The sequence below is a fragment of the Elephas maximus genome, chromosome 14, assembly GCF_024166365.1.
Source record: "Elephas maximus indicus isolate mEleMax1 chromosome 14, mEleMax1 primary haplotype, whole genome shotgun sequence".
Lineage (NCBI taxonomy): Eukaryota > Metazoa > Chordata > Mammalia > Proboscidea > Elephantidae > Elephas > Elephas maximus.
Genome location: NC_064832.1, coordinates 34,913,679 through 35,202,036, shown reverse-complemented (window position 1 = coordinate 35,202,036; position 288,358 = coordinate 34,913,679). Strand labels below are relative to the sequence as shown.

Genomic DNA, 288,358 nt, shown 5'->3' with positions numbered 1-288,358 from the left:
AACCCTACGGTGTAAGTCCTATGATCTTTAATTTATAGGGAAAGACATTCAATTTCAGAGAAGCAAATAATTTGCCTTTGTTCAAAGAGGTAGAAATTGCAGGACAAGGCTCCAGTCTGAAGCCTTTTATCCAGCAAAACACCCCTCTCACACCTCAGTCCTACCTCCTTGTCTCTGGCCAGAACGAGGCATAAGTAGGTTCAACCTCTATGCTTTCACTCACCAGGTTTGAGCTGGCTGTGAGGTGGAGGCAGAGAGGCAAAGGTCAATGGGGTCAGGTCATCTACTTCTCCATTCCCCTCAACATAATGGAATCCCCAGACATTGGGCCACCCTGCAAGCCCCAGAGGGATAGCAAGAGCCAGCTTGCTCCTGGCCAGAGGTTTTACCTTACAGTCCATTCCTATTCTAGTTGGCATCTGTAGGTTCTCTGTAATACAACACCCTCCCAGGATGGAGAAGGGGAAGCTGGTGACCTATGTTCTTTACATTACTCTTGCCTCCCCTTGGGTCACCACTTCTGTGCTTAGTAATATGATGCCCTCTTGCCTTGGTGGAAAAGGAGTTGGTTGATAGCCTGTCGGCCACAAACATGCAGGAATCCTGGGAATCTCTAGGGAGTTACGGAGCCAGTTTGGGCAGCAATGACAATGTTGTACACATTTAAAAAACTAATTTGTGGGAGAACAGCAAAATACTAGGCACCTCCTTCAATCTGTTTCCCAACCCCCCCCCCTTCCCACGGCCCTTTGCCAGATATTCTAAACCTCCTCTGTGTCTAGCATGCACTGGCTTCCCCCCCGCCCGGCCCCGTCCCTTAAATTCTCCTAGTTTATGATCTTTAATAAGCAATGCCTTTTTCATCTGTCTTTGTGTTGATAGACTCTTAAATTTTCACCACATGGAAGCTCTGTGTTACATATTAAAGTCCCTCCATTATAGTAAAATAGGCATAAGGCATAGACCATATCCCACCACAGGTTCACAGCATGCCAGGCATAAATCCAAAGCAGAAGACATTTGTTTGTATATTTTCATAATTTGCTTTTGGCTTTAATTACAATGTGGTAATAAAAGAAAGATATGAATACATTGATCTTGTGGTTGGCATCCTTGTCATTCACTTGGTGTTGACTGTTCCTATTGAAATTCAAGCGTTTCCTCAGTCTATTGAGAGCATCCAAGACAAGTTATCTGCAGGCTTATGAACAACCAGCTCATTCTGTCCCACGTACTTCTCCTGAGACACAAAACAAAATAAACCTTTAGGATATTCATGTGCTCAGGGGCAAACTTATAATTCACTCAAAAGTGAATAACTTCCGAGAACAGCTACTAATCATGAATAAATAGAAAATCAAATTTCAGAGAGGGACTTTTCACATTTCACACAAATAAATCTTCTCTAAGGCCAGACAAAATGCTCAAGAGACTTCTAGAGTTTAGCCCGATTGTCTGTCCAAAGGAGGCTTTTTATTGATGAAACAGGAAAATCTTGAGCCAGAGATTTTATCCCCTAAACCTGCTCCCAACACCCACTCCACCCTATTGATTTCCCTTCCACCATCCAACTTGATTAATTGAAACTGGCAGAGGGAACTGCATGTACAAAGGCACGAAGGCATGGAGAAGCCTTTCATTTGTGGAAATGAAAGCAATTAATTACACCTTGAGAGCAAAGGGAATGGAATGGTGAGAGATGGAATGTTAAAGACGGCGGGAACCTGATCATCAAAGTCCTTCTCTTAAGTTTCGGCTCTGCCCCAGACCCTCTGTGTGAATGCCCTCCCACGCTCTGGCCCTGGGAGTATTCATATTCATCTTTCAAACATAGCTCAAGTGTCATAGTTTTGACCAACCCCTCCAGGTTGAGTCAGGCACTCCCTCCTCTCAGCTACCTCTCAGCAGTCTTGGCAGCATTTGTAATACTTCCCAAGTTGCTTCTCCCATTGTTCTTGTTTCATCTGATGACACCCAGCTGTCCTTGGTCTTCTTTTCAGCACAGAAGCAACCCATTGCCGATTCCGATTTAAGGACCCTATAGGACAGAGTGGAAGCCATGGTGGCCTAGCGGTTTAGAGCTATCTCCGCTAACCAAAAGGTTGGCAGTTCGAATCCACCAGATGCTCCTTGGACACTCTAGGGGGTAGTTCTTACTCTGTCCTATCAGGTCGCTATGAGAGTAGAACTTCCCCCATAGAGTTTCCAAGGCTGTAATCTTTACAGAAGCAGACTACCAGATAATTTTCTCCAATGAAGCTGCTGGTGGGCTCGAATCACCGACCTTTAGGTTAGCACCCAAGGGCTTAACCACCGTGCTACCAGGACTGCTAAGCACAACAACACAATGCCTAAACCTGTCAGGGAGGGCACTATCTGCAAGAATTCTCAGATTCTTCTCCAAAGATGTGACTAGAAGCTTGGAACTCAGCTGCACGTTTAAGTGTTTCCCTTTATACTTACTCACATGGGTTTTGAAATGCAGGTAAAAATGGACTTAGATTGTTACTTAGAACCCAAACCAACAAAAACCCAACCCACTGCCGTTGAGATGATTCCAACTCATAGCAACCCTACAGAACAGAGTAGAACTGCCCCATAGAGTTTCCAAGGAGCGCCTGGCAGATTCGAACTGCCAATCTCTTGGGTAGATGCCGTAGCACTTAACCACTGTGCCACCAGGGTTTCCACTTAGAACCCAGTACCTAGAAATTCGAACAGATACCTTCACACCAATGTTCACTGCAGCATTGTTCACAATAGCCGAAAGGTAGAAACAACCTAAATGTCCATCAACAAATGAATGGGTATACAAAATGTGGTATATACATACGGTGGGGTATTATTCTATTCAGCTACAAAGAGAAATAAGTCCTGATACAAGCTATGACATGGATAAACCTAAAAACATTATGCTAAGTGAAATAAGAGAGACACAAAAGGACAAATACTGTGACGATCCCACTTACATGAAGTATCTAGAATAGGCCAATGCGTAGAGGTCAAAGAAGATTCGGCTTTACCAGGAGCTTCTGGGAGGGAGGAATGGGGAGTTGTTGCTTAAGAGGCACTGAGCAACATTTCTGTTTGGGGTGATGAAAAACTTTTGGAAATGGATAGTGGTGATCGTAGCACAGGGTTTACAACTCAACTACTCACTAACCTAACCTAAAGGTTGGCACTTCAAACCTGTCCAGTGGCACCACGGAAGAAAGGCCTGCTGATCTGCCTCCATAGAGATTACAGGCAAGAAAATCCCATGGAGCACAGGTTTGGTTTTTTTTTTTTTTTGGATGGTAACACAACATGGTTAATGTAATTAATGTCACAGAACTATACACTTAAAAATGGAAAAATGGCAAACTTCTTGTTATACATATTTTACAATAAAATTTAACAGAGGGGGGAAAAAAACCCAAGTACCTAGAGCCAGCCTTCTGATATGCTTTTTTTAAATTGTGCTTTAAGTGAAAGTTTACAATTCAAGTCAGTTTCTCATACAAAATTTATACACACATTGTTATATGACCCTAGTTGCTCTCCCTACACAATGTGACAGCACACTCCTTCTCTCTACCCTGTATTTCCCATGTCCATTCAAACAGTTCCTGTCCCCCTCTGCCTTCTCGTCTCACCTCCAGACAGGAGCTGCCCACATAGTCTCACGTGTCTACTTGACCCAAGAAAAACACTCCTAACCAGTATCATTTTATGTCTTATCTTTGTCTGAAGAGTTAGCTTTGGGAATGGTTTTAGTTTTGGCCTAACAGAGCATCTGGGGGCCATGGCCTCTGGGGTCCCTCCAGTCTCAGTCAGACCATTAAGTCTGGTCTATTTACTACAATTTGAGGTCTGCACCCCACTTTTCTCCTCCATCAGGGATTCTTTGCTTTGTTCCCTGTCAGAGCAGTCATTGGTGGTAGTTGGGCACCATCTAGTTCTTCTGGTCTTAGTCTGATAGAGTCTGTGGTTTATGTGGCCCTTTCTTTCTTTTGGGCTCACATTTTCCTTGTGTCTTTGGCATTCTTCATTCTCTTTTGCTCCAGGTGGGTTGAGACCAATTGATGCATCTTAGATGTTCACTTGCTAGCTTTTAAGACCCCAGACACCACTCGCCAAAGTGGGATGCAGAACGTTTTCTTAATATACTTTGTTATGCCAATTGACCTAGATGTCCCCTGAAACCGTGGTCCCTAGACCCCCATCTCTGCTACTCTGTCCCTCGAAGTGTCTGGCTGCATTCAGGAAACTTCTTAGCTTTTTGATTAGTCCAGTTGTGCTGACCTATCCTGTATTGTGTGTTGTCCTTCCCTTCACCTGAAATAATTCTCGTCTATCTAATTAGTGAATACCCCCTCTCTCCCTCCCACCCTTGTAACCATCAAAGAATGTTTTCTGTGTTTAAACCTTTTCTTGAGTTCTTATAATAGTGGTCTTATACAATATTTGTCCTTTTGTGACTAATTTCAGTCAACATAATGCCTTCCAGATTCCTCCATGTTATGAGATGTTTCACGGATTCATCCATTTTTGTTCTTTATTTTTGCATAGTATTCCACTGTGTGAATATACCATAATTTCTTCATCTATTCATCCATTGATGGGAACCTTTGTTGTTTCCATCTTTTTGCTATTGTAAACAGCGCTGCAATGAACATAGGTGTGCATATATCTATTTGTGTGACAGCTCTTACTTCTCTAGGATATATTCCAAGGAGCAGAATTGCTGGATTATATGGTAGTTCTATTTCTAGCTTTTTAAGGAAGACCCAAACCAATTTCCAAAGTGGTTGTACCATTTTATATTCCCACTAGCAGTGTATGTATAAGTGTTCCAGTCTCTCCACAACCTCTCCAACATTTATTATTTTGTGTTTTTTGGATTAATGCCAGCCTTGTTGGGGTGAGATGGTATCTCACTGTAGTTTTGATCTGCATTTCTCTAATGGCTAATGATTGTGAACATTTCCTCATGTATCTGTTAGCCCCATGAATGTCTTCTTTGGTGATATGCCTGTTCATATCCTTTGCCCATTTTTTAATTGGCTTATTTGTTGAGGTTTTGCAGTATCTTGTAGATTTTAGAGATTAGACTCTGATCGGATTTGTTGTAGCCAAAAATTTTTTCCCAGTCTGTAGGTTCTCTTTTTATGCTTTTGGTGAAGTCTTTGGATGAGTATAAGTGTTTGATTTTTAGGAGCTCCCAGTTATCTAGTTTCTCTTCTGGCATTTGTGCATTGTTAGTAATGTTTTGTATACTGTTTATACCACGTATAAGGGCTCCTAGCGTTGTCCCTATTTTTCTTCCATGATCTTTCTTTTAATTGTGATTTAAGTGAAAGTTTACAAATCAAGTCAGTCTTTCATTCCAAAATTTATATATGCCTTCCTATATACTCCTAATTGCTCTCCCCCTAATGAGACAGCACACTCCTTCCCTGCACTCTCTCTTTTCATGTCCAATCAGCCAGCTTCTGATCCCCACTGCCCTCTCATCTCCCCTCCAGTCAGGAGATGCCAACATAGTCTCATGTGTCTACTTGATCCAAGAAGCTCATTCTTCACCGGTATCATTTTCTATCCCACTGTCCAGTCCAATCCCTGTCTGAAGAGTCAGCTTTGGGAATAGTTCCTGTCTTGGGCTACCAGATCTGGGGACCATGACCACCGGGGTCCTTCTAGCCTCAGTCAGACCATTAAGTCTAGTCTTTTTTACATGAATTTGGGGTCTTCATCCCACTGTTCCCCTGCTCCCTCAGGGGTTCTCTGTTGTGTTCCCTGTCAGGGCAGTCATCGGTTGTAGCCAGGCACCGTCCATTTCTTCTGGTCTCAGGCTGATGTAATCTCGGTTTAGGTGGCCCTTTCTGTCTCTTGGACTCATAATTACCTTGTGTCTTTGGTGTTCTTCATTCTCCTTTGCTCCATGTGGGTTGAGACCAATTGATGCATCTTAGATGGCTACTTGCTAGCATTTAAGACACCAGATGCCACTCTTCTTCCATGATCTTTATCATTTTAGATTTTATATTTAGGTCTTTGATCCATTTTGAGTTAGTTTTTGTGCATGGTGTGAGGTACGGGTCTTGTTTCTTTTTTTTGCAGATGGATATCCAGTTAAGCCAGCACCATTTGTTAAAGAGATTGTCTTTTCCCCAATAATGGACTTTGGGCCTTTGATGAATTTGTGTCTGGATTCTCAATTCTGTTCCGTTGGTCTGTGTATCTGTTGTTGTACCAGTACCAGGCTGTTTTGACTACTGTGGTGGTATAATAGGTTCTAATACTGATATGCTTTCTCATTCATCAATGGCAACCTCTCCTTACTCATTCGACCCTTGGCTTTCATGGTTTCTCCTCCCTGTGTTGTAACAACTCATGAAAGCTGTACAGCTGCCTTCCTGGGAGGAAGGCCAGAACTAATCATCTCACAAAATCTCTAATAAGAGGTTAAATACATATTTGAGGCATAAGTGACACAAAAGAATGGAATTTTATGAGCTCTAGGAAATGGTGTATTGGCTTTCAAAATCCCTTTATGCTTGTACTGCCTCTGGGGTTTACCTCTCTGCCCTTCCATATCCTGGGCTCAGTGTCTCTGTCATCTGGGGTCTTCTCAGAGTCCCCACCTCACTTCCCAACTCCAAATTCCTCTCCTCTGTAATGCAGAAGACAAAGTTCTATCTCAGGGCTCATTCTCAAGGTGCAAGCTCTGCAGAGCAATATGCCCAGCTCCCTGGAGCATTAATCGGCCTCACCCTAAGCAACCTACCCATGTATTTCATTCAAACACATACAGTGAAAGATACCGTCCCCATCTTCTGGTACATATAGAGCTTCTATATCAGAACAACAACAAAAAAAACTTTTTAAAAACTTAGGTAACGTGTCAAAGTGTAATGTGTATCATGTTGCTTTTGGGTGCCATTGAGTCATTTCCAACCCATGGCAACCCCATGTGACAGGGTAGAACTGCCTCATAGGGTTTTCTAGGCTGTAATCTTTATGGGAGCAGGTCACCAGGACTTTCTCCCCCAGAGCCGCTGGGTAGGTTTGAACTGCCAACTCCAACCTTTCTGTTAACTTGCACCACCAAGGCTCCTTAATGTGTACCTTACAAAGACAGAAATAGGCATTGTTAAAACATGGCCTAGTGTTAATAGGATTCTATATTAGAACGATCTTTTAGGATGTTGGTTTTGCCAGTATCTATTGATGTTTAAATACTTTCTCTTAGTCCTGGAAATTCCCCAACGAAGACTTTATCCCATAGAAATAATCACTAAAAAGTACTCATGGATATATGTACAAGGTGTTCATGTAACAGCAAAATACAAGAGATAGCCTGTTCACCAGTAAATAATAGTTAAATAAATTACATCTCACACAAGGAGTACTGCGGCCATTACAAAGAATACATTAGATGTGAATATGCTGACCTGAAAAATGTTTATGAGGCATTGTTAAGTGGCTGTTTATTCTTCTCCTACGTTGAAGTTGTAAATTCACTCACCCTACACTCAGATGTGCAAATAGAATGTTATTCCATTATATCCTATTACTGATCTGATCATATGAACTCTCATCACTTGCGGTAGGAAGGGGAAAAAATTTAGTCCAAAACCAAAGTATTAATCTGATCCAATAATTTAAACAATGTTTTTCATTACTCTTTCTCTATATGGACAACTCAGGCAAATGCTCCTCCCTACTTCTCTCCAAGAGGAGACCTGGGTCTGTGGGAATGAATATGATCTGGGTGACCTCAGAGGGCTCAGCCTCCTGCTGGTCCTTATGGGTGGGCTGTGGAGTGCCTGTTGAGGTGTGGTGGGTCCAGTCCTAATCCCAGGACCCTCTGGTGGCACCACACTCTCTTCCTCCCTCCAATCTGTCTTCCACATTGCAGCCAGAGTGATCGTTTCAAAAACTCAAATTTAATTATGTCGCTCTTCGTATAGCAAACTTTAGTACCTCTTCATTGCCCTTAGGAGAAAAACACAAACCTTAACACCTGACCAAGGATCTTAGGAGCTCTGTGGCACAACAGTTAAGTGCTCAGTTGCTAACCAAAAGGTTGGCAGTTCGAACCCACCTCATATCTCCATGGGAGAAAGACCTGGCAGTCCATTCCTGTAAAGATTACAGCCTAGAAAACTCTGTGGGGCAGTTCTACTCTGTTACATGGGGTTGGTGTGAGTCGAAATTGACTGCACAGGACCTACCACAAAAAGACCTTAGCACTTCCCTCAGCTTGACTAAATTTTAGGCAAGTTTCTTCCTGACTCTAGGCCCTTGACCTCTCTCTCATCCCAGCCCTCTCATTATCCAGGCGCCTAACCACACCAAAAGAAGGCATTCCAAGTCAAATGGCCCTAAATGCAAACTCAGTAAGTCATTCCCCCAACCCAGTGATTAGCCCACCTAACATCTTCCAGTACTTTTTCTCTAATCCATCCCAGCCCTTAAAAACCCTGTCATCCTTTGTTTCAATGGATTGATCTCAAACTTGGTTCTGGTCTCTACCCTATTGCAATGGCATTGGAATAAAGACATCCTTGACTGTTTAACATTGTTCAGCACAATTTCCTTTTATGCATGATCCTGGGGAAACCCTGGTGGCCTCGTGGTTAAGTGCTACGGCTGCTAACCAAGACGTCGGCAGTTCGAATCCACCAGGCGCTCCTTGGAAACTCTATGGGGCAGTTATACTCTGTCCTATAGGGTCACTACAAGTCAAAATCGACTCGATGGCAGTGGGTTTTGGTTTTGGCATGATCTTGGAGGCCTTGCCTGTCATTCCTAACCTTCTCTCCTGCCTCGCCCTCTATCCCCCAGCACCCCAATTCTGCACCACATGGCCTTTCTTTCAGTTCTTTGAATATATAAGGCTTTTGTGTCTGCCATTTCCCCCATCCTTGTGGCCTCTTCTCTTTGTTAATTCCTAGCATTCTTCCAGAGCCTCAGTTCCCCAATTACATGCCACAATATACCTGTCCTTCAAAGCTCTTGGCAGAGTTGTAATTTTGTATTTACTTGTGACACATATAATACCTGAAGCACAGTAGCCGCTTGATTAATGTTAGTTTTCCCTTCTGCTTTCTGATTTATAATTCAGTCCTGCATACCAGGTTGGTGTGCCCTGGGGGGAATGCCTGGTATCCTAACAGGTATTTTTCATCTTGGATCAATAAATTGAAATTCGGGTTTCTAAAGCAGTTTGGACTTTCGTTCGAATGAGTCAACTCCCCAAAGCCCAGTCACATATGACAGTACTGTTCACAAGTCATCATTATAGATTGAATTGTGTCCTCAAAATATATGTTGTAAATCCTAACCCCTATTAAAAAAAAACCCATACCTGTGGTGACAACCCTGGTGGCATAGTGGTTAAGTGCTGCAGCTGTGAACCAAAGGGTTGGCAGTTTGAATCCGCCAGGCGCTCCTTGGAAACTCTATGGGGCAGTTCTACTCTGTCCTATGGGCTCGCTATGAGTCAGAATCGACTCGACAGCAGTGGGTTTGGTTTGGTTTTGGTGATACCTGTGGATGTAATTCCATTTGGGGATAGGGTTTTCTTTGTTATGTTCATGAGGCCATATCAGTGTAGGAAGTGTCTTAAGCCAATAACTTTTGGGATATAAAAAGAGCACCTTAGATACAGAGAGAAGCAAGCAAGCAGGAATGGGGAAAAGATAGATGCCACCTGGAGCTCTCCAAGGGACACTGAGAACAAGGCTAGAGAAGCTGAGAGAGGATTTTCCTCCAGAGCAGCCAGAGAGAAACTTCCCCTAGAGCTGGTATCCTGAATACAGGCGTCTACACTCCTAACCTGTGAGAAAATAAATTTGTTTGTTAAAGCCACACACCTGTGGTATTTCTGTTATAGCAGCACTAAGAAACTAAGACAACAGGTTTACTACCAAAGAAGGGATAAACAAAGAATCCCTTTCTCTCAGCCCATCTTGTGTGAAATAATAAACACATTGCCATGGAGTCAATTCTGACTCATAGCCACCCTACAGGACATCGTAAAACTGCCCCAGAGGGTCTTCAAGGCTGTAATCTTTATGGAAGCAGATTGCCAGGTCTTTTCTACTGGGAGCAGCTGTTGGGTTCAAACTGCTGATCTTTCCATGCTCAGCAGAGCACTTAACCACTGCACCACCAGGGCTCCCTGTGAGATAAAACCAAAAACCAAATCCGTGGCTGTTGAGTCAATTCTGACTCATAGCAACCCTATAGGACAGACTAGAACTGTTTCCAAGGAGCTGCTGGTAGATTCGAACTGCCAAACTTTTGGTTAGCAGTCAAACTCTTAGCCACTGCACCAGCCTGTGAGATAAAAGATGTAACAAGGTCGTGAAACAGATTCAAAGACAAACTGAGCTCTCCTTTAGAAATAATGGTCATAGCATTTTTGCTGACATGGAAGAATGTTTATGATCCCTTGTTGAGTTTTCTCCTGTGTCAGGCCTGTAGATTCACACACATTATACTCATTCTTTTGCATTCTACTTGCTTATCAGATCTAATGAATTCTCACCTACTGCCACTGTAATATAGAAAAGAAAACAAAAGGAAAGAATTGAAAAATACATCAAAATAAAAATCTTCAGACTAGAGACTTTTCTTCTTTTGCGTGCATACAGAATTCATTACCTCATTCCTTGTGGCTTGAAGTGTTCCTTTTGTTTGTTTTAGATGTAATTTTTTATGTCAAGTTGTTGTTGTTAGATGCCATGGAGTTGATTTTCGATTCACAGCTGCCCTGTGTGACAGAGTAGAAGTGCCCCATAGGGTTTTCTAGGCTGTAATCTTTGCAGGGGAGCCCTGGTGTTGCAGTGGTTAAGTGATATGGCTGTTAATCAAAAGGTCGGCAGTTCAAATCCATCAGTCGTTCCTTGGAAACCCAAGGCAGTTCTACTCTGTCTTGTAGGGTCACTATGGGTTGGAATGAACACGACGGCAATGCATTTTTTTTTTTTTTTTAATCTTTACAAGAGCTGATCACCAGATTTTTCTCCCACAAAGCGGCTGGGTAGATTTCAACTGCCAACCTTTCGGTTAACATCCAATTGCTTAACTATTGTGCCACCAGCTCTCCTTTATATCAAGTATTTGTATTTCATACTTTATAAATAATCAATGGTGAAGTTTTTCTTACAAACCCAGTGGCTAGGCATTTTCTTATTTGCATTGCAAAAGAGAAAACCAAAGCACATAGAGGGAGTGTTCCTTCATTAGAACTGGGTAAGGTAGTGGCTACAAACCCAGAGTTCCACTGGAAGAGCTACGCTCTGAGTTGCCCTCACTCTGTCCTAGTCCACAATCTCAGCTGGCGTAAGGATGACTTCTGAACCCTTGGAACCTCAGCCAAATATTTCTACTTAGCAGGGTAGTACTAAAAACCTGTCTTTGGCTGGGTTCTCTAGAGGAGCAAAACCAGTGAAGCATGTATATATGTACACATATACACACACTCACACACATAGAAAGAGAGAGATTCATCACAAGGAAATGCCTCATGAAGTTGTAGAGGCTGGCAAGTCCCAAGTCCATGTGTCAGGTGTCAGGTTGGACACTTCTCCTGACTCACGTTGCTGCAGGGGCTGATGAACCCAAGATCAGCAGGTCAGATGGCAGGCTGCTGGTTTACAAGCTGCGGAGGCTGATGAACCCCAAGATTCGCAGGTAAGCTGCTAGCTCAAGACCCAAGAAACGGAGGTCGGATGATGATGATGCAGGATCCAAACTGAGAACTTTGCTGGAATAACCATTTATATACTGGAGGCAGGCCACACCTCCATGGAAACTCCCTTTCAACTGATTGGCTACTCATAGCAGATCTCATCATGGAGGTGATTACATCATTACATAACTGCCAAACTACATCACAACTGTGAAACCACTGATAATCATGGACCAGCCAAGTTGACATACAACCTTAATGATCACAGCCCACCCCTTGTCATCTTGGCACCTGTACACACCTCCTTAAAGTGTACATAATCCCTGAATAAAGACAATTATAAAGACATACCTCTACCTAACATGATACAACAAACACACATACAAGTCAGAAATACTCATAACAATTACACTCTTCATTTCTGCAACTGGTCACCTGGTCATAACTGGTATTTAGAGCTACCTTCCTCCACCACCCATTCCTTATTCCCTTTGCTCTCAGCTTGTAATGGCTATTTGCCTGGTGGAGTGACCCAAACCTTCATTCCTGAAGGGTGTGGGCCATTAGTAGTCATGTTGAAATTGGGTGCTTTAGTTTTGCATTGGCTTTAATCACAAGGCATGGTACTAATAAAAGACATCCTAACTGTATGCACCCATAAAGAGACAGAGAGTGACAGAGTGGATAAAAAAACAGGATCCATCAATATGCTGTCCACCAGAGACACACCTTAGAAACAAAGACATAAATTTATTAAATATCAAAGGATGGAAAAAATATATCAAGCAAACAGCTACCAAAAAAAGCACAGGAGTGGCAACACTAATCTCAGATAAAATAGACTTTGAAACAAAATCCACCACAAAAGACAAAAAGCATTATATAATGACTAAAGGGACAATCCGTCATGAAGACATAACCATAATTAATAACTGTGCATCCAATGATAGGGCTCCAAAAGACATAAAACAAACTCTAACAGCACTGAAAAGAGAATTTGACAGTTCCACAACAATAGTAGGAGACTTCCACACATCACTCTTGGTAAGGGACATTTAGAAAGAAACATCTAGAAAGAAACTCAACAAAGCTACAGAAGATCTAAAGGACACAATCAGCCAACTTGACTTCACAGACATAAATGGAACACTCCACCCAGCAGCCGCAAAGTACACATTCTCTTTCAAAGCAAATGGAATGTTCTCCAGAATACAGCACATCTTAGGCCACAAAGCAACCCTCAACAAAATCCAAAACATTGAGATCATACAAAATATCTTCTCTGATCATAACACCATTGAAGTAGAAATTAACAACAGGAAAAGTAAGGGGGAAAAAAAAAATGGAAACTTTATAACACCCTGCTTAAAAACCCCTGGGTAATAGAAGAAATCAAAGATGGAATCAAAAATTCCTAGAAGCCAACGAGAATGAAAACACATCATACCAAAACCTTTGGGACACAGTAAAGGCAATGATCAGAGGTCAATTTATAGACATAGATAACATATTAAAAAAAAAAAAGGACAAAATCAAAGCATTAGCTATACAACTCCAACAAATAGAGAACAGCAAAAGAAGCCCACAGACACAAGAAGAAAGGAAATAATAAAGATTAGAGTGGAAATAAGTAAAATAGAGAATAGAAAAACAACAGAAAGAATCAACAAACCCAAAAGTTGATTCTTTGAAAGACTCAACAAAATCAACAAACCATTGGCCAAATTGACAAAAGAAAATGGGAGAGGACACAAATAACCCAAATAAGAAATGAAAAAGGGACATTACAACAGATTCAACTGAAATAAACAAGATCAAAACAGAGTTCTATGAAAAACTATACGTCAACAAATTTTAAAACCTAGAGGAAATGAACAGATTTCTAGGGACACACTACCTACCCAAACTAAAACAAACTGAAGGTGAAAATCTGAACAGACCCATAGCAAGAGAAAAGAGTGAAAAGGTAATTAAAAAAAAAAAAATCCTCCCAAGAAAAAAAGCCCTGGCCAAGATGGCTTCACTGGAGGATTTTACCAAACATTCAGAGAAGAGCTGACACCAGTACTACTCAAACTATTTCAGAACATAGAAAAGAAAGGGATACTTCTGAATTCATTCTATGAAGCCAGCGTAGCCCTGATAACAAAACCAAGCAAAGAAACCACAGAAAAAGAAAATTACAGACCAATATCTCTCACAAATATAGATACAAAAATTCTCAACAAAATTCTAGCCAATAGAATTCAGCATATTATCAAAAATAATAATAATACACCACAACCAAGCGGGATTCATACCAGGTATGCAAGAATGATTCAACATTAGAAAATCAATCAATGTATTTCACCACATAAAAAAAAGAATCAGAATCACCTCAACTGATGCAAAAAAGGCATTCGACAAAGTCCAACACCCATTCCTGTAAAAACTCTTAATAAAATAGGTATGGAAGGGAAATTCTTCAACATAATAAAAGGCATCTATACAAAACCAACAGCCAACATCAATCTTAATGGAGAGAGGCTGAAAACATTCCCCCTGAGGACAGTAACAAGACAAGGATGCCCTTTATTACCACTCCTATTTAACATCGTGCTGGCAGTTCTAATTAGAGCAATAGTCAAGAAAAAGAAATAAAGGACAGCCAAATTGGTAGTGAAGGAGTAAAGCTGTCCCTATTTGTGGATGATATGATACTATACACAGAAAACCCAGAATACTCCATGAGAAAACTACTGAAACTTATAGATTCAGCAGAGTAGCAGTATATACGACAAACATACAAAAATCAGTTGGGTTCCTATACACCAATAAAGAGAATGATGAAAAGGAAATCAGGAAAGCAATACCATTTATAATAGCCCCTAGAAAAATAAAATACTTAGGAATAAATCTAACCAGGGATGTAAAAGACCTATACAAAGAAAACTACAAAATACTACTGCGAGAAACCAAAAGAGATCTACATAAATGTAAAAACATACCATGCTCATGGATAGGTAGACTCAACATTGTGAAAATGTCAATTCTATCCAAAGCAATCTACAAATACAATGCACTCTCAATACAAATACCAACAGCATTCTTTAAAGCAGTGGAAAAACTAATCATTAATTTTATATGGAAAGGGAAGAGGCCCCAGATAAGTAAAGCACTATTGAGGAAGAAGAATAAAGTAGGAGGACTCCCACTACCTAATCTGAGAAGCTCCTATGCAGCTACAGTAGTCAAAACAGCCTGGTACTACTAGTACAATGACAGATACATTGACCAATGGTACAGAATTGAGAACCCAGAGGTAAATCTATCCTGTGGTCACCTGATCTTCAACAAGGGCCCAAAGTCCATCAAATGGGAAAACAACAGTCTTTACCAATGGTGCTGGCAAAACTGGATGTCTATCTACAAAAAAATGAAACAGGATCCACACCTCACACTACACACAAAAAGTAACTCAAAATGGATCAAAGGCCTAAATATGAAATCAAATACTATGAAGATCATAGAACAAAAAGTATGATCAATGCTAGAGACCCTAATTCATGGCATTAGCAGGATACAAACCATAACTAACAACACACAAACTCCAGAAGATAAGGTAGATAACTGGGATCTTCTAAAAATTACATGTTTATGCTCATCGGAAGACTTCACCAAAAGGGTAAAAAGAGAACCTATAGACTGGGGAAAAAAATTTGGCTGTGACAAACCTGACAAAGGCCTAATCTCTAAAACCTACAGGAAAACCCAACACCTCTACAACAAAAAGACAAATAATCCAGTTAATAAATGGGCAAAGGAAATGAACACTTCACCAAAGAAGATATTTAAGCAGCTGACAGACACAGGAGAAAATGCTTGCAATCATTAGCCATTAGAGAAAAGTAATCAAAATCACAATGAGATGCCATCTCACCCCAGCATTACTGGCACAAATAAAAAAAAAAAAAACAGGAAATGACAAATTCTGGAGTGGGTGTGTGAAGATTGGAACTCTTATACACTGCTGGTGGGAATGCAAAAAGGTACAACCATTTTGGAAAACAATATGGTGCTTCCTTAGAAAACTAGAAATAGAAATATCATATGATCCAGCAATTCCACTCCTAGGAATATATCTTAGAGAAATAAGAGCCATCACAGTAATAGACATACACACACCCATGTTCATTGCAGCATTACTCACAATAGCAAAAAGATTGAAACAACCTAAGTGCCATTCAACAGATGAATGGGTAAACAAACTATGGTACCTACACGCAATGGAGTACGATAAAGAGCAATAATGAATGAATCTTTTTTCTAAGTAATTTTTATTGTGCTTTAAATGAAAGTTTACAAATCAAGTCAGTCTCTCACACAAAAACCCATATACACCTTGCTACACACTCCCAATTACTCTTCCCCCTAATGAGACAGCCCACTCTCTCCCTCCACTCTCTCTTTTCATGCCCATTTCACCCGCTTCTAACCCGCTCTACCTTCTTATCTCCCCTCCAGGCAGAAGATACGAACATAGTCTCAAGTGTCCACCTGAGCCAAGAAGCTCACTCCTCACCAACACCCCTCTCTAACCCATTGTCCAGTCCAATCCATGTCTGAAGAGTTGGTTTCGGGAATGGTTCCTGTCCTGGGCCAACAGAAGGTCTGGGGGCCATGACCACCGGGGTCCTTCTAGTCTCAGTCAGATCATTAAGTCTGGTCTTTTTATGAGAATTTGGGGTCTGCATCCCACTGTTCTCCTGCTCTTTCAGGTCTTCTCTGTTGTGTTCCCTGTTAGGGCAGTCATCGGTTGTAGCCGGGCACCATCTAGTTCTTCTGGTCTCAGGATGATGTAGTCTTTGGTTCATGTGGCCCTTTCTGTCTCTTGGGCTCGTAATTACCTTGTGTCCTTGGTGCTCTTCATTCTCCTTTGCTCCAGGTGGCTTGAGACCAATCGATGCATCTTAGATGGCTGCTTGCTAACGTTTAAGACCCCAGACGCCATTCTCCAAAGTGGGATGCAGAATGTTTTTTTAATAGATTTTATTATGCCAGTTGACTTAGATGTCCCCTGAAACCATGGTCCCCAGACCCCTGCCCCTGCTACGCTGGCCTTTGAAGCATTCAGTTTATTCAGGAAACTTCTTTGCTTTTGGTTTAGTCCAATTGTGCTGAACTCCCCTGTATTATGTGCTCTCTTTCCCTTCACCTAAAGTAGTTCTTATATACTATCTAATTAGTGAGTGCCACTTTCCCACCCTCCCTCCCTCCCCCCTCTCATAACCACAAAAGAATGTTTTCTTCTCAGTTTAAACTATTTCTCAAGTTCTTATAATAGTGGTCTTATACAATATTTGTCCTTTTGCAACTAATTTCACTCAGCATAATTCCTTCCAGGTTCCTCCATGTTATGAAATGTTTCACAGATTCCTCGTTGTTCTTTATCGATGCATAGTACTCCATTGTGTGAATATACCGTAATTTATTTATCCATTCATCCATTGATGGGCACCTTGGTTGCTTCCATCTTTTTGCTATTGTAAACAGTGCTGCAGTAAACCTGGTTGTGCATATATCTGTTCATGTAAAGGCTCTTATTTCTCTAGGATATATTCCGAGGAGTGGGATTTCTGGATCCTATGGTAGTTCTATTTCTAGCTTTTTAAGGAAACTCCAAATGGACTTCCAAAGTCGTTGTACCATTTGACATTCCCACCAGCAGTGTAGAAGTGTTCCAATCTCTCCACAGCCTCTCCAACGTTGATTATTTTGTGTTTTTTGGATTAATGCCAGCCTTGTTGGAGTGAGATGAAATCCTTATTGTAATTTTGATCTGCATTTCTCTAATGGCTAATGATCGCGAAAATTTCCTCGTGTATCTGTTAGCTACCTGAATGTCTTCTTACTGAAGTGTCTATTCATGTCTTTTGCCCATTTTTTAATTGGGTTATCTGTCTTTTTGCAGTTCAGTTTTTGCAGTATCATGTAGATTTTAGAGATCAGGCACTGATCAGAAATGTCATAGCTAAAAACTTTTTCCCAGTCTGTAGGTAGTCTTTTTACTCTTTTGGTGAAGTCTTTGGATGAGCATAAGTGTTTGATTTTTAGGAGCTCCCAGTTATCTAGTTTTTCTTCTACATTCTTTATAATGCTTTGTATACTGTTTATGCCATGTATTAGGGCTCCTAACATTGTCCCTATTTTTTCTTCCATGATCTTTATTGTTTTAGATTTTATATTTAAGTCTTTGATCCATTTTGAGTTAGTTTTTGTGCATGGAGTGAGGTATGGGTCTTGTTTCTTTTTTTTTTTGCAGATGGATATCCAGTTATGCCAGCACCATTTGTTAAAAAGACTTTCTCCCATTTAACTGTTTTGGGCCCTTTGTCAAATATCAACTGCTCATATGTGGATAGATTTATGTTTGGATTCTCAGTTCTGTTCCATTGGTCTACGTATCTGTTTTTGTACCAGTATCAGGCTGTTTTGACTACTGTGGCGGTAGAATAGGTTCTAAAATCAGGTAGAGTGAGGCCTCCCACTTTGTTCTTCTTTTTCAGTAATGCCTTATTTATCCGGGGCCTCTTTCCCTTCCATATGAAATTGGTGATTTGTTTCTCCATCTCATTAAAGAATGTCCTTGGGATTTGGATTGGAATTGCATTAAATCTATAGATCGCTTTTGGTAGAATAGACATTTTTATAATGTTAAGTCTTCCTATCCACAAGCAAGGTATGTTCTTCCACTTATGTAAGTCTCTTTTGGTTTCTTGCAGAAGTGTACTGTAGTTTTCTTTGTAAAAGCCTTTTGCATCTCTGGTAAGATTTATTTTTAAGTATTTTATCTTCTTGGGGGCTACTGTAAATGGCATTGATTTGGTGATTTTCTCTTCGATGTTCTTTTTGTTGGTGTAGAGGAATCCAACTGATTTTTGTATGTTTATCTTGTATCCCAATACTCTGCTGAATTCTTCTATTAGTTTCAGTAGTTTTCTGGAGGATTCTTTAGGGTTTTCTGTGTATAAGATCACGTCAACTGCAAATAGAGATACTTTGACTTCTTCCTTGCCAATCTGGATGCCCTTTATTTCTTTATCTAGCCTAATTGCTCTGGCTAGGACTTCCAGCACAATGTTGAATAAGAGTGGTGATAAAGGGCATCCTTGTCTGGTTCTGGATCTCAGTGGGAATGTTTTCAGGCTCTCTCCATTTAGGGTGATGTTGGCTGTTGGCTTTGTATAAATGCCCTTTATTATGTTGAGAAATTTTCCTTCTATTCCCATTTTGCTGAGAGTTTTTGTCATGAATGGGTGTTGAACTTTGTCAAATGCCTTTTCTGTATCAATTGATAAAATCATGTGATTCTTGTCTTTTATTTACGTGATGAATTACATTAATTGTTTTTCTAATGTTGAACCATCCCTGCATACCTGGTATGAATCCCACTTGGTTGTGGTGAATTGTTTTTTTGATATGTTGTTGAATTCTATTGGCTAGAATTTTGTTCAGAATTTTTGCATCTACATTCATGAGGGATATAGGTCTATAATTTTCTTTTCTTGTGGTGTCTTTTCCTGGTTTTGGTGTCAGGGATACGGTGGCTTCATAGAATGAATTTGGTAGTATTCTGTCCTTTTCTATGCTCTGAAATACCTTTAGTAGTAGTGGTGTTAATTCTTCTCTGAAAGTTTGGTAGAACTCTGCAGTGAAGCCGTCTGGACCAGGGCTTTTTTTTTGTTGGGAGTTTTTTGATTACCTTTTCAATCTCTTCTTTTGTTATGGGTCTATTTAGTTGTTCTACCTCTGTTAGTTTAGGTAGGTAGCATGTTTCTAGGAATTCATCCATTTCTTCTAGCTGTTCAAATTTGAGTACAGTTTTTCATAGTAATCTGATATGATTCTTTTAATTTCAGTTGGGTCTATTGTAATATCGCCCAACTCATTTCTTATTCAGGTTATTTGCTTCCTCTCCTGTTTTTCTTTTGTCTGTTTTGCCAGTGGTTTATCAATTTTGTTGATTTTTTTCCAAAAACCAGCTTTTGGTCTTGTTAATTCTTTCAATTGTTTTTCTGTTTTCTATTTCATTTAGTTCAGCTCTAATTTTTATTATTTGTTTTCTTCTGGTGACTATGGGTTTCTTCTTTTGCTCTCTTTCTATTTGTTCAAGTTGTAGGGATAATTCTTTGATTCTGGCCCTTTCGTCTTTTTGGATGTGTGCATTTATTGATATAAATTGGCCTCTGAGCACCGCTTTTGCTGTGTCCCAAAGGTTCTGATAGGAAGTGTTTTCATTCTCATTGGATTCTCTGGATTTATTCCATCCTAATGTCTTCTATAATCCAGTCTTTTTTGAGCAGGGTATTGTTCAGTTTCCAAGTGTTTGATTTCTTTTCCGTGCTTTTGCTGTTATTGATTTCCACGTCTATGGCCTTATGGTCAGAGAAGATGCTTTGTAATATTTCAGTGTTTTGGATTCTGCTAAGTCTTGCTTTGTGGCCTAATATGTGGTCTATTCTAGAGAATGTTCCATGTGCACTAGAAAAGAAAGTATAGTTGGTTGCTGTTGGGTGGAATGTTCTGTACATGTCTACGAGGTCAAGTTGGTTGATTGTGGCATTTAGATCTTCCATGTCTTTATTGAGCTTCTTTCTGGATGTCCTGTCCTTCACCGAAAGTGGTGTGTTGAAATCTCCTACTATTATTGTGGCGCTGTCTATCTCACTTTTCAATGCTGATAGAGTTTGTTTTATGTATCTTGCAGCCCTGTCATTGGGTGCATAGATATTTAATATGGTTATATCTTCTTGGTGTATTGTCCCTTTAATCATTATATAGTGTCCTTCCTTATCCTTTCTGACTGATTTAACTTTAATGTCTATTTTGTCAGAAATTAATATTGCCACTCTTGCTCTTTTTTGATTGTTGTTTGCTTGATATATTTTTTCCATCCTTTGAGTTTTAGTTTGTTTGTGTCTCTAAGTCTAAGGTGTGTCTCTTGTAGGCAGCATATAGATGGATCTTGTTTTTCAATCCATTCTGCCACTCTCTGTCTCTTTATTGGTACATTTAGTCAATTACATTCAGGGTAATTATGGGTAGGTATGAATTTAGTGCTATTTTTTGATGTCTTTTTGTGTGTTGACAGTTTCTTTTCCCGCTTGATTTTATGTGCTGAGTAGATTTTCTTTATATATTGTCCTTTCCTCATATTTGTTGTTGTTGATTTTGTTTCTGCTGAGTCTGTATTCTTCCCTTGTATTTTATTTTGATGAGTAGGACAGTTTGTCTCCTTTGTGGTTACCTTATTATTTACCCCTATTTTTCTAAATTCAAAACTAACTTTTATTTCTTTGTTTTGCCGTATGTTCTTCTCCATATGGAAGGTGTATGATGACATTTCTTAGTCCCTCTTCATTATTTTAATGTTGTCTTCTTTTATGTAATAACATTGCCGTTACCCTGTGTTGGGCTTTTTTTTTCTTTTTCTTGTTAATCTTACTTTGTTTTTTTGGATTTCCCTGTCTGGGTTGACTTCTGGTTGCTCTGCCCAGTGTTCTAGTCTTGGGTTGATACCTGATATTATTGATTTTCTAACCAAAGAACTCCCTTTAGGATTTCTTGTACTTTTGGTTTGGCTTTTATGAATTCCCTAAAGTTGTGTTTATCTGGAAATGTCTTAATTTCACTTTCATATTTAAGAGACAGTTTTGATGGATATATGATTCTTGGCAGGCAATTTTTTTCCTTCAATTTTTAAAATATATCATCCCATTGCCTTCTTGCCTGCATGGTTTCTGCTAAGTAGTCCGAGCTTATTCTTACTGGCTCTCCTATGTAGGTGACTTTTCTTTTATCCCTTGCTGCTCTTATAATTGTCTCTTTATCTTTGGTTTTGGGAAGCTTGATTATAATATGTCTTGGTGACTTTCTTTTAAGATCTACCTTATGTGGAGTTCGATGAGCATCTTGGATAGATATCTTCTCATCTTTCACAATATCAGGGAAGTTTTCTGCCAACAAATCCTCAACAATTTTCTCTCTATTTTCTGGTATCCCTCCCTGTTCTGGTACTCCAGTCACTCATAGTTTATTTCTCTTGATAGAGTCCCACATGATTCTTAAGATTTCATTTTTTTTTTAATTCTTTTATCTGATTTTTCTTCAACTATATTAGTGCCAAGTGATTTATCTTCAAGTTCAGAAATTCTAGCTTCTACTTGCTCAATTCTGCTCCTCTGACTTTCTAATGAGTTATCTAATTCTGAAATTTTATTGTTAATCTTCTGAATTTCTGATTGCTGTCTGTCTATGGATTTTTCCAGCTTATTGAACTTTTCATTATGTTCCTGAATAATTGTTCTAATTTCTTCAGTTGCTTTATCTGTGTGTTCCTTGGCTTGTTCTGCATATTGCCTCATTTCCTTCCTGATGTCTTGAAGGGTTCTGTATAAAACTTTTGTGTAAAAAAAAAAAATTTTTTTTTTTTTTTAATCTGGTAATTCCAGGAATGCACTTTTATCTAAGATCCCTGGATTCTTTGTTTTGAGAGCCTGTTGAGATGATCATGGCCTGTTTCTTTATGTGACCTGATATTGACTGTTGTCTCTGAGCCATCTGTAAGTTACTGTATTAGTTTATGCTTGCTTACTGTGTCGTAGCTGCTTGCTTTGTTTTGTTTTGGTATACCCCTATGGGTTGCTTCAGTGAGCTAGCTTGATTATTTTTGCCTTTGGAGCTCTGGTGTCCTGTCCCCAGCTGGCTAGAGCTGTTATTAGGTGTATCAGCCTAGGAGTCCATTCAGTTTTCTTATATGAATTCAGCTCAGGTTTCCAGGTAGCTGATACCAAGTGTGTGGTACAGGCTCTGACCTACAGTCTTAGAGGGTCAGGGGTGATTGGCATATATACTGCTATCTGATTGCAGCAGGGGGTCATGCTCTGAACAAGGCAGGGGGCTAAGAACCAACCCCCAAGTGTCTCTGAGGAAAACGCGTCTCTGTTCCCTAGAGCGTGCTGGTGGGTGGGTTCTGCAGAGGGACAATGGGCACCCAGAGTTTTTATTGTAAGGATTGGGACATACCAGTTATCTTTGGACCCCCGTCGTGGGTGGCTGGGTGACCTGAGTGGAGCTACCAGTCCTTAGGTCCCTGTTGTAGGTAGGTGAGGACCTTGTTTAATAGGCAAAGCAATGTCAAACGTCAAACACCCACCTCTCCACCGCACAGCTGAAAAGGTTGGAGTTTGCCAACAAGGGCCTGTTCTCCCGAAATAGGCCCACACGGGTCCATGCAGAAGGTCCATGGATGGTTTATGCCTGGACAGGAGCTGCTTCTGTTCTGAGCTCCCCTGGTTAATGGAGCTAGCAAATTATCTTTTCCCCCCAGTTGCAGATTTTTTTACTTCCTTAAGGCTGGGAAAATGGCTCTAGGTGCTCACTAGGGTCTATCTCTAGGCTCAGGGATTCAGCCACCGAAGCTGGCTTGGGGGTGGGGGGGACGCGGTAAAAGTACTTAGCTTTTGTCAAGAGCGCGCTGTTCTCCTCAGGTTCCGGAGGTGTGAGCAGGCTGTGCGGCTGCCTGCTTCTTTCTGAGGAAACTGCAGCTGAACGCTATACAGCCCGCCGCCACTGCCGCTCTGGGAATGGTGCCTGAGGGCTCCCCGCGATTCAGGTCCTGTAACCCCTCTCCGTTTCTGAATGGTCTCTTCCTTCCCCTGCCCCTCAGTTCATTGTCTAAGGTTGCCTTTGATGCTCAGGGCTCCCAGCTTGTCACAAATATACTCGTTTGACTTGTTTTTTCAGGTCTTTGTTGTAAAGAGGGCTTGCCAGAAGCGTCTGTCTATTCCGCCATCTTGGTTTCGCCTGATGAATGAATCTTTGAAGCATCTCACAACATGGATGAATCTGGAGGGCATTATGCTGAGGGAAATAAGTCACTCACGAAAGGACAAATATTTTTTGAGACCGCTACTATAAAAACTCATGAAAGGTTTACACATAAAAAGAAACAACCTTTGATGGTTTCGAGGGAGGGGAGGTGTGGGGATGGAAAAAGACTAAAGAGACAATAGATAAGTGGTAACTTTGGTGAAGAGTAAGACTACTGTCCACTTTCTAGTGGTACTTGCATATTATGCAGAATCGTTTATAAACTAGGCACGAATTTTCTCTTCCTCAGTCAACTGATCATAAGAAACTCCCCGTGAGGCCATAGGTGCAGGCTGGAAAAGGCGGATTATCTGACAGGACCTGAGACTATGGGCATTTGGGCCTCTTCCTCTTGTAACTTACTTGTGCCTTCAGGTCCTGCTAGGGTCCTATCTCATATGTATCATTTCCATTTAATAATGGTCTGCTGCTGCGCACATTCAACTTTATGACTCTGTGGGTCAGACAACACCCAGTTCATGATGGACAGCTCAGGTCTCATAGTGGGTTTGCTCTAAAATCCTAAGTGTCTGCACTGTGATATACCATAGGGGCCTGTCAAGGCTCAAAACAGCATCTCTATCTGCCACCAACATTTCAAGCACCATTGGATCAGCTAGATCATATGGGCCAAGTGGCAGAGTGTCTTGTATAACAGCCTGACCCATTGCAGCACTTTCTCTTATTCTGAGCCCCACTCAAAACTAGCAGCTTTTTGAGTCACCTGATAAATAGGATTGAGTAGCACAACAAATGAGGGATATGCTGCCTCCAAAATACAAAGAGGCCCACTAAGTGCTGTGCCTCCTTTTTAGTTGTTGGAGGAGTCAGATGCAACAACTTAACCTTCACTGTAGAAGGAATATCTCGACATGCCCCACACCACTGGACCTCTAGAAATTTCAGTGAGGTGGAAGGCACCTGAATTTTTGTCAGGTTAATTTCCTACCTTCCAGCACTCAAATGTTTTACCAATAAGTTCAGGGTCACTGATATTTCTTCCTTACTAGGTCCAATCAGCAGAACTTTATCAACATAATAGGCCAGTGTGACGTCTTGTGGAAGGGAAAGGTGATGAAGATCTCTTTGGACTAAATTGCCATGGGAGAAAGTTGATAAACTGCTGAGGTAGGACAGTGAAGGTGGATTCCTGGCCTTGCCAGGTGAAGGCAAACTACTTCTGATGGTCCTTCGAAACAGTTATGGAGAAAAAGGCATCAGACAGATCAACAGCTACATACCAGCTATCAGGAAATGTATTAATTTGTACAATCAATGAAACTACAGCTGGAAGAACAGTTGCAATCAGAGTCACCACCTGGTTTTGGATAATCCACTGTCATTTTCCAATAGCCATTTGTTTTTTTGCACAGGCCAGATAGGCAAATTGAATGGGGATGTGATGGGAATTACTATCCCCACATGCTTCAAGTTCTCGATGGTGGCGGTAATCTCTGAAATCCCCCTAGGACATAGTATTGCTTTTGGTTTACTATTTTCATAGGTAGGGGCAGCTCTAATGGCTTCCACTTAGCCTTTCCTACCATAATAGCCCTTACTCCACATGTTGGGGATCCAATGTGGGGATTCTGTCACTTGTAGAGTATGTCTATTCCAACTATGCATTCTGGAACTGGGGAAATCTCTACAGGATCCCACTGTGAGACGGACATGAGCTAAGACTCCATTAATAACCTGACCTCCATATGCCCCCACTCTGACTGGTGGGCCAGGTAGGAGTAAGAGGGCTGGTTCTGTTGGCAAGAGGGATTCATCAGAATTTAAGGGCTCAGTGTCCTCATCCTCCTGATTATCTGCCCATATGTCCCCATCCCAAGTTTCAGGATCCCATTTCTTCCCAAGCGATACCCTCCCTTTAACTTCAGACACCATTCGAGGTTGGGAATTCAGTTGGCATTGTAGTTCAGCCACTCTTACAACAGGACTCTGGGTTTGTTGTTCAGCAACATCAGCTCTGTTACTACAAGAAATAAGGCTTCCTTTCAGGGCACAAGTGGGAATTTTTAGGTCATTTATGTGACACTTGAGCTGTGACTTTAAGTCCTGATCTCATTTCTTTCACCACTTCATCTAGCAAAAGTAGGACTAGCCAATCAACTTCCTTATACTACTCATTCTGACTAAATTGTAGAAAAGTATCAAACATGCGATCACTCAGAGCCTTGCATCTCACCAATACCTGATCTATTGGTGGTGATATTTTGTGTATTTTTTATTGCCGCCTCACTCTGTGAAGTAGTAGTGCCCTTTCTTACAGAGTCATAAACATCTTTAAGACTAACCATACTTAAGAACCAATTTAGAAAACGCTTCCTTATAATTTTATTTCTCTAGAACCACCCCCAGTACCAAATGTCTTAGGCTGGGTTCTCTAGAGAAGCAAAACCAATGAAGTATGTGTGTATGTATGTTATGTATATATATGCATATAATATATTTATATATATAAAGAGAGATTTATCTCAAGAAAATGGCTCACCTGGTTGTAGAAGCTGGCAAGTCCCAAGTCTGTGGGTCAGGCATCAAGCTGGAGGCTTCTCCTGATTCACATAGCTTCTGGGGCTGAGGAACCAAAGATCAACAGGTCAGACAGCAGGCCACTCGATCACAGGCTGTGGAGGCCAATGAATCCCAAGATGGGGAGGTAAGCTGCTAGCTCAATTCCCAAGAACAGGAGGTCAGATGATGGCGGCCCAATGCAGGATCCAGAAAAAGCCCTGCTGGAACATTCATTTATATACTGGTCGCAGGCCACACCCCCCAAGGAAACTCCTTTCAACTGACTGGCTGCTCATGGAAGATCTCATCATGGGCTTGATTATATCATTACACAACTGCCAAATTACATCATTATGAAACTGTCAAACTACATCATAACTGTGAAACCACTGAGAACCATGGCCCAGCCAAGTTGACACATAGCCTTAACCATCACAAGTCAGATAGGATGAATTGGTACTTTCCTACAAACCATTTCTTACCGTTCAACATTATGGACACTTTGAAATGAAAAGAGATTTAAGGGACATAACAACCAATTATAAATCTGTGATTTTGGAATGAACTTGGTTTGGAGAGATTAACTGTAAAGGATTAACTGCCACAAGGTTGGCAGTTCAAATCCACCAGGTGCTCCTTGAAAACTCTATGGGGCAGTTCTACTCTGTCCTATAGGGTTGCTATGAGTTGGAATCGACTTGACAGCAATGTTTTTTTTTTTTTGTTTGCTTTTCGTTTTATACCTGTGGAGCCCTGGTGGTGTAGTAGTTAAGAGCTTGACTGCTAACCAAAAGGTTGGCAGTATGAATCCACAATTGGGGGAAATTGAATATGGGCTGAGTATGTGTGGTACAAATGTTAAGCACTCAGCTGCTAACCAAAACGGTGGTTTGATTCTACCCAGAGGCACCTCTGAAGAAAGTCTTGGCGATCTAAAATACAAATAACTGAAAATCCTATGGAGCACAGTTCTACCCTGACACACATGGGGCTACTGTGGGTCAGAACTGACTCAACACAACCTTTTTATTATTATTGAATAATATTAAGGAATTATTATGAATTTTAAGGTGATACTTTTTTTCAGTCATGTAGGAAAATGTTCTTATCCTTTCAGCAATGTATGCTAAAATAAACAAATGAATTATTTTTAAAGTAACATTTTGAAGTTCTAAAAAGGAATATATCAAATTGTTAACAACAGTTATTCAGGGTGAGGATTAAAAGAGAGGCAATTTTTATCTTCTACTTAACACACACTTCTCAGTTACCTGAATTCTTTGCAACAAACACGTACTATTTGACAGAAAAAAGAATATGTATACATATTTTAGAACCACCCCTTCAGGAAACGCCAGACACACCCAGATTGAGAGACATTCTACAAAACAACTGGTTTGTATACTTCAAAGCAAGGAGTCTGGTGGCACAGTGGTTAAAGTGCTCAGCTGCTTACCAAAAAGTTGGGCAGTTTGAACCCACTAGCCAGCTGCTCTGCAGGAGAAAGATGTGGTAGTCTGCTTCCATAAAGATTTACAGCCTTGGAAACCCTATGGGGCAATTCTACTCTGTCCTATAGGGCTGCTAGAATCAACTCAACGGCAGTGGGTTTGGTTTGGTTTTTTTATACTTCAAAAATGTCAAGGTCATGAAAGACAAAGACTGAGGAACTGTTTTATTAAGGGGCGCTAAACTGACATGAAAACTAAATGCAACAAGTGAGTCTGAATTGTACCCCAGACCAGAAAAAAATATTCCATTTTATTTTTGCTATAAAGGACATTATTGGAACAACTGGAAAAACATAAGTAAAGTCTGTTAGATTAGAGGACAGTACGGTGTTATGGATTGAATTGTGTCCCTCAAAAATATATGTTGTAAATCCTAACTCTTATACCTGTGGAGAAAACCGTGGTAGCATAGTGGTTAAGAGCTACAGCTGCTAACCACAAGGTTGGCAGTTCAAATCCACCAGGTGCTCCTTGAAAACTCTATGGGGCAGTTCTACTCTGTCCTATAGGGTTGCTATGAGTTGGAATCGACTTGACAGCAATGTTTTTTTTTTTTTGTTTGCTTTTCGTTTTATACCTGTGGAGCCCTGGTGGTGTAGTAGTTAAGAGCTTGACTGCTAACCAAAAGGTTGGCAGTATGAATCCACAAGCTACTCCTTGGAAACCCTATGGAGCAGTTCTACTTTGTCCTATAGGGTCACTATGAGTTGGAATTGACTCGATGGCAATGGGTTATAGTTATAATCCCATCTGAGAACGAGTTTTCCTTGTTATGATAATTAGACAGTGTTAGTATAGGGTGTGTCTTAAATCAATCTTTTTTAAGATATAAAAGAGCAGATTAGGCATAGAGAAGCAAGCAGAGTTTGGGGAAGATAGATGCCACACCATATGAGATCTCCAAGGAACCAAGAAACAGAAGCTGAAAAGAGACAAGGACCTTCCCCCAGAGCCAACAAAGAGACAAAGCCTTCCCCTAGGACCAGTGCCATGAATTCAGACTTCTAGCCTCCTAAATTGGGAGAAAATACATTTGTTTGTTAAAGCCACCCACTTGTGGTATTTCTCTTATAGCAGCACTAGATAACTAAAACATATGCTATTTATGTTAATTTCCTAATTTTGATTATTGTACTGTCTTTATGTTAAGTGATGCCCCTTAAGGAAAAAGCCTTGCCAGACAGATGTTGGAATGGGTGTGGAGAGAGTAAATACCTACGATAATCCACAACTGTGGCTACTCAGCCTCTGATCCTTCTTCCTATATTCAAATTTCCAAACAACAAAAATATCTGCTTAACAACTCAGCTGCTAACCAAAAAGGTGGGCAGTTCGAATCCACCAACCACTCCTTGGAAACCCTATGGGGTAGTTCCACTTTGTTCCATAGGGTCTCTATGAGTCAGAATTGACTCAGTAAAGGGTTAACAGAAACCAACTATCTCCTGAACAAACAAAAAGCTCTCCCCTTCTCTCTAAAATGAAACTCAAACCCACATAAGGTCTCGCATCTATCTCTGGGAGATGTTTATTCTTCTTCTACATTAGTCACATCTTGTCTTGATACTGTATATCCTGTAGACTAAATTAAAATTTAAACCAAACCAAACCTGTTAACCCGTTGCCAAACCAACACATTTGAAATAGTAGGGAAAATTGGGGAGGAAAAAACTATGTGAATACATATAAAAAATATGTATCTAACAGATAGAGTTAACAGATATACAAATTGGCTGAATATTTAATGACCATGTGTTAACAAGCAATACTTTGACAAAGCCAAGACAAAAGCTACCATCCTAACTTCTGTATATAAGAATAAACCTGACACAATCCACAGCCTCCTCTGCTCTGAGACCAGATGGTGCGTGGCTACCACTACTGACTATTCTGATCAGGGCCACAATAGATAGGTCCTGACAGAACAGGAGGAAAATGAGGAACACAACTCAAAATCTTAAAAAGTCCAAACTTACTGGACCAGTTGACTAGAGGACTACCCAGGACTACTGCCCTGAGAAATTCTTTAAAACTTAAACTGAAATTATCCCTTGAAGTCTCCTATTAGCTAAGTAAAAGATTGGCTCATAAAATAAAGACTATCGCCTATGAATAATGAGCTCCTTTAAAAAATCACCTATATGAGACCAAATGGTCAAAAATTAAAGCAAATATGGAAAGGTAAGGGGGCAGCAAAACTGGAGCACTAGCAATGGTACAACCAGAACAGAATGAATGAGAATGATGGCACATTGTGAAAAAAGTAACCAATATCACTAAGTAATTTGTGCAGAAAATGTTAAATAGTGCAGTGTAATGGATCACAGTTGTGTGGCCTTTTTAGCCATGGTCTTGTAACTCCCACCCAAGTGATTGGGTGGGACCATGCAAATAAGATAATTGTGGCCGACCAAGGGCATTGGTCAGTTTTGCCTTAAAAGAGAGCCAATTGCAGAGAAGAGAGAGAGAATCCCACCACTGCCAGGGAAGAACTGCCAGGAGCCTGCGAGTCCTTTGGACCCGGTGATCCCTGCGCTGGGAGGCTCCTGGGACCAGGAGACAGAGAGAGGGCAAGGCATAACCCTAAAAACAGTGAGAAGCAGTGGCAGGAGAGACCTGGCAGCAGGAGCTGGCACGTTGGGCTTTCCAATCCACGGAGCAAGAAAGCTGAGGGCCTTTGTGCAGAGGCCTAGGGTCAGGGACAGCTGAGAAGCTCTGCTCGAAGAGGCTGTCCTGGTGGAAGAACTGTATCCTCGAGTGTTCCTCAGCCTGAATTGTAAAGATTACTTCCCTAATAAACCCCATAACCCCTGAGTGTGGTCTGTGAGTTCAGGGTGGCATTGCAACAAAGTATCGAATCCAGCAGAGAAGTAGAGAGTGCTGTGGGAGGGACCGTTGGTGTCAGAGCTGGGAAAAACGGTGGAGAGAGGAGGCATATCTGCCTCACAGGAATCAGCCTTGCACTGTTGATCTTGGTTTTCCTTCACCCTTGTGAAGCTAGAGGAGGCCAATCATTGCCCCCAAGTCGTTTTTACAAATAGGAACCAAATTTGCTCTGTAACCTTTCACCTTAAATACAATAACACATTATCTTAAAAAAAAAAAAGAATAAATCTGAAATTTTATCAAAATGTTTAAATTACTATTATAAATTTATTATTATAACCTGTACTGGCCTATTTAAAAGTTACTGTGGGGTGGAACAACATTATCAGCTCCTGGATTGCTCCTGTGGTCGCCATACTGCACATTAGTAACACTAAATCATCACTCCTTTCAACTCCAGTTGGGACAGTAGCAAGACGATTTTTTTCCTAGTTCTACCAATAAAGCCTTTGGCTGACAGGGAGATTACCACTGCAGTGTTAATTAAGCTTTCCTTCTTCTCTAATAATAATTAACTAAAGACTTATTTTCCACTCCCAGCCTTGAAGATCGGTAGATCATGATAGTGCAATTTGACTGAAACAATCCCATAAATGGAAGCTCTGTGCTGCTTGAAAATGCTTGCTATTTTCAGAAGCAGACTTAAGACTGTAGCGGTGATTTGTGCTCTTCAGTTTCTAATATTTTAGCATGTACTTGCAGCTTCACACAGTCACTTGAGAAAATTTTGTCCTTAAATCTTCAAAGCAGAAATGTTTCAGTGAACAATATAATTTGTTTGACTAGTGAGAGCAAAATGTGTTTTGGATACCTCAGTTTTCTCCACCACTTTCTTATCTTCTTCATACCTTTTATATTCTTTATTATACATGGATCATAAATGATTGTCATCTTCTATGTGATTTTGGAGGCTTTATTGGTTGTGAAATTTTGAGGTGGCAAAGTTGATATCTTAAATTAAAATTCAACCTCACAAAATGTGAAGAAATCCCTAATAGAATTTTAAAAAATAAAAATAAACCCATGGCCTAAGTTTAATTAAATAAGTAAAATTTATATAAATCCTTAAAGAAAATACATTTGCCTGCCATTATTATGGCTTTAGCCCATGGTAGAAGGGGATTATGCAGAGGGAGTAGACAGTGACAAGACAGAAGACAGTAAGACAAACTTGGAAGTGGTAGGTGATCAGGTCAGATGTGCTCCTAGCTTCCCTTCCCATTCCAGCACTGAGATGCTAACTCTGTGCTTGAGAATGAGTGCCTCCTTAAATTTTGAGCCCTGTGCACTTTTCTCATCTCACCTAGGTTGGCACTTCTAAGCTTCCATTAGATTCCATGTGGCAAGGACAATGTGTTGTGAGATAGTGATCTTCTATGGGGCTTGTTGCGGTAGAGCAACATGACTGCTACAGCAGAGGCTGGGAGAACATTTGAACAAACACTTCACAAAAAAAGATATATGGATGACAGATAAGCACCCCAAAAAAGATCTCAACATTATTAGTCATTGTGTTGTTGTTAGGTGCCATCAAGTCAATTCTTGAAGCAGCTGCATGGGTTCAAGCTGCCAACCATTCGGCAAGCAGCCAAGCACCTAACCATTGTACCACCAGGGCTCGTAGGAAATTATAAATTAAAACCACAATGAAATACTACTCTATACCCACACACACAAAAAAAAAAGATGGTTAAAAGGAAAAAGATTCACCATACCAAGTGTCATGGATTGAATTATGTCCCCCCAAAAACGTGTGTATCAACTTGGTTAGGCCACGATTCCCAGTATTCTGTGGTGGCCCTCCATTTTCTGATTGTAATTTTATGTTAAAAGGATTAGGGTGGGATTGTAACATCCTTACCAGGTCACGTCCCTGATCCAATATAAAGGAAGTTTCCCCGGGATGTGGCCTGCACCACCTTCTATCTCTCAAAAGATAAAAGGAAAGGGAAGCAAGCAGAGAGTTGGGAAACCCATATCACCAAGAAAGCAATGCTGGGAGCAGAGTGCACCCTTTGGACCTGAGGTTCCTGTGCCAAGATGCTCCCAGACCAAGGGAAGACTGATGACATGGACCTTCGTCCGGAGCCGACAGAGAGAAAAAGCCTTCCCCTGGAGCCAGCTCCCTGAATTTGAACTTTCTAGCCTACTGGACTGTGAGAGAATAAACTTCTGTTTGTTAAAGCCATCCACCTGTGGTATTTCTGTTATAGCAGCACTAGATGACTAAGACACCAACTGTTGCCAAGGATGTTGAACAATTGGAGCTCTCATATAATGCTGCTGGGAATGTAAAATGGAGCAATCACTTTGGAAAACATTTTTGGCAGTTTCTTAAAAAATTAAACATACACCTACCATATAACATAGCCATTCTAACCCTATGTATTTATCCAAGAGAAATAAAAGCATATGCTCACAGCCAAAGACTTGGACACAAATGTTTGTAGCAGCTCTATGTCTAATATTCTATATCTCTGTCAGCTGGTGAGAGAATAATTTATATCTATAGAATGGAATACTACTCAGCAATAAAAAAGAAGAAATTATTGATCATGCAACAACATGGATGAATCTCAAAATAATTATGCTGAGTGAAAGAAGTGAAACAGAAAAAGAGTACATACCGTATGATTCCATTTATATAAAATGCTAGAAAATCCAAACCAACCTTAAGGGACAGAAAGCAGGGAAATAGCTGAGTACTGGGATGAGGGACAAGGAAGGCTGGACCACAAAGGTATATAATGAAACATTTGGGGGTGATGGAAATGGTCTTTATCTTGATTGTGGTGTTAGTTTCACGAACGTATACATATGAAAAAGCTAATTAAATTGTACAGTTTAAATATGTGCAATTTATTGTATGTTAGCTATGACTCAATAAAGCGTAAAAAAAGTTGATTAGTTCTCTGTGTGTGTATGTTGATTCAAAGGTCATGGTGGTGGTTTGACTTCAGGGGACATCTAAGTTAATTGGCATAATAAAGTCTATTAAGAAAACATTCTGCATCCCACTTTGAAGAGTGGAGTCTGGGGTCTTAAATGCTAGCAAGCAGCCATCTAAGATGCATCAATTGGTCTCAACCCACCTGGAGCAAAGGAGAATGAAGAACACCAAGGACACAAGGTAATTATGAGCCCAAGAGACAGAAAGGGCCACATAAACCAGAGACTACACCATCCTGAGACCAGAAGAACTAGATGGTGCCCAGCTACAACCGATGACTGCCCTAACAGGGAACACAACAGAGAACCCCTGAGAGAGCAGGAGAACAGTGGGATGCAGACCCCAAATTCTCATAAAAAGACCAGACTTAATGGTCTGACTGAGACTAGAAGGACCCAGGTGGTCATGGCCCCCAGACCTTCTGTTGGCCCAGGACGGGAACCATTCCCGAAACCAACTCTTCAGATATGGATTGGACTGGACAATGGGTTGGAGAGGGGTGTTGGTGAGGAGTGAGCTTCTTGGATCAGGTGGACACTTGAGACTATGTTGGCATCTCCTGCCTGGAGGGGAGATGAGAGGGTAAAGGGAGTTAGAAGCTGGCGAAATGGACACGAAAAGAGAGAGCAGAGGGAGAGAGTGGGCTGTCTCATTATGGGGAGAGTAATTGGGAGTATGTAGCAAGGTGTATATAAGTTTTTATGTGAGAGACTGACTTGATTTGTCAACTTTCACTTAAAGCACAATAAAAACTATAAAAAAAAAAAAGCTCAGGGTGTTGAGTTGTTTCTAGGGCTTTTCATTCTAGAGAGGAATACACAGTGCTACTTGTACTTTGTCTAATCCCAAGTTTATTAATATTTAAACAATTAACATTTTTTTAATGACTCACAAACTACTTCTACAACTAATTAATCAAAGCCATTGTTTTTCAGATGAGTTACCTCCAAGTATTCAAACATTGATTGCAAATTCAGTCCATTAAATTCTTTGCAAGTCTAATGCCTCGGGTTCCTTTAAATGTAGTAACTTCTTTAAAGGCAAGGAAAACATTTATGTAATGTTTTAATGATTATGAAACTGGTCAGAATATTCATACTAAATAGGATGAAAAGTACTAATATTATGGATTTAAATTTATTTCTTAGTTATGTCTATGCTTATTCATCTATGTTTATTTATTTATTTATTTATTTATTTTATACCTACAGCTTACTTCTTATTTTTACTTCTTCCCAAGGGACAGTTTTAATTATTTAGCCCAGAAAAACAAAAACAAAAACTTGTTGCATCGATTTGGTTCTCACCCGTAGTGCCCTTATAGCACAGGGTAGAACTCCCCCACAGGGTTTCCAAGAAGCAGCTGTTGGATTCGAATTCCAATCTTTTGGTTAGCAGCAAAGCTCTTAACCACTGCGCCACCAAGGCTTCTTTAACCAAGAAAGGCAGTATTTATTCTCAGACAGGCCAAGGCTGTGGTTTCAAGTCGGCCACAGACATTTCAGGACTGGGACACAATGCTGGGGACGGTCTTTTCAGAATGATTCTCCTTAGGTCCATCACCCAATCAGTAACCAGTTACTAGCTGCTGTCCTGTCGATTCCAACTCATGGCAACCCAATCGGTTAGGTACCTTACTATCAGCCAGCACATCCAGAATTTAACGAGATTGGTTCCTATCAAACAGCAAGGGCTTAATTTCTTCAACCTCAGTCTTTTTTTCCAAAACGTTGGTCTAAACATCTTCTCTGTAGAGCACAATCTAAATAGCCTTATTTCACAACCGCTTGTTATGAATTGGGAACTGATGGTTTGTTTAAATCTTACGCATTTGGTCCAGTTGTTTTACTAAAGTTACAACTTTTCGTTTTCATTAACCTTTAAGACTTATAAAAATGACAGTGATGGGTACAGTGTATCAGGAATTCTGTTCTCGAGGGCTGTTCACTTATTGCAGGAAGGGGACCTTTGGATGGCTGCCTGGGTGGTGTACACACTGTTGGTATTCTGGAAGCTGGGCAGTCTCCATGGGGTGTCATTGTTTAGCATGCAACCTTCCCCTGAACACCCCTCCTTTTAGTCTGGATCTCCGCCCCTGCCCTCTGCTGAGTCTGGTATCCCCTGATTCAGAGCTTCTTCCATTTCAGTCCCTGTCTCCATAACGGATGGTGTATCAGTTATCTAGTGCTGCTATAACAGAAATACCACCAGTGGATGGCTTCAACAAACAGAAGTTTATTCTCTCACTGTATAGTAAGCTAGAAGTCCAAATTCAGGGTGTCAGCTCCAGGGGAAGGCTTTCTGCCTCAGGTGGCTTTGGAGGAAGGTCCTTATCATCAGTCCTCCCTTGGTCTGGGAGCATATCAGCACAGGAAGCTCAGGTCCAAGGACACGCTCTTCTCCCAGCACTGCTTTCTTGGTGGTATGAGGTCCCCATCTCTGCTCATGTCTATGTTTTATATCTCAAAAGAGATTGGCTTAAGTAAGACACAACCCAGTCTTGTAGATTGAGCCCTGCTCATTAACATAACCGGTGCTAATGCCATCTCATCAACATCACAGAGACAGGATTTACAACACACAGGAAAATCACATCAGATGACAAAGTGGCGGACAATCACACAACACTGGGAATCATGGCCTAGTCAAGTTGACAGCTATTTTGGGCGGACACAGTTTAATCCATGACATGAGGAGTCTCTGAGTGGTGCAGATGGTTAACACACTGGACTACTAACCAAAAGATTAGAGGTTTGAGCCTACCCAGAAGCAACTCAGAAGAAAGCCCTGGAGATCTTCTTCCAAAAAAAAAAGCCATTGAAAACCCTGTGGAGTACAGCTCTGCTCTGACACACTTGGGCCACTGTGAGTCAGAATCGACTTGAGAGCAGCTGTTTTTTTTTTCCTTCCTTTCCCATAGGGGAAGGGAGGGGCTGAGGCTGAGTGCTAGCAGGATGGGTGTGGGAGACAACCTGTAGAGGTGTCCACCTGGCTTGGCTACAGATTTTTAACACATTGCAAGGATTTCAGCCTGCTCCTCACCCCGGTCTTCCACAGTTCCTGGTGTCTGTAAGGCAAATTGGTTCCTCTCTGGGCATATCTGTGGCCAATACTCGTACTTTTGGAAAAATATTGCTTCCCCAATAAAAAAGGGGCAGATATAACTGCCATCGTGTTTCCCCTTTTCCCATTCTTTCTTTAAGGCAAACATGATAACTCGAGCTTCAGGTACCCACTTATGACCATGAACAAAGAAAAGTCAACCAGCCAAAAAATAGAGCCTAGCTTAAATGAGTAGCGGAAACAGTGCCTGCAACCACTTTCTTCTGGGCCTCTTGTGATTTGAGAAAAATAATTATTACCAGTTGCCAATGAGTTTATTCAGACTCATGGCCACTGCATGTGTGTCAGAGTAAAACTGCGTTCCATAGAGTGTACAATGGCTAATTTTTTGAAAGTAGATGACCAGGCCTTTCTTCCAAGGCACCTCTGGATGGACTCAAACCTCCAAATTTTCAGTTAGCAGTAGAGTGTTAATTGCACCACCCCGGAAACTCCATGAGAAAAATAAACTCTTACATATTTAATCCTTTGATTTTCATATATTTCATTACTTGCAGCTGAACACATCCTTAAATAGTACAGAAGTCTCTTTCACCAGGCATTGTACCTTTCTTCACTCTCCTGAGTCAGTTTCCACTCTCCTGTTTATTTTCTGGCTTCCAAAATAGTGCGAAAATCTTTCCTTTTATTTTTCCTCCACTTTTCTCTTCGTCCTTTTTTATACATGCAACATCGTTTTCATGGAAATTTTCAGGGAAGAGGAAATAAATGTGCAGTTAATCTAAGTATTTAACTGAAAGTCCTTTAATAACTTTCCTGCTTTTAGTATTCCTTACCTGGTCAACAATCTAGTATGAGAGATTTTTCTAAACTGAAAGTCTTGCCATGATACTCATCTGCTTAAATCTATTTGTTTTTTTGTTTGTTTTTGTGACATAGGATAATAGTGATTTGCCTCCAACAACTGAAGGTAATAGTTAAACTCCCCATGGAATGGATGTGATTAGCTATTTGTTCCAAGATTCTAATATATTCTAATTCTAATATTCTAATATAGTATATCCCTAGGAGGAAAAATGGTCCCATCATCCCACTATGCTCACCTGGGGAAAATTACAGCTACTAAAGCCACCATTGCTAATGGGCATATGTCTATCCATGGAAATCTTGCAGCTGGAAGAAGTAATTAAGAACGACTATTTAAAGGGATTAAGGTCCCTGGGTGGCGAAGTTTGCACTTGGCTACTAACCAAAGGGTCAGTGGTTCAAAGACACCCAGCAGTGCTGTAGAAGAAAGGCCTAATCATACACTTCTTAAAATTCAGCCATTGAAAACTGTATGGAGCCATAGTCCTGCTCTGAAACGCGTGGGGTCACCATGAGTGGTAATTGACTGTTGGCAATGTTTTGTTTTTAAGGGATTTGTGCAAAAGGTGAAGGGATTAGGGTCAAATAGTGGTGAACAATGTAAGTGAAAGCCTGAAGTCAGGTATAAGCATGTCATTTATGCCTGACAAATAGCTGGACAAGAGTGAGGCTTCTTGTTAGGGAGAAGGGAGAGATAGTAGTTGTGACACCCACTGTGATGTGTTGTCTGCAGACAGCCTTCAGCTAATCAGCCCCTTCAAGGATTACCTGAGCTGCACAGAGCTATGTCGACAAGGGTCTTGGCCCTTCCTGGGGACATCCCACACCCAGTAACTGATCGATGGAGGGGCAAAAACGCCTAGACTTTTAGCTCTATTTGGGACAACTCTGAAGGGCTCTTCTAGCTTCAGAGCTCATGGTAGGGCTGACCAGAGCCTGTCATTGGGTCTGCATCTATTAGCAACTCAATTTCCTCTTGGACTCACCCCTGCTGCCTTTCATTCCACACGTGTTGATGCCATTGGCTCCTTAATAAATAGGCCGCAGGACAAACTCCTTAGGGGCTGCTTCCTGAGGAAACCTAATGTGTAACACATGATTTGTGATTTACAAGTAGCATTTTTTAAATTGTAAATATATATATAACAAAATGTTTGCTATTTCAACATTCCTCACATGTACAGTTTACCCACTGCCACCTAGTTGATTCCGACTCATAGCGACTCTATAGGACACAGAAGAACTGCCCCTATAGTGTTGCCGAGGCTGTAATCTTTATGGAAGCAGACTGTCACGTCTTTCTTCCACGAAGTGACTGGCGGGTTCAAACCCCCAAACTTGGGGTTAGCAGCCAAGCACTTTAACTATTGCACCACCATGGCTCCTCACCTACAACTTAGTGACATTAATTATGTTTATCATGTTGTCCAACCACCACCATTATCCATTTCCAAATTTTTCCATCATCCTTAACACCTGCTTGGTGTCTCTCCTTCCCCACCCCCTGCCCCTGGTAACCACAATTAAACTTTTGTCTCTATCCACTTACCTGTTCTAGATATTTCACATTACTGATCATACAATATTTTTGTCCTTTGTGCCTGAGTTAGTTCCCTCAGCAGGCTTCCAAGGTTTATCCAGGTTGTAACATGCATACATACATACAAGTAGCTTTTGACAACATGTGCTCATTATCTTCTTAAATCCTCAGAAACAAAATTGTAAGGTATTATTATTTTTTCTGCTTTAAGGATGAAGAAGCAGAGTATCAGGATCATACAGCTTGTTAGAAACAAGGCCAAAATTCAATCTTGTTCTCCCGATTCTGATCTATAGGGAGTGGGCAGCTCTGAAAAAAGGAGAAACAAAACAGGACTGTGCTACATGCCAGAGAATTTGGTACCCAGAGCCTGATCCCTTCATCCTTTTATTCCTGTAACAAAGCTGCATTGTCTTCCTGGAAGTGTTCTTATTTAGATGTCAATGTGTTAACAAGTTTTGTGTCAATGCCAGAGGCACTCAAAACATTCAAAGAGCCAGTAGAATCTTAAAACGCTGACTGCCCTAATGAGGTCTCAGACTCTCTCTTTGGAAAGTAATGGAAGAAGCTGCCATAATTCTTTCCAAGCAATATGGCACCCAGGACCCAGAGATGCCAAGAGTCTCCTTAGCAACCACCCAAAATCGAGTTGCTAAAACATGAAATCCTGATCTCTATTCCTGCAGCAGATCACATGGGGTCAGGTACCCTTTATCTCTCCAGCAGAAACCACAAGTCACTGGGACTTTAATTGCATCCATAAGATTAGTAAACAACAAAAAAAGAAGTAAACAAGAGAAATGAGAGTCATTACTAATGAGCATGTAGAGAACATAAAACATTCAGCTAGCTTCTTTGAAGCAGGTACTTCTGTAAAAAGTGCTTCATAAGCCATTGCTTACAAACACACACAGTCTTCAGGAGTTCAGACACTGCCTTCTCTTTATCATTATTCCAAACTCACAAACCGAGCTTATCGTATGAATGTTTGCTTTGGGAGGACTTTTCAGTTACAGAGACATTTGATCATTATATGTTTGTCTCATTCTGTATTGCTTTTAACAATCTTGCCTCCCAAAAACCCGTGATACTGAGCAATCCCAGAGTCCAACTGGATATAAATCAATGTTATCTCTTTTCATTAAAACAGCCTTGCTAAGCCAGCAGGCAATGACTGGTCGAGTAACCAACTGCCGAGTCCTTGACAGCTGGGGCTCTAAATTATATTTTATGTTGTCTTTCTGAACTCTATCTCGTTTATTTATTTAACAAATGTTTATTGCCATGTTATAGATATTAATGTGTCAGACACTCTTCAGACTTAACAGTACCGATACACAGTGATATAACTAACTTTAAAAATTTTCCTTGCTGAATTTCCTCAACAAATAATCTGAACTACATTGTTCATCACATTTATAGAGATGTAACTGGCAGAAGCACACCCCATTTCTCATAGGCATAAGGAAGAATAATACTATTTGCAAGGGTCAATAAAAGAGCAATTTTATAAAATCAGCCAAATATTTGGTCTTACTAGTGATTTTTTTTCCCCTTCAGCCTTTAAAAAGTCATTTTGGAAATCTAATCTCTGAGGGAAAGGAAATGACATTTTAAAATAATAGCGTCAACCTTTCCTTTACCAGCTGCCGAATGAAGGAGCTGGACCAAAGGCAGGCAGCCTGAGGAGCCCAGGGCTACTGAGCAGGAAGAAAGGTTAGTCCTGGCGGTATTTTACTTCTCCCTTTTTTCTTTCTGACTTTTCGTTCCTTTTCTTCTCCTCCCTCATTTTTTTTTTTTTTTCCTGCCTAAGGATTTATGCACAGAGCTTAAAAGATAAAAGGTTTTTAGCCCTGTGGCTGGTGGTAAATATCAGCAACTTTTGGCTGTATAATAAGAGATGAACCACTGCTATTTTTTCCAGAATGCCCCATGGGGAGTTGTTCGAGATATAACTTTGGAAGACACAATAGTCGATGCCTGACATGCTGTCAGATCGCACTGTTTCCAAAATACTGTGAAATTTCCAGTAATTGGTGAAGCAGTTTTGAAAGTCAAGTCCAAGAACCTCAGAATCCTTGTGGAGGTGATTTGTAGCAAGCTGTTTTTGTCAGCAGTGGCAGTGGGTATTTTAAATGAATGTGCACAAGCTCCCACACGCCATTTTCAGGTAAGCAGGCTTCTGATCTTGAGGGAGTTTTTTCCCCCATTTCCTCTGGCACCTGTCTTCTGAGGCAAAGTTGTATTATGCTTTAACCACTATCATGAGATGGTAGGAGAAGGGCCAGAGCAAAATAATAATAATAAATTCCAGAAATATAAAACTTTAAGAGCTGAATGAGAGCTTAAGAATGCTGATTTGCCTTGTTCGCTGCTCAATTCCCAGTACAATAAATATTCAGTACATATTTATTGAATGAATGAAGGTATGAATTAATAATTTCTCCACACCTACCCTCAAAAAAAAAATTTTGTTTGTTTGTTTGTTACCCTCAGCTCCATCTTACAGACGGGAAATTTGAAGTCCTCAGGATGAATGAACGGCTTACCTACCAACACACGGTAAGTGGGAGAGCCAGGATTCTAAACCAGGCTTCTGAAACTTTAATGTACACGAATCACCTGTGGATGCTGTTAATATGCTGATTCTGATTCTGTAGGTCTAGGGTGAGACCTTAAATTCTGTGTTTCCAACCAGGTGTGAGGTGGTGTGATATTGTTTGTCCAGGAACCACACTTTGAATGTTATGTTGTTGTTTCAGCTGCCATTAAGTCAGCTCCTGACTCATGGTGAACCCGTGCAAATGGGATCAGACTTTTGTGATCTATAGGGTTTTTACTGGCTAATTTTTTGGAAGCACATCGCCAGGCCTTTCTTTCCAGTCTGTCTTAGTGTGGAAGCTCGCTGAAACCTGTTCAGCAACATAGCAACATGCAGGCAAGCCTCCACTGAGAGACAGGTGGTGGCTGCGCTTGAAGTGCCTTGGCCAGGAATCAAATCTGGATATATTCTCCTGAAAAGTGAGGATCCCACCACTGCCCCTCACACCTTGAGTAGCAAGGTTCTAAACCATGCATTTCAAACAGTGTTTCAATCTTAAAATAGGCACAGCTGGATTTTCCTGTGGTAGCAGGTATTTTGTTTAATTCATTGGAGTAGTGATTTTTAAATTGGATTATGTTACAATTGCCTCTTGTTGCATTACAGATGAGCGTTTGGGGGGACCATATACTGAATGAACTGACTGATCTAGTTGCTAAGATACATGGTTAAGAGAAGTCTTAATCTGCTTTCATTTATGAATTGTCATTTCTTTCACATGCAAAAAGCTTTGGCTGATTCAGGTATGTCTACACAGATACTCCTGGAGGAGGCACACTTATTTCCCTTGATGCAATCCACCTGCCTCTTAAGTATTAAGAAGAGACTTTGAAGTATCAGAGGCAGAGGTTACTGCCAACACCTGTCTGCCTTCACATTGACAGTTGGAGCCTGTACCAGTCATCTATTGCTGCTTGCGTCTGCACTGTGAAGACTGAGACCTCAGCTGGAGAATTAAAAAATCTAGGAGGCTGCAATCATCCGAAGGCTTGACTGAGGCTAGAGGATCTGCCTCCACGTTGGCTCACTCACATGGCAGCCGACACTCACTTGGTGCTGGCCAGTTGGTTCTTCGGCATGGTTCCTCTTTACTCATGAACATCCCTACACGAGGATTTCTCCACAGTGTTGCTTGAGTGTCAATATGGTGGCTGGTTTCCCGCAGAACAAGTGAGCTGACAAGGCCAAACACAGGTTTTCCCCATTTTGCCTGAAGCTGCTGACAAGTCACACTGTCCAACACTGACCTTCCGACTTCCAGTTTGTGATGGTTTATTTTATATGTCAACTTGCCAAGGCTATGGTTCCCAGTGGTTTGGCCAAACCCTAGACCAGTTGTCATTCCATAATGTAGCCTATTGTAATATAATGCAATATAACGTAACGTAATGAAATCACTTTCCATGATGTAACCTAATGCAATATAATCAATCAGCACCTTGAAAGGGGAGTCCCCTAGGGTATGGTCTGCCGCCAAACCATAAATAGGTATTTTAGTAGAACTTGCTTTCTCTTTCCACTCTGTACTCTCCTTGTCACTTTACCTATGGTTTTGGGTCACAAGCCTGCAGAAGTCTCCAGCTTGCTGCCTAACCTAAGGATTTTAAACTTGCCAGCCCCTACTATCCCAGGAGTCAATTCCTTGAGGAAAACTCTTTATGTATACGTGTGTGTGTGTGCTTATACTTATATTAGTGTGTATGTGTATGTCTCACTGGTTCTAGTCCTCTAGAGAACCCAAAGACACCATTCATTGTCTCATGATTGATTAGCTAAGATTAGAACTATTTGTTTCCCTGAAACTAACCACGGAGAAAAGCGTTTTCTGTTCAGATAACTGACTGAGACTTCCCCTGCTTGCAAAACAACCAGCTCCAACTGTAAGTAACCCCATCTACAACTATAAATTTACCCCTGCCTATAAAAGTCTTGGAAACCCTGGTGGCATAGTGGTCAGGAACTACAACTGCTAACCAAAAGGTCAGCAGTTCGAATCTACCAGGTGCTCCTTGGAAACTCTATGGGGCAGTTCTGCTCTGTCCTGTAGGGTCGCTATGAGTCGGAATCGACTCGACAGCAATGGTTTTTTTAAAGTCTTAGGCCAAACCACCCTGCTGAGATACTCTGACCTTGAAATCTGGGGTGTTCTCATTATTGCAATTGCCTGAATAAAATCATCTCTTTATGAGACAGACAGACGGAGACAGAGAGACAGGTGGAAAGCTATCCTTGTTGTGACCTAGCCTTGGAATCATATAAGATCACTTTTACAAAAAATCTGATTCATTTGAAGCAAGTTACCAAGTCTGGCCCATATTCGGGGGAAAGGAACTAGACTTCACATTTTTAAGAGAAGAGTATCAAAGAATTTGGGTATATATTTATTTATTTATTTATTGTATTTTAGATGAAGTTTTACCGAGCAAACTGGTTTCTCATTAAACAATCAACACACATATTGTTTTGTGACATTGGTTGCCAACCCCACTACATATCAGCACTCTCCCCTTTTCCACCATGGGTTCCCCATTACCAGCTTTCCTGTCTCCTCCTGCCTTCTCGGCCTTGCTCCTGGGCTGGTATTCCCGTTTAGTCTCATATTGTTCCATAAGCCTGTCTAATCTTTGACTGAAGGGTGAACCTCAGGAGTGACTTCATTACTGAGCTGAAAGGGTTTCCAGGGAGCCGTACTCTCAGGGTTTCTCCAGTCTCTGTCAGACCAGTAAGTGTGGCCTTTTTTTTTAGTGAGTTAGAATTTTGTTCTACATTTTTCTCCAGCTCTGTCCAGGGCCTTTTATTGTGATACCTGTCAGAGCAGTCAGTGATGGTAGCCAGGCACCATGTAGTTGTGATGGACTCAGTCTGGTAGAGGTTGTGGTACTTGTGGTCTATGAGTCCTTTGGACTAATCTTTCCCTTGTGTCTTTGATTTTTTTCATTCTCCATTGCTCCAGATGGGGTGAGACCAGTGGAGTATCTTAGATGGCCGCTCACAAGCTTTTAAGACCCCAGATGTTACTCACCAAAGTAGAATGTACAGCATTTTCTTTATAAAGTATGTTATGCCAATTGAGCTAGATGTTCCTGAGAAATTTTGGGCATATTTTTAAAACCATCACAGAGTTACAACCAGTGGAAGAAGTGGATATTGACCAGGAAGATAGGCAGCAACTCACGTCCAACAGTAGCTTGTTCTGGCATTCTCTCAACATAAATATTATAGTTTCTATTTTACTTGTTTGGTGGAATTTAAATAATACAGAGTTCATTTAAATTCAAATAGTACAATAGCAGGTGCATCAAGTTTTCTTTAGCCTGCCTTCTTACACAAGAGGATGTTGGTTAAATCTGTCTATGGAGAGGAATTTTTTTTATGAAGACTTTGAACCCCTGCTGAAAATTTGCATTTCTAACAAGTTCCCAGGAAGTTATACATAAACATCACCTGGGGATCTTATTAAACTATAGACTCTGATCCAGTACATCTGGGGTGGAAATGCAAATTCCCAGCAGGGTTTTAAACTGCAATGAACCAGTTCAGAGCCCTGATTTTTTTCATAACATATAAGGGTGCTATGAGTCAGAATTGACTCAACGGCAACGGGTTTGATTTTTGGTTTGATTTTTCCCTCTACCACCTGCCAACCCTACCATCACAACCCTCACAGAAAACCAGGGTTGTTAGATACACTGGAAAATGATCAGTGGCCCAAGCTTTATGCTGAACAAAAAAATCAGACATGCTTTAGTCACTGAGAGAAGAGTCTAGACGGAAGCCTCATAGAGTTAACCAAGATAAGGAATAAGGTAAGTCTAAAGATTCACAGTAATTATTTCATTTAGAAGTTGTCAAGAAAAGAGAAAGAAATCTGTTAAAATCAAATTTGCATTGAAGTTAAGTACAAAATGTTCAGTTATAACTCTTGTAAGACTAATGGTCAGTTCTTCAACTGCGATCTTAGTGGTCACTGAGTCCTTGATTTACAAACAGAATGCTTGACTCCAGGGAAAGCAATTAACACCCTTTTCACAACATAGCATTCAATGCTCAGGGTTTCTGAAAGCTGGAAGGAATTTTAAAAGAACCAATGTAATAAAGTCAATTTTAAAATGTGATTTACATAATCCTCTTTGGAGTCAGGAAATAGGCAAATTCTGATTATCTTATTAATGAGGGGTGCATAGGAACAAAAAAATATAAAATGATAAGCAACTGCCAAGGGCTTTTTCACCTACTGTTGCTGAGTCTGAGCTGTGAAGCCAGAAAAATAAACAGCAATGGACCAGAAATGTCACTAACTGCTATCTCTGCTCAGGTGTCTTTCCATTTTGATCAGTTATGTCTTCCCAAGTACAGGTTGAGTTGAATGGTCCTGAGATATTACAGAGATGTGTCCTGAAGGAGATGTGTCCACTAGTTACAGAGCAACGACTCGTAACCCAGTCCGGTTTATTTCCACTTGGTGGTCACCCAGTGAGGTGCTATGTCTACAGAGCAGAATATATGTACAAACTGAGAAGTCACCTGGAACTTGAGTCTCTTAGCAATTCCAGAAAAGAGACAGTCCCTTTCTTTCTGGATGCCTGACAGCTGCAAAAATTTGTTACATCAGGAATACAAACAAGTAGCCAATTGGCCAATTGCAAATTATTTGGGCCATGGAGACTCTTCTTGATTTGTGATAGAAGAATGTTGTGGGGGAAAATAAAACAAACAAAAAGACTATGACTTTGGGGTTGAAGGATAAAGTAGACGTAGCCTGGGAATCAGAATCTTGCAGGTGGATTGAGAATCAGCCTCCTTTGGGTGCTCTTTCAGTGCTCAGGGGGCGTTTTTTAATTCAAGTACTTACCGGCCAGCAACACAACCTTAACAAGTATGAAAACCTCACACCACCTTCACTCAGTCCTGTGCCAGAATCAAGTTTTTATCAATCTCTTGGGAATGATAATGGAATGATAGAGATAGAATTTGAATATAAAATTTTTGCAATCCCTAATGTATTTTTTTTTTTAATGTATTACCAGAGGCCTGGTAGCACAGTGGTTCAGGGTTCAGGCTGCTAACCAAAAGGTTGACAGTTCAAATCCACTAGTCGCTCCTTGGAAACTATATGGGGCAGTTCTACTCTGTCCTATGGGGTCACTATAGGATCGCTAGGAGTCCAAATCGACTCGACGGCAGTGGGCTTGGTTTCTTTGGCTTTAATGAATTACTAAGGAGCCCTGATGGCGCAGTGGATAAGCCCTGGGCTGCTAACTGAAAGGTCACATCCCTGGTCCAATGTAAAGGGAGTTTCCCTAGGGTGTGGCCTGCACCACTTTTATCTCTCAAGAGATAAAAAGGAAAGGAAAGCAAGCAGAGAATTGGGGATCTCATACCACCAAGAAAGCAGTGCCAGGAGCAGAGCCTGTGCTTTGGACCCGGGATACCTGCACAGAGAAGCTCCCAGTCCAGGGAAAGACTGATGAGAAGGCAGACAGAGAGAGAAAGCCTTCCCATGGAGCTGACACCCTGAATTTGGACTTCTAGCCTACTCTTTACTGTGAAGAGATAAATTTCTCTTTGTTAAAGCCATCCACTTGTGGTATTTCTGTTACAACAGCACTAGATGACTATGACAGCTGCCAACATCACAAAAGGAAAGAAAACCAGATATTATACACCTCATGCTGGAAGTACACAAGACCGTATATGAAGTAAATAGTCTTTCCCTCTACCAAAATCAAACCTGAGTCTGATCATGCCTCAAGATCTAACCACCAGTTTGTAGAAAATACAAGAAAAGAATGGCACCCTGGGTATGCAATCAGCAAATTCCAGAAGGTAGAAAAACTGTACAGGGCAACTAACCTAGCTTCTCTCATGTTAATAGAGAGATACGTAGCAACCAATCACAATGTATGGATCTATTTGGACCCCAATTCAAACAGACTGTTATATTTATTTTGAAGTCTGACCAAAGTGATGTATAATCCATTTCCCTTTTCCCTTTCCCACTTGGTTGGAAAATGTAGATGATGTGGTCCTCCACACAAACAAGGACTATAGCGTAGGCATAATGAAATGAAAAGATGGAAGGACCCTAGGCCACCAAGAACATCACGGAGCATAGCCCCTGTGTCAGTTCAATTATTTACACTACAGAGAAACAAAAAGTGTGTTGACAAAGTTATGACAAGATCTTTACTTGAAGAAAGGGTCTTTCAACTGAACTTCTCTCAGCTCTACCCATTGATGGGAGGAGGCACCCCCTTGCTCTAGCTAATATTTTCACCTAACCGTGGATGCAAAACTATTTGTGTTTTTGAGTGTATGTTTGTGTTTTTATGTAGCAAGTCAGATTCATTGAAATGTAAGCCCCTAGCTTTTGCTCCTAGCACGAATGTGGACATAATTCCTCATTGGTATTCAGCATGCATGCCTTCTCTGGCTTTGAGATCTGAACACTAGTGAGGATGCATCTGTTTAATATGATATTTTAGGACTTACTGTTATTTGTGATTTTTATCTGGTCACTTTGATCAAGTATTCCAGTGCTGTTTCCTAACTATAATTTTATTTAATATATAAAATATGGTATAACCGTTTTGGCAAATTATATATGAAAACAATCAAATTACATTACAGCAATGACAAATTAAATTTTTCCATGCTTTATTTAGCCCTTTATTCCTACAGTAATCCCTGATGAGTAATTAAACTGACTGACTGCCAATGAAGGCTTCTTGCAGGCCACAGCAGCCATATGTTACATCAGACATAAGGCACTTTACAGAAGGAATTCAAGCGAATCCTGTTAACTGTGAGGTAAAATGCATGCAAAGTCTTGTCCGATCGCCCAAAAGGAGCAACGTTGTGTGTGTGTATTTTGTTTGCTTGTACTGAGTTACTACTTGGTTGTCGTTGGTGGTGGTTGCTGTTGATTTGGCGACCACATGTGTGCAGAATAGCACTGCTCCATAGGGTTTTCAAGGATATGACCTTTTGGAAGCAGTCAGGGCTTTCTTCCAAGGTGCCCCTGGGTGGGTTTGAACCTCCAATCTTTTGGTTCATAGTCCAGTGCTTAACCATTTGTCCCACCAGGGAGTCCTTATCACTTGGTAGATGGTCTTATTTTGCTACACAGCAAAGAACCACAAAACCTCATTAATTCTGCCTCCTAAATACATCTATGTTTCCAATCCACCTCCACTGCTACCCTCCTAATCCAAGCCAGTATCTTCTCTCACCTGGATTAATGCAATGGTTTCCATTCTGGAACTCCTCTCATGCATTTTTTCTTTTCACAGCAGCTAGAAGGATCTTTATAAAATGTAAATATGACATTTTTAGTTATTGTGTATTAGGTGAAAGTTTACAGCACAGATTAGTTTTTCATTCAAAAGTTTTATACACATATTGTTTTGTAACATTAGTTGCAGTCCCTGCAATTGTCAGCGCTCTCCTTTTCCTTTCCACTCTGGGTCCTCAGTGTCCATTCATCCAGTTTTCCTGTCCCTTCTTGCCTTCTCATCTTTGTTTTTGGGCAGCTGTCGCACATTTGGTCTCATATGCTTCGCTCGAACTAAGAAGCACGTTCTTCAAGTGTGTTACTGTTTGTTTTATAGGCCTGTCTAATCTTCAGCTGAAAAGCGGACTTTGGGGGTGGCTTCAGTTCTGAGTTATAAGGGTGTCTGGGGGCTGTAGTCTCAGGAATTCCTACAGAAACTGTCAGATCAATAAGTCTGGTCTTTTGTGTGTGTGTGTGTGTGTGTGAATTTGAATTTTGTTCTACATTTTCCTCCCACTCTTCCCAGGACCCTCTATTGTGATCCCTGTCAGAGCAGTTGGTGCCGGTAGCCAAGTACCACCCAGTTTTTCTGGGCTCAGGCTGGTGGAAGCTGTGTTCCATTAGTCCTTTGGACTAAAACTTTCCTTGTGCCTTTGGTTTTCTTCATTCTCCTTTGTTCAGAACATGCTGAGGCCAACAGATGTATCTTAGATGGCCACTCGCAAGCTTTTAGGACGGCAGACATTACTCACCAAAGTAGGATGTAGTAGAACATTCTCTTTATGAACTATGCTATGAAAAACTGGTCTAGATGTCCGCCCAAGACCATGACCCCCAGCCCTCAGCCCCAGTAATTCAGTCCCTCAAGGTATTTGGATGTATCTAGGCAGCTTTTATGATTTTGCCTTGGTCAAGTTGTGCTGACTTTGCCTATCAAAATATATTCAAAAAAAAAAAAGAGGAGAGGCTGGCTCCATAAAGTAACCAAAATAAAACACCAGATGACTTTCTACTGGAAGAAAAGGCACTGGAATACCTGATAGGGAATTCAGAGCTCTAATATTCATAGTTCTCCAATAGATGAAAGAATTGCAGACAAGGATAAGGAAAAAATAGACAAAATCATGGAAAATAGAGACAAAATCACGGAAAAGACAGACAAAATCACGGAAAAGACAGACAAAACAATGGAAGAATTCAGGAAAATAATACATGAACAAAATGTCAAAATAAATAAATGACTAGAAATCATACAAAAGCAGCATTTAGAAATCCAAAAGATACAACAAGATTTCAGAAACGGACACTGCAAAAGAAGGTTTTAGGATCAAATTTGACAGGACAGTGAAACTGAAGACAAATCCTTGGATACCACATTGTTTGAGGAAAAATAAGAGAAAAGGATGGAGAAACCCTGAGAACAATATGGGATGAAAGCAAAAGCAAAAAATTTCCATGTGATTGGAGTTCCAGAACAAGGGGAGAAAATAGAAAACACTGAGAGGATCATTTAAGATTTGCTGACAGAAACTTCCCTAATATCATGAAAGGCAAAAAGTCAATCATACAAGAAGCTCAACACATCCCATGTAGGATAGAACCCAAAAGAAAAACACCAAGTCATATCATAATCACACTCACTAAAGCCAAAGACAAAGAAAGAATCCTGAGAGCAGCTCAAGAAAAACAAAGTCACATACAAGGGGAAACAATAAGACTAAGCTCTGATTATTTGGCAGAAACCATGCAGGCAAGAAGGCAATGAGATGACATATATAAAATCTTGAAAGAAAAAAACTGCCAACCAAGAATAATATATCCTGCAAAACTCTTGCTCAAATATGATGCTGAAATTAGAACATTTCCCAGACAAACAGAAATTAAGGGAATACGTGAAAACCAAACCATACATACAAGAATTATTAAAGGGAGTTCTTCAGTTAGAGAACCAAAAACATCAGACAACAACCTGAATCTAGGACATAAGACAGCATCAGCCAGATACCAACCTAGGTAATAAACTCTCAAGGATAAAACAAAACTAAAACACTTACGACAGGGAACCAGGGACGTCAATCTGTAAATGAATGACAACAACGTCAGAACAGTGAAAGAAGGAATAAACAGTGTAGGTCTAAACCCATTGCCTTTGAGTCAATTCCAATTTATCATGACCCTATATGACAGAGGTCAGAACTGCCCCATAGGGTTTCCAAGGAGCACCTGGTGGATTTGAACTGCTGACCTTTTGGTTAGCAGCCAAACTCTCAACCACTATAACACCAGGGTTTCCAGTGTAGGTCTAGAACTTTCAAATGGAGAAGAAGTCAAGGTGTTATCAAGTAATAAAAGATTGGTTTAAACTTAGGAAGATAGGGGTAAATTTCCGGGTAACCAAAAAGAAATTTAACAAACCTACTCATCAAAATAAAAATAAAGAAGGAAAACGTAAAGTCTCAGTAAATGCAAAAATCTGCAAAAATGAAATAAACAAACAAACAAACAAAATCCACACACACAAAAAAAGGAATTCAGCACAGAACAGTAAGGGGACCAAAGAAAATGTCAGCAGTCCCCCACCAAAACAAAAGCACTACAAAATGACATCAATAAACTCACACCTATCAATAATCAGACTAAATGTAAATGGCTTAAATGCACCCGTAAAGAGACAGAGTGACAGAATGGATAAAAAACAAGACCTATCAATATGCTGTCTACAAGAGACACACCTTAGAAACAATGGCATAAATTTATTAAAAAAATCAAAGGATGTAAAAAAATGTATCAAGCAAACAGCTACCAAAAAAGAGCAGGAGTGGCAATACCAATTTCAGATAAAACAGACTTTGTAATGGATTGAATCGTGTCCCCCCAAAATATACGTCAACTTGGTTAAGCCATGTGTGGTTATCCTCCATTTTGTGATTTTCCTATGTGTTATAAATCACAATCTCCACCTGTGGTTAAAAAGGATTAGGGTGGGATGTTATGCTCTTGCTCAGATCACATCCCTGATCCAGTGTAAAGGGAGTTTTCTTGGGGTGTGGCCTGTACCACCTTTTATCTTACAAGAGATAAAAGGACAGGGAAGCAAGCAGAGAGCAGGAGACCTCATATCACCAAGAAAGAAGCACTGGGAGCAGAGCATGTTCTTTGGACCAGAGATTCCTGCGCTGAGATGCTCCCAGACCAATGGAAGGTTGATGACAAGGATTTTCCTTCAAAGCTAGCAGAGAGAAAAAGGCTTCCCCTGGAGCTGATGCCCTGAATTTGTACTTCTACCCTACTAGGCTGTGAGAAAATAAATTTCTCTTTGTTAAAGCCATCCACTTGTGGTATTTCTGTTATAGCAGTACTACATGACTACACTTTAAAACAAAGTCCAACATAAAAGACAAAGGAAGGCATTATATAATGATTAAGGGGACAATCCACCACAAAGAAATACCATAACAAATATCAATGCACCCAGTAACAAGGCTCCAAAATACATAAAACAAACTCTAACACACTGAAAAGAGAAATTCATAGTTCCACAATAATAGTAGGAGACTTTAACACATCATTCTCAGTAAAGGACGGAACATTTATAAAGAAACTCAACAAAGATACGAAGATCTGAAGACCACAATCAACCAACTTGACCTCATAGATATATACAGAACACTCCACTCAATAGCAGCAAAGTACACATTCTTTTCCAATGCACATGGAAGATTCTCCAGAATAGACCACACCTTAGGCCACAAAGCAACTCTCAAAAAATTAAAAAATTGAGATAATACAAAATATCTTCTCTGGTCACGACACTATCAAAGTAGAAATTAAAAAAAGAAAGAGCAAGGCAGAAAAATCAAACACATGGAAACTGAATAACACCTTGCTTAAAAACCACTGGGTAACAAAAGAAATCAAAAATGGAATAAAAAAATTCCTAGAATCAAATGAGAATGAAAACACATCATACCAAAATCTTGGGGACACAACAAAGGCAGTGCTCAGAGGTCAATGTATAGCAATAGATGCACACATCAAAAAAGAAGAAAGGGACAAAATCAAAACATTAGCTGTACAACCTGAACAAATAAGAAGAGAATGGCAAAAGAAGCCCACAGCCACCAGAAGAAAGGAAATAATAAAGATCAGAGCAGAAATCAATGAAACAGAGAATAGAAAACAATAGAAAGAATTGACAAAACCAAAAGCTGGTTCTTTGAAAGGATCAACAAAATGAACCCATTGGCCAAACTGACAAAAGAAAAGCAAGAGAGGATGCAAATAACTCAAGTGAGAAACGGGATGGGGGACATTACAAAAGACCCAACTGAAATAAAAAGGATCGTAACAGAGTACTGTGGAAAACTATGCTCCAACAAATTTGGAAACCTAGAGGAAACGGGCAAATTTCTAAAAACACACTATCTACCCAAACTAACACAAACCAAAGGTGAAAATATGAACAGACTCGTAACAAGAAGACATTGAAAATGCAATTAAAAAAAAAATTTCCAACAAAAAAACAGCCCTGGCCCAGAATGGCTTCACTGGAGAATTCTACCAAACATTCAGAGAAGAGCTTACACCAGCACTAATCAAACTATTTGAGAACACAGAAATGGAAGGGATGCTTCTGAATGCATTCTATGAAGCCTGCATAACCCTGATAACAAAATCAGGCAAAGATACCACAGAAAAGAAAATTACAGACCAGTATCTCTCATGAATATAGATGCAAAAATTCTCAACAAAATTCTAGCCAATAGAATACAGCATAATATATATAAAAAAATACACCACGACCAAGTGGGATTCATACCAGGTATGCAAGGATGGTCCAACATTGGAAAATCAACCTAATCTACCACATAAAGAAAAGAATCACATGATCATATCAGTTGATACAGAAAAAGCATTCAGCAATGTCCAGCACCCATTACTGATAAAAACTCTCAATAAAATAGGAATAGAAGGGAAATTCCTTAACATAATAAAGGGCATCTATATAAAACCAACAGCCAACATCAATCTTAATGGAGAGAGGCTGAAAACATTCCCCTTGAGAACAGGAACAAGACAAAGATGCCCTTTATCACCACTCCTATTTAACATTGTGTTGGAAGTCCTGGCTAGAGCAATAAGGCAAGAAAAAGAAATAAAGCTCATCCAGATTGGTAAGGAAGAAGTTAAATTGTCCCTTTTTGCAGATGACATGACACTATACATAGAAAACCCAAAACATTCGTGAAAAAACTGCTGGAACTAATAGAAAGATTCAGCAGAGTAGCAGGGATAAGATAAACATGCAAAAACCAGTTAGATTCCTATACACCAATAAAGAGAATAATGAAAAAGGAATCAGGAAAACAATACCATTTAAAATAGCCCCTAAAAAATAAAATACTAAGAAACAAATATAACCAGGGATGTAAAAGACATATACATAGAAAACTACAAAACAGCAATGCAAAAAACAAACAAAGAGATCTACATAAATGGAAAAACATACCATGCAATGGATAGGTAGACTTAATGTTGTCAAAATGTCAATTTTACCCAAAGCAATCTACAAATACACGATCCAAATACCAACAGCATTCTTTAATGAGATGCAAAAACTAATCATTAACTTTATATGGGAAGTGAAGAGGCCCCAGATAAGTAAAGCACTACTAAAGAAGAATAAAGTAGGATGACTTGTACCACGAGACCTCAGAAGCTCCTATACAGCTACAGTAATCAAAACAGTCTGGTAGTGGTACAATGACAGATACATTGACCAATAGAACAGAATTGACAACACAGATGTAAATCCATCCACCTATGATCACCTGATCTTCAACAAATGCCAAACGTCCATTAAATGGGGGAAAAGAAGATCTTTTTAACAAATGGTGCTAGCAAAACTGGATATCTACCTGCAAAAAAATGAAACAAGACCCATACCTCACACCATACACAAACTCAAAATGGATAAAAGACCTAAATATAAAGCCTAAAACTATAGATATCATAGAAGAAAAAATAGGGTCAACACTAGAGGCCCTAATACATGGCATTAACCAAAAAAAACAAGTGCCATTGAGTTGATTCCGGCCCCGTAGAATTTCCAAGGAGTGACTGGCGGATTTGAACTGCCGACATTTTGGTTAGCAGCCATAGCACTTAACCACTACGCCACCAGGGTTTCCATACATGGCATTAACAGGATATAAACCATAATTAACAATACGCAAACATCAGAAGTTAAGCTAGATATCTGGGATCTTCTAAAATTAAACATTTATGCTCATCAAAAGACTTCAGCAAAAGAGTAAAAAAGAGAACTTACAGACTGGGGAAAAAATTTTGGCTGTGACAAATCTGACAAAGGTCTAATCTCTAAAATCTACAGAAAAATCCAACACCTCTACAACAAAAAGACAAATATAATCCAATTAAAAAATAGGCGAAGGATATGAACAGACACTTGACCAAAGAAGACGTTCAAGCAGCCAACAGACACATGAGGAAATGCTCCTAATCAATAGCCATCAGAGAAACGCAAATCAAAAGCACAATGAGCTACCATCTCAACCCAACATTACTGACATCAATTAAAAAAAAAAAACAAACAGAAAATAACAAATGTTGGAGAGGCTGCATAGAGACTGGAACTCTTAGGCACTGCTGGTGGGAATGCAAGATGGTAAAACCATTAGGAAAAAAGTATAGTGCTTCCTTAAAAAGCTAGAAATAGAAATGCCATATGATCCAGCAATCTCACTCATAGGAATATATCCCAGAGAAATAAGAGATGTCGCACAAATAGACATAAGCACACCCATGTTCATTGGAGCATTGTTCACAATAGCAAAAAGAAGGAAACAACCTAGGTGCCCATCAACAGATGAATGGATGAACAAGCTATGGTACATACACATGATGGAATACTACGTAACGATAAAGAACAATGATGAATCTGTGAAACATCTCACGACGTGGATGAATCTGGAGGGCATTATGCTGAGTGAAATAAGTCAGTCACAAAAGGAGAAATCTCATATGAGACCACTACTATAAAAATTCATGAAAAGATTTACACACAAATGGAAACATTCTTTGATGGTTATGGTGGGGGGGGCGTGGAAGGGAAAAAACTAAACAGAAAATAAATAAGTTTTAACTTGGGTGAAAGGTAAGACAGTACACAATACGGGGGAAGGCAGCACAACTTGTCAAAGCAAGGTCACGGAAGCTCCACAGACACATCCAAACTCCCTGAGGGACCAAATTACTGGGCTGAGGGCTGCAAACACCACGGTCTCGAGGGACATCCAGCTCAGTTGGCATAACATAGTTTCTAAAGAAAATATTCTACTTTCTGTTTTAGTGAGTAGCGTCTGGGGTCTTAAAAGCTTGTAAGCAGCCTCTGGTCTCGCCCCATCCGGAGCAAGGGAGAATGAAGAAAATCAGACACCAGGAAAAGATTAGTCCAAAGGACTAATGGACCACAGCTACCACAGCCTCCACCAGACTGAGTTCATCACAACTAGATGGTGCCCACCTACCACCACTGACCACTCTGACAGGGATCACAATAGAGGGTCCCGGAGAGAGCTGGAGAAAAATGTAGAACAAAATTCTAACTCACAAAAAAAGGCCAGACTTACTGGTCTGACAGAGATGGAGAAACCCCAAGAACATGGCTCCCGGACACCATTATAGCTCAATACTGAAGTCACTCCTGAGGTTCACTCTTCAGCCAAAGATTAGACTGACCCATAAAACAAAATGAGACTAAATGGGCACACCAGCCCAGGGCAAGGACAAGAAGGCAGGAGGGAACAGGAAAACTGGTAATAGGGAACCTAAGGTCGAGAAGGGAGAGTGTTGATATGTCATGGTGTTGGCAACCAATGTCACAAAACAATACGCGTATTTTTTAACGAGAAGCTAGTTTGCTCTGTGTCATGGATTGAATTATGTCCCCCCTAAAACGTGTGTATTAATTTGGCTGGGTCACGATTCCCGGTATTGTGTGATTTTTCTATATGTTGTAAATTCTGCCTCTGTGATGTTAATGAGGGAGGATGGGCTGGAGATGTGTTAGTGAAAACCAAAAACCAAACAAAATCCATTGGTGTGGAAGAAACCAGTTGCTGTTGAATCGATCCAACTCATAGTGACTCTGTAGTACAGGGTAGAACTGCTCCATAGAGTTTCCAAGGACTGCCTGGTGGATTCGAACTGCCCACCTTTTGGTTAGCAGCTGAAGTACTTAACCAGTACGCCACCAGGGTTTGAGGCAGGACTCAGTATACAAGATTGGATTGTGTCTTGAGGCAATATCTTGAGATATAAAAGAGACAAGTGAGCAGAGAGACAGGGGACCTCATACCACCAAGAAAGCAGTGCTGGGAGCAGAGTGCATCATTTGGACCCAGGGTCCCGGCCCAGAGAAACTCCTAGTCTGGGGGAAGATTGATAAGAAAGCTAACTGAGAGAGAAAGCCTTCCCCTGGAACAGACACCCTGAATTTGGACATTTGGCCTACTTTTCTGTGAGGAAATCAATTTCTCTTTGGTAAAGCCATCCACTTGTGGTCTTTCTGTTATAGCAGCACAAGATGACCAAGAAAACAAAACAAAACAAAAAACCTAGTGCTGTCGTGTCGATTCCAACTCATAGCGACCCTACAGGACGGAGAACTAAGACACTCTGTAAACCTACATCTAAAGTAAAATTAAAAAAAAAAAAAAGATCAAACCTTAGAAACCATATAGGGCAGTTCTACTCTGTCCTATAGGGTCGCTGTGAGTCAGAATCAACTTGAAGGCAACAGGTTTAGTTCTGGTTTTGGTTAGAATGGCTATGATCTAAAAAATGGAAAACAACAGATGTTGGTGCGGTTGTGGAGAACTTGGGACCCTCATCCACTGCTGGTAGGAATGCAAAATGGTGAAGCTGCTGTGGAAAACACTTTGGTGATTCCTCAAAAAGTTAAACAGAATTACCATGTGACCTAGTAATCCCAATTCTAAGTATATACTCAAAAGACTTGAATGCAGGAACACAAACAGGTATTTGCACATTGCAGCACTATTTACAATAGCCAAAGGGTGGAAACAACCTAAATGTCCATCAACACATGAATGGATGAGCAAAACATGGTACATACATACAATGTGATATTACTCAGCCATAAAGAGAAATGAAGTCCTGATACATGCTATAATATGGATGGACCTTGAAAACTTTATGTTGAGTGAAATAACTCAGTCATGAAAGAACAAATATTGTATGATCCTAGTTATGTGAAATATATACAGAGACCAATGCTTAGTAGTGGTTACCGGAGGTGGGAGGGGGAAACGGGGAGTCAGTGCTTAGGAGGCACTGAGTTTCTGTTAATGGTGGTGGAATAATTTGGAAAAGGATAGACTTAATGGTCTGACTGAGACTAGAGGGACTCCGGGGGTCATGGTCCCCATACCCTCTGTCAGCCCAAGACAGGAACCATTCCCAAAGCCAATTCTTCAGACAGGGACTGGACTGGAGTATAAGACAGAAAATGATACTGGTGAGGCGTGAGCTTCTTGACTCAAGTAGACACGTGAGACTATGTGGGCAGCTCCTGTCTGGAGGCAAGATGAGAAGGCAGAGGGGGACAGAACTTGGGTGAGTGGACACGGGGGATACAGGGTGGAGAGGAGGAGTGTGCTGTCTCATTAGGGGGAGAGCAGCCAGGAGTACACAGCAGATGTATAAGTTTTTGTAGGAGAGACTGACTTGATTTGTAAACTTTCACTTGAAGCACAACAACAAAAAAAAATTTTTTTTTAGGGGTGTGCCAAAAATGCAGATGCTTGAACTTCTATCCAGACAAAACACAGGTATATGGTTTAGGATTTACAACACATATTTTTGGGGGGACACAATTCAATCCATGTCATGCAATTACCAAAGAGCTTGCACATCTTAGTCTTACATTTTTTTGGTTTGTTTCATAGGTAATTTTTGAATGAAAATCTTTATATTAGTAATATCCAATGAGTGGTAAGTCTGGCTTATTAAGGACTTTGCAGTGGTGACATTTGCCTACATGAACTCCCTTGGGGGTAATATGTCTCCACGCTAGAATGTTCCTGAGTGAGTGTGCAGAAAATCTCTTTCCTAGCACCAGGCCGCTATCCCATGTGCAGCTAGTCAAGGCCACATCTGAAAGTGGACTTAGCTACCTGTTGACGTTTTTCTAATTCCCTCAACTCACTCTGCAATATCTCTTCTAATGGCTTTGCTGCTTATACTTTAATGGCTACATGCTAGAATTGTGGACATGGAAGAATTCCAACTGTAAGGCAATTGACAAGAAGAAAAATCTCTGGCAAACTTTCTCTCAGGCCTCAGACCTTGAGGCTGACCCAGTTTTAATAAACTCTGTCCATGTGGGATTAGAACAATGATTCTCAGATTTTGGTGTGCCTAAGAAATACCCAGGGAGCTTGCTACGAGGTCAATTTCCAGACACACCTCACATGATTGTGGGGGCTGGAAAGCCCAAAATCCATTGGTCAGGCAAGCTGGAGACTTCTGCTGGCTTGCACCCCAAGCGCCATAGTTCGTGTGACAGAATCAGTCCTGAGTGGAGAGAGGGAGTGAATTCTTTCAAAGTATCTATTTATAGTCTGGAGGCAGATCACACCCTGAGGAAACTCCCTTTTCAACTGATGGACTGATTACATCACATTAGATTATATTGTGGAGAGTGATTACATCGCATTGCATTAGATTTCATTATGGAACAGCAACTAGTCTGGTGTTTGGCCACGGGAACCATTAGCCTAGCCAAGATGACACGTAACATTAACGATCACAGCTGGTCTAAGCACTACTAGAGTCCTCGGAAGAATTTCAGCCAGCAGTGAGTTCTTGGATCCTCCCTCCTAGGTTTATGTTTGTGTGTTAAAAGACTTGATACTTAATCAAGTAACTGGGGGAGTAAAGAATTCTGGAGTTACCTGTTTTGGGCACTGACCTCTGCATTCAATTCTCTGTTAATCACAATTCAGGGACATGGTCTCATGTCTCAGCTCTTGGAAGATGATACTTGAATGACGAAAAAAAATTTTTTTTTATATGGGGCTATATTGAGGGGTATATTATATCTACTCTAGCAAGTTGTTATAAAGATTGTTGTTCTTGCACACTGGGGAGTATATTCCAACTCATAGTGACCTCATACTACAGAGTAGAGCTGTCTTGAAGGGTTTTCTTGGCTATAATCTTTACAGAAGCAGATCATCAGGTCTTTCTCCCAAGAAGTGGCCGGGTGGATTCAAACCACCGATCTTTCTGTTAGCAGCATAGGGCTTAACCACTGTGCTACAAGGGCTCATTGTTATAAGGATTGTTGTTGTTGTTAGGTGCCATCGAGTCGGTTCCGACTCATATCGACCCTATGCACAACAGAACGAAACACTGCCTGGTCCTGAGCCATCCTTACAATCGTTATGCTTGAGCTCATTATTGCAGCCACTGTGTCAATCCACCTCGTTGAGGGTCTTCCACTTTTCCGCTGACCCTGTACTCTACCAAGCATGATGTCCTTCTCCAGGGACTGATCCCTCCTGACAACATGTCCAAAGTATGTAAGATGCAGTCTCGCCATCCTTGCCTCTATGGAGCATTCTGGCTGTACTTCTTCTAAGATAGATTTGTTTGTCCTTTTGGCAGTTTTTTTAGTATATTCAATATTCTTCACCACCACCACAATTGAAAGGCGTCAATTCTTCTTCAGTCTTATTCATTGTCCAGCTTTCATATGTATATGATGCGATTGAAAATACCATGGATTGGGTCAGGCACACCCTAGTCTTCAAGGTGACGTCTTTACTCTTCGACACTTTAAAAAAAAGAGGTCCTTTGCAGCAGATTTACCCAATGCAATGTGTCTTTTGATTTCTTGACTGCTGCTTCCATGGCTGTTGATTGTGGATCCAAGTAAAAGGAAATCCTTGTTATAAGGATTAGATGGGATAATATACATAAGATGCATAGCTGAGTGTCTATACAGGCCCTTATGAAGGTGAGGAATCTGGCTGCAATATCTGTCACCTTGTGGGTCTCCCAGTAAATTCGATGGATATTGTTAGGCTGTGTTCTCCTTTTCTCTCCCAGTTCCACAGACATCCATCCCCAAGCTGGAAGATGTTTGGAAAGGACAGGTAGGGAAAAAATTGTTCTTTGCTCAACAGTGTATGAGGACAGGTGCTCAGTAAATTGTTGGGTTTTTCCTCTTTCCCAATTTTATCATTTTTAAATCTTCATGTTTTCCTTTTTTCTCTACCCATTTCTTTGCCATTCTTTCTCCCACAACCCCTGTGTAGCATGCATGCACGCACATAAATTTTAAGGCTTCTTATAACTCATTGATCAAGGCCAAGGCACTAATTCTTTACTCTAAAGTCCACTACTGGAGTCCCCAGGTGTTGCAAATGGTAAATGTGCTTGACTGGTGTCTTAATCATCTAGTGCTGCTATAAGAGGAATACCACCAGTGGATGGCTTTAACAAACAGAATTTTATTCTCTCACAGTCTAGTAGGCTAGAAGTTCAAATTCAGGGCATCAGCTCCAGGGGAAGGCCCTCTCTCTCTCCTTCCGCTCTGGGAGAAGGTCCCTGTTATCAATCTTCTCCGGGTCTAGGAGCTTCTCTGTGCAGGAACCTCAGGTTCAAAGGACCCACTCTACCCCTGGCACTGCTTTCTGGATGGTATGAGGTCCCACTCTCTCTCCCCTCGCTTCTCTCTTTTATCTCTTGTAAGACAAAAGGTGATTCAGGCCACACCCCCAGGAAACTCTGTTTACATTTGATCAGGGATGTGACCTGACTAAAGGTGTTACATCCCACCCTAATCCTCTTTAACATAACCCAATCTTCCCTCATTAACCACAGGCAGAGATTGGGGTTTACAACACTGGCAAATTATATCAATCAGGAAATGGAGGACAACCACACAATATTGGGAATCATGGCCTAACCAAGTTGACACATATTTTTGGGGGACATAATTCAATCCATAACAACTGGTAACCAAAAAGTTGGAGGTTCAAGTCCAGAGGTGCCTTGTAAGAAAGGCCTGGTGATCTACTTCTGGAAAATCAGCCATTGAAAACCCTGTTGAGCACAGTTCTACCCTGACACATGTGGGATCACCATGAGTTGGAGTCAACTCAATAGCAACTGGCAAAGTCCTTTATTAGGGTGCTCCAGGCTACTTTACTACCCTTCTTTCATGGTCTCCTATTTCGATTTATTCCTTCTACTTCATCAAAGCTTAAAGGAGCTTTCTTCATCTGCTTGAACTCTATATGTTTTTGGGCCCTTTCCCAAGTTGTGATTCGAGAATACAGCCTTCCCTTTTAACACACTGCCTGGTTCCTGTCTTTCCTATTAGTTTTTCTAAAGTGATCTCAGAGACCTGATGGCTCTTCCTGGTCCTATGCTGCAGTGATGGGATTTCTTCGATTTTGTGCGTGGGTCTGATGTGTGATTTAATATATTACTTGCCATTCATACAATATCTTACTTCAGTGACTATTCACTCAACCAAAGCCTTTTGAAATGTGACAATGTGTCAAACACCGTGCTAGACATTATAGATATGAATAAATATTTCTGCCTGGGAGGAGCTCATAGCCTAGAAAGCAGAGGCAGGCATGTAAACATGTATATTTTAGTGCAGTGTGTTATGGGTAGGAGCCCTGGTGGCTAGTGGTTAAGTGCTGGTTCAAACTCTGAGGCCGTTCTGTGGGAGAAAGATATGGCAGTATACTTCCGTAAAGATTGCAAACCAAAGGGGGGGAGGGAACTCATTGCTGTGGAATCCGTTCCAACTCATAGTGGCCTTGTAGGACAGAGTACAACTGCCGCATAGGGTTCCCAAGGCTGTAAACCTTTACAAAAGTGCACTGCCACATCTTTCTCACACAGCACCACCAGCGCTCCCCCTTAAAGGTTAGGAAACCATATGGGGCAGTTCGACTCTGTCCTGTAGGGTCACCATGAATCAGAATTGACCCAATGGGCAACATGATTTTTTGGTTTTGTCTTAAGTGCCAGTGAAGTAAGTTAAGTGTCTTTCTTGTGGTGAAAAACAGGTGAAATTGTGCTGTACAGATCAGAAAATAAGCACAAATAAGCCCGTGTGTAACTTGCTTATCGGATAATCCGCCCCTGAGTGTCACACACTGTGATGTGAAGGGAAATGAACTTCCTCTGGGGCGTCGGCAAAAGGTCTCGTAGGAACTGATGTTTCCATTAGTCTTGAAAGATAAATAGAAGTTTATTCGAGGACGGGCTTATGGGAAGACTAGGGGATCCGAGGATAGGAAATCAAGTGTGAAGAGGCTCTGAAATAATTTAGGAAGAGCCTCACGAATTCAGGGAGGTCTGATAGGCTCAGTGTGGTTGTGAAGCCGTCACTGAGGCTTCCCGATCCGCTGCAGTTCCTACCCCCACTTGCAGCCCACCAAGCCTCCTGTCCTAACCGCTGTTTGGCCCCAGTGCGCTGAGGGCACTACCTGAGGCTTGAATTTGGCACCAACACCCCGCGCATGCGCAAACCAAGATCTCGGTGCCCACGCAGGCTCTGAAGAGCCGAGGCCTGGAACTTGACCCCTGATCTGAACTTTGCCAGAGCGGATGTTCTCCAGTACACAGCTGCACCGCAGCCCACTTGTAAAGTGAAAGTTCCCTTCCTTTACAAATAATTCAGCACCTGGATCTCCAAAAATGGACATGGGAGGATGGGGTGTCGGATTTGGGGCACCAATCCCACCCCCTAGGGACTGAAGGGCATAAAAGCTCTAAGCTCCCTTGGGGCTGGTAGCGCGTGGTCTTTTGGCTGCTAGGCCCCGCGTTCCTTGTCTGCACAAACAATAAATTTCCACTTTCTGTTTCCCTTACAACTGGCGGTGTGGCGTCTGTCATATTTCCATCTGCTAACAGGACGGGACAAGAACCCTCACTGGGTTACAGTGGGAAGTGTGGTAGAGTCAGGAGCAGGAGTGCAAAGGAATCAAACGGAGAGGACTCATGAAGCAAGGGGATTGAATTTTATTCTAGGGCCAAGTAGAGAAAAGAAATTTGTTTAAGCAGGGGAGTTCAACAATCAGGTTTGTCTCTTACGTGTTTGTATTGTCACTGACCTAATTAAGTCCAGATTTTGGAATCTAAAGACTGTGCTTACTCAATTATAGGTCCCCAGGGACAGCCTCTGAGTTGAGACACCGCTTTCTTTTCAGGTCTAGAAATGGCATGTTTTCAGATTACCTGGGGCAAATTAATCCAATCCCCATGCCCATTTGTGCTAGTTCACTTCCCGGGAAACTGATATTTGAAGAACTCCAATTTTTACTCTAGTTCTGTCCTTCAAAATGTTGTCTCTCTCTCCTTGGCCAGGGTTGGGCATATACTGACAGCTTCTGTCTCTTTAAATCCCATTGGTTATTCTGTTTTGATGCCCTCTTTCCTCAGTTAGGGAAACATTGGTGGTGTAGTAGTTAAGAACTATGTCTCTAACCAAAAAGTTGGCAGTTCAAAACCACGAGGCGCTCCTTGGAAACTCTACGGGGTAGTTCTACTCTATCCTATAGGGTCCTCATGAGTTGTAATAAACTCAATGGCAATGGGTTTTGTTTTGTTCCTTAGTTATAGGAGCCCTGGTGGTGCAGTGGTTAAAGCGATTGGCTACTAACCAAAAGATCAGGGTTGGAACCCAGTACCCCTGTAAGCTTACAGCCTTGGAAGCCCTATGGGGCCGATCTACTTTGTCCTACAGGGTCATTTTGAACTGAAATTGGCTGGAAGATAATAGGTTGCGATTTGAGTTTCTTTAGTTACGTTGACCTAGTCTTTAAAGGTACTGATGACGTTTTGGCCCGTCCCACCGTACGTTTTAATCAATCAGATAGGGCTTCTCCGGTAGCCACACCCACCCAAGCGCGGGCCGACTGGAAAGTTTGTCCCCAGCAACGCGCCGTACTGACGGTGGCAGTGCGCAGGCGCAGTTCCCGGCCCCCAGCGGCGTGTTCCTTTTTCCTCAGGTTTCCAGCTTCCTGGTAGCTGAGAAACCCTAGCTCCTCAGAGGCCACCTTCCTCCGCGGCTCGCCGGTTGCCCCGGACACTCCTCCGGCAGAAGTCCCCCAGCTGTCGCGGCCGCTGCCCCGGCTGCACGCCTCCACCGGCGACAGACTCATGGCTGAGCGCGGCGAACTCGATCTGACCGGCGCCAAACAGAACACGGGAGTGTGGCTGGTCAAGGTAATGTTCGCGGGACTCCCGCCTGTGCGCCCCCTGATAGAAATAGTTTAAGTGACTTACGATCGTCCCGCTCCGTACGGCTTTTAAAGTTCTTTTATGGCCATCTCATTAGAGCTTCACATACTTGGGGAAGTGTGGTCGTTGTTTTGCCCGTTTGCAGATGAGAAAATTAGTTTAGGGAAGCTGAGTGTCTTTCAGCCAATTGAGAGTCCAAGTATGCCTGGAATGGATCTGTTCCCCACGACCTGGCTTGCCCTGGTGCCCCGTCTGGTGTCCCCGATTTGAGCGGTGCATTTTATCCCACATCGAAGAATTCCTGAATCTTGTTGAAACGGATTTTAGTCTTGAGAGCACGCGGAAGAATCTACTTTCTCGGCCAGAAAGTAGAACGGAAGGTTGCTTACCCTTAAAATTGTTCTTTTAGGATGATGACCTTTAATAGGGCTCTCAGAAGAGTTCTGAACTAATGGGAGAAGAGGTCACTCGACCTTTCTTTTAGAGCACGATTGGGTCTCTTGAGACTGACCGTCAATAAATGTTTTATGTAAAGACTAGTATTGCGTCCTTTTCGTTTGCAGTCTGGGTTAGCCGTTAGCACAGTGTTTGTATTGACTTTTTTTATACTGAGAAGTGTTGTTTTTTGGGGGAGTTTCATAAGACATATGCATGTTCAAACTGTGATCATGACAGTCTTTGAACCTCGCATAAAATGTAGAGATCTTTGGTTTGTTAATGCTTTAGTTTACTGTCTTATCACACGGCCAAGTCCTCATCAGTTAAATATCAGAGAGGTTCTTCCTGTCCACCCCTCTAAAATAGCTCCTTTATGGTGATTTGGTAGCACGTCAAACTTTTGTTATATTCTTCAAAGTGTTTGTCAGAGTCTAAAGTGATTCCGTATTCATGCGTTCAGTGATGGTTACTCCCTGCCCCTCAACACCCACATACACACAATCACATTCCATTAGAACAGGACCCACAATAGTGTTTGGCACATTGGTAATTGCTCAGCAGATATTTGATGAATGAATGCATGATTTCATCCTTCAACCTTATCCTTAGTCTGTGGCACTCATTCGACTTATCTCACAGCCACATCAGCATGACTTAAAACGATCAAGTAAATGGGTGTCTCACTCCCAACTGGAAGAGATTGATTAAGGAGATAATCTGCTTTGTAGGCTAAAGAAAAGAGCTTGAAAAAGTGGTGAGAATGGAGATTATGGTTTTATGCTTGGAGCGCAGTAGATGCACAATAAATGTTGTTTGCCTTACAGGATTTGAATGGGTGGATCGAGCTATAGCATAGTATTCCATAGACCAAAAAATCTGTTGCCAGTGAGTTGATTCTGACTCATAGCGATCCTATAGGAGTGGAACAGAAATACAAGACTGGAAATGCATGTTAACATGATGCGTTCTGGAAAACAAAGAGGAGACTATTATGCCTAGAGCAGAGAGTTTGTGTAAAAAAAGCTTGGGACCATATACCCAAATTGTCATATCGTGAAACGGAGATGTTTTAGCTTTAAGTCAGTTGTTGTTGAGTGGATTCTCTCTTGATTTTAGTCTATAGAAAATGGAGGGTTTTGAGTAAGGCAGGGATGCATAAGATTCTTTTAAAAAGAAAATAAACTTGGCAGTATGCAGTATGCATTAGAGGGTAAGGGTGACCAGAGTCAGAATTCAGAAAGTTACCGCAGTAGCATAGGTATGTATGAGATGATGAAGTCTGAAGAGTTAGGAAAATGTTTTCAGTAAAAAATTGTCAGGATTTGCTGACTATCTTAGGGTACTTTAGAGAAACAGAACCAGACATATACATGTGTAGAGATAGAGAGAGATTGATTTATTTCAAGGAATTGGCTCACGTGATTGTGGGGGCTGCAAGATCAGTTGGTTAGGCAACTGGCTGTAGACTCCTGCACTCCCCAAATCTGCGTGTAGGTCAGGCGTTAAGAAGAGTGAAGAGTAGGAGTGTTCATATCTATTACGGTATGGAAGAGGAGTAGAACTCATCCTAGGGAAGCTTCCCTTTGCTTTTAAGGTCTTTACCTGATTGATTGAGGCCTGCCCACATTATAGAAGGTAATCTGCTTTACTTGAGGCCACCATATGTAATTTATAACAGCAACTAGTCTAGTGTTTTAGCAAACAGCTGGGCACCATAGCCTAGCCAAGTTGACCCATAAAGTTAACCATCAGTCTGACTAAATGAGAATGTGAAAGAACGTAATGAATCTGAAATTGAAGAAGTTAAAAGAATTTTGGTATTCTCCCCATATATGCACATTTGAATACATTTTATCTCTTTTAAAAAAAAAAAATCTTAAGCCGATGATTTGTTCTTGTTATTTCTTGCTTGCAAAATCATTGCTTCCTAGCATCAACTTGGTATGCAGTATTTCTTTTTTTATGTGTCAAGGAAATGAATGGACTTGTAAATACGTCTTTCCTGGGTATGAAAGGAATATGCTGGATATTTTCTCTTTCTTGCCAGTTCTTGTCCTCTGACAACCTTATTTCTGAAAGAGGAAGAGAATTGCTAGCAAATATTTTCTGTTGTAAAATCTGTCTATATCCCGCCTTTATTTGACAACTTTTATTTCTGTTCTAGTAAAAGGCGTCCCAATAGGCAATGGGGTTTGATTTGCACACCTAGCAGATAATATGAACTTGTTTCATTTGCACTGGGGTAAGTATTGAGGGTGATTTTCATGCCCATATCTAGAGAATACTTGGATTTTCATCTCTGAATTATAGGAATAAATTATATGAGACAGTGCATCAAATAGTGGTGTTCTGTTTCGTTTTCAGCTTTCTTTGTGTGATATTAAAATATGGCATGTAGCTTAGAAAGTGTTTCTTCATTCTTTCTCACCTAATTACATTTTGTAAATGGAACTAGGTGCTGATTTCAAGTCTTTATACTTTACATTAATATTTCTCATTATAAATAATACCTTAAATTCTGATCTTTGAGGGTCACTTGCTGCAAAATAAGTGGATTTTCTCCTAGAGTTTCTCAGTACTTACGAATTTTCTCTTACTCGTTGGTTATCTTGTACATATTTTATTAACTCCGTCATGAGACAGGGATAGAATGGGATAAGTATGGTAAGAGCCTTACATGTGAGATCTTTGAGAGTTTCTGGGAGGGAAAAATGAATGTTTATCTGACCAAGACAGGGAAGACTTTTTTAAAGGGGGTGACATTTAAGAAGAACCTATGGAGTTGGTTAGTTGGAAAAAACTTGCCAGCAGGGCTGGAAAGAAAAAGTCTTCAGGAAAAGGCAAGTATAACGCCACAATTTTTGCCTTATCAGGGAGCTAGTCCTTTGCAGTTTGCTTGGCACCTGGTCACACCACCACCATATACCCTACAGAAATCATTATTTTTAAATTGAATGATGTTTTAAAATACTCTAGCACAGTTCCTTTTTTGGCTTACAGTATTGTTATTGTTAGTTGCCATTGAGTCCCCTCTGATTCATGGTGACCCATGTACAATAGAAGGAAACATTGTCCGTGCTGCGCCATCTTCATGATTGTTGGTATGCTCAAGTCCACTGTTGCAGTCACTGTGTGTTTTGAGTGTCTTTCAACCTAGAGGAAACCCTGGTGGTGTAGTCGTTAAGAGTTCGGCTGCTAACCAAAAGATTGGCAGTTTGAATCTATCAGGAGCTCCTTGGAAACCTTATGGGGCAGTTCTACTCTCCCAAAGTGTTGCTATGAGTTGGAATTGACTTGATGGCAATGAGTTTTCAACCTAGAGGCTCATCTGCTAGCACTATATTAGTGATCCATAGGGTTTTCATAGGCTAATTTTTGGAAGTAGATCACAAGGTCTTTCTTCCTAGTCTGTCTTAGTCTGGAAGCTCCACTGAAACCTGGCCACCACAGGTGACCCTGCTAGTATTTGATGCTTCCAGCATCACAGTCACATGCAAGGCATCACAGTACAGCAAACTGACTGATAGGTGGGTGGTGGTTCAGTGTTTAGACTTCTGGAAAAAATCATCTTCTCTAGCTATTGGTTGGTTGAAGAGTAAGGTGCATGATGGGAAAGAGGAGGAGATAAAGCTGGCAAGGTTACTAAAAAAAAAAAAAAACCTGTCGCCGTCGAGTCAATTCCGACTCATAGTGACCCTATGGGACAGAGTAGAACTGCCCCGTAGGGTTTTCAAGAAGCACCCGGTGGATTTGAACTGCTGACCTTTTGGTTAGCAGCTGTAGCTCTTAACCACTATGCCACCAGGGTTTCCGGCAAGGTTATTAAGGGTGGGATTTTTGAAAGTCATGAATACCATATTAGGGCCTGAATGATAAGAACTGCATCTCTTTTTTGGGAATGGGGTTTGGGGCTATTGATCTAGTAGATCTAGTAAACAGCTTACTAGCCAACGGAATGAAGGGGTTTTTTTTAGCCCAAACAGCCTTCCTCTTGTGAACATTTTGACTAATCTTTGTTGGAGGAGAGAATTGGGACAGAAGGGATGGATGTCATTCCCTGTGAGTGTTGTGTCTTTCATTCAGCAACTAAGGTGCCACCAAGCTGAGCTTTATTTATTCACAGACAGGCATGTAGTTTGACATTGGCAGTCAACAAGAAAGCTATATACCAGGGAGAGATGAAGCTGGAATGGATGACACCCCAGAGCCATCAGAGCTTGCATTTATTATGCACCAAGTATTTTACACAGCAAACCTATGAAGTAGATGCTAGATATCTATATTTTTCACATGATAAAATTGAGACTTAGGGAAGTTAATTATGTTGCTCAAGCATGGAATAGTTATTCATATTTAGGTCTGTTTGGATACAATGCCAAGAATAGGAAATGTCTTTTTTCCTCTTGGATCCCTTTCATGGGTTATCTCCCTAGCAGTTCAGGGGGTGAAGTGAGAAAACTTTATGTCCCTTGTGTCTTATCCCCTCCAAATCTTGAGTTTCAGAAAAACATGGGAGTAAAAGGTCCCTGTCACAGGTCAGGTTACCTGAGAAGCTGACTCTGAGATGGAGATTAGCATGCAGGAGTTTATTAGGGAGTGCTCTTGGAATCTCCACCTGTGGATGAGAAAAGACTTAAGCAGGATTGGGCAGAGGGTGTGATATAGTCTCAATGAAAGCTGAGAATGATTCCTTAGAGAGAACTCCAAAGCAGTACTGAGTTGGGGTTAGGTATACCTGTGTCAACTAGTCATTGAATGTGGTTTGTCCAGGAAGAAGTTGTGACCTTGGGCAAGGTCCTTCAGTGGAGGCAATTCCAAAGAGGGCTAAGAGCTGAGGGCTGTCTATTGGCTGTACTCCTAGCAGCTGAGGGGGATGTCTTTAGGCTGAAGGGGGAATATGGGTGTCACATCACAGTGTCCACTACAGTGCCCTTAGTTAGCTTGTGTTCTGGGGGAAACAGGACTTTGAAGATTAGTAGATGGGGACCTAGATATCTGATGAAGCAAACTTTGCAAAGAAACTTGTGTAATGTTGGCACACGTTACTTTAGTGCCTTGGCTTGAAAAGCAAGTTTGGCCTTATTACTCTGCCTAGGTTGGGTGGATTGATTCATTAAGTCAACAAGCTTCTAGTACAAAAAAACAGACATACATGGTCCATGCTCTCACGGAGTTTGTAATCTGGTGCAGGAGACAGTCCCAGTGAAAACATACTTGCAAACAGATAAGGGTAGCAAAGCAAGGAATAGTTTTCTGTGAGTGTGAATAACAAAGGAACTTGACCTAATCCAGGAGGTCAAGGGAGTCTCCCTGAGGAAATAATGCTTTTAAGTGAATCATTTTTCTGACACTTTTCTGGGTCTTGGGCAATCTGAGGAAACATCCTCTATTACATCCTTTCCATCTTATTTTCTTTAATGAGCATGGGGAGAGTGGAAACAACACACATACCTCACGAGGGACATGTCAACAAGAGTGTTTGGGAACCTTGGAATCATATATCCCATTTTTTATTCTCTTCCTCCCTCTTTCTAGAAAGCCCATTTCCATAAGCTCTTGGTGTAGAGAGTTATATGTGATTGAAATGTTATCCTCATTGTATTCTATTCTTTTTCATTGTAAAAGTGTAGTATTTTGGCAACCTTTTGAATTAGACTAGTGGGTTTATCTGGGAACCTACTGTTTTATTATAGTAATGACAATATGGTATGAGTTCCAAACTATTGTTTTTATCATTTAACTTCTGGATCACAGTACTGTTTTTAAGTTGGCCATCACTTGTATTAGGTACAATTATCGTACTGAATTTCATTCTTAAATTTGTGATATATAGTCACTTCACTTAGAACTATTTTCTTGTCATTTAACGGCCTTACTTATAGTCAGTAGCTGTTTGGTCACAGATTCTTCTGACCTGGTTAACATATTGAAGAAGTTTGGTCTTATCCAAGACTTCCAAGGCTTCAAAACACTTTTTTTTTTTTTTTTGAAATTGTGCTTTAAGTGAAAGTTTACAAATCAAGTCAGCCTCTCATACAAAAATTTATATACACCTTGCTATATATTCCTAATTGCTCTCCCATTAATGAGTTAGCACACCCCTTCCCTCCACTCTCTCTTTTCATGTTCATTCGGCCACCTTCTGACTCCCTCTGCCCTCTCATCTTCCCTCCAGACAGGAGATGCCAACATGGTCTCGTGTCTACTTGATCCAAGAAGCTCATTCTTCCCCAGTATCATTTTCTATCCCATTGTCCAGTCTAATCCCCGTCTGAAGAGTTGGCTTTGGGAATGGTTCCTGTCTTGGGCTAACAGAAGGTCTGGGGCCATGGCCACCAGGGTGCTTCTAGTCTCAGTCAGCCCATTAAGTCTGGTCTTTTTTATGAGAATTTGGGGTCTGCATCCCATTGCTCTCCAGCTCCCTCAGGGGTTCTCTGTTGTGTTCCTTGTCAGGGCAGTCATTGGTTGTAGCTGGGTACCATCTAGCTCTTCTGATCTCAGGCTGATGTAGTCTCTGGTTTATGTGGTCCTTTCTGCCTCTTGGGCTCAAAATTACCTTGTGTTTTTGGTGTTCTTCATTCTCCTTTGCTCCAGGTGGGTTGAGACCAATTGATACATATCAGATGGCCGCTTGCTAGCGTTAAGACCCCAGATACCATTCTCCAGAGTGGGATGCAGAATGTTCAAAACACTGTTGTCTTCTCTTTATTTTAACAGCATTTTAAGGAACCAGCAGTGAAGGGAGAAGAGCGGGTAGGAAAAGGCCACACTCCACTGTTGGCATTGTCCCCTCTTTCCCTCGTAATTTTGAGCTAGATCTCTGAAACAAAGTTTCCCTCTAAAAATGAAATTAGATATATTAAAATTAAATTCTGTATCCTAGGTATATCCCAATATTACTACCACTGGATGGAGCCCTTGTGGTGCAGTGGTTAAAGTGCACAGCTGCTAACCGAAAGGTTGGCGCTTTGAACCCACTAGCCACTCTGTGGGAGAAAGATGTGGCAATCTGTTTCCATAAAGATTACAGCCTTGGAAACCCTATGGGGCAGTTCTCCTCTGTCCAGTGTGGCTGCTATGAGTCTGAATTGACTTGACACCTACAGATTTTTGTTTTTGGCCGTTACATTAATAGTATCGTCAGTGATATCCAGTCATAAAATAATAAGCATGCATCAGGCTGTTCTAGATGCTTGACATATAACAGTAAACAAAACTGACAAAATATCTGCCCTCATGCAGGTAACATCCTAATAAGGAGCAGGAATAGACAGTAAACAGACACATATATATCAGGTGATAAGCACGCTGAAGAAAAATAAAGCAGGGTAAAGGGAGTTGAAAGTAACTGGGGATGCTCTTTTAAATAGAGTATTTTAAGTTTGAAATGCCTACTGAATATTCAAATGGAGAATTTGAGGAGGCAGTTGAATATATAAGTTGGGAGTTTAGGAGAGAGGCTGGACTTGAGTTACAAATTTGGGAGCAGATAGAATGCAGATGGATTTAAAGCCGTGAGATTACCTACGAATGAGTGATGCTAGAGAAGAGGAGAAGTCTGAGGACTGAACCCTGGGCCCTCTGGAGTTAGAGTTTGTCTTAGCTATCTAGTACTGCTATAACAGGAATAGCACAAGTGGAAGGCTTTAACAAAGAGAAATTTAGTCTTTCACAGTCTAGTAGGTTACAAGTCCAAATTCAGGGTGTCAACTCCAGAGGAAGGCTTTCTTTCTTTGTCGACTCTGGAGGAAGGTCCTTGTCCTTAATCTTCCCTGGTCGAGGAGCTTCTCAGGCCCAGGAACCCCAGGTCCAAAGGATGTGCTCTGCTCCTGGTGCTGCGTTTTTGGTGGTATGAGATCCCCAACTCTCTGCTTCCCTTTCCTTTTATCACTTAAGAGATAAAAGGTGGTGCAGGCCACACTCCAGGGAAACTTCATTTACATTGGATTTGAGTAACCCAGTAAAGGATGGTGTTAAAATCCCACCCTAATCCTCTCAGCATAAAATTACAATCACAAAATGGAGGACAGCCAGAGAATACTGGGAATAGTGGCCTGACCAAGTTAATACACACATTTTTTGGGGGAATAATTCAGTCCATGACAGATGTAGAGACCGAAAAGGAGAGTCCAGAGCAGAAGGAAAACCAAGAGAGAATGTGGTGATTAAGAAACTAAGTGAGGAAAGTGTTTGAAGAAGGAGGAGGAAACAGTTCTCAAATATTGATAGGTTGAGTGAAAAAACCACTGCTAAAGACAAGGACTAAATACTGACTTGACAATATGAAGATCTTTGGTAATCATTTGGATCCGTTTCAGTGTCAGGTTTGGGAGGAAAGTTTGTCTAGAAGTTCAAAACAAAATGGCAGAGGAGGAAGTGTAGACAGCCAATATAGATACTAACTCTACTAAGGAGTTTTTTTTTTTTGTAAGGAGAGGCAGAGGAAGTAGCAGTAAGTGGAAGGGTTTATAGAGTCTGCCCTTACTAGGTGTGTGATCTTGAGCAAATTAACCTCTCTGTGCCTTAGTTTCCTCACTGAGAAAATGGGGAAAGTAATAGGATTGTATGAGGATTAAGTGGGTTAATATATTGAAAGCATTTAGAAGTATGTTTAGTGATAAGTTATCTGTTGCTTGTTGTTGTGTGCCGTCAAGTCAATTCCAACTCATAGTGACCCTACATGACAGAGTAGAACTGCCCCATAGGGTTTCCTAGGCTGATCTTTATGGGAGCGGATTGCTAGGTCTTTTCTCCTGAGAGGAGCGGCTAGTGAGTTTGAACTGCTTGCCTTTCAGTTAGCAGCTGAGTGCTTAACCATTGCACCATCAGGGTTCCAATCTATTATTAGATAATTTACCACAGATTTAGTAGCTGACAATAACACATGTTTATTATTTCACAATTTCTATGAGTCAGAAGCCCAGGCATGGCTTAGTTGGGCCCTCTATTTCCGAGTCTCTTAGATGATTGGAATCAAGGTGTCCTCCATGGCTAAAGTTTCATTTGAAGTCTTGGCTGGGGAAGGATTGATTCCAAGCTCATGTGGTTGTTGGCAGAATTTAGTTCCTTCAGGGTTGTTTGTTGGCAAGAGCTTAAGTTCCCAGCTGGTGGTTAGCTGGAGCCTGCCCTATGTTTCTTGCCACATAGGCCTTGCCAGCATAGCGGCATGCTTCACCAAAGCGTGCAAGCTGAGAAAGCAATGAATCTGCTGGCAAGACACACTTCACAGTCTTATGTAACCTCCTCATAGAAATGATATCCTGTCACCTTTTCTATATTGTATTGGTTAGAAGCAAGTTACAGATGCTGCTCACACTTGGAAGGGGATTATACAAGGTTATGAATACAAGGAGGTGTAGGGGTGATTGGGGGTCCATTTTAAAGTCTTCTTGCCATACTTAGTAAGCACTCTGTGAGTATTAGCTGTTTCATTAATATTACTATTGTTATTATTCGGATGGGAATAATCAAGTAGAGAAGTGGGTAGAGGAGAGAAAGGGTAGTTTTAAAATAAAGATGTCCTTGAATAGACAATAGGGAAAGAAGTTCAATGCACAAGTGGAGGATTGGCCACAGTGCAGTTTTGTTTTTTTTAAATAGTATTTTATTGTGTTTTTGGTGAAGGTTTACACAGTGGTTTAGGTACCTATTCAACAGTTTCTACACAAGCTGTTCAGTGACATTGATTACATTCTTCATAATGTGGGAAACTCTCATTATTTCTGTTCTGGTTGTTCCGTTTCCCTTACTCTGGTTTCCCTGTCCCCCTACATTCTCATCTTTGTTTTAAAGTAATTGTTGACTGTTTGATCTCATATAGGTGATTTTTTTAAAGGACCACAGTACTTACAGGTGATATACATTATTTTTGAGCCAGTTTGTTATTTAGCTACAAGGTAACCTCAGGCATTAGTTTTGGTTCAAGGTTTGAAGAGTATCTCAGGGCAGTAGTCTGGAGGAGTCCTCTGGTCTCAACTAGTTCAAAAGATCTGGTATTTTTTTTTTTTTTAGGACTTCTGTTGTTTTAAGGGAGCCCTGGTGGTACTGTGGTTAGGCATTCGGCTGCTAACCAAAAGGTCACCAGTTCGAATCCACCAGTAGCCCCTTGGAAACCTTATGGGGCCATTCCGCTCTGTCATGTAGGGTTGCTGTGAATTAGAATCGACTGGATGGCAGTGGGTGTTTTTTAAAATTGTTTTAAGAGGAAAAAGCAGAATATAAGGTTCCTACTTTTTTTTTTTTTACTATAGATAAGCCATAGATTTAGAGATTCTCTTTTGATTGTTTTTTTTTTAGTGGAAGAGGAAGTCAGGTTATCAGCACAAGGGAGGAGGAAGAAGTGTTGTAGGTTTGAGGAGTGAAGAGAATTAGTGAATCCTTTGGAGTGGAGCGTGAACTGACTAGGGAAATGTAATTAAATTGCCAGGCATCACCAAGGGCTTATCTGACTAAACCAAAAAAACTGTTGGGTTTCCAAGGAGTGGCTGGTGGATTCGAACTGCTGACCTTTGTGATTAGCAGTAGTAGCTCTTAACCACTGCGCCACCAGGGTTCTGACCTGACTGGTAGCCATGTTTTTAAAGTGAGACCTATTAGCATGATTGTTTTTCCTCAGCTGCTCAGGTGCAGGTGTGGAGGAGGAGGACTAGCACAATAAAATACTAAATAAATGATAATACTCATCAGTGGAAATTGGCTTTAATCAGTATTAAGTTTCTGCCAGGCTTGACTGATGGTGGGAGATGAAGACCAGGAAATGATTATAATAATGGACCTTGCAATCTAGGCCCATTAAAGATAGTGATAAGGATTTGAGCCCAGGTGGGACATAGAAAAGGTGTTAATTGGGGTCAGTGACTCTGAGGGATTGAAGAATGGTTGGACTAAAAGTATGGGGAGAGAGCTGGGAAGATAGGAGATGGTTGTCAGAATGATTGCATGACATAAAGATTATGGAAAGGACGCTGTTATCGATAATGAGAAGGTTTTAGGGCATCTGAAAACAGGGTCTCATCTCAACCAGGATCTTGGAATATAATGAAGAAAAGATATCTTTTTCTTAAGGACTTTATTAGGGAGTTTAACTTATCATTGATTGATAGAGTAGACTGCTGTCTGTAGAAGATATTTTTTCCTTTGTGGTAGAGTAATTGACATAAAGGTTCCCTGGGCAAGAAGCAAAAGCTAACCTGTTAGGCAAGATTTCAAGATTCAGGCCATAAGCTAATAGCTTCATAGGCCAAAGATTCAAAGATTTGATGTTATAACAGTATTTGTAAAGATCAGTTTTTGATCCTATGTTTATTTAGTTCTGACAGATAATGTTGTGGACATTTGCTTTTTTGACTAACCGGTATCCACTTACTTTGATACTGTAACCAAACCAAACACAGTGCCATTGAGTCGATTCCGACTCCTACCGATCCACTTACTTTGATACTGTAACCAAACCAAACACAGTGCCATTGAGTCAATTCCGACTCCTAGCGAACCTATAGGACAGAGCAGAACTACCCCATAGAGTTTCCAAGGAGCACCTGGCGGATTTGAACTGCTGACCCTTTGGTTAGCAGCGGTAGCACTTAACCACTACGCCACCAGGGTTTCCGATACTGTAACAGCACCCTGCTTTTACTTTGTGCTCTCCCTTTTCATTCTGTGTTGATTGCCCCTTCCCAAAGGTGTCATTGGCTCAGGCTGGCCCGTGAAAGTGTCTCATCTCTCTGGGTACAGCGATAGGTCCAAGGAAGGGCACATGATCTAGTCATTGCCTTTTGCTGAGGACTTTTGGGAAGCGAATGATTGCTCCTCAGGAGCTGCTTCAGCCATCTTGCCACACAAAGGGAAAGCCTATCAAAGAACTGAGCCAACATGAGAGAGAGAGGAATTAAGAGGTGGTAAAAGGGGACATCATTTGAGCCCTTACCAGTACCAAAACCACTTGCCATCAAGTTGATTCTGACTCCTGGGAACCCCATGTGTGTCGTAGTGGAACCATGCTCCAATACGGTTTTCATGGCTGTGACCTTTCGGAAGCAGAGCATCAGGCCTATTGTCGAGGTGCTTCTGGGCAGGTTTGGACTATCAGCCTCTTGGCTAGTAGCCAAACATTTAACCTTATTAACCAAGGACTTCTTATTGGAGCCCTTAGGCCACCTTAAAGCTATCTCTGGGCTTCCTAGTTACTTGGATCAATAAATTGCTTTCTGTTTATGTGGATTTAGGTTGATTTTCTGTCATTTATCGTCAAAGGAGACCTTTTCCCACCTCTGTATTGTTGTCTGGTACATAGAATGGAGACAGTTATCATAAGGAGTTTGCTAGATCCTCAAAGCTTGCTTGAATGAGTAGGTTGCATTGTAGGAGAAACTTTGTTAAGATGAGGAATCTTTAAAACTTTTTCCCTTAGATCTTTGACATGCTCTTCTTAGCATGTGTGCCTTCACAGGAGAGAACATACAATCTGAAATCAAGTCTTGGGTCTGATACTAACTAGATGTGTTATTTCAAGCCTCTGAACCTCAGTTTTTCTCATCTGTGGCATGGGGAGAATGATGTCGACTTTGCACGGTGATTGGAGGATTAAATAGGATTAAAAGAACAAACAAACCTATTGGCCATTGAGTTGATTCCAACTCATAGCAACCCTATGTTGTTGTTAGGTGCTGTTGAGTTGGTTCCAACTCATAGCAACCCTGCACACAACAGAATGGAACGCTGCCTGGTCTTGCACCATCCTCACAGTTGTTATGCTTGAGCTCATTGTTGCAGCCACTGTGTCAGTCCATCTCATTGAGTGTCTTCCTCTTTTTCGATGACTCCCTACTTTACCAATCATGATGTCCTTCTCCAGGGACTGATACCTCCTGACAACATGTCCCAAAGTATGTGAGACACAGTCTTGCCATCCTTGCTTCCAAGGAACATCCTGGTTGTACCTCTTCCAAGACAGATTCGTTCATTCTTTTGGCAGTCCATGGTATATTCACAGTAAAATTGAAATCATTATGGAAACAGACCCCCACATCTTTCTCCTGGGGAGTGGCTGGTAGATTTGAACTGCCAGCCTTTTTGGTTAACAGCCAAGCGCTTAGCCACTTCGCCAGCAGGGTTCCTTTTTAAATGGAATACAAAAAATCAAACCAAACTAATTGCCGTCGAGTTGATTCCAACTCATAGTGACCCTATAGGACAGAACAGAACTGCCCCATAGGGTTTCCAAGGAGTGGCTGGTGGATTCAAGCTGCTGACCTTTTGGTTAGCAGCCGAACTCTTAACCACTGTGCCACCAGGGCTCCTTTAAATAGGATAATGGAGGTGAAATGTCTAGCATGGTACCTGACACTATTGCCGCCTTTCTCCTTCCTCTTTTCCCAGCCTCTGTTATATTGTTTGGCTGTTTTTAATAAGTTTTTGTGTAAAGATTGCATACCTAATTGAACAAGTACCGGTAGGTAGAGTCTTCTATTGACACTTCTATTCCTGAGAGCTTGATACTTAATGACCAGTTACTAGGGGTAGAAAATAAAATAGAAGCAGTATATCGTTTTATGTTTACAAAGATTTGTTAGCATCTTAAACATAGTCTTATTAGTGTTTTACTTTTCTTAGGTTCCTAAATACTTGTCACAGCAATGGGCCAAAGCCACTGGAAGAGGCGAAGTTGGAAAACTGCGAATTGCCAAGTAAGTAACTGACATTTTTAAAAGCTGTTTGGAAATGCTTACAGGTGCGTTTAAATGTGATTATAGTTCTTGTTCAGGTAGAGAATTTACTTCAGTTTTTTTTTTTTAAATAATTATTGAGATACTTGGAAGATAAGTAACGAGCACGTCAAGGCCTATTAAATGATGGTTAGCTGCTGCAGGAAGGAGTTGTGAACACAGGTGGTGTAAACACAAAGTTAAGTTTACTGGTGAGATAGATTAGCAGTGAATCAGCAGAGCATGTAGTTCTCCCTCCCTCTCCTTTGGCCCCGTGAGTAGGTGTGCTTGGTATGGGCATAACTGGCTGCACCAAAGAAAGTGCTCTGGTAGAAGGACCTTGCCACTGTGCACTGTATCTAGAGGGACATCAATTAATTAGTCAACAGTGTAACAGTAAGCTTCCTGGTGGAGGAAATTCAACTCCAGTCAGATTTCCATGCTTATCACTCCTTTGAAACACCTCTTGTGTGTGACCAGTATCCTCCATTTTCCACGTTATCTGTTAGCTTTTGCTGCATAACAAACCACCCCAAAATTTAGTGGCTTAGAATAACAACTGTTTTATTTGCTCATAATTCTAATGGGTCACATGGGAAGTTCTGGTGTGGACCAACCTGGCTGGGGCCGGGGGATCTTGGATGGCCTCACTCATGTGTCTGGTGGCTGACTCAATGTCAGCTGGAGCAGTGGCCCTGTATGTTTCATCTCCAGCATGTTCATTCACGTGATGCCCATTCACATAATGGTGAAACGGCTCCTAGTAGCAAAAAAGAGGGCAAAACCCCAAGGCACAGGCACTTTTCAAGCTTATGCTTGTGTCAGGTTTGGCCAAAGCAACTCACGTGGCCAAGCCCAGATTCAAGGGTGGAACAGTAGTCTCCACGTCTTGAATTGGTCGTCATTTTTCACAATCTACCCCATCCACATGATTACATCTAAGCGCCAACTAGCAGACCTATTCTTTTTTTTTTTAATTTTTATTGTGCTTTAAGTGAAAGTTTACAAATCAAGTCAGTCTCTCATACAAAAACGTATATACACTTTGCTATATACTCCTAGTTGCTCTCCCTCTAATGAGACAGCACACTCCGTCCCTCCACTCTCTATTTTCGTGTCCATTCGGCCAGCTTCTATCCCCATCTGCCCTCTCATCTCCTCTCCAGGCAGGAGCCGCCCACAGAGTCTCATGTGTCTACTTGATCCAAGAAGCTCACTCCTCACAAGTATCATTTTCTATCCCATAGTCCAGTCCAATCCCTGTCTGAAGAGTTGCCTTCGGGAATGGTTCCTGTCTTGGGCTAATGGAGGGTACGGGGACCATGACCTCCGGTGTCCCTCTAGCGTCAGTCAGACCATTAAGTCTGGTCTTTTTACGAGATTGGGGTCTGTATCCCACTGTTCTCCTAGCAGATCTCTTCTTAATTGACCTTCAACAGAATTTAACAGGGTTGATTACTCCTTTCCTGAAACATTTTTTCTCTTGACTTCGGGACACCACTCTTCACTCTCCTTTCCCCTCACTGGTTGCTACTTGTGTCTCTGTCTGCTTCGTCTGCTCATCTTCTCAATCTCTAAGTGGTATATGACCCAAGGACTCAATCCTTGGTTCTTTTCTTTTCTCGTTTCACTTCCTAGGTGGTCTCGTCTTATCTCCTAGTTTTAAATACCGTTTATATGCTGGCAATTCTCAGATATATTTCTCAAGCCTGGCCTCTCACTTGAACTCCAGACTCATACATGTGACTGACTCGACGTTTCCCCTCAGATGTCTAGGAACTATTGAGGCCTTTTCTGACCTCTGTAGAAAATAACACCCTGAGCTCTCTATCTCCCTTACCTTCTTTTTTTCCCTGTCCCAGTGCTTATCACCATTCCTTTGTGTGTTTGCTGAGTATTTATTCACTTTCTACTGTGTCCATTTGATATACTGTATACTATTTTTTTTTTTACTATATATTATATACAGATAAGTAGAGTATTTTCTCGTACTAGAGTATAAGCTCCTCAAAGTCAGATTTCTGTCTTGATGAATGCTGTTATCTCCTACATTTAGAGTAGTGCTTGGCATAATAAAATCACAACCAAACCAATTGCTGTTGAATCAGTTCCGACTCATGGTAACCGTATGTGCTACAGAGTAGAACTGCTGCTAGGATTTTCTTGACTGTAATCTTTATGAGAACAGATCACCAGGCTTTTCTTCTGAGGTGCTGCTGTGGGTTTGAACCACCAACCTTTAGGTTAGCAGACAAGTGCAAACTGCCTTGAAAACCAGGGTGGGGAGGGAGGAGAAGGGAAAATGAGTAACTAGATATATAGTAGACAAGTGTCAGCTTCAGTGAAGGGAAGGATGACACGCAATATAGGGAAAGTCAGCACACCTGGACCAAAGCAAAACCATAGAAGTTTCCTAGACACATCCAAATGCTTTGAGGGACTTGGGCCTGGGGGACATCTAGGTCAGCTGCATTAAGATAGCTTATAAAGAAAATGTTCTTCTTCCCACTTTGGTGAGCAGTGTCTGGGGTTTTAAAAGCTTGAGAGCGGACATCTAAGATACGTCTATTGGTCCCATCTCACCCAGAGCAAACAATAGTGAAGAAAATGAAGGACACAAGGCGAATATTAGCCCAAAGGACTAAAGGACCTTTTGAACCAGAGATTGCAGCAGCATGAGACCAGAAGAGCTAGATGGTGTCCGACTGCCACCAAGGACTGCTCTGATAGGGATCACAACAGAGAGTCCTGTACAGAGCAGGAGAAAATTGTAGAACAGAATTCAAATTCATGAAAAAGACCAGACTTTCTGGTCTGACAGAGATTGGAGGAACCCCAGAAACTATGGCCCCCAGACACTTTGCTAATCCAGAACTGAAATCGTTCCCGAAGCCCGTTTTTCAGAAAAAGATTAGATAGGTATATAAAACAAAAATAATACATGCAAGGAATGTGCTTTTTAGTTCAATCAAATATATAAGACCAAATCAGTAGCTCCTGTCCAAAAGTAGGGTGACAAGGCAGGAAGGGATAGGAACTGGAAAAATGGACACAGGGAACCTGAGATGGAAAGAGGGAGCATGCTGTCATATTGATATTGTGGGGATTGCAACCAATGTCACAGAAAAATATCTGTAGAAATTTTTGAATGAGAAACTGAGCTGTAAACTTTCACTTAAAACGTACACACACATACACAAACCCTATGCAGCAGTTCTACTCTGCACATATGGGGTCACCATGAGCAGAAATTGACTCAACAGCAAATAACAACAATAACAAGGGACCTTCTTTGCATAGTAGACACTCAATAAATATTTGCTGAATGAGTAAATGAAAACTGCTATGACAGATTTGGAGCCCTGGTGGCATAGTGGTTAAGAGCTGGTTGCTAACCAAAAGGTCAGCAGTTCAGATCCACCAGCCACTCCTTGGAAACCCTATAGGGAGGTTCTGTTCTGTTCTGTTCTGTTCTGTAGGGTTGCTGTGAGTCAGAACTGACTCGATGACTCCTAACAACAGCGGTGACAAATTTAGCTATTTCATTCTTTATTAGGTTGTAGTTCAAAAAGTGAGATGGTTTGTTAATCAGAATAGGAACATGTTTAAGGCCTACATTTTTTCTGCTAAAGCTTCATTGAGGTTAGACCTCTTTTTTGCCTAAAATACCCACTGTCCTTAGGAAAAGCTTATACCCTTTAAAGTTTCCTCATTAAAGTCAGTTGGCTCTGCAGTTTGGATTTGGTGCATATTCTGGGGATTTTGCTCTTTGGAGAGCAATGTTGTTTTCTTGGATTGTGTCATGTCTTTAAAGTAAGAAACTTTGATACCTTCCTATGTTTATGCCGTAAGTATTTTCATCTGTATCTTACTTGCTTTTTTAATTCCTCATTTTGTTTTAACAAGGTAGTGACTGGAAAACAGGTAGACTTTTTCCCCCAAAGTTGTCAAGTTAGGTAGGGGAAAGTAATAGCTCTTTTTCTCAAGGAATGTCACTGCACATTTGCAGTAGAATTAGGCTTGAATTCAGGCCTCTTAGTGGGAAGAAAACTCAAGCGTGCTCTAGTCCCGGTTCTATCACTTAATACCAGTGAGACTTTGGTTAGGCCACTTAATTTTCCTGAAGTGTAGTTTCCTTTCTTTAAAAAATTTCCCTGCACTGCAGGGCTTTTATATAAATCCAATGAGATAATGTGGAAATAGCTATCATTTTTATATTTGAACTTTATAAAATGAATATGCTCCTGGAAAGTTAGAGATAAATCACATTTTTTTATAAGTGAACATACTGTTATTGGGAGAAAAATATACTTTTCATTCTAAATCTGTGGTGATCTTTTCTTTTAAATGTGAAATCCTTTGTGATGCAAGTAATTAACTACTTTCCTGTTATGAAATTCAGAAATTTTTATATTAGACTTTATTAGAAATGGGAGCTACCACCAAGATAAAACCGCACAAATTATGTCCCTGGAGAAAGCCAGGCTATAGCAGGAGAAAGTATTTACGTGACAGAACACGTGGTATTGTGGAATGACTGACTACACTGGAGCTCAGGACTTGAGTTCTGGTCCTAAAAGGCTGTTGACAGTTGTTTGACCTTGGTCTTACCCCACTAAGCCTTAGCTTTCTCATTTGTAAAATATGGATAATAGTATCTCTCCAGTATTACAAGACAGATGAAATAGCCTAAGCTTTGTTAAAATACATTGTAAATTTAAATGTTCTTCGGTATTCTTTCCCCAACCAGGAGTATTACATTTCAGAAAACTTCATTGGAAAGAAAATACCTGGTTGAGGAATGTAAAACCTGTCTTTTCTATGGTGGGAAGGGGAAAAATTATGGGAAATAGGGTGAAAGGAACTGAGGTTGCAGGAAAATTTATGCAAGGCCTAAGTACTAGTTTGATTACTAAAATAAAATGTAAAGATAGTATGCCAAATGACCAATAATGGGCGTGGCACACATTTTCTTTACCATATGTTGCTTGGCAGAAAATTTTGAAATTCCTTTCATCTCTTAGGAAACCCTGGTGGCGTAGTGGTTAAGAGCTACGGCTGCTACCCAAGAGGTCGGCAGTTTGAACCTGCCAGGCGCTTCTTGGAAACTCTGTGGGGCGGTGCTACTCTCTCCTGTAGGGTCGCTATGATTCGGAATCGACTGGATGGCAGTGGGTTTTTGGATGGTTTCATCTCTTAGTTTCAAGCAGTTGGTTTACATAGTTGCATCTAATATGCATAGGATGACCGGACTACCAGGTTTGCCTGGGACAGCCCGGTTTATGCCTGTTTTCCCTGTGCAGTTGTTTATAGTGCCCTCTTTCCAGAGTGTCCTGGTTTGACAGTAGACTATGTGGTTGCTGTATATGTTAACAGACACTCATGTGTGTCTGTGTATTCTTCCACGCTTATACTCATTACCAGTCTGGTTTTACGAGCCGGCATTGTTGACTCCTCTAGGGGCCCAACCATAGCATCATAGAAGCAGAGTATTACATTATACATATTTATACAAGACTACATTTTTTTTTTTTTTTTAATCACCTACCTTTATATAAAACAAAAAGGTCATCTGTTTTCCCACAACCCCACTCCTTAGAGGAGGCTATGGATAAGAGTTTGGTATGTAACTCTCCAGGTCACTTATAGATTATTTTGGATGCATGATATGGACACAGTTTTGGAATATCTTTATCTGTTCTACCATAGACCATAGCTAAGTAAGTATTTCTCAAACCCTTTGAGGCTCAACCTTGGTAACTTCAGAACATAGTGCAGCACTCTGATTCTGTTCTCTTTTATATTTAGCTCAAAGGCTTTGGTTTGTTTTGTTCCATTTTCCTTTATGTCTTCCCTAGGGTACACGGCCAGTGCCTTTATTACTTCGGTTTTTGTCAATTCTGTTAAAAATAAAATCCTTAGTAGAAATGACTTGAAATCCCTGCATTCAAATCTCCTCAACCTTTGCATTCAATTTTTCCTCAACTATGGTTGAGGAAAAAGTGTAACCTATCAGAATTTCTTAAAAGATGACCTTGTGTTTGAGGAAGGGTTTCTTTACCAGCGTAAGGTTCCAATAAGGAGCAGACTGTGTGTGTGTATTTTGTATGTAGATAAAAGGTCTGACAGATTTCCCAGCTGGTATGACACATAATCTGTCTTGTAGCTCCTGGACCCTTTTAATCTCACTTTGGACATGTGATCAGGAAAGTCCAGTCCTTAGAAAAGGACATCATGTTTGGTAAACAGCAGAAATGAGGGAGGCCCTCAGTGAGATAGATTGACGTGTAGTTACAACAGTGGGCTCAAACATATTAAAGATCATGAAGATGGCACAGAACAGGGCAGTGTTTTGTTCTGTTATACATAAAGTCACCACGAGTTGGAGCTGACTCAGGGCAACTATCAGCAACAACAAAGACCCTTTTATGGTAGATTTATAGTAATTAGTACGTTAAGGTTGCTATGGAAATGCTTGAAAATAGCTTATTCCCAGATAGCTCAAATATTCTCCTTGCTGCCTGGTTTACATTACTGATTTACTTTGTTTTAATTTATGTTGCTCTTTCTAAATCACTAAAATCACTGTTAAATGCAGGATATGTGAGGAATGGCGTAGTAGCACATGCAACTAGGTTACCCGGATTTTAGTTGATCTCAAGTTTTAATATGAGTCAGCAAGGTTATGTGGCTATTAAAAAAAAAAACTGCAGTCATAGATGCTTGTTTAGAATGAAGTAAGATGATAATCCCACTCTTCTTCACCACTTAGCTCACGGTGTAGGCATTAAAGCATTATGTTCAGTTCTTGGTGCTGCACTTAAGCAGAGACCTGAACTAATAAGTTGTTCAGCAGAGTGAAAGTAGGATAATGAGAAAAACGAACAAACCAGTGCCCTGTGAGGATCATTTGAAGGTGCTAGGACTGTTAACCTCAAAAGAGATGATTTAAGGCAAACCAGGTAAACTGTCTTCAAATATTTTTAAGACTAGAACATGCATAATCAACTATTGAGTCTTAGAGGCAGATTAACCACTTTATGGGTTACCTGTGGTTAAAAAAAAAAGTATGTTTGGGTAATAAATGAAAATTGCTAAGGTTTTAGAAAGGCAATGTGATGCACTGGATTTGAGTATGGACTCTGGAGTCTAGCAGGCTTGGACTTTAGTCCTGGCCTTGTCACTCAGTAGCTATGTGACTTTGGGTAGGTCATGTACCCTGTCTGTTTCCTCATCTATTAAAAGGAGATGGTATTAGTATCTCACAGGACTAACTCATATATAATACTTAGTTCACTACATGTTCACTGACTGTCATACCACACATACTGCAAAGTCCAAACGGTAGTCACTGTGTCGTGTCTAATGTGGTCTGGGTTCAGATTCCCACCCCTAGTCCTCCACCTTGTGCCCCATCATATCTCCCAAAGCCAAGCAGTGGTTTGCCATTCGGCGTCAGCGAGAACTAGGAGGATCTACATGGTATGCTTGGTCATTCCAAAGCAGTAGAGATAAGGCTGTAGGGTAGTGGGCAGGGGAGGGAGAAAAATGCAGCTGGAAATGCATCTCTTTCCAAATTTGGTCCTGTTTTAATGCCTCAAAAAAGGTGAGTCCAGTTTGGAGTAAGATGAGAGTAACAGATTATTTTAACAGCTGATAACATTTGGGCCATTTTTTTTTTTTTTTGAATAATTTTTATTGTGCTTTAAGTGGAAGTTTACAAATAAGTCAGTCTCTCACACAAAAACCCATATACACCTTGCTACACACTCCCAATTACTCTCCCCATAATGAGACAGCCTGCTCTCTCCCTCCACTCTCTCTCTTCGTGTCCTTTTCGCCAGCTTCTAACCCCCTCCACCTTCTCATCTCCCCTCCAGGCAGGAGATGCCAACATAGTCTCAAGTGTCCACCTGATCCAAGAAGCGCAGTCCTCACCAGCATCCCTCTCCAACCCATTGTCCAGTCCAATCCATGTCTGAGGAGTTGGCTTTGGGAATGGTTCCTGTCCTGGGGCAACAGAACGTCTGGGGGCCATGACCACCGGCGTCCTTCCAGTCTCAGTCAGACCATTAAGTCTGGTCTTATGAGAATTTGGGGTCTGCATCCCACTGCTCTCCAGCTCCCTCAGGGGTTCTCGGTTGTGTTCCCTGTCAGGGCAGTCATCGGTTGTAGCCAGGCACCATCTAGTTCTTTGGTCTCAGGATGATATAGCTGCTGGTTTATGTGTCCCTTTCTGTCTCTTGGGAACGTAATCACCTTGTGTTCTTGTTGTTCTTCATTCTCCTTTGATCCAGGTGGGTTGAGACCAATTGATGCATCTTAGATGGCTGCTTCCTAGCGTTTAAGACCCCAGACGATTTGGGCCGTTTTTGTCAAGTAATTTATGTGATGTTCCCAAACTGTTGTTCTTGGATTATTTTTATACTTTGGACGTCTGATGTGTACCACATTTTGATTAGTTTATAGTTATGCTTTAGCTTGTTTAATTTTAAAACCAACTTTTTGTATCACCATCCTGCCTCAGAATACTTCAGTTTTCAAAATGTTACATACATGTTTTATTTTACTGACAATCATGTGTTGTGCGCCTTCGAGTCAATTCCGACTCACAGTGACCCGATTTGACAGAGTAGAACAGCCCCATGGGGTTTCCAAGGCTGTAATCTTTACGGGAGCAGATCACCAAGTTTTTTCTCAAAGCAGCTGGTGGATTCGAACCTTCAACCTTTTGGTTGGCAGCCTAGCATTTAACCATTGTACCACCAGGACGCCTTGTGACAGTCATATAGTCTATACTCATATGGTTTCTCCCAAACACTTTTACTTCCTAGCTTTAGTTCTAAACATATTTAACGTTCAAGGTCATGTTGAGGTCCACTACTCATAAAATATATACAAACAAAAAATGAGATGTAGTTATTCTTTTGTACAATTGACTAAGTTTAGAACATGAAGGCGAAACTGCACGGTGTTAGGCATTCATTTCTGAAGATACTACTGTATCGTACAATGGTTGATGTTTATAATTTTGACCACAGGTCATCATGGAGAAGTTAAATTGTAGTTGTAATATGTAACTGCAAAAGGTCACATATATTTCATACATTCATACACAAAGACAAAAGAATATGTAATGCTTATGAAATACGTTTTAAGTCTTCAAGGATTAACTTCCCCCTTTTTTCTGGAAATACAACTCATCCACATCTCATCATTCTCTTACCGTTCTGCTACAATGCCGTTATAATTATGTGTATATGAAAATGAGGTTGTGTTCTCCTGTGCTCCAAATTGCATCTAGGCGGCTTTCTAGTCACCCAGACTAGAAATGTCAGCATGATCTTTTTAATTCATCCTTTTTCCTTTGCTGCCCACTTCCTGTCAGTTCTTTTCTATCAGTTCTGACAGCTTAATGACCCTGCCATGGATCTCCGCCTTGCCTCCTACCACTCCCTGGTTTAAGCCTTCGTTATTTTTTATTTATTATTATTACTTTTTGTGTGTTTTTTTTGCATTATCCTGAATCCAATTTATTAAACACTACGTGGGTGCCTTCTATGTCATCTTTGTCTTGCCTTTAGCATCTTGGTCTTAAAGACAGCAAAATTACATGCTTCTAGGAGCCATATTCATTAGTGATGGGGAGGGGACTGTGGTGAATTCAATTCCTGCCCCACCTGTGCATGTCCAGGGGATTGTTGTCATGCTGAAATGTGGTCCCAGTGTTGTCAAATCTTCTAGAGTTGTGCGAGAAGCTGGGAATTCATATTTTTATGTGGAATCTTAAAATTTTTCACCACTATTCTAAATACCTCCCCAACAAAAAGGGTATTTGCATTGCATTTTAATATATTAAAGAATGTGAGAATTCCTAGAGTAAGCAAATCTGTTTTAGAGTTTGTGCTCCTTAGTCTGGCCTAAGAGCTCTTAACCACCTGACTCCAGTGTAGCATTCACTGATGTCAGGAAGTGTGTGTTACTTTTTCACTTTGGTGTTTTCTTGGGCTATTCCCTTAGCTTTGAATGCCTAATATTGTTGACCTCACTCCTTGCTCAGTTCATCTTTTCCCCAGCCTTCTAGTCTTCATTTCTATGACAATATGTTATACTGTGTCATAAAGTTATCTTGATTGGATGAAATGTGACTCTTACATTAAACTGGGTCTTCCTTGAGGACAAGGACTTAACACTCATACTGTGTATCTAGTAACAACCAAACCTGTTGCCATCAAGTTGATTCCAACTCATAGCAACCCTATAGGGCAGAGTAGAACTGCTCCATAGAGTTTCCAGGGAGCGCCTGGTGAATTCGAACTGCCGACCTTTTGGCTAGCAGTAGCATTTAACCACTACATCATCAGGGTTTCCAAGTAGACACTTAATGACTGAATGAGTGACTGAGCAACTCATTGAAGGCAGGCAGGAATGCAGCTGGGTATTGTAGAGATACAGTAGTTTTCTAACTGGTCTTCATATCTGTAGTAACCTTTAATCTGTTCCATACATAAATCCTTGTTGGTGTAAGCTTCCTGGAGCATATCTTTGTTTGTGTTAATTCTTTTGTTCAAATAATCCATGTGGATCTCCATTGCCTGTAAAATAAAGTCTATACTGTGACACTCAAGATCTTCCATGGTTTAGCTCCAGTTATCCATTATAGTTTATTTCCCACTGTTCATTATTTTGCATTCTTCCTTTCAGCTACTTCTGATACTTTTTTTGGTCAGACTCTTCTATGCCTTTGCTCAGCTGTTCACTTTTGTACTACTATTCCTCCATTTCAGCCTACTAAAATCCTAATACCCTTCAAGGCTCAACTCAGCTGCCACCTTCCTTGAGCCATTCCATAACTCTGAGAATGGAAGAAATAGTGCCCTTCTATCTGATCCTGGCACATTGTGGCTCTCTGTTTGAATGTTAATATTTATCTCATTTTACGGTTACGTATGTACCTTTCATCTCTCCTACTGCCACAGGACAGGGATCTTACATTCAGTACTTTGGATGTAATAGGTAAAATAAAATGTTTTAAATTTTAATAAAATTAGGCTCTAATATAGAATATACATTGATTCCATTCTTTAAAAAAAATTTTAAAAAACATATACATCCAAATATGTGGAAAGTAGTCTGAAAGGAGATGTACTGTACCAAGATGTCAGCAGTGAAATTACGGCTATTTTAAAACTTCTTTTGGCTTATTTGTATTACAAAATGTTTATATAATGAGCATTATTTTTTTATAATAGAGAAAAATTGATAATTTTTAAAAGTAATAAAATTTAATAATTTTTTATCTTTCAGATTTCGTTAGGTAAATGAAACATTATCTTTATTTAAACTAAGGAGTAAAATTTTCTGAAATACCATGTATGTCTGGCTTTACATACACACATGCTGTTGAATGCGAAAAATAAAGATAAGACTTGTGATGATATCATTTCATAAAATAATATTAGGGCAGTTTATAATAGTGTTTTTTTGGGGGGGTATAATAGTGTTAAGTGATACAGATTTACCTAAAAAGCTCACGTGGGATTAATGCAACTTTATTTTTCCAGTAAGATTATAAATAGGATAGAATACAGGTAGTCCCCGACTTAACAATGGCGTTCTGTTCTGACGTCTTAGTCAAATACCTCATTTTTTTCCCTTAGTTTTTGTTATTACAGCCTTTTATTATCAGTATCTTTATACATCCAATCTTTGACTTTGGGGGATGGAAACATTACATATAAACTTTCAGATATATTTTAATACATACATATATATACATATAAAAAACATAAAAATTTACTCACTGAAAAGTTAAACGACAATGGTATTTTGTCGGTGACACCACTTGTGGAAGGTTCTGGATCATCTAGATTATCCCTGGGAATGGGGGTGGTGTTTCTAGTCAGAAAAATAGTGAGAGTTGTCTGTATGGTCCTCTTCTTTTTTTCTTCACATATTTTGCGGTAACATCTCAGTGCTTCCCGAATCTGCTTATATGCGTTAGCAAAGTAATTAGCGTTGGGCTGAAGCCCCTGATTTAGTTTAGAAAAAACTCCAGCTAATCCTTTCACTGTAAAATTTCTTGACAGCTTCTTTCCTTCCTCTTCCTAATTATTTCTTTCTTCTTCAAAATTCATTAAGTCCTGACCTGTCAGTTCCCCTTCTTTGTGATCTATGAGCTATCCCACATTGACAGTAAAAAATACCAGGTCCTAAATTCAGCATCCTCACTGTATGGATGATTTTCCCACCCATCTCTTTCATTGTATTATCCTGATCAAATGCTTGGAGTGTGTTCACATAACTCACCAATTTTTTCCATATCTTCTGTAACTTCCTCCCAGGAAGATGCTATGTTCCAGCCTGCTATGCAGCAGTGTTTTGAACAATAAATCATAAATTGAGCATCTGCAAGTGAGCATCTGAGAATGATAACATCAGCAGATTACATGCTGCAACATTGAACGTAGTACATATTACTAACAATAAGTTGTACAAAAAAAAAAAAGGACTGTTGTAAGTGCGGTTTGTTCTAACTCAACTATGTTTTAAGTCAGGGATTACCTATAGTTGAGGGGTGCCAAGGGTTAATATTAATTTGTCTCTGTAAATATAGTATTACATGCAAATATAAGGTAGTGTTATTTCTTTAAGCTTACATTTGGGGCAGGGAGAACCATGAACTTTAATTTAATATTTTTTTTTAATTTCTTTTCCTCTCTTTTAGGAACCAAGGAAGGACTGAGGTAAGATTATTTATGCAAAACTTTTACTTAAAACATAAGATTGTTTTACTATGCATTACTAGTATTAAATAAAGGGTATTTGCATTCTGGAAACCTTCCCATCGAACGAATGATGCCCAGGAGCGCATAAAGGCGTAAACGCTGCCCTCGCTTGAGTGCATGGACTCTCAGGTTGTTCATCCACGCATTTTTCCCTTGACCCAAACGTTCCCTCTCAGTACTCTGAAACCTAGTGTTACCTCAGTGTAGCAGAAGCATTCGATTTGGATTTTTGAGGGGCTTACATTGTGGTCCATTAAGTCTAGGGCATAATTTGCAGTACCCGGTACAGACTAGATAGATGTTTAATAAATATTTCATAATCTTCCTACATGGTTAGATTACTAATTTTGTGTTTATTCACTGTTCTTTTGGGGAGGCCTGATACACTGTAAAAATTATTTTGAAAGAATACCTGCAGTGTCTTTCTGTTCTAAACTTTAAAGTTGAATTATCCTTAGGAGTATTTAGTTGTATTTGCTAAAATATTTAGAAATAAAATATCACCGTGTATACATACAGTGGTTATTAAAACCTAAAAAAGAAATATGTATTCTGTTTATGAGGGTGTTTAAACTTTTCAATGTAAATAGCTACCTCCCTCCCTTGAAGTGCAGTAGCTTTCTTAAAATTCTCAAAATATTCATCCACTCAGCAAATACTGTTTTCCTGCTGTGGACCAAGCACCTTGTTAGGTTGTAAGGATATAAAGGTAACAAGACATGATCCTTTTACTTCAGAGACCTTAGGGAAAAATAATTTTATTTGTGTTTGGCAAAGATTTTCCTCAGGCACAGACCAGAGACAACGTTGGAAAGCTGTCTTTATAATGATAGAATAGTCCCATTATCTTGGTAAATGGGAATAGATTCTCTTTTTATGACTAAGTGTTAAAGATTTTTTGATTAAGTTTAAAAAATATGTTTAATAAATGACTGGAAAAGACATTCAAATTTGTTAAAAAAGTGTTTGATTTATAACCAAAATTTCTGTGCAGATACTTTGAAGACAAAAGACTATTGTAATAAGCTCTGGTTAATTTGCCTGTTAGGTGTCATTTACTTTGAATGAGGATCTCGCAAATATTCATGATATTGGCGGAAAACCAGCTTCAGTCAGTGCTCCTAGAGAACATCCATTTGTCTTGCAAAGTGTTGGAGGACAGACATTAACAGTGTTTACTGAGAGCTCATCAGGTAAGTGGGAATGGAATTATTTGGTCTTGTATAGATTTACTGTCTCAACATGTTCACATGTTTCTTTTTCTAAGGTCATTATCAAGGCTCTTCACCTAACATTGTTTCCGTTACTCATATCGCGCTATCTTTCTGCTCTGTGGCTTTCTTGTGATTGATGAAATTGTGGCCGTTATTCATGAGAGGTTTAATTTCCACTTTGGTTGTGGAGAAATAGAGCAAAGCAGATGAGAGAGTACGGTGCATCCAGCTGTCTTCTGAGATGTTGAAGAGGCAGTGTTCTGAGTTTTGCCATGAGAAGCTCATACTTCTCTGTCTTGGTAAATTGATTTTCAACAGCTGTAAGTTGTGTTTTAAAAAGTACCGCTTAATATTAGGGAATATTTTAGTCCATATTTTTGCTCTTAGGGACTTTCTGTACTAAACTGGCCTTTTAATGCATAAAGATCAACTGCTTTCAACTGGTTTCGACTCCCAAGAAGCTCTTTGTATAGTTTTTAAGGTGTGTGTATTTGCCATATTTTTTAACAGTTCAGTAAATCAGGAGCAAGAGTTTGAGTTGGTGAATAAATAGAGTGAGCTTTTCTGCGGCTTATGTTTACAAGTGTATGTTTGTTTTCATTGTCTCTTGGTTTTTATCCTTCATTGAGTTTAGAGTATGAGTGTTAAAGCAACAGGCTACCTCATTAGTTTAACAGAGCTCATGTTCTCGTATCTAATTCAAGAAGGTTATTGGTTATGTAAAAGGAAAAAAAAACTGATTTTTTTTGTATCTCGTGAAACCTTTCAAAGAAAACTATGTGAAATTATGGAATACTAAGAATGTCGCTATGAGTCGGAATCAACTCGACGGCACTGGGTTTGGTTTTATTTTTTAAAAGAATGTCATTGTTTTTAAAAAAGAAATATCCTAGATAAAATTTTTGTGGTATCAAGGATTACCAGTAGCAACATAAACTGATTTTAAAAGAATTAGCCTTTTTTTTTTTTTTGCAAATAGAATCTAACAAAATGGTAAATTATAGGTTTTCTTACATGTTTTAAAATTGGTTTTACTGCATTATCTTGATGCTATAATAATTTGTAGTACAGTATTGTGGGAGATAGGGCATTTTTTTAAAAAATTATTTTTGTTGTGACTATATGCAGCAGAACATAACGCCAATTCAACAATTTCTTCATGTACAATTCAGTGACATTGATTACATTCTTTAAGTTGTACAGCCATTCTCGCCCTTCTTTTTTGAATTTTTCCTTCTCCATTAACACAGACTCACTGCCCCTAAGTTTCTTGTCTGCTCTTTCAAGTTGCTGTTGTCAGTTTGATTCAGTATGGATAGTTCTTAAAAGAGCAGAATGCTCAAGGAAGATATTCTTTACTAGTTAAGCTAAACTATTGTTTGGTTTTAAGAAGACTTCAGGGAATATTTTTGGTTTGAGGTTTAAAGATTATCTCAAGGCAGTAATTTTCAGGGTTCTTTCAGCTTCCATGGAAACCCTGGTGGCATAGTGGTTAAGTGCTATAGCTACTAACGAAAGGGTCGGCAGTTGGAATCTGCCAGGCGCTCCTTGGAAACTCTATGGGGCAGTTCTACTCTGTCCTATAGGGTCACTATGAGTCGGAATCGACTTGACGGCGCTGGGTTTGGTTTGGTTTTGGTTTTCAGCTTCCATGGCTCCAGAAAGTCTAGATTGCATGAAAATTTGAAATTCTGTTCTGCATTCCCCCTCTTCTGATCAGGATTTTTCTATAGAGAATATTAAAGTAACAATATCTTCAAAACATGCATTGTATGCAGGTAAAAAAAAAATTCATTCAGAAAATATTTATTGTATGTTACACTGTGCAAGGCATAGTCTAGACATACCCAAGGAATCTGAAATTTGTCTTTTAATTGATGGGATTTAATAAGACTCATAAGGAGCCCTGGTGGTGCAGTGGTTAAGTGCTTGGCTGCAAATCAGAAAGTTGGTAGTTCGAACCCACCAGCTGCTCCACAGAAGAAAGATGTGACAGTCTGCTTCCATAAAGATTTACACCCTTAAAAATCTTGTGGGGCAGTTCTACTCTGTCCTGTAGGGTCGCTATGAGTCGGGTTTGACTCAACAGCAGCAGGTTTTTTTAAAAAATAAGACCCATTTAACCTGTGAGGTTTTTTCTACTTCTGTGGCTGTCCCTGGAGTGGAAGAAGGCATGGCGCCAACATGACAAAGAGGAGGCAGAGACTTGATGAAAGTTTGAGGTATGGAAACTTGAGCTCCCTTTGCAGAAAAAGCCACTCTGTTTCAGAATTTTGATATTTTACTAATAAGTGACTACTTTTTCCAAAGCATGATTTATTGCTGGTACTTTTACAAAAAAAAAACAAAAATAAAAAACAGTACTTTAGTAAACTAGGATTTGTTATCCTCAGAATTAATCTTCCGCATTTAGTCTTTTAAATCCTTTAGCTGTTGTTGCACTCTTTGTGAACATTTTGTGGTCACAGTTCTGGTTAGATTGTACTTAAGATTCTAAGGATTATCTTGGCAAGGATATGGGAAAGGATTAAGATGGTCATCCTTGTTCTAGAGTTTGGACAGTATGTTCTTGCTTTGTAGAGCTGTGATAATACAAGCGCAGGTCTAAGTTGCTTGTAGGTGGTATACACTGTTAACAAATTGTTTGCTTCTTAATCACATTAATTATTTTGTTTCATGTTGTCATTTCTTGACTTTCCTGCCCCTTTCTGTGCCTCAGTTCCCTCATTTGTAAAATGGGGATACAATTATTTGTGTTTATATATAAACATGAATATATTTAAAACACTTAGAAAAATGCTTGGTGCCTAGTAAATGCTCAGTAAATGTTAGCTGTTACTATTATTAACATTTGAGCTTATTTTTAACCTCTTTAGGTTGCAAGTTTATTTTGAGACATGCTCATGCATTTTAGCTAAATCCAAGTATATCACCTCATAAAATTCAGTTGATGGCGGTTTTTTATGTGCAGTATTTTATGACTGCCTGAATGACTGTAAAAAAGCTCTGGGCTTGTTACATATTTCACTTTCTAAGGGGCCTTATGTCCACTGCTTTTTCTGGTCATTAAGGCATCAGTTCTACAACTGGGTTTCTTGGATCTCTAGGAAGTCTTAAGTAGACAGCAATGAGTCTGTGATTATCAACATATTTAAAATATTAGGTATATTTGAACATGCATGTTTTGCTATAAGACAGGGCCAGAGCTTTCACTGGAGCCTCAGAGGGGTCTGTGACCCAAGAAAGCTTCAGGGTGATGACTCTAGTGTAGTGCCTTGGTTGGTCATGAACTTGCCAAAGTGTAAGTGACTAAGCCTTTTTACAGTGAGTAAGCCATTTATCTTGCATTGAAATTTTGGGTTAGCCTTCCTTCCTTCTCTACATTTCCCTGTGAAACTCTGAATGACCTATTTCCCTATTAAATTTTTTTGCAAAGATCTCTGTTATCTATTACCTGACTGCTGTGGAAATGCCTCATTTGTTTGGCTTTTATTTTCCCCCTCTTGGGTCTTCAGCTTAGTATTTTTATCTACTATTTCCCAATAATTATGTAGATAACTTCTATTTCTTCTATGTCAGCACCTTACCTTTATTTAAACTTAGATTTTCTTCTTTATTACTGCCAATTCTAGACTGAAAGTTACTGTTTGTTCATCTGTTCAACAAGTATTTTTGGTGTTAGGCCCTATGCTAGAATAAAACTAGACTCCTGCCCATGGGGCAACTGGTATGTGGAAAAATAACTGCTGTAGTCATGCTGTAATGGAGTTGTGTACAAAGAGGGGAAAAAAAAAGTATGTACTTTGCCTGAAAGAACTGGGAAGGACTTCAAAAGTGGAGATCATATTTGAGCTGGTCCCTTGAAGAACAGGAATAAGCGTACCTGCATAGGAGAGACGAAAGTGAAGGTAAAATTTATTTTTCTAGCCTCCAAGTTTCCTGCTCTTAAAATTGTTTTCTCCTACCCTTCATACTCTGCCATAACTATCTAAAGTAGTCCTGGTTAGATCAAAGCAGAAAAGCTTCATAGTCTAGTGTAGAGATGAAAAAAATTTGAACTGGGGCAATGGGAAGGGAAAGGAGAGATCATGTTCCAGAGATATTAGCAGTAATTTTGACAGTTTTCGGTGATGAACTGGCTGCGGGGGAATTGGAAGACTGGGAAATCTAGCCTGGCTTCCAGGCTTTTTTAGCTTGAGCAGCTGGGTGGATGGTGAGATTGTTACTGAGTTAGGAAATATTGGAAGAAATGGGCAGGATTAGAGGTAACAGAAACACACTGAACTTTTGCCCTCAGTTTCATTATCTTTGACCCCTTTAGAGCAGTTCATTAATTCAACAAATTGCTATCTGTGCCTACTTTCTGCAGGCTCTTTTTTAGACTTGGGATACTTTAGTGAGCAAATTCTCTGCTTTCTTGGTGCTAACATTTTAATGAGAGGAGGCAACAACAAACAATAAACATATTAAACAAGTAAATTATATCAAGGGTTAGAAGATAAGTTCTGTGGGAAAAAAGCAGAGCAGGGAAAGTAGGATCAGGAGTACTAGGTTGAGGCCTCAAGTTGTCGTTCTTGGCATAGTAGACATTATGGTTGTCTGATTCAGAACGGCCAATACCAGTTAATGCCTAGGATATCTATGTTTATACATTCCATTTCGTTTTTGATGACTTCCAGTTTTCTTGGATTCATACTTTGTACATTCCATATTCCTATTATTAATGGATGTTTGTAGCTGTTTCTTCTCGTTTTGAGACGTGCCGCCTCAGCAAATGAAAGACCCAAAAGCTTGGCTCCATCCATGTCTACTTTGAGGAGGCAGCTTTTTCCCAGCAGTACTTTGACTGCCTTCCAACCTGAGGGGCTCATCTTTCCGCACTGTATCAGACAGTGTTCTGCTGCTATTCGTAAGGTTTTCACTGACCAGTTTTTTCAGAAGTAGACTGCTGGGCCCTGCTTCCCAATCTGTCTTAGTCTGGAAGCTGTGCTGAAGCCTGTCCACCAAGGGTGACCCTGGCTGGTATTTGAAATACCAGTGACAGAGCTTCCAGTATCACAGCAATATGCAAGCCACCATAGTATGACAAACTGACAGTTGACTCTTTTTGTCATTTTTATAGTAGAAACCGCTCATACTCATTTCTTGATACCACTTAATCCAAAACAGTCCTCTGAAAACTTCACCCCATCCTCTCCACCCTCTTCTCCAATCTGTTGCTTAATCTACTTAAAAGACCCCCTGTCTTCTAGAATAGATTCCTGGCACAGCTGCCTTTGCTTTCCTCTTGTTTTTTCCCTACAGGAATGCTCCTCCCATGCCTTTCCATTTGTTTGCCTTTTACAGCCATAATCATTCTTCCCTTTACTTCTCTAGCCTATGCTGAGTCTTCCTTCATCTGGACTCATCAGTAAAGCTTGCATTACTGTGTTACATTTTGTCCCTTAATTAAACCTTCAAATAGGGGACTATGTAGTCTCATGCTTATCTCAGTAGTACGTAGTATAGAATTGAGCACACAGGTGATATGCTTGTTAAAGCAAACACATGGTTGAATGGTTTTGATTATTTTATCCTAAGAAATATTAGTACTGTAAGGGTGTCACCTCATTGGCTGGACAGGATTTCTTTCCTGGAACTGTTACTAAGAGAAAAAGCTTGTTAGTGACTCAGAAGGATAGTCTTTCTCCCTTCAAAATGAACAGTGTTTTTCTTAAGAAACTTGAGGTTCAAAATTGAGTATTATATTCCTTTGCACTTTATTTCTTGATCATTATACTTTTGTTTTGGCACAGATAATTCTTTTACTTTCTCTTTGCTCATCAGAATTTTTCAGCACTGTGTGCTGTGACCTTTGGTGAAACAGTGTGCACATTATAATAAGACATATTCCCTGGATAACATAACAGTTGAGATAAATGGGAGTATGTGATAATTTATTTGGTGGTAGCCTGCCTTATTTACTTTCAAGCTTGAATGTAGTAGCACATATCAGCACCCATATGTCCTAGAATGTGTCAGTTTGTGTTTGAAGAAGAATGTGTTGCTGTGGAAATGATCTTTGAAGATACCGAATTACCAGTCATCTTGAAAACTGAACTGACAGTATAGAAATTATAATCTGCCTTGTATAGTACTATCCTGCAGCATACCAAACGAAGTGTAAACAAAATAAATGTTTTTGTTTTGAAGTTGAATTTTTTAGTGTTTATGGGAAGCACTAACTTGGTGCATTTCCCACATTTGTTGAAAGTGGTGTGTCAGGTATCCAGTGTTGGCAGGTTTGAATTTAGCTCTGTGTATACATATGCATGTGCTTAACATTCAAAATACAGCTGTACAGCTGTTTTCTTCGTTTAATTTTTTTTCTTATCACCGCTTTTAACATGAATTACACTCTGTTCCCTAAATTATCAGCATGTATATATTACCAGTTGCCATGCAGTGGGCCTAACCAAAACTTTATTTAGTCTTATATATCATAATTTTTTTTTTAATCATAATTATGAAGGAGCCCTGGTGGTGCAGTGGTTAAACACTTGGCTGCTAACTAGAAGGTCGGCGGTTTGAACCCACCAGCTGTTCAGCAAGAGAAAAGACCTGGCGATGTGCTCCTGTAGATTACAGCCTGTGGGGCAGTTCTACTCTGTCCTGTAGGGTCGGTATGAGTCAGAATCAACTCAACAGCACAGAACAACAACAACAATAATCAATTATTTTATATCAGTTTAGTACAGTGGTTCTCAAAGTTTTTGTTCTCAGAAGCCCTTTACACATGACATAAAGGGCATAAATAACATTCTTTATGGGAAAAACTTATTTACAAAAAAAAAAAAATGGAGAGAGTGACATTTTGTAAATCTCATTAGTGTCTAACTTAAAGATGAGGTAGATTCTCATATCCACTTCTACATTCAGTTTATAGCAGTATGATGGTTAAAGTACATGAAAATATCTGGCCTCTTATATAGTTAGGAAAAGAGGATAATTATGGATATTCTTTTGATACTACACCAAAACTCTGCAAGTGGAAGTTTCTTAAAGGTTAGTTGCGATATAGGATCTGAAACCTTGTAAGTTAACTATTCATACTGTTGCATTGAAATCCACTGGCCTGTCTTGTACTTTGAATGGCATGCGTGATTTTGTAACATCATTACATGGCATATGACAGTACATAGTCATTACATAATTGAGTAATATCATTAGTCATTTAGAAAATACTGGTTCACTGAGTTATGCAGATCTTTCAAACATTGACGCATTTCATTATACAGTATCAAAAATTTGCATTCATTACCATCACCAATGATTTAATCTGAAAAGTCTTGCCAAGTATTGGGGAACGGTGAAGCTTGTGGTGGGCACAAGTTTTCAAACCTCTGATTTGCACTTGAAAGGTTCGATTTTGCCAGTGGCAATAAAATACCATCAGTTGTTTTCTTGAAAGGATGGGCTTATCTCATTCATTTTTGAGAAAATATCCATCAAATAAGTACCTGAATCCAAGTAACCAGTTTCTGTCAGTTGTACTTTCAAGTAGGAATGGAATTCCATGAAAAAGTAGCTAGTTTAGCTCACAACTCAGTCAGAAAAGCGCTTTTCTTTGAGATGATCCTCCACTGGTTGGTACTCAGCAGAAGTGCTTTATGCATATTTCCTATTTGGTATCACAGAATATTAAAAAAACATGTACTCCAGAATTGAAATTCAAAAAGACATTTTTTTTCCTTCTGTTTTATCAAGGACATTCTTTAAGTGAAACTGACTTTTTTTTTTTTTAACTGCAAGTGTGTGGTGGTGAAGAGTGTACCACTGCCTCGATTGGTGGTGAGGCACCAGCAGTCTTAACCCACCTTTGCTTTTGTATTACCAGTGCAGTCATCAACACGGTGAAAAAAGATGACGAAGTATTTTTATGAAAATAGTTTTGCCCTTACGGACACCCAAACGATCTTGAGGACTCCCAGAGATCTACAGAGTTTAGTGTTTTGTGTATTTCCTGAACTGCCACTCTGAAAAAAACTGCTGATTTTGTACATTGTAATGAGAAAAGATTGCAGGTTTCATTTTTGAGATACCTTGTGATGTGCTGAACCATTTTATTGGCTGTGATTTGAAAAAGACACCCCTTTCCCCCCAGTGCTTTTTAGGGCAGCAACATTCACAGCAATGAATTGAATGCCTATTGCTGCTGATATTAAAGATACACTGCCTACTTTTTTTTCCTGCATTTGAACCCCTGTTAAACCTTTTCCTTTAGGTATTTATTACACATATACATTAGTATATAACATGCATTCACGTATTCTGTCTTATTTAATTCCCCCTACAACCGCGAGGGAGGGACTTTTTAAATTTCTGTTGTACAGATGAGAGAACAGAAGCTCTGAGAGACGGCATGCCTAGAGTTTTGTTTCCTCATCTTTAGAAATGTATTTTTAAAGCAAATCTCTCCTTAAATAAAACCAAAACCAAACCCATTGCCGTCAAGTTGATTCCGACTCATAGTGACCCTATAGGACAGAGAAGAACTGTCCTCATAGAGTTTCCAAGGAGTGCCTGGTGGATTTGAACTGCCGACCTTTAGGTTAGCAGCATGTAGCACTTAACCACTACGCCACCAGGGTTTCCTCTCCCTTAAATAGATGAAAGGAATACTGCTAGCCCTATCAGAGTAGGTGCCAACTTACCAAGCTCTTATGAATTTTCAGGCAACCCCTGGTTGTCTTTCCTCTCCCTGTGCTTCACGTTGCAGCCACTCTCAATCCTGTCCACTTCAGCACCCACAGCCAGCCTTCTAACTCTGTCTGTGAGTTCCACGCAAAGGCCTCTGCAGAAGGACGAGGGAAGCTCTATTGTTTTGCTTGTTCCTTTGAGTCCTGGCTGGGCCGCTGACCAAAAAGTCAGCAGTTCAAATCTACCAGCTAGCTGCTCCTTGGAAACCCTATGGGACAGTTCTACTCTGTCCTATAGGGTAGCTATGAGTTGGAATCGACTCAATGGCAGCAGATTTTTTGAGTAATGGCCTTGTTCCTGAACATTCTGAATCATACCAGTTTGAGAAAGAACAAACTGAGACAAAAATGTATGAGTTTAGTGTTTTGTGTATTTCCTGAACTGCCACTAAGGTTTGTGTCTGACAGCAGAAGTTCACCTTTGAGTTTTGCTGCCAACTGCCTGAGCCATGGAAACCCTGGTAGTGTAGTGGTTAAGTGCTATGGTTGCTAACCAAAGGGTCGGCAGTTCGAATCCACCCGGCCCTCCTTAGAAACTATATGGGGCAGTTCTACTCTGTCCTATAGGGTCACTATGAATCGGAATTGACTCGACAGCACTGCATTTGATTTTGGTTTGGCCTGAGCCATGTTTCTTCTCTGAAAAATTAAACGCAATACACAGGAAATTTTCTGTTATTCTGTGGCTGGAGAGTAAAAGAAATTTTTTATACTCTTTTTATATTTTTCAGGTATGCATACATAAATATTTAATAATCTGGGGGTGGGAGTGAGAAGGAGAAAAAAGACTGCCATGTAAGGAATCAAAAATTCATTAAAACTTATGATTTGTTCTCCAGCTTTTTTATAGTAAAATATTTCAAGTCTACTGAAAAGTATAGAGAATAGCATAACCTGTACTTAACAGCCGTATTTCACAAATACTGATATTTGCTGTACAGGTAGCCCTTACCACAGGGTTGGGTTCCAGTGACTTCATTGTAAGTCGGTTCTGATGTAAGTCGAATACCTCTTTTTTTTTTTTTTTTTAAAGTTTTCATTAATATTACCTTTTGTTACCAGTGTCTTTATAAATCTGGTCTTTATTTGTCTCTGGGAGTTGGAAACATTACATATGAACATCTGGGAGTGCACATCTGGTAATGATAACACCAGCAAATTACATGCTGCAACTTTGTATGTGACCTGTTGCAGTCAGTCAGCTCCAACTCAGAGCAACCGTATAGGCTAGAATAGAAGTGCCCCATGGGGTTTCGAACTGCCAGCCTTTTGGTTAGCAGCCTGAGCTCTTAACCACTGCACCACCAGGGCTCCACTTTGTATGTAGTACCAAAAAAAAAAAAGACAGTGAGTGGTAAGTGCAGTTCGTCCAACTCGAACCCATCGTAAGTTAGGGACTACCTGTATTTGTTTAAGATCTTTCTTTTATACGTGAATAAAACATTACATAATTGACACCCATTTTTTTTCCATTCTTTTCTTGATCCCATCCCACCTCCTTTTCCCATATCTTGAAGTTAGTGCGTATTCTTGTTGTGACTCATTGTGACTAGTCTTCAGTTGTCTGCAAAAAATCTGTACATTTTAGCCCCAGAAAATCAACAGAGTTCTTTGGAGATGGTTTATACAGTGTCATCCAAATTTCTAGCAATTATGAGAGTGAAATGCTTAGATTGAAAAGAGATATTTGTAAGATAGGTCTATTTTGACAAACCTTTTTTGTTGTGTTTCTTATGTTTAAGTATATGAATTTTTTTTTTAATTCCTAGAATTTTAACAATTTATGTGATCAGAAGTAATCATTGAGACACTTTAAAAATTCACCCATGTTTTCTAGGGAAAAATACCAAATGATTAGTAAAGAGCATAAGAAGAGGTTTGAATTCTGTTTGAGCCTTGCCAGGCATTCATTTTGTATTTTGGTAATGTCTTTTTTTTCTCTATCTGGATTGTGATTTCTATTACATAAATAGCTATTATTTTTAACATGTTTTCTGTATATCCTTTTTGTGATTATTATTAAGAACGTCAGCAAGCATCAAATTTTAACCTTTACTGTATATTTGTCTGTTACCAACATTCTTTGATGCTCAGCTTTTATCAAACCTGTCCATTTCCTGTTTGGTAAAGCCGTTAGGAAGAACGTAGCAAAGTTTCTGTAATACCTTGGGGGAAATTTAGGTGACAGGCTGTACAAACTTGTTCGTCTTTTCCTTTTGATTTTCTATAGCTTCCAAGTTTAACGTTGGTTATTTGTTTTGATCCGTGTATACTTAAGACCCTTGGGAAGAACTAGGCTTCTTTACAAACCACAACACAGCATTGTAATCAGTTTTAAAATGTAAATTACTTAATTGAGTTTTTAAAACTAAGTCATTGAAAATTTTTAAGTAAAAATATTTTCAAGTTTTAAAAATTCATTTTCTTTGGCTTTTTCAAATAACTTTATTATTATTATTTTTAAAACCTAAGTCAAGGCTTTTATTGCACACAGGCATGGCCTCTTCTTTGGATTTTTTGAGCGTACGTGTAATTTTATATCAAAGTTTAAAATGGGGAAAATGCCACGTAGCTGATTTTTCTTTCTCTGCCACATACCCTTACGTTACAGAAACAGAAGACATGTGATTTGGTTGCCTTTATACTGTCATCATTTGAAAATGTACTCTGTATGGTAATAGTACTAATATAGCAATTCCCTTCAATAAAAAGAAGTTAAGATTTAAAAAATTGGTTTATTACCTTAAAAAGTAGTACATACTCTTTATTAAAAAAGAGAAATGCGTATCATACAGAAGCCTTTCAGGTGACAAAGGAGAAGCCTCCTTTCCCACAGCCTCACTGGTTCCACTTTCATGGGTAACCACTGCAGACAAAAAGGCTGTGCAGCAAAGAATTACATCACAGAATAGGAAGGCTTACCAAAAGGAAATCAGAGCCTACGCTTGAATTATTATATTCTTGAGTACTTTGGCTTTGAGGAAGCAGACTGCCACATCTTTGTCCTGCCGAGCTGCTGATGGATTTGAACCACTTACCTTTGGGTTAGCAGCTGAGTGCTTAAACACTGTGCCACTGAGTGCACTTATTTTGTGAGCTGTGGTTAGCATTTTACATGAGTTACTTCTCACAATAAGCCTATACCACTCTTCTTTTATTGATGAGGGAAATGAGGCTTACATAGGAGATTATTTGTCCAGCATCATGTAGCTTGTAAGCCTGTGCCCTTAATCATCAGACTGGTGGTTTTCAAAATGTGGCTTTGAAATCATGGGATACAGAATCAATTTTGTAGGTAATAGCACTGAGAAAGAGAGAGAGAAATAAAATGGGGAAAATTTATCTTTTTATTTTGGAACATTTCGGACATACACTGAAGTAGAATAATGTTATGAACCCTGTGTACCCTTACCTAGGTTCAGAAATATGATAGATTTTTAAACATGGTGTCAGTAATTAAGAGCAAATTATTTTTGTAAAAAGATAGAATTCTGCTTTACTCATACTCCATCATTGCCCTGGTGATTACTATCTTCTGAGTCTGTGAGGTTATATATTTCTTAGATTTTATCAAAGTGTTACATGGCTTCTTCACTTATGATGAATCTCAACTCCTTCATAAATTACTTACTGGATCTGACCTGCAGAAACAGTAGTGGTCTGTCTGATCATGATCTGCCAATTATGGGATTATTTTTAATCTGCTGGTTTCTAGATGTGAATTTACATTCATATATTATCTAGTACAGTGGTTCTCCACTGGGGCTGACTTTACTGCTAAGAGAGATTTGACAAAACCTGGAGACATTTTTGCTTATCACAACTGGTGGGCAGAGATGAGAGATGCTATTAAGCATCCTACAGTGCACAGGGCAGCCTCCCCAATGAAGTATTATTTGACTCAAAATTTCAATAGGTGCCGAGAGTGAAAAATCCTGAGCTAGTGTAAGACAAGCTATTATTTATTTATTTATGAGCGTTTTATTGTGGTTTAGGTGAAAGTTTATAGAGCAAATATAGAGCAAATTAGTTTCCCTATTAGCATTGCAAGGAGTGGGAATTCCAGACCACTTAATTGTGCTCATGAGGAACCTGCGCATAGATCAAGAAGCAGTTGTTAGGACAGAGCAAGAGGATACTACGTGCTTTAAAGTCAGGAAACGTGTGCATCAAGGTTATATCCTTTCACCATACCTATTCAATCTGTATGCTGAGCAGATAATCCAAGAAGCTGGACTATATGAAGAAGAATGGGGCATTAGGATTGGAGGAAGACTCATTAACAGCCTGTGTTATGCAGATAACACAACCTTTCTTGCTGAAAGCAAAGAGGACTTAAAGCATTTACTGATGAAGATCAGAGACCACAGCCTTCAATCTGGATTATACCTCCACATAAAGAAAACAGAAATCCTCACAACTGGACCAGTAAGCCACATCATGATAAACAGAGAAAAGATTGAAGTTGTCAAGGATTTCATTTTACTTGGATCCACAGCCAACACTGATGGAAGCAGCCGTCAAGAAATCAAAGGACACGTTGCATTGGGCCGATCTGCTGCAAAGGACCTTTTAGAAGTGTTGAAAAACAAAGATGTCACCATGAAGACTGAGGTGCACCTCATCCAAGCAATAGACTTTTCAATCTCATCATATGCATGCAAAACCTGGACGGTGAATAAGGAAGACCGAAGAAGAATCGACGCCTTTGAATTGTGGTGTTGGCGAAGAATATTGAATATACCATGAACTGTCAAGAGAACAAACAAATCTGCCTTGGTAGAAGTACAACCAGAATGCTCCTTAGAAGCAAGGATGGTGAGACTGTATCTTACGTACTTTAGACATGTTGTCAGGAGGGATCAGTCCCTGGAGAAGGACATCATGCTTGGTAAAGTACAGGGTCAGCAGAAAAGAAGACGACCCTCAGTAGTGGGCTAAAACAGAACAACGATTGTGAGCGTGGTGCAGGACCCGGGCAGTGTTTCATTCTGTGGTACATAGGTTCACTATGAGTTGAAACCCACTCAGCGGCACCTAACTACAACAACAATCAACAATTTACACATAGCTTGTTTTGTGACATTGGTTGCAAACCTCTGAATGTGCCAGCACTCTCCTCCCTTCCTCCTTGGGTTCCCTGTGTTCATTTGCCCAGCTTTCCTGATCCTACCTTCCTTCTGAACTTTGCTTTTGGGCAAATGCTGTCCTTTAGGTCTTGCATAGTTGATTGCTCTGAGGTATACATTCCGCACTGGTGTTATTGTTCATTTTACATGCCTGTCTGATGTGTGGCTATAATGTGATCTCTAGGAGTGATTTCATTTCCAAGTTTGAAGGGTGTCTAAGGGCCATAGGCTCAGGGGTCCCACCAGTCTCTATCAGACCAGTAAGTCTGATCTTATTAATGAGGTGAATTTTCTTCTACATTTCTGTCCCACTCTGTTCCCGATGTACTGTTGTGGTTCCGGTCAGAGCAGTCAGTAGTGGTAGCCGGACACCATCTAGTTCTTCTGGTCTTAGGCTAGTGAAGGCCACAGTTCATGTGGTTCATTGGTCCTTTGGACTAATTGTTTCCTTGAGCCCTTGGTTTTCCTCACTCTTCTTTACTCCGGATAGGAAGAGACCAGTTGTATCTTAGATGGCCACTTGCAAGCTTTTAAGACCCCAGTCACTACTCAGTGAGGTAGGATATAGAACATTGTATACATTGACCCAACCCCTGGTGTCACAGTGCTTAAGAGTTATGGCTGCTAACCAAAAGGTTGGCTGTTCAAATCCATCACACGCTCCTTGGAAACCCTCTGGGGCAGTTCTACTCTGACCTATAGGGTCACTATGAGTCAGAATTGACTCAATGGCAGTGGGTTTGGTTTTTTTTTTTTTTTTTAAGATATTCTATGGGGTTGCTATGAGCTGGAATTGAATCAGTGGCAATGGGTATGATACGGGTAGGTGTCCCCTAAGACCATGGGCCCTAGTCCTCAGGCCTGGTATCTCTGTCCCAGGAGGTGTGTGGTTATGGCTAAGAAGCTTTCATGACTGTGTCCCCTGTCAAGCAATTATTTTAATGGACAAACTATTTTTTATAACTATTGATGATACTAAGGTTATAAAATAGATGGCTTTTTTGAAGGAGCCAATGGGAGTGACATGAACCCGTTCATCTTCCTATTAGTAATAGTTGTTGTCGTTCTCTTACTCCCCGCCCCCGCCACTTCCCTTTTGTCATACCAAAAGAATTTTGTGTTTTTAGGAGGTTACTCTTGAGGTTTTATCTTTATATTGACTTTTAAAATCTACTCTTAAGTACTTTATTTTTTTCAGTAGTGATTATTTCTCAGATTACACTTTTCAGACAGTTGGGGTGTTTACCAGTGTAACAAAAGCACGTTTTTCTTATTCTGCAAAAGCCGTAATTGAAGATGATTCTTAGAGCAGTTTAAGTGTGGTGTTTTAAACGTGACCTTTTACTGCTCTTGAAAAAATACTTAGATTTTTTCTGTACTCCTGTCTCACCCACTTTAATTCAAGCTTACTTTAAGTGCTTTAATTTTAAGCATAAAGTAATTAAAGCATAAATTAATTTTTTTCATGTAATGAAGAATAAAAATGCAATGTAAAATTGAAATATGGCTGACTTCTCATCTATATAATAGTATAGAAGAACTATTTATAGGGTTTTTCATGAGAAGTAAAAGTTTACCAGGGATGAAATAAACTATTTGCTTTCTCATCGCCCATGTTTTTGAGAACTTTTTTTTTTTTTAACTTTTCATTGTAGAAAAAATTTAAGCATATGGTAGCAAAATGGTGTAGTGAACTGCCACGGACCTATCATCCAACTTCATATCATCAGTGCGTGGTCAACCTTGTTTCAGCTCTACCCGTCCACTGCCTTCCATACCCCACAGGATTATTTTAAAGAAAATTTCTTAAAAAAAAAAAAAAAAAAAGACACATAACCGCAATATTATTATGATACCTAAAAATTAACAATAATTCCAAAATTTTGTCAATCTAGTCAGTTGGAACTATTTAATGCTCAAATTCAGTGTTTTCTGATTTTTTTCCTCTTCCCCTTCAGAATATGTTCTGTCTTCTTGTTTATGGTCCAACTTTATCTGAAGTCACTGGTTTGCAGTTGCACAGCTTACGGCACCTTTCTGCTCAGTAAAGCACTGCTGGAGTAAATACCGCTCTTCAAGTCGTTAGTATTACTACAAAGACATGAAGCAGTCTTTCTGCGTAACTGTTTGCGGAATTTGGGTGATAAGAAAGTGACAGAAGAGAAAATAATTTCTACAGCAGTACTGAGGCACCGATGTCAAACATAGGACATCGTTGGGGAGAAAGTACTTACACTGGTGTTCATTGAATGTCAGATGGCTTATTTACAGATTGCATCAAGCAAAAGTTAATATACTTTTAGAAAGAAGAAAGAAATCTTGCTAATCCGATATGATCAAGCTGTAAGAAATAGAGGACTTTTAAATTGAAAAGTTACAGGAAGATAGAAGCTAGAGGTATAAAAATTTATATGATGAATGGAATAAAAAAAGCTATTTAATTTAATGTAGTTAATATCTCAAGATAAACAGTATATCAACATAAGTGATAAGGACATTATATACAGTTGATATGCAAACCCAAATTTAGAATTTCTTACTTAAAAAATTAAATTTAGCAAGAAGAAGAGAGAAATCAATTTTATCTAAGTTGAGTTTGTTTAAAATAAATGTATTAAAAGGTCAATTTATATATCTCTAAAGTAAAATGACTTAACATTTTTTAAGCTTTGAAATTAAACCTCGTTCTTCTCTCTTCCCATCAATGGTTAGAAATAGACAGCTGTGGCCTAGCCAGAGGTGAAACACTGGTAGTGAGCCAGCATGCTCTGAAAGATGGCTGTGTTTGGAAAGAAATTCAGCTGAAGTGTTTTTTTTCTTTTTTGAGAACTGTGTACGCGTGTCTTAGTCCACAGTTTCTTGCTTGCACTGACCATGTCATTAGCTATTCCAAAAGAATGGAAAAAACTCAACCCTACAGATATATACTGTTTTCCCTCCTTCCATTTTCCCCCCTTCTTCCCTCTAAAAGAACCTTTTTTCGAGAATATTATATGGCTTGGAAGTTGTGGCCATCTCTTCTAGCTTTCTGTATTCATAGGGAAAAGAAGTACACCACCCGGTGTTGTTTCCATCATTAGTTTTTTTTTTATATATAACTACACAGAACGTAACAACTGAGCATTTGGCAGATCCTTTTCCTTCTTGAGAGGAACACCTTTTGGTGATTTAGAGCAGTTCTCAACCTTTTTTTCTGCGGCTTCTAGATAAAGGCTGTTGTCTCTTATATTTACAGTGCGGACAGACGCCCATGGATTAGGGGCTGCAGCATAGATGCAGAGTCTGTCCATAGTTCTCAGCCCTTGTCTTTTCTGTGTACCGTGGCCAATTTTTAAGTCTCAGCACGTATTCCTTTCTAAGAACTCTTTCTGCTGCTAGCACTTTGCCTGCCTGGAGAATTGTCTAGAAATGTTAGCATCCTAACAGTCACTCTGGGAGCAGCCCCCAACCAATAACTGACAGGAGTTCATGAGTAAATATGTAGCTCCCCACTCATTCTACCCTGTCTCCAGAGATCCCCAGCAGGCTTCAGCACCAAGTTTTCCACCGTGGTACCCACTGGATAACACACTCTCTGTTGGCTGCTTCTTTGTGTCTTCCCCAATCCTCTACCAGTGTTTCCTGGGAGCACCTCACAAATAAACTACCTGAACTTTAAACATTGTCTCAGAGTTGGCTCCTGGAGGAATCCAAACCAAGATAGAGATGGTAAATTGTATCTCTAACGTCCTGTCCTTTACCTCAGAAAAGTGAAAATGATATCTTTATAGGTATGAGACAAAGAATTGATTTGGCCTTTAACTTTGGCTTCTGAAAGACGGCCCCTGGAATTTCCTAAGTAATCAAGATGTCTTTGTTATCTAAAACTGCTAGGAAACACTTTGTGCACATAAATGGAGGCTGTGCAGACCCCATCTGGTCAGTCAATCTCAGGAAGGGATGGGCGGGCATCATTCAGTCAGTCATGCACATGCAGTGATTTAATCAGTCATGACTGTGCAGTGAGGCCCCAATCTTAACTATGCAATGAAGCCAATAAAAGGCTTTGAACATGGATGTTCTTGAGGCTTCCTGGAGTGGTGAGAACATCTGATCTTGGGAGGTGGCACAATACCTGGAGACAAAGGAAGTCTCGAGATAGGACCCCTCCCAGACCTCCCTCTATAATAAATTGGTAGCTGTCAGTATATATATATATATATAAATCCAGTGCCGTCGAGTCAGTATAAATTTATCCATGAATTCTTTCAGTCATTCAGAGAATTCATGAACCCACAAGGGCAGTGAAAGCCAATAGGTAGTGACATCTATCTACCTGGCGGTCTGAAAGAATGTGCCCTCTTAACTTGTGTGTTCTGACCTAGCTCAGAGTGGCTAGGATCAGAGAAGGGACTGGCTGATCTGAAGTGTAGGAAGTTGTATGGACCCCTGTGCTTGAGGCTGGTACCCCTCACCCTGGCCCCTGGTGATGAAAGAGTGCAGCTTGGAGCATCTGGCAAGAGGATGGCGAAGTGGGAAGGTGAGGACTGGATCCATTTCCAGGTTGGAATTGGATTCATGCTGAACCTTATTATGAAGTTAGCAATGAAGGCGGGATTTGCTCACTGTGCCCCTTGTTTAGTTTTAGTAGGGATACCCTTGACCCTCCCTCCCCCCAATCTTTTTTGGTTTGTTTTGTGTTTTATTCTCCCTACCTTTTTTAAAAACCGTGGACCAAATTTGGTATTACATCCGTATTAAATTACTTAACACTACACCTCGCAGCTGACCATACATACTTATTTTTTATGCAAAGCACATGTGTGTTCTTTGATGCTCAGCCTTCTCTCTTTGGGTGTCTGTGCATCTTCATGATTGCAAGCTCCAGTTTTGATTCCTAGAAAAAAAAATTTTTTTTTTTTATGATACTGTATATAAAGCATATGCTAATAGACCCAATTTTCATGAAGAGCTGTAGGTTTAATAATCATGATTTAATTTTTTTGAACCAACTAAGCGGTCTAGTTCGGTAGTAGTTAAGAGCTCAGCTGTTAGCCAAAAGGCTGGCAGTTCCAGTGCACCAGCCGTTCCTTGTAAACCCTGTGGAGCAGTTCTACTTTGTCCTTTAGAGTTGCTGAGTTAGAATCAGCTGATAGCAATGGATTTGATTTTTTTGTTTTGGTTAAGAGGTCTGGTTGGTTTTTTAAAAAATGTGTTTTCTCCTGCTACTTTTTTTTTTTTTTTTTTTAATTTAATTGAACTACAGCCTACAATTTAGGAAAAACCCACAAATCATAAATTTACAGCTTTGATGAATTTTCACAAACTGAACACATCCATTAATTACAACCCAGATTAAAAAATACAACATTGTCAGTGTTTGATTTTAAATTCATGGATTTAGTATTGAATTTTCCAGACTAATCTCTTGCATGTCCTCAGTAACTTTGTTTCCTTCCTAATATAGGTTATTTTTTTTTTTTAACTTTCAATCATAAATCTTATATGGACCCAACAAATATTTAGAAACATTGCAATACAGAAATACTAAGCTTGTTAAGGATTGTCATGTTCAACCAACCAACCAGAGTTATGGTTTTAGCATTTATTTTTAGTTTTTAAATTTATTTTCTTTCTTTCTTTTTTTAATAGGAAGGGACCGTGGTTATCTTTGTGAGACACATAGTCTGGCAAATTTATCGTTGCAGAGCCTCCAATTAAGTTTTCTTTCTCCCGTTTAACATCTTTTAATATTTTTTTTTCTGACAGGGCTTAGAAGCAAATCAAGTCTTTTGTGGAAAGCGAATGTCAGTTGAATCAGTGGTGCGCTTAATATATTTGAATTACCTTTCATGACTTTTATAGTGTTAAGATGAAATTGTTTCCAGTAAATGACATTTTTCTTCGGCTAATGAGGTCCTGTGTATACGGAGTTTTCCCTTGCCACTGTTCTCTTGAGTGAATTATATTTAACGGAAAGGTTCTGTGGCTTTGAAGTAGTTATTTCAGAAAGCTGAAGAGTACAGAGAATTTGCATACAAAAAAGGCTAGGAGCTGAAGTTAGAGGATCAGAGTTGGTATCTGGGAGAACCATCTTGAATTCAGAACATAGTTTGTGAATGAATTAGAAAAGTCGAAATCAGGGACAGGAATGAAAACGGATGCGTTAAGCACAGTGGGACTGAGGGGAGATTGTCACGAAAGACCAGTGAGGTCATTAAAAGCACAGTCGGTCTTGAGTGGGTGGCACAGGTAGTTGAGGAAGATGACAGGATGGTAACAAGCAGTTGAGTGGGATAGCAGCAGCAATAGGCAGTGATTCAAGGAGAGAAGGCAGAGTTTGCAGTGACATAGCCATGAAAAAGTTGGTGTGCTATAAAGCTGTGTTTTGGTTTCCTATTTAAAATCCTCCTGAACCTCAGTCTTAGGACTTGCTTGGATCTTTGATATGTAAATTTTTTATCTGATGAAGTATACTTCTTTTGCGTCATTTCTTAATTTAGTTATTTAGGTTCATGACAAATTGGTAGTTAGTAGAGCCAGTGCTGTTGGTGGCCTTGATTCTTTGTAAAGTGTTTTCAGGATACAGTTCCTCACCAATTTCAAGGAGATAAACCAAAATACATCTTAACCTCGTGAAAGCTAGGATTGGAGAGCCATCAGGAACCCATGTTCTTCTCACACATAACATCAGGTGTTGGTCTTTGCCGCTTCTCTCAGACAAGAACTCCATTCATAAGTAGGTCTTCTCTGAAGCTCATTTTGAGAATATGCACATCATTTCACAGAAGAAGAAATATAAAAGGGCAGTGAGTAAATGAAAGACTATTCAGACTCACCAGTAATAATGGGAAGGAAAATAAGATACGTTTCATCTGTCAAACTGGCAAAGATTTTTACAAACCATGCTCTCTAGTATTGGAAAGAGTATGATGAAATATGCGTATTCACATAGTGAGTGGAAGCTTGCATTGGTTTACTCTTTCTAGAAGACTGTTTGGAATTTCGATTTGGAATTGTCTTAAAATGTGCAGACCTTTTGATCCAATATTTCTATTAAGATTTATTCTATCTAAAGAAGTGCTTATAAATACTTACACAGTTTATCCATGAAGAGGGTCCTTGAAGCTTGAGTTATCATGGTCAAAAATGGGAAATAAATATTTCTTTGTTAGGGAGTTAGTTAAATAAATTATGACACAATTATATGAAGTAATGCTATTCAGTTAAAAATGGGAGATAAACCATAATACAATGTCAATCTTAATTTGTTATATACATTTTGTGTGTTATAATCTTATATACACATAAAAGAATAGAAGAATAAATACCAAAGTATTGGTAATTATCTCTGATAAGCACCTAGCGAGTGGGTAGGAAACCTAGGCTTTTATTTATTTCTACAACGGAGGGTACTTAGCACTTTCTAAATTTTCAATAAATGTTGTTAACAAACTGATCAGGGCAGTTTCTTAAGCTTCAGTGTTTACTGAGCACTGTGCTGAGTTTTTTATAGGCCTCTCAGTAGACGTGCTCCTGTACCATAGTCCTCATTAATCGTTCACAGCTTATCCCCTTCTCTTTGAAATAAATATAAGGTTACCAAGAATGATGAGATAAATATGTTTATATGCAGTATAGGGAAATTTTGATTTCCCCAAGTGATAATGAGTTGTTTTCTGACCACATATTTTATTTCCTATTCCTGCCAGACAGAGACAAGGATTTGAGATTGGATTATGGCAGTATCTCTCTACTTTTAATTCATATATGTGTTCCCTGCATCTGAAATTCTCTGAGAAGTTTAAAATTGTATTTTCATTTTAAAGATAACCTTAGAAGTTTATGTTGCATGTTCTGGATCATTTTGATTTCACTGTATACATTTGCACAAATGATCGGGCTGTTGCTAAGTAGCGTCACTTTAATATGAGCCAGTGAGGAAATAACAGAGGCAAACTTAATACATAAACAGTGTATCATTCTAGTGATAACCAGATAACGTCACCTTAATTTATGTCCGTGATTTATATCAACAAAGATTGTCACTTCACAAAAGTTCAAATAAAGCAGAGTGGTGAGAAGTTAGAGTGTTTATGCAGTATATGGCATGTAAAACAAACAGAAAACCCGTTGCCATCAAGTCAATTCCGACTCATAGTGACCCGATAGGACAGAGTAGAACTGCACCATAGAGTTTTCAGGGAGCAGCTGGTGGATTCAAACTGCCAGGCTCCTAACCACTACGCTGCCAGGGCTCCATGTGGCATATAGACGTGCCGAAATTCAGAACACGTACTGTTGTATCAGCAGCATGTTTGATGTAAGAAGTAATTTATTGTTATTATTCATTATATTTAATTTTAAATTGGAATTTTATTGATTTTCCAGTTTCGTTAGTATTTTAGTATGTAAATTTGCCAGGTTTCTTAGTTGTATCAATGTTCTTTATTATTTTAGCAAATCATTATTATTACTGTGTTCCAGGGACTATTCTGGGAGGTGGGATTATAGCAGTGAACAGAAGAAGTCCCTCTCCTCATGATTACATTCTGGTGGAGGAAGATAGACATTAAATAAATTTATGTAAATCTAAAAACCAGGTTCTGATAAGGGCTGTCAGGAAAAACACAGGAGAGTAAAGGGGATGGAGACTGATAGAGCGGGTGCTGCCTTAAAAAGAGTGATTGAGAAGGCCTCCCTGACAGGCAGTGTGTGAGCACAGACCTGAGAGAAGAGAGTTCCAGGCAGAGAGAGCAGTGTAAGGCTCTGAGGTGGGAGTTTCCTTAGTGAATTCAAGGGCTGATAAGCAGGCCAGAGGGGCTGCAGTGAAGCGAGCAAGGAGAGAGTGGTAAAGGATGAAGCCAGAGCATGATGGTGAGGAGTTGTAGCGAGCTCTAAGGATTCTGGGTACTCTTCCCACAGGAGGAAAGACATTAGAGGGTTTTGACCTGAGGAGTGACTTTACTTTGGCTTTAAAGGCTCACTCTGGCTGGACGAGGGAGCATAGACCATAGTGGGGCAAAGGTGGAAGCAGGGAGATCAGTTAGGAGTCTACGTAGTAATAGTCCAGGTGAGAAATCGCAAATGTAGAGGATTTGTTTCTATTTATATTTAGACACATTTATGTTCCCTTAATGTCCATGCTTGATCAGTGAGAATTTTTTTTTTCTTTTAAGAGGTTCCAATATTATTATTCGAGCAAGTCATGATATTATGACATTTGATGGGGAGACTGAGAGTGACTCTGTAGAACATGATTATGACTATCTTGTAGTTTATGCAGAGTCCCTGGGTCGTGCAAAGGGTTAACATGCTGCAAAATTAAAGGTTAGATGTTCGAGTTCAGCCAGAGGCTCTTTGGAAGAAAGCTGGGCAACCTGCTTCTGAAAAATCAGCCATTGGCACACGTGGGGTCTCCATGAGTTGGAATTGACTCAAGGGCAACTGGTATTTTATAGTTTATGTGTCATTGGAGAGTAGCATATGGATGGCTACTTCAGCCATTAGGAGCTTATTGGCTAAATTTATAGAATTAGAGGGAATGCAGTTTAAATCATAATTTTCTCTCCTTATTAGCAGAGGAGGAGACTTGCCTTTTGACCAAGACCATTTCTGAATAAAGGCGTTGATGTGTGTGTGTGTTCGTTGTGGGATATTGGTTGAAAGAACTCATTTTAGTAATAAAGGTAATTCTGACTTTAAAGACATTGACTTTGTTGCACAGATAGCAGGAGGACATGTTGGGAGAAAAAGAAGTAGTAGACTAAAGGTGGAGTTCGAAGTACTGGACCAAAGGTGTTCTAGAACAAGACATTCAAAGATACTATACATTGCTAGAGTAAAATAGGGGTCAGCAAACTCTGGCCCGGGAGCTTGCCGCCTAGTTTTGTGAATAATTTCATTTGGCCACAACTGCTCCCATTCTTTTACGTATTATTTATGGCTGCTTTTGCAGTACAATGGGAGAGTTGAACAGTTGCTGCTACAGAGCCTGAATAGTCGACTGGCAAAGCCTGAAATATTTACTACTGGCCCTTTAAGAAAAAGTTTGCCCACCCTTGGAGTAGAAGTTACCTGGTCACATTTCCTAAGTTTGAGTTCCAAGGAATTTCCTGAGATTCTTTGAAATGGAGAGACTCTTTAGTAAGGGGCCCTAGATTGAAATAAGTGTGGGTAATGTTCAGTTAAACAAATTTAAACAGATTTTTTTTAATTACATGGCTTCATAGAGCCTGCTGATGTCAACTGGATGTCCAAAAGGGGGAGGCTATAGAATGTAGCAGTTTCCAAATTTACCTGATCATGTAAAATTTTGGGGTAGGGGAACCTGTTGAAATTGGTATCTCTTATATGTGGTATTCTGTACTGTGGAAAACATGGCTGTCTTGACTCTTTTCCTTGAGTCAAATTTTAAAGGTGCAAGAGGAAGCGCTGAAAATATTTTTAAATTGTAGGGTAAGAAACTGAATCCAGCCTGCAGGCCTATTTTGTTGAGCTTCATTTTGTTTTGGTTTTAACGAGTATTGATGCTTTTAGACAGGGTCTTCATTCTCCAGATGGCAGAGTGGTAACCATTATGCCTTATTTTACACTCCCTTGCTTCACCTGCCTCATCCTTGCAAACATTTGAGTTTGAGAACTTTTGATTTTAGTCCAGCCTCCTTTCTTTCAGAAAGCAGAATTTTTTGAGAACTAGGACTAGAGACCAGTTTCATTACTCCTTGTCCATGCCCTCCTGCCGTGGAAAGAAATAGGAAAGAAGCAAGGAGATGAGTAGAATGCTACACCTCATTGGACACAGGACAGAATGACAGCGTGCTTTATAGCTGTTTCTCTAGGAGTCCAGTTAGAACTTCAAAAGAAGCAGGTTTAAGTAAATGGCAGAGCATTCTAATACTCACTTTGCACCATTGCAGCAAATAATAAGGGACCCCATTAGAATACTCTAGATTTTCCTTTCCCTCTGAGGTTAGACAGAATTCGTTAAAAAAAACTCCTAGGGCAAGAATCTTTATATTTGTGAAGGTTACTAGTTTTAGGTATAGAACCATATGGTTTATTCCATTAGGGAATTTAGAAATTCAACAGTAGAGACTAATGGGATGTTTATATCTTCCAACTGAAAATTTGAATCAGAAGCATTGTGATTCACTATCTAAAAGATAAGTACAGCCTATGAAACCTCATTACTTGTACAGTGCGTTACAAAATATTTTCATAGTACTCTCTCCTTCTCACTTGATCCTCAAGAATTCTGAGAGGACAAATAAGTTCCTTGAGGTAGGTTGAGCAGATTTAATTTGTCCACCTACTATGAGACTGTCATACTATACCAAGCCCTCAGAACCAGTTACTTTGAAGAAACACACAGTTCTTGGTCTCAAAGAGTTTACAGTGGGAGGGAAGGAGAGGAAGCAACCCAATTGTCCTAATGAGGGAGCATCTTTACGGACACCCTAGCGCAAGTTAAAACTTCTGTTAGGAGTTGGTTAGGAGCATGTTAAACATATGTTAGGAGTTTGCCATAAGGAAACAAAGCATGGTGCATATTGAGGAAACAGCATGTGCAAAGGTTTGAGAGAGCATGATGGGTTTGGAACATTGGCAGAGTGTGGAGGGTGAGACGCGAGTGACAAGACATAAGGCTGGATATGTGCACATGTAGGAGAATGAATCCAGCTCTGATGAGGATTTGGTGGTGACTGTTTTCCCCCTACTTTGTAAAGGAAAATGGTAGTTCACAAAAGGTTTCCGAATCTTGGTGCAAATGCGTTGGATGTGTTGAAAAACAGGCGCTGTCATCACAGATCAGCAAGTAGGGGCCATGGTACAGTTGAATAACTCCGAGACTGAACAGCACTACAAGAATAAAGGTTTAGACAAACGAGAGGAGAAGAGAAGTACCATTTAATGCCTTAGGTTTGTCAGACACATTTATTTAATTTGAGAGCTGCTCATTCTGTTTTTGGGCTACCATATTCTTATGAGAGACTAAATCATTATCGTTTTGAAGTTAATTGTCACACAGCTGTAAATATTTTATATACATTTATATTTCATCTTTTTGTTGCTCATATTGAAGAATGAGGAATGTTTCTGACCATTTTTTGATGCAGTCTTGTTAAAAAGGACAACCACTAGCTTCTTCTACTCTAGAGGGCAAGTGCCCCACTAAGACTGATTGTTTTTAGTATTGTCTCGTATTAACGTTTATTCAGATAATACACAGTACTTCTGATTCCTTGTACTTGAATATTGGTCATTCTAAGATTTTTTTTGCTTTAAATACTTTCTTTTTTGTACAATATTTTTTTTGGGGGGTGGGGTGAAAATATACACATCAAGACATATACCCTTTCAGTAATTTCTCTATGTGCAATTCAGTGATACTGGTTACATTCTTCACATTGTATCACCATTGCTATTTTTTCCCAAATTATTTCACCACCATTAACTTATACTCACTGCTCCCTAAACTTCTCATCTGTGTTTTAGAGTTTCTGTTATCAATTTGATCTCAGATAATTTGTTAAATGACTGCAATACTCAAGGCAAACATTCATTACTAATTGAGCTAAACTGTTGTTTGGTTTAAAGATGACTTCAGGGAATAGTTTCCATTGAAGGTTTAAAGATTATTTCAGGGCAATCGATTCAGGGGTTTCTCCAGTCCCAGTGGTTCCAGAAGTCTAGATTCCATAAGAATTTGAAATTCTGTTTCACATTTTTCCCCATTTGATCAGGATCCATCTATTGAATCCTTGATCAAAACGTTCAGCAATGGTATCTGGGTACCATCCAGTTCTTCTGGTCTCATGGCAAAGAAGACTGTAGTTCATGGAGGCAGTTAGACTTGAAATCCAGTCCCTCCTTCAGTTCCTGGGTCTCTTCCTCTGCTGCTTGAATTGTTGTATCTTAGGTTGCTGTTTGCAGGCTTTTCAGACTCCAGGCACAACCCAATGAATCAGACAGTAGAACAAACTCTAAAAACAGTATTAGACCAATTGACTGGACTGTCTCGTGAAACCACGACCCTAAACCTTCAAATTAAGAAAACAGATCCCATGAGGTGTTTGATACCTAAGTAGTATCAGTACCTGCTCCCCCCTTTTTGTTGTTGTAAAATTATTTATCACACAGTTGTCAATTTGACCTTTTTCTGGTGTACAGCTTGGTGATATCAATTGCATTAGTCAAGTTGTATAACCATTACCCTTAATCAGTGCTGATTTTTCCATCATCATAGACAAAAACTCACTATGTCCCAAAGAATGGTTTTCTCTCTTACCCCCTCCCCAATCCTGTCTGTGGTAATTACTAATAACCACTGGTCTCTATACATTTACCTAATCTTGTCATTTAAGTGAGATCATACAGCATTTGTCCTTTTGTGATTGACTTTTTTCACTCAGCACAATGTCTTTGAGGTTCATCGATGTTCTAGAATGTATTAGGACTTCATTTCTCTTTATGGCTGAGTAGTATTTCATTGTATATACCACATTTTGTTTCTGTATTCATCCATTGGTGGGCACTTTGGTTGTTTCCACTGTTTTGCTATTGTGAATAGTGTTGCAGTGAATATAGGTGTACATATGCCTGTGGCTTTAAATAGTTTTGTGAAGGATTTCACGTTATGATCATTGTTCCATGCAGTAACTCTTCAGTGAAAAGAATTAGCTTTAGTAGTGTTCATAATTCTTTTTAGGGTCCTTTCAGTTGTGTTAATTATTTGCTTTAATATGCAGCCAGTTGTTAATTGGTTTGGTTGATACATTGGACAGTTGGCTATGCAGATTGTTAACTGGGTATAATGATTTTTTGTAAATAGTGAGTGTCTTTAGTCATCTAGTGCTGCTCTAACAGAAATACCACAAGGGGATGGCTTTAACAAAGAAAAATTTGTTCTCTCACAGTCTAGGAGGCTAGAAGTCTGAATTCAGGTTGCTACTCCAGGGAAAGTTTTTCTCTCTGTCGGCTCTGGGGGAAGGTCCTTCTCATCAGTCTTCACCGGTCGAGGAGCTTCTCAGCTGAGGGACTTTGGGTCCAAAGGATGCGCTATTCTCCTGAATCTTGTTTCTTGGTGGTATGAAGTCCCCGTCTCTCTGCTCACTTCTCTCTTTTATATCTCAAAAGAGATTGTCTTAGGATACAACCTAATCTTGTTGATTGAGTCCTGCCTCATTAACATAGCTGCCTCTAATCCCACTCATCAACATCATAGAGATAGGATTTACAGCACACAGGAAAATCACACCAAATGACAAAATGGTGGACAATTACACAATACTTGGAACCATGGACTAGTCAAGTTGACATTTTGGGGGGACACAATTCAGTCCATGACAGTAAGAAACAGATTTTATCTGCTTTAGATTTAGATCAGATCGTGCATGTTTATGCAAGTTGTTAAGAATTTCTATTTTAAAAATTCCCTGCCTTATTTTGGAGGACACTTTGTGCTGTGCGTCCTGTTTAGGAAATGATATTTATTTGATATTTACTTGGTATACCATAGATACCTTTGTAAAAGTGATTTTGTAATTTTTTTAACACTGCTTTCTCTGGTAGTTTGAAAGGGACTGTTTCAAACCTAGAAGAAAGAACAGTATATGAACCTGCATGTACCTGTGACTCCGTTTCAACAGTTAGCACCGTATGCCCAATCATGTTGCATCTGTACTTCCTTTCCTACCTCCTTCATTTACTGCTGGATCATTCGTAAGCAAATTCCAAGTATATCGCTTCATCTGTACGTATTTTAGTATATATGCAACAAATATATTTAGAAATACTTCTCATGTAAGGTACAATAGATACTACTCTCTCTTTAGGGATTACCCTTTTCCTTCCCATTAAAAAAAATAGTCATATAAAATATTAACTAGTTCCAGAATGGAAACTATACCTATGTATATACATATGGTAATTTAATTAATTACTGGATTTCTCATAACTCCCTGTTTCACGTTTAAGTAAACCTGAAATAATTTAGTGGTTTTATAAATGAAAAGGAATATTTATGTTATAGTCTTTTTTAATATGTAACAGCTTTATTGAGATATAATTCACATACCATACAATTCACCCACTTGAAGTGTGCAGTCTGATAGTTTTTAGTGTATTTACAGAGTTTGTGCAGCCATCAGCACAGTTTTAGAACATTTTCCTCCTCCCACCAAAAGAAACCCATATCCATTAGCAGTCACCTCTCATGTTTCCCTCAGGTTGCCCTCTCCCACTCCCAGCCCTAACCTGTAACCATCAAGTCTTATAGCGACCCTATAGGACAGAATAGAACGGCCCCATAGGGTTTTCAAGGAGTGGCTGGTGGATTCCAACTGCAGCGCTTTTGGTTAGCAGCTGAGCTCTTAACCACTGCGCCACCAGAGCTCCCCCGCCCCAGCCCTAGGCAACAGTTAATCTTCTTTCTGTATAGGCTTGTTTGTTCTTAACATTTCATGTAAGTGGAATCATACAATATGTAGTTGTATGTCACTGGTTTTGTTCATTTAGCACATGTAAAACCTAAGGAGTGGTAATAGTAGTAGCCTCACCTGAGTCTGTCTACCTTCAGGGGGGATAATGCCAATCAAGATCAGCCCGAGGCTGGTGTTAGACGTACTGCCACTCTCCAACCTTTTTAAACGTTCTAGTTCTGACATCAGCTGTCCCTCTCATGGCAGTCTCTACTTCTCTTCTGGGGTCCATAATCCATTGCAGTGGCCACACAGAACTCACAGACCATACTTAGAGCTAAGTGATTTATTAAGGAACAGTGTACAACTCAGGATCAGGAAGCACGTAGGCTACAACTTGGGATCAAGATCAGCAAGCATGTTGGCAAAGTCTCCCGTCTTTAGTACAGGACACCTCTCAGCTCCTCTTGGCAGGACAGGTCTCCTCTAGGCCCACTAAGGACAGGTTTCCTCTCCACCACCTGAAGACAGACTCCTCTTGGCCCTGCCATCTGTTGCCACCAGCTCTGCTACTGGAACCCTTCTGGGCCTGTCTTCAGTATTACAGCCCTTGACCATGTTACTGCTCTTTTTGGTGGTTGCTTGCCTCCTCTCTCTCTGCTGCTGCTGCTGCTTTCTTCCTTCCACTTGTCTCCAAAAAACCCTCTGTGGGGCTGGCTGCATATATACACAATTCTTTAGTCAGTTTCAAGGCATGCCTCTCTCAGTGGTTCCACAAACTGACCAGCCCCCTCTTGGTAGACCACAGACACTTCATTTGCATAACAGGCTACAACTCACCTCATTTGCACAGTCTGCTGTCCAATCCCTGCAAGGTGCATCCCAATCACAAGATAAGCTACAGCTCAGGACCGGACAAAAGTATCAAAACCAGGTTGTTTACAGCTTACCCAGGAAATGTCAATCAACCCAGACAAAAATAACAATCCCTTATGGTTAGAAAACTTGGCAAAGGTAACTCCTCAGGGTTTAGGGGAAAAATGTCTCAAACAGTTTTTGGAAAGAAGCAAGGCCAAAGGCCACATGGGGGAACTTATTTCACCACAGCATGTTTCCAAGATTTTTCCATGTTGTATCAGTACTTCATTCATTTTTATTGCTGAAAAATATTCCATTGTGTGTGTGTGTGTGTGTGTATATATATATATCATATTTTATTTGCCCATTCATCAGTTAATAGACATTTGGATTGTTTTTGCTTTTTGGATATTGTGAATGATGCACTGTGAACATTTGTGTTCAGGTTTTTGTGTGGACTTACCTTTTCATTTCTGTAGGAGTGAGATTGCTGGATCATATGGTAATTATGTTTAACCTTTTGAGAAACTGCCAGACTATTTTCCAAACTGACATCATTTGCCGTTCCATCCAGTAGTGTATGAGGGTTCTAATTTCTCCGTATCCTTGCCAATACTTGTTATCTTCTGTCTTTTTGATTCTAGCCATCCTAGTGGATGTGCGGTGGTATCTCACTGTGGTTTTGATTTGGATTTCCCTGATGGCTGATGGTGTTGAACATTTCATTTGCTTATTGGCCATTTGTATGTCTTCCTTGGAATATCTGTTCAGATCTCTTAAAGAGCTCATTTAAAAATTGGGTTATTTGTCCTTTTGTTATTGAGTTGTAAGACTTCTTTATATATACTGGATGCAAGTCTCTTATCAGATACATGATTACCAATATTTTTTCTCTCATTCCTTGGTTGTCTTTTCACTTTGTGTGTGTGTGTGTGTGTGTCTGTGTGTGTCTGTGTGTTATATACCTACTATTGAGATTGCTGGGTCATATGGTGGTTCTATGTTTAACTTTTTGAGAAACGGCCAAGCTGTTCTCCACAGTGGCTGTACCATTCTTCATTCCCACCAGCAGTGGATAAGGGCTTCAATTTCTCTACATATTTGCCAATATCTGTCATTTCCTGTTTTTTGGATCATAGCTATTTTAGTGGGGGGCGAAGTGGTTTCTCATTGTGATTTTAACTTGCATCTCCCTAATGACTAATGGCATGGAGCATCTTTTATGTGCTTCTTGGCCATTTGTATATCCTCTTTGGTGAAATATCTGTTCAGTTTCTTTGCCCAGTTTTTGATTGGGTTGTCTTTTTGTTGTTAAATTGTAGAAACTCTTTATATATTTTGGATATTTAATTCCTTATCAGATATATGGCTCCCCAAAATTTTCTCCCCATCTGTAGGTTGTTTCTTCACTTCGTTGGTTAGGTCCTTTGATGCACAAAAGTTTTTAATGTTGATGAAGTCCAATTTATCTGTTTTGCCTTGATGATATTCTTTGAAGCACAGAAGTTTAATTTTTTTTTGCACTTTGATGTATTTGTCTTCATTTTTTTAATAATTTGTATTGTGCTTTAAGTGAAAGTTTACAAATCAAGTCAGTCTCTCACATAAAAACTTACATACACCTTGCCACGTACTCCCAATTACTCTCCCCCCAATGAGACAGCCCGCTCCCTCCTTCCACTCTCTCTTTTTTTCGTGTCCATTTTGCCAGTTTCTAAGCCCCTCTACCCTCCCATCTCCCCTCCAGGCAGGAGTGCCAACATAGTCTCAAGTGTCCACCTGATCCAGATAGCTCACTTCTCACCAGCACCCTTCACCTACCCACTGTCCAGTCCAGTCTATGTCTGACGAGCTGACTCCTGGAATGGTTCCTGTCCTGGGCCAACAGAAGGTCTGGGAGCCATGACCACCAGGGTCCTTCTAGTCTTAGTCAGACCATTAAGTCTGGTCTTTTTATGAGAATTTGGGGTCTGCATCCCACTGTTCCCCTGTTTCCTCAGGGGTCCTCTGACGTGTACCCTGTCAGGGCAGTCATCAGTTGTGGCCAGGCACCATCTAGATCTTCTGGTCTCAGGATAATGTAGTCTCTGGTTCATGTGGCCCTTTCTGTCTCTTGGGCTCTTTATTACCTTATGTCCTGGGTGTTCTTCATTCTCCTTTGATCCATGTGGGTTGGGCAGAAGTTTAAATTTTGATAATGCTCTGTTATCTATTGTTTCTTTTGTTCCTTGTGCTTTTGGTGTCATTTCTAAGAAGGTTTTGCTTAATCCAAGGCCATGAAGATTTACTCCTGTTTTCTTCTAAGAGTTTTACAGTTTTAGCTCTTACATTTAGGTTTGTGATACATTTTGAGTAAAATTTGTATATGGTACGAGAAAGGGATCCAACTTCATTCTTTATTATGTGGATATCCAGTTGTTCCAGTATCATTAATTGGAAAGACTATTCTTTTCTCATGGTAGCCTTGTTGAAAATCAGTTGACCACAGTCGTATGGGTTTGTTTCTGAACTCTCAGTTGTATTCCATTGAGCTACATGCCTATCCTATGCTAAAAGCACACTGTTTTGATTATTGTGGCTTTGTGGTAAGTTTTGAAATCAGGAAGTGTGAGTCCTCTAACTTTGTTCTTCTTTTTCAAGATTATTTTTGCTACTCCCTATCCCTTAAATTTTCATACGAATTTTAGGATCAGCTTGTTTATTTCTACAAAACAAAAACCCATTGGGATTTTGGTGTGGATTGTGTTGAATCAACAGATCTATTTGGAGACTGTTGTCATCTTAACAATATTGTTTTCTGATCCATGAACTTGGGATATCTTTCCACTTTTGTTTTCTTTAATTTCTTTCAACAGTGTTTTTGTAGTTTAGGGAGTACAGGATATGTACTATATTGCCTTTTTTTTCTAAGTAATGACTGACTATTTTTATAAAAAGAGAGATACTCATTATAAAAATTTCCAGCAATACAGAAATATCCAAGTCACCTAAAGTTTCACCATGAAGATATGAGCAGCTGTTTGGTGAACATCATTCCAAACTATGCATCATAGAGATGCATAGATACGGGAAGAAAGATGTCGAGAGGGTTAAAAAAATTATTAGGTGTGTGGTATCTTTTTTTTTTTTTTCTTTAAATAATATTTTATTGCATTTTTTGGTGAAAGCGTACATAGCAATTTGGGTTTCCGTTCTACAATTTTGACGCAAGTTGTTCGGTGATATTGGTTATATTCTTCACAATACATGAACATTCTCATTATTTCCATTCTGGTTGTTGTGCTTCCATTAATCTGGTTTCCCTGCCCCCTTACATTCTCATCTTTGTTTTAAAGTAATTCAACCATTTGATCTCATATAAGTAATTTCTAAAGGAGCTCAGTTCTTATGGGTGATACTCTATTTTTTGAGCCAGTTTGTTATTTAGCTACAAGTAACTTCTCTTTTAAATTACTTTTCTTAAATTAAACTTTGAATTTTGAGATAACTGTAAAGTCACATTCAGCTGTAAAAAAAAAAAAATACAGAGAGACCCCATGTACCCTTTACACAGTTTACCCCATGGTAACATCTTGATCGACTGTAATACAGCCTATTATACTGTACAGTTCACTAGCATTGATGTTGACATTGATACAATGCAATTCACTGATCTTATTCAGATTTTTCCAGTTTTACTTGTACTTACTTGTGTGTGTGTGCATCTGTCTCGTTCCATGCAGTTTTATCGTATGTGTCGTTTTCTGTACCCACCATCACAGTCAAGGTACAGAACTGTTCTGTCACTGCAAGGATCCCTTATGTTACCCTTTTATAACCACAGCCACCTCCCTCCCACTCCCCTCACTACCCCAAACCCCTGCTTTAACACCCAGCAACCACTAATCAATCATTTCTAAATTTTTTCATTAAAAAAAAATGTTATGTAAATTAAATGTTACAGAAATACTTTTTTCACCCAGCATAATTCCCTGTAGATTGATCCAAGTTGTTGCATGTATCAAGAGTTCTTTCCTTTTTATTGCTGAGTAGTATTCTGTGGTAGGGCATACCACAGTTTAACCAGTCACTCACTGAAGGACTTCTGGGTTGTGTACAGGTTTTGGCTGCCAACAATAAAGCTGCAGTGAACATTTGTGTGCAGGTTTTTGTGTGAACATAAGTTGTTATTTCTGGGATCAGTGTTCAAGAGTACAGTTGCTCGGTTATGTGATAATTGCATGTTAAGTTTTATAAGAACTCTCCAAACTGTTTTCCAAAGTAGCTATTTTTTTTAGATAAAAGTATAGATAATATTAAAAAGCATTTTTAAATGTGAACACTAACAGGTACAGAAAAAATGCATTAACGTAACAGTTGAAATAGAACAGGCCAGTACCTCAGAAGCTACTGTTTACCCCTCCTCGATCACAATTCAGTCCTGTCCCCACGGTGGGAGCCGTTATTCTTACATTTGTGATAACCACTTTATTTAAAAATGAATAATTATAGCATTTAAACTTTCATTCCTCTGCAGTATAGTTTACCAGCTTTTGAATTATGTAAGTAGAATCATATAGTATGTGCTGCTTTTTGTTATGACTTTTTCATTGAACATTATGTTTTCTAAGATTGATCTGTGTTGTGTACGCATTTTTTCTTTCTTTTTTTTTTTTTTTTTACTGTATTCCAAAGTGTGTATTTAATACAGTTTATCCTTTATACTGCTAATGGATATTTCTGTTTATAATTTTTGGCTTATTAATAGTGCCGCTTATCACATTTTTGTACATGGGCCATCGTACATAAAATTTTCAAGGTACATTCGTAAGTGTGGACTTTTTTTGGTCATAAGGTAGATGTATCTTCAGTTCTAGCTGATAATGACAAACTGTTTTCCAAAGGAGTCATATCAGGTTATAGTCCTATCGGTGGTATATGTGGGTTCTTTTTGTTTCACTTCTTCATATTTTTTTTTTTTAAATTAACAGTTCTGGTGGATGTGTCGTGATTTCTTATTGTGGTTTGATATGAAAGTTCCCTGATTTTTAATGATGTTGAGCCCTTTCTATGAGTTCATTGTCATTTGGCTTTCCTGTTTTGTGAAATGCTTGTTAAGAGCTCTTGTCCATTTTTTGTTAGTTTTTTTTCTTTTTGAATTAGTCTTTTATGGTTTGTGAATAAATCTTCCAGCCTCCATGATTATGAAAATATTTTCCTGTATCAACTTCCAGAATCTTTTTTGGATTGTCTTTCACATTAGGTCTACAGCATACCTGGAATTGGTTTTTCTGTATGATGTGAGATAGGGTCACGTTTCATTCTTTTCCCTTGTGGATGTGCATCACATAGTTTTTACAAAGACCTTTTTCTCACTTTTCTGCAGTGCCACCTGTGCTATAAATCAAATACCTGTTGAAGCACAGGTCTGTTTTTAGACTATCTGTTCCAGTGGTCGATTTTCTATCCTTGTGCAATGCTACACTGTCTTATTTACTCAGGCTTTATAATAAATCTCAATATCCAGGAGAGCAAGCCCTCCCACCTTGTTCCTCTTCAGGAGTGTCTTGGTTATTCTTGGTCCATTTGGATTTTTATATAAATTTTAGAATCAGCTGGAAAGTTGCCACAAAACGCTTGGTTGAATTTTATTTATTTTTTATTGCAATTGCATTGAATATAGCAATTTGGGAAAAACAACATTTTTTATTGTATCTTTCAATCTGTGAACATTTATGAGATCTTTAATTTCTCTCCATAATGTTTATCATTTTCTCTGTAGAGGCCTTGCACATTTTTTTATTCGATTTACTCCTGGATGTTTGGTATTTTTTACTCTGTTGTTGCTAGGTGCTGTTGAGTTGGTTCAGGCTCATAGCAACCCTGTGTAAAACAGAACAAAACACTGCTGGGTTCTGTGCCATCCTCACAATTATTGCTATGTTTGAGCCCATTGTTGCAGCCACTGTGTCAGTCCCTTTCATTGAGGGTCTTCCTCTTTTTTGCTGACTCTCTACTTTATCAAGCAGTTCAAATCCACCAGGCGCTCCTTGGAAACTCTATGGGGCAGCTCTACTCTGTCCTATAGGGTCGCTATGAGACGGAATCGACTCGACATTCCTAGTTGCTCTCCCCCTAATGAGACAGCACGCTCCTTCTCTCTACCCTCTATTTTCGCATCCATTCAGCCAGCTTCTGTCCCCCTCTGCCTTCTCATTTCCCCTCCAGACAGGAGCTGCCCACATAGTCTCATGTGTCTACTTGGTCCAAGATGCACACTCCTTACCAGTATCATTTTCTGTCCTATAGTCCAGTCCATTCTCTGCCTGAAGAGTTGGCTTTGGGAATGGTTCCTGTCTTGTGCTAACAGAAGGTGTGGGGACCATGACCTCCGAGGCCCTTCTAGTCTCAGGTCTTTTTAAGAGAATTTGGGGTCTGTACCCCACTGCTCTCCTGCTCCCCCAGGGGTTATCTGGTGTATTCCCAGTCAGGGCAGTCATCAGTTGTAGCTGGGCACCATCTAGTTCTTGGTCTCAAGCTGATGTAGTCTCTGGTTTATGTGGCCCTTTCTGTCTCTTGGGCTCATAATTACCTTGTGTCTTATGCTGTTCTTCATTTTCCTTTGCTCCAGGTAGGTTGAGACCAATTGATGCATCTTAGATGGCTGCTTGCTAGGGTTTAAGACCCCAGACACCACTCTCCAAAGTGGGAGGCAGAATGTTTTCTTAATAGATTTTATTATGCCAGTTGACCTGTAACCATGGTCCCCAAACCCCCACCCCTGCTACGCTGGCCTTCAAAGCGTTCTGTTTATTCAGAAAACTGCTTAGCTTTTGGTTTAGTCCAGTTGTGCTGACCTCTCCTGTCTTGTGTGTTGTCTTTCCCTTCACCTAAAATAGTTCTTGTCTACTAGCTAATCAGTGAATAACCCTCTCCCTCCATCCCTCCCCGCTCTCGTAACCATCAAAGAATATTTTCTTCTGTGTTTAAACTATTTCTTGAGTTCTTATAATAGTGGTCTCATACAACTTCTGTCCTTGCACAACTGACCAGTTTCACTCATCATAATGCCCTCCAATTCCTCCATGTTATGAAATGTTTCATGCATTCATCATTGTTCTTTATCGATGTGTAGTATTCCATCATATGAATATACCATAATTTATCCATTCATCCTTTGATGGGCACCTTGGTTGCTTCTACCTTTTTGCTATTGTAAACAGTGCTGCAGTGAACATGGGTGTGTATATATCTGTTCGTGTAAAGGCTCTTATTTCTCTAGGATATACTCCAAGGAGTGGGATTGCTGGATTGTATAGTAGTTCTATTTCTAGCTGTTTAAGGAAGCGCCAAACCTATTTCCAAAGTGGTTGTACCATTTGACATTCCCACCAGTAGTGTATTAAGTGTTCCAGTCTCTCCACAGCCTCTCCAGCATTTATTATTTTGTATTTTTTGGATTAATGCCAGCCTTGTTGGAGTGAGATGGAATCTCATTGTAGTTTTGATCTGCATTTCTCTAATGGCTAATGATCGTGAGCATTTCCTCATATACCTGTTAGCTACCTGAATGTGTTCTTTAGTGAAGTGCCTATTCATATCCTTTGCCCATTTTTTTTAATAGGGTTGTCTTTTTGTAGTTGAGTTTTTACAGTATCATGTAGATTTAGAGACCCGGCACTGATTAGAAACGTCATAGCTAGAAGCTTTCCCATTTAAAGCTTTTTTTAGGTAGAATTCACGTAACATAAAATTAGCCATTTTGAAGTGAACAGTTCAGTTCCATTTAGTGCATTGTCAGTGTTGTGCAACCACCACCTCCATTTAGTTCCAAAACATTTTTGTGATCCCAAAAGGAAACCCCATCCCCATTAAGCAGTTACTCTCCGTTCTTTGCCCCCCAAGTCCTAACAACCACCAACATGCTTTTTGTCTCTGAGGATTTACCAATTCTAGATACTTCATGTAAATGAATCATGCAACATATGGCATTTTTTGTCTCCCGTCTTTCACCTAGCATGTTTTTAAAGTTCATCTACATTGTAGCATATGTATCAGCATACAATTAAATTTTTATATTGACTTTTACCAAGCAACCTAATAAATTCTTCTAGATTTTCTATCATATATTCATTTAATCTGTGAATATATACAGATTATACAGTTTTGTATCTTTCAAATTTTATACTCTATTTCTTTATTTTGCCTTATTCTGGCTATAGGGTTGATATAGTGGTGGCGATGTGTTTTTTACACTTAAGCGTTAAGTATGTTTGCTGTAGATTTTTGTTTGTTTTTGGTATGTAACCCTCAACAGATCAAGGAAATTCCTGTCTTTTTCTGTTTAGCTAAGAGTGTTTCTGAATGGATGATGAATTTTATCAAATGCTTTTCTGCATCTGTTGAGATGATCATTAAGATTTATTTTGTTAATGTGCAAAATTATGTTGATTTTCTGTTGTTAATCAGACTTCTGTTTTGGAATAGCCCAAACTTGGCTTTAGTTCATAGTACTTTTAAACAATGCTAGATTGTTTGCTTATCTTTTGTTTAGGATTTTTACATCTATGTTCATAAGTAAAATTGTCCAATAATTTTCCTTTCTCCATGTTTTTGACAGGTTTTGGTATCAAGGTTATAATGGCTGTGTAAAATGAGTTGGTGGTCCCTCTTTTTCTGTTATCCAGAAGAATTTGTGTAAGACTGGCTTTATTTCTTCCTTAAGTATTTAGCAGAATTCCAAGTAGGCGTGGAATTTTCTTTGTGGGAAAGATATCAGTTATGGAGTGTTGTTGGGGAGCCAACTCTCTGTGGCACTTCTGCGTGCCTTGTGACAGCATTTGTACCAGACTATCTTTTCCAGGATGTTTATTTAGCAAACAGCCTTGAAAGCCCTTGTAAGAGTGGGAGTTCCTGTGTGTGGGTCTCCTCAGCTGTGACACCAACTGCACTGTCTGTGCAGAATCTACCTGGGCTGATCTGTGTGGCTCCTGTGGGACTTGGGAGACAGGAGAAACTGATGAAAACATGAACCTCATGTTGCTTGCTTTGCTATGAATAATAGAATCCTTTTTTCCTGACCCAAGAGTCTTGTGTCTTCTGCCAGCACCTATGAAACTGTGATAGGCTAACTAGTTAGCTTGCAGGTAATCTCAGACCTTTCACAGTTTTCACATGGTATCAATTTCTTTAATTGTTACAGGACTATTTGGATTTCCTGTATCTTGTTATGTCAGTTTTGGTTTTCAGAAATTTCTTCATTTCATCTAAGTTGTAGAATTTATTGGCATAAATTTCCTCTTAACGATCTATATTGTATCTTCATTTTTATTCCTGATATTGGTAATGTGTATTTCATCTGGATATAGAATTCTAGATTAGCAGAAATTTTAATTTAGGTTATTAAAGATAAAGCACAGTTTCAGTTGATCTTGTCATGGAGGGTTTTGTTGACTATAGGTTTCATATGATATGTCAAAGTGTGAGTCTCTTTTTATTTAAGCTGCTTGGGAATCGTTGAGCTTCTTGTATCTATTGTTATCCTTCTTCAGTTGTAGAAAAATTTCAGCCATCATCTGTTTAGGTATTGCCTCTGCTCCAATCTTTTTCTCCCCTCCTGAGATTCATATTAAGCAAATGTTTTAAACATTCGCTGAACCTTTTCATTGAATCTTCTCTATTTTGTTTTCTCCCCTGATTTTTCCACCTTTTTTCTTTCCATGCTGCACATTGGAAAATTAATTTTTCCTGTGTTCCAGCTCACTAATCGTTTCTCATGTGTATCTAGTCTGTTGTTAAACCTGTCCAGTGTAGAGGCGTAGCGAGCAGGGGTGGAGAGGGGTACTTCCCCCTCCCTGGGCACAAGTCCAAGGGGCACCGGACAAGGCACCACAAATAGGAAGGGTGCCTGACTCAGGCCGCCAGACAAGAGAAGGAAAGGTGTTTCAGCATAGCTGCTACCAACGTCTGTTCATCTTGAAATTGGGGGCGGGGGAATGCGCAATTTAGAGATTTATTCCTGGGTGCTTGTTACCATCACTAAGCCCGTGGTCCAGTGAGGTTTAAATTTCATTTAAGTTTTTTTCCTCCCTAGATGCCCTCTTTGGTTGTTTTTTTAATGTACGATTTTTCCTACAGATATTTTCCAAGACCATTTTTTATTTCTTTAAACACCACCCACTTGTTTTATAGTCTGTATCTGAGAATTTCAATCTCTGAAGTCTTTTAATGTATTTTTATTGTTGATGCTTTTGTGGTACTCAGTCGAGGAATCTACTTTCTTAGCTGTGTGTTAGACGTTCTATTTGTAAGATTATTTGTGTAAATAACTTGTGGCTTCCGGTAAAAGATTTTTCCTCGACAGGATTAACGTTTGCTTCACCAGGCACTTGGGATCTCTTCCAGACCTGTAATTTATTGCTGTGTAACAAATTACCCCAAAACTTATAGGCTTAAAAACTACAATGATGTATTATTATTCCCATGGTTCTGTGGGTTGGCTGGACTAAGCTGGGAGTTCTCCTTCTCCATGTGATTTCGGCAGCAGTCACTCCTGCATCTGTGTTAAGCTCGATGCTCAGCTAGAGTGCAGCCTGTCAAGACTGCCTCACTCACTGTCTGAGAACTTGGTGCTGTAGTGGCTGGAGCACCTTAGTTGCCTGTGTGGCCTATCTCTAGTGTTCTCTCATCATTCAGTAGTAGTCTAGCCCAAGCTTCTGTACATGGTGGCCGATTTCCAGGAGACCTGAAGCCTGCCAGGTCTAAGAGCTAAGCCTGCATGGCGCAGCATCACTTCAGCTCCGGTCACTTGGTCAAAGCAAGACACAAAGCCAGCCCAGATTCAAGTGGAGGGAATATAGACTCCACCTCATGCTGGGACTAAACCAGAAAACCAGACCAGTTGTCGTCAAGTCATTTCCGACTCATAGCAACCCTGTAGGACAATAGAACTACCCCAAGGAGCAGTCGATGGATTTGAACTGCCAGCTGTTTGATTAGCAGCCTTACCTCTTAACCATTGCGCCCACCACCAGGGCCCACTGATGAGACTAGCAGCATGCAAATGCAGGAATGGGAAGAATTGTTGGTAGTTGTCTTTGGAGATAATCTACTGCAACCACATCAAACCATGTTCAAGGTTTGAAATTTGTTAGGATAGCTCAGATCATTAGGGTGACCGGGTAATTTACTTTCCAAGCTGGAATGTTTTTGAAAGTAAAAAACTCAAACTTACTGCTGTTGAGTTGATTGCAACTCATAGCAACCCTGTATGACAGTAGAACTGCCCTATATGGTTTCCAAGGCTATAATTATAATCTTTACAGAAGTCGCCTGCCATGTCTTTCTTCTGTGTTGAAAGTAAAAAGGAGCACTATTTTTAAGTATGCTAGGATTCTCAGACTGTGGCAGGCAAACTAGGACTCACGATCCACCCCATTATAATTCATCAGGGACTTTTCCACTTCCTGTTTACCCTCTCCCTGAGGGTATAGTCCTTTGGGATTTTAATTTTCTGTGGTAAGGAACTCCTCTTAGACTTCCCACTTTGTGCAGTCTCTGGGCTCTGATTTCTGACAGCTTGCCTTGTGAAGCTGTCGAAACAGAGCGTTTCAGGCTCCCTGTATTGGCACATAACCTCAAGGAGTCTTGTTTTCCCTATATTTTGGGAAAATAGTGGCTCTGTGGGATAGAGACTCCGATGATCTACTGCCATAAAGATTACAGTCTAGAAACCCTATGGGGGCAGTTCTGCTCTGTCACATGGGGTTACTGTGACAACAGTGACAATTCCTTACTAATTTGTGACCTTTTTTGATACTTTTTTTAGTATTCAATAATAGTAGACACATGAACATTAACTAAATTATTTTCAAGGACCACGTTCTAGAGTTATTTTGTTGTTAAAAAAAAAAAAAAAAAGATTGTTTCAAGAGTGGATTTTCCTCAGCTGTTTTGAGACACTTTTTATGCATTAAATTTCCCAAATGTTGCTATTCTTATGATCACTGAAGAATTTTTCTAGCTGGTACTGTTGGCTTCAGTGGAGAGGCAAACTTGAATGTAAGATTTGTTTTTGCTTCAAGAAAATTTAAATTTTAATCATATTAAATTCATAAACAAGAGGAAATTATTATTAGATTTTCAAACTTAATATAAAATAATCATGGCACTCTTATTTCCTTCCCAGGATATTTTGGTATAAAATAGGCATCCTTTCATCGTTGCTCTTTCGAGCCATCCGATAGCCTACACTTGAGAGTAGTTGAGTATGTCGTGGTGAGGGACCCTCAAAATATTGAATATACGCAGTGTGCTTGTGATTAGTACTTAGAACCCAGTACTGAGAGTCCTCTAGATTTTGGAGGAGGAGCCGTGGTGGTGGCAGCAGTTGTGTTCTCAGCTACTGACTGAAAGTTTAGCAGTTCAGAACCACCCAGCTGCTCTGTGGGAGAAAGACCTGGTGATCTGCTTCCATCACGATTCCAAAAAACCCCCCAAATTCACTGCTGTCAAGTCGATTCCGACTCATAGCAACCCTATAGGACAAAGTAGAACTGCCCCACAGGGTTTCCAAAGAGCGTCTGGAGGGTTTGAACTGCCGACCTTTTGGTTAGCAGCCATAGCTTACGCCACCAGGGTTTCCCCGTAATGATTACAGCCAAGAAAACCCTATAGGACAGTTCTGCTCTCTCACATGGAATTGCTCTCAGTCAAAATGACAACAATTCCTTTTAATTTGTAGTCTTTTTTGATTCTTTTGAGATCTTACAAGGTTTTTATAGTTGGTTTCAGTGGAAGATTTGATCAAGATAACTTATCCACCATTGTAGAAACAGGTGTAATTAATTTACTTGAAGTAACAGAAGATAAAGAAACTGAAAGAATTGATGAATATTAGATAAATGCTTCTTCTCCATGAGATATATAAATTCCCAAGGATTCCCTCTACAGATGTAGAAGGGAGGAATTAGGGATTAGAGCTATATAGTCTTTTTTTTTTTTTTTTCATGCCATGTTTCATTTTTCTGCAATCTGTGGATTTTCTGTTATGAAGAATTAGGAAGTTATATTCCTCCAACAATTTCTCAATTTTTATTGGTTGTATTTTTACTGTGCGAAAGTTTTAAGGGTTAACATTCTGTTCGGCAACTAATTCCCCTGCTGTTTCACCTTAGTATTAATTGTCAATAGATTTGTACTTTCTTCCAGTTTTTCGATCATGCCCTCTTGTTCTTGAATTGCTTATTCATTCATCTCTTCATGTCTAGACTTCAGCACTGCATTCTTTTTTTTTCTGAGAAGGGTTCATATGTGATATTTTTTAAACAAAATATGCGTACTCTTTTCAGTTCCATTGCATAATTTTATTCTGTACTTTAGACTCAATATTTTGTGTCTATTTTAGATACATGTGATATTTTTATACAAATCTAATGTATAATTATTTACATATATTTTTGAAACATATATATGTGTAGATGCATGTTTGTAAAATGTGTGTGAAAAGATATGTATTTTCCTTTTATTCCTCAAAGCAGAGTTCTAGGCTATTAATAAATGCTTATGAGCTGGCTCAAAACATTCTTGTTGAAGAATTGATACTTCCTGAACTATCCTTTCCTTTGCTCTTTTCCCCACACTTCCTGTCTCTATACCCTTTGATGTTGGAATCTAATTTTTAACAAGCACATATTTTCATCTTGATTTTAAGCTCTGATTTAATTTGATCAGTATTGTTCCTGTCATGTAAAACATGATTGGCCATTTTATTTTCCTCTAGCTCTGTGTTTTTGTAGCAGGATGATTGTACTGTTATTTCTACAGTCTTATACTTGACTTTTGTTATTTAAATTGTACTAATTTGTTGCTTCAACAAATTATATTTATTCAATTAATTGAATTGATTAAGGTGTTTGTTTTAATTTTTTTTTTTTTAATGTTTTCTTCAGAAGGGTATAGTGGCATGCGGAAGGCATGAATTTTCTTTAAAAGAGCTATATTTTTATACTGGTAAATTACCAGTCTCTTCAGTGGTCCTTACCATATGTAGTCATCGAAAAGCAGAAGTGCTGTTCAGAAATTGTGGCATCGCCTCTCTCCGTACACCTCCCCCACTCCTCAGTGACAAGGAGAGTGTTCTTGACCTTTCTACAAGGAAAGGGGCATGCATTTCAACTAATGGCAGCTTGTAATTTATTAATTTTCTTATTCACAGTAGTTTTAAGGGAAGGTATTGTTATTACTTAAATTAATTATAGAGTATAAAAACTGGACCAAGAGAGATCTTTTGGGGAACCCTTAAACAAATAGCTAACAATGTTTTAAACGTTTGTCAGTTATATGAACATTTGTAATGTTCTTAAAAACTGTTCCGGGGGGGTGGGGGGCTAAGCACCTTTGAATCAGAAAAGTTGTTTGGTGAACACTGTTTTTCATAGAAGGAGAAGAAAAACCAGTTTTTTACTTTTCAAAGCTGGAGGGAGAGAATTTAGGTTGACAAGGATGTATGTTGTCGTAGTTGAAAGTAGGCCCTGGAATCTGACTGCTGACCCTCCTCAGTTTCTCACTACAAGCTTCAAAACCTTAGATTTATTTCTTTGCTAATCCTCAATTTTCCCATTCGTAAATTGGACCTGGCAATAACAGAAGTGTTTAGCAAAGTACCTGACATAAGTGCTCAGTAAACGTTAGCGACCTTTTATTCTGTTTTTGTTGTTGTTCTTTTTTTTTTTTTTTAATTTATTCTACCTGTATAATTTAAACCCATAGTAGTGGGAGCTAGAATTTTGAAGAGATGGGCAATAGACTTGCAGTTAAGGGTCTTTTGACTTCAAAGACAGTGTGAAATAAGTGTCGAGTGTAAACATACTTTTAAAATATGAGGATAAGAAAATGGATTGCTTTGGTCTGTACCACGTTACAATAAAATTTAAAAGAAATCTACCATTAATGTGAAGCCAAGCAGAAGATATTTTTGGCCACTTTAGTTTGATATAGGTTTAATCCATAAAGATTTACCAAGCACTGCCATTGGTCCTATGTAATTCTCTATTTGATTTTATAAAAGATTGGTAAGAGCTAGGTTATCAGGCATCTTCCTGGAGTGCTTTGGAATAAGAATATTTATCGGTCCTCATCCTGCTTGCTTATTTAATACACTATAGGTGTCTAGAAGCTAAATGATGCTAGTTTCCAAGGCAACATTCTGGGCTACTTAACTATATTGGTCTTACTTGACATCTTCCGTTTATTAGTTTGCCAATTTTCAAAATACTTTTTCTTTCCAAGGGACTCTTTTACATGTATTCTCATGTTTGAGTATGCTAATGATTTATAATTTGCCTGCCAGGTGGGTGTGTAAAATAGATTTTAAGCAACAATAGCTTTACATTTAATCTTATAACGCTGCATAATACAAAAACAATTAGTATATTTTCGGAAGAAAAGGCAAAATAAATGTATTAACCTGTAGATGAATGGGTGCTGCCTTTAAGGATCATTAGATTAAGTGTATATAACCAGAAAAACTCATCAAGAAGTGTCCTTTGGTCACTTTTTCTCTGGTTTTTAAAAAATATGTGAGCTTTAGCGTCAGTACCCCGGTATTTTAGCTTAGTCATTTAGTGCTGCTATAACAGAAATACCACAAGTTGATGGCTTTAACAAAGAGATATTAGTTTTCTTACGGTCTAGCAATCAACTTGATGGCACTGGGGTGCACTGTGTAGCAGGCTAGAAGTCCAAATTCCGGGCGTCAGCTCCAGGGGGAGGCTTTCTTTCTTACGGTCTAGCAATCAACTCAATGGCACTGGGGTGCACTGGGTAGCAGGCTAGAAGTCCAAATTCCGGGCGTCAGCTCCAGGGGGAGGCTTTCTTTCTTACGGTCTAGCAATCAACTCAATGGCACTGGGGTGCACTGGGTAGCAGGCTAGAAGTCCAAATTCCGGGCGTCAGCTCCAGGGGGAGGCTTTCTTTCTCTGTCGGCTGTTGGCCCTGGAGGAAGGTTCTTGTCATCAGTCTTCCCCTGGCTCAGGAGCTTCTCTATGAAGGAACCCCGGGTCCAGAGGGCGCTGCTTTCTTGGTGGTATGAGGTCCCCATTCTCTGCTTGCTTCCTTTTCCTTTTATGTCTTGTAAGATAAAAGGTGGTGCAGACCACACTGTAGGGAAACTCACTTTATGTTGGATCAGGGATGTGACCTTAATAAGGGTGTTAGAATCCTACCCTAATCCTCTTTAACATAAAATTACAATCACAAAATGGAGGACAGCCACATAATACTGGGAATCATGGCCTAACAAAGTTGACACATATTTTGGGGGACACAATTCAATCTACGGTATGTGTTTAAAAAAAAAAAAATCTAGACATAGTTTTTCTTGATGTTTCTGTCGACATGTTATTGGGAAAAAATGTTTCATTTTGTTTGAATTGCTTTATTACAAGGTTTTGAATTTGGAAAACTGAAGATAATAATATTACTTAGAGAACCAATGGCCACCCTGCAGGTCAGAGCCTCAGGCCCCTCCCCCATCTGAAGCTGGCTCCTGTAGAACCCTCTTCATTCATAACTTACCGTTTCTAAGAAACGGGCCCTGTCTGACATCTTCCAGCTTTCACCAATTCATTTTTTTAGCCTAGTTTTCTCTTTCCCCCATTTTATTAGCTTACTCTGTCCTAAAGTTTAGACTTTAAACTTTAAAAAGAGAGGATACGAGATGCTTTTTGATTTTTAAGTATTTTTTTGATCATGCGATACTATTTGTTCCTTTGTTTAATCAGTGTATAAAATAAATACCTCCAATTCCTGGTGACACAATGGTTGAGCGCTCGACCATTAAGTGAAAGGTCAACAGTTCAAACTCACTAGTGGCTCTGCAGGAGAAAAGACCTGGCCATCTGGTCCCGTAAAGATTACAGCCTAGGAAACCCTATGGGGCAGCTCTACTCTGTCCTATAGGGTTGCTATGAGTCGGAATCGACTTGACAACACACAACAACAACGCCATTTGCTTAAATATACTCTGTTTTTCTTAGATGTTTCCATGAAAAAAAATTTTAGTTCATTTTTAGAAATCAGTGGTGGTTATTCCCAGTTGCTAGCTATTATTCTCGATGTAAGGGGATGCTCAGTCCAATACTGATTCTGCCCTGAGTGAGGAAAATCAGCCTGATTTACAGAGGCTGTTTTCCTCATCTGCTAGTTGTTTCCTGACCTGTCAGTCACTCCTTTTCCCTTCTGTGCTGGTGGCCCCCACGCCTCTTAGGAATGGACTGTCTGTCCTGTTTTTTTTTTGTAGAGTACTTAGCAGACAGGCTGGACTCCCTTTTGGTTAACTTTGGCTTGTTCCCTTATTTTAAGCTAGAGTCTTGGCTTAGTCTTTCTTCAGTAATACCTTGCCCAGTTATTTTCAAGGCTTTTGACCTCTGCCGAGTCTCTCACTGAGTTCCTCGTGTTGTGTCTGAAGGTAGCATCACACAGTGGTGAAAAGCTTGGCACCTTGGAGGCTGCTTGCTAGCTGTGTGACTGCTGGCAAGTTGCTTAACTTCTCTGGGTCTCTGCTTCCTCATTTGTAAAATAAGGTTTCTAATGTACCTACTGTATCAGTTAAGACTAACTGTACATAACAGACAGACCAAAATATCAGTGACTTAAACACATTTTTCTCTCTCTGTCTTAAGAAGTTCAGGCCTGGTTTGGCAGCTCTGTGGTCACCAGCAGCCCTCTGCGTGATCCAGAATCCCAGCTGCAGTTATAACCATCATATCTACATCCCAGGCAGCAAAATGGAGGCAAGAGAGGAAGGCCAAAGAGCTCACCTAGCTTTGTAACCCTTCAAAGGAGCATGTCTGGAAGCCACACTTTAGAAGTTCTGCTTGTATTCCATTGGTCAGAATGTGGTAACTTGGCCACATGTAGCAGCCACAGAGCACTGGAATATACAAGTTTTTAGTTGGGTACCACTGACACCCCAAATCAGGATTCAGTAACTAACAAAGAAGGGGAACATGGGTATTGAGGAAATACCGAAGAGACTCTCTGGCCACATCAGGAGCCTGCTGTGAGCTTTCAGGGAGATAATGCGTGTCAAGTATGCGGTACCTGGTGCATAGTAACACCACAGCCAACGTCTCTGCAATGGGCCTGATTTCTAGCACTTCCCACTTCCTTAGGCTCTTTATGACTCATTCACATTCTTTCCCAGGGGGAAGTGATCTTTTAAGACATCACAGTACCTGAAACTTACTGAGGCAACCAAGATGATTTCTTTGAAAAGAAGAGATGGGTAGGTGGTGGTTGTTCCCCTGTTGGAAAACCATTAGTCTTTGTAGAAGTGGTTTCAGCTTTTTTACTTTATTAGTAATTCTCCACATAGGTGGAGTTGATACAGTCTATTTTTACTTTGATTTTGAAATCTTCAGCTGCTTTTCTACTGCCTTTGAACCAAAAAAAAAAAAAAAAACAAAAAACACTGCATGGTACGTATTCATTTTAAACAAAGATTAAGTGAATTAAAATTAATTCTACTTGAACGTTTTTATTATACTTTTCAGTTAAATGGAAAGTCTTAGGGTGATATAGAATGAAGATTGGGAATGATTTTACTTAACAGGTAGCCTTTTTTGCTAAACACCTCAGTATTAACTGCCAAATTGTATATACTTTATATGAGCACAACCTTGTTTTTCTATATACCCATCTTGTAGTGAATTTTACAGTATATATAATAATGCTTTGTTCTATAATAGTAAGACAAGAGATATAGATGAACCTCCTTTTTCTTGCCTCTTCTAAAAAACCATCTGCTTTATATTCAGATAATCCAAATTTTGATTAAAACTCAAAGAAAAAGGGAGGGAAATATAACTTAGAACCAGTATAACCTACCTCCTGGCTTTTAAGGTAGCTGAATTTTAAATACTGAATCTCAGATGTTGTTTTTTTGGCTAGGATATAACAATTAGACATGTACATATTGTAAGGGCTTATAGTGTTTTTTATTTTACTGTTTTAAAAATCAATCTCATGACTTTTAGATCTTTTATTAATATTTCCTTGCACACCTATGTACAGCCTTTCCCTTTTCTTTTCATAGGGATTTCTTAAAAATATATACATGAATGTTGTTGTTGTTAGTTGCTGTTGAGTCAGTTCCCCACGTGTGCAGAGGAGAACTGCTCTACTGGGTATTCAAGGCTGTGACCTTTCAGAAGTAGATTGCCAGACCCTGCTTTCCAGCACCCCTTGGTGGGTTCAAACCGCCAGCCTTTAGGCTAGTAGTCCAGCACTTGCTTAACCTTTTGTGCCACCTAGGGACTCTGTGAATATCCATACACATGGATAAAACCAGAAAACCAAACCCACTGCCATCAAGTTGATTCCGACTCGTAGCGACCATATAGGATGGAGTAGAACTGCCTCATAGGGTTTCCAAGGAGCAGCTGATGGACTCAAACTGCCCACCTTTTGGTTAGCAGCTGAATTCTTAACCACTGTGCCACCAGGGCTCCATAGACATGCATAGCATCTAGGAAAAATATGCAGAAATCAAAATAGATATGATAGGATGGTAAGATCATGGATATTTACATGTATACTTGTTTTTAATGTTTTTAAAAACAATTGTAAATAAAAATTCATCAGATGATCTGATATTTAAAGTACTAAAAATACTAGATGGCCTCATTCTTTGTAAAACCACATTAAGTCATAGAAGGTTATCAAATTCAAAGCAACGTTGATATGAACCTTAGTATCATTCAACATTTAAGAATCTTAAAAGTAGTTAATAAATATCTGTTACAATGAAGTAAAATTAGTGAGGTGCAATTAAGGAGTAACCAGTAGACTTGCTCAATTTTACATTTTAATGATGTAGGAAAAATATGTGCTAAACATCCTTGAGGACAGTAGTCAAAATTACTTTTGAATATTGGGCCCGTCTTCTCTTTGTGTCCCCCCCTCCCCAATTCATTACCTCCCTCACGTGTGATTTCAAAATTAAGTAGATCTTTTTTTTTTTTTTTTTAAGTTACTATGAAAACTTTTCTATACCTGAAAACTCTGGAATCCTGGGTTTGGAACAAAAAAACTGTCATGCTCTTAGGTTAACTGTGTTACATTTTTTGCTAGGAAATAGGTTTTTAAGACATGTAATAAAGAGGCGTATTTGTCTCATATTTTAGTATCCAGTTCAGTATTTTTTCTAAAATAACTAGTTATTAAAATAAAACTAGAGCTTCAGTATTTTATATACAAAATGCTTAACATTGTATTTTGGAAAAATTTAAACATAGGTCATATATAACAGCTTGTAAGATTTATACCTGATTTTTTAATTGATACAATCTCTTGAACCATTGTGAATTTTTGTCAAGAGAAGAAGTAGGAATACAGTCACCTCTTTATAAATTATTTTAGGTAATTTTTAAATTTCATCTTAGATATTTCCCCCTTCCCAGCATACTTTCCTTCATTACCATACTCTAGTGTTCATAGAAGCAAATTAATTTGAATATTAGCTTAGGTAAAATGTGATTAGGAAGGTAAGTCTGCCATTGAAGAAGCCGTTATGTATTTCAAAGCTAAATACAAATAATTTATAAGTTGCACGCTATTTTGGATAGTCCATATTACTTTGCTGCTTTATTGGCAAGGGTAATTATGATTCAGAGACTGTGATTTTAACCTTGACTGACATCATTGCAGTTTAAGGCACTTAATCATAATATATTAGTGGTGTCTTTAAGATTTTGTTACCCAGACATGTTACTCTTGACTGATTTCAAATTTCTGATGAAACAGCTGCAGTGATGATTTCGTTGCTGTAGATGTGAAACTAGAATATACAAGTCCCAAGAAACTCATCATAGTGTTTTTAAACTAATAACAAATGCAAACGGTGTTTGCCTGTAGCAATTTAAAATACGTATATTTTTGGTATGGTAGTATTTGATGGCGGTGTTAGCATGCATTTGTTTACAGTTCTCAGCTCTGTTCATGTCTAAGTGGAAAGCCTAACAAGTAAATGTATCCTTCTGTGCCTGTTGTTTCATGGTTGTTTGGTGAAGACACTCTAAATGCCAGAAAAGTGGTGGGGGAGTAACAGCCAGCGCTTACTGGAAGTTTGTGTCCTTTACATACAGTTCCAGATTTAACTTAAACCTTACAAAAGCTCTGCCAAGTAATTGTCATTGTTATCATCCCCACTTTACTATAAGGATTTTGAAGGTCAAAAGTTGAGGATCTTGCTTAATTTTAGGTCATACAGCCAGGAAGTAGAAGTTAATGGAGTTTGAACTGACTCCAGAGCCCAAGCCTGTTTAACGGTGCCATAGTTTTTCTCATGTCGGTTGTGGATTGTACAAGTCATAAAAAGCCCTTTCAGCAAGCCTGGTATGTGAAAATCTAAATTTGCCACTAGACAACTTTCAGATATTATTTACTTTTATGAGATGATTCATTTCATGTTCTTTAAACGACGTGACATGACATTTAAAAATACTATCTACTTTTTCAAAGTTCAGTCTCCACTTAATATTTTAGGAGTGCTTGCATTGTGAGATTGTGTCAGGTGAGGCAGACCTACATTTTGGGATTCTGTATTCAAGACCTCCTTTGTGAACTCCTGTTTTGTGCCAGGTTCTAGGTGTTTGAGATATAAATGGTCTACAGAACCCTGCTGGCTCTGGAACTGGCAGACCTGGGTTTCAGATCTTACTTCCACCTCTTCTTATTAGCTGGGTGATCTTGGGCAGATTACTTAAACCTTTAAGTCTCTGCTTCTTCACCTGTAAAAAGGTCGTTGTGAGGATTCACTGAGATAATGTATGTTTGCAGTATCTGGTATATCACAGCATCTGGCTTGTAGTAAAACACTTAACAAGTGTTACCGTTTATTATCTTAAACATAGCATTTGAGTATAAGTAATTTTCTTTAAAAAAAAAAAAAGCGAAGCTGATGAAGATTATTCACTGTCATCATCTTCAATCTGGGACAGTAATCTTCCTAGTATTATTGAGAAGTTTTATAAGAGTTTCCTTTCATGTTCTCCACACTGCCATATAAATTTTAAAAATTAGTAAAAACCATAAACATATTTTTATTTTTCACATTTTAAGGGCAGTGCTAGAATCACTGTGTGGGATAATTCCAAATACAAGAGCATATATGTTTGGCTCATGGCAACTCTAGCAACCTTTTTTTTTTTTTTTAATATTACCTTTCTTCTGAAAAAAGAAGGTAAAGAGTTATTTTGTGGTTTATTCTTTGGAGTAGTGTTTATTTTTGAGGAAAAGATTTGAGAAAGAATTTTTCCAGTGACTACAAACAAAAATATTTCGACAGCTTCACTCTCACTTATAATTGGTGTTTTGTGTGATTTCTTGAGTTTTCTGACAGAAGCTATTTTTAAGTATTTTTAGAAAATAGTAAAATCTAAAACTAGATATTTTCTCTAGACTTATAACATGGCATTTAGGCACTTAATATGTAAATCCACACAGTCCATATACAAGTGATTTTGAATTTAAAAGGGTCATTTGTAAAAAGTTACACAAGAGTAATCAATCTAGTTAAATTTTCTTCTAGATGGTTCAGTTGCTTTAGGATAGTGTGATTTATCAAAAGCTTGAAAAAGAAATTAGGTATGATTTTTTTAGAGATGTACATAAAAATGACCTCAAAATTTCTTTAAATAGTGGTTTCCAGTAGTAATAATGTTGTAATAACAGTTAAGTTGTCTTTTTGTGACTTGATGCAAAAATCTTATTCATAATACCTCTGGGGATTTGTTGAACTGTGTGTCCTGTAAAGAGATATGTCAGGGCTATTTTTATTATCTGGAATGAAGTCTTGTTAGAGAAAACCTGGCTTTGACGTTAAATCACTACCATTTTTTTCGTTACCAAAGTCCAGATGCCAAGGAGAAGCGTTTAAACTGCCGAGGAGCAGTGCAGCTGCGGTGACTGCTAAAATACATTTTACTTTTTTTTTTTTTCTTATATTCATAATTGTTTCCAATCCTGATTAAGTCATTTTAAGGTACATAAGAGAGAATTTGGTGTTTTAGGAGAAAATTTTTTTTCTTGGTATACAGAGAAGAAGATTATGGAGTTGTGTGTAGTTTTTTTTTATAAGTGGATTTCAGTGTGGGTTTTTAAAGACATTTTGTACAAGTAGATTTTAAAGGATTTCTTTCGGTTTGTGTAGCCAACTTTTATATAACCTTAGATGTTGTAGCTGGAAGTCAGTCACAGTTCTGGGAGTGAATCCTAGCTTTACTTAGTGATGCTAAGCTTTCATGTGTAATCAAACTTTTGACATATACGCTAATTTAACTATGTAACCTCAGTCAAGATGTTCAGAAATCTTTTGTTGAAGCTTTTTAAAATTAAGATTTATGTACTCATTTTAATGGTTTCATTTTAAGGAAACAAATTTAAGATACCATTTATTCTTGGAAGCCAAAGTGGCCTAGAAATGGTTTAGCTGCTCTTGGGGAAGAAAAAAGTGCATTCACATTAAAAGCTAAGTTACTGGATTCTTTCTTGGAGACAGTAATATATGAAACTTAATTTAAAAAAATAACTTCTTATTTCACATGAAGTAAAGAAATTAGTAACACTTAGTCTGAGGTTTAGTATCAAAATAGGTACTGAAAAGAATCAATAAAGTTCTTTTATAAGAATAATGTTTAGTGATCTAGTCATTTAATACTTTGACCTTGAAAAAACTAACAGATATTTAGGGTGGTTCTGAAAATCAGCTCGTTTATTATTCTAACACTATGGTACTTCTCTGAGACTAAGTTACCTGTGCTGTGTTGGAGCTCAGCCTGCAAAGAAATGAGTTTGCTCATTTGTTTCACTTCTCAGACCAGCCAGGGCCACTGTAACCTGTGGTTGACTACATCAGTGCATAAAATATTGTGTGAAATCCTCAAGTGGCATTTGTTTTTAAGGTGATAACATTTAACTTTTTGTTAAAATCACTAATAGAAGCAAAGAAGCTAGCAGTGTTTTGGTTTTTTTCCTTTTTATTGTCATCAAACAGTTTTCTAGGAATTTTCAGAGAAATATCAATTCAGCTATAATTCTAACATGAGATACAGGAAATAAGCTTTTGGCATCTGCCATTAAAAATTAAATCAGTAGCTTAATACCTTCTTACAGCCTCATTTTGTTTCACTGTAGCTGTTTCAGTAGATCTGCACTTGTGTTTACTCTCAATGGTTAATCTGATAGATCCAGTATCTTTGTGATATTTGCTATAAGTAGAAAGGATTTTAAATCTTACAGCCCCTTGAAATATTTTATTACCATTTACTTAAATGAACGACTGATGATGTACATGCTTGATTGTTATGCAAGTACCCAAGACATTCTGATTGAAAGACAGCTTAAGGAAAAATAAACAAATAGCAAAAGCATCCAGTCTTTATTTACAGTTTGTAGAAGATCACTGTTTTCATTTTAGGTGTTAAGAGTCACACAGCAGGACCACCCATAGAAGGACATCATTAGCGATAGAATTTACATACCGTTAGCTCACAGTAATTGATTAGCAGCAGGGCTCTGTAGTACCGAGCTAGTTGGGCACATTGTTTGGGATGCCTTTGCTGCGATTATCCTAAGCTTGCTGGCTGCATGCTTGTTGCTTTGTTCAAGACACAGGTAATTACTTGATAAAATGAAGTGCATCGCTGTGAACAATTGACCCTTTGGAACAATCCAGGCTGGTCAGCAGTCGAAAACCACACTTTAAAGCCATCATTATGGCTTCAAACTTAAGAGTTTCCAAGGTGCACACAAAGGTGTTGTCTTCCTTTAGTACAAGTCGAGTGCCGTTTTCAGACTTTATGAAGTATTTAAATTGAATGATATTAGATGATATTGAAAACTCCTCCGGAAATCCATCCAGCCTGCTTTTGGACACCAGAACAATGCGAGATTTTATTTTTGATATGAAATCGGGAGCATTACAGAAGATTCTCAGTCCTTGTGAGCGATCATGGTTATCTGTTATTTCCAAGAAAGTAGTCTCTCTGGGTGTTAGCTGTTCTTTTTCCCACCTAGATTTCACTTCTTCCGCCAGCCCCTTGAGCTGAAAGAATTCTGCTTCTTGTGCGAGAAGTTGATTTTCTCGAAACCCTTCAGGCAGTAGAAGTTCTCCATTTCGTAGGAAGTTCAGGACATGCCTGAAGAGGAGCCCATCCCTGTCTATGAAATAATGACCATCAGCATCAAACGGGCAGAGGATTTTTCCGTTTACAATCCCTTCAAGGAAAGTGTCTGGGTACTTGGTCAGTGTTTGCTTTTGAGTAATGTATAAATATCCACCAACGTTGAGGGTCGTGAGCGTGGATTTACAGTTCTTTCCATGGTCAGCATCTTCCGTACTGTTGTGTTTCCCTTCATACTCCTTTTCTTTTTCTCTTCTATTTATTTTACGCTCCATTTTTGAAGATGCTGTTGCAGCTTGTTCCTCTTGGCTTTGAGATCTTTTAAAAAGAAACGCTACCACACAAACACGCCTTTCTTCAGCCCCAGCCTGGTGATGGAATGGAATGCTGGCAGCATCGCCTGCGCCGTCAGCTGGGTTTGCAGTAGGTGGCGTGTCAGCTGTGTATGCAGGAGCTTTCTGGAGTAAGATGGGAAAAAGGTTCATTTGCATTTAACTGTATCAGGGAAGGGATTTGTTGTGAAAGGATTTTCGTATATATCCTTTGAAGTAAGGAAAGTTATTCAGAATAAATTGAATTTCTTCTTGATATTAAGCAGTTAGAAATGTTTAATCCTCCAGCTAAATCCTTATCAAATGCCTTTTAAACTATTATTTAATCAGACAGACGTAATATTGAGTAATACTGTTAGTTACCTTTTGGAAAATAATGTATATTGAATTAGTTTTTTTTTTTTTTTAAGTAAATCATAAATAGATTACCTAAAAGAGAAGGGAACTAGGGGCGTAGGATTTTCTCTTCTGTTAAAAAATCACACATTTCACAGTGGTGTAGTCATTTTTGAGACCCAAATAAGAATACTTGAACCTGGCACAGCACTCGAATTTGACTGGATTTGCATGTGATTCTGATCTTGGGATCTTTAGTAAGAAAGGAAGGGGTTTCTTAATGTCCTTTAAAAGGTTCTTTTATTATTTTTTTAACCCTAAAGGTAAAAAATGAGGCAGATAGGATTTGCAATAGTCATTTACTTTTTTTTTTTTTTGGTTAAGATTTCCTATGGAAAATTCATAGGCTTAACCGTTCTTGTCCCACCCTAAACCTGCTTCATTGTTAAACAAAGACTTGGAGTGTTACAGAAAATACTCAAACTCTGTGTGTGTGGGGGGGGGGGGGAAGAGAAGAGAGATGGAGGTTCAGAATACTGAGCACAGAATAGAATCTTGGATAAGTTGTGGTTAACTTTTTTTTTTCCTTTCTTTAATGTTCACAAATGGGTAGATAAAGGACGGAAAAACCTAGGAGCTGAAATAATGTGAGCGTGATGTTTTTCCCTTTCTTTTCCCCCCTTCCTCTGTAACTTGCCTTCCAAAGCATTTTAGGGATCTAAGCTTTCACTTCCAGAATTTAAAGGCCCAGTGGTAAGAAATATGAATGCTCTCTTCAATACACTGTTATTGGACTGGTCTATCTGCCAAAATATCCTGAGGAACTACGTTGTACTTTGAGTTAGACTTCAGGTTTTATGTTAAATTGATTTATACTTCTGTGGCATCAAAAGTATTTTTTAATGATTCAGCTGCATGATGACAGAAATACTGGAACAGCTTTTTCTGAAAATGCTTCCGTTTTATTTTCTTTAAACAAAGTTAGATTTTCTTCAAATAAAAACAAATTATATCTGTAATTATAGCAGATTTTTAATTTAACATTTATGCATCATTGAGATTATCAAAAGTCCATTGAAATTGACCTAGAAAATTAAGACATAAAATCTTTAGAACTGAGTTTTTGCTGAGAGACCATGAAATTCACCCTCCTCATTTTACCAAAGGTGAAATTGCAGTCCAGAGAATTTTTGGTGTTGTATCTAATACTGTACAGCTTATTAATGATAAAACCAACACTCAGACTACAGCTTCCCCTCAGTCCCGCATCATTTAAAAGTCTGTCCTCGTATTCTAACAGTCTCATTTTTGTATGGATTTGGTTTTTTTGGAATCAAGGCTTTTCTATAGATACAGCTTTAAAAAAATACTGAATAGGGTTTATGTTTTTTGGTACTTTGGAAATGTATTCATGAAATTCTTACATTCCCATTGCAAGTAGCAACTGCGCATGAGTAGTACCATGTAATAGCAAAATGAACTAAGGCATAACAATTTCGTTTATGAATCATCCTCTTTTAATGAATTTATGGGACGTCAGAATCAATACAACATAACTGCATAGTGATGGTGACTGTGCTCTAATTTTCTTCACATGTTTAAACAGAGTGATGAAGTTGAACACTGTGTAACGCGGGGTCTCCTTCCTCACACTTGGTGTTCCCTGTTTGCAGATGCCTTTTTTCTTGCAGAAGCCTTGGCATTAGCGCTGCTAGACGATGGCCATCCACGGGGTGGGAAGGGGGGAGGTAGGAGGAGAGGCTGTACTGCTACAAATGGGACAGCAGACCTGTTCAGCCATCACTCCTGAGCCGCCTTACACTTGCTAACTCACTGACGTCTGGTTTCTCCCGCCCAGTTTTTAAAACTGCTGATGCGTGCTCTTTGTTTCTGCCAGTTTGCCTTGACAGACTCTGAACAACCCTATCATGTGATCACTTTTTCTCACTCTAGACTTCACTCTGGCGTTCTTGGCTTCTGCATGCCTGATATGTCTGATTTGTTTGCCACTTGTGCCCTGGCAACAATCGTAACTGAAGCCTAGTCTCAGTGCCTGACTAAAAGGTGATATGAGCCCATAGGGCTTTTGTGTATTCTGTTGCCCCCAGCTTGCAGTCTTAAAGAAAAATGGGACTCGTCTTATCTCCATTACGCCATCTTATCTCCATTACGCCATCTTATCCCCATTAAAGCAAGATGATTGCAGTGCACAGAAATTGCAGGGGTTCATTGATCATTGCTGCTCATTGTGGTACACGTGGCCCTTAGGAGAAAGCCAGGTTGTCTTCTTTTTAGTCTGTTCAGTGTTTATATTTATCTTCTGATCAGGTCAGCACAGCCCTGTTGATGGTGCTGGGTGCCATAGAGTCAGTTTGGACTTATATCGACCCCATGTGATGGAGTAGAACTGCCCCACAGGGTTTTCTTGGGGCAGTTCTTTCTCTGCAGTGTGGCTGGTGAGTTGGAACTACCAGCCTTTTGATTAGTAGTCAAATGCTTAACCATTGTACCACTAGAGCTCCTTTAACACAGCCCTAAAACTATAAAAATGGTGCTTGAGTACCTAGACCGAGGGAAACATCTGTGGTTTATATGGCCACATTTCTCTGCTTCACATTGCAGATACAAACTTGAATTAATCAGTTCAGTGGTTGCAGCAGAAAGGCGTAACCCACATGTCAAAGATTAGCTCACCTACATTTGTTTAACCTCTAGACTGGAGGACTTCATCAAACTTTGTGTAAGTAGAAAGATAACAAAATTTTGAAAGAGAGAGGCTGTTATTAGTCTGCGTTAGACATCTTTAATTACACGTGAAAAGGGCTCTTTAGCCGACCCTGAGAATCTAAACAATTTCATTGTCAGGTGCTTGGCTGGGTATATTCTATAGTTAATTAGGCCTATTGCCCCCAAATCCTGGCAGAACTTTCCACTATGAGGTAATGCTATCTTCCACAGTCTACATTAGGCAGAATTTATTCCAGGCCAGTGGGAGAAATTGCCATCTTTTCTGCCAACTCCTGATGGGAATGAGGTCATTGTCATCATTATGACTGACATAGACCATCATAACTTGCGCGTGCCCTGTTTATATATGCTAAACAATCTTTCCCATGCTGTGGAAAGAAGTGGAACCTTGTCAGGAAGGTACTTTTCCTGGTTGGGAGATGGAACAGATCACTCCTCGATGCAGTTCAAGCAGTTTTCAAGGAAAAGGGCTAGTCTTGGAACTGCCTTTAATAAAAGCACTCCGTGTCCACATTCCCCACCTCTACCAAATCTCTCTGGTTGTGCTCACCTGGGTTTTTCTGTGCTGGTCTTTTGAAGTGATTCTATATTTTGCCCTGGGCTTCCCCACATTTTTTTCAAGTTTTTTTATCGGTGACTTTCTTCCTCACTTAAATTTGATGCCCATCTACCTGACTCTTGATATATTTACCTTTTCTGTTTCCAAAAATTGGCTGACCTTTGGCCATCTGACATCTATGCCCTTCTGATTCCTCTCTGCCTCGACCTTCCTATATGTTTCATAAAGCTGAGTTTCGGTTTTTTTAGTGTGTGGCTTACTTCTTCATAAACCAGAGAAAACAAGCCAGTTGCTGCTGAATTGATTGTGGTTCACGGTGACCGCTTGTGTTTCAGGGTAGACTGTGCTTCACGGAGTTTTCAGTGGCTGTGATCTTTCAGAAGTAGCTCACCAGACCTTTCTTCCAGTGCACTTCCTGGGTGTATTTGAACCTCCAACCTTTCAGTTAATAGCTGCGCGTTTAACCATTAGTACCACCCGGGGACTCCTTGCTTCTTTGTAACCTCCTGTTAATAGCATTGAATGTGAGAAACATACATTTTGATGTTCAGCTATGAATATTTTACTTTAGCTTCTTGCATGTTAAAAGTAAATTACACAGTATAGTGTGTTGACATATTTTAAGAATCAGGAGTATTTTTTCCATGTTAACCCAATTCTATTTGGATGTCAAAACTTTTACTTTTGTTTTGAAATGTAAAATTTGTCTGCATTAAATGCTGCTTGGTCCTGGTATTATACTAACACAACTACTATACAGCTAACTTGTTTAACTGATCTACCACAGTATCTCACAAACTAGGGAGAGTGCTGAAATCTCCCTGGGACTCCCTGGATGGAACTCTTGGCAGAATGGTAATGTGGATCTGCAGTTCCACTCGGATGAATATCCTTGTAAACCTTTTGCACTGCTCACTTGAGTCTTTAAAGAAGCCGAGGAAGCGTTGCTATACTGGCAAATATTTAGCCCTAATTGGAGAGTGTAGAAAAGAATAGAGCAAAAGAAGCATAAATAACCATGGCAGTTAATGGAAAAAAATGAGAAGTTCAGGTAAAATTCCGTTTTGCATGTTATTTGCTATTCGCTATAGAGGTAATCTTGACAACAATTTATAAATCATATTAATTCATATTTTAAATATACTATGGGAGATGAGTGTTTCAGGGAACCTGTGTTTTGTAGTTTTATAAGCAGAAACCATACCTTACATTTTTAAAATGAGTTTTCTTAAAGTGTGTCTTATGCATTATTATTCACTGAAAAATTTTACTGTAACCTGATGAGCAAAGCACTTCTATGAGCCATCAAATGAACACTGAAATTATATTGTTGTACAGAACTCATTTATTGTGCTATTTGGCAAAATGGAATTTTAGCTTCTCTTTGGAAAGAAGATATTTTAAGTTGAAAAACATTACTTACAATCTCAAAATGAGGGACATGACTTTGAAAACTCTTGTAAAGGTGATATTGTTATGAATATCCATGACCAAAGAGGAGCTCTGCTCCCAAAGCTTGCCCCTACCACTGTTCTTCTGTTCCTTCCTCCTTTTTCTCTAGTGTCTTTAGTGATGGCATGAGGTGGGAGAAGGAAAAGGGGTATGAATAACAGGACAGGATATGACGGTTCATAGGAACAAACGCAGGTTTTTACCCATAGATTGTAAATTAGGGGTGGAGCCCTCTATTATATTGCACATTTTTCACATTTGACATTTTTGAAATTAGGTCTTAAAATCTTGGCTTATTATTATAGTTCAGTGGCAGTATTTTATCTTTCTTAGTGGTACATAAAATAATGGTGAATATTACAATTGATGGTGTCTTAGAATCAGTGAAATATTTGAGCAGCCCAGAGTTATTACCCCACATTACCAAAAAATAAAATTGAGAGAAAAAGAGAGGGGTAGATAGGTAGGTGGGCTGGTGGGTGAGTGGGTGGGTGGGTGGATGGATGGATATGGATGGATGGAGATGGATGGATGAATATGGATAGATATGGATGGATGAATATGGATAGATATGGATGGATGGATGGATGGATGGATGGATGGATGGATGGATGGATGGATGGATGGATGGATATGGAGGGATGGATGGATGGATGGATGGATATGGAGGGATGGATGGATGGATGGATATGGATGGATATGGATGGATATGGATGGATGGATGGATGGATATGGATGGATATGGATGGTTGGATGGATGGATGGATATGGGTGGATGGATGGGTGGATGGATGGGTGGATATGGGCGTATGGGTGGGTGGAGATGGGTGGATGTATATGGGTGGATGTATATGGGTGGATGTATATGGATGGATATATGGATAGATATGGGCAGTAGTCCTCAACCCCAGCACCCTGTAGTTGGGAGAATCACTTAGTATCAAAGAACCTTGAAATGATAAAGAACTAAACTAATGTGTGGTATGACACTATTAACTAATTAAACATGGTAAAGAGAACAAGAGTTATTGAAGATGAAATCATTGAAAACTTGAATCATATTCAATTGACTTAAAAATATGTGCCATCGGGTTGTCTGTAAGTATTTCATCTGTATTGTCTCCCTCAACTCTACTGCAGTCTTCCTAAGTGCAGGCGTCTGTACTTTTCTTTCTTTGTACCTCTCATCACATTTAGCACAGTGTTTGGCACCGTTTGACTATAGTGTAGGTCTGTTCTCCGGAAAACGTAATCTTTCCTGGAACGATTTGTTGTGTCTATTTACATATTCACTTTTGCTGTTTTTGAATTCCCTCCAATTTCAAGTGTAGCAGCTAAAGCTGAATAAACCAAAAAACCAAACCCAGTGCCATCGAGTCGATTCCAACTCATAGCGACCCTATAGCACCCTTGAATGAGGGTCTGACTGAAACAAACTATTGCAGAATTATGATTTCTCTGTCCCTTTTATTATTATAACACAGCATCGCTTTGTTTTTTATAAAGCCGTATTTTATTTCTGGGTTTTATTCAGCTCTTATTTTTGAAATCAACTTTGAGAGTAGGAATTATATCTGTTTCTACCACATCACGTCCATGTCTGTGTTAAGGAAGTTTTTATATCGATTATATATGTGATGTAACGAAAAGGGAACTATAGCCTGAAATATAGGTGGAATGATAACTTGTGAAATTGCTTTGTAAATATTAAAACATGATACAGATATTTGTTTTCAAAACATACAAATGTTTGTTTTTAAAACATTTGCTCATTTTCTAGGTTATTTCTTTGATCATGCCATCTCTAGACTGATGGAACAATCCAAACCTGTTCATACAGTTAAGGGCTTTATCTTTTGAGTTTTGTACCATAGCTTACCACTTTCCTTTCTACTCTCTATCTAGTCTTTCTACTCCTGGTCAAGCAGTCTTGTCATTCCCAGACACTCTAGTTATTTCGTTCTATGTACACATAGTCGCCTGAACAAGACTGATAGCTTCTTGAGGAGCTAGCCTCTGACTCTTTTTTCCCTACATTGGAATCTGTGTTCTCTTTTACTACTGAATAAGAGACATCAGTTGCCACAGGGACCATCTTAATTAAAGCCAAAATATATTTCAGTATGTTCCCTGCCATCAGAAAAGTTTAATCCGTAAACATAGCAGAAAGATACTCTTGTTGCTTTAATCACAGAGCTGTCTGTGACTATTTTAAAGGTGAAGAGACAACAGGAGAAGGTAAGAGCAGTACTGTGGGTGAGGAAGTTGAGATTTCTTTTTCTGCTTCCTTAGTCTACTCCTCAGATTATGGTTTCAATATTTGATATATAATTGGGAATTCCCAGCATACTAGACATACACATAATTTGAAACATGTTATGTAACCAGATAGAACTCTTGGGAGTATTTATATGAATACTTGTTGTTGCCTTTGAGATAAATATTCAAATGCTAACTCTATAGTTTACTGAAATCTGAGCATGATCTTTTAAACTCCGGAGGATTTTATAGAGACCAGAATGTCAGCTCACAAATTTTAGTTGGGTAAGGATCACCTTCTTAGTAAATAGCTATAGCAACTCTGCCTAACTTGTTTGTTTAGATGCTAAATGGTTTGCATTAATAGGCGTCACCCTGAGAATAACAGGCAAAGAATTGCCAGGACAATATTTTAAATGAGAAGAAAGGAATATTAAAAATTGTTTACCTTTTAAATGTACTTGTTCTGTGGAAATATTCCTTCAGACCCTTTCCAGAGAGGGTAGACACAGGAGTGATGTAAGAGGCAGGAGGGTAGCTTCAGAAGTCTCAAAGATTAGTCCAAAGTCTTGGTTACTGGCTCACTGGCCTGTGTTTTAACTTGAGTTGGAAGTGCTCTTAAAAGCCTCCACATTCAGCTGATCCAGAGTAGTCTTGGGGAAATGAATGCCCATAACTTCCTGATGCCTAATAACTTCCTCACATACCTAATCTCATTTCTTACATGCCAACGCTAATAAGCACCCTTCCTGCCCACTTAGTACTTTAACTTGTTCAAACTAGGAATGCCCTTAACTTGTGAAACTGCCCGTGGGTTATTTCTCTTTAGTTTTTCAACACAGAGTTGAGATACTGAGTTGGAGGGCCCAGCTTAGAGCAAATATGTGTATATTTTCAAGTCTTGGATACCTTTTAAACATTTTGTTATTGTTCTTCCAAGAAACAAGTGATTAAGTCTGAGTTATAGAGTAGAATCATGGGATGTGAGAACTGGAAGAGATCCTCAGAGATTCAGAATTTTAATATATAGATGCTGAGGTCCAGAGATAAATGAAGTAACTTTCACCAAGTAACACCACTCTTTGGTGACAGAATCAGAACTTAATGTTTATTGACTGTGCTTTGTGTACTTACCCTTTTAAAAATTTCAAATATTTTCTGCAACTGTTGTTGTTAGATGCCATCTAGTAAATGTCAACTCACAGGGACCCCAAGTGACAGTAGAACTGCCTCACAGGTTTTTTTTAGGCTATAATCTTTTTTTTTTTTTTTCAGTCGTGCTCAGGTGAAAGTTTACAGAACAAATTAGCGTCCCATTCAAAAATTTATATGCAAATCATTATGTGACATTGGCTGCAGCCCCCAAAATGTGTCAGCACTGTCCTCATTTCCACTTTGGGCTCCCTGTGTCCATTCGTCCAGTTTTCCTGTCCCTTCCTGTCTTTGCATCTGCTTTTGGACAGGAGTTGCCCATTTGGTTTTTTTTTACTTGAATGAGCTAAGAAGCACCTTCCTCACATGAGTTATTGTTTGTTTTATAGGCTTGTCTGATCTTTGGCTGAAAGGTGAACCTTGAGAGTGGCTTCAGTTCTGAGTTAGCAGGGTGTCCTAGGGCCATGTCAAGGGGGTTCCTCTAGACTCTGTCAGACCAGTAAGTCTGGTCTTTTTTTGTGAATTTGAATTTTGTTCTACATTTTTCTCCCGCTTTGTCTGGGACCTTCTATTCTGATCCCTTTCAGAGCAATCGGTGTTGGTAGCCAGGCACCATCTAGTTCTTCTAGGCTCAGGCTGGTGGAAGCTGTGATTCATGTGGTCCGTTAGTCCTTTGGACTAATATTTTCCTTGTGTCTGTGGTTTTCTGCATTCTCCTTTGCTCCGGACAGGGTAAGACCCATAGATGACTTGTAAGCCTTTAAGACCCCAGACACTACTCACCAAAGTAGGATGTAGAGCATTTTCTTTATGAACTATATTATACCAAGTGGCCTGTATGTCCCCCGAGACCATGGTACCCATCCCTCAGCCCCAATAACTCAGTCCCTCAAGGTGTTTGGTTGTGTCTAGGAAGCTTCTGTGACTTTGCCTTGGTCAAGTTGTGCTGATTTCCCCTATATTGTGTGTTGTCTTTCTCTTCACCAAAGTTAACACTTGTCTGCTATCTCGTTATCTTGAGTTTTTATAATAGTGGTCTCATACAATATTTGTCCTTTTGTGATTGGTTTATTTCACTCAGTATAATGCCCTCCACATTCATCTGTGTTATGAGATGTTTCACGAATTCATCACTGTTCTTTATCGTTATGTAGTATTCCATTGTGTGTGTGTACTATAATTTGTTTATCCATTCATCCATTGATGGGCACTTAGGCTGTTTCCATCTTTTTGGTATTGTGAATAATGCTGCAGTGAACATGGATGTGCATATGTCTGTTCACGTGATGGCTTTTGTTTCTCTAGGATAAATTCCTAGGAGTGGGGTTGCTGGATCACATGGTATTTCTATTTCTAGGTTTTTAAGAAAGTGCCATACCATTTTCCATCGCGGTTGTACCATTTTACATTCCCACTAATAGTGTGTAAGAGTTCTAATCTTGGAGAGTGAAGAACACCAAGTTCACACGATAACTATGAGCCCAAGAGACAGAAAGGGCCACGTGAACTAGAGACTTACATCATCCTGAGACCAGAAGAACTAGATGGTGCCCAGCCACAGCCGATGACTGCCTTGACAGGGAGCACAACAGAGAACCCCTGAGGGAGCAGGAGAACAGTGGAATGCAGACCCCAAATCCTCATAAAAAAACCAGACTTAATGGTTTGACTGAGACTAGAAGAATCCCGGCGGTCATGGTCCCCAAACCTTCTTTTGGCCCAGGACAGGAACCATTCCCAAAGACAACTCATCAGACATGGAAGGGACTGGACAATGGGTTGGAGAAAGATGCTGATGAAGAGTGAGCTACTTGTATCAGGTGGACACTTGAGACTGTTTTGGCATCTCCTGTCTGGAGGGGAGATGGGAGGGTAGAGAGGGTTAGAAACTGGCAAAGCGGTCACGAAAGGAGAGACTGGAAGGAGGGAGCGGGCTGACTCATTAGGGGGAGAGTAAATGGGAGTATGTAGTAAGGTGTGTATAAGCTTACATGTGACAGACTGACTTGATTTGTAAACTTTCACTTAAAGCACAATACAAATTATTTAAAAAAAAAAAAAAGTTCTAATCTTCCCATAACCTCTCAACATTTGTTACTTTCTGTTTTTTGTGTGTGTGTGTGTGTGTACCAGTTAGTTTTTGTGCATGGTGTGAGGTATGGATCCTGTTTCTTTTCTTTCTTTCCTTTTTTTTTTTTTACAGATGGACATCAGTTTTGCCAGTACCATTTGTTAAAAAGACTGTCTTTTCCACATTTAATGGAATTTGGTCCCTTGTGAAAAATCGGCTGACCATAGGTGGCTGGATTTACTTCTGGGTTCTCAATTCTGTTCCATTGGTCTGTGTGTCTGTTGTACCGGTAACAGGCTGTTTTGACTACCGTGGCTATATGGTAGGTTCTGAGATCAGGTATTATGATGCCTCTTATTTTGTTCTTTTTTCTTCAATAACGCTTTGCTTATGTGGAACCTCTTTCCTTTTCATATAAAGTTGATTATTTTTTCCTTCTTGTTAAAGCATGCTGTCGGTGTTTGATTGGGATAGCTGATATCTGTAGATCACTTTGGGTAGAATTGACATTTTCACTATGTTGAGTCTTCCTATTCATGAGCAGTGAATGATATATTTTTTCCATTTCTGTAGGTCTCTTTTGGTTTCATGCAGTAGTGTTTTGCCATTTTTTTGTATAAACCAAAAATGAAAAACAAACCCATTGCCGTCGAGTTGATTCTGACTGATAACGACCATATAGGACAGAGTAGAACTGCCCCATAGGGTTTTGAAGGAGCGGCTGGTGGATTCGAACTGCCGACCTTTTGGTTAGCATCCAAGCTCTTAACCAGTGCGCCACCAAGGTCCTTTGTGTAGTAGGTTATAATTTTTATGGAAGCAGATTACCAGGTCTTTCTCCTGAGGAGCTGCTGGTGGGTTCGAACTGCTAACCTTTGGGTTAGCAGGAATTAGGTGGCAGAATATAGGTAGATAAAATATCAGTACCAAAGATGTGTGTTCATACTCCTTTGGTTGCAAGTAGCAGAAACCAGTAAGCAAACCAATCTAGCAAAAAGTTTGAAAGAGGTGGGGAAAATTTAGAAAGGATACCCAGAAATTGGTCAGTTAGATTAAAAGGAGATGATACCAATATAGGTTTCTACGTGCCTTAAATATTTTGTCCTAAACCTTGTAAATGTGCATTGAGTCACCAGTGTACATGTAGGACAGGGCCTTTTCTTCGAGTGTGGGCTACTGACTGAGCATCTGCTTTCTCTTATTTTTGATAATGAAACCCATAATTTGGTTAAGATTTTTAATTTTGATTTCTTTTAAAAGGAGCAAGAACTTAGACGTTGTAAAACAATATGAATGTATAATCCTTCTAGACTCTTGCTTCTCCCTTGGTCTTTTACAATTGTCTCACTCATATCTAATTTGACAGGTTTGGGGTTTTTTTTTCTCTTTTTAAAGCGACTCACCTTTTTATGGAGTCTTACTGAAGCATTCAACCTAGTTTTCACAGTAACATCTCTTCCCCCATACTCAATAATTTAATGGGCTGTATAATATACAATCAAATCACATAATGACTAAAAAAGAGTGAAACTAGCATTAAAAAGTTCTAACATAGTTTGCACAGAAGTGTGCAGGAGTACTAGAGATTAACCTTCTAGCCACTGGGTATAGTGAGCCATGGGCATCTGAGCGCCTTGGTTAATGCGGCAAGTGGGTTAAATGCTGTCAAAAGTGCTCCTATTGTGTTAAAAGGATTTGTATATCTATGTGTTATCATCCTACTAGACCAGGAGCTCTCAGAATGTGGCCTGGAGACCGCTTGGTAGGGAGTCTCAAGGAGTCTGTGAGATCAAAACTATTTTCATAACAATAGTAAACATTTTTCACTCTTTCTCTAAAAATTTCTCAGTTTTAGTTTCTAATGTGGTAAATATGGATAGAGAAAAGCCCTGGAAGTACTCTTCAACAATATATGCCTCAGAATGTTTGAGAGCTGCTATACTGGACCCTGTGTGCCTTGATGGCACAAACCATGGCTTATTTACCTTTGTTATTCCTGATGGGATTTTGCATTATCTTTTCTATAATTAAAATATATAATTTTACATACTTAAAATTTATATCATTAGATAGTTGATAAATATAAGACCCCCCCCCAAAAAAAAGCCTGTATTATTATTTTTTTTTTCAAGTATTTATGATGTTTTACACTGGTCCAACAAAGTAGGTCTAAGTTGTTGTGGTTGTTGGGTGCCAGTGAGCGGATTCAATTCTAAATAGAAGTTCTGTATTAATGAATAGGATCTATAATTAACAGCAGTGGAGTGCAAGTGGGTGCTTTCAAACACTTTAACAGTAAAAATTAATATCTAATACCTGTCCCTTGAAATTTTAAGCAGTACTTTAAAGAAGAAACGAAGCATAATTTAGTGGAAAAAATATACGAATGTGTTTCTGTGCAGGGAATGGAGTATGAAGGCTTTAAAAAAGAGAGCAGGCGAGTCGCGTCTAGGGGGCCATATTGTAAGTAAATTGAGGAGAGGGTGAGTGAACAGACGTGAGGTTATTGAAGAGCAGTCATTTGGTGGAAAAATTCATTGCTGGTGATTAAGACTTTTCCTTTCACTTGAGAAGCATTTGAAAGCCATTTTAGGTTTGAAAAGGGGGTATGATGGACAGAAAATTATGGTATGGAGAAGCAAATTTTATTGCTTTGTCTGAGTGACCTTGACAAAAGAATAATGATTAGAGTGGCAGCCAAGTTGAAATGGGCAGGTGCTTTGGATGCTTTCTGCCCTTTCAGGTGCCATATGGAGAAGGTTGATAGCAGAAACCTTTAACTGAAAATTAAATTTAATCTGTCTACCCAGAGTAAAAAGTAGATACTGCTAAATAAATGGGACCACATTCACTGGCGGTATTATGAGGTAACTCTTTAGTCTTCACTATTAATAAACACATGAATATGTAACTACATTTTTTTCAGGGACCATATTCTAGATTTATTTTGTTGTTTAAAAAAAGATTGTTTCAAGAGTAGATTTTCCTCATCTATTTAAGACACTTTAGGCATTGAATTTCCCAAGCACTGGTATTCTTACGATGACTGAAGAATTTTTCTAGCTGGTACTGTCGGCTTCAGTGGAGAGGCAAACTTGAATGTAAGATTTGTTTTTGCTTCAGGAAAATTCAAATTTTTATCATATTAAATTCATAAAGTAGTGGGAGTTATTTTTAGATTTTTAAACTTAAAGCTTAATATAAAATAATCATGGCCCTATTATTTCCTTCCTGGGATATTTTGGTATAAAATAGGCATCCTGTCATCGTTGCTCTTTTGATAGCCTATACTTGAGAGTTGTTGAATACGTTGTGGTGAGGGACCCTGCAAATACTAAATATACACAGTGTGTTTGTGATTAGTGCTTAGAGTCCCCTAGATTTTGGAGAAGGAGCCGTGGTGGTGGCAAGAGTTATGTTCTCGGCCACTGACTGAAGAGTTGGAGGTTCAAAACCACCCAGCTGCTCTGTGGGAGAAAGACTGGTGATTTGCTTCTGTAATGATGACAGCCAAGAAAATCCTATGGGACAGTTCTCCTCTGTCACATGGACTCACTTTGAGTTGAAGTGGTCTTGACAGCACCCAGCAACAACCACACAGATTTTGGAGACAAAATCAAGCAAGTTCACCACAAGATTTTCTAGCAGAAATCATGTAAGCATGTTTGTACATGCATTTTATTTTGGTCAGTTTACCCTTCTCCCTCAGTGCTTCTTGAAGACAGTACTGTATCTTATTCATCTTTGATTCTGAACTGCCTAAGTGGTGCCATTTGCATAGTAGGCATTTAGTTAATGTTAGTGGAATGAATGAAGCAATTCACCCTGAAGAAATGAATTATAAATGCATTATTGATGAGCCATGGGATTTCCTCACTCTCTTCTGAAAACCTGGATGAATTTTCGTGGAAATATGACTGACCATAGTCATATACTTACAGGCTGTAGTAAAGCTGGTGCCATCAAGGGACGTTCATATAGGCATTATCAAGTAAGATAATATATATCATGTGACTTCACCACAGTGCTTGATGCCTAGTAGACAGGCAGTAAGTGCTAGCTTTTGTTTCCCTTTTCTGCTTTTCAGAAGTTTTTTGTCAAGGCCCCTATAAAAGTTTTAACGGTAGGAAAAATTTCCCTTCTATTTGGACAGATTTGCATAGCAGTTAAAGCTCCAGTTTGACACACCCAAATTTGTAATTCCGCTGGAAACAGGAGTCAGAGCAACCGGCAGCCTGAACTAGCACACAGTGTAAACTAGATAGTGACCCTCCCTGTTTCATGGTATTTGCTGGGGTTGGCTGTCCTAGTCAGGGTATATTCTGAAATTTCACTTGCTTTTTTATTAAAAAAAACAACAACAACAACATATTTTTGGTTTAGACTGGCAGCGTTTTCACCAGTTACTTCTCTGCCTCCACACCCTTCAAGGTGTTTGTTTGTTTATGCCCTTTTAAGCCACCTTATTTAGAAGGAGCTAGGTACATGGAAGCTGTTCTTGGCAAGGAGCTATGGCAGCCCAATAAATGGGCCTGAAAGGAGCCCAGTTTGTTACTAGCCAAGAATACGGTTTCTCTCTATTCTGACCATTGACACTGCTATAAACTTAATATTATTGCTCTTGTTTCCTTGATTTTTATTATTATATGTGTTTGTTTATGTGTTTGTTGTATTATTTATGGTAGATGTGTCAGAAGACAGCTTTGAAAATGATGAATGTAATAATCTATGAATACGTTTGTTCCTTTTTTTCTTTCCATTCAAGATAAACTTTCTTTGGAAGGAATAGTGGTACAGAGAGCTGAATGCCGACCTGCTGCCAGTGAAAACTACATGAGATTAAAGAGGTTGGTGGTCTTTTAACTTTAAAATGATGCATGATATTTCCTTTTGGGACTGAGGTAGTTGTATTAAATAGCCTATTGACTGCATGAAAACGGTGGTTACTGTTGAAAGTGTTTGCTTGTAAGGCTGTTGGTTTTAAAAGCCAAGAAGTTTCCTTGGCACTGGGGAGCTTTCAGAACCTGGACTGTTTGATTTGAGGTATTTTAAGCTATTGTGTTAGTATATCCTGGAATCAAAGTTTTTAAGCTTATTTTCTAGTAATTTAAATCTTGATTCTCTAAGGGCGTACACTAAGATCTTTGTACTATTTTGTTTTCAAAGACTGTAATTTTCCCATGGTGAATATGTGTCCAAAATATTATACTGTACAAAGCAATTATAGTTGCTAGAATGTCATCCTTTTCTCTTGATCTGCAGAGAACTTTTTCTAAACTTCTATACTTTGTTAGAGATTTTTCTTCAGAGTCCATCCACCCTCTTCCACTTTTGTATGTGGATAACGTTTCTTTAATTAGTATTTAAAGATGATGGTTTCAAAGTTTTAATACCCCAAATTTTATGACTTTCAAAGAATCAGCAATTTTTTAAGCATTGAAGAAATGTATCGTACCTGTTTCATTAGTTTATATGTAGTGTATTTCAGCCACATATAATTTAGAATTATACATTCATTCATTTAGCACTGCCTGTGTCCCAGGTGCTTTTTTAGGAGCTAAAAAAAAATTAGTGAACAAAACAGACAAAAATCTCTGCCCCCGTGGAGTCTACGTTTCAGTGGACTGTAAGCTACAGTGAACTGGTAGTTGAGAACACACTATTCAAGTGCTAGCAGCAGCCTCTCCAGATACCATCAGTGTGCTCATCTGCCAGACAAGCTAACGGAGCTGGATCATCTCTAAATCTCACACCATCTTTTTAGTTTTTCCCCTTTCTCAATTAGATTAGACTCTGTCTCACGGGAATGAAACAAAGAGACTGGTTTCCTTGGCCAATAATTCCTCTAATTTAAATGCCCCCTCAGGGCAGGTAAAAAGATAACAATCAAAATGAAAATTTCTTGTAACAGAAAATAGCTTTGGAACACAGGCAAAAGGTGCTTCTTTCTTTGTTTTTAGCCTGTAAAGTTATTATATAATACAAGTCTTTCTGAAGATTTATCTTACTTAAATAACTACTGAAGTTGAAAAATGCAAGATCTGGTTATTGCGCTGCTTGCCAAGATCTTTTACTGTAGTGTTAATTTTCCTTAAAGGTTTTCTTAAAGATACTTGCTGATGAGATAGGCAAATCACCTGTGTATTTATGGAATGGCTTTCTTTCTTATAACAACCAAAAATTGGTTAGGCATTTCCAGTACAGTAAAAAACCAGCCATTATGTATTTCAGTCTTTACTTACGTGACCTGGGAAGGAGGCAAGGTGATTCAGGAGATGACAGTCATATGAGTTTTATGAAGTAGATGATACATGCCATAAGTCTTCAAGTCTGAGATTTTTTTTTGACGAGGTAGAAAAAGAGAGGGGTAAGAACATTCTAAATAGAGAGACATGCAGACACAAAGGCATGGGGAGACTCCAGGGACCTGCATGTAGTCTGCAAGCCTGGAATGCAGGATTTGTTTGAGAAAATGGCAGGATCTCTAGCCAAGACTTCTTTCTTGAACACCAAACTTATATGTCCAAAAACATGCTTGGATGTCTAATAAACAATGCAATCTTCCCCCCAAACCTGCCCCACTAGCAGCCTTTCTCATCTCGGTTAATGCCACCTGTCCTCCACTTTTCTCAGTCCAGAAGCCTTGGTTACATGTTTGGCTCCTCTCACATCCCATATCCAGCCTGTCAGAAAATCTTGTTGACACACATACACCATGTGCCTAAAAGAGTGCATGACACATAGTAGGTAGTAAATATTTGTTGAGTGAATGAATGGCAGGAAATAGGGTTTGAAATGTAAGCTGCCATTAGTTGTTTCAGTCTTATATGCTATGATGAGAAATTTGGACTTCATGTGCTACACCTATTAGGAAGGACTAAAGAATTTTAGAGGAGCTCTGGTGGCACAGTGCTTAAGAGCTCACGCTGCTAACCAAAAGTTCGGCAGTTTGAATCTGCTGACTGCTCCTTGAAAACCCTGTGGGATAGTTCTACTCTCTCCTATAGGTTACTATGAGTAGGAATTGACTTGACAGCAATGGAAAATTTTTAAGCTGGATGGAATATGGAGGAATTTATATTTTAGATAGATCATTCTGGCCATAGTGTAAAAATTGGAAATAGGGGGTAAGCCAGAGACTGATATAATAACTCATATTAAAAATGTCTGTATGACTAAACCAAGGTAGTTCTAGTCAGAAGGAAAGTCAGAGACTGGATTTTGATGATATTTGGCAGTAAGATCAAAAGGTCTTTATGAACTTGCCTCAAGCCACTATGGTTCTGGAATGGAGGATTTCTTTAGGTCCAAATTATTGGTGGTGGCTCGGTAGCCTGGGTCACCTCCCTCTGTGAGTCCCCAGATTGGTTCCATACCATCCTGTATGTTGTGCAGCAAGGTTTACACTCAGGAGGGGAGAGAAGAGATAGTTTTGTAGTGCCCATGTCCGTTTTTATTTAAATCCTGGTTGACAGTTTATATAAAAGAGTTAAAGAAGCAGAAAGTACTTAAACTAACAAGAACAGTACCCATGGATAGATGATCTGATAGGAAACTAATCCATGTTGTAAATTGCATCTCATAGATTTTGTTTATAATTATTCAGCATTTTTTGAATGCCTTCTATGAACACTAAGTTAAGACTCAAATTAAAAAAAAAAAAAATCACAAGATACTACTTCTGGTCCAGAGAGTTTATAGTCTTTGAACTTGAAGAAACATATGCACACGCGCACACGCATGCATATGAGATTATTTAAAGGATCTATTTGCTGACAATATAGTGGGGGGAGAAATAGAAATATGGCGGTGCCATTAAATGTAAAATGGAAAGGCAGCTTTATAGATGTAGGTGACATTTAAGTCAAAGTCCTCTAGAACAGAACTGGCAGTTCAGTGCATGAGATATCTCATACCTAAACATGTCCTATGTTTGCTAAAAATTTCTCAGGGAGGGGTTCCTTCCGACTGCCTGCTTCTTAACAACATTCAAATGTTTTGATAATCTGGCTCTTGTCTTACTTTTTAGCTTCATTTTTGGTTAGTCTCCTTTACATAGATATCATATAATTATATCACACTACAGATTGTCATCCCAGATATACTAGGCACTTTTACTTTTTTTTTTTTTTTTTTTTACATTTTATGCTGCATCCTGTACTGAGAATGTCTTATCTAACTTCTGCCAAAATTCTTCTGGGCTTTTAAAACCTACTCAGATGCCACTTCCTCAGCTAAGCCTTCCATAGCTTCTCTTTCCCACCCCAGTTAGAATCTGTCATTCTTCTCTTCTGCATTCCCATGTACTTATTTATTTTTCTCTAATGATATATATAAGGAACCCTGAGGATGCATGGTTAAGTGCCTGGCTGCTGACTGAAAGGTTGGTGGTTTGAACAGCTCCTCTGGAGAAAAGATCTGGTGATCTGCTCCTGTAATGATTACAGCCTAGAAAACCCTATGGGACAGTTCTCTGTCTTATAGGGTCACTCAGAGTCAAGATTGAATTGATGGCACCTAACAACAACTACAGCAATGATATATATAAATGCCTATGTTTCTATTGTTTAGGGTGTACATGTGTACATGTTCTATATGTTGTTGTTGTTAGGTGGTGTCAAGTTGGTTCTGACTACAGCAACTCCGTGTACAACAGAACATAACACTACCTGTTCCTGCACTATCCTGACAATTGTTGCTGTGCTCGAGCCCATAATTGCAGCTACTATGTCAGTCCATCTCGTTGAAGGTCTTCCTCTCTTTCAGTGACACTCTACTTTACCAAGCATGGTGTCCTCCAGTGACTGGCCCCTCCTAATAACAGGTCTAAAGTACGTGAGACAAAGTCCCACCATCCTTGCTTCTAAGGAGCATTCTGGTTGTACTTCTTCCAAGAGAGATTTGTTCGTTCTTCTGGCAGCGTACGATATATTCAAAGGCATCAATTCTTCTTTGGTCTTCCTTATTCACTGTCCAGATTTCATATGCATCTGAGAATGTTAAAAGGAATAATACCTAAAAATTATTTTTATATAAAAACATTTTTCTATTAATCCTCAATAAAAACTGAGTTCTATAAAGATAATTTTGTGTCCAAAGAAATGTAGTACAGGATTTTAGCTTTCTGGTGATCTTATTAGAAAGAAGGATCACCTTGATGCATGTTAAAGTTAATGGTCAATTTTACTGGCATCAGGTGGAATGCTTTCATTTGCAAGTATCAGAAAACCCAGTACAAACTGACTTAATAAATAAAAGAAATACATTAACTCACATAATAAAATCTACGGGTATTGTGGACTTCAGCTATAGTTTTATCTAGAAATTCACAGTGCCATCAGTGCTATAGCTCTGTTTCTTTAGAACTGATTTTCTAGATTCTTTCTCTAGCTTACTGTCCTCAGTAAGCCTGTAGCTCCGTGGATCTGTGTCGTTATTCATATGGGGGCCAGGGAGTTAAGTGTCCTTTTCTTCAACCAACTATTAAACATAACCCTTTACTTCCTTAGTGGGCCAACATGGGTTCTGAGTCTCTCCTTGAACGAATAAATGTGCCAGTGAAGATAGGATTATATGGACTGCTTGGGACCCAACTGTGGAAACATATAGGATGTGGGGTCAATCCCATCCAAAAACACGAGGCTCTACTCAATAGGGAGAGGTGGGGTGGATGCTGGGGAGACAGTCATAAAATCGACAGCAGAACTCCTTTAGCAGAAAGCATCTTAAGGATAGGAAACACTCTCATTAGAGACAGTAGCACTCTTGATTACTTCCCTTGAAGAAGGACAATTTTATATCTCCAAAGAGGATCAATACTTTTATTAAAAAGTATTTCTAGATTCTGGGAAGATGTGACAAACAGACCATCATTCCAGCCCTCCCCACAAATATAGCAAGATATACAGCAAGGAAACAGTGCTCAGCTTTGAGGGACTCTGAATCAGGGAGCAGAGGAAAGCAGCAGGGAATTGCAGACAGGCAAGAATCAATAAATCAAGAGTCGCATATGGTAGGAAAATTCACCTCCCACCGTCCCTGCCCCACTGCTCCCCACCCAGCCACGCGGGTACTGTGAACTGGGGTAGTGGCCCCAGAAAAAGAACCTGCTTCCCTAACCACCACAGCCCCTTCCTGTATAAAGTCAGGAACCCAAGCTTCTAGCCCAAAATTAACAGCAGATCTCCCCGAGGGTCCATTTGAAATGTGCCAGCAACACCCCCACCTGGACACTGTTGGTTACAGGCCTACTGTGAATTGCTACAGAAGGCCTGTGCAGTGGAGTCTGCTCTCATAGTCAACACCCTGCCTCCCTGTGTACCCCATATCTCAAGCCTCTAGAACCAGCAGGACAGAGCTTCTGGGGAGTCAGTTCAGGTCTGTCTGCTCTCCCTTTCAGTCGATGCTGAGGCTGCAGTGTGCTAAGAAGCAGGCATCTTGAGTGGAGGCTACACCCACAGCCAACATCATATGGTGGCGGGGGGGCTCTGATAGTAAACAAGGCAGACCTCCCTGGAGGTCTGTTTGGAGCATGACAGTGCCTTCCCCACCCAGACCCTGTCACTTGCAAGCCTGCTGTGAATTGCTATAGAAGGCCCCTGCACTGGAGTCTTCTATCGTAGTTAGCACTCTGCATGCCTTCCTGGGCACCCCAAGGCTCTGGCCTCTGAAATCAGTAGGACAAACTTCCCTGGCATCATTTAGGGTTAGTCTGCCCCCATTTCCAGTTGACCCTGAGGACTGCTGACTGAGGCTGCCATGTATTAGAAAGCAGGAGTATCGAGTGGAGGCTGCACTCACAGCCAACAGTCTACCAGGGGAGACTCTGATAGCAACAAGGCAGACCTCAGTGGGGATCTGACCAGAGCTGACACCCCCTTCCCCACCTGGTAATTGTTGGTTGCTAGGCTGTTGCAAACTGCTACATGAGGCCCCCCACCAGTGGAGTCTGCTCCCGTAGTCAGCACTCCGCCTCCCTGTCTGTGTACTCCATAGCTCAGGCTTCTGAACCCAACAGGACGGACCTCCTTGGGGATCAGTTTGGGTCTGCCTACTCCCGCTTACAGTCAACATTGAGGACTGCTGACTGAGGCTACTGTGTGCTAGGAAGCAGGCATCTTGAGTGGAGGCTATACCCACAGCCAGCATACTTCAGGGTGGGCCCTGATAGCAACAAGGCAGGCCTCCCTGGGGGTCTATTCGGAGTGGGGCTACCCCTCCCCCAAACAGTTATCAGCTGCTGGACTGATAAGAACTCCTACAGAAGGTTCCCTACAGTGGAGACAGGAAGTGGGCCACCTAAGCGGAGACAGCTTCTACAACTACCAGAGGGCCACTAGTGCTCTGAAACCAACAAGGCAGATATCTCGGAGGTTCTTCTTGTGAATGCCAGCCCTTCCTTGTCTCTTGAAATGGAGGAAGGTCAGCCTGTGCTTCCCTTGAATGCCAGCTCAGATATAAGCAGCCCCCACAGAACAGGGAAGGAAGCTTTGGGCAATACTAGAGAGGAAAACACCCAGCACAAAAGGAGCTCACTGGGTGAGGGGTTTTCTGACTAAAAACCTGATTGCAGAAACAGGTAAGGGAAGGGAGTAATACCCAGAGAGGGGGACTGTGCCCCTTGTGGACAGGTTGATTATTACATGATAATCTTGCCTGAGTGGTAGTCTCTGCTTGTAAATAGACTAACTACAGCATGTTCTCTGGTGTGTTTGGAAGAGATTGAAAGTTGAAAAACAATATCTGGGACTTTCAAATCCTGATTAAACCAAGGAGAGAGAAGTTGCTATCACAGAGAGGGAGAGGAAATGATAAGCAAAGGCCAAAGTCTCTGTCTGCTTAAGAGTTTCTTGCAGAAAGTAGTACGGGCCAAAAAACCCAAATACTGGGGAAAACTGAGAAAATTAGCACCCGCAGAAATTCCAGTGCCTAAACAAAAAATCACAAGAAGCACGAAGAACAGAGAAACAATGGCACATCCAAATGAACAGGACAAAGGAAGTGAGAGCACATCCAGGGATAACCAAATAATGGGGGGGAAAAAAAGGAAGAATATAACAACATTAAACATAATCAAAGAACTAAGAGAAAACATAGACAAAGAGCTAAAAGAAAAAGGAAAACCGTGCAAGAACAAGATGAGGATCTAAAAAGAGGTATTGCAACTAAAAGGCACAGTAACTGAGATGAGAAATAAAATAGAAGGACTTACCAACAGGTTTAATCGGACAGAAAAAAGAATCACCGAATTAGAGGATAAGATAGTTAAAATTACAGACACTGAAGAGCAACAAGAACAGAGGCTCAAGAAGGCTGAGCACAGTTTAATGGAATTATGGGACAGCAACAAAAGGCCTAATATACACATCATGGGAATTCCAGAAGGATAACAGAGAGAGAAGGAGACAGAAGGAATATTTGAAAAAATAATGACAGACAGTTTCCCCAGTCTAGGCCTGGTGATCTGGTTCCAAAAAATCAGCCATTGAAAACCCTATGGAGCACAGGTCTACTCTGACACACATAGGCCTCTATAAGTTGGAGTTGACTCAGTGACAGCTGGATGATGATGATGATGATGATAAGCCTTTTATAGTCAATTATTTTTAAAGGCCAGTGTACAGATGAGATCCAGGGAACAGCAAGTCCTTCTGAAGAGCTAACCAAGCCTAGAAGGCAGCTAGCCTTCTCTGCTTTAGGTGTGTACTTTTCCATACACCCTTTCCCCTTGAGCTGCTCTTTTTTAATTAACAGCTTAAACATGAAGTATGAAATAAGCTAGATGCCTTTATTAGAATACAGTAATTTAAAAATGCATTATAAATACATACCTGTAGTAAAAGAATGCTAGCGGGGTAAAGTTACACAAAAAGCCAAGCAAAAAGTTTCACCCAGAATTTTTTTGAAGACTAAAATGAGCTCTCATAGAGAATGATATTTGGGGCAAGGATATCTTCTTAGAGAGACTCACGGGTAGAGAGCATGCTATTTCCTCCCAAGAGACATAGCAGCTGCCTCCACCCATGGCCATTCAGTTGTTTGTGGACTGCCCCTGAAGATTTACCATTGTGAAAAAATAAGAATTTCAAAATGACTTGAAGAGCCATTGGGAATATATTATATTAAACCACTGGCATAATTAAACGATGAACAAAGGTTTTATTTATATGATTTTCCTCCTTTCCCTCTGATATTTTCGCTTTAAGATAGGAGGAGGTGAGGAATTTTTTCAGTGTCTGGGTGCTATTTTATCCTGAACTTCTCTCATCTTCTTTGGAAGCCCCTCTCTGGCCTTTAGATACTGATTTTCCTCAGGGTCCCGGCCCCTTCCTACTCTGCTGCTATTCCATGTCCAGTGTGCACTGGTTCCAAACCAGTCATTTCACTCTTCCCCATTGTCTGCAATGCCCTCATTTGCTTTTGTGCTTGGCAAACTCCTATTCATTCCTGAAGGTTCAGCTCAATGTCAGATCCCCCAGCAGACAGGATAATCACCGTCTCCACCAAGCTTCTGTACACTTTTTCTAATAAACCACTAATCACATTTTGCTCTTTTTGTGTATATGTGTCTACTAGACTATGAGCAACTAGAGGTCAGGGACTGTAGCTTGTTCATCTTTGTTCCCCCAATAGCTCTATGTTCAGTAAACGCTGGTAGAGTAACTGACCAAATATCAGCTTTTTAAAGTTAAGGCATTAGAGTTATACCTTGATTCATGACTTTTCTAGAATTAACACTCTTCTAAAAATGCATTTAGCAGCGTTTAAGATTCAAATTATAAGTCCTAAGAAGCAGTATTGGCATGGGGTAGTTTTTCTACAAAGCTTCACAGCTTGCAGGATAAAAATACCTAAAGTACGCAATTTCTCTTTGTTCACTCACAGTTGAAAATCAACAAGGCTAACCTTAAGCAAAACTGTGAAGTCTGGAAAGTTTATCTTTATTATCCAGGCATCTCTTTTTTTTTTTTTTTTAACTTTTCCTCCTTGGGAATATCTGTCTTTAGGCATCTACTTTTTATCTTGTTCTGTTCCTTTGCATTCTATGACATCTGAACACATTTTAAGAATGAATGATCTTAAGTCAAATTAGGCATTTGATTTTAAATATTTTATTACCAAATGTGAAATGAACGCCGTTGGATTGCTTGTTCATGGTATTTAGGGTAGGCAGGGTTTTGTTTGTTTATTTTTGTTGTTTTTTTAATGGAAGTAGGAAGAGAAGTCACTGAAGTCACACCACTTATAGGTTGGCTTCAGACACAAAGTTGAGTATTCCCTTTAGCTTGCCAGAGGATTCGTCACCAGGATCACCATCTCTGCTTCCTGGGCCAGATGGCCAGATCCTGGCCTGGCTGCATTTGTTGGAGGCCTGTTCGGAGGATTTAAAACTGGCTGCTGTTTGTGACCCACAAAAGTGGCCAGATTCCCTTAAGTAGGACTAGGACCATCACTAGTGTATAAGATACCTTTGTTTAAATTAGAAAAGGTGTTCCTTCCTCAAGTGTTTTTATTTTTACCTCTCAGACAATCATGGTAGTTTACTGATTTTGTTGAACAAGACGTTATTGCCATCTGCCAGAAAATTTCCATAACAATTATTCAGATCTTTGCTGTCTCTGATGTGAATGTTCCCCTTAAATGTGGCACTGTTGTGTACTGCGAGACAGCCAACCCTGGGTGGGAGCAACTTTGTCTAGTTTGGTACAGACCTGCATTTTTCTCACAAGTAAGCTTAACATTAGAGTCACTTGCCCGGTCCTTGCAACACTGAAATTTTCCATGCTAAGCACTTGAAAACTAGGGAAAGATAAACCACCCATTCCTTTCTTAGGGAATGAGTGTCCTGTTTAGTACATTGAATCCGAGGCTACTCAATGGTCGGGGGTTGTTAAATGCTGTTAATCAGGGATTTAACTTACTAATTTTGTTGCTGCTGTCAGGTGCCGTCAAGTCCGTTTGGACTCCTAGTGACTCCGTGTGACAGAGTAGAACTGCCCCATAGGGTTTTCTAGGCTGTGATCTTTATGGGTGCAGATCACCAGGCCTTTCTCCTGCAGAGCCACTGGCTGGGTTCAAACCATCAACCTTTCGGTTATCAGCTGAGTGTGTACTACTAAGGAGTAACTAATTTAGATTTTGGAGTGATCAAATGATTACATTTGGGGTAGGCAGATTTTTAAAATTTTACCTTCTTAAATGTTCTTAAGGAGCTTATCAATCAAAGTACAAGAAGACCTGACTCACAAACATACACTAAGTCGGCCCTCCATTTCTGCAGGTTCCGCATTATGGGTTCAACCAACCACTAATCAAAAATACTTGGGGGGGAAAAAGTCCCAAAAAGCAAACCTGAAATTTGCTGTGCTATTTTATACTGAATCCATGGGAATGAAGTGCTGTGTAGGCACACCCTGCTGTAGCCTCCCTGCCATTTCACAGATCCTGTCTCTCTCTAGCACTCTTTTGAGCATTGTTCGCCTCCCGTCTTGTTGTTTCGCCTCCCATCTTGTTGGTTTGCTACTTATGTTGTGTACACCCTTTGTTTCTGTAAAAAAGTAGTCCCCAAAAAGCAGTTGGAGCCCTGGTGGTGCAGTGATTAAGAGCTTGGCTGTTAACCAAAAGGTTGGCAGTTCGAATCCACCGCCCGCTCCTCCTTGGAAACTCCGTGGGGCAGTTCTAGTCTGTCCTATAAGGTTGCTGTGAGTCAGAATCGACAGCAATGAGTTTTTGGTTTAAAAAGCAATTAAGTGGTCAAAGCAGTCCCTCAAAGGCCAAGAGAGAGGGTATAGTGCTATTTACATAGCACTTTACAACTGTTGACGTGGTATTTACATCGTATTAGGTATTACAAGTAATCTAGAGATGATTAAAAATATGCTGTTCGGAGGTTGGAAACCCTGGTGGCATAGTGGTTAAGTGCTACGGCTGCTAACCAAAAGGTCATCAGTTTGAATCCCAGGCGCTCCTGGGAAACTCTGTGGAGCAGTTCTACTCTGTCCTATGGAGTTGCTATGAGTCGGAAGCGACTTGACGGCGGTGGATTTGGTTTTGGTTTTGGCGTGGAGGTTATATGCAAATACTATGCTGTTTTATATAAGGGACTTGAGCATCTTAGGATTTTAGTATCTGAGGGGGTCCTGAAATCAATCCCCCATAGATACCGAGGGACGACTGTGCTCTCGCTCTTGCTCGAGACTACTGCAATTGCCATGTGATGTATCAAAAGGGAAACTTGATACAGCTATTTTACTTCGGTGAAGTTTATGTGCCATCTGCAGTGTTTGGGGTAGTTTTGATGAACTCGTGCCATTTTGAAGATCACCTTTTCTTTAATGTACTCCAGATATTCCAGTTGTTTACTGCCCGCTGATATTTTTTATGACTTTGAAGGCATCAGAATGTCTAAAGTTCTTGTAATGTGTTCGACGTATGAGGAAAATCCAAAGGAAGAATTGTTAATGTTCAGGCAAAAACTTTTCAAACTGGGAAACAGTAGACGTGTGGGAAAACATGAGCAGATTCGGGCTTTGTTGTTATTAGGTGCCGTCAAGTCAGTTCTGAATCATAGTGGTCCTATGTAGAACAGAATGAAACACTGCTGGTCCTGTGCCATCCTCAGGATTGTTGCTATGTATGAGCCCATTGTTGCTCCATCTCTTTGAGGGTCATAGAAGTTTATACAAAACAAGATATACCAGTGAAAGGCATTCCCACTAGAGTACAACTCTTGAGGGCAAGCCTTTTTTCCACTTTATTCACTGAGTCATCTGTAGTGACTAGAAGAGTGCCTGGTACCTAGTACGGTACCCAGTAAATATTTGTTGAATGAAGAAAAGGAGGAATGAAGGGTATGAGACTGCTTTTATGCCTTTTTTGTTTTGCAGACCACCCAATACTTTGGATTACAATGAGTCATTCCATTTTGAGCCATTGCATGCCAAGCTGATTTCTCTACTTCTGTCCCCATATTTCATAGCTTCGGAGTGTCATTTATTACTCATTTATTCAACAGGTGTTTATTGAGCATCTAATATGAACTAAGCATAGTGACATTAAAAAGCAACTGGAGCTTATAATTTTGGAAAATGGATCATATACAGCAATTAAATAATAATATCATACGTTCTGCGAGAGCTCAGTGGCACAGGCAGTAGATACCATATTTCAGAAAACACTGATTCGGTGAAGTCAGGGAAAGAAGAAGTGGTAGACTTTGAATAGATAAAGAGGAGGGAGGGATTCCAGGCAGGAGAGGCACAGCATAATCAGGGATAAAGCAACGGGAATAATTTAGGAAACTTAGTAGATCAGCTCAGTAGAGCAGAGATGGGTATATAGGGGTGCATAAAATTGGCTCCTTGGTTAGGGCTGATTGTAGAGTATTTCAGTGCCAGACTGAACAGACTAGACTTGATCCAGTAAGAGTCTCTTGAGCATATATCACTCTGAGGGAGGTTCCTAGGCCTCCTTCACAGCTTTGTCCTTGGAACACTCTCCTCCCTTAGTTATTGTGACCCACTCTCTTTAACTTTCCTCTTACCTCAGTCTTCTTTGTAGGTTCCTGTTTATCTCCTGGTAGAGCCCTGGTGGCGAAGTGGTTAAGAGCTTGGCTGCTAACCAAAAGGTTGGCAGTTTGAATCCACCAGCCTCTCCTTGGAAACCCTATGGGACAGTTCTCCTCTGTCCTGTGGGGTCCCCATGAGTTGGAATCGACTTGATGGCAACAGGTATTTATCTCCTGAACTCTTCATGTCTCCTCTCTTTCCCTGCCACAGTGGCTTGCTAAGTGATCCGATCTGCTTTAAAAATAGTTACATGGCAAATCTCTAATTTGTATCTCTAGCTCACACTTCTTTCCTGAGCTTCATCCTCATATATACATTATATACATTCTACTTGATAGCTCCACTTGGATGTTTCACAGGCCTGAAATTGAATTCTTGATTGTTTCTCACTCTGCCACCTAAGTTCTTCCCCCGCCAGGCTTCCCCATTTCTGTAAATGGCACCACTGTCAGCTACTCACGTCAAAAACCTGGGGATCATCCGTGACTCCTGTCTCCTTGACCAAACACACCCAGTCCGTCTTCAAACCCTGCCAGCTGTACCAACACAATACACCGTGAATTCTGCTACTTATCACCTCTGCTACAACACTCGTATAAGCTGCCAACTTTGCTCACCTGTATTCAAGAGTGACTAGAGAATTTGTGGGGCCCAGTGCAAAATGAAAATATGATGCCCCTTGTTCTTGAAGGAAACGCTGGTGGCGTAGTGGTTAAGTGCTACCTACGGCTGCTAACGAAAAGACCAACAGTTCGATTCCACCAGGCGCTCCTTGGAAACCCGGTGGGGCAGTTCTCCTCTGTCCTATAGGGTCACTGTGAGTCCGAATCGACTCGATGGTAGTGGGTTTGGTGCTTTTTGTTGTTGTTGTTGTTCATGAAGAAGGAGCCCTGATGACTCAGTGATTAAGTGCTCGGTTGCAAACTGAAAAGTTGGCAGTTCAGACCCACCAGCTGCTCCACAGGAGAAAGATACAGCAGTCCACTTCCTTAAAGATTTATAGCCTTGAAAACCCTGTGGGGCAGTTCTACTGTGTCCTGTAGGGCCGCTATGAATCGGAGTTAACTCGATGGCAATGAGTTTTCTTGTTCATAAGCTGCTGCGTGGTCTCCTTTCTGGTGGCTCCCTGTTTCCCCTATAGGCCACTCTTCACACAGCAGGCATGGTCATCACTGTAGGTCTGATGGTGCTACTTCCCTGCTTATTGCAGTTAGAATACAATTTACAGGAGCGTGTGTGATCTGGCCCTCCAAACTCTGGTTCCATCTGATCCTGAGGCTTCTTCAACCTCTTCTTCCACTACACTTCTTTCATGTTCACTAGGCAGCTGCTGAAGTGGCCGCCTCCTTTCCCTCACATTCTCAGTTCATATGTCACCTACTCAGATAAGCCTTTCCTGACCACTTGTAAATGAAATAATGTAACCCTCTCCCTACCACCATTACCCAGTTATGTGCTATGCCGTAACCCAAGTCTGTTTTATTCTTAGCACCTGTCACTCTGTAAACTATCTTAATTAACTGACTTACCAACTGTATCCCCATTGCCTACCATAGCACTTGGCACATGATAAACAAAAAAACAAACCTGTTGCTATCAGGTCGATTCCAACTCATTGAGACCCTATAGGACAGAGTACAACTGCCCCACAGAGTTTCCAAGGACCGCCTGGTGGATTTGAACTGCTGACCTTTTGGTTAGCATCCATAGCACTTCACCACTACGCCACCTGGGTTTCCAAATGATGGTACTCAGTAAGTATTTGTTGAATGAATGGATGTTGTTCATAATCTTTTTAGCCTCTTTTGCTTTGGAGGAGATTTATCTGAAGTTAAAATGTTTTTTTCCTTTGTTAAATTCTAGGGTTTTTTTTTTCTTGAATTCTCGTAAAGTTGAATTAACTTTTGTTTAAATATTCCAAAGTTAATTTTAAAATCTCAGTGAAAGAAATTGTTTTCCCTTTAAAATGGTATGTGTTTGTCATGACACATATTATATGTATTGTAGCTTGGACAAGGAATTAAAGACGCCATTACCTATTGAAACTAAATACTGTAGGGTGAGCAGAAATTTTCCCCTGAATCAATATTTTAGACCATAATACCACCGATTTCATAGCCCAAATTTCACAAATTTATGTAAACTCATTCATTCAGTAATCATTGAACACCTATGGTGTTCCGGACATTCAGGCATGAAGGATGAGTAGACATTTTTCCTGTGCTTGAGTGGCTAACTGTAGGTAATTTGTTTTTTGATATGCAGCATTCTGTGCTGTTTCAAAGAGAAAAATACTAAGTCTGTTTCATGAGCTACTGCTAGACTTCTGGCTTTTAAGAATTTATCTCATAGTCCAGAACAATGGGGTTGTGTAGGAGAAACACCCACACACATATACGTTATGAGGCTAACGTGAATGTGGGATATTTGAAATTAATTTACAAAGCTGTTGTTTACCAGTACTGTCTGTTACACACACACACCAAGTTTGGAGGGGGTGGGTGGCGATGGCCAAATGCTATTGTTCACAGAATTTTCATCACTTGTTACATAATTACATTGACTACCATATGGCGCTTTATGTTAGCTCATTAATTACTAGCTGTGTGTGCTTCTATTTGTGTTATCTTTAGTGTGTTTCAGTGGCTCTGGTTTCTGTAATACAAACTTTAGATATTCCTATTTCATGAAAACAAATTATCCTTCAAGATGAAAATAATTGACTGAATGTAGCACCATGACTTTTCCAGAAATAACCTCACGTGGTCTCTGTATGATGAGTAAATGATGGTGTGTATGCTCTGTACTCCATAGAACATAGAAAACAAGAATAACTTTTGGTAAACATGTTAACAGAGATAAATTCTTTTTTTCAAGGACATTTTGTTTTAAAAATTATCTCTGTTCATTTGGTATATTAATAGCATCTTCTTTCCTGGAAATCCAGAGAAATGAGTTCTTTGTAATCATTGAGTTTCCCAAGTAGCTGTTATTAAACTTTTTAGAAGCTTGTAAAGAATAAAAATCTTTTTAAAATATATTACATATTGCACATATAGCCATACCTCATATACAAGGTATGTTGAGAACATAATTTCGCCTTCTCTTTAACGTAGTTGTTTTTGTTTTTGTTTTTAATGAATGGCTATTTTTCAGTTATGAGGTAGATTGACAGATTCCTTCAGGTACTGTCAAGAGGTGTAGGTTATTTACCCCTTCACAAAACCCCCCCAGATCATTAAGCTTTGGGAGCTCTTTTGATTGGTTTATATGTGTACTTGGTCACTCCACTGTTATCAGCTCTCATTTCGTCATGTTGATTATGTTACTGTCTGTGGCATCCCTTCTGTTCCTTCTGATTTAGTATTTTTAATTTCCTTTGAGCTAGGAAACCAGTTTCGAAATTCCATTTGAATGAATAGTGTATGTGAAAGAAGACTGAATAGACTTCTGAGTGAAGGTCTAATGGGCTCTGCTATGAGTCAAGTGCCTGGAATGGTCATACTTGGCCTTGTGACATCTTCTTTGGTTGTTGAGATGCCCTTCTTTCTTTTTTTTTTTTTTTTGCTTTTCTGGTTTTGGCTAGGGCAGATGTCACTGTATTTAATAAATCACAAAATAGAAAACATGTAGAGTATCTCATATTAGAATCCTGCCATCCTGCCTTTGGATCACTTGGTCTGTGTTGTTAAGGTAACGTACTTTTAGCATCTATCTGAAACGCAGATATATAATAAAGTTCCCTGACATCTTTCCAAGTGCTGTGAAAGTGAATCATACAAATAAATGAGCTGTTGATTGCCAAAGTTGGTTTCTCTGCTCATTACATTTCTATCATGGATAAAACATGAGGTTTCAAAATCAATTGAGTGTTGGCAACATATCAAGATATTGTGCAGTCAGTCCCGGTATATGTTTACTAAACTTTCAGTATATATTGTGGGATTCCTTTGCTTCAGGCATTGCGCTAGGTGCCATACCTACAATGAAAAGAAAGTCATGGTCTCTGGGTTTATGGGGCTTAAATGATAGCCAGTGGCACTCAAACTTGTATGTGTATGTACAGGTCACCTGGGTGTTTATTAAAAATGTAGATTCCAGGACCCTGCCCTCAGAGTTTTTAAGTCAGTAGGTCCAAGTTTATGGCAGCCGTATGCAATGCAGAGTAGAACTAATCCATAGGGTTTTTTTTGCTATAATCTTTAAGGAAGGTCACTAGGCCTGCCTTCTGCAGCACCACTGGGTGAGTTTCAACCACCAAACTTTAGGCTAGTGGTTGAGTGCAAACAGGTCACCATTACTTGGAATCGCCTTGACAGCAGTGTGTTTGGTTTTGGCTAGGTCTCAGCTGGGACTAGCAATGTGTATTGTCAACAGTCAACTCAATGACTCTTAGAGAAACTCTAGCCTGTTAAAGAATTACTTACAGGGAAGTGTAGCTTTCAAATAATGTATAGAGAAGAACAATACAATGGTACATTTAACCCAGTTGCTTTATCATCTGTAATCTAAACTATCTGAAAAGTATATTTTTTTAAATCATTGACTTATGCTTTCACTTATTATCTTTATGTTGATACAAAATATGTGAAGATTATAGTTAAATTTAAGTATGATAATTTCTGTTAAGTAAAGTAGAGGGTCAGTAAAAAAGAGGAAGACCCTCAACGAGATGGATTGACATAGTAGCTACAACAGCAGGCTTAAGCACAACAGTGATTGTGAAGATGGTGCCGGACCAGGCAGGGTTTCGTTCTGTTGTACATAGTGTTGCTGTGAGTCAAACTGACACAACTGCGTCTAACAGCAAACAACAACATCCCACCAACCATTAATGTCTTCCACAGGAATAACATTGGTCTATGATAACCTGTCCCAAAGACAACAGTGATTGGAGAGCTAGATCAAAAAGGCAAAACATTTCCACCCAATGACTTCTTTAAAAATGAAGAGTTATAGAATGTATCTTGCAGAATGTATGAGAACTTGGTGTCAATGATTGCCTCTAGGGAGAGGCTCTGAGTGGCTCTGAATGTAGGTTTGGAAAGAACACTTATTTTCAATCATGTATCTTTTTGTACCCTGTGACTGTATTACCTAATCAAAAGTAAGTGTGAGAATGTATGTCGCCTTCTACCCATAGCTCTAAAATTATCCTGTTGATTACTTTCACTATAACTACCTCTCATGCCTCTCTTTGTTTTTGACATCTCTCCTTATGAATATATTCTAGAAGATGGAGCTTTTACACTTTTTAGCACTATATTTGAATAACCCTTTCCTTCTTCAGAGGTTTGTGATACCACTTTATCATAAGTTGAATTCTTATACATCATGGGGCCTGTTTCTAGGCTGTCTTTTCTACTTTGTCATTCTAGTCTTGTATCAGAAACATACTATTTTCATTATTGTGCCTTCATAATATATTTTAATACCTAGAATATTATGTTCCCCATTATTGTTCTTTGTACATTTTTTCTGGATTCTTCTTACCTGTTTGGTCTTCCATGTCAATTTTAGAATAATTTTTTCCAAGTTAAAAAAAAAAAAAAGGCAGTTTAAAGTTTGCATAAAACCAATAAAATAAGAATCCTAAAATATTTAGCCTACTTATTCAGAAATAGTCATCCTCTGTATTATTCAAGCCTTCTCTTTATATCTTTCAGTAATAACTTGTGGTTTTCTTCATCTAGGGTTGAACATTTTTTATATGGTTAACCCTATGTATTTTATGTTTCTGTTGCAATTATAAATGCTTTTTCTTTAAAAAAATATTGTGTAGCTGGAATATAGGAAAGCTAATTCTGTATATTTGTACTATTTCTAGTATTTCTAAAAATAAACTCATTGCTGTTGAGTTGATTCCGACTCATAGCACCCTATAGGGCAGAGTAGAACTGCCCCATGGAGTTTCCAAGGAGTGCCTGGTAGATTTGAACTGCTGACTTTTTGGTTAGCAGCCATAGCACTTAACCACTATGCCACCAGGGTTTCCCTCGTATTTCTAGTCTATCATTTTTCAGTTTTTTTAAGTTTATAGTTATAGTGCTTGTAAATGTATACTGACAATTAAATTAGTATATGAAATTTTGAAAAGTATGTAAGTCCAAGGAAACCCTGGTGGCGTAGTGGTTAAGTACAACAGCTGCTAACCAAGAGGTTGGCAGTTCAGTCCACCAGGCGCTGCTTAGAATCTCTGTGGGGCAGTTCTGCTCTGTTCTATGGGGTCTCTATGAGTTGGAATCGACTCGACGCCAGTGGGTTTTGGTGGGATGTAAGTCAAGTTTTGTATAAGCCGTATATAAAACTTGGCTTCATCCTCATTTATTGTTCTCCCTGACACCAGTCTGTCCTTATCCAGATTCATTCTTCCCCTTTTTATAGTTATCTTTCAATTAAAAATGCAAAATAAAATTTTTATGTTCCTAAATTTTTGAGATTATTGACCAGAGATACATAGTAACTTAAGAAATAAAATAAAATCAGTTTGAATATTGATCCCACCACAGAGAAAACAAAATTCAGCACCAAGGAGCTTAGATTACAAGGCTGGGCAATTTTTCTAAAGAAACAACAAATGCTTTTACAGGTGTATACATATGTCAAAACTTATCAGCTGTACACTGTAAGTATGCAACTTACCAGTTATACACTTAAGTATACAGTACAGTTTATTGTATGTTGATTATACCTCAATGCAAAGCTGTTTTTTTTTTTAATCACAAAATTTCCCTTGAGTTAGGTTTCCTCTCTGATAGTCTTGCTTTCATTTGCTTTCAGTAATGACTTTTATTATAATTTTTGCTAATGGACTTCCAGAGGAGTGTAGATCAGTGCTTAACATTGTCCCTGACAAGTAATGGACATTCCGAAGATATTAAATGGAATATAATTGAGAAATGTATTGGATATATATATATATATATATTTTTTTTTACCATGATGCTTGCCTTCACTTTTTAGGTGGCATTGGGAATACTGTGGACCTCCGGTAAGGTCTGCAGTAGAGTTGAGTAAAGGCCATGGGGAAATGGGGCAGCTGCCTGGGGAGTAAGGGCAGGCTCTCTGGGGAGGTGATAGCCCAGCTAGGAATTTGCCATGCCAAGGAAGGTTGGTGAAGGACAGAAAAGAGGGTGGCAAATTCCAAGGATGATGAGGAATCCTCCAAATTTCAAAAGGCTCCTATCTCAAAAGGTGAAGGAACTCCTGTTGTTTGGGTACTAGTCTGTTTTGCCAACTCCTCCACTAGAGTGTAGCTTTTTATATTGGTTTCTCCCCAGTACCTAACACTGGGCCTGGCTTGCATTTAAAAACGTGTCGAGTCAATTCTGACTCGCAGTGAACTTATGGGACAGAGTAGAACTGCCCCGTAGGGTTTCCAAGGTTGTAAGTCTTTATGGAAGCAGACTTCCACATCTTTCTCCCACGGAGCAGCTGATGGATTCGGACCTCCGACCTTTTGAGTTAGCAGCTGAGTGCTTAACCACTGCGCTACCAGGGCTCCTGGCTTGGGACCCCAGAAATCTCCTTGAATTCAGTGTCACGTGTACAGTTTCTGAACTCACTATTCTTCCCTTTACCCCACTGGTTCTGTGTAGTTTCTCTTCATCCCTTGTTTATTGTCCTGCCTGACACCAGTCTTTCCTTATCCTGGTTAATTCTTCACGTTGCTGCCAGAGTTAATCTTCATTTTAAAACGAACCCTTTCCTGTAGCTCCCCTGTGTGAAAACTGACTCCTAATACTGCAGTTTGGCACACAAGATCCTTCAGCCTAAGTTTACAACCTTATTTCTACCTGTTACTACTCTCTTCTTCTCTCCCTCCGCTTCTCTCTCCCTCTCTCTTGAACGTCTGACGATGATTCACCATTCCTAGAATTTGCCGCCACCTTTTTGCTTCCTACTCCCCCTTCCTGGCCTGGCAAACTCTTAGCTGGCAAATTCACCTCCCCAGTAAGGCTTTCTCTTACTCCTCCAGGCAGTTGCTCCATCTTCCCTATGTACTTTACTAAACTCTCTACTGCGGCCTTTAACTCTATGATATTTTGATCTCTTCATTTGTCTAGGAGCCCTGGTGATACTCATCTGCTAACTGAAAGATCCATAGTTCAAACCCACCAGCTGCTTTACAGTAGAAAGCTGTAACAGTATGCTTCTGTAAAGATTTACAGCCTTGGAAACTCACTTTGGAGCAGTTCTACTCTGTCTTAATAGAGTCTCTATGAGTTGGAATCAGCTTGATGGCAGTGGGTTTAGTTTTGGTTTCGTATGTTTGTCTTCCCCACTAATTCATTAAGAGCAGGCACTCATGGAATACAGGGTAACTTCCTTGCCTCTGATAGTCTATTGAGAGATGGTAGGTATGTGAAATCAGTTTGAAAGTAGAAGCTTCTGTTGGTGCACAGTGGCTGGGGTGAAGACAGTAAGTTTGGAAAAGACAGTTTAGAAAGAGCAGATGAAGTGGTTGAGTTACTGACAATCAAAGGTTTCAGATTCAGGAAAGCTGAAAGGAACTGTGACTTGTTTGGGTCAAGAATAGAGTAGATCAGGTAGGTTCTAGAGAATGGGTACACACACGCATAATTTTTTTCTTAAATGGAAATTGGAACGATTGTATATAGTAGGTTGTGAGATAAAAGGAAGGTGGGATAAGAAAGACACTTCTGTGTAGACATTGGAATGGTGAAGGTAAGATGATGTTTGGAGAACTGTTAACAGAAAGGAAATCTGATTAGGAAGAGCAAATCCAGGGATGAATAGAGATTTTTTTATTATCTCTTTATTTTAGAGATAGTCAGAACACCTAATTAGACACATTCTAAACTCTGTAGAGAAGGACAGATATATAAGATGGATATCACCACTCCCCGCACACACACAAAATGGAAACCTTTCAATCTGATGAAGAAGGTAAAATAGGTACATATGAAGTTGGAGTTAAAAGTTTACTAATGGCAACCTGTGTGTAGTAGGATGCTTGAGTGTGGTAGGAAAGGTGATTTCAGTACCAATTTATATGTCCCTAAAGCAAAAAAAAAAAAAAGTTGTTTTTTTTTTTTTTTTTAAAGCAAAGCTGGTGAGAAAACTATTCAGATAGGAAGTATGGGGAACACAGAGAGCTGGGTGGTTGGGAATAAAGTCTGTTGTGATGTATGTAATATACACAAGTCACTGGGGTAAATGGGGCAGGACTAGAAGAACCTAATAGGAGCCCTGGTGGTACAACAATTAAGCAGTCAGCTGCTACCCGAAAGATTGGTGATTCAAATCCACCCACTGGTTCTGAGGGAGAAACACCTGGCAATCTACTCCCATAAAGATAACAGCCTACAAAACCCTATGGGACAGTTCTACTCTGTTACATGAGGTCACTGTGAGTTGGAATTGACCCCACGGCACCAACAACAATAATAGATGAAAAGGAGAAATTTGGGAGTATAAAGGTGCTCAGGAAATGTGGCGTTTACACTCTAATGTTTACTTTTATAAAAGCAAAGAACAAAAACAAGCCTAGTATTGCCTAGCATTTGCCAGAAGTCAGAAAGTTTTGTATATTGGCAATCTTTTTACCATCATATTTATCACAGTAATGGTAGTTTTGTTTTAAAAAAAAAAATCTAACCAGAACTAATACTGCTAATGAACTTGTCCATCTCCAGATGCTGTAATTGTTTACACCCATATGCTATACACGCTAGCCACGTCATGGAATTATAACACTTTATTTTGAGCAAGGACCCTGGGTGGTACAAAGTTTGTGCTTAACTACTAACCTAAAGGTTGGCAGTCCAAACCCTCCTAACGCCAGCATGGAAGAAAGACCTGATTTGATTCCGTAAAGATTACAACCAAGAAAACCCTATGGAGCAGTTCTACTCTGTAACTAAATGATACTTTCTTTCATAAGGATCAGCACAAAGCTGGTTCCAATGAGGCAGAGGTTAAAGATGTCCCAAATGTCTGACTTTTCCAAGCTGCTGTACCACTCCATCATCTCTAACATTAACCACTCCCTCTCACCTCAGTACTCTCCCTCCTGGCTTTGAGTTCCCTAATTGTCTTCACCATCTCACAGAACTCACAAACCGTATAGAGGAAATGGCTCACATGGTTGTGAAGGCTGGCAAGTCCCAGATTCATGGGTCAGGAAAAGGCTTCTCCCTGGCCTTTAGTCTCTGCCCAAAGACACTCAGCTTTCTCACACCATGGGCCAGGAAACCCACTGCCCTGTCTCCTGCCGATCTCTCCTTCCTTGGTGGTAGTGGACTCCTCTCTCTGCCCTGGAATTGGCTCTCTTTTAAGACAAAACTAACCAATCCCCTTGTTGGGCCGCAGTTATCTTATTTCTACAGCCTTGTCCAATCACCTGGGTGGAAGTTTCAAGAGTGTGACAAAAAAGGCCATACTAAGTAATTCATCACACCACAGTAACACATGAGTCCAAACTCATGAGGCCGAACTGACTTGGTAGCAGCAGGCTTGGGGTTTTGGTTTTACTTTGAACAAGGATTTTATTTTTGTAGAACTGTGCCATCAGAAGGGAACAGTATAACTAAGATCTACTAAAATATAATCATATCTTTCGTTACCTCCTATATGGTGTCAGCTAAAAGTGCTTATTGGCTTTCAGGAATTTTTTTTTTTTTATCTCTAAGCCATAGAGTTCCACTGCTATTCCTAAGGTTTTCACTGGCTAATGCTTTTCAGAAGTAGACTGCCGGGTCCTTCTTCCTAGTCTGCCTTAGTCTGGAAGCTCAGGTGAAAACTGTCCTCCATGGGTGACCTTGCTGGTATCTGAATACCAGTGGCATAGCTTCCAGCATCACAGCGACACACAAGCCCCCACAGTACGACAAACTGACAGACACGTAAAGTATTATAATGACGTGTGCAAAGAGCTGGAGATGGAAAACCAAAAGGGAGGAACACACTTGGCATTTCTCAAGCTGAAAGAAATGAAAAAAAAATTCAATCCTCGAGTTGCAATAGTGAAGGTTTCTATGGGGAAAATATTAAAAGACGCAGGAAGCATCAAAAGAAGATGGAAGGAATACACAGAGTCATTATACCAAAAAGAATTAGTCGATGTTCAACCATTTAAAGAGGTAGCATATGATCAGGAACCGATGGTATTGAAGGAAGAAGTCCAAGCTGCTCTGAAGGCATTGGTGAAAAACAAGGCTTCAGGAATTGATGGAATATCAACTGAGATGTTTCAACAAACAGATGCAGTGCTGGAGGTGCTCACTCATCTATGCCAAGAAATATGGAAGACAGCTTCCTGAGCAACTGACTGGAAGAGATCCATGTTTATGCCTATTCCCAAGAAAGGTGATCCAACTGAATGTGGAAATTATAGAACAAAATCATTAATATCACATGCAAGCAAAATTCTGCTGAAGATCATTCAAAAACGGCTGCAGCAGTATATTGACAGGGAAGTGCCAGAGATTCAGGCTGGTTTCAGAAGAGGACGTGGAACCAGGGGTTTCATTGCTGATGTCAGATGGATCCTGGCTGAAAGCAGAGAATACCAGAAGGATTTTTACCTGTGTTTTATTGACTATGCAAAGGCATTCGACTGTGTGTATGGATAACATTGCAAAGAATTGGAGTTCCAAGAACATTTAATTGTGCTCATGAGGAACCTTTACATAGATCAAGAGGCAGTTGTTTGGACAGAACAAGGGGATACCGATTGGTTTAAAGTCAGAAAAGGTGTGCGTCAGGGTTGTATGCTTTCACCATACCTATTCAATCTGTATGCTGAGGAAATAATTCGAGAAGCTATACTATATGAAGAAGAACGGGACATCAGGATTGGAGGAAGACTTACTAACACCCTGCGTTATGCAGATGACACAATCTTGCTTGCTGAAAGTGAAGAGGACTTGAAGCACTAATGAAGATCAATGACCACAGCCTTCAGTATGGATTGCACCTTAACTTAAAGAAAACAAAATCCTCACAACCGGACCAGTGAGCAACATCGTGATAAATGGAGAGAAGATTGAAATTGTCAAGGATTTCATTTTACTTGGATCCACAATCAACAGCCATGGAAGCAGCAGTCAGGACATCAAAAGATGCATTGCATCGGGTAGGTCTGCTGCAAAGAACGTCTTTAAGGTGTTGAAGAGCAAAGATGTCACGCTGAAGACTAAGGTGCACCTGACCCAAGCCATGGTATTTTCAGTCGCATCATATGCATGTGAAAACTGGACAATGAATAAGGAAGACCGAAGAAGAATTGACACCTTTGAATTGTGTTGGTGAAGAATATTGAATATACCATGGACTGCCAAAAGAACGAACAAATCTGTCTTGGAGGAAGTTCAGCCAGAATGTCCTTAGAGGTAAGGATGGAGAGACTCCATCTTACATACTTTGGACATGTTGTCAGGAGGGATCAGTCTCTGGAGAAGGACATCATGCTTGGCAGAGAACAGGGTCAGCTGAAGAGAGGAAGACCCGCAACAAGGTGGATTGACGCAGTGGATGCAACAATGAGCTCAAGCATAGAAACGACTATGAGGATGACTCAGGACTGGTCAGTGTTTCATTCTGTTGTGCATAGGGTTGCTGTGAGTTGGAACTGACTCCATGGCACGTAACGATGACAAATCCATAGAGATAATGTAAATTCCTGAGGAAAAGTCAAAGGAGTTTCGGGTTTGGGTTTATTTAGCAGCTGTTGTTTTTTATAAGGTTTATATCAGAATATGTAGAATCCTGGATAATTCAAGTTTCTTGGGATAATTCTAATTCTACCATTAATCTTTTGTCACCATATCACAGAATTTCTTACCCAGCTTTTATTTTTATTTTTTTTTAATTTTTATTGTACTTTAAGTGAAAGTTTACAAATCAAGTCAGTCTCTCGCACAAAAGCTTATATACACCTTGCTACATACTCCCAATTGCTCTCCCCCTAATGAGACAGCTGGCCCCCTCCTTCCACTCTCTGTTTTCCTGTCCATTTCAACAGCTTCTGACCCCCTCTACCTTCTCATCTCCCCTCCAGGGAGGAGATGCCAACATAGTCTCAAGTGTCCACCTGATCCAAGAAGGTCACTCCTCACCAGCATCTCTCTCCAACCCATTGTCCAGTCCAATCCCTGTCTGAAGAGTTGGCTTTGGGAATGGTTCCTGTCCTGGGTCAACAGAAGGTCTGGGGGCCATGACCACCTGAGTCTTTCCAGTCTCAGTCAAACCATTAAGTCTGGTCTTTTTATGAGAATTTGGGGTCTGCATCCCACTGTTCTCCTGCTCCCTCAGGAGTTCTCTGTTACGGTCCCTGTCAGGGCAGTCATCGGTTATAGCCAGGCACCATCTAGCTCTTCTGGTCAGAGGCTGATGTAGTCTCTGGTTTATGTGGCCGTTTCTGTCTCTTGGCCTCGTAATGACCTTGTGTCCTTGGTGTTCTTCATTCTCCTTTGGTCCAGGTGGGTTGAAACCAATTGATGCATCTTAGATGGCCGCTTGCTAGCATTTAAGACTCCAGATGCCACTCTCCAAAGTGGGATGCAGAATGTTTTTTTAATAGATTTTTTTTATGCCAGTTGACTTAGATGTCCCCTGAAACCATGGTCCCCAAACTCCCGCCCCTGCTACGCTGCCTTTTGAACCATTCAGTTTATTCAGGAAACTTCTTGGCTTTTGGTTTAGTCCAGTTGTGCTGCCCTACCTGTATTGTGTGTTGTCTTTCCCATCATCTAAAGTAGTTCTTATCTACTATCTAATTAGTGAATACCCCCTGCCACCCTCCCTCCCTCCCTACTTTCACAACCATGAAAGAATATTTTCTTCTCTGTTGAAACTGTTTCTTGTACAGTATTTGTCCTTTTGCAGCTGACTAATTTCACTCAGCATAATGCCTTCCAGATCTCTGCATGTTATGAAATGTTCCACAGATTCGTCACTGTTCTTTATCAATGCATAGGATTCCATTGTGTGATTATACCATAATTTATCCATTCATCCATTGATGGGCACCTTGGTTGGTTCCATCTTTTTGCTATTGTAAACACTGCTGCAGCGAATATGGGTGTGCATATATCTGTTCGTGTATAGACTCTTATTTCTCTAGGGTATATTCCAAGTAGTGGGATTGCTGGATCGTATGGTAGCTCTATTTTTAACTTTTTAAGGAAGTACCAAATCAGTTCCCAAAGTGGTTGTACCATTTTACATTTCCATCAGCAGTGTATAAGTGTTCCAGTCTCTCCACAGCCTCTCCAACATTTATTGTTTTGTGTTTTTTGGGTTAATGCCAGCCTTTTTTTTGTTGTTGTTGGGGTTAGATGGTATCTCATTGTAGTTTTGATTTGCATTTCTCTAATGGCTTATGATCGTGAACATTTCCTCATGTATCTGTTAGCTACCTGAATGTCGTCTTTACTGAAGTGTCTATTCATATCTTTTGTCCATTTTTTAATTGAGTTCTTTGTCTTTTTGTAGTTGAGTTTTTGCATTATTGTGTAGATGTTAGAGATCAGGTGCTGATCTGAAATGTCATAGCTAAAACCTTTTTTCCCAGTCTGTAGGTAATCTTTTTACTCCTTTAGTGAAGTCTTTGGATGAGCAGAGGTGTTTGATTCTTAGGAGCTCCCAGTTATCTAGTTTTTCATCTGCATTGTTAGTAATGTTTTATATACTATTTATGTCATGTATTAGGGCTCCTAACATTGTTCCTATTTTTTCTTCCATGATCTTTATCGTTTTAGGTTTTGTATTAGGTCTTTGATCCATTTTGGTTTAGTTTTTGTGCATGGAGTGAGGTATGGGTCTTGTTTCATTTTTTTGCAGATGGATATCCAGTTATGTCAGCACCATTTATTAAACAGACTGTCTTTTCACCATTTAATTGTTTTGGGGCCTTTGTCAAGTATCAACTGCTCATATGTGGATGGATTTATAAATCGTCTGGATTCTCAATTCTGTTCCATTGGTCCGTGTTCATCTGTCGTTGTACCAGTACCAGGCTGTTTTGACTACTGTGGCGGTACAGTAGGTTCTAAAATCAGGTAAAGTAAGGCCTCCCACTTTGTTCTTCTTTTTCAGTAATGCCTTATTTATCAGGGGCCTCTTTCCCTTCCATATGAAGTTGGTGATTTGTTTCTTCATCTCATTAAAGAATGTCATTGGAATTTGGATCGGAATTGCATTAAATCTATAGATCGCTTTTGGCAGAACAGACTTTCTTATAGTGTTAAGTCTTCTATCCATGAGGAAGGTTTGTTTTTCCACTTATGTAGGTCTCTTTTGGTTTCTTTCAGAAGTGTTTTGTAGTTTTCTTTGTATAAGTCTCATACGTTTCTGGTAAGATTTATTACTAAATATTTTATCTTCTTGGGGGCTACTATCAATGGTATTGATTTGGTGATTTCCTCTTCGATGTTCTTTTTGTTGGTGTGGAGGAATCCAACTGATTTTTGTATGTTTATCTTGTATCCCGATACTCTGCTGAACTCTTGTATTAGTTTCAATAGTTTTCTTGAGGATTCCTTAGGGTTTTCTGTGTGTAAGATCATGTCATCTTCAAATAGAGATAATTTTACTTCTTCCTTTCCAATCTGGATGGGCTTTATTTATCTAGCGTAATGGCTCTGGCTAGGACTTCCAGCACAATGTTGAGTAACAGTGGTGATAAAGGGCATCCTTGTCTGGTTCCCCATCTCAAGGGGAATGCTTTCAGGCTCTCTCCATTTAGGATGATGTTGGCTATTGGATTTGTATAAATGCCCTTTATTATGTTGAGGAATTTTCTTTCTGTTCCTATTTTGCTGAGAGGTTTTATCATGAATGATTGTTCAACTTTGTCAAATGGTTTTTCTGCATCAATTGATAAAATCATGTGATTCTTGTCTTTTATTTATGTGATAAAAAAAAAAAAGATAGATTACATTAATTGTTTTTCTAATGTTGAACCATCCTTGCATGCATACCTGGTATGAATCTCACTTGGTCGTGGTGAATTATTTTTTTGATATGTTGTTGAATTCTATGGGCTAGAATTTTGTATGCTAGATTTTTGCATCTAAGTTCATGAGGGATATACGTCTATAATTTTTTGTGTGTGATGTCTTTACCTGGTTTTGGTATCAGGGATCTGGTGGCTTCATAGAATGAGTTTGGGAATATTCTGCCCTTTCCTATGCTCTGAAATACCTTTAGCAGTAGTGGTGTTAACTCTTCACTGAAAGTTTGGTAGAACTCTGCAGTGAAGCCTTCGGACCAAGGCTTTTTTGGTTGTGAGTTTTTTGATTACCTTTTCAATCTCTTCTTTTGTTATGGGTCTATTTAGTTGTTCTACCTCTTGTTTGTGTTAGTTTAGGTAGATAGTGTGTTTCTAGGAATTCATCCATTTCTCCTAGGTTTTCAAATTTGTTAGAGTACAATTTTTCGTAGTAATGTGATATGATTCTTTTAATTTCAGTTGGGTCTGTTGTAATATCGCCCATCTCATTTCTTACTGGAGTTTTTTTGCTTCCTTTCCTGTTTTTCTTTTGTCAGTGTAGCCAGTGATTTATCAATTTTATTGATTTTGTCAAAGAACCAGCTTTTGGTCTTGTTAATTCTTTCATGTGTTTTTCTGTTTTCTCTTTCATTTAGTTCTGCTCTAATTTTTATGATTGGGTTTCTTCTGGTGCCTGTGGGTTTCTTTTGTTGCTCTCTATTTGTTCAAATTGTAGGGGTAATTCTTTGATTTTGGCCCTTCTTTTTTTGTGTGTGTATTTATTGATATAAATTGACCTCTGAGCACTGCTTTTGTTGTCTCCCATAGGTTCTGATAGGAAGTATTTTCATTCTCATTGGATTCTCTGAATTTCTTAATTCCATCCTTAATGTCTTCTATAATCCAGTCTTTTTTGAGCAGGGTATTGTTCAGTTTCCAAGTGTTTGATTTCTTTTCCCTGCTTTTTCTGTTATTGATTTCCCCTGTCAAGGCCTTATGGTCAGAGAAGATGCTTTGTAATATTTCAGTGTTTTGGATTCTGCTAAGGCTTGCTTTCTGACCTAATATGTGGTCTATTCTAGAAAATGTTCCATGTGTACTAGAAAAGTAAGTATACTTGGTGGCTGTTGGGTGGAGTGTTCTGTATATGTCTATGAGGACAAGTTGGTTGATTGTGGCATTTAGATCTTCCGTGTCTTTATTGACCTTCTTTCTGGATGTCCTGTCCTTCACCGAAAGTGGTGTGTTGAAGTCTCCTACTATTATTGTGGAGCTGTCTCTCACGTTCCAGTGCTGATAGTGTTGGTTTCACATATCTTGCAGCCCTGTCATTGGGTGCATAAATATTTAATATGGTTATATCTTCTTGGTATATTGTTCCTTTAATCATTGTAGTGTCCTTCCTTATCCTTTATGATGGATTTAACTTTAAAGTCTGTTTTGTCAGAAATTAATATTGCTACTCCTGCTCTATTTTGAGTATTGTTTTCTTGATATATATTTTTTCCATCCTTTGTGTTTTTGTTTGTGTCTGTAAGTCTAAGTTGTGTCTCTTGTAGGCAGCATATAGACAGAGCGTGTTTTTTAATCCATTCTGCCACTCTCTGCCTCTTTATTGGTGCATTTAGTCCATTTACATTCAGGGTAATAATGGATGGGTATGAATTTAGTGCTATCATTTTGATGTCTTTTTTTGTGTGTGTGTAGTTGACAGGTTTTTTTTTCCCACTTAATTTTATGTGCTCAGTAGATTATCTTTATATATTGTCCTTCCCTCATGTTCATTGTTGTTGATTTTGTTTCTGCTGAGTCTCTATTTTTTTCTTGTATTTTATTTTGATGTGTAGGATAGTTTGTCTCCTTTGTGGTTACCTTATTATTTACTCCTATTTTTCTGAATTTAAACCTAACTTTTATTTCTTTGTATCGCCGTATCTTCCTCTCCGTATGGAAGATCTGTGACTACATTTCTTAGTCCCTCTTTATTGTTTTAATGTTGTCTCTTCTACATGGTAACATCGCTGTTAACCCTGTTTCGAGCATTTTTTTTTTTTTTTAATCTTGCTGTGTTTTTTTTTATTTCCCTGTCTGAGTTGACTTCTGATTGCTCTGCCCAGTGTTCTAGTCTTGGGTTGATACCTGATATTATTGATTTTCTAACCAAAGAACTCCCTTAGTATTTCTTGTAGTTTTGGTTTGGTTTTACAAATTCCCTAACCTTCTGTTTATCGGCAAATGTCCAAATTTCACCTTCATATTTAAGAGACAGTTTTGCCAGATATGTAATTCTTGGCTGGTAATTTTTTTCCTTCAGTTTTTCAAATGCATCATCCCATTGCCTTCTTGCCTGCATGGTTTCTGCCGAGTAGTCTGAGCTTATTCTTATTGGATTTCCTTTGTAGGTGACTTTTCATTTATCCCTAGCTACTCTTAGAATTCTCTCTTTATCTTTGGTTTTGGCAAGTTTGATTATAATTTGTCTTGGTGACTTTATCTTTGAACATCTACCTTATGTGGAGTTCAGTGAGCATCTTGGATAGATATTTTTTCATCTTTCATGATAACAGGGAAGTTTTCCTCCAACAAACCTTCAACAATTCTCTCTGTGTTTTCTGTTATCCCTCCCTGTTCTGGTACTCCAATCACTTGTAGGTTTTTTCTCTTGATAGAACCCCACATGATTCTTAAGTTTTCTTCATTTTTAGAAATTCCTTTGTCTGATTTTTCTTCAAATATATTAGTGCCAAGTGATTTATCTTCAAGTTCAGAAATTCTGCCTTCCACTTGCTCAATTCTGCTCTTCTGACTTTCTATTGAGTTGTCTAAGTCTATAATTTTAATCTTCTGAATTTCTGATTGCTGTCTGTCTATGGGTTTTTCTAGCTTATTAAATTTTTCATTATGTTTCTGAATAATCTTTTTGATTTCTTCAGTTGCTTTATCTGTGTGTTCTTTGGCTTGTTCTGCGTATTGCTTCATTTCCTTCCTGGTGTCTTGAAGGGTTCTGTATATTAATCTTTCGTATTCCACATCTGGTAATTCCAGGAATGCACTGTCATCTAGAAGAACCCTAGATTCTTTGTTCTGAGAGCTTGTTGAGGTGATCGTGGTCTGTTTCTTTATGTTTCTTGATATTGACTGTTGTCTCCGAGCCATCTCTAAGTTATTGTATTAGTTTATGCTTGCTTACTCTGTCATAGCTTCTTGCTTTGTTTTGTTTTGATTTGCCCAGATGGGTTGCTTGAATGAGCTAGCTTGATTATTTTCACCTTTGGAGCTCTGACATCCTGTCCCCAAATGGCTAGAGTTGTTATCAGGTATATCAGTCTAGGAGTCCATTCACTTTTCTAGTATGAATTCAACTCAGGTGTCCAGGTAGCTGATCATGAAGTGTGTGGTACAGTATCTGTCCTACAGTCTTAGAGGGGCTGGCTTGATTGATGTAGGTACTGGTATCTGGTTGCAGCAGAGGGTCACACTCTGAGCAAGGCAGGGGGCTGAGAATTGTTCCCATGTCTCTGAGGAAAGCTTGTCCCTGATCCCTACAGCGTACAGATGAGTTAGTCTGCAGACGGACTATGGCCACCCAGTGTTTTTGGTTGTAAGGACTGGGAGGTACCAGTTATCCTTGGACCGCTGTCGCAGGTGGCTGGGTGACCTGAGTGGAACTACCAGCCTTTAGGTCCCTGATGTGGGTAGGTGAGGACCCTGTTTAATAGGCAAAGCAATGTCAAACATCAAACACCCACCTCTCCACCACACAGCTGAAATGGTTGAAGTCTTCCATCAATGGCCTATTCCCCTCAAATAGGCCCACACAGCTCCATGCAGAGGGGAAAGGTACTCAAAGTCCACGGACGGTTTATGCTTGGACAGGAGCTGCTTCTGTCCCGAGCTCCCCTGGTTAGTGGAGTTGGCAAATTATCTTTTCCCCCAATTGCAAGTTTTTTCCTTCTCCAAGGTCAGGAGGATGGCTCTAGGCACTCAACAGTGCTTATCTCAGGCCCAGGAAATTCAGTTGCTGAAGCTGGCTTGGGGGCATGGTAAAATATAGGCAAGTAGTTAGCTTTTGCTGAGAGTGCCATTCTTCTCAGGTTCCAGAGGTGTGAGTAGGCTGTGTAGCTAGCTGCTTCTGCCTGAGGAAACTGCGGCTGAGCACTAGTACTAGCCCACTGCCTCTGCCACTCGGAAATGGTGCCTGAGGGCTCCCCACGATTCAGGTCTGGTAACTCCTCTCCACTTCTAATCAGTCTCTTCTTCCCCCTGCCCCTCTCTTCGTTTTCTAAGCTTGCCTTTGATGCCCAGGGCTCCTATCTTGTCATAAATATACTCATTTCAGGTTTTTTTCGGGTCTTTTTTGTAACGAGGTCTCGCTGGAAGCATCTGTCTATTCTGTCATCTTGGCTCTGCCTCTTTTTTTTATTCTTGAATTTAACTTTAAATCTTCAAGGTTGATATTTGCAGAGTCCTTTTTCTCACCATTCTATTGATCCTCTTGATGGGGAGAGAGAGACCATATGGCCTGAAACCCCATCCAGATAAGAAAGTCTGAAGCGGTGAGTCAATAGGGAGCCCTTTTTCTCTTCGCAGTAGAAAATGAGTCTAAATGGCTTTCACTCTTTAATATCAATATCAGTACCACACTAGTGGGTCTTAAACCGAGTGCTTCCATTTGAGCCTAACCACTTCTCCAATTTTCTCTGGCTTAATTTGTTTCTAGTGAGCACCAGAATCTCTCTTCTTTATTTCGTGAAGGTTGCTAAAACAGCATATTAAAACTTGCCTTCTCTTTTAAGAAATTCTCTCAGAGTCCCAGCCCACATTGGTGACCACATACTGCCAGATATTTCTCATCTATTATTCCAGCATTGTTAGTTTCGTGGAGTCACTAATGAAGTAGCCATTGCAATATTTGCTAAGTCACCATAGCAACAGTGTCTTGGTTAGTGTACGCCTGGAGAGCTTCCTACAGTTTGACGTGATATTCAGCTAATAATTCTGATCTGTACTCAGAGGCAACTGGAAAATTGCAGAATGAGATTTTCAAATTTGCTGAATAGAAGTTGTTTCATCCCGGTGTTGTGTTCTGTTGGCACCCATCACATAGTCAGAGGCTCACAGAAATTTTAATTTGGAAAAATGATTCATCAAAGTACCCGACTGGAGGAATATTGCTTCCATTTTCACAAACCAGCTTATTTAATTCCTAACCTCTCCATTTTTAGGCATCAAAGAAATTGATCAGAGGGTTAGCAACTGGGACTGTCCAGTAATCTTGGGTGCTTAGCTTTAAATAATTTTAAATAATTCTGTCTATAAGCCTTCAGTTTATAGTATAATAAATGTGAAAATCAAAAAGTACTTCCCATCATAATCATTTTTCCAGTCTTTTATTGTCTAATTTTTTAGGCCAGCTTCCCTGAAGTACATTACCTCATTCATTCCACTCCTGCACATCTACTGTAAGATCCCCTAGTCACTACTTGGAAACCTCGGTGGTGTAGTGGTTAAGAGCTACGGCTGCTAACCAAAAAGTCGGCAGTTCAAATCTACCAGGAGCTTCTTGGAAACTCTATGGGGCAGTTCTCCTGTGTCCTATAGGGTCGCTGTGAGTCAGAATCAGCTCGATGGCAGTGGGTGTTTTGGTTGAGTCACTACTTGAACCAACAGTTACTTAAACCTATTTTCACTTTTTAAATGTGTTTCCTTCGGATGATGCGTAGTGTAAACATGTACTTTACAGAAGACACACACTCTCTAATATATAGCCTGCTCGTGGTAATAGAGTTTATGATTTCATAAATCTGATCTAATCTTAAATGGTATAAAAATTGTTTCTGCACCATCTGTTATAAAATATGTAAAGGCTTACATTAAACCTCTGACTTCATTTCACACAGAAATCATTTTTATCACACATATACTCCATGTTTTACTCCTACCTTGTGTATGAATTAAACCTACAGAAGCCCACTTCCCTTTAGTCATCTGTATTTTCTCATTTTGATCTGTATAAAAATGCAGTGAGTTATTAAAATGACTGTTTTGCATATAACAAAAATTTCTAAAGGAGAACTTCTTTCTTGGTAATCATAGAGGCTCAAATCCTTATTAATTTTTCCTTGGCTCTAAATATTGAACCAGGATAAAAACATGAACATATTTTAGACCTAGTTCATTCAAAGCATATGCATATACATAGATACATACATATTTTATTATTATCCCTTCCTAATTCAATTGTTGAATGGATTTAGTTCCATTTAGTTAACTTGAACCATTCAGTGGTTACAGTCTCTGCTCTTGCCTTCAGTCAGCAACACTGTGTGTGAATGAGCCTTGAGTTAGTCATAGGCAGAACTGGGGAAAAAAAGCTTGGTATAAAATGATTACCATAGCTGGAAAAAAAAACTTAGGAATTTCTGCTTTTCTGCTGGTGAATCAGCCTCACCATCTTCAAATATAAAGATGTTTACCAAAACAGCATTTGAAAAGATGTACATATGTGTCCCAGATCATCTTATCAGCAGTTTTGAAAAATAAAATGCATTTTGTCCATCATTTCTTGAGCATGCATCATGGCTATGCTGTTGTTGTTAGGTACCATCAAGTCAATTTCGACTCTTAGCAACCCTGTGTGACAGAGTAGAACTGCCTCATACAGGGTTTTGTAGGCAGTAATCTTTACGGGAGCAGATCTTTGTCCCACAGAGCTGCTGGGTGGGTTCAAACCGCCAGCATTTTGGTTAGCAGCCGAACACTTAACTGTTGCGCCACTAGGGCTCCTATCATGGCCTTAAGTAGCCTATATTGTGATTTATTTCATACCATCAAGGCATGTTAATGATGCAAAAAGCATTTTTATACACTTGTTTTGGACCTATAAAAGTAGTCATTCCATGACTAACCAGAGCTACATGAGGATAACCTGATGTCCCTAACATTTTTTTTTTTAAGCGTTATAGGCTATAAAATAAGTGACTAAAAAGTGAAGCTGCCTGTAAATAGACTTAGCAACACAAATAAAATAACACAGAGACTCTAAATCCAGAAAGCATCAAGACTCTTCACCCACATTTTGTTCAGAAACCCTTTTTCTACATAATTACCAGTACGATGAATGTGTAAGCATTCATGTTTCTCTTAAGAAAATTAATTAATTTTATTATATTTTGGTAATTGCCAGCAGTTTCCTTTTTCATTTTTTAAGAATTACATCCACAAAGGTAAAACCCGTATAAGACTTTAAACTGTCAAAGCCAAATCGTAACCTTAAATTAATGAATACAATCCAATCCTTAATGAAAAGAAAAAGCTTTTGCATTCGTTTATCTTATTTCGTTAGAGTTCCTTATGTTGGCATAGTGAAAGGCCTAACTTGAATTTTCTTCTTAGCTTCCTAAGTGACAGATTTAGAGAAAAACAAGTCGCCTATCTTTATTTTATTTCTAATGGTTCATTCACAGTTTCAACATAAATGGGCATTTTATGAAGTAAATATATGCTTCAGTATCTATGTTAGCCCCATAGCTTTGATGTTACAGTATTTACTATTCACCATAAAAAATTAGAAAACCACAGAAAAGTGGGACTGAAAGGGACTCTAAATCGGGCAGTCTTGTCCCTGCGTCCATTATCTAGATTTCACTGAAATCCTGCTGGAGAAATCACCCAGTTCCTAAGTCTTTCTAATCAAGATGTATGTGATGTGGTTCAAGAAGATTCAAGAGCTTGCCAGCCCAGAATACATCACACTGAACTGCCTGAGTGTCTGCCTGGCCTGAGATTCCCCTCATCCGGTCATTCCTCTGAGTCAGCCATATCATCGTGGGTTTATGTGGACTGTTTTACTGTAGATGGAGAATGAGCAAGGATGCAAAAGGCAAGAGTGAATTGCTTATCTGGATGGGAGAGTTCAAGCAGTAGGAGCCCCTAGGATTAGTACTTAAGCAGAATTCACTTAACGTTTACTAAAGGAACCTGGGAAAAGAAATGGATGGTGAAATCTCCTGAGCCGCAGGTAGTGAAATGATGGTGTCAAGAAAATCTCTCTAAATGTTGCCTAAATTATCCCTCCCATGGAAAAAAAAAGTTCACGATCTTTAGTGTAGATAAGTGTTGGGTAAAATATTTAAGGGGTATAAAAATCTAAGTTAATTTTTTAGGATTATGGGAGGAAAGGGACCAAGGAGTTAGGTGTTATTTTTCAGTGATCCCTGAAGGAGCCCTGGTGGCTCAGTGGTTAAGAGCTTAGCTGCTAACCAAAAGGTTAGCGGTTCGAATCCACCAGCTGCTCCTTGGAAACCCTATGAGACAGTTCTGCTGTGTTCTGTAGGGTCACTGTAGTTGGAATCAGGTTTGGTTTGGTTTTTGAAGACATTAGCCTGTTTGGCTGTTGAGGTAAAATAATGCATATGAAATAATTCAGAGTTGTCGAGAATGTCTAGAGAAAATCAACCAAAAACATCAAGGAAGTGAAGAATAGAGACACAAGCCAAAGTAAAACAGGTATCCATAGTGAAGGGAGGAGAGGAATAACACAGTTGCCTTATCCATTTGCACCCATTGTGGAGTTTTGTCTGAAAGTGACCTCTTTGAATCATATTTTATATGCTGAGGAAAATAGGGAAAAATAATTTTTGAGACTAAACAAATAAACAATAACAAAAAATCCACTGCTGTTAAGTCAAATCAGACTCATAGCATCCCTATAGGACAGAGTAGAACTGGCCCACAGGGTTTCCAGGGAGCAGCTGGTGGATTCGAACTGCTGACCTTTTGGTTGGCAGCTGAGCTCTTAATCACTGCACTACCAGGGCCTAAAAGACAACTTTTAACCAGCATTTAAGGAGCCCTGGTGGTGCAGTGGTTAAGAGCTCGACTGCTAACCAAAAGGTCAGCAGTTCAAATCCACCAGCCACTCCTTGGAAAGCTAACCTTTTGGTTAGTAGCCCTAGCTGTTAAGCACGGTGCCACGTAGTTTAAAAAATGCTTATTATGAGTTTTCTGTATAATTAAAGACAGTATTTTACCCAAATGCATTTTTCTTCTTTTGTTTAAGTCAGGTATATGTTCCATTCACTACTGGTTAAAAATCATGTGTGACGAATTGGTTTGAGTGCCCTAAAGGAGTAAATCCGAAAATACTGTGCCTACATCTAAAATCCTGTGAATTTTTTTAATCAGATGTATGGATAGGTACTCAAAATTATAAGCCACCATATTTTTATGTCTTTTAGTAAGATGACTGAATTATAATTAGTTCTAATTAGCACTTCCACAAGCTGTTACATGTTTTACCTTCCGTTGAATGGCATTTAGAAAGATTCTTACCTTTGAAAACATGAGATCAAAGATTAATCTTCCCCCATCAGAATAAATAAGGGATAAACAGAGACTCCATAAATTTTGGTTCTAAAATCCAATCTATGAACCAGATAATTATTAAAAGTTGTGCTTATTCAAGTACCTCCCATATATTTCTAGTTCAAATGTGGGTACCTCAGTGATAACAATAACTACTATAAGAGCTAAAAGGTACTGAGTACATGCTGTGTTGTTTTTATTGTGTGCCATCGAGTCAAGTCCAACTCATAGTGACACTATAGGACAGAGTAGTACTGCCCCACAGGGTTCCTTAGGCTGTAATCTTTACCAGAGAAGATTGCCAGGTTTTTTCTCCCACGGAGCCACTAGTGGGTTGGAGCCACCACTCTTTCGGTTAGGAGCCCAATGCTTAACCACTGCGCCACCAGGGCTTCTTGGACAGGCCATTCACTAAGTGCTTTATAAAGATTGTCTCACTGATTTCTGTTGTTATTATCCTTCTCCTTCCCAATGAAGCCAGTAAGGTATAAAAGGGATTGGGTATCTTGACTGGGGTCACATCTAGTGGTGGAACTGGGATTCATAACCAGAGATCCTGGCTTCAGACTCTGCCATACTATGATATGGCACATTCTTTCTAGACTAAGTGTTATTAGAGATTATCCTGTATACCAGAACCCCTGGTAGTGCAGTGGTTAAGAGCTCAGCTGCTAACCGAAAGGTCAGCGGTTCGAACCCACCATCAACTGCACAGGAAAAAGATGTAGCAGTCTGCTTCTTTAAAGATTTACAGCCTTGGAATCTCTGTGGGTCAGCTCTACTCTGTCCTATAGGGTTGCTGTGAGTCGGAATCGACTGGACGACAATAGGTTTGATTTTTTTGGTTTGGTAACCTGTATACCATAAATAAGGTTTGCTTTAGTCTCTGATTTTTTTTTTTTAATGTGAGATTATACTATTAATTTGCATACAAAAGACACTTCCTTGTTGCTCTTTTGGATATTATTATAAATCTTACTGGTCCTTTTAGTGGGGACCCTGGTGGCGTAGTGGTTAAGAGCTACAGCTGCTAACCAAAATGTCGGCAGTTTGAATTCACGAGGCGCACCTTGGAAACTCTATGGGGAAATTCTACTCTGTCCTATAGGGTCACTATGAGTCAGAATTGACCTGAAAGCAGGGGGTTTGGTTTTTTTTTTTTTTGTTTGGTCCTTTTAGTAGATATGTTTTCACCCGTATACCTAGGAAGCATACCAAATTATGTAGGCTGTTTACTCTTGTTGGAGTTTGGGGAAGGAAAATAAATATGAAAAGTTCTTAAAGAATGGAACTCAAGTATTGTTGTCACTCATTATCCATTGGAGTTTAGGGTTATTTCACTTCTAAGATACAAAGAGTAGCTACTTGGTCACGTATTGAGGAGTAGCAGATGATACACTCATCAGCTATTTTTTTTTTTTCTTTCCTGACGTATTTCTATTTTATGCCTGTACTGAAATAGTGACTAAAGTGTTGATTAACGGGAAAAGCAGAAGCAGTAAAAAGTTTCTTCTATCATGTGCTCTCCCTTCTGTCCCCTCCTTCTTTACCTGCCTCCATCTTTTCCCTCCCCCTTCACACACACTTTGGAATCCAGGCTCTCCAAGGTTGAAAACAATTTTGCTTTCATAAAATGGTGTGCAAACTCATGCCTGATTTAAACTAAAGAAAAAAACAATGCAACTGATAAGTTGCAAGTGACCAAAATTTATCAAAAACTTCAGGCAGTGCAAACCTTAGATATCCTATTGATCCCTCAGACTCAGTAGTTGAGTTGTGCTGCCTTCTCTGCCCCTTCCCCCAGCTTTGGGCATCTGTTGTACTTGCCTGCAGTCAGAGTGCTCCTGGTGACTTGGAAGGTTGAAGGTAATTTACTGAACAAAGTTTAAGATAGAAATAGATTACCTAAGGAAAAAATAGAAGAAAGAAGCTAGAAGTGGAAACGTTCTGGCCATGAGGTTATTTCTGTTCGGGCCTATGAGTGGAGATACTGTGCTGCCTAGTTAATAGGAGTAAACAGATACTCTTTGGAATGCTGGTGAGTTAGCCTTCCTGGAGAAGGGAATGTCTCAGGGAAAAACAGAAGATAGACAGTAATTAAAAATTAAAAAAAAAAAAAAAGGACACTTCAAGTCTCCATTACGTTAACTGTCATTTATTTTACCTTTTTCATCACATAGCAAAAATGTGTGGGTGGCTGTTTCTAACAAAAATCCAAGTCCCATGTGAATCATCATCCCCTCGAGAGGCGTAGGCCCCTTTTAAATACCTTGAATGTAATGAGATATCATAGACGTAATGTATTTTCTTAAATACCTGAAATATTTTAAATCAAGGTAGCACGTATTTATCAAATGTGAAAATTGCTTCATTGTATTTAAGATGCAGGTGAAGAGCACTGGGCAAGGAATCTGGAGACTTGAATTTTTTCTTCCAGTCTGCCTCTGACAAGCTGTGGTCACAGTTATGCTGGGGCTTAATAAGTGACTTCAATTATATTAGTCTTGTGTGGAAGAATTAAATTCAGTGTTAAATCTTTACTAAATTGAACCATATGAAGTTGCTGTTTTTTAAGCCAAAAGCAGTCAAACTTCTATATTATATAGAAGACCTTTTCAGGTTCTTAACCTGAGCATGAACTGGAATGCACTACTCTAACAACAGTCCATCAGCCAGCTCGTGGTTTCTCCTCAGGATGAGAGTGTGGGAATGGAGGTAGGGGGAATTGCTGGTCGCTTAATAAAACTGTAGACTCGATGCTAGTGGTTATTGCCCACTGTGTCATGACTTTCCTACTTCCAGCAATAATACTTAATTCTTTGCTGCTGCTTCCTTAAAAACAAATGAATTGTTGTTGTTAGGTGCTCTCAAGTCGGTTCCAACTCATAGTGACCCCATGTACAACAGAAGGAAATACTACCCAGTCCTGCACCATCCTCACAATTGTTGCTGTGTTTGAGCCCATTGTTGCAGCCACTCTGTCAGTCCATCTTGTCAAGGGTCTTCCTCTTTTTCACTGACCTTCTACTTTACCAAGCATGATGTCCTTCTCCAGGGACTGGTCCCTTCTGATAATGTGTCCAAAGTACATGGGATGAGGAGGTCCTTAATTCTTACCTCTGAGGAGCATTCTGGCTATACTTCTTCCAAGACAGATTCTTTCGTTCTTCTGGCAGCCCGTAGTATATTTGGTATTTTTTGCTGAAGTCATATTTCAAAGGCATCAGTTTTTCTTTGGTCTTCCTTATTCTTTGTCCAGCTTTCTCATGTATATGGGGCAATTGAAAATACCATGGCTTGAGTCAGGCACACTTTAGTCCTCAAAGTGACATTTTTGCTTTTCAACTCTACGAAGAGGTCTTTTGCAGCAGATTTGCCCAATGAAGTATGTTATTTGATTCCTTGACCGCTGTTTCCATGGACATGGATTGTGGATCCAAGTAAAATGAAATTCTTGATAACTTCAGTATTTTCTCCTTTTATCATGATGTTGCCTATTGGTCCAGTTGTGAGGATTTTTGTTCTCTTTATGTTGAGGTGTAATCCATACTGAAGGTTGTAGTCTTTGATCTTCATCAGTAAGTGCTTCAGGTCCTCTTCATTTTCATCAAGCAAGGTTGTGTCATCTGAATATCTCAGGTTATAAATGACTCTCTTACCAGTCCTGATGCCGTGTTCTTCATATAGTCCAGCTTCTCGGATTATTTGTTCAGCATACAGATTGAATAAGTATGGTAAAAGGATACAACCCTGACGCACACTTTTCCTGATTTTAAACCACTCATATCCCCTTGTTCTGTTTGAAAGACTGCCTCATGGTCTATGTACAGGTTCTGCATGAGCACAGTTTAGTGTTCTGGAATTCCCATTCTTTGCAGTGTTATCCATAATTTGTTATGATTCACACTGTTGAATGCCTTTGCGTAGTCAATAAACACAGGTAAACATCTTTCTGGTATTCTCTGCTTTCAGCCAAGATCCATCTCACATCAACAATGATATCCCTTGTTGAAATAAACAAGCTAAAAACTTTGGGTATATAAATCAGAGGACTGCTAGCTATGTGTATTTTTTGGTTTTGAGGGTTGGTTGGTTAGTTTGTTTTTTCTTTGGATTACTTGTCTGTGTTTAATAGGCAAGTGATTTCATGTAAAAACCTGGCATTCTGCATCTTCATGAATAATTGGAAGATCTGGTGGTACTGGGTCTGCATTCCTCCACAGTAACACTCAGCTGGAACTGAGGACTGGTTACCCCCCTGGAATGAAGTATGTGGCTTCTTTCAAGCTCACCACAGACCCCATCTCTCATGATTTTCTACTTTACTTGATAGGCCTTGTAGACACCTGAGTCTGTGATTCTCCTTTGCTGTCCGATAGAACTTTCTGAAATGACAAAAGTGCATTGTCCAGTGTGGTAGCCACTAGCAACATGTGACTGTTGAGCATTTGAAAGGTGGCTACTGTGCCTGAGAAACTGAATTTTTAGTTTTAATTACTTTACATAGCCACATATAAGGAGGCCTGGTGGCACAACAAGTAAAGCTCTCGGCTGATGATCAAAGGGTTGATGGTTCAAACCCACCCAAGTGGCTCCGCAGGAGAAAGACCTAATGATATCCTCCTGTAAAGATTAAAATCCTATGGGATAGCTCTCTTCCGTCATATGGGGTCGCTATAAGTAAAAAAATTGACTCATTGACACCTAACGAAAAGAAGCCACATACAACTAGTGTCTACCATATCAACAAGTGCAGGTAGGTAATGGAGTATTTTCCTGTTTGCTGTTTCCTACCGAGTGAAGATTAAACCTTAATACGTTTTACAGTCTTCTCGCTTAAATGCCAAATTTAAATGTTAGCATGTATCACTGTAAATCTTAAGATTTGACACTCAGATTACCACTTCTGATGAAATGCAGTCTAAACCTTTTCTTCTGTTCCTTTTTTTTTTTCTCTCATTTATTCAACATATTGCATGCCTAGTCTTAAGCTCTAGGGTTACAAGCAAGGACCCCACTTTCATGAAGCTTACAAATGATTAATAAATATTTGTAAGCGGAACTTGTTGAAATAATTTAATATTTACAATCTTTAATCTTTCCAATAACCCTGCCAGATAAGGAAATAATTCCATTACTTATCTATTGCAAGCCCTAAAATTTCTTCATTGCTGGTCAAATCCACATTCTGACAGATTAATGTGTACTTACTATTACAATCCCTCTGAGAGGCTCTCTTTGTCCTGGACCCTAAATACTGAAAGTGCCTGTAAATGCACTGTCTTAAAGCTAAGCTTTATCAGAACCTTTTCTGATTTGTGAGTCAGCTCAGGGTTGACCGTGTTATTACCGCACCTAGCCTGTTTTGCAGCCTTCTGTCCGCCCATTCCTGAGCTACCCCTTCTCAGGAACCTGCCCTTGTGTTATCTGACTTTGAGCCAGGCGTGCGTGCTCACTCCGGAAGCAGCACTCCATTGCAGTTCAGCTCCTTCTGCTATGAGACTTCACAGCTTCTGTCACCCTGCAAATGTCAGCCTCCCTCTCCCCCTAGCAGAGGCACTATTTACCTCCCTCACAGCTTTATTCTTTCAAAATTGAAACCAAAATCTTTTGGAAATACACATCCTTCTGCAAGACCTGTCATTTTAAGAATAGCGTAAATTGCAATCAAATGTAGCTGTAGCACAAAGGATAGATGAATGCTAAAATAATGAAATTTACGTTATAGAATGACTCCTGCATTGACAACTGGTGGTGGAAACTTTTGTTGTTTGGTGTTTTTTGTAGTAGTTTAAATATGTTGTTGACAACCAGATTAGCAAGGCAACATTACTTACGAGTTTCTGCCTAGACATGAAAATAGCTTACATAAATGGGTTACTGGGTATAAAATCAAGCTTTATTGTAGTATTTGTTAAATGAGATTCTGCCATTCTGCCTTTTCTTTTGTGATCTAATTGTCCAATAAAGATGTCATTCATTCATTTGCTTAACAAATACTTACTGAGTTTCTATTATATTAGAAATATTGTACTTACCAATGAAGTAAGTGAAGAGTTTATTGACTATAATTTTAGGTTTTTTCCCCCAAATCTGTCAGTAGCTTAGAGCAATAGGGTTTGGCTTTTTTCATTTTGTTAGATCTTACCAAAGTTCATCTTTTAAAATTATTTGAGGGAGGGTATATATGTGCAAAGGAACTCTGGTGCCCAGGTGGTTAAGAGGTTGGCTGCTAACCAAAAGGTCAGTGGTTCAAACCCACTAGCAGCTTCATGGCTGTCTGCTTCCATAAAGATTATATCCTTGGAAACCCTATGGGGCAGTTCTACTTTGTCCTGTAGGGTCACTGTTTATCGGAAATCGACTTGCTGTCAACAGTTACATACACTTTTTTTTTTACGTGAATTTTATGTTTTCAAAAAATACTAAGTAATTTAAAAATTAATTTCCCATAACAGCATAATTCCTAGTAAAATATAATAATAACGATCTTTAAATAATTTTGACAGGGTGATTATGGGCCATGATTATAATAGCTTAATGACACTGACTTAATAGGAATCTTTTTTTCCTCATTGTAAAGTAGCATGCCCTTCTTTGTGTATTTGTAGATATGTGTGTAAGAGAGTGTGTATGTGCTCGTGCGTGCGTGTGTAGGATTGGATTAGTCATAGGCAAGTTGTTGAATATCAGGGAGAGATGACTTGAAATAAGTCCAGTAGTATTTTAATTAAAAATTTTATTTAGTTACATGGCCTTTTATTAGACTGTATGTGTAGTGTGTGATGATTAACTGCTTGAACCTTGGAGTAAAACAGAGATCTGAGTTCCAGTTCTGCCTTTGCTTACTGTGAGGAAAAAGTGAGACTGAGATGATGTAGGTAAAGCTCTTAATACAGTCCTCAGCGTATAGCAAGTGCTATTTAAGTGTTTATTATTTCTGTTATAGTCGTTGTCATTTTATTAGTGTTTCAATTCCTAGGTCATGTAGCCCTTGGGCTTTTCCTTTGTTGGGACAAAATATGAGATGTGACTGACTCTTAAGTAATAATCCTGAAAAGAATCAATAACTCAATGAGTTGATTTTTACCATTTCCTAATAATATAACAAAGATAAATTGACTTTATATAGCAAAGGCTAGGCATGTGATGATAATTCTTTCTTATCCAGAGAAATGAATTGCTTTTGAAGCTCTTCTGCAGTAGATGTTTGTATCTGTTTTAATCAAAGCCTGAGACAGAAAGAGAAACCCTTTGCCTTATGTAACACTTTTTACAAATTCAAAATAACGAAACAAACCAAACCCACCGCTGTCGAGTCGATTCCGACTCATAGCAACCCTACAGGACAGAGTAGAACTGCCCCATAGAGTTTCCAAGGAGTGCCTGGCGGATTTTAACTGCTGACCTCTTGGTTAGCAGCCGTAGCACTTAACCACTATGCCACCAGGGTTTCCAAATTCAAAACAGAGGGTGTTATATAAATGCTCATCATTTTCAACTGGAGTAGTTTTACTAGGTCTGAAAATGGAGGATCTCAGTTACAAATTTTCTAGTAAAATCTGGTGAATCCTATGGGAAGCAGCTACACTTCTTAGGCTATAGTTGTTCCAGCGAGTAACCTGAGCAAGTTATTGTCTCACTCTTTTATCCCCTAATTCAGTTAGACACTGATTTTTATTAAATCTACCTTCAAAATTTTTCTTAAATTTATCTAATTTTACTCCAATTCCTTTACTTTCATCCTGTTTTAAGTGAGTCCTGTCTTTCCTCTGAATTAGTGCAGTAGCTTCCCTATTCACCTAACTCCATTTTTGTTTCACTTCAATCCATTCTGCATATAGCAGACAGAGTAATATTTTAAACACAAATTTGATTACTTACCTACTTAAAATTTTTCCATTGACCTTGGGATGTCAAGAATAAAATTTAGGATTGACAGCCCATAATACCCTACATGCTTTGTTTCCTGCTTACCTCTCTAGATTTCACTTTGCATAAATTTACTTTAAAATTAATCTTCCTGAATATGAGGTATTCTGTAAGACCAGTAACTACATTTTTATTTCCCTCCACGTATATATTTATTTTAGCCTTTTTGACAGTATAGCCCAAGCAAATAACTTAGGAGCTACTTTGAAACTTCACTAACTTGAATTTCCAAGAAGAAAACAATTCAGAGTTATGAAAATTCAAAATTATGTATTTTTAGAAGAAACATTTTTATTTCATTAGAATGCCTACTAGTTCAAGTTAGACTAAAATGTGCTACCTGGTTCTTTTTTTCTTTTTTGTTACTTGGTTCTTAAGAGTCACGTACTTTGACAAATAGATAAATATGATTTATGAATAGCACAGCAATTATTTTATAAGTCTGTGTTTCCAAGGACTCCTGTGACTATGGAAGATACAAAAAGATACGGTCAGTTCTAGCCCTCTAAGAATGTGGGACCGTATTCTGAATTGACCTTTGGTGGTGCTAGTGACTATTTTTTGGGGGGGTGCTAGTAACTAGCACCAGATTTTTTTTAATGGTTAATAAAATGAAGGTAATACAAGGCCCAGCTGCATCAATATGATCACAGAATATTATTTTTCTATTACTTTTTCTTGAAAATAACAAACTATTTTTAAATTTTCTATAAAAGTTAAGATCCATTTTGGAAAATGGCCTGGATAGTGAGGCTTTTGGCTTGCCCCCAGTCCAGCCAATAGCCTCTGTAGTTTGCTCTTCAGCTTTGCAAACCAAATATTTACCAAATTGTATTCTTTGTACAAACGCAGGAAAACCTTATTTTGACTTTGAAGGCATGTTGAGGTCAGTAGTGTTTAATTTGCTGCATCGTGCAGTGGTGAAATGGAGTTGCAAATTGTTCTGACACTTTAGAAGGTAATGTTAAGTGAATTATTTAGTGTTAAGTAAAGAACCCTGCTAAATTATTTTAAACTATTCACGGTTTAATTAAAATGCAGTATTTTAAGATTTAGGTAATTAAAAGTTTGTTATATTTTCAGTCCGTAGATTAACCTTTTGAGTTTTGGATCATACGATGTCCTCTTTTAATTAAAACAAAATCTCTACAGTTGATGTTTTTAAATGTGTAATATAGGAAGGTTAAATTTTTATATGAGCTCTTAGCAAAACAAAAAGTTAATTCAGTGTTTTTCTTTATATAATTAAAAGAGTAAATACTTGGAGGTTAAAAATGGCATGAGACCGTGGCTGATGGAAGTCGCTTTTAGAGCTGTTGCATTAGAACTGAAAGGAAAGTATGCCACATGAACCAAATCAAGAGGCGGTAGCTACAAATAAATTCAAGTGTAAGAGTATGACAAGAATAAGCCACCATATATAAAGAAGCACTTACCTAAACAAACCGAAACCCTGAGGAATTTGCGAATTATGATGTAATAGGAATAATCATTTAATAGGGAAGGTAGGAGCTGTTACATGCCTCCCTCTTTGAATGTCTCGTAAGATCACTTTGTGGAGTGAGATGACTGAAGCGGAAAATAATTCAGTGGCAGCGTAACAGGTAGACTACCATTTAGAGAGGCCAAACGCCTGAGAGAAACGATTGCATTAGGGATAGGGCTTAGGTTAGAAACAAAGTATGTTCAGAAACAGGCTGCCACTTCCTTGTGTTTTTTTTTTTCCTCAAGGAGTTGCACATGCTGTTTCTCTAACCACTGTGTACATATTCCTGTATCTGTCTTCACCTACTTCTTTTCTCTCGAAAGGTTTATCTTAGTAGCATTGAGACATCCTCTCAGCTTGAAGGTGTTATTTCCGCTCAGTCTTTTTTATCTAACCTCCTATAAGCATAAGCAGTTCCACTCCAGTTTACCCTTAAATGTACACCTTGGGATTAATCTTTACTTCACATCAGCAGGAAAACAGTTGTCATAATACCGACTCCCAGTCTCTCCAATTAATTCGTTTTATATTTGTTTATGGATTGGAACACTTAACATTGTTAAAATGGCAGTACTCCTCAAACAGATTCAATACAGTCCCTATTAAAAGTCCAACTGTCTTTTTTGAAGAAATGGACATGCAACCCTAAAATTTATATGGAATTGCAAGGGACCCTGAGTAGCTAAAACAATCTTAAAAAAGAACAAAGTTGGAGGATTTACACTTCCTGATCTGAAACCTTACTACAAACCTATAGTAATCAAAACAGTGTGATATTAACATAAAGATAGACATTTAGATCAGTGGAAGAGAGTTCAAGATACAGAAATAAACCTGTATATCTATGGTCAGTTGCTTTAGACAGGAATGCCAAGACCATTCAGTGGGGAAAGAAGAGTATCTTTGACAAATGGTGTTGGAACAGCTGGATATCCACATGCAAAGTAATGAAGTTGGACCCATACCTCACACTATATGCAGAACTTAGAACAGATCAAAGCCCTAATGTAAGAGCTAGAACTGTGAAACTCCTAAAAACAACAGGAGTAAGTAAACCTTTATGGCATTGGATTTGTCATTGGATTCTTAGATTTGACACCAAAAGCACAAACAACAAAAGAAAAAAAATAAACTGGACCTTATAAAAATTACAAACTTTTGTGGATCAAGAAATTGAAAGGATAACCCACAGAATGAGAGAAAATATTTGCAAAGCATATATCTGATAAGGGTCTAGTATGCAGACTATATAAAGAACTCCTACAAATTCAAAAACAAACAGCCCAATTTAAAAATGGGCCAAGGACTTGAATAGACATTTCTCCAAAGATGTGCAAATGGCCACTAAGCACATGAAAAGATGCTGCATATTATTAATCATTAGGGAAAGGTAAATTAAAACCACATTGACATACCACTTCACCCCCACTAGGATGACTAATATTAATAAATAAATAACAAGGGTTGGCGAGGATGTGGAGCAGTTGGAGCCCACACCCACTGCCGGTGAGAGTGTAAAATGGTGTGCCTGTGGTGGAAAACAGTTTGACAGGTCTTCAAAATGTTGAACGTAGAATTACCATATGACCCAGCAATTCTACTCCTAGATATATGCTCCAAAGAATTGAAAGCAGGGACGCAAACAGACACTTGTACATCAGTGTTCATTGTAGCATTATTTGCAAAAGCCAAAAGGTGGAAACAACCCAAATGTCCATCAGCTGCTGAATGGATGCATGAAATGTGGTGTATCCGTACAGTGGAATGTTACTCAACCATAAAAAGCGATGAAGTACTGATACATGCCGCAGCATGATAAACCCTGAAAGCATTATGCTAAACGAAAAAGGCCAGACACAAAAGGCTACATATTGTGTGATTCCATAATATTCCACATTATATGAAATGTCCAGAATAGGCAAATACATAGACATAGAATACAGATTAGTAGAAAGGGAAAGGGAAGTGACTGTTTAGTGGGTATGGCATTTCCTTCTGGGGTGATGAAAATGTTTTGGAACTGGTAATGGCGACGGTTGTACGACATTGTGAATGTACTTGAAGCTACTGAGTTTGTACGTTTTAAAATGGTTGAAAATTGTGAATTTTACCTCAGTTTAAAAAAATCAGTTGGTAGATACCTACTGTCTTTTAGTAATTTGGTTTATAAACCCAAAAATAGGCAGAAATACAGAATTAACCTCACCCAAGGAATTAAATAATAACAATGTTGTAAAAACAGGTGCCTTTTAAACTGCAAGTTATGCTTTTAAAGGATATTTAAATGGAAATTTTTTTAGCACTTACTCTATCAAACCAAAGAATTTCAAGCCCTATTCAAATAATATATAATGTTGAACATGTATTCATTTTAAATGACCAACATCTCTGTGGCTTTCAAACTAACGTTCAAAGACATGGTGATAATTTTCTTTCTTCTTTAAGAAAGCACACTTCCTTTTCTGATTATAAACTAATAGATGCTTGTTACAGAAAATCTAGAAAAACACGTGAATCTTTGTTGTTGTTAGTTGCCATCGAGTCGGCTCCAGCTCCTGGTAACCTTATGTGTAACAGAATGAGACATTATCTGGTCCTACACTGTCTTCGTGATTGTTGGTATGTTTGAGTCCATTATGGCAGCTATTGTATCAGTCCATCTCAGTGAGAGTTCCCCTCATGTTCGCTGAGCTTGTACCAAATATGATGTCTTTTTCTAGCTATTGGTCTTTCCTAATGGACATGTCCAAAGTAAGCAAGCCAAAATCTTGCCATTCTCATTTCTGAGAGGCATTCTGGTTGTGTTTCTTCCAAGATTTGTTTATTCTTCTGGCAGTACATAGTATGTTCAGTATTCTTCCCCAGCACCACAGTTTGGACACATCAGTTCTTCTTCTGTCTTCCTTTTTCATTGTCCAGCTTTCACGTGCATATGAGGCGATTGAAAAGACTATGGCTTAGGTCAGACACACCTTAGTTATCAAAGTGACATCTTTGCTTTTTAATCTTTAAAGAGATCTTTTGCAGCAGATTTGCCCAGTGCAGTACGTCATTTGATTTTTTGACCGCTGCTTTCATGGACATTGATTGTTGATCCAGGTAGAATGAAATCCTTGACAACTTCAATTTCTTTTCCATTTTCATGGTACTATTTATGTGTTGAATTGTGAGGATTTTTGTTTTCTTTATGTTTTTAATGACATGATCAATTACTGTACACGTGTACCTCACTGAGTGGACTAGACAGAAATAAAATTGACTGCATATATGGAAAGAGATGATGGAGATGCTCAATATCATCAGTCAAGATGGAGCCAAGGACTGACTGCAGGAACAGGACATCAGTTGCTTCTGTGCAAGCTCAAGTTGAAGCTTTAAGAAAAGCAAAGCAAGCCCACAAGGGCTAAAGTATAACCTTGCGTACATCCCACCTGAATTTAGAGACCATGTCAAGAACAGATTTGACACATTGAACGCTAACAACCAAAAACCAGCGTTGTAGGAAAATACCCCCCCCCCCCCGCCAAAAAAAACCAAACCCATTGCCATCAAGTCAATTCCAACTCATAGCAACCCGATGGGACAGAGTAGAACTACGTCCCATACAGTTTCCAAGGAGCCACTGGTAGATTGAAACTGCTGACCTTTTGGTTAGCAGGAGTTCTTAACCACTGTGCCATCAGGACTCCAGGAAAATGTCAAGGACATTATATATGAAGAAAGGTCTTAGAATGCTTATATTCTGATCTCTTTGTTCCCGTCTTTCATGTTGGTTTCCACCCTCTAAAACTAATCTTTTTTGTTTTTATTGAATGGGCAGTTTTCTAATATGGTTCTCAATTTCTTTGCTGTGATTATTCCATCCCACTAATTCCACCAGCCTATTGCACACTAGTTCCTTTTGGGTTCAGTTTTCTTCTTACTGAAATATATCCTTGAGTAGTTCTTTTAGTGAGGATCTATGAATGGTAATTTTAGTTTTTGTTCAAAAATATTTTTATTTCATTCTTACTCTTCAATTATTTAGTTACATTTGGTTGGTAATTTTTTTTTCTGTAGCACTTTTAAATATATTCTTGTATTCGTGTATCTTACTGATGAAAAGTCTTAATTGCAATAACACCTTTTGTCTCTTTAAAAATAGTCACCTTGGAAAGCTGTACTTTTTTTCTTTTAAAACAATTTTTTAGATTTACTGTGCTAATATACCAAATGAGTTAATCTGATTTGTTTAATAAGAAGTAAGTGATCAAGTGTGAGTCATGTCATATTTAGTCAAAAACAAAACCTCCCAAGTTTTCTACTTGAATATGTATCTACTAGTCAAGTGTTATTTTCTGTGATGTACATAGTGTCATGTATTTGGTTTTTTTTTCCCCCAAAAGCGCTATTTTGAGTTATATTTTAATTTAGATAGAGTCTTGCAATAGTTCTAGACCTGTGTTGTCCAATAGGACTTTCATGATAATGAAAATGTTCTGTATCTGTGCTGTACAATAAGGTAGCCACTAGCCACATGTGGGAGTCCCAGTGGTGCAATGGTTAAGAGCTATGGCAAGCTACAGCTGCTAACCAAAAAAGTCGGCGGTGCAAATCCACCAGTCGCTCCTTGGAAACCCTTTGGGGCAGTTCTGCTCTGTTCTGTAGTGTCTTTAGGAGTCAAAATCAACTTGATGGTACCTTACAATAACCACCCCGTATGACTTCTAGGCCCTGAGTGCCTATATAGTCCCTATTTACCTTTAAAAAAAAATTTTTTTTTTATTTACCTTTATCTGTTAGCAAATGAGTAGAAGTTTTGAATTAATAACTTGATTAACTTTAGACCAAAACCAAAACAAAACTTGATTAATTTTAGACCAAGTAATTTAAAATAATTCATTTTTATATGCAGAATTTTTTTCAGAATCTTAAAACTGATTAGGTTTTTGTTTTGTGTAGTTAAGGTTTGACTGTAAAGTATAAAAATTAGAAATAAGTTGTAGAATTATAATAAGATACCTTTTAGCAAAATAACAGATTGACTCATGAAATAAAGCTTATCACCTGTGAGTAATGAGCTCCTTTAAAAAAGCATCTGTAGGAGACCAAATGATCAAAAATTACTCTAAAGCAAAGGTGAGAAGGTAAGGGGCAAGGAAACTAGAGAACTGAAAATGGTACAACCAGAATGGAATGAGTGAGAATGGTGACAACATTGTGAAAAAAATGTAACCAATATCACTCAATAATCTCTATTAAAAAAACCAAAAACCCATTGTTGTCAAGTCGATTCTGACTCATAGTGACCCTATAGGACAGAGTAGAACTGCCCCATAGGGCTTCCAAGGAGCACCTGGTGGATTTGAACTGCTGACCTTTTGGCTAGCAGCCGTAGCTCGTAACCACTGTGCCACCAGGATTTCCGAATGATCACTATAGAAATTGTTAAATGGGAACCTAATTTGCTGTGTAAACTTTTTACCCTAAACACTTTAAAGAGCATTATTTTAAAAAAGAATTCTAATGAGAGATTTGTATATTTAGCTTATGGGACTACTTTCTACATAATAGACACAAATCTCAGTACTGTTTGCGAAGTATTATATTAAGGTTGATACATCTTCTGAGGTTAATTTTTTATATATTGTGTTCTCTATTGAGTAAGAAAAACTATAAGAATAACTCTTCAGATTTTGCTGTACTAAACAAGTGAGTTTGTTAAGAATGTCTTCTGTTTTTCAGATTGCAAATAGAAGAATCTTCTAAGCCTGTAAGACTATCACAACAGCTGGACAAAGTTGTAACAACCAATTACAAACCTGTCGCTAATCATCAATACAACGTAAGTCCTCTGCATGTCTTTCTTCATTCTATTGTATCTTTATTGTTTCTTGTATTATAGACTCATAGGTTCTGGTAGAACCTGAGCCGTCAAGCACCTGCTATCAGGTGCTGGCCTCCCGCACTGGCCAGCCTTTGCCTGAGCATCTTCAGTGCAAAGGAACACAGGACTTTCCAAACTATTAACTTTATTGTTTTTTTAAAGGCGTGTACTGGAGTGTTAAAGTGACTGGAAACTACCCAAATGCACATGGACAGTTGATTAGATAAGTACAGTGTGGCTTAGTCACATAATGAGGTAACATACAACAACTACACGCAGAAGGATGGGTGAATTTCACACACTGAATGCTGGGCAAAAGAAGCTGGACACAAAAGAATACTTGTATGATTTTATTTATTTATGTCAAGGACAAAACAGGCAAGATAAATCCTTGCTGTGACAATTCAGGATTATGTTCGTTGGGGGTTCAGGATGGTTATAACTGGAAGGAAACAAAGGGTTCAGGCGTGCTGGTGATGTTTCCTGATCCCGGTGCTAATTACATGGATGTAGACAGTGTTCAGTTTGATGGTTCATTGAGCCGTGCATTTAAGGTGAACGTACATTTTTCTGCATGCGTTATATGTCCTGGCAGTCCCCTTTTTGCACAGTTCTCATATATGTGAATTTTAGTTACCACAGTTCAGTTAAATAACACCAGTCCCCCAACAACACAGTTCAGAATTTAGTTACCGTGGTATGTTAACTGTGAGTAATTGCATAAAGTACAGGCTTCGCTGCTAGCTCCTCAGTCCACAGATCACTAAGTAAATAACAGATGCACAATGTAATCAGTGACCAATCCCGACACTTCTTGCAGAGTCTGTCGGTGATTGCCCACTGCACATCTGTTAGTCAGCAAAATGTGTAGTTGTATTGCCTCCTTGTCTCCTGGTGATAAACTCACGTGGCATTTTACAAAAACGTTTACTCAAAAGAGGGAATTGGCCAACAAAGATGAAAGTGCAGCAAAGAAACAAAAAGTGATGTGTTGGAAGTAAAATTAGAGTCGAATGTGAATGATATTGGCATTCTGCCACTCAGGAGACTCTAGATATCTAGCCTTAGGAACGTGTGTTGTTGTTAGTTGCCGGCAAGTCGGTAGGAACTTACTGAAAGCAAACTTACCAGCATAAACATGGAAAGTGTTTGTGATCAAAAGGATACACATACTCCAGAGAAAGAGATGACAGCAGAAATCTTCACAATAAAGGAACTCTCAAAGATATTTCACAACATTGAAAGCAGAAAAGATAAACTGTTGGAAGCTAATCCAGTCTTAGTAGGGAGTCTAACAATTGGCATAGCATAGAAAAAATGTTCACTTTGTATCATACATTTGTTGGAATTGTCACAACAAGCATGTTTTATCTGAATTTACAGTGAGCAGTAAAGTTCTGCTGTTGGGATGAGAAAGGGAGAAAGCTAGGGAAAACTATCAGTACTTAGCCATGTCAATATCCTACCTCAGTTACCTCAGATTTGTCTTCTCTCAATAACAAATGTTTTTTAATGCCTGTATTGTGCCTGAGATACATAACCCTGGTGAACCAAATAGATTTCATTCAATTCTCTGGCCATGCCTTTTCATATCCCCAGTTTGGGGTATAATCTTTCTTTTATTGATAGTAGTGAATACACATTTCTACACTATAACTGTTTTTCTCTACAGTGGTCACTCTTGTTATACTGTCACAGGCCATCATTTCTAAGGCAATAGGCAAGTCTCCGAGGTCCTCAAAAGCTAGTCAAAAATCTGACCTCTGTCTAGTTCATCTTAGTGACATTGACACTCAGCAGATATTGAAGGCAGAGAGATCTCTGTTCTTACATTGTTTTCTTTTTACTACTAAAATAAGTACAGATACATTGTATTCTGAATTTGTTAGAGCATAAAGCTGTAATAGCCTACTGTTTAAAAACTCTAACGTTAAGTGATATTTCAGTCCACGGTACTGAACTTTGTTAAGGTTGTCATAGTATGAATGAGTCATTATGCCATTATAGCAATCACTCACTTTCTTTTGATTAACAGCTTACGTGAAAACAAAGATTGGCTATATATCTATCACATTACACTATTTGAATATCAAGTGATTTTTTTTCATAAGAGTGTATCAGAACAGGTGGGGCCACCTAACGTACGTTTAAAAAGCAAATTCTGTATTATAATACCAAGTATAGAAAGAGTATAAAACGTCTGTTATTTATCAGACAGAATGTTGATTTTTAAAAGGTTGAGAATCATCAGTGTAGTTCAACAGGAATGACTTAGAGATTATGTAATCAAGACTTTGTATAAAAAATATAAACTGAGTATAATGCTGAAATGTTTTCAGACTTTTGCCAGATGGTGCCATGTAAACATGGAGCCCATTATTTCTTCTTAACAATTGAGGTTCATTTAATGCGATTACCAGAATAAAACTCAGAAAAAAAATTTTTGTACCAAAAATGGAAGGAGGGATGGAAAATTGCATATATATATATATATGTAAAAGTGTAAGACTCTATCCCTACATTGCATCAGAAAGAAACAACCTTGCATTTACCCCAGAAACTTTTTTACCCCCCCATGACACATAAATATATATGTGTGTGTATATATATATATTATATACATACATATATATATGTAATCATCTCCAAATTTTTGAACTCCCTCTTTTGCACATGGAGCTATTAAATTCAAGTGTGTCTCTTTAGTTCACACACTGTCTGGGATATAGCACCTACCATGTTTGCCATTCATAAAAGCATGTGTTGTGTTGGCCCATAAAAGATTTACGTGAGTAGCGTTATCTCTTAGAGTGCCCCTTCCTTAAAAGCTCAGCCTTGAAAACTCCTTGTACTAGGATATGACCTACCCTAAGTAGCCTTTCATCTGCCTTGAATCTTCATTAAGTTTCTGAAACTTAAACTGGTTCGTGTAGGTCAAAACTTTCCAAAGCGAGTTTTTTAAGCACTAATTTGGTGAAAGCCTCCTTGAAAAGAGTTTTAGAAAAAAGGATTCTGTGGTAAAATAACTTTCGTAGGTTCTAATTATATTCCACCCTCTTCAAAATTGACAGTGCATTTTAATATGTTAAAAGGTTGGGAACCCTCAGGAATTTCTATAATCCTGCATTTTGCAAACATTTTACCATCGAGTTCCCCTTGCCCCATTCTTTAAGCTGGTGCAAACATTCTGAAATAATGAGCCGTTAAAGTAGGATGTACAAGAGGTGAGGGAGGAATATTGGAACTTAAACTGACGTGTCTGTCTGTCTGTCTATCCTATCTGTCTGTCTGTCTATCCAATCTATCTGGGTTAATATGTAGATAATGAAACATTTGCTGTTTCAACAGTCTCCACATGGACAGTTCAGTGACATTATGTTCATCATGTTGTTCACCTGTCACCATTAACCATTCTCAAATTTTTCCATCATCGTTAGCTTTCAGATACTTATGTTGATGTATCTGTAAATTTGGGAATTTATAGATTATAATAACTTTTTAGCTAAACTCAATCTCAAAAAATGAACTTAAATGTCTTAAAAATATTCTTGCAAAAATGTAGATTAAAGATAATACTAATAAAGCAAACATACGTGAACAAGAAAGTGGAAAAACTGGCACTTCTGCTGCTGCTAAAATGATCTTTTTGTCATTCACTTTATGAGGTGGAAACAGTGATGATGTAAGCAGATCTGACAAGAACTTGGCCAGTTGAAAATGAAATTATCAATATCTTTTAAATATGGCTTTCATATCGGCTCTTTCCTCAGTTAGTATCTGCCAGGGAAACAGAAACAACTGTAGCTCTTTCAAACAGAAAGAGATTTAACATAGGGAATTTATTACAAATTAGTTACAAATACAAAGGAAAGGCTAGAGTTGCAAAAGGTAGAAAGGGGTTACCCAAAGATCATAAACCTACTGTAGCCAAAAGTGCTCCTGCAAGCAGGAAAAAAAAAAAAAAAAAAAAACTCCCTTCCTCCCACCTCCATTCTCCCTTTGGCAGAATCCAGCTAGAAACCAGCTGGCAAGGGAATCTTGGAAATGTAGCTTGCACCCCCTAGCCATTACTACCTCCAAGACATGGAGCTGGTGTCCTGCTAGGGATATAACAGACACAGAGATCCTTGACCTTTGTGTGTTGTGCCTTAAACTGTTCCAGCTATTGTTAGTGTGATGCTGTCACGATTTGCAGTACATTTAAAAACTAAGAGATCCAGAACATGAGGACAGATCACTGTATTTTAAGAGCAAGAAGTGTTTTATAATTTTGACAAATTAAAACTTACTCTTAAAATAATTTATTTTTATTTCATCTCTTAATTTTTGGTTTTGTGTGTTTTATAATACCCACATTATTAGTACAGTAGTATATTTTTATGATTTACAAATATACATGTAGCTTATGCTCCAGTTTTGTTATGAGAAAGGTGTATAATCAAAGTTTAGAGTCAGCTGATGTGGATGAGCCCTTCCAGCTCCCTCACCTCTGACTGCAAGCAAGGATGCCTCTGTATGTGTGTTCTGGTTGACTTTTATGTACATCCTCATGTAGGCTGTGTAAATTTTACAGCCTTCTTATGTGTACAGTCTCTTGTGACCTTTCTCATAAGGAATTCCTTTTCTCGTAAGGAATTGTGTCCTCCACTGTCTAGATAGTAGTTCTCAACCCTAGCTGTACACTAGAGTCACTTGAGGAGCTTTTAAGAGAACCATACCTCCAGAGATTATGGTTTAATTGATGTAATGTAGAGGCCAGCTATCTTAATTTTATTTAAGGTCCTTGGATGTTCTAGCACAGACATAGTTCCAAATTGATAGGAGCTTTTTAGTTCTGTACACCGTCTTCTGTTACAGGGGAGAAATTGCACCTTGGAGGAGACCAAGAAGCCTCTTTCCACCAAAACCTAGGGGTTTTAAACTAAAACATGATGTCTTTGTTCTCATTTTCTCCCGAGTTTAAAAAAAGGTGTCTACCACCACCACCACCCACCCCCCGCAAACTTCTTTTCCTGGCAAGAGCTCTTAAAAACCTAGAAGAGCTGAACTAGAAAATTAGTTGTGAGAGGGAAGAAAATAATTTTTAATTACATATATAAATTCTGGATTTTGCTGACTAAAACAGATGCCTTTGTGGCTATATCATACAGACTTTTCAGCCACATTTGCCCATTGTCGTTTATAGAAGAAACATACTACATGCTTTGTCCATTTTAATTTGCACACCAATTACTGACCAACTGTAAAAAATTAATTTTCTCCCAAGAGACAGTGACACACTAGGCAGAAATAGAAACACCGGAGGGGGTGGTGATACTTCCTAAGGTTTTAAAATGCAAAACCATGATGAATAGGCTGTCTCGCTCACTTCAAAAGTTAAAATAAAAACCTTCACAAAGACTGGCTTCACAAAGCAATCAAAGCATTTCTGCAAACAAAAATCTAGAAATTTACAGACATCTGTATTATAATATTTTAATTGGTGGTGGGTGGCATTTATAATTTTAGTCAGTGATTAGGGTTTCAGTAATGACAGCGGAACATCTCTTTATCACATCCACAATGGCTTTTCAACATTTGGTTCCATTTCAATCTTGAATAATTTATTTTCTGTTGTGAAAGTAAAATTAATTGTATATGATGGGTTTTCGAATTGTATAAATTTGTAACTGGGGACTAAATTTGAAGTGCTTACTGAATTGACATTTCTCTGCATTCAGTTATGCAGTGATCTGTGGTCATTGGGGACAGGTATAAGATGGATAATTAAAACTCACATTGTATTAAAGCTGTTTCTACTCTAATACCCACCTTCCCTGATATTTTATAGTCACTCTAATAAGTTAAGAGATCTGACTGCTTTGAGTGTCATTTTCTTGCAATACTTGTGTGCCAATGAAAAACAAGCTGCCCAAAGGGAAAAAAGCTAAAAAGAGAAGAAATAAAATTATCTCAAAACCACACTCTTAAATAGACTAGTTTATATCATCCGTGTTTTAGTTCTAGAATTTATTTTATTTGTAGTACAAAGCTGTGAGTACAATATTAAGATTACCATTTCTATACTGTTGTCTTAGGCTGGGTTCTCGTGAGAGGCAAAACCAGTGAACCATATATAGAGACAGAGCCAGAGCAATTTATCTCAAGGAAATAGCTCGCACAGTTATAGGGACTGGCCAGTCCCAAGTCTGTAGTCAGGTGTTAGCCTGAAGGCTTCTCCTGACTCATGTAACTGTAGGGGCTGACAAACCCAATATCAACAGGTCAGGTGGCAGGCTGCTGGCTCATGGGCTGTGCGGAGGCTGATGAATCCAAGATCTGTAGGCCTCTGGCTCAAGTCCCAAGAACTGGATCAGATGATGACGAGCCAGATGCAGGATCCAGAGCGAACAAAAGCCAGCGAGCTTGGACAGAACATCCATATATATTGGATGCAGGCCACACCCCCAAGGAAACTTTCCTTACAGCTGATTGGCTGATGATTTTTTTTTATCAGATCACATCCTGAAGGTTATTACATTATATCACAAAGTGCAGGATAACCACATCATTACATAAATGCCAAACTGTATCATTACATAACTGCCAAACCACTGAGAATCGTGGCCCAGCCAAGTTAACACATACACAACCTTAAATATCACAACTATTTAGTTTAAGAAAAGTTACCTCAAGGATTTTAGTTTTGTCCTAACTTTAAGGTTAAGTATTAATAACTAAATGAACGTGGAAGTCATTTAAATTCCTTTTTATAGTTCGCATACATTGGGACTACCCTGATACTACAGAGCAGAATTTGGTTCATGAGCCTGTCTTGGACCTTATCAAAAAAGATTTAATTAATTCTGCATTACAGAAATTTTGTTTTCAAGCAATCTTTCCTATCAGTTAATTCCATAGTAGGCCCTGAGGACATTAAAGAGATGGCATGCTTTACTTTTTCTTTTTACATAAATGTAGCTTTAAATTTCTAGCACTTACAGTTGCCTGAGGAATAGTTTTCCATTTTTGTCATTGCAGTTATTATTTTATATATCTGGGTTTTCAGATTACAGTTTTTTTGGTGCTTGTATTTTGTTTTTCATAATATTTAATTATATTATTTACAGTAACATGTAAATGCCATATGTACTTGGCAACAAAAGCAACTTTTTTCTTGTTGCAATTTTTTAATTGTGTTTTAGATGAAAGTTTATAGTGCAAGTAGTTTCTTATTCAAAAATTTATACACAAATTGTTTTGTGACATTGTTTGTAGTCCCTGCAGTGTGTCAGCACTCTCCCTCTTCCCCTTTACACTCTGGGTTACCTGTGTCCATTTGCCCACGTCTCCTGTCCCTTCGTGCATTCTCGTCTTTGCTTTTGGGCAGGTGTTGCCGATTTGGTCTCATACACTTGGTAGAACTAAGAAACACGTTTCTTACGTGTTTTATTGTTTGTCTTATACTCCTGTCTAATCTTTGGCTGAAAGGTGGACTTCCGTAGTAGCTTTGGTTCTGAGTTCGCAGGGTGTCCACAAACCATAGGGTTTCTCCAGTTTCTGTGAGACCAGTAAGCCTGGCCTTTTTTTGTTGTTGTTGTCAATTTTAATTTTGTCCTACATTTTTGTCCCGCTCTGTCCGGAACCCTTTCTTGTGATCCCTGTCAGAGCAGTCGGTAGTGGTAGCCAGACACCATCTAGTTCTTGCGGGCTCAGACTGGTGGAAGCTGTAGTTCACGTGGTCCATTAGTCCTTTGTCCTTGTGTATCTGGTTTTCTTCATTCTCCTTTGCTCCGAATACATTACTCCCAATGTGATGGGACCAATAGATGGCTCCTTGCAAGTTTTTAAGACCCCAGGCACCACTCTCCAAAGTAGGATGTGGAAAATTTTCTTTAAGAACTATGTTGTGCCAGTTGACCTAGATGTCCTCTGCGTCCCTGGTCCCCAGCCCTCGGCCCCAGTAACTCAGTCTCTCAGGGTGTTTGGATGTGTCTAGGAAGCTTTTATGACTTTGCCTTGGTAAAGTTATGCTGACTTCCCAGTATTGTGTGTGGTCTTTCCCTTCATCAAAGTTAATACTTGCCTGCCATCTAGTTCGTGATTTCCCCTTCCCACCTCTCCCTTCCCTGATAACCATCAAAGATTGTTTTTTTCTATGTGTAAACATTTTCTTGGGTTTTTATAATAGTGATCTCATAGAATATTTATCCCTTTGTGATTGACTTATTTCTCTCAGCATAATGTCCTCCAGATTCTTTCATGTTCTGAGATGTTTTGCAGATTTATCATTGTTCTGTATCATTACATAGTATCCCATTGTGTGTATGTACCATAATTCGTTTATTCATTCATTTGTTGATGGGTACTTAGGTTGTTTCCATCTTTTTGTTATTGTGAATAATGCTTAATGAACATGGGTTCATATGTGTCTATTCATGTGACAGCTCTTATTTAGGATATATTCCTAGGAGTGGGATTGCTGAATCGTATGGTATTTCTATTTCTAGCTTTTTAAGCAGGCGCCATATCATTTTCCAAGTGGTTCGGATTACACTTTTAACAATTTTTATTCACTAGTAAAAAGTAAAGTTAGACTGCATTGCCTTCCAGGAATTGAGCCATAGAGAGCCATGATTAACACATTTCTACTCTTTTTCCCCACTATTTAAAGTAGGCAAGCACCAACAATAGATTTCAACAATAGTAGAAGGTTCCTGCTTCTTTGCATTGTCTTTTTTGAAGACCAGTAGCTTTTAGCTAGATGAAATCTCACCTCTCACTCAAGCCTGTGGAAGGGAGTAGCTCCCCCCAGCCCTCCTCAGTCTCATCCTTTCTGTATTTAATACATCCCAAGTTAAATTTCTGATATCCCACACTTGACCAGAGTTAAAAGGATTGTAATTCCTCCATACTCTGGGTTCAGACTTTTTTCCGATTTTTCAGCAGCCCTCCTATCTAGACTGCCCATCATAGTCCAAGGAGATTGCAGGATGCAAATTAAGAACAATTGTATATATGGAAAACAAGATATATTTTAGTTATTAGTCAGCAAAATAAGCCTTAATATATTGCTTATTCCCTTCAGGAATTCTTTGATACCATTCCACTTTTTAATCCAAAGACCTTCAGCAACAACTATTGTTGAAGTCTGTCTTTGGGAGAAGGAACTAGGTTTGGCATTTTGACTCCGGTTTCTGAAAATAACCTGAGCAATCAAGAGACCTTTGTTTTCCAAAACAGCCAAGCAAGTAGGTGTACACAGGCCCCACACCTGGCAAACTAACTTATGGAAGGCAGAGAGCCAAATGCAGTCTGCATTCTCATTGATTGGATGGACCTTAACTATGCATGAAGGCCCCGGTAGATCCTATTCATTGAGGTGCCTATTCATTGAGGTCCCAATGGCTAGGAAACCTGGATTCTTGGATTGCCGTCTTTGGGGCTTCCTGGATTGGTGAGAACATCCATGCACAGGAGAGGGAGCAATACGTCCCTGGGGACAGTGGCGGCCTTGTGGCAGAAACTCTGCCAGACTTTGCTGAGTGCATCTCTATGCTTGTCTCCTTCCTGATTTTAATAAATGGATAACTGTAAGTGTACGTAATAGTTTCCATGAGTTCTGTGAGTCTTTCTAGTGAGTTATCGAACCCATCGGGGACGGTGAGAACCAGCAGAGAGACTGCCATTTACCCATTTGGCAGGAGCTAGAAGGACAGAGTCTTAACTTGTGGGGACCCAACTCTGAGTGGTTGGGGTCAGAGAGAGAAAGAGCCATGTGGGTGGCAGCTGTCAGAATGATGAAGTGGGAAAGGGATGGGATGAGTTAATTTCACATTTTGGAAATTAGCTTTATGTTGGCTGTTATTCATATACTGTCATCCAGTAAGTTCTATCTTTTATTCCAAGAGAAAGAAAATTATTTCTTGGATGGCCCCAAGTGCACACCCTTTTGGTCTTAGCTATCTCTGCAGCCTCCTTTCTCACTGCATTGGGACAGAATCTATACTTCTGCCTTATTCTTTAAGTGTATTTTTTGTGTGTGTTTTCCCATCTTTCTTACATTGGGAAGACTTGGGTTTCCTCTTTGGTCATAGGCTTCCCTAGCCTCTCCCTTCTCCACTATTGCTTCTAGCTCTTTTAGTCATCCTTTTCTTCATCCTCTGTGTCTGCCCATAGTTCTCTTTCATGCTGTTCCTGCCCAGAAGGTCTTGAGACTGGCTGGATTTCCTTCCTCCCAAAGAATGCCAGTCTGTACAACTACGTGGTGGCGTTTTTTTTAGCATCATGATCTGGTCTTAGATAGCTCAGTGGTCTACTGTTGCTACATTTAAATGTTCAAAGCCCTCTATATACACTTCAGTGCATGTGCCCTAAGAAAGGAATACCTTTTGAAAGAGGAGATTGTTTTATTTGCCCCACATCTTAGTACAGTGTCTAACACGTGGTCAGTGCTTAACCTGCTGTGCTTAACCTGCTGAAGAGGCGAATGAATTTTTAGTTTTACTTCCAAGGTGTACATGTCAAAAAAGTGGTGTTAAGTTAGTCCTTTTGCCTTGTCTACCACTTAGTTTTATTTTATCACTCAGTGTTGTCCAAGTTACCTTTTACTAATAATTTGAAAGTGTCTATTATGTATTAGGAGCAGCCCTGGTGGCACAATGGCTAATGCTTGACTGCTGACCAAAAGGTCGGTAGTTCCAACCCACCAGCAGCTCCACGGGAGAAAAGACCTGCCAGTCTGCTCCTGTGAAGATTTACAGCCTTGGAAACCCTGTGGAACAGCTCTGTTCTGTCATATAGGGTAGCTGTGAGTCGGAATCGACTCGACAGCACACAACAACAGTATTATGTATTAGTTGTTATTTTTAGTTTTAACCTTATAGAAATTAAGTTTTATCTGTTTTATAACAAAACTCATTGTTAAAATATAAAGAATAAGCTCAACTATATGAGGTTGGAAACCCTGCAGTAATTTAGTTGTAAGCTTTGAAATGTACTTCATTATTTTTGAGGCCCGTCACTGACTAGTTGTTCCAGTTGGTCAACAAGAGATTGTTTGCTGGTGGCTTCCACTGAGCCTGCCGATGCTTTATTACCCAGATTGGCAGCTACAGTTTATATTTCCTCTAACAAGTTCCTGATGTTTCATAAAAATGAAGTGTTTCTGAAAATTAAAAATTTAATCAACTGAAATGAGTGAGTGTAAATTGCATGTTTTCAGTAAAAAGATAATTTTTTACAAATGAGTAGTCCCAGGACGGTGACAGTAGGGGAGAACATACACATTCTGCTGGTACCACGGCTTCCCAACCTGCATGCACAGGGTATACAGCACATGTTCCCGGAGCATTGCTCTTGTTTGGATGAATGTGATTTATGATTGTGTTAAAAATGAAGGTGTAGCATCCGGGCGAATTGGGAGTTCAGGTACATTATTTTCAGGTAAAAATGGAGATTTTAGAAAAATGGTTTGTTTGCACCTCAGTGCTACAGTATATATTTACCTTTTCTATTACTTAACTGATTTCATTTTATAAGCAAAGAAAGAAGCTCAAGAAGGCTAACAGAGTCAGAATGAGAAAAGGCCTCTTGTCACTAACCTTTTTACCAGTGTTTCCCAGACTTTTCATTCCCAAGTGATCTGCCTGTCACTTAACCTAAGCCCTGTCATAGGACCCCCAAGGTTTGAAAATGCATCTGTTAATAAACTATTTTACTATATTTTGATTAATCAAAGTCAAAGGAACTGCAGGTTAGAGTTTCTGATCAAAATTGGCTAATAGTAGCCAAACTGAATTGATAAAACTTTGACAAAGAAGTCTTTTTGGAGGGAAATGGGCACTTTACAAAATGCCTTAGGAAATAAGGAAAATGGCTTGCCCATCAGCATCATTACCATCTCAGGGCTTTGGGGCAGGAGGAGCCCTGGGAGCATTGAGGCCCCTGCACCTCTCCCTGTTCTTTAGCCTGCTGTCTCGAAATTTAATACCTGTGGTTATTGGATGACTATGAAGGCCATCCTGTGTTTCAGAGTGAGCATAGTGAATTGATGCCTTTCTTTCGCTTTTTGCACGTAGATTGAATATGAAAGGAAGAAGAAAGAAGACGGAAAGCGAGCTCGAGCTGATAAACAACATGTTTTAGATATGCTGTTTTCAGCTTTTGAGAAGCATCAATATTATAATCTTAAGGACTTGGTGGACATCACAAAACAGCCTGTGGTATGTATACGTTCAAACTGATCCTTTAAGTATGTCCTACTTTACTGAAGAGACGTGAGGAAGTTAACATTCACCCATGCTAAGGTCAGATTGCATCTCAACACTCGGAAAAGGATGCCTTAATGCAGCCTGTTTTTTTTATAACATCAGCTTTATTTTAGATTTCAAACAAATTTAATATCAGCTCTTCCATATGAAGAAAAGGTAGAGCTGTCCTCCTTGATTTATCCTGGACATTAAGCCTGTAGTCTCTGTTTATATCATTTCTAGTTATTTTAAGTTATATGGCTCTGTCATGGTGAGAAAATTATCTCCATTTTTGTGGGCTGTTCTCTGGATTTTTTTTTTTTTTTTGAAATCAGAATCTACCCGGCACTAGTTGCTTTTAGATAGAGCTATACTGCCCTTTCTAGTTATGCTTGTTGAGATTTGTGGTTGGATTGACCTGTTCTTCATTTTTAAGGTATATTTAATAAGTTAATATTTTAGAAAGTTTATCTTTGTTGCATAAATAGTCTTTTTTTTTTTAATCTGTTGCCCAGACTTTTCTGCCTGTTTGGTAATACTTTCTATTTTCTAATCCATTTAAAAAGCCTATAACGAGTAAGGGATCCAATCCTTTCTCCAACCTCAGAGTCCCATTTCTTTCCATTTAACTTTCTCACACCTAATGTTATCAAAGTGTCAGATTTGGTTATAACTGCATTTACTTATAGGCTAAAAAAATGAAATGGTAACCTTTTTATTTTTATTTTCTGTTCTTTTTTTTTTTTAATTTTTTTTATGGTTTTTTCCACTTCGCCAATATATTCAAGAATGTTAATTCTAGCTGTTCCACTTATTCTGAATACAAAGCAAGATAACCAGTTTTTAAAACCATCTTAACATAACCAAATAACCCGTTTACTGAAAGGTTCAGCATATTTTTTCTGATGTATACAAAGCTTTAGCAAATGATTTATGAAACTTCAGTCTTAATTCTGCAGAGATTTCTTTATTGTTGCACATCAACCTTCCACCGTTTTCATTAAGAAATTAAATTTCAAAAGATATAAATACTTTTTTTAATAAGGAAGGGGAAAGTGCTCATGCTGCAGTATTAGCAATTCATCTTAATGCAGCCTGTTTTTTTATAACAGCAGCTTCATTTTAGATTTCAAACAAATTTAATATCAGCATCAAAGCCTTACGGCATTCCAAGCTAGATAAAAAATTTGAAATAGAATAATTCATTAGCTAAGCTGTGTTTCTTCTGGTTTTAATGAAGTTTTTCTTCATATACATACACAACACACACACACATACGTATACACATTAGTCCAGAAACTCTGAAAGCAGGCAAGATAGTCTCATGGAATAACAAATGCAAAAGAAATTAGATATAAGACAATAAGCATTTCAAGAGGGACATGCAGATGGTGCTAGAGAAAACAATGTATTTTCCTTAAACGGGATCACGTTGTTTTTGTAGTTTATTCATTTTGCATCAAAGAAAAGGGATTACTAGTATTTCTCTCAATTTTCATTCTTCAGATAATTAGTATGTGATGGTACTCAGTGAATCTCTTGTAATAGAGCTTCTTAACTCAGTAGATGGGCTTTAGGGGATGCATTAGCCTCCTGAATATGTGTAAAAATATATGGGTTTTTCTGGGGAGCAGGTCCATAGCTTTCATGAGATTCTCATAACGGGCCTGGGGCCTCAAAAGAGCTTAACAGCCACTGATCTGGAAACTAAATTAGCTTACAGTATTTTAGTTTTATTATTTCTGGAGACTAAATTGCTTATAAAGCAGACAATTCTTAAAGGCAGGATTGTTATTATTTTATCTCTAAATGTTTATCCACACAGTAGAAACTCAGCAAATATTTGCTAAATTAGATTGCAAAAGGGGAAATGGTTGATTCTCAGTATCCAAGCACTGCCATACTTTCCTGGGATGGCTTTTTGACAGGCTATGTATGGGGCAAAGAACCAGATTCAGGAAGAGTGTGGAATGCCTGCACCTGGCTGGAAGTAGGCCACAGCTAGAGTTACCCTCATCTAGTGGAGAGGGCAGGAGGGCAAGAAGTGTTCAGCATGGATTCCAGTCCTGCAGTTGACCAGAGTGGGACCTGGGCAAATCATTTCTTCTCTCTCAGTATCCATTTCTAAAATTTTGAGAGTTGGGCAAGATAATCTTTGTGATCTCTTCCAGCTCTAAATCTATGATTCTCTCCCTTTTGTATTTCATCTCCTCCTTTCTACGTCTCTCTCATATTTAAACTGGGTTGGCAAATCCCATTGACCAAGAAAGTAGCTAGAGCTCAGCTCCTCTCTGTTTGTCTCCTTTAAAATGTTCACAGAATATCAGAGACTGTACTAATGGCCATCAGCCACCCTTACTAATTTCATTTTAGTATGAGCAATACCTGAGAGATTGAAGGAGTCCAGTCTAGCATGAAGATCAGAGATACAGGAAAGTAGGCTTCCTCTTATAATGGAACAAACATAGAATTTGGAATAATGGGACCTCAGTTCAAATCCCAGCCCTGCCATTTAACCCAACAGTCCTGTACAAGGTACTTGAATACACTGTAGTTAATATTTAATATGTTGCTGTTGTGTGCTGTCAAGCTGCTTCCGACTCATAGCAACTCTATAAAACAGAATAAAACTGCCTCATAGGGTTTCCAAGGCTGTAATCTTTATGGGAGCAGATCACCAGGTCTTTTCTCCTGTGGAGCCAGTGGTGGATTCGAACCACTCAATCTTTTGAATAGCAGCTGAGCACTTAATCATGGCACTACCAGGGTTCCTCCTTTAATGTAGTGTTTACATATTTACTATTTAATTTACTGTTAAGTGGCATTTTTATATTAAAAATATAGCATTTTTAATATAAAATTTACCAATATGTCCAGATTATTATATACTGCATAACTATGTTTAAAATAATGCCTACTTTATAGAAAAGTTGAACTGGCAAAAGTAGTGTGATAGATAAATATTTACAACAACAACAACAAAAAGAAAGAGTAGCTGCTGAGGCCAATTATGTGCAACCAAAAACCTCACGGGATTTGGTTTCTTGGTTTTGAGATTTAGGGTCATGGTTTCATGGGACATCCCAGTTATGTGGCCGAATAACATGTTTAGCGCCTCGGTTTTACCTCTTAGTTCAGTGCGTAGTGCCTGGGGTTTTAAATGCTTGTAAGCAGCCATCCAAGGCACAATAGTTGGTCTCTGTTCACCTGGAACAGCAGAGGAAGGAGAGTCAGGAATAGGAGGAGGAAATAGAACGTGTGGCTCGTTGCCTCTATGAACAACTGCCTCCTTTGCTGGGAGACCAGAAAAACTGGATGGTGCCCAGCTACCATTACTGAACATTTTGATCAGAGATTTCATAGAAGAATCCTGATCAAAAGGGGAAAAATGCAAAACAGAATTTCAAATTCTCATGGACTCCAGACTTCCTAGAGCCATGAAGGTTGGATGCACTCCTGAAAATATTGCCCTGAGAAAATCTTTAAACGTTAAACCAGAAATATCTCCTGAAATCTTAAAACCAAACGAATAGTTTAGCTTAACTAGTTAAAAAAAAAAAAGGTCTGCCTTGAGCATTATGCTCTTTTAAGAACTTTCTATATATGATCAAATTGACAACAGCACCTTGAAAGATAGGAACCTTAGGGGGCAGTGAATTTTATGTTAAGGGGGGAGGAGCAGCTCAGAAAAGGAGGGTGAGAATGGCTGCACAACTCAAAGAATGTAATCAGTGTCACTAAATGGTACATGTAGAAACTGTTGAATTGGTGTATGTTTTGTTATGTGTATTCTCAACAACAACATAATAAAAAAAACTTAACTTACAGGATCCTTGCAATGACTAAATTAGTATTTGTGAAAGCTGTTTTATCAATTGCAAAGTATTTTACTAGTATTTATTAGTAGCGTTACTATTAAACAAATTATTGAGCCTTATGTAAAAGGGAAGAAAAGAAATCTCACTCCTGTCAGTCGATTCTGTGGCATTCTCATACGGTAGTCTTTCATTTTCTGACGGCTCCCAGTGCCACTTTTGATAAGTTTCTAACCATGGAACTTTAGAGCAGTACTACTGTATTCTTTAGTTACCATCTGCTTTCTGACCTTTATAATGTCATTTTTGACATTTTCTGAGTGAATCTGAAGTATTCTCTTGTTTTTCCATTTCCTTCCTTTCTATATTAATTCTTCTTCCTGAAGACCTTCACTTCTGCAAGCCATATTATTGATTAGAGAAACTGTCCTTGGGAACAGTCTCTTTCTGTCATTCACCCAAATGTGACTTGCCTAAGAAATCAGAAGAGGTAAAGTCACACATGGTAATCATTTAAAAGGGCATTTTTATGTGGTTCAACTTTGGCTTTTTTTCTTCCTCTAAAATGAAATATCAGAAGAAGTCTGTTATTTCTCCCTTGGCACTCTTTGATCTTTTAACCTCGAACGTGTTATGTCTAGTCTTCATACTTTATTATGTAAAATAGAAGCATATACAGCATTGCCGTAGAAAATACAAACCATTAGAAACTTTACCTGATTGCTCCCTTTGAGACACCTAACTGCCAAGACCACTTTGAGTCCTCGCTTTAATAAGGCTGTTTTTCTCTGGCACAGCACCCCTTTACCACGGTCATTTAAGCGTACGTTTCTGTTAAGAGTATCACTGAAAAGCAGCTCTGATTGTAACTGAACCTCTTGGTTTCCTTGTGCCCTATTCACCCAAGTGTAGGTCAAGATTGGGAAAATCATTGGTGATCTCTTCTAAATCAGTAGTCCCTAATCATGTCAATCCAGTGGACCAGTTTTTTAATTGAGAGCATGCTGTTGAGCAATCTGTATGTTTTTATTAAAGTAGATTTAAATCAACAGAAGAAACGGGGCAAATATATGCAAGACCTAGATTTGGGAGCAGTTTTGGAGTCCAGCTGTACGTAATGCCCAACAGGCAGTTGCTTATTTGCACCAAGTAGGCTTTTAATCAACAAAACTGTTACACTGGTTTTGGTATCAGCAATAAGGTGATGTTAACCTAATCCTCAGAGTTTTTCACACAGGCCTAAGTAAGTGCTTGAGAAAAGTAATTTAAGCAAAATTTGGAATCAGTAAGATACAAGAAGATTTACTTTTGAAAGAATAAAATGGCTCAAGAATTTGAAAGGCTGGGTATTTCTTCTGTTGAACAGCAAGTGTATTTATAGGTATATGCTATAGGTCTGTTAGTTGGGTGGGACTCTTTCAGTCTCAAGGACTCAGTTGAAACAAAACTGTAATTTATCAGCTCCTGTAGCTGGGAAATTCAGGAATCGCCTGGCATTACACGTGGCTGGGCCCAGTTACTAAAGCCATTTCATCAGAAGTGCACCTCCCCATCTCTCCCCATCTCCCCATCTCTCTTGTGTATTGTCCTTATTTCTAGGCAGCTTCTTGCCATATGGTGGCCAAATTGATCTCCTGAAGCAGTTCGAGGCCAGCAACTCCTAAGGAAAATAGAGCATATCTGTCCTGATAATTCCAATAAAAACCTCAAGGAAGACTTTAATTGACTGGTGCGGGTCGTGTGCCCATTTTGAACCAAAGTGATGGAGTAAGCTGGCCAGCCGGGGTCCACTGCCCCTCTCACCCTGTGGCAGGGCAGGCGGGGCTCTGAGTGAGTAAATGCAGGCAGTGCAGAGTCTGTTTAGAAGGTCCCTTAACAACCCCCTGCCCCTTTTGTAACACTTAACATACATATGCTGGATGTTTGTTTAGTATCTGAATTGGCAACTAGACCTGATGCCCAGTATGGTAACATATGGCTGTCTAAATTTAAAGTGAAGTTAATTAAAAATTCAGTTCCTCAGACGCACTAGCCACATTCAACGTTCATAGCCATATGTGGCTAGTGGCAACCATATTAGAGCAGATACAGAATATACGTGGTACAGAAAGTTCTGTTGGACAGTGCTGGTCCTGACGAAATCTCTCTGAGAGCACAAACTTATTTTGTTCCTCACTGTTTCTGACTGTTATAGTATCTGGCACATAATAAGCGCTTAATATTTACTGGACGAATGAATAAATTGTGAAACAAAGCTAGGGTCAGCTACGAGTTTGAAATGGCTTTTTGTGTTTGTATCTAGCACAAAAATTAAAACACATTTTGTGCAGAGAAATTCTAATTCAGTTATTATTTAAGATAGTATATGGAAGTGTAGTACAACCCCAAATGAACACTTTTCTCCCTTTCGTGTCTTTCTGTTGTACCAAAAACCAACCAACCAACCACTGCCATCGAGTCAATTCCGACTCATAGCTATCCTATAGAACAGAGTAGAACTGCCCCATAGGGTTTCCAAGGAGTGCTTGGTGGATTCAAACTGTTGACTTTTCAGGGTTTCCTTCTATTGTGCAGACATGTCTTAATATCTTCCGTCTTTTAAAAGAAAAAGTCTTGAACTTCACATCTCTCTGCAGCTACTGTTCCTTTTCTCTGCTTTTCTTAGAGTTGCCTGTTCCCTTCCTCACTCCCATTTCTAATGAGGTCCTTCCACCGCAACTCCTCATCAGAGTCATTGACAGATCACTCTCTTCTTAAAATACTGTAATCACTTGGCGTGAATAAAGTTACCACTTCTCTAGCTTTCTCCTACTGACTGGCTCTTCTACCTGACTCCTAGTTAACGTGTCAGACGGTCTGTCCCAAGACCTCTTCTCTCTCAGCCAGTCCCCTCGCCTTGAATATCATCGGTGTGCTGGTGGCTTTAGCACGATCTTCCCCCTTAAGCTCCAGGCTCCTGCATCCCAAAGCCTTATCTTCTCCACTCAGAAGCCTAGTAGAATGGCAGCACTGTTTGGAGCTTCTGTAAAAAGGAGAAAATCACCGAACCTGTCCCATAAGATTGTTCGGGTTAACTGAGAAAGTGAACGTGATGCCCTTGGCATAGTGCCTGCTGCAGAATTAGCCCCTGATGAGCATGTTAACCGGTTTTATTATTTCAAGTTTAGTATGTTAGAACACAGTGCTTGATTTCTACCTCCTCACCAAAGCCTCCCCCAGTCTCCCCCATTTCAGTAACATCACCATTCCCCAAATTACTCAGCCAGAAACCTGTTTTCCTGTTCATTCTTCATGATACAAATTATAACGTATATATCTCTGAGTCAGCATCTTAAAAATAGAAGGAATCTTAGAGATTATCTAGTCCAATTTTCTAATTTATAGACCTGGAGAGGGCAGTTGGCCGGCGGGTTTAGTTCTCCTTACTTCAATCTAGGAATATCGTCTACTACATTAGCCAGTTGCTGTCGAGTGACTCCGACTCATGGTGACCCCATGTGTGTCAGGGTAGAACTGTGCTCCACAGGGTTTTCAATGACTGGTTTTTCAGAAATAGGTCACCAGGCCTTTCTTCCAAGGCACCCTTCAGTTAGCAGCCAAGTGCTTTACCATTTGGCACCATTTGTACCACCCAGGGACTCCCTACCACGTTGCCTCCTGTATATTCCGACAGGAGTGTCTGTATATGGATGCACAAGGAAGATACTTCTGGCAAAGGGAACCCCTTTTAATGGGGGAAAAAAAAAATAGCCAATTTCTCTCCCAGGCAGGCTGCTTTCTAATTTCTGTATCATTAAGAATCAACGTCATTAATCTAAGCCAGGTATGTAGAAAATTGAATTTAAACTGTATCGTAACTCATTTAGTTCCTTATCCAAAAGTAAATATATTTTTTTAAATGTTTGAAGCTCACTTCACATTTACTACTTAGTAAGTGCTGCTTTATAATGTTTTGTTCTCACATATACTTTCCCTTTCTTAGTTGATTTTTTTCTCTCCCCTTCTCCCTTTTCTCTTTTTAATCTGTATCATCTTTCTGTTTACATATTCCTTCTCAGTTCTCTCTCCACCTTCTCCTGTAATGGAAATTTTCATTTTTAAGTGATACTGTTAAATTAAGCAGAGAACCAGCTTCCTGAGAGAGCATATTAATTAGTGATAGCCCTTTTGAGCCTTCTGTTTTCGAAAATAATTGTTTGCTAACTTAAGAAGTAAAGCCTTAATTAGAAGTTTTAGAATATAAAATGTTATACTAAAATAAGTTATTAACTATGTTGAATATAAGTGGGTGAAATTTAAACACATGAAACTTTAATGCTTCAGAAATAGAAGTTTCTGATAACTAATACATTTGTTGTTGTTAGTTGCTGTCGAATCAATTCTGACTTACGGTGACCCCATGTGCACAGAGCAGAGCTGTTCCATAGGGGTTCTGTTTGTTTGTTTTTAATAATGTTATTTTGTGTTTTTGGTGATGGTTTGCATAAGCAGTTTAGGTTCTCATTCAACAATTTCTACGCAAATTGTTCAGTGACATTGGTTACATTCTTCACCTTACCCGTGATGATTTGGTAATAAACAGTGCTCACTATGCACGAGCGTTCTCATTATTTTCATTGTATTTGTTCCATTTCCATTCATCTAGTTTCCCTGCCCCCCTTACCTTCTCATCTTTGTTTTAAAGCAGTTGTTCACCGTTTGGTCACACCTGGATGATTTTTTAAAGGAACACAGTACTCATGGGTGATATTCTTTGTGTGCCAGTCTGTTATTTAGCTAAAAGTTTAAACTCAGGGATGAATATTGGTTCAAGGTTTAAAGAGTATCTCTGAGCAGTAGTCTCCGGGAGTCCTCCAGTATCAACCAGTTCAACCGGATTTTTTAAGAATTTGAGTTCTGTTCTGTGTTTTTCTCCCCTTCTGTCAGGGTCTGTCTGTTGCAGCCCTGATCAGAACAATCTGTAGTGATGACTGGGCACCATCTAGTTCTTCTGGTCTCAGGGTAGATGAGCCATGGTTCATGCAGACTGTTAGTCCTGTTGACTAGTTTCTTCCTTGAGTCTTTGCTTCCCTTCTTTCTCTTTTGCTCCAGATGAATGAAGACTAATAGTTGTATCTTAGATGGTTACTTGCAAGCTTTTAAGACCCCAGATATTAGTCACCAAACTAGGATGGAGAACATAAACTTTATGAACTATATTATGCTAGTTGACTGAATTATTCCACAAGACTATGATCCTAAGCCTTCAAACCAAGAAAACCAATTTGATGAGGTGTTTTGTTGTCTAAGAAGTATCCATAATTCTGCCCCCTATGTGCTTTATTGTAAATATGAATATATATATATATGCATACACACACATATATATACCCATACACACATATGCCTGCATACATACATCTACTACTAAGTTTATTGTGGGATAACCATTTTCCCTTTTAACTGATATGATTTGTTCCAACCTTTTTTTTTTTTTTTCTGAATGAGGTAAAATTTGGGATGACCTTAGTAATATAACCAATTGAGTCATGATTTTAAATAAGGTACTATGTATGTAAAAGCAGTATCTGAGACAGGCACCCAGTAAACAGAATTGGACATTTATTTGTATACAAAATTTACACAAAATTTGAAATAAGCAGTAGATCACAAAGTTTATATTTAGTCTGAAAAAAATGCCATTACCAATAAAATTTCCTTCCTTATCCTCATGTCTTTGATTTTCAAGAAGGAAAGGTAAGTTTTTAGGCTTGTTAACTGCCTTCTACTGATTTCTTTATTTAGTCCTTGAACAAGCTAGAAGGACTTGTTTTTAGACTTGCCATCCCTAAGGAAATTGTCTCAAGAAGAAAACCATTTTCTTTGCACTGATCTCTACAGTAGAGAAAACATTGCCTTGCAGTTGGGAATAAGTGTCCAAAGCCTCCCACCTCTCTGTGTCAGCAGGTGAATTGGGCAAGCCTGTTGGAAGAGGACCTGGTAGTGCCATCGATGGCCTTCTCCAGTCCTGTAGTGCAGCATGATCAAGCCACTCCTTTATAGAATGTTCCAAGACAGCTATTTCAATTCCATTCTCCAGTACATGTGGACTGATATGCAGGGCCAGCCACTGTTTATTGGAAGAGTTACCTTACCCATGATGATTTGGTAATAAACTAATTTGTTGTTACGAGCTGGAGAGGTCTCTTGTTGACTCAAAGTTAATGAAATAAAATCTTATTTTTTCTTTTCCAATTTAAAATTTTTCTTTTCTGTACCTTTTTGGAAACCCTGGTGGCGTAGTGGTTAAGTGCTACGGCTGCTAACCAAAGAGTTGGCAGTTCATATCCTCCAGTCGCTCCTTGGAAACTCTATGGGGCAGTTCTACTCTGTCCTATAGGGTTGCTATGAGTCGAAATCGACTCGACAGCACTGGGTTTGGGTTTTTGGTTTTGGTACTTTTTTTAAAGTGTACAATTCAGTGGATTTTAGTCTGTTCACAGAGTTGTACAGCCATCACCACAATTTTAGAAAACTTTCATCAGTCCAGAATGAAACCATACTCATTAATAGTCACTTCCTATTTCCACTGCCTTTGCCCTGTCCCAGACAACCACAAATCTACTTTCTGTCTCTATAGATTTGTCTAGTCTAGACATTTTACATAAGTGGAATTATATAATAGGTAATCTTTGGTGTCTGACTTCTTTCACTTAAGCATAAGATTTTTGAGCTTCATCAGTATTGTAGCATGTATGAGTAGTTCATTCCTTTTTATTGCCAAATGATATTCTGTTGTATGGCTATACCCAATTTTATTTATCTAGGCATTTGAGTTGTTTCCACTTTTTAGCTTTTATGAATAAATTTGCTGTGAACATTCAAGTTCAAGTTTTTGTGTAAACCTATGTTTTCATTTCACATCAGAGTAGAATTGATGAGTCATATTTTTTTTTATGGTAACTCTAGGTCCCCGGGTGGTGCAAACAGTTTGTGCTCAATTACCAACTAAAAGGTTAGGATTTTGAATCCACCCAGTGGTGCTGTGGAAGAAAGACCTGGTGATCTACTTCCATAAGATTACAGCCATTGAAAACCTGATGGATATAACAATTGGTCTCTATTTGCCTGGAGAAGCAGAGAAAGAAGAGTTAGGAATTGGAGGAGGAATTGGAATGTGTATCTGATTGCCTCCATGAACTGCTTATGCCTGCTTTGCCATAAGACCAGGAGAACTTGATGAGCCCGGCTACCATTACGGAATGTTTTGATCAAAGACTATATAGAAGAACCTTCATGGGGCGGCGGGGGGGGGAGATGTGGAACAGAATTTAAGATTCTCATAGAATCCAGACTTCCTGGGGCCGTTGATCTGGATGAACCCCCAAAACTATTGCCTAAGTAAGTCTTTAAACTGAAACTATCTCCTGAAGTCATTTTTTTAAACCAAACAATAACCAATAAAATAAAACAAATCTGTTGTTGCTGAGTCGATTGCGACTCATAGCAGCCCTATAGGACAGAGTAGAACTGCCCCATAGAATTTCCAAGGAGCACCTGGTGGATTCGAACTGCTGTGCTAACCTTTTGGTTAGCGGCGTTCGCACTTACCCACTACACCACCAGGGTTTCTAGGTAATAATAATAATAAATAGTTTAGCTTAATTAGTGTCTTCGTTATCTAGTGCTGCTATAACAGAAATACCACAAGTGGATGGCTTTAACAAAGAGAAGTTTATTCTCTCACAGTCTGAGAGGTTAGAAAGTCCGAATTCAGGGTACCAGCTCCAGGGGAAGGCTTTTTCTGTCTGTCAGTTCTGAGGGAAGGTCATTGTCATCAATCTTCCCCTGGTCTAGGAGCTTCTCAGTGCAGAAACCAAAGGACACACTCTGTTCCCAGTGCTGCTTTCTTGATGGTACGAGGTCCCGCTGTCTCTCTGCTTTCTTCTCTCATATTTCAAGAGATTGATTTAAAGTACAACCTAATCTAATAGATTGAGTCCTGCCTTATTAACATAACTGCCTCTAATCCTGCCTCATTAACATCACAGAGGTGGGATTTACAACACATAGGAAAACCATATCAGATAACAAAATGGTAGACAATCACACAATCCTGGAAATCGTGGCCTAGCCAAGTTGACACACATTTTGGGGGGACACAATTCAATCCCTAACAATTAGTAAAGAATATTTGCCTTTAGTATTGTTCTCTTTTAAAGAGCTATCTGTATGGGCTCAAATTGACAACAGCAACTGGAAAGGTTAGACAGGAAGCTTAGGACAGTGAGTTTATTTTAATGGTAATGAAATAATTTGGAAAAAAATATTGAGAAAGGTGGCACAGCTTGAAGAATGTAACCAGTGACACTATATTGTACATGTGAAAATTGTTAAATTGGTGCATGTTTTGTTGTATATCTTTTCACACACACACACATACATATTCAACCTTAAAAAGAAAGAAAGAAAAACCTATGGAGTGCAGTTCACTGAAATACATGGGGCCACCACGAATCAGAATCAACTCGGTGGCAGTAGGTATAGTAGCTCTGTGTTTAACCTTTGGATGAACTGCCAAACTATCACCAGTTCTTTTTCAACCCTTGGACAGCAAAAACTTTTATCTCCTCTGGCCTAAAATAAAACTTTACCCTCTTCCCAAATATTTTAAGGGTGAATAATGCTTCTTCATTGGAAATGCTAGCTAATTTACTGAAAATTCTCTATTGGTAAAATAAACCTCTACAGAGCCTCCTAGCTTGCCATTTAATTTCCAACAATATTTTCAAGTAGACTAGTAATAACTGTGGCAATTGATATTTTCTGATTTTTTTTTGTAAATTTGAAACTATACTTAAGATCAAATGAACTTGTAAATAGTTGCCATGGTTCTAAATGCAAGAATTCATGTGTAAATTTCAAAAAGAATTTTACTGTTTTCATCTTTGTCTATTAACCAAAAACCCAGTGCCGTTACTAAGTGTTCCAAAATTAACTGTATTTTTTTCCCATTATATCCCAGCCTTAGAATACCTCAAAATATTCCAAAGTTTAATTGTGTCCAGTATACAAATAAATTATTATAGTTTAGAAGGCATGTCTTAAAAAAATAAAAGTTTTGCCCCAAAGGAAGTACAGTTTGATTATCTGAAAAATTCAAACCTGTGAAGCACTTGCCAGTGCCGGACAATTGAAGTGTTAGTGAAGTGAAATAACTTACCAGCCCCCAGATTATTAATGTAATAATAAAGTGCTCTTTCAGAATTTAGATCAAGTGATATTGTAGGGCTTGGGGTAGGCGGGGTGTGCTTTTACCATTTCATTAGCCACCTGTCTGCTTCTTGGCATTCTGTGAAGGGAGGACTGGAGGAATGCAGCCAGTGGGGCCCTGAGAATACAACAGGGGTGGGGTCTAGTGGGGAAGAGGAGATATAACTAGAAGAAAAGAGAAAGAAAATCCCGAGATGGCCCCTGTTCCAGAGAAGTCCCCAGCATCACCTTCTCTCTCTTGTTCGCAGGCTTCTCCATCTAAGGAACAAAAACATTTGTTGGCCTTTGTTCACAGCTTATGCCTAATATGTAGCTCGTTTATTTTTTAATGAAAATGTTGTGCCATTGAGCCTCTAAACATAGTTCTACTGACCTTGCTTTATTGGCCTTGCTTAAAGGAGTCACAGTTGGTCACACAAAAATCACATAAAGATGAAGCGATACTTTGAAATTATCACAGACCCAGTAATGCTGTTCTTGCCCTTGGATCACTTCTATAAAAAGTGTGTAGTACATTTCCCTTTTGTGATTCGCGTTGGTAAATTAGTGCTATCTTTTTTTTTTTTTTTTTTGGTATAGATCTGCATATTGCATATTCAGTCTAAATTTTCTGGGAAGATTTTTTTACTAGAAGCCTAAAAAAAAAAAAAAAATTAGGGTCATATTAGCTTACCTAAGACGGCAGTGGGTTTTTCTTTTTTTTTAAGGCATTAATGGAACCCTGGTGGTGCAGTGATTAAGAGCTCAGCTGCTAACCAAAAGGTCGGCAGTTCAAATCCACCAGCCACTCCTTGGAAACCCTACTGTGTCCTATAGGGTTGCCATGAGTTGAAACTAACAGTAACACTAATACAACTAATATAACAACAGCTAATATAACCACAACTAATATAACAACTAACAACAACCACCTAACACCAACAACAAAGCATTAGTACTTGGTGATCAGCTCTCTATCAAAGGTATGTTTTTGATCAGCTAGGAATTCAGATGTGGTTGATTGCATATGCAGTCCTTATCACTGAAATGCCTCTGATGCCTTGCAGGTAAGTCTTGAATTTGGTTGGCAGAGCAGTAGAGGAAAAGAGAACTATGAGAAATGGCAGGGAGGAGAAGGGAGAGAAGGAAGAGGAAAAGAAAGACTAAAATAGTAGGCTACTGTGGTTTGTGACTCTATATAGGTTTGTCTCAGTCTTTATAGAAAACTAGGAAGTTAATTTATGGATTTTTGTTTTTTGGGCTACCACAACTTTTTCTTGACCCACAGATAAAAAACAGCATCCTAAGCACTTGACCCATTTGTTCCAGTATGTTTTTTGCCTTTTCCTCCCAAGGAAGCTATGATGTTCTGTCCATTTTTTCTTTGCATTTAGACTTGCTCTAAATACTCTCCCACACATCCCTTTGGTGAAGACTTGCTGAACCCAAGCCAGTTTATGATTTCAGATCTTGTGCTGCACATGGTCTGCAGTGAGAAATCCTCCAATCCTGTGTGACATAAAGGTGACCTATGCAATCAGGTCTAGAGTTCTTTGTTTAAAATACACGTGGTCAGCCAAAAAAATTTAATTGGAAAGCCACTCAATGTTTACACTAAAAAGAGAACTAGTTTCCCTTGCTCTCTATGCAGAATTGGTGTTCAGGTCAAATGATCAAATATACATTCTCAAAGAACCTAACATCTTGACTCGGGCTGGATTAGGCATCCCTTCTCCATTCTCCCGAAATACCCTGTGCATATCCCTTTCTTTCTTTGCTTCTACTTTATTTTATAATTGCTTTTTTCTCTCCCCTCCACACCCTAATCTTAAACTATGAATTCTGAGGATGAAGACTGACTTTAATCTTTTGACCTACTGTGCCTGGCACCCAGTAGGTGCTACAATAAATATTCAAGTGAGTGCATTAATTTTAAAAAGGAAAACAAGATTAGCAATTAATCTTCAATCTTGTTAGAACCTAAGAAATCTACCCCTCAGTTGGCTTTGTCTCCAGCAGCATTTTAGTAATAGTCATTCATAGTGAGGTACTGCAATTTAATCAGTAAAATTTTATCTTTCAAACCTGGGACATTGCCCTGTAAGCTAATCAGAGCCTGAGTTCTAACAAGAACTAGAAAGAATAGACATGGTTTACCCCTGTGAACCTGGTACCTGATCTCCCCTCACACCACCAATCCAGCAGTCCGTAGTTCCTTGTCTTTTCTTTCTGGATGTGTATGTATGCGCACACTCACATGCGCCTGTGTGGTAAAATACAACCAAAAATTTGCCACTTTAACCATTTTAGTGTATAATCCAGTGGCATTAATCTCACTCACAGTGTTGTACAACCATCAGTTACCACTGTTGCCAAAACTTTTTCATCACCTCAAACAGAAACTCTACCCAATAAGCTCTAACTTCCCATATTCTCCTCCCCCGAGTCCATAACCAATAACCTCCTTTCTGCTCTATGCATTTGTCTCTTCTAGATGTTTCACATAATGGGGATCATACAATATGTGGCCTTTTGTGTCAGGCTTATTTCACTTAACATAATGTTTTCAGGTTCATCCATGTTGTAGCATGTGTCAGCACTTCATTCTTTTTTACGGCTGAATAATATTTCATCATTTGTATATACTACATTTTGTTTATCCATTCCTCTGTTGATGGGCACTTGAGTTGTTTTCCACCTTTCGGCTATTGTGAATAATGCTGCAGTGAACATGAGTGTACAAGTAACTGAGTCCCTGCTTTCAATCAGGTCTTTTGGATATATACCCAAGAGTGGAATTGCTGGGCCATATGGTAGTTCTCTGTTTAACTGAGGAACCACCAAACTGTTTTCCATGGCAGCTGTACCATTTTACATTCCTACCAACTGTGGGTGAGGGTTTAATAGGAAAGATGTTTATCTTATGTAAATTAAAGGATTATAATATAGTGTATTAAGGACAATCTTTGAAGTATGTGCAGTGTGAAATGTAAATCTAAGGGTGGGCTGTTAGGGAAAGCTGCTGTGAGAAAGTGGCATTGAGTCTAATCTTGAAGGACAAGGAGTTCCTATCTGAGGAAGGGGGCAGGCGTTACAGGGAAAGGGGACTGCATGTGGAAAGAACTAGAAGCGCTAGCTATGAGTTGGAATCGGCTCAACAGCAATAGTTTTGGTAAGGGACCGTACGAAAAAATGAGGCCCAAGGGAAAAGCAGACCTGGATGGATACCTGTGAAGGAGTTTGAAATTTAACCTCTTGGCCAAAGGGAAAGTTGTTAAAAATTTTTAGGCAGAGGAATATCATGATCTCGCTGTCGTTTGCCTGTGCCTTCTTCAGCAATTTTCTGATCTTGTTTTTCCTTGTTGTTACTACTACTTTCCCTGCTAATGGTTTGGCCTGTTCCCTTGCCAAACTAAATCATTTGGTTAGAGTAATTCATCTTAGGTTACAGTTTGGAACACTATAAAAATCCAGGACATTTGCTTCCTCCACTCCTCCCCCGCCCCCACTCCTCCCAAAAAAAAAAAATTCTGTACCATGGCTAGATCTTGTGACCCTAATTCCATCTTGTTACCTCACAAATTGAGAGGCTGGGAATATCTTCCTCCATTCTTATCACTTTCAGAGGGTGACATCTTCGTATATAGAAAATACCCCATTACTTTATTCTGCCAGAACAGGGACAGAATACACATAAAGCAACTAAATTTGTACACTTAAAACTTTCTAAATATTTTGTGTTTAAGCCTTTTTAGGCTTTCCATTTTGTACCCCTAGACTATAAAATGGGCACACTGGACTTGAAGTTGAGAGAGCTGCTATGGGGCTACCCAGAAGCCACTGGCGATTGCTCTGTTCAAGGTTGGCCCCACTGCCTGCACCCACAACTGTGTAGTGGTTTGTGCACGGGGTCTTAGCCAGTCACACAATAACCCGGGGTTCTTTGGGATTTTACAAAGATGCCATTCTTGGCACTAACACTGACAATTATTTGTGCACAGCCTGTCATTTTCCACCCATGAATCCCATTCAATTAAGAAGGAGTTTATGAAGAGTGTCTCGTTTTCTAAACGTAATTTGAAGGAGCAGATGGCAGAGGTGCATCTTACCCGGCCGCTTCAGGCCTTCATGCTTACTCATTCACACAGGTCCATTAGGGAAGCCAACTGCAGAAGGTGTGGGAGACAGGCTGGCTCCTGCGGGACCAGGGCTCCTTTGATTCATTGCTGCCACCTGCTGGGGCCTGGCAGCTGGAATGGGAAAGCTGCTGAGTGAGAGCACCTAGCCACGGCCTCCCAAGGAACCAGCTTGTAGTTCCCAGGCTGATCAGCGATTGTGTTTCTAGGTGAGAACCTACCTATAAGCGAAAGAACCTTATAAACTACAGAGCATTGTAGCAGTGTAAGGTGTTGTAAATTGTGTTGGTAATGCATACATCGAGCAGTGGTGAGAGCTAAGCAATGCACCAAGGACCGAAAGTCACAGTATCTTAGAGCTGGACGAGTCCTTAGAGCACATGTTGTGAAGCATTAGGGTAGTTAAATCAGAATCACTGGGGGCTTGTTAAAAATGTACATTCCTGAGCCTGGCCCCAGAGGTTTTGATTCACTGAGCCGAAGAGGAGGCTTATTGAACAAGCTTCCTGTGAGGTTCTGATGCAGATAGTTCTAGCATCACACTTGAGAAGGGCACTGCCTGAAATATTTTCTAGGCAAGAGCTTCTTGATTTTTTTCCTCATTTCAATAAATATAAAAAATACGATGACTTCATTTAAAGTTTGTGAAATTTCAGTGGCAAAGACTTCAAACAATGTCCACAGCATGGGTGCACACGTGCACACACACACGCACACTAACACTCTGGAGTTCCAGTACTCCCTGACCTCCGCACAAGGGTCACCGGTGCCGCCCACCCTTTGTTCTGTAGATGATAAAGCTGAGAACTTGTGATCTGTGTGAGGCACACTCCTACGTCAGTGGGCAGAGCTAGAATTTGAGCTCAGATTTCCACACTGGCTTTTTCCCTGCTCTGCCTCAGCTGTGATATGTGACTCAGCTAATCATTTATTTTTTTTCTGTATTAAGTTTCTCCATATCAGAATAAAACCACACTTTTTAATAAATAACAAAAATTCTGATTTTAAAGAATACTCTACAATTGTTTTATGTGTGGCAGTTTCAGAATGGTGTTAGGTGGCATTGCCAGTGCTATTCCCTTGATTCGAATCATCATACCTCCCCTTATCCTCTTAACAGCAGACATCAGAAAATCCACAAATGTTTAAAGTGTATGTTTTCACCACAATTTTTAAAAAGCCCGTACTAGTCCCTTGCCTATCCTTCATGATGGCCTTCTCCTGGACCCCTATTTTGAGGAAAAGTAAGTTCTTGACCCGAGTATAGCATTACTCCCACCCTACCTCAGTCAAAAGCTAATAATAAAATCCACATTGTACATACCTCAAACTCAAATAACCTACTGAATTAATATCAAGATATTACTTTTGACTTGCACAAAACTTATATACTTTTGTTTAGGTTTTCTTACATCCACTGCCTCTTTAGAATTGAGGAGCACATTTTAGATCAATCTTATTAAGAATATTTTGTTCGGGATGAGTCACTCTAATACTGTAACTGGTCTTTGAATTGAAGCACACACACCAAAATTGTTGGATCGGTTTGTTCCGCAGCAAGAAAATCACACCTTAATAATTAACTTTTCTCTCCAAGAAGGAAAGACTATAATTTACATTAGTCAATTTCTAGTGGAATGCTTTTTGGCCTTGCTCATTGGCGAGCAAAGGTGGAGTTTTATATGCCGTAGCCATCATTTCTGTGAATATAGCAATCATTTGGTAAATGTCTTTTGAATTTTCAGGGACCTACAATACCAGAGTACAGAGTTCTACCCCACATCTTAGCTCACCTCATTACCAGTTCTTTCCTCTCATTCTGTCTTGGCAGGCTTGGCCGGCACAAATAATAATTTTCCTTATTACACAGGAAAAATTGTGGCCTTGTAGCAAATTTGAGAAACCACCTTGGAACTGAGAATTCTTTATACCTGTTATTTGCTTGGTTCAGAGAATATATCTTTCCAAAAAATATTTTTCTTTTCTTATATGTGTCTTAGTTTCTTAGTGCTGCTTTAACAGAATACCACAGGTGGGTGGCTTTAACAAGCAGAAATTCATCTTCTTACATTTTAATACAGTAGAAACCCAAATTCAGGCTGCCAGCTCTAGGAGAACGCCTTTTCTCTTTTGGCTCTGGGGGAGAAAGATCCTTGTCTCTTCAGCTTCAGCTCCTCATTCTTGGTAATCTTCATATGGCCTGGCATCTTTCTTCTATCTTTGCTTCATTGTTCCTGTGCCTAATCTGATCTTTTTATGTCTCAAAAGTGATTGACTTTAGACACACCCTACACTGATGTGACCTTATTAACATACCAGAAAACCCTGTTTCCCAGTTGAGATTACATCCACAGGTATGCTGTTGCTGTGTGCCATCAAGTGGATTCCCACTCCCAGCAACCCTGTAGGACTGAGTGGAACTGCCCCATAGGGTTTACAAGGGTGTAATCTTTATAGGAGCTGATTGCCAGGTCTTTTTTCCTGCAGAGCCACTGGTGGGTTCAAATTGCCACCCTTTTGGCTAGCAGCCAAATGCTTAACCATTGTGCCAACAGGTATACCCACACACCTGTTGCTGTCAAGTGGATCCTGACTCATTGCGACCCTATAGAACAGAGTAGAACTGCCCCATAGGGTTTCCAGGGACGCCTGGTGGATTTGAGCTGCCATCCTGTTGATTACCAGCCGAACCTCTTAACCACTATGCCACCAGTTTCCATCCACAGGTATAGGGGTTAGGACTTACAGCACATATTTTGGGGGGACACAGTTCAATCCATAACAATATGCTTTTGCTCCTGAAATCAGAATAACCCTATCTGATTGTGAACTGAATCCTTGAATGCCATGCATACCAAGAGCAGAATGTACTTAATATGCTGTATCATATTAATCAACGTTGAGCACCAGTAATTTTCTAGTGTGTTTTCATCTAGACTTTTTTTTTTTTTTAAGCTCTACAGTTGTTGGCATTCAGGACTTCAACCCCTTTGATGTAGATTATCACATATTTAATCATGTAATGCATGTGTAGTCAAAAGGCAGCTTACTGAACATGTTTATAGAGAAATCTCCCTGATCTTGCAGGATCGTAATTTTTATCACTCATAAATGTCCTTTAGCATATCATTTTTATTTTAAGTTGTATTTCCTGCCTTCATAATCTCATCTTTTGGGGGTTATGTTTTTTTTTTAGGTGTACCTGAAGGAAATCTTAAGAGAAATTGGTATTCAGAATGTAAAAGGGACCCACAAAAACACATGGGAGCTGAAGCCAGAATACAGACATTATCAAGGAGAAGAAAAGAGTGATTGAGAAGACCATGCCAGTACGCCAGTGGAAAAACTAAGGGAATGCTCCTGTACTGGCCTTGAGACGTGAATACTTGAGCACCACCTAGTAATAGGGGTTAAATGACTGCTTCCTTAATTTCTTTAGCTAAATTTTTTAAACAAGGAATTCTTGTAAAGTTTCTTAAGTGTTTTTTGAGAAGAAAGAACAGATTTATTTATAGACTTGTATTAAATCAGATTATTCATGATGGGAATAGAGGTTGTGAAATTAAGAGAGTGTTTCTTTTAAAGTATTAACTTTTAAACTGTAAAATTAGGAAATGTTTTCTAAGCGAGGACTCTTTCCTCACTGTATCTCTGGGGAGCTGAAGTATTACAGATCCAGAGCAAATGCATCATGAGAAAAAAATAGTCAGCTACCGTTAAAAGGAATAAAAAGCCAAAGTTGCTATTTCTGAAGCCGTCAAAGAACAAAGCTGTCTTTATTTTTATGTTTACAGGTAGTCACATTTGGTGACCAAACATACATTATTAAAAGGAGAGCATTTGAGTTTATACTAAGATAGTTTTCATTTAGTTTATTTTACCCTAGTGTCTCAGACTAGGTTCTCTAGAGAAGCAAAACTAGTGGAGCATATATTTATATAGAGAGAGAAAAATTTATCTTAAGGAAATGGCTCACATGGTTGTAGAGACTGGCAAGTACCAAATCCTTGGGTCTGGTGTCAGGCTTCTGGCTCACATAGCTGCAGAGGCTGACAAATCCTAAGATCAGCAGACAATACTCAGATCATAGGCTCAAGTCCAGGAACTGGAAGTCAGATGATGATGAGCCAGATGCAGGATCCAGAAGGAGCAAAAGCCAGTTAGCTTTTTCCAGACCATCCATATGTATTGGATACAGGCCTCACCCCCAAGGAAATTCCACTTAAAACTGATTGGCTGATCACATCAGATCACATCTTGAAGGTGATTACATTATTACATAACTGCCAGTTTGACACACAGCCTTAACCATTAACCATCACAGTCCACCGCTTCTTGTCAATTTGGCACCTATACATATCTCCTTAAACAATACACAATCTCTAAATACAATTAGGAAGTCATACTTGGCACCTAACATGATACAACAAACACACATGCAACTGAAAACGCACTAGCCCTGTTTACATTTTATATTGTATAAGTGAAGAAAACAAAAATATTGGATGCACACATACAAGGAAGGAATACTCATAACAATAGTCCTCATTTCTGAACTGGTCACATGGTCGTCACTGGTATTTAGAACTATCTTCTTCCACCGCCCATACTGTAATGCCTTTACCCTCAGTAAGTACCTCAGCTGGTCATGGTTCTTTTCCTGATAAGGTGTCTCAAACCTTCATTCCTGAAGAGTCAAGGCCATTAGCAGTCATGTTGGAATTGGGTTGCTGTAGTTTTCCATTGACTTTAATCACAGGGTATGGTAGTACTAAGAGGCACCCTAAGGAATCTCCTGCATACCAGACATACTCTTCTTTACTTCCATTATGTAATATCAATCTGATTTCCTCTTGGTAATCAGGATCATTCACACCAGCCAATATGGTAATTTCCTTCTTTGCCTGTTGATCCAGAGGCATAAGGAGCCCAAAGTGGCCAGGTGGGATTCTTAACCCAGTTCAATGGAATCAGTGATGTGTCCCCAGATGGGAACATTCCTCCTTTTGGAGCTAAGACCTCTAGACCTGCAGAGCATAGGGTTGAGGGGACAGGAAGGAAAAATTTTGTGAGTGGGTCACTAGGGGTAATGGTGAGTGGTACCACTTCCATTTCCACCCACTGATTCCTGGACCCATGAATCCTGGCTTTGGGAGAAACAGCACCATATATTGGATGCTGGATTAGAGCATATACCGTCTCCTGGAGAACATTACCCCAACCCTGCAAGGTATTGTCACCTCACTGGTGCCATAATTGTGTCTTTAGAAGGCCATTCCATCATTCTATCAAGCCAGCTGCTTCAGGATAATGGGGAACATGGTAAGACTAGTGAATTCCATGAGCATGGGCCTACTGCGCACTTCATATCCTGCGAGATGAGTACCTTGATCTGAGGCAATGCTGTGCAGGATACCATGACGGTGGATAAGGCGTTCTGAAAGTCCACGGATGGTAGTTTTGGCAGAAGCATCGTGTGCAGGAAAGGCAAATCCATATCCAGAGTGAGTGTCTATTCCAGTAAGAACAAAACACTGCCCTTTCCATAATGGAAGTGGTCCAATGTAATCAACTTGCCACCAGATTGCTGGCAGATCACCTCAAGGGGTGGTGCCATATCAGGGACTCAGTGTTGGTCTCTGCTGCTGGCAGATTGGCTGCTCAGCAGTGGCTGTAGCCAAGTTGGCCTTGGTGAGTGGAAGTCCGTGTTGCTGGGCCCATGCATAACCTCCATCCCTGTCATCATGGCCACTTTGTTCATGAGCCCATTGGGCAGTGACAGGAGTGGCTGAGGAAAGAATGTCTGATATCCACAGAACGCATCCTATCCACTTGATTGTTAAAATCCTCTGCTGAGGTCACCCTTTGATGAGCATTCACATGAGACACAAATATCTTCACTTCTTTGGCCCACTCTGGAGGTGTGTCTACATACCTATTCCCCATACTGCCTTATCTCCAATTTTCCAATCATGTTCCTTCCAAGTCCCTGACCATCCAGCAAAACCATTGGCCCAAGCCCATGAATCACTATACAATTGCACATTGGCCATTTCTTCTTCCAAGCAAAGTGAACAACCAGGCACACTGCTTGAAGTTCTGGCCATTTGGAGGATTTCCCTTCACTACTATCCTTCGGGGAGGTCCCAGAAGGGGCTGTAATGTTGCCGCTGTCCACTTTCAATTGGTGCCTGCATAACATGCAGAACCATCTGTAGTCCACAAGTTTTTCTCAGCTGATCATAAGGAACTCTCTGTGAGGCCATAGGTGCAGACTGGGAGATAGAAGGTAATGTGACAGGAATGGAGACCATGAACATTTGGGCCACTTTCTCATGCAACTTGTGCATTCAGGTCCTGTTTGGGCTCGATCTACCACTTCCATTTAATGATAGGGTGCTGCTGTGTGCATCCACCGTTACGGCTCTGTGGGTCAGACAACACCCAGTTCATGATGGGCAGCTCAGGCCTCATGGTGACTTGGTGGCCCGTGGTTAAGTGTTCAGTCTCTAGTAAGGCCTGGTAACAAGCCAAAATCTGATTCTTGAGAGTAGTTATTTGCAGAGGATGGCAGGGCTTTGCTCCAAAATCTTAAGGGTCTATGCTATGGTTCATCAATAGGGGCCTGCCAAAGACTCCAAACAGCATCTCTATCTGCCACTGACGCTTAAAGCACCATTGATCAGCTGGATCATGTGGCCCAAGTGGCAGAGTGGCTTGCTCAGCAGCCTGAACCTGTTTCAGATCCTTCTCTTGCCCTGGGCCCCACTCAAAACTAGCAGCTTTGTAGTCACTTGATAAATAGGCCAGAGTAGCACACCCATATGAGGGATATGTTTCCTCCAAAATCCAAAGAGGCCCACTATGTGTGCCTCCTTTTTAGCTGTGGGTGGGGCCAGATGCAATAACTTATCCTTCACTTTAGAAGGAATATATTGATATGTCCCACAGCACTGGACCCCTAGAAATTTCACTGAGATGGGAAGCACCTGAATTTTCATTGGATTAATTTCCCATCCTCTAGCATGCAAATATTTTACCAATAAGTCCAGAGTCATAGACACTTCTTCCTTACCAGGTCCAATCAACATAATATCATCAGTGTAATAATGAACCAGTGGTATGTCTGTGGAAGAGAAAGGCAATCAAAGTCCTGTGGACTAAATTATGACATAGGGCTGGAATGTTGATATAACCCTGAGGTAGGACACCAAATGTGTATTTTTGGCCTTGTCATCTGAAGACATACTGCTTCAGGTGGTCCTTTGAAACATGTATGGAGAAAAAGACATTAGCCAGATCAATAGCTGTGTATCAGGTACCAGGAGATGTATTAATTTGCTCAAGCAATGAAACCACATCTGGAACAGCAGCTGCAATTGGAGTCACCAAGTTTTCAATAAACCACTTTAATTCTCCAAGATCCATCTGTTTTTTGCACAGGCTAAATAGGTGAATTGAATGGGGATATGGTGGGACTCACCACCCCTGCATTCTTCAAGTCTTTGGTGGTGGCAGTAATCTATCCAATCCCTCCAGGAATGCAGTATTGCTTTTGGTTTACTATTTTCCTAGGTAGGGGCAGTTCTAATGGCTTCCATTTGGCTTTTCCTACCATGACAGCCCTTACTCCATTTGTCAGGCACCCAATATGGGGTTTTGCCAATTGCTGAGCATCTGTTCCAACTATGCATTCTGGAACTGGGGAAGTCACAACAGGATGGTTTCAGGGACCACTGGACCTACTGTGAGACAGACATGAGCTAATACTCCATAAATAACCTGACCTGCTCATGCTTCCACTCTGGTCAGCCACAGTGAAGTTTTGGGTCTGCTGGGATTAGTGTCAGTTCCAAGCCAGTATCCGGTAATCCCCAAACTGATTATTTCCTTTTCCCCAATGACCAGCCACTCTCATAAAAGGCCATAAATCCCTTTGGGGAAGGCTGAGAGAAAGATTAACAGTATAAATTTTTAGCAGTGTGGCTAGGTCCTTAAGGGGTCATGGCCTCCTCTTCATTCAAGGGGTTGTGGGTCTTTAAACTCATTCAAGTCTTGGAATTGATTGAGGAGCTGTGACTCTTCTGGTGATTCGCTTTAGACTGCTGTTCACTTAGAATCCTTCCACTTGTACAGATCAAGTAAATATTTAGTAGATTTCCTATCTGTTCACTCCTAGGGACACCATGACTAAGTAGCCAATGCCCTAAGTCCATATGAGTCAAACTATTCTGATTACTGCTTTCACTCTGCTGTCTGTTACTGGTAACCATGCCCACCTTATTTTTGTCAATTGAGTGCCACCACTTGGCCCCAACCACCACAGGGTCCAATCAGCCCCATTGTAGTTAGGTGTCTTAATTCAGTTAGGGCAGTTCCCACTGTCAAATCTTACATAAACTAGCAGTCACAGCAGGCTTCAAAGATGCTGGGGCTCCCTTCACAAATTTGTTCCTCACCATTGTGGTAAAAGTTGTGTCCTCTGGGCACTCCGTGTATGGGTCTGTGGGTCTAACCTGGTAAATCCACTCTAATATACTAATTTCCCTAAGCCTTTTGATACCTTCTTCTACAGCATATCAAGGCAGGTCTGGTACTTCAACTTGATTTACTGTAGGCCATCACATAATCCATGCTTCAGCAAACCAACCAAATAAACTATTAGATCTTTTCTACAGTGAACTGTGCTTAGTGGGCCCATATCAGTAAACTCAGACTGATCCAATTAATGTTCCTTACACCATAATGTTCTCTGCACATCCTTAAAAGCCATTCCCATACATATTCCCCGGGTTTCTGTACGTATTAGAAAAGGCAAGCAGCTCTTTTGGAGTGTAGCATACCTCCTCCTGGGTTACACTTTGTACTTCACCTTTTGGGAGTCACTGGGACTTAAGTCTAGTTATAGGTTTAGAAGCAAAAGTGGGTGGTGAGAATGTGTTCTGAGACCATTCAGTAATGTCTTGTAAGGGATCTGCCTCTAGAGATGTCCCAGGCAATGACTCAGACACATCCCCGGGTAACGACTCAGACAAAGGCTCTTCAGACACAGGTGGGTTAATCTCATCAGATGTGGGTGGAGGGGCTAATGGTTTTCCTGGGTAGGGGGGCCTAGCTGACGAAGATGGAGTAACCTCTTCAGAGGGGAGTGAGATGGCTGGCTCTGTTGGCAGGAGTGATTCAAGGAATTTAGGAGTTCACTGTCCCCAACTTCCTGATTATCTGCCCATATGTCCCCATCCCAAGTTTCATGATCCCATTTCTTCCCAATGTCCTCACTTTAACTTCAGACAGCATTCAAGGTTGGGAATTCAATTGGTGGTGTAATTCAGCTCACTTACCATAAGTTTGTGAGTTTGGTTTTTGGTAGTATCAGCTCTAAGAAATAAGGCTTTCAGAGCACAATTGGCAACTCTGAGGTCATCTATGCTGCACTTGAACTGTGACTCTCAAGCCCTGAGCTCATCTCTTTCAGCGCTTTGTCTAGTGAAAGTAAAATAAATAAATAAATAATAAGTAGGACCAACAAATTAGCTAGCTTATACTTCTCATTCTGACAGAATTGTAGAAAAATATCAAACACGCAATCACCCAGAGCCTCACGTCTCACCAATGCTTGGTCTTCTGGTGGTGATGTTTTGCATATTTCTATTGCCATCTCATGCCATGGATTAGCAGCGCCCTCTTTACTGCTGGAAGCAGAGTCATCAATATCTTTAAGACTAACCAGAGCTGTGAACCAATTTAAAAAATTCATTCTTAAAATTTTGTTTCTCTAAAATCACTCTCGGTGATGAATTTCTTAGTCTGGGTTCTCTAGAGAAGCAAAGCCAGTGAAGTATATATATATATACACACATAGTGTTACCTTAAAGCAATGGCTCATGTGTTTGTAGAGGCTGACACGTCCCAAGTCCTTGGGTCAAGCATCATTCTGGAGGCTTCTGATTCGTGAAGCTGCAGGGGCTGACAAACTCAAGATTGGCAGGTCGGGCAGCTCACTGCTGGCTCACAAACTGGAGGCTGATGAATCCACAATTGTCAGGCAATACGGCAAGTCGCTGACTCAAGTCCCAAGAACCAGAGGTCAGATGATGAGCCTGATGCAGGATCCCAAGAGAGCAAAAACCAGTGAGCTTTGCCAGAATGTCCATATATATTGGATGCAGGCCACATCCCTGAGGAAACGCCTCCTACAACAGATTGGTTGATCACATCAGATCACCTCATCTAGTTGATTACATCATTACATAACTGTCAAATTATATCATTACATAACTGCCAAACTACATCCTTGCATAACTGCCAAACCACAGAATCATGGCCCAGCCAAGTTGACACACAACCTTAACCATCACACCTAGTGATATTGATAAAAGAAAAAAAAAAAAAAATCATGGTCAACTAGTGTTTATTTTATTGGCCTTTAAAATAACTAGAAGTTAAATACCTCTCCAAAATGTCAAGACATGTCTCTGCAACCAGATTATAAACTCTCAAACACTGACTTTCCTCCCAGAATTCTCCTGTGCACTCAGCAGGCATGTATTGCCTGTCACGACAAATGATACTAACAAATTGAAGAAGGGCCATGCATTTTATGGAGGAGTGGGAATAAGTCCCATACGTATAAACAGAAAAGATGAGTGTCAAAGTTATTGCTGGAGAGTGACAGTGTTTCATTTATCTTTCTTTTTAATTAGTTTTTTAAATAAAAGCAGTGCATGTACATGGTTAAAGTTTTTTATAGCACAAAATAGTATGTATTAGGCAATCCAAAGTCATATGCACAAACAAGACCACAATGAAAAAAAAAAACACACACAAAAAGAAGAAGCTTTAGGAAACTAACCACAATGAAAGTTGTTTTTTTACTCAAACATTTTGTCAGCTACTTCTAGATACTTCCAGCCAAGAAGTAGCAAATGCCAAAGCTATAAGAAAATGTTATATATTTAAAACAAAGCAAGGAAATAGGTATCCATTAAGATAAATATTTTTTGGTATTATTTGATTTTCACAACAGAATACCAGAATTCTGAAGTTGAGTACCACTACACCAAATGTTTTTCCCTTGTATTCCCACTGTAAAATGAAATTCTGATGAAGAAGGGTGACCTTATTCCCCAGCCCACCTCCAGTTGTCTTATTTTGTCTTGTTCTGGTGCAGGAGCCAAATGTATCTTCAAAAAAGAAAAAACAAAAACCAGTCACCTTCAAGCCGATCCCTACTCACGTGAGCCCAGGTGTGTCAGAGTACAACAGTGCTCCACAGAGTTGTCAGGGGCCGATTATTTAGAAGTAGCTCATCAGAACTTTCTTCTGAGGCAACTCCGGGTGGGTTCAAACCACCAACCTTTCAGTAAACCAGTCAAGTGCCTAACTGCTTGCATCACCCAGGGACTCCTAACCATATCCCCATCACCTTCCGATACCTGGTTACTTGAGGCTCGGTGTAAGGAAACAAATGCATAATGGTGTGATAAAAAAAATTCTGTATAGAACTGAAAATTCTGGATACCTGTCATGTGTTTGGTTCATAGCATATATCTTCCCAAAACACTTCTCTTTCTTGATATGTACTACTGCCCTGAAACCCTGATGGCATAGTGGTTAAGAGCTGTGGCTGCTAACCAAAAGGTTGGTGGTTTGAATCCACCAGGCACTCCTTGAAAACCCTATAGGGCAGTTCTACTCTGTCCTGTAGGGTCGCTATGAGTCGGAATCAACTCGAGGACAATGGGTTTGGTTGTTTTACTGCCCTGAAATAGACCTGTGTCTTCTCTACCCACACCTTTTGTTTTTGTGGTGACAGTGCCTGCCAGATGGGACGTAATGGCTGCTGATAGAGTTCCCAGTGCAAAGCTCTGTCTCATTTGAAACTGTGCTTTGGTATTTCTGTAAACCTGGTTTCTTCAGCTTATTTTAGTTACCTTTCACCTCATCACACATGCTTGTATCTGCTTGGGTCCCTTAAACACGTGTAGCCTCTCCTGTAGGATAGTCAATCTAGGTGGATTGGTGTCATTCTTGATTAATTTTTTGAAATTACCTTTTTATTTAATACTAAAATATGGCTGTTGGTTACAGAGGATAGCCTCCTCCAAACAAATCCCTTATTCTTTTATTTCCAGGCTTTTTTGCTCTGATAAATATGCTTTTGACAGCCAAAGATCAGAAAGTAAGAATCCTAAATGCATATAACTGCTGAGAGATTGAGAGCAAGGAAGACTGATGAGGGAGTCTCCCCGACTCTCTGTTAGCCCAAGACTAAAACCATTCCGGAAGCCAACTCTTTAGACAAAGATTAGACTGGACAATAAGACACAAGATGATACTTGTGAAGAGAGTGCTTCTTAGTTCAAGTAGACACATGAGACTAAATGGGCAGCTCCTGTCCAGAGGAGAGATGAGAAGGCAGAAAGGGACAGGAGCTATTGAATGGACACGGGAAATACAGGGTGAAAAGGAGTGTGCTGTCACATTGTAGGGAGAGCAACTAGGGTCACATAACAATATGTGTATAAATTTTTGTATGAGAAACTAACTTGAACTATAAACTTTCACTTAAAGCACAATAATAACAAAAAAAAGATGACACCTAAGTAGACAGGAAAGCTATATTGAACATATGAGATTGTTAAACTCAACTAACGCACACACATAGGGGATATTTTAGCTGACAAAATGTCATAAGATTACAGCTGCTGGGCATTGGAAAGATTTGAAATTACATGTTGCCACAGTAACTTCTAAAGTGATATATCTTAAAAAAGAAAAATGATTTTGCTCTGTCATATCATGAGCAACTCATGGATTCCAGCAGAGTTGCAGTTATTCCTAATGGTCATGAGCAAATTTTCTTTAAGGCTTATTTTTGTTTATGGTGGTGCTTATCACTGGAATCATAGTAAATGCGTATCAGGCCCTTGTGTACCAGGTGATGAGTTAAACTGCTCTAAATTTACCTTATTTAATTCTTAGAAACAATGCTGAGAGACCGGTAATGTGCATTTTCAAGAACCATTCTTTGCCTAACATTCCATCATGAGTACTGGTCCCTCCTTAGTGGAGTAATACCCATGGGGGGAAATGAGTTTCAGTATACTTTCCCCAAAATCTCCCCTCCCCTCAATCCCACCTCCAAACCAGGATAATGGAGCAGACCGCAAAGTTGTGAAGAAGGGGTGTTTGTCTTTGGCATCCTTACTCAAACCCAGACCCCCAAATCTCCCTTCCCACAGGATGAAGACAGGATAATAATACAGTGTGGTACAGAGGTGAGAACTAAGTGCTGTGATCAATCAGAATATTCGAGTTAATATAGTGTTGCCATTTATGCTGTCAAAGAGTAAGAACACTCACTCTGTTAAAGTAAAAGCAAAGATTCATTGAGGGGAATACCATGAGTGAATTGGGGAAACTCGGGGCAGAGAGGAATCTACCAAGTGCTCCAAAGCATGGAAGGAGAAGTGTGCTTTTATAGTAAAGATGGGGAAGGGGAGTGCATGATGGTCACATGGTCACAAGGTGGGTACATCATCAACAACTTTATTTTCAACTACCCTCTTCCTGGAACATCTTGAGTAAATTAATTCTCCTACAATCCCTTTCCTGACCCCTACCCTTATTTACTTAAGAGTGGCTTGAGGCAAGCCAGTTGCACAAGATAACAGGGGGCAAAGCTCTTTTGGTCCCACCAGCCAGAGGCCCGAGGCCATATGGATATGAATAGGAAGAAGTCAAGGTTACATACATTCTCCTACAGAAGTAAGAACTTTTTACAAAATGGAGTTTTGATTCAGACCACTTGCCAGCCATTTTATTATGCCAAGTGTCTCAGTTTTAGAAGTTCACTAGCAGAATGCTGTACATGGGTTTCAAATTTTTAAAGCATTTGAATGCAGTAAGTTAATTTTAAAACTTCATTAAATATAATTTAATCATCAGTGATTCTTAAGAAATAAATGGATTTATACAGTGCCTCAGAACCATATTATGAACACATACAGCAGATGTCTATAATACAGTCTTATTAATACAGGGCTGAATTAAAGTGTTTACTGGGCTGGGGCTGGACTTTGCAACATTTAAGCCTTACTTGCAGGTGCCTTTCTATTTCTCTCTTTGAACAAAAGCCCATCAGTCACTATGCCATTTGTTCCTTCAGTGAAAAATCATTGATACCCACTATGTGCCAGGTATGGTTTGTGATAAGGTGCCTTACCTACCACCACACTCCTCTGCCTACCTTACTAAATAAGAGTAAGAGCTCGTGTTTATCAGACCCTTGCTATGTGCCAGGCACTGTGCTAAGCATTTGATGCAGATTTACTCATTTCATCCTCACAGCAACCCTGTGAGTTTTCTTATAACCTTCCTTTTATAGATAAGAAACCTGAGGCATTGAGAGATTAAAGAACCTGCCCAAGGTCATACAGTCATTATGGGCAGAACTAAGATTCACCAAATCCTAGAACAGCATTCAGAATGGAAGCTCTTATTTACTGTTATGTGTTAGGTAATGAGTGCTACGCTGCTGATTGCCCACAGTTGTGATTCTTCTAGCAGTGCTCCTTGTCTTTGACTTCTTGCTAATTAATGGATAGCAAAGTCTCAAGACAGCTTTCCCAAGCCAAAAAAGAGTTGATTCTGGATTCTGCCTGAGTTGTTTTGGTTTTAAAGATTTGGTTTCCAATTTTTCAGGTTGTGGAGTTTCTCATTTTGTGGAATAATGTCCTTATTTGCTCTGCATTTAGATAAGGAGATATTTCTCAAGAATGACTGCAAATGGCCAGTGTACTTGATTTATGTATGTCCTAGGCCACCTAGTGACTCTCCAGTCCCAAGCTCATGAGAAAGCCAGTGACTTGGCTAGTCACACTTGGGGATCAAAGCCTATGACCTAGAGCAACTTGTTTACCTTCTGTGCTTCAGTTTCCTCATCTGCAAAATAGGAATATTAAGAGTATCTACCTCATAGAATTGTGATGAAAATAAATGAGTCAAATATGTAAAACACTTAGAAAACTGCATGACCATAGAAAGTACCACATCATTGTTAGCTATTATCATGCATTAAATATGGAGGTAGTACAGACAATGAAATGATTAATTCTATCATCTTTGGGGAGTCAAGAAAGACCTCTTAGAGGAGTTGGTATCTGTACTGGGTTTTAAAGAGGTCTAGGGAAACCCTTAATGAGATGGATTGACAAAGCCACAACAATGGACCCAAACACACCAACGATCATAAAGATGGTACAGGACTGAGCAACATTTCAGTCTTTTATGCACAAAGTTATCACAAGTTGGGGCTGACTCAGCAACAACTAACAACAACAAGGAGCTCAACAAGAGTGAGGGAAAGGGAAGTACAGAGAAAACAAGTGCAAAGGCATTAAGGAACAGCCTGCCTTCGTGAGGTGACTAGAGTGAGAACCCACAGACAACCTTCAGTTACTTACAGACACAGTGGGGTAGCAAAAGGCTGTGGCTAGACAAGCTGAGCCCGGTCTGTCAGATGAAAGAACTTGGGTGTTGGGTAACCTCAGCCTGGGACCAGGCAGAATGGATGAAAGGCAGGCAAGGCTAACCTTCAGTTGTGTACATGGTGATGTAAATGACCCGATTACTAACTTATTTGTAGCAGGCTTTAGATTTTTCACTTTGATTCATCCCTGAACATATTTCTTTGATATAGTCCAACTAGAGCAGCAGTCACAACCAACATTTGTGTATTATGTGTTAGAGGTCTCAATCTTCACCCTTCACCATTGCAGGTTCTAATTAATAAAGACAGGTGAGGAGCAGGAGCTAAATGGAGTCAAATGATTAGCTTTACTAATGGAAAAGTTGGAAGTGATGGAGAGGTAACAGACTACCAAATGAGTTCTCACTTCAGTCTCTTCCTTAAACCAGCCCAGGCTCCCCTCCAGACTACCAAGGACCCAGCTTAGACATCAGAGAGTGTTCAGTCATGTGTTCAAAAAACATTGTCAAATGTAGACTTCCAAAGAGATATCACTATAGCATGAACTACTGATAACTATCTTCAGAAATAGATAAGCAACGATCTCTCATCAGTGATGTTGAAAGGCAAACTTTAAAAATTATACACAGGACAATATATTTCTAAAACACATAAAAAAGACGTATTCAGATTATATAAAGAACTCTCAAAACTAAATAAAGCAAATGGGCCAATTTTTAAAATGGACAAAAAAATGTGAACATACACTTCACCAAGGATATATATGGGTGGTCAAATAAGCACATGAAAAGCTGCTCAGCATCACTGGATTCCCACCGCATTAGGGAAATGCAGATTAAAACTACAATAGAACATTAGACATAGAGCATTAGACACCTGCTGTCGCTCTTAGTTATTGTCTCATGTTGACCCCGGGCAGAATGAAATGAAACAGACCTGCACCATCCCCATGATCGGGTTGCTGATCAGACCGTTGTGATCCATGGGGTTTTCAGTGGTTGGTTTTCAGAAGTAGATTGCTAGGCCTTTCTTCCTAGTCTGTCCTAGTCTGGAAGCTCTGCTGAAACCGGTTCAGAACCATAGCAACGTGTAAGCCTCGAATGATAGACTGGTGGTGGCTGCATTTGAAAGGCATTGGCTGGGAATCAAACCTGGGTCTCCCCTATGGAAAGTGACAATTCAACCACTGAACCACCAATGTCCCCATACACATCTGCAAGGATGACTAAAATCTTTAAAATCCTGACAGTACTAAGTGCTGACAAACATGCAGAGCAACTAGAGCTCTCATACAATGCTAGCGGGGATGCGAAATGATGCAGGTACATTAGAAAACTGTTTGGCAGTTTCTTATAAAATTGAACATACACTATACAACCAAGCAATCCTACTAATAGGTCTTCACCCAGGAGAAAGAAGGTGCATGTTCACCCAAAAACCTGAACACAAATGTTTATAGAGGCTTTAAACATAATTGCCAAAAACTGGAAACCACCTGAATGACCGTCGGCTGGTGACTAGACAAACTAACTGTGGTACACTGTAGTCATACGATGGCAGACTACCCAGCAACGAAAAGGAAGAGCTACTAATACAGCCTCTTGGGTGAATCTTCAATGCATTATGCCAAGGGAAAGGAGCTAGACTCCAAGGGCTACAGACTGTATGCTTCCAGTTATATGACATCTGGAAAAGAAAAAACTGGAGACAAAAGCACAGGTCAGGGTTTGCCTGGGGGTGGGGGTACACAGAGGGGTTGGCGACAAAGAGACACAGAAACTTCGGGGGTGGTGGGAGTGTTCTGTCTCCTGATGGTGATGATGGACTATGTGTTTGTTAAAACTTTATCTGTACACTTTGAAAGGTGAATTTTACCGTATATAACCTGACTTTAAAAAATTAAATAGTTCAAAAGCTGGAAACAAATGTCCATCAATAGGGAAAGGTCATATTGCGGCCCATCCGTATTGTATAACTTTGCAACAGTTGAAAAGAGTGAGGTAGATCAGTGCATGCTGACCTGAGAAGAGCTCCGCATTCTTAAGTATAAAAAGTTTCAAAACAATGTTAATAGTAAAATCCAATTTATCTTAAGAAAAACAAAATAACACTAACCAAAAAGGTCAGCAGTTCAAACCCACCAGCCGCTCCTTGAAAACCCCATGGAGCAGTTCCACTCTGTCCTATAGGGTCCTCTATGAGTTGGAATCAACACAACTGCAACGGGTTTGGGTTTTTTTGATTTTACATGAATACACACACACACAGGAAAAGGTTAAGAGACACACCAAACTCTCCTCTGAGAAGAGCATTAAAATAGAAAGACAAGGGGAAATCTCTTTTTTGTGTATATTTTTGTAATGAGAATATATTCACAATTTGAGGAATTAAAAATGTTTTATATATATGTATGTATATATGAAAATAAAGCCAAAGAGAAGAGATTGCCTTTTTAAAATTGTGTTTTAGGTGAAAAGTTTACACAGCAATTTAGATTCCTATTCAACAATTCATACACAAATGGTTCCTTGACATTGGTTACAGTCCCCACAGTGTGTCAGCACTCTCCCCGTGTCCACCCCACTGGCCCCCTTTCCATCCGTCCAGTTTCCCTGCCCCTCTTTGCCTTCTCGTCTTCGCTTTTATGTAAATGTTGACAGCATTGGCAAGTGAAGCCTGAACAACAGTGGTCACTTAGCTTCCCTTCTGTTACCACCTACACAAAGATCCATCCTAAACCCCACCACCTGAGACTGCAAGCAGAAGCAGCGGAAATGAAAACACCGCGGCCTTTACAGACGCCGCTGTAAGTGGATACCAAGCAATTGGCTGAAGGACAGAAAAAAAAAAAAAATTAAATAACAGCTTAAAAAAAACAAAATATTTTCAATTGGGCTCAACTGGTTGATTTTCTCGTGGGAAAAAAAAAAAAAAAAAAAAAAAATTGCCTATCCAGATACAAGAGCTTAGGTCTGGGGTTTCACGGTCTCCGTCACATCTAATAGTTGTTTTTCCTGGATGTTATGAGGCAGCTGCTATCCCCAGGAAGCTGGGATGGAGAACCCTGTTGTGATTTAGAAGTGGCTGGGGAGAGGCCGGTAAGCAGAAAAGCTTCTTTTTCCACCAACCAGGTGGGAGGTTGGAAGATGCTCTCTAACGCCCCCGATGGTTATAAGGTGCTGTGATTCTGAGCTGGGGACTGGCCAGGCCTGCCTGTTAGCCTTGCCCACCCTGAGACTGGAGGGGGGTTGCTTCATTGTCCTCACCCAGGCTCTGCACAGGGCGGACAGCCAACTGCGATGACACGCTGAGTTTTACACATTGACACCCGGCAGCGGACAGCCTGGCAGGCACTAGGCAGGCGTGTGTATTCTGGAAACAGTCCCAGAGATTCTACCCTCTGACTGGGAAAAGATCATTCACTGAGTGACTTAGGGGCATAACCTGTCCCCTGCTGCGGGCTCACCTGCTTCTACACACTTTCTCATATGCACCATAAAACGCTTGTCTCTAGCTCCCAATCCTTTCTAGGCTGCATCCTACTCAAGGCTCTTGGAGTTGTAGGAAAAAGAAATCCATTCAAGGTGACTCAGGCAGGAATCACGTGCTCCCAAGGACTGGCCCTCCTTCTCTCTGGGGTCACGTGGTCTGCACCGCTGGCCTCCCTCTCTTCCTGTGCCCTATCCTGCCCTCTGCAGAAGATCTTCCCCGGCTCCACACTGTTCACGTTCTCCCAGAGCTGCAGCACACACTTGTCTAGCCACCGTGCCCGCTCTGGCATTCTACAGGGCTTTTCAGCTCAGCTTCCCACTGCTAACTTTTATTCTGGGTCTCATCTCTGTATTTTCCAGAGGAATCTGATCGGTGCCCACCTTGGGCCAGGTGTCCACACTACCCAGATGGCCCATGGATGAGCACAGAGACCCCCTCCAACAGGGGCTAGAGTTGGGTGGGCATGGGTCGGGAGGCTCCAGGGAAGAGGTAATGTCCAGCTGGACACTCCAGAAAGAGACCACAATGTCCTCCAACTGTGAGGCAGTTAGGGATGCACATGTATTCAGGACTATGAGGACCCTGAGGTCATTGTTCTGTTGTGTTCTGCTGGGTTGAGATTTGGTGCCTAGGCCCGAATTCCACAACTAATGAGGTAGTTAAAGCATTGGGGAAGATTCACCAGCGAATTTCAGGATGATGGTGAAAATTATGTGGAAAAGACCCTTCTGGTCATAAAATTCCTATGATTCCTATAAAGATAAAAGAACAGAATATTCAACCTATAGAAGAAAAGTTTTAATACAGGCAGTTCCCGGGGTTGCCAAAAAGAGCCATTCCTAACTGTGTCTTGAAGTCGTTAAGTGGAATATGTAGGTAAGTCAAAACAGGTGCACACAGATCTTATTTAGCCGACTTTAGTGGAAGAAAAGGCTCAAAGCCTTTTCAATGATTTCAACCTGCACCTGCAGCAAGTGAAGGTGATTGCGATGAAGAATTTTTCAGTTCTTTCAAAGTGAGAGCAAATTTATATAACATTAAAGGGCAAGTATAAGTCAGACGTTCATAAGTTGGGGACTGCCTGTAGACAAACTCAACTATATAAGTGACTTACCTGTAAGGTGTGTAATAAAAGAGCCTAAATTGTGGTACGAGCAACAATAATCCACAATTTTACACATACTCTGTTAACAACAAGCTGAAAATATTTGATCCCCAATTCTGACAGGGTTGAGGTGAAGCTTGTGCTCACACATCCCTGGTGTGCACTGACAAAGCGCTGTTAGCCTTTCAGAGTTTAACAGCTGCTCTATCACTTCACATCTTCCTCATGAGGCAGTGCTGGGTCGTGGTAGAATTCTCACCTTCCATGTAGGAGGCCCGGGTTCAGCTCCCAGCTAATGTACCTCATAGGCAATCACCACCTGTCTGTCAGTGGAGGCTTGCGTGTTGCTATAATGCAGGTTTCAGCAGAGCTTCTATGAGTTGGAATAGACTCGACGGCAATGGTTTTTTTTTTTTCCGTTAGATCCTAAGATGGACTAGGAAGAAAGGCCTGGCCACCTACTTCTGAAAATCAGCCAGTGAAAACCTTATGGATCACAGCATTTCAATCTGCAACAGATCATGGAGATGGTGCAGAACCACGCAGGGTTTTGTTCCATTGTGCATAGGGTTGCCATGAGCCAGAGGCCAACTGGACGGTAGCTAACAACAACAAGCTTTTTCCTCACAATGACTTCCAATGTGCAGTCACGGTAGGCATTTTTATCCCCATTCTACAGATCCAGAAACAAAGGCACAGAAAAGTAAAAATTCACTCACTCCGCCTATTAATGGCAGAACTGAGACCCACATACACTCACTCCCTACACGATGGTCTCTCCTCTAGCCCCGTGATCCTCAAACCCACCTGGTCATCAGCATCAGAGGCATGGAGTTGGGATTAAAATGCAGACTGCTGGGCACCACCTGAGAGCAGCTGGAACATATTCCTGGGGCCCCGTCCCAGTTCTGTATTTTGATAAATCTCCACACATATTTCTGATGATCAGCCAGGGCTGGAAACAATAGCACTCGTCAAACATTTTCAACCAGAAAACTAATAAAAAGGGTTGTTTTGTTGTTGGATTTCCTGTCCATCAATGACTCATAGGAAAGTTTCATGCTGTCTTGAACAGGTGCAGTGGCATCCCACCCCTTCCACATCACATCCCACACCAAGTTCCCAAGGGTGGCTGGCAGGTCAAGTGAGACGAGTTTGTAAGGTGACTTAGCTCAGTGCCTGCCACATAGAATACGTTCAATAGATGTTTTTTGCTTCTACTGTCACTGAATGATAACGTTAACCTGCATTTCACACCTTTCATTTCTAGCCACTTCACGGGAAGTGGCCAAAAAAGCTATGACTGTTAGTTGGCATAAGAACCTGTTCCCACCCATGGCAACACTATGTACAACAGAACAAAATGTTGCCCAGTCCTGCGCCATGTTCACGATCATCTGTGTGCTTGAGTCCATTGTTGCGGCCACTCTGTATCTTGAATGCCTTCCATTCTAGAGGGCTTATCTTCCAGCACTATGTCAGCCACTGTTCTGTTGTGATCCATAGCGTTCTTATCAGGTAATTTTCAGAAGTAGCTCATCAGGCCTTTCTTCCTAATCTGTCTTATCTGGAAGCTCTGTGGAAACCTCTCCACCGTGGGTGCCCCTGCCGTTTGAAACATTGGTGGCATAGCTTCCAGCATCATAGCAACATGCAAGCCTCCACGGTACCACAAACTCATTGCTGGATGGTGGAAAAAGCTATTAATGGGTGAAAAGCTGAGGACCTTGGCAATCAGGTAGTGAGTAATGCCAGTTGTCTTTATCAATACAGAGTAAACAGTAACTCCAGTTTAGGATAAAACAAAGGTAAATAAATATTGAAAGGCCCTAGAGCTTTCACTAGTTTAGAACCCTGTGCGTTCAGGTGCCCAAAAGCCAGGTCTCCTATGACCCCTCCCTACCCAGGGCCACCAGGAAAGGCAGGCCAGCCCTGGGCCACCACCTCTGGACTGTACGTGTCCCTCATTAGGTCCCTCCTAATGAGGGACAGAAAATGAAGAGGAGGAGGTACTTGTCACCCCAGAGTGCATACACTTAACCCTCGAAGTACCAATCCAGTCAGTTGGGATTTTAGATCCTCTGGTTCCTTCTTTTACAATGTCCACTTGGATTTCCTTGCTCTTCAAGGTCTGAATTCCAGATCTAAGGAGATCCTGAGAGTGCTCAGAATAGATGGAGGAAATACCTCTTCATGGTCACTCCTCAGAAGGCAGCACTTACAGCTACAACTTTGGGTCCTGTCAGCTTAAAGGTGCATATAGTGAAAAATACCAGGGCATATGATGCTCAGAGTTCTCCTTGCTGGGTTTGTACCTTAGTTGGCACCTGTGACACACAAGGAAACCAAGAGAATAAACTTCTCTTTGTTAAAGCCATCCACTTGTGGTATTTCTGTTACAGCAGCACTAGATAACTAAGACACCCAGTTAGTTATCTCTCACAGTCTAGGAGGCTAGAAGTCCAAGTTCAGAGCGCCAGCTCCTGGGAAAGACTTCTTTCTCTATCAGTTCTGGGGGAAGGTCCTTGTCATTGATCTTCCTCTGGTCTAGGGGCTTCTCAGTACAGGGAGCCTGGGTCCAAAGGATGCACTCCACTCCTGGCACTTCTTTCGTGGTGGTACGAGGTCTCCCTCCTCTCTGCTCGATTATACCTTGAAAGAGATTGACTCAAGATACAACCTAATCCTGTAGATTGAGTCCTGCCTCATTAACATAACTGCCTCTAATCCTGCCCCATCAACATCATAGAAGTTAGGATTCACAGCACATAGGATAATCACATCAGATTATTACAAATTGGTGGACAACCACACAATACTGGGAATCATGACCTAGCCAAGTTGACACACATTTTGGGGGGACACGATTCAATCCATAACACTGGGTGAGACTTTCACCTCATTGGATAACAGGGAACCTGGACACATTGTTGTTTTGACAAGCAACAGTTGGATTCTCATACCTTCAACCAGCTTGATGTGAAAACTTGCTCCAGGCCTTTTTTTTTTTAGTGATGAATAAACCTTATTTTGAAAACAGCTATTTGCTGCCTTCCATCCTTAGCTGAAATGAGTGCACAACTCTGTTATTTATCAAAGTAGAGGCTACACCTACACAGGATCTACTTTGGGGCTTGGAGAGGGTGGTTAATGCCACAGCTCATGAAGACTGATTTGCCAAATTCATTTAAATTGGGTTGACTAGCAATTCTAGCAGGCAGGCTAAAAACACTCTGAGTGACCTCAAGCTTAGTGTAAGCAACTTGTCAGTGATCTGAAAGAGGAAGTTCAGAAGCTGTATCAGTCAGACCTGCAAGAGCTTAATCTCGTTGTCCTGGCACCTGACACTGCCACCTCACTTGGCTGCAGGAGACTCAATAATGGATGAAGAAACAGCTCTTTCCTCTAGAGTTGAGAAAAAAAGAAACGGAAGGAGGGAAGAAAAGAATGTATGTACTGGTCTGAGAAGTTAGTGATTATTTTAAGACTTTTGACTACTTGTGTAAAGAGAAGTCTCTGGTCTCACAAAATTGCTATTTAGTTCAGGCTCCACTGTCCAGAGTTTGAAAGGAATTAGAAGGACCTAAAGATATCAGACGCTATGGTTAAGAGCTCAGCTGCTAACCAAAAGGTTGGCAGTTCAAATTCACCAGCAGCTCCTTGGAAACCCTATGGGGCAGTACTACTCTGTCCTATAGGGTTGCTATGAGTGAGAATCATTCAAAACCCTGTGGAGTACAGTTCAACTCTGACACACATGAGGTCACCATGAGTCGTTTTTCTTAATCCAGTTTAAGTTTCTGTCACTGCAACTGGAAGGGTCCACACTAGTAAACGTAAAAAATAATTAATATTTGCATATACTTTACAGATTACAAAGGAGCATTTTATCCTTGCAATAACAACAAAAGGTAGGTATTTTATTTATACCATTTTTAATAAAGAAGAAACTAGTCATAATAAATAGGAAAACCCTGGTGGCATAGTGGTTAAGTGCTACAGCTGCTAACCAAAGGGTTGGCAGTTCGAATCCACCAGGTGCTCCTTGGAAACTCTATGGGGCAGTTCTACTCTGTCCTATAGGGTTGCTATGAGTTGGAATCGACTCAAAGGCACTGGGTTTTTTTTTTTTTTTTTTTGGTTTAGTCGTAGTAGACTCAATGGCAGCTGGTTATAGAAATCAGACTTTGTGGAAATCTGCTCTTCAATGGTGTCTGTAAACATAACTCCTAATCATACTGCTTTGGTTTATCATGTAAATCTGAACCACACCTATTCTCAGAAAAGATTTGAGATCACTTAGAATAAAACTTCCTGTACAGGTGAAGGGAGACTTGCAGTGGAAAAAGCATGCTCAAAGGTCAGCTGTCTGGGGATAGCCTCTGAGTTTTTCTTTCTTCTTTATTAAAAATGGTGTAACCAAAATGCCTACCTTTCATTGTTATTGTAAGGATAAAGGATAATCTGTAAGGATAATCCGTAAAGTAATATGCAAATGTTAATTACTATCTATTTTTACTAGTGTGGACCCTTTCAGTTGTAGTGACAAAAACTCGAACTGGCTTAAGCATAAAAAAGGAATGTATTATGTCATATAACTGAAAACTTCAGTGGTTGAGTTCCAGTCACAACTGATTCCAGCCCCTCAATATCATCAGAAATCTCTTCATTCCCTTTGCTTTACCATGAATTGGTGTTAAGTTGAATTGTGTCCTCCAAAAAGATATGTTGACATCCTCACTCCCGGTACTTATGAATCTGACCTTATTTAGAAATAGGGACCCTGCAGATGTAACTAGTTAACATGAAGTCACTCTGGAGTACGGTGAGCTCTAGTCCAGTATGACTGGTGTCCTTACAAAAAGAGAAGAGACACAGAGATGGACAGGCATACAGGGAGGACAGCCATGTGTAGACAGATGCAGAGACTGGAGTTATGCTGCCACAAACCAAGGAATGCCTGGAGCTACTAGAAGCTGGGAGAAACAAGAAAGGATCTTACCCTAGGAGGCCCTGCTGACACCCTGATTTTGGTCTTCTGGCCTCCAGAATCTTGAGAGGATAAATTTCTGTTGTTTTAAGTCACTTAGTCTGTGGTAATTTGTTGCAGCAGCCCTAGGAAAGTCATACAGTTAGCTTCATTCTTAAGCAGTATCTTCCCAAGAGGAGGTGGCAAAGATGGCCCCATAGCCATATAAGGTATCCCTGCCGACAGAACACTTATTTCTCCCAATGTCCTCAGCAGAAGTCCTGGTAGAAACCCATGGGACTTAATAGCATCTGACACTCATTTCTGATGCTCATTCCCAAAATGAGCACTGCCAGCCCTCTGCCCCGCTCCAGAGCCACGAGGTGTAGCCACCCCTATCCAATCACATGAACTGAGGGTGGGGCAATTCCCAGGGGAAACATTACCAGAAGGTGGAATGGAGGCTGGGTAGGCAAAACCCACAGATGCCCAGGATAGCATCATTGTTATTAGCAAGACAGTTAAACAGAAGGAAGAAAGATGTAAACAGAAAGGTAAGTAACCTGAAATAAGAGGTTGATTGCTGTTTAAATTTTGCCTTAAGTAGAGCATTGAAGGCAGATCCAAGATGACAGCATAGTCACATACACCATAACATCCCCCTGCACCAAAAACCCAAAACACCAAATGAAACAGAAGCAAATAACAATCCAGGAACTCTGAACATCAAAAAAAGAAGGTCTAAGAACTGAACCAAATACCAACTGGAAGGAAAATGTGCATGAATGCTTTGAAAGAGGAGTAACATGGGAGGAGTTATCTAGCCATCCCAGCCCTGATGCAGCCATCTTAGGACAAAGCTAGCAGCAACCCCGGGTGAAGAAAACAGGAAGACAATTTCACAACTTTCCCAAAAGGAACAGAGAAACTCTGTAGATACACACAGAAAAAAGCAGAGTCAGATAGGGAGCCAGGATCCAGAACCAGAGATACTCAGGAGTGGCGGCCCCTGACTTCAGGGATGAGTGACGCACATGAGGCAGTGAACCGCGGAGTGTTAGCAGAAGGTCTCCTGCTCAACAAGGCCCTGGGCAGCCTCCCTCCTCACACTAGAGAGGGGACAGTTCCCATTTCCTGGCTGCAACAGATGCAAAGTGCCCCAACACCCACATATCCTAGCTGGAGGGACATACTCTCTCTCACCCCATCCTCTTGATAGGAGGTGGCAGAAGGCCCCATCCTCCACCCACCTTGCCTGACCAGAGAACCACAGTAGGAGCCTCTCCTCTTCCCCCAACCCCACCCAACCCCTTCCACTCTGCCCCCTTGCCCACCCGAGGAGCAAGACTAGGCATGCCCCCATGTGTGTGCCTGCCCACCAACTATACCTCTTCAAGGGCCCAGTGAGGCACAGGCAGTGAGACAGCAAGAGAGCCCACCCGCCTGTTGCTCTTCCATCCTCCCACATGGTGAAGGGTGGGGGAGACGTGACTGCATGTGCACCTTTCTGCCACCCTATCCTCCCTCCCTCTGTTTGGTGAGAGATAGAGGTGGTGCCACCGTGCACACATTCACCAGCCCTTAACCCGCCCAGTGAGGGGTGGAAGAGTCGAAACTGCATGCACATACCCTGGCGGCCCCTTCCTCCATCCCCCCCATCTGGTGTGAGGAGGAGGCAATGCCACTGTGGGTGCATCCACCAGGTGCGACTCCTTCCCTTAAAGTGCCAGGGAGGGGTGAAGGAGCCATTACTATGCACACATCCCCCCTGAGGCCCTTTCCTCCCTCCCCTTGCCCAGCATGAGATAGAAGCAGAGTGAGTGCACACACTTTCTCCTGCTGCACCTTTCTCCTCTCCCCATCCACCAACAGGTGGATGTGGTGCAAATGAGTGAGCATCTGCCTGTGATTCCTTCCTCCCTCCCCCTGCCCTGGAGGAGGTGGAGGCAAAGCAACTGTGCATCTGTCCACCACCCCCACCTCTCCCACAACCAGTGAAAGGTGATGAACACACCTGCACATCGGCCACTCTACCTGTAAGGAAAGCACCACTCCCTGCTCCAGTGCCACTAAACTGAAGACAGACAGAGGCCAAAGCCCAACTAATCCACCCGCAGCCGCCCTGCAAGACCAGTAAACAGAGACCTGAGCTCCCACACCTACCCCCAACCCCACTTGCCCGGAGACAGGTAGGGAGGGCTCCAGCATGGCCAGTCCGGTGACCAGAGCACCATGCCAGCCATCCCTGCCAAGAATCATCAAAACAAAACAAAACAAAAAACAGGACCCAGCAAAGAGTTACACAATTAAAAAATAAATACAATGACTCCTTTATGTCCTGGAGACAACAGACAATAGTAAAATACCAAAAGAAACAGGGCAAGATGGCTCCAGCAAGTGAGCAAAATAAAGAACTGGAAAATCTCCCTGAGAAAGAAAAGGTATTGGAGCTTCCTGATAAGGAATTCAAAAGATTTATATATAAGTTTCTAAAAGGAATCAAGGAAAACACAGACAAAACTACAGAAAAAAACAAGGAAAACACAAACAAAACAGAACTCAGAAAAACAATACAAGAACAAAATGACAAAATAAATAGACAATAGGTAACCATACAAAACAGCAACTAGAAATTCAGAAGTTTAACAAAATTTCAGAAATAAACAACTCAATGGAAAGTCATAGGAGACGAATTGAAACAATAGAAGGTAGTCTCAGTGGAATAGAAAACCAATCCCTTGACATGATGCACTATGCTGTTCAAGGAACAACAGCAACAAAAAGGAATGAAGAAAGCCTAAGAGTTATTAGGGACACTATCAAGAGGAGTAACTTATGTGTGATAGGAATGCTAGGAGGAGAGGAGTCAACAAAAAGCACAGAGAGTTTTGTTGAAGATCTACTGACAGAAATCTTTCCTAATATCATGAAAGATGAGAAGATGGCCACCCATGAAGCACAACAAATCCCCTACAGGATCTATCCCAAAAGAAGAACACCAAGACATATCATAATCAAACTTTCCAAGATCAAAGACAAAGAAAGAATCCTGAAAGCAACTTGGGAAAAATGAAAGATCACCTACAAAGGGGCATTGATAAGACTAAGCTCCAATTACTTAGCAGAAACCATGCACTCCAGAAGATAATGGAATGAAATATATAAAACCTTGAAAGAAAAAAACTGCCAATCAAGAATTTTACCTCCAGCAAAATTATCCCTCAAGTACAATGGTGAAATTAGGACAATTCCAGATAAACAGAAATTAAGGGAATTTGTAAAAACCAGACCAACTTTACAAGAAATGTTACAGGGAGTCCTTTGGACAGAAACCTAACAATGACAGACAATGACCTGAGATTAAAACACATGATAACATCAGCCAGATATCAACCCAGATAGAGAACTCTCAAAAATAAAATAAAGCTAAAAGCCAGAAAACTGGGAACCAGAGATGTCAATCTGTAATTGACAACCACTTCAAAATACCAAGGGGGAATAAAGCATATAGTTTTAGATCTTCCATGTGGAGACAAAGTCAAGACAATATCAATAAATAAATTACTGCTTTAAATTTAGGAAGATAAAGGTAAATTTCAGGGTAACCACAAAAAAGTATCAAAATGTAAAAGAAGAAAATGTACTTCTCAAAATGTAAAAATGTTTACATATCAAAATGTGAATGAAGAAAATCGTAAAGACTCAGTGCATAAAAAACCAGCTACAAAGAAGGAAATTAAAAGACAAGCCACAATTAAAAAAAAAAAAGTACAGAAAATTAAGCAGAAGAAACTGCCAACACCACACACATATAAAAAGCATAACAAAATAACAGCAATAAACTCATAAATAAAAAAATAGCTATCAATAATCATACTAAATGTAAGTGGTCTAAATGCACCAGTAAAGGAAGAAGTGGCAAGATAGATTAAAAAAAAAAAAAATGACCCGTTGATACGCTATCTCCCAGAGACATGCTGTTATGAATGGAATTGTGTCACCCAAAAATGTGTGTCAACTTGACTAGGCCATGGTTCCCAGTGTTGTGTGATTGTCCATCATTTTGTCATCTGATGTGATTTTTCTATGTGTTGTAAATCCTACCTCTATGATATTAATGAGGCAGGATTAGAGGCAGTTATTTTAATGAAGCAGGACTCAATCTGCAAGATTAGGTTGTATCTCGAGTCAGTCTCTTTTGAGATATGAAAGAGTGGCTAGCAGGGAGACAGAATGGCCTCATACCACCAAGAAAGTAGTGCCAGGAGCAGAACATGTCCTTTGGACCCAGGCTTCCCGCACTGAGAAGCTCCTAGACCAGGGAAAGATTGATGGCAAGGACCTTCCTCCAGAGCCAACAGAGAGAGAAAGCCTTCCCCTCATGCTGGCAACCTGAATTCAGATTCTAGCCTATGAGGCTGTGAGAGAATAAATTTCTCTCTCTTAAAGCCATCCACTTGTGGTATTTCTGTTATAGCAGAACTAGATAACTAAGACACATGCCTTAGACACAAAGATATAAATAAACTAAAACTTAAAAGATGGGAAAAGATATATCAAGCAAACAATAACAAAAAAGACCAGGAGTGGCAATTTCAATCTTTGATAAAATAGGCTTTAAGGCAAAATCCATCATAAAAGACAAGGAAGGACATTGTATAATGATTAAAGGGCCAATCCACCAAGAGGACATGATCATAATATGCACACCTAATAACAGAACTCCACCATACATAAAACAAACCATAACAACACTTTTGAAAAGAGAAATAGACACTTCCACGATAACACTGGGAAACTTTAACACACTACCCTCAATGAAGGACAGAAACTTAACAAAGACACAGAAGATCTAAATACCACAATCAACCAACTTGACCTCATAGACAGATCCAAACATTTCACCCAACAGTGGCAAAGTACACACTCTTCTCCAGCGCTCATCGGTCATTCTCCAGATTAGGCCACATTCTAGGCCACAAAGCAAGCCTCAACAAATTTTTTTTAAAAAACATGGAAATAATACAAAGCATCTTTTCTGACCACAAACCCAGTGCTGTCGAGAAACGCTATAAAATTAGATCTCAATAACAGGAAGAGCAAAGAAAAAAAAAATCTACTACATGGAAACTAAATAATACAATGCTTAAAAACTACTGGGTAATAGAAGAAATCAAAGATGGAATTTAAAAATTCTAGAATCAAATGAGAATGAAAACACACCATACAAAAACTTTGGGACACAGAAAAAGCAGTACCCAGAGATCAATCTATAATGATAAACGCACACATCAAATAAGAAGGGCAAAAATCAAAATATTAACTTACAACTTGAACAATTAGAAAGAGAGCAGCAAAAGAAGCCCAAAGTCACCAGAAGAAAGGAAGTAATAAAAGTTAGAGCAAAAATAAATAAAACAGAGAACAGAAAAACAATAGAAAGAATCAACCAGACTAAAAGCTGTTTTCTTGAAAGGATCATTAAAATCGACAAATCACTGGCCAAATCGACAAAAACTGGAGAAGGTGCAAATAAGAAATGAGGTGGGTGACATTACAACAGAACCTACTGAAATAAAAAGGACCATAAAAGAATACTATGAAAAATTACACTCTAACAAATTTGAAAACCTAGAGGAAAAAGACAAACTTCTAGAAACACACTACCTACCTAAACTAACACAAACTGAGGTAGAAAATTTGAATAGACCCATAACAAAAGAAGAAATTGAAGAGGTCATAAAAAAAAAACCTCCCCCCCCGCCCCACAAAAAGCCCCAGCCTAGACAGCTTCACTGGAGAATTCTACCAAACATTCAGAGAAGAGTTGACACCAATTCTATTCAAACTATTCCAGAACATAGAAAAGGAAGGAATACTCCCAAATTCATCCTATGAAGCCAGCATAACCCTGATACCAAAATGAGGCAAAGATATTAGTAAAAAAGAAAGCTACAGACCAACATCCCTCATGAATATAGATGCAAAAATTCTCAAAAAAATCCTAGCCAATGGAATTCAACAGCATATCAAAAAAAAAAATCGTGACCAAGTGGGGTTCATACCAGGCAATGCAAGGATGTTTCAACATTAGAAAATCAATCAACATATTCTACTACATAAATAAAACAAAGGAAAAGGATCACACAATCATCTCAATCGATGCAGAAAAGGCATTTGATGAAGTCCAGCACTGATTCCTGATAAAAACTCTCAGCAAAATAGGAATAGAAGAGAAGTTCCTCAGCCTAATAAAGGGAATTTATACAAAACCAACAGCCAACATTATCCTCAACAGAGAGTCTGGAAACATTCCCTTTGAGAACAGGAACCAGATAAAGATGCCCTTTATCACCACTCTTATTCAACACTATATTGGAAGTCCTATCGAGAGCAATAAGTCAAGAAAAGGAAATAAAGAGCATCCATATTGGTAAGAAAGAAGTAAAACTATTCCTGTTTGCAGATGATATGGTCCTATATGTAGAAAATCCTAAAGATTCCACAAGAAAGATACTGGAACTAATAGATTCAGTAAAGTGGCAGGATACAAGATCAACATAAAAAAATCAGTTGGATTCCTCTACATCAACAAAAAGAACTTTGAAAAGGAAATCAGAAAAACAATACGATTTACAATAGCCCCCCAAAAGATAAAATACTTAGAAATAAATCTAATCAGAGACATAAAATTCTTATTCAGAGAAAACTACAAAACACTACTGCAAGAAAGAAAAAAGACTTACATATATGGAAAAATATACTGTGCTGTTGGATAGGAAGACTCAACATTGTGAAAACGTCATTACTATCTGTCTTAGTCATCTAGTGCTGCTATAACAGAAATACCACAAGTGGATGGCTTTAACAAACAGAAGTTTATTCTCTCACAGTCTAGTAGGCTACAAGTCCAAATTCAGGGCATTAACTCCAGGGAAAGGCTATCTCTGTCGGGTTCTAGAGGAAGGTACTTCTCATCAACCTTCCCCTGGACTAGGAGCTTCTCTGCACAGGATCCCCAGATCCAAAGGATGCGCTCTGCTTCCGGCACTGCTTTCTTGGTCATATGAGGTCCCCACTCTCTGCTCACTGCCTTCCCCTTTTATCTATTGTAGGATAAAATATGGTGCAGGCCACGCCCCAGGGAAGCTGCTCTTACATTGGGTCAGGGATTTGACCTGAGCAAGGGTGTTACATCCCACTCTAATCCTCCTTAACGTAATCTAATCTTGTCTCATTAACCACAGGCAGATATTAGGATTTACAATACATAGGAAAATCATATCAGATGACAAAATGGTGGACAATCACACAATACTGGGAATCACGGCCTAGCCATACTGATACACATATTTTTGGGGACACAATTCAATCCATGACACTACCTACAGCGATCTACAGATATAATGCAATCTTGATCCAAATGTGTGGTGCAGTGAATTACTTAATATGGCCCTTCTAGCCATGGTCTTTGTGACTCACATACAATGACTGAGTGAGACTATGCATATAAGGCATATGGAACCTGTGATTATTGGGGTTATGTGTCAACTTGCCTGGGCCATGATTTCAAGTATTGTACGGTTGTCCTTCATTTAACGTATTGTGGATCCTGACCTCTGCATGTTGATGAGGCAGGATTGGTATAAGGCGTGTCTTGGGTTGGCAGCCTTGTAGGAGGCTGTAACTCAAGCCCCACTCTTACTAAAGTTATACCCTTCCCTCGGGTGTGGCCTGCATCTAAGCTATATGTGTATGTCCTCGTGAGGCTCTCTCTCTCTGCATCTGGATCCTGCCTCTGGTTCATGATCAATTGACTCTCCCAGAGGCCTGCTGTCTGACCTGCCAATTCTGGGATTAGCCAGCCTCCACTGTCCCTTGGCCCAACAGCCTATGTGTGACCTGATTAGATAGCTTCCGCAGACTTGTGAGCCAGTAGCCTGTGGTCTGAACTGCCAATTTGGGTTCATCAGCTCCTGAAGCTACATGGGTTGGGAGAAGCCTATGCCTGACACACGAATTTGGGACTCACCAGCCTCCACAACCACGTGGCCATTTCCAGTTCATGAGTTCTATGAGACATTGCAGCAAATTATGAAACCAAAAGATGGGAGGGAGAGTGCTGAGGGAAGAGGGGGTAGTTAGAGATGATGGAGTGGTACAGCAGCTTGGAAAAGTTGGACATTTGGGACGTCTTTAACCTCTGCCTCATAGGAACCAGCTTTGTACTGATCCTTATCAAAGAAATTATTCTTTTAAAGTCCCAATGGCATTCTTCAATGAGGTGGAAAAACTAATCACTAGCTTTATATGGAAAAGAAAGATACCCTGAATAAGTAAAGCATTATTAAAGAAGAAGAATAAAGCTGGAGGCCTCATGCTACCTTATCTCAGAACCTACTCCACAGCCACGATAGTCAAAACAGACTGGTACTGTTACAATGGCAGACACATAGACCGATGGTACAGAACTGAGAACCCAGTTGTACATCAATCCACCTATGGACAGCTAATCTTCAACAAAGGACCAAAAAGTCCATTAAATGGGGAAAAGACAGTCTGTTCAACAAATGGTGCTGACATAGCTGGATATGTATCTGCAGAAAAATGAAACAGGACCCATACCTCACACCATACACAAATACTAACTCAAAATGAATCAAAGATCTAAAACTATAAAGATCATAGAGGAAAAAATTGGGACATTGCTAGAGACCTTAATATATGGCATAATAGAATACCAGATATAACTAAAAATGCACACACAGCAGATGAACTAGATAAATGGAACCCCTTAAAAATTAAACAGTTATGCTCAACAAAAGACTTCTCCAAAAGAGTAAAAACAGAACCTTCAGATTGGGGGAAAAAAATTGGCTACAACACATATGACAAGGGTCTAAACTCTAAAATTTATAAAAATGTGAACACTTCAACAAAAAAAAGACAATCCAATTAAAAAATGGGCAAAGAATATGAACAGACACTTCACCAAAGAAGACACTCCGGCTGATACCAAACATAAGAAGAAATGCTCATGATCATTAGCAATTAGAGAAATGCAAATCAAAACTAAAATAAGATACCATCTCACCCTGACATTACTGGCACTAAAAAAAAAAAAAAAAAAAAAAACCAGAAAATACAAAATGCTTGAGAGGTTGTGGGGAGATTGGAACTCTTATACAGTGCTGATGGAAATGTAAATGGTGCAACCACTATGCAAAACAGTATGGCACTTCTTCAAAAAGCTAGAAATAGAAATACCGTATGATCCAACAATCCCACACCTAGGTATATGTTGTTGTTGTTATTGTTGTTAGGTGCCCTCAAGTTGGTTCCAACTCACAGCAACCCTGTGTACAACAGAACAAAACACTGCCCCGTCCTGTGCCATCCTCACAATCCCTGTTGCAGCCACTGTATCAATCCATCTAGTTAAAGGTCTTCCTCTAGTTAAAGGTCTTCCTCTTTTTCACTGACCCTCTGCTTTACCAAGCATGATGTCCTTCTCCAGGGACTGGTCCCTCCTGATAACACGTCCAAAGCCTGTGAGACAATATCTTGCCATTCTTTCTTCTAAGGAGCATTCTGGTTGTACTTCTTCCAAGACAGATTTGTTTGTTCTTTGACAGTCCATGGTATGTTCAATATTCTTCACCAGCACCACAATTCAAAGGCATCAATTCTTCTTCGGTCTTCCCTATTCATTGTCCAGCTTCCCCATGCATATGAGGTGATTGAAAACATCATGGCTTGGGTCAGGTGCACTTTAGTCTTCAAGGTGACATTTTTGCTTTTCAACACTTTAAAGAGGTCTTTTGCAGCAGACTTGCCCAGTGCAATGCATCATTTGATTTCTTGACTCTTACTTTCATGGGTGCTGATTGTGGATCCAAGTAAAATGAAATTGTTGATAACTTCAAACTTTTCTCTGTTTTTCACGATGGGGTTTATTGGTCCAGTCGTGAGGATTTTTGTTTTTTTATGTTGAGGTGTAATCCACACTGAAGGCTGTGGTCTTTGATCTTCATCAGTAAGTGCTGCAAGTCCTTTTCATTTTCAGCAAACAGGGTTGTGTCGTCTGCATAATGCAGGTCGTTCATGAGTCTTCCTCCAATCCTGATGCCTCATTCTTCTTCATATAGTTCAGCTTCTCAAGTTATTTGCTCAGCATACAGACTGAATAGGTATGGTGAAAGGATACAAACCTGACACACACCTTTCCTGATTTCAAATCATTCAGTATCCCCTTATTTTTTTGAATGTACATCTTTGTCTATGTATAGGTTCCTCATGAGCACAATTAAGTGTTCTGGAATTCCCATTGTTTGCGATGTTATCCATAATTTGTTATGATCCACACAGTCAAATGCCTTTGCGTAGTAAATAAAACACAGGTAAACATGTTTCTGGTATTCTCTGCTTTCAGCCAGGGTTCATCCGACATCAGCAATGATATCCCTGGTTCAACATCCTCTTCTGAATCTGGCTTGAATATCTGGCAGTTCTCTGTTGATATACTGCTGCAGCCACTTTTGAATGATCTTCAGCAAAATTTTACTTGCCTGCGATATTAATGATATTGTTCAATGATTTCTGCATTCATTGGGATCACCTTTCTTGAGAATAGGCATAAATATGAATCTCTTCCAGTTGGTTGGCCAGGTAGCTGTCTTCCAAATTTCCTGGCATAGACGAGTGAGCACTTGAGAGCTGCATGCATTTGTTGAAACATCTCAGTTGGTATTCCCTAAATCTCTGGAGCCTTGCTTTTTGCCAATGCCTTCAGTGCAGCTTGGACTTCTTCCTTCAGTAACATTGCTTCTTGATCATATGTTACTTCCTGAAATGGATGACCTCAATCAATTCTTTTTGATATAGTGACTGAGTGTATTCCTTCCATCTTCTTTTGAAGCTTCTTTCATCTTTCAATATTTTCCCCATAGAATCCTTTCATATTGCAACTCAAGCCTTGAATTTTTTCTTCAGTTCTTTAAGCTTGAAAAATGCTGAGCATGTTCTTCTCTTTTGGTTTTCTATCTCCAGGCCTTCGATGTTGTCATTATAATACTTTCTCTTCTTGAGCTACCCTTTGAAATCTTCTGTTCAGCTCTTTAATTCATCATTTCTTCCATTCACTTTAGCTACTCAAAGTTCAAGAGCAAGTTTCAGAGTCTATTCTGACATCCATTTTGGTCTTCTTTTTTTTTTTAATTTTTATTGTGCTTTAAGTGAAAGTTTACAAATCAAGTCAGTCTCATACACAAACTTATATACACCTTGCTATATACTCCTAGTTGCTCTTCCTCTAATGAGACAGCACACTCCTTCCCTCCACTCTCTATTTTCCATTCGGCCAGCTTCTGCCCCCCTCTGCCCTCTCATCTCTTCTCCAGGCAGGAGTTGCCCACCTAGTCTCACATGTCTACTTGACCCAAAAAGCTCACTCTTCACCAGTATCATTTCCTATCCTATAGTTCAGTCCACTCCCTGTCTGAACAGTTGGCTTTGGGAATGGTTCCTGTCTTGGGCTAAGAGAAGGTCTGGAGACCATGAATTCTGGGGGTCCTTCTAGTCTCAGTTGGACCATTAAGTCTGGTCTTTTTACAAGATTTTGGGGTCTGCATTCCACTGCTTTCCTGCTCCTTTAGGGGTTCTCTTTTGTGTTCCCTGTCAGGGCAGTCATCCGTTATAGCAGGGCACCATCTAGTTCTTCTGGTCTCAGGCTGATGTAGTCTTTGGTTGATGAGGTCCTTTCTGTCCCTTGGGCTCATATTACCTGTGTCTTTGGTGTTCTTCATTCTCCTTTGCTCCAGGTGGGTTGAGGCAAATTGATGCATCTTAGATGACTGCTTACTAGCATTTAAGACCCCAGATGCCACTGTTCAAAGTGGGATGCAGAATGTTTTCTTAATTCTTTCCTGTCTTTTTAATGACTTTTTGCTTTCTTCATGTATGATGTCCTTGATGTCATTCCAGTACTTGTCTGGTCTTTGGTCATTAGTGTTCAATGCATCAAATCGATTTTTGAGGTGATCTCTAAGTTCAGGTGGGATGTACTCAAGGTCGTCATTTGGCCCTCATGGACTTGTTCTAATTTTTCGGTTTCAGCTTGAACTTGAATATGAGCAATTGATGGTCTGTTCTGCAGTTGGCCCCTGGCCTTGTTCTGACTGATGATATTGAGCTTTTCCATCGTGTCTTTCCACAGATATAGTCGATTTGATTCCTGTGTATTCCATCTGGTTAGGTCCACCTGTATAGTCACCGTTTATGTTGGTGAAAAAAGGTATTTGCGATGAAGAATTCACTGGTCTTGCAAAATTCTATCATGTGATTTCCGGCATCATTTCTACCACCAAGGCCATATTTTCCAACTACTAATCCTTCTTCTTTGTTTCCAGCTTTCACATTCCAATTACTAGTAATTACCAATGCATCCTGATTGCATGTTTGATCAATTTCATACTGCAGAAGTTGGTGAAAATCTTCAATTTCTTCATCTTTGGCCTTAGCGGTTGGTGTGTAAATTTGAATAATAGTCATAGTAACTGGTCTTCGTTGTAGGTGTATGGATATTATCCCATCATGGACAGTGTTGTACTTCTGGATAGATCTTGAAATGTTCTTTTTGACGATGAATGCAACAGTTTCTCTTCAAGTTGTCATTCTGGACATAGTATACCATATAATTGTCCAATTCAAAATGGCCAGTACCAGTCCATTTCACCTCACTAATACCTAGTATATTGATGTTTATGCATTCCATTTCATTTTTGACAATTTCCAATTTTCCAAGACTCAAAAAAAGAAAAAAACTTTTTTTTCATACTTTGTACATTCCATGTTCTGATTATTAATGAATGTTTGCAGCTGTTTCTTCTCATTTTGAGTAGTGCCACATCAGGAAATGAAGGTGTAAGAAGGTGTAAGGGAGCACACCCACTGGAAGATACAGGTTTGGTGGTGCATATTTCTACATATACTACTGTAGGTGCTCCTCGTATGTTAGTATAGACAATAGAACACACACAAGTGGCACAGTCAGGGAAACCTCTTAGACTGACCAAACACCTCACAGGATGAAGTTCCGAGACTTGAAGGCAAAGAACCTTGGACTCTGAGGACATCTATGTCAATTGGTATAACATAATTCATAAAGACAAAGTTCTGCATTCTACTTTGGTGAGCAGCATCTGGGGCCTTGAAGGCTTGTGAATAGCCATCTAAGATATAACTATTGGTCTCTTCCAGTTCAAATGAAAGTGAAAAAAAAGACAAAGACTCAAGGGAGCAAGTAGTCCAAAGGACTAATGGACCACATGAACCACAGCCTACATGACCTGAGAGCAGAAGAACTAGATATGCCTGGTTACCACCACTGATTGCTCTGACTGGTATCATAACAAAGGGTCCTGCACAGAGGAGGACAAAAATGTAGAGCAAAAAATCAAATTCATAAAAAAGACCAGACTTACTGCTCTGACAGAAACTGGAGGAATCCCTGAAACTATGGCCCTAAGACACCCTTCTGAACTGGAACTGAACCACCTTCCAGCCAAATAATAGACAAGCCCATAAAATAAACAATAACACCCAAGAGGAACATTCTCATTAGAACAATTATACAAGATCAAAAGGGCAACATTTGCCCAAAAGCAAAGCTGAGAAGACAGGAAGGCAAGAATTTCAGTCAAAAGAAAATGGAGCACCCAGGGCAGAAATGGGGATAGTGTTGACACATTGTGGGAAATGAAACCAATGCCATGAAGCATTTTATGTACAAACTATTGAATGGGAATCATTTGCTTTGCAAACTTTCACCGAATGGACACTAATTTGTATCATAAATACAAACGTACACATGCAGGTGAACAAGATCTGGCTGGGAATAGAGGAAAAACAAAGCAGTTAATGCGTCAGGATAGTGGATGAACAAATGCTTTTTTAAATGTCCTTTAGTGCTACAAAAGTGTTTATCTAATGCATTATGTTTTATCATGCACATCAAGGCAAAAATAAATATATGAAGTGTTCTGGATATCAGAACAAAAGAAGCACAGAAGGTCATCAAGAAAGGAACTCCTGGGGAACCTCATACCACGAAGAAACAAGAGCCAGGAGAATAACTCATCCTTTGGACCTGGGGTCCCTGTGATGAGAAGAGAAAGATTGATGACAAGGGCCTTCCTCCAGAGCCAACAGAGAGAGAAAGACTTCCCCTATAGCTGGCACCTTGAATTTGGACTTTTAGCTTTCTAAATTCATTCAAGTTTTTCTTTACAAAATAAAAAAAAAAACACATTGCCATCGAGTTAATGCTGACTCATAGCGACCCTATAGGACAGAGCAGAATAGCCCCATAGGGCTTCCAAGGAGTGGCTCATGGATCCAAACTGCCAACCTTTTGGTTTGGTTTTGGTTTCTACAACACCAGAGTGAGTGCTATTACTCTTGGATGGGGTGGACACATCCTTTTTTGTGAGGGGCCACCATTCGACCCACTACAGATGTTTAACCTCAAATTGGCTTACAGCAATGTCAGAACAGTGGTGGCAAGGCTCGAGGAAATGGGACTTTCATCCATTTCTGACAGGATTGCCAATTGGCATCATTGGGAGTACAGTGTGACAGTGTCTAGTACAACTAAAGAGGCATATCCTTTTGAATCAGCCATTCTTCTTCTACCTACCTGGTGGTCTACTTCTGAAAAGAATTAGCCAATGAAAACCTTATGAATAACAGCAGAACACTGTCTGATATAATGCTGGAAGATGAGCCCCTGGAGGTTGGAAGACACTCAAAAGGGCGACTGGGGAAGAGCTGCCTCCTCAAGAGCTGACCTTAATGATGTGGATGGAGCCAAACTTTCAGGACCTTCATTTGCTATGTGGCACTACTCAAAACGAGAAGAAATGGCTGCAAACATCCATCAGTAATCAGAACTTGGAATGTATGAAGTATGAGTCTAAGAAAATTGGAAATTGTAAAAAATAAAATGGAATGCATAAACATCATTATACTAGGCATTAGTGAGGTGAAATGGACTCGTGTGGGCCATTTTGAATAGGACAATCATATGGCCTACTATGTCCAGAACGACAACTTGAAGAGGAATGGTGTTGCATTCATCACTGAAAAGAACATTTCAAGATCTATCCTGAAGTACAACACTGTCAATAATGGGATAATAGCCATACACCTACAAGAAAGACCAGTTAATATGACTAGTATTCAAATTTACACACCAACCACTAAGGCCAAAGATGAAGAAATTGAAGATTTTCACCAACTTCTGCAGTATGAAATTGATCAAACATGCAATCAGGACGCATTGGTAATTACTGGTGATTGGACTGTGAAAGCTGGAAACAAAGAAGAATGATTAGTAGTTGGAAAATATGGCCTTGGTGATAGAAATGATGCCAGTCAAAAATATGAATAGACACTTCACTAAAGAAGACATTCAGGTAGCTAACAGATACATGAGGAAATGTTCACGATCATTAGCCATTAAAGAAATGCAGATCAAAACTACAATGAGATTTCATCTCACTCCAACAAGGCTGGCATTAATCCCAAAAACACAAAATAATAAATGTTGGAGAGGTTGTGGAGAGATTGGAACACTTATACACTGCTGGTGGGAATGTCAAATGGTACAACCACTTTGGAAATCGATTTTGTGTTTCCTTAAAAAGCTAGAACTAGAACTACCATACAATCCAGCAATCCCACTCCTTGGAATATATCCTAGAGAAATAAGAGCCTTTATACAAACAGATATATGCACACTCATGTTTGTTGCAACACTGTTTACAATAGCAAAAAGATGGAAGCAACCAAGGTGCCCAACAACGAAGGAATGAATAAATAAATTATGGTATATTCACACAATGGAATACTACACATCGATAAAGAACAGTGAGGAATCTGTGAAACATTTCATAACATGCAGGAACCTGTAAGGGATTACACTGAGTGAAATTAGTCAGAGGCAAAAGGACAAATATTGTATAAGACCACTATTATAAGAACTTGAGAAATAGTTTAAACTGAGAAGAAAACATTCTTTTGTGGTTACGAGGCAGGGAGGGAGGGAGGGTGGGAGAGGGGCATTCACTAATTAGATAGTAGATAATAACTACTTTAGGTGCAGGGAAAAGACAGCACAAAATACAGGGGAGGTCAGTACAATTGGACTAAACCAAAAAAAGCAAAGCAGTTTCCTGAATAAATT

At 39.6% G+C, this 288,358-nt stretch overlaps 2 protein-coding genes across 2 annotated transcripts; one reads left to right on the top strand and one right to left on the bottom strand.

Annotated features, from left to right (window-relative positions):
- The first annotated feature begins 64,844 nt into the window (after window positions 1-64,844).
- On the top strand, window positions 64,845-250,809 carry GTF2F2 (general transcription factor IIF subunit 2). The gene is made up of 8 exons (XM_049853422.1): window positions 64,845-65,113; window positions 79,178-79,251; window positions 91,997-92,015; window positions 93,106-93,250; window positions 164,235-164,316; window positions 217,503-217,602; window positions 229,704-229,847; window positions 250,253-250,809. The coding sequence occupies exons 1-8, from the start codon at window positions 65,048-65,050 to the stop codon at window positions 250,370-250,372; spliced, it is 750 nt and encodes a 249-aa protein (XP_049709379.1). The 5' UTR covers window positions 64,845-65,047; the 3' UTR covers window positions 250,373-250,809.
- Window positions 147,090-149,050, bottom strand: KCTD4 (potassium channel tetramerization domain containing 4). Its single transcript, XM_049853421.1, has one exon. The coding sequence runs from the start codon at window positions 149,043-149,045 to the stop codon at window positions 148,056-148,058; it is 990 nt and encodes a 329-aa protein (XP_049709378.1). The 5' UTR covers window positions 149,046-149,050; the 3' UTR covers window positions 147,090-148,055.
- Window positions 250,810-288,358: the final 37,549 nt, after the last annotated feature.

Bases quoted from the DNA above. Each gene is read 5' to 3' on its own strand.
- GTF2F2 (XM_049853422.1), top strand. From the start codon at position 65,048: ATGGCTGAGCGCGGCGAACTCGATCTGACCGGCGCCAAACAGAACACG. The intron at 93,251-164,234 runs GTAAGTGGGAAT...TTTCCATTCAAG, and splicing joins GTTTACTGAGAGCTCATCAG to ATAAACTTTCTTTGGAAGGA. The intron at 217,603-229,703 runs GTAAGTCCTCTG...TTTTGCACGTAG, and splicing joins TCGCTAATCATCAATACAAC to ATTGAATATGAAAGGAAGAA.
- KCTD4 (XM_049853421.1), bottom strand. From the start codon at position 149,045: ATGAACCTTTTTCCCATCTTACTCCAGAAAGCTCCTGCATACACAGCT.